Source organism: Amblyomma maculatum, chromosome 1 (genome assembly GCF_055883805.1).
Source record: "Amblyomma maculatum isolate TAMU_Amacu chromosome 1, ASM5588380v1, whole genome shotgun sequence".
Lineage (NCBI taxonomy): Eukaryota > Metazoa > Arthropoda > Arachnida > Ixodida > Ixodidae > Amblyomma > Amblyomma maculatum.
This window is the reverse complement of record NC_139344.1, coordinates 326,819,615-327,107,972: the sequence shown is the minus strand read 5'-3', so window position 1 is coordinate 327,107,972 and position 288,358 is coordinate 326,819,615. Positions and strand designations below refer to the sequence as shown.

Sequence of the window (288,358 nt, the reverse complement as noted above, 5' to 3'; positions counted from 1 at the left end):
ATGTGATGATACATTCCTCGCTTCAACATGAGGCTGTATTCGAGAATTTTCTGGTTTTCTTCCCCTAAGAAATGTATATCATACCGATTCTAACTGCACGTCACATAGTTTCTATGATGAGCAAATCATGTGAGTAGAAAATAGGACACGACGGAGTCTTTACTAAGAGAGAAAGCAAAATAAACAAAACTCTTCTTTACCGGGCAAACGCACGTAAAAAACGTTCTCAGAGTTCCTCTCTTCTACGGCTCCGAACAGCCTGCGTTTCCCGCTAGTGCTTTCTCCCTGTTTTCTCGTTTGCGTCCCCGGACTCGAACAGAATGCCGCAGAGCAGATGCAAGGGCGAACTGCAGGCAGTACGCCGCCACGGCAAAAGATGCCCAAAGGAAAGGAACGAGAAAAGGGAAAACGGGAGTGGGAAAGAAACCTACGCCGAGAGGCGAGCGCTTCCCTAAGCGTGATTTGAAACACACAGGGCCACCGAGCCCCAGAACCCGCTAGGGACGGAAGCCGGTGCGGAGAAGGCCCGGAAGCTTCAGATGCCCGACTGAGAAGTTTATTGTTTCCCCACTGGCTCGTCGGGGGCGGCGGTTGCTCCTTGCTGCAAACAAGAAGCACGCACGCACGTCCTCGCGTACAAACGCACGGAATGAGCCGCCGCAAAGCTACGGAGCCCCCTTTTGGCTTCGCGGATGGTCTTTTTTTTTTTTTTTTTTTTTTTCCTCGGCCTTCCTTCACGTCTCGTGGTGCGTTCTCGCGGCTTCTCGCTTCCTCGCGCCGGCCGGCGCCTGGCTCTGCGCCCATCAGACCCGAGAAGATGCGTCCCACCAGACCGCGGCGCCAGAAACAAAGGCGCGCCCGTAACAGTGTGAAGGAAATCGAATTCCAATCTCAGCTGACCCGTGAACTGCGGCCTGCCGCTGCTGCTCCTTATTCCGTGCACCCTTCCTTTCCTTCCACAGCCGCGGGCTGGCTTCAGAGAGCGGCGGTGCGAGATACTGCGCTACCCTAAAGGCTGGAGAAGCCAAATGGGAAGGCGAGCCTCGTATATTTGTGGCTAGTCTAATTTCTTTTTTTCGCGATACTTGTTACGGACAAGTCTTTTTTTCCAACGACAGTTGGCGTTCACAAAAGGAGGAGTTGAAAGAGCGAAAGAAAGGGCATGGTTTTTCGTGCGAGGAGGGTTTCCTGGGAGGTGATTCTGGCGCAGGAAGTTTGTTGGGCCTGCTTCCGCCGCACTCCGCAGGTGGGGCAATCGTCTGGGCCCGCTCGATGCTAGGGCTGCTGCATGGGCAGTTGCTGTTTGTCTCTTGCTCACTCGCGTTTCCTTCCTTCTGCGCATTCGCGAGTGAGGCGTCACAACCCAACGACGCCATATTTTGTGTGGTAGCGGAATTAACACGCTTCTCTGTAAATTCTTCCCGAGACACTACTATCTATTTTTTGATATTATACAAAGTAACACTGTTACGACCAAGCATCCGCAATTGCGCGCTCTATTGTTCGCCTGTGGGCATGGATAAGTTTTGTGAATATGTGGTGATGGTCCAATGGCTCTAAGTGAGCCTGTTTCCAGGAATCCTGTTTTGTAAGCATGTTTTGCTTTGTGGACAACCTGCAAATACCAAATTGACCCTGTCAAGAGAACGTCTGGAAAAACACAAAGAAACGTTCCCCTGCGGGAAATAGCAGGAAGTGCTTTCTTTTGTTCACCCTTCCAGTCGAGAAGGGCTATCGTCCAGTGAGGAATGTCTACTTTTCAAAGGAGACGACAGAGTGACATGTCCGCTGACGTGCAGGACAAGAAAGGAGCATGACTCATACGGCCATTAAGTGATTTCCCGGGAATGCAGGAAAGATTTGCAATTGTCGAAAAGGGACAATGTTGGGAGCCCTATGCGGCGCCACGTGCACTCGGGTTTCTGAGAAGTAAAACCCCTTGTCAGAACCAGCCTGTGGTTTCTTTGCTGAAGAATAGAAATGTACCTCCTCTCCTCGCCGTTCCCAAGCTTTTCCCGCCAACAAGTGATCACGCCCAACGAATGAATGCCGGACCAGTCAGTGCTTCAGACCATCAGTGCAGTGATGTGTTCGATTGGATGCCGATACCTGAGGGGCGTGCCCTGGATTTGGTTGGTCAGCATCTTCAGAGAGGGGCTGGACATAGGGGGGTTTTTAAGGACGCTGCAGAGCACGAAAGGTCGCTCTGGGCCCTGGGTAAACGGCTCATCCAGTCGCTTCTCGCTATGAACTCTTAACGCTTGTCATTTTGCTGATGTACCCTTCTTCTTCATGTAAATATTCTTGTAAATACGTTTTCTCAAAGTGCCAGTAAACCTGCTTGTACATATTTTACCAACTTCGAAGATTCAGTCCTTCTTCAACCCGGAGTCTCTGCACGCTACCAAGTGAAGGCCGGGTCGCCATAGCCCCAGCGTCACGACAACTGGTGGCAGCGGTGGGATCTGAATCTACAAGCCACAACATCTGGTGATTGGAGGTGGATCTGAAGCTACAAGCCACAACACCTTGTGATCGGAGGTGGCATCTCAAGCAACAAGCAGGAGCAACAATCGGCCAACAAGAGGGCAGCTCGGAACATCGATCGCATGTGTGGGTGAGTGCTTGGCTTTTCTTCTGATGTGGACCAGGTTCTAGAACAGGGTTAGATTTTAGAACTGGTAAAGAGAGTGTGGAAACGCCTTTAGGTTTGGTAGTTTGCACTGTTGTTTTGGAAGTAGCCGACACTCGGAGCGATCATGGACCTACAAAAGCTGCAGAAACCGGAACTGTTGCAATTGTGTGAGGAATTGGGAATTGATACAAGTGGTTTGGCACGAAAACCTTTGATTATAAAGGCAATCACAGATTTGGGAGCCGATGATGAGGAGCTCAGTGAAGCATGGAACCTCATCGGTCAAAAAAAGGAACAGCTCAGACAGCAGAAGGAGCGGGAAAAAGAGCAGAAAGAGCGGGAAAAAGAGGAAAAGAGGCGTGAGCGTGAACTTGAGAGGGAAAAAGAGGAAAGGGAGCGCGAACGTGAGTGGGAAAAAGAGGAAAAGAAGCGTGAAAGAGAAGCAAAAAAGCTGGACCAAGAAATTGAGCTCCGGAAATTAGAACTAGAGTTGAGCAAGAGGTCGGGCAATTGTCCCCAGCTAGCGGTACCTCTTCTCAACAAGGAGGCAGATTTCAAGATGTCAAAGTACATGCAGCCATATGTGATATCAGGGGATATCGGTCTGTATCTGGCTAACTTTGAGCGAACCTGCGAAAAACTGTCCTTCCAGCGAGACACTTGGTCTCAGAGATTATTGACGGTTCTGCCCTGCGAGGCAGCGGAGGTTGTCGCGCGGCTAAGCAAGGAGGACGCGGACAACTACGAGAAGGTCAAAGCTTGCCTTCTGAGAAAGTATAGGCTTAGCGCCGAGGCGTTCAGACAACGTTTTCGGAAAGCTACTAAGTCCAGGGACGAGAGTTACCCTGAATTCCTGTACAATTTAAGAGTTAATTTGGGCGAGTGGCTAAAGAGCACAGATTCCTACAGTGATAGGGACGCTGTAGTCGAGCAAATTCTTTTGGAGCAGTTTTATAACTGCCTCCCAGAAAAAGAAAGAAATTGGTTACAGGACCGAGGCGAAATTAAGTCGGCAACTGAAGCTGCCGAACTCATTGAGGAGTATGCTTCGCGCCGACAATTCAGCAACCCAGCAGTGGATAGGCCCCGCAATCCCAAGTTCAGTGTGAAAAACCGTCAGGAAAGGCACTTTGCTCGAGTTGGAAACGAAGAAATGAAGGTTTCTTCAGGCAAATTCCCTAGAAAGGACGGCAGTGAGAAAAGTGGGGAAGTGACCAACGTGCAGAACACAAAGAATAAGCTTGAGGCTAGGAAGCCGCTCACATGCTTTAGGTGTAATGAGCAGGGTCACATTGCCGTCAACTGCCGGAAAGAAAAGATTGCTTTCTCGTATGTCAGGGACTGCGATGAAAATATGCAGCTTTTAGAACCCTACCTGCATGACCTAGTAGTCAACGGGAAGCCTTGCAAGGTACTGCGCGATTCGGCCGCAACGATGGATGTTGTCCATCCGGCGTATGTATCGCCTTCCGACTATACAGGACAGTGTGCATGGATCCGACAGGTAGTTGAGGAACAGAGTGTGTGCTTGCCGATCGCGAACGTGGTCATCGAGGGCCCTTTCGGCGAATTAACAACCGAGGCTGCCGTTTCAGGAAAGCTTCCTAAGTGCTATCCGTATTTGTTCTCCAACAAATCGGACATGCTGCTGCGAAAGAGGGGCATCCTTTTCGGAGACAGAGTTGTGCAAGCCTTAACACGTTCAAAGGCGCGAGAACTAGCTACACTGCTCATTCCAGAAAAATCCACAGCGGAGGAAACGGCAGTTAAAACAATGGTAAATGCGGAAGATAGCAGGTCAGAAAACTTTGAGAGCGAGGCATCTCAGATAAGTCAACTTGAAAGTGAGCTTGATGAGACGCGGAATGAGGACGTTCTTGAGAGTAACCTCTTGCCGCCAGTGTCTAGTAATCTCACGAGACTTTTAAGTGGAACCCGAGAGGACTTAGCTATAGAGCAAGCCAATGATCCCAATATACAGGAGATAAGGGAGCGCCACCGCGCCACTAAGACAGCAAACAATATTTCTTTCGAGATGAGAAAGGGAGTGCTGTATCGCTTATTCAAGGATAAGCGCGGAGTAGAGCGGGACCAATTAGTCGTTCCCCAAAAGTACCGCGGAGACTTACTGCGACTTTCCCATGGCAGCTCGTGGTCATGTCACCTTGGAATAAAGAAAACAAAGCAGAGGCTGTTGCAAGAATACTATTGGCCTGGATGTTTTAAGGACACGGAAAATTTTGTACGGTCATGCGACACGTGCCAGCGGGTTGGAAAGGCGCAAGATAAGTGGAAAGCTCCGATGGTGTTAGTACCAATCATTACCGAGCCGTTTCACCGGTTAGTAATAGATATAGTTGGGCCACTTCCTGTGACCGAGTCAGGGTACCGTTATATCCTCACTATGTTATGCCCAGCCACAAAGTTTCCAGAGGCTGTTCCGCTGCGCGAGGTGACGTCCGAGAGTGTAGTGGATTCGCTGCTGTCAGTGTTTGCACGAGTTGGATTCCCTTCCGAGGTACAAAGTGATCAGGGTAGCGTTTTCACGAGTGTCCTCACCACCTCATTTCTCGAGCGATGCGGCATTAAGGTAGTGCATAGCTCGATCCATCATCCGCAGAGCAACAGCGTAGAAAGATGGCACTCTGTTCTCAAACGAGTCCTGAGGGGACTGTGCTATGAAAACAAGCGCGAATGGGATACCTGCCTGCCTGCAGCGCTTTTCGCTTTGCGGTCAGTGCCGCACGAATCCACTGGATTTAGCCCAGCCGAGTTGGTGTACGGAAGGTCACTGCGCTCACCTTTGCGAATGGTGCGCGAAGCCTGGGAGGGGCGCGGAGAAGACCCAACAGTAGTAGAATTCATTCTGAACCTCTTGAATCGCTTACATAACACTAAGGAACTCGTTGAGGCCAGCATGAAGTCAGCCCAGGCTCGTTCCAAGGTGTACTATGATAAGACAGCCCGTCAAAGGACGTTTTGTATCGGGGACCAGGTGATGTTGCTGAGAAGTTCAAGGCAGAATAAGCTCGAAGTACAGTGGGAAGGACCGGCTGAAGTCGTTGCAAAGCTTTCTAACACTAACTACGCAGTGAAAATTCCCGGTAGGCGTAAAGAAGTGCGCATTTATCATTGCAATCTTATGAAGCCTTATGTGCAGAGGGAAGCCGTGGTAAATCTAACGTTAAACCTTCCCGAGGAGATGGGGGACAACTTGATTTGCCTCAGCGGAAAACGAAGCAACGCTCAGGAGCTTCTCAAAAAGACGGAGCAGAGAGGAGAACTAAAGAAATCCCAGCTGTCCGATCTGGGCGAGATAATAACAGAGTTTGAGGCCTGCTTCGTGGACAGGCCAGGCAGAACTGATTTGACTGAGCACGATATTGAGCTGACTTCAGACGTGCCAGTGCGATCAAGGTGCTACCGATTTTCTCCAAGGCAAAGAGAAATTCTGGATAGGGAAGTAACTCGCATGCTGGAATTGGGAGTAATAAAACCCTCGGAAAGCGATTATGCTTCGCCTATGATCTTAGTAGAAGCTCCAGGTAAAGACCCTAGGCCTGTGGTAGACTACCGAAAGCTAAATTCTCTCACCAGGGATCAAGTGTATCCTATTCCGAATATTGAGGAGAGAGTAGAACAGGTCAGTAGAGCGGCATATGTGACTACGCTGGACCTTACTCGAGGATACTGGCAAGTACCGCTCACTGAACGCGCCAGCAGATACGCGGCTTTCGTCACTCCGACGGGCAGCTACCAGCCTACAATGATGAGTTTCGGGCTCAAAAATGCTCCATTTTGTTTTTCCCGACTCATGGATAGGGTTTTAAAGGGGTGTGAAACATTCGCGGTGCCTTATTTAGACGACATTGCGGTTTTTTCCGACTCATGGGCGGACCATATGGTACATCTAAGAGCTGTACTGAGCCTTTTGCGTCAAGCTGGACTAACCGTAAAGGCCGAGAAATGTTGCCTGGCAAGGGCGACCGTGGACTACTTGGGTCACAATGTAGGTCAAGGTTTCAGGAAACCCAGCGAGATTAAGATTTCTGCGGTAGCAGACTACCCGCGGCCGAGCACGAAGACGGAAATTCGAGCATTCCTGGGTCTGACTGGGTACTACAATCACTACATCCCTAACTATTCAGCTTTGGCTAGCCCTCTGACCGACGCTCTCCGCAAGACAGAACCGACAAATGTAGTCTGGGACGAACAAAAGGAAGCCTCCTTCGTAAACCTGAAGGCTGTGCTGATTAGCCGTCCGGTATTGCGAGCTCCAGACTATGGCCGAGAATTCACGGTCCAGTGTGATGCCAGTGATCGAGGGTTAGGTGCTGTTCTCTGCCAGAGAGATGACGACGGTAATGAGCACCCCGTGCTCTACTTGAGCAGAAAACTGAGTTCTAGAGAGAGGGCTTATTGCGCGTCAGAGAAGGAATGCGCTTGCATTGTATGGGCCATTCAAAAATTGCAGTGCTATCTTGGAGGGGCCAAATTCACCGTAGAGACGGACCATTGTCCCCTGGCTTGGCTGCAAACTGCGACATCGAAGAACAGTCGCCTTCTTAGGTGGAGCTTGATTTTACAGCAGTACAATTTTGAAATAAGATACAAAAAGGGGAAGTTAAATGGGAATGCGGACGCGCTTAGCCGCTCTTTCTAAGCGGTCCGAGATGTTCCTCACCATGTATCCAAATTGATAATCAGGTTTTTTTTTTTTTTTTCGTGCGCTTGAATATAGATGACTATGTAAAGCAGCACGTTTGGTTTTCGAGGCATACGTGGGTCCTGAACGTCTTGAGAGTGGGCTTTTCTCGAACAACAATGGCAGTTTTCTTTTGACCTGGTCTCTTCAGACGGGAGCCGAGTGCTTGCTTCGACATGTGGTTGAGTTTCAGATAGCTCAAGCAATTTGGCCTACAACAATCAAGACAACGCGACATGCAACAGCGAGCTTCAAGCGTTCACGTGCAGGCCATTAAGTCGTCTCTTCATGCAGCAGCTGCGGCTGCTGCCCTCCGAGTCTCTTCTGGCGGGGGAGGAGGCTGTTACGACCAAGCATCCGCAATTGCGCGCTCTATTGTTCGCCTGTGGGCATGGATAAGTTTTGTGAATATGTGGTGATGGTCCAATGGCTCTAAGTGAGCCTGTTTCCAGGAATCCTGTTTTGTAAGCATGTTTTGCTTTGTGGACAACCTGCAAATACCAAATTGACCCTGTCAAGAGAACGTCTGGAAAAACACAAAGAAACGTTCCCCTGCGGGAAATAGCAGGAAGTGCTTTCTTTTGTTCACCCTTCCAGTCGAGAAGGGCTATCGTCCAGTGAGGAATGTCTACTTTTCAAAGGAGACGACAGAGTGACATGTCCGCTGACGTGCAGGACAAGAAAGGAGCATGACTCATACGGCCATTAAGTGATTTCCCGGGAATGCAGGAAAGATTTGCAATTGTCGAAAAGGGACAATGTTGGGAGCCCTATGCGGCGCCACGTGCACTCGGGTTTCTGAGAAGTAAAACCCCTTGTCAGAACCAGCCTGTGGTTTCTTTGCTGAAGAATAGAAATGTACCTCCTCTCCTCGCCGTTCCCAAGCTTTTCCCGCCAACAAGTGATCACGCCCAACGAATGAATGCCGGACCAGTCAGTGCTTCAGACCATCAGTGCAGTGATGTGTTCGATTGGATGCCGATACCTGAGGGGCGTGCCCTGGATTTGGTTGGTCAGCATCTTCAGAGAGGGGCTGGACATAGGGGGGGTTTTTAAGGACGCTGCAGAGCACGAAAGGTCGCTCTGGGCCCTGGGTAAACGGCTCATCCAGTCGCTTCTCGCTATGAACTCTTAACGCTTGTCATTTTGCTGATGTACCCTTCTTCTTCATGTAAATATTCTTGTAAATACGTTTTCTCAAAGTGCCAGTAAACCTGCTTGTACATATTTTACCAACTTCGAAGATTCAGTCCTTCTTCAACCCGGAGTCTCTGCACGCTACCAAGTGAAGGCCGGGTCGCCATAGCCCCAGCGTCACAACAAACACGTCCAAAAATTGTCTCTAACGATGAGACATGTGCATGCGGAAAGGGATTCGGCCATCTGCGAATCGTGCTATGTATTGGGCTCGGAAGGGTTATACGACATACTATCTCAGAAGCGGAACTTCGCGGGTCCAAGCGGGGCCCGCGAATCTCTGGCACCCCCCCCCCCCCCCCCCCCCGTCCTCCCGCACTTTTTTACTCGATTTATTCGTTCATTTCGAGACTGCAACCGAGGCATCCCAGCCAAACTTGCACGAATCGGGCAGCAAAATACAAAGGCGCGACGAGCAATCGCTGCATTATTACCATTGACCGCGCGCATCACTTTTGAAGGACGAAATAAACATAATTTGCCAAGTCTCGATTTTTCTGTGGATATTAACTGAAAGGTTATTAATTGTTTAGGGACCTTTGCACACACCTGTCTTACCACGTCTGACGTATCATCTGTGTCATTGTGGTGTATAAGGGCGCCAAACAAAAGCTCGCTCTATACGAAAGCTCACCATATGTAGCTTGCCACGGACAAAAGCTCACAGATTTCTTTTAGCCCCTAGCGTAAAAGCATACCGCACGAAGGCTTACTGCGTGAGTTCAGGACGGGATATTTAATTAAGGATAGGTTTAGTTTAGTTTAGGGTTAGATTTGGTTTTGATCAGAAGCGCTAACCGTAGGTGTAGTTGGATTAGGTTAAAATATTGGGTTACAGGGTAAGCTTTAAGGCAAGGTTAGGTACATATATTTATCTGTTCTGCAAAGAAACTGGGCGACGGTGCAGCGGGATTCTGTCCTCTAAAACGAAAAAAACAAACAACTGCTGTTTTGTCTTGTTCGGGTGCTTTCAAAACTGGTGAACTTTTTCCGATGTTCTTTTGTTCGGAATTCGGTAGAACAGCATTGCGAATTCCATCGAGTCACGACAGTATAACTATTATAGGCATGGGTTACACGCTTAAATATTTGAACCATGCTAATGCTTGGGTGCTTGCAAAGTAAGTACCAAAATTACGCCAGGTTAGTGAACACGCATCTAGCTACGGACGTGTTTCAGGTGTACGTACTTGTAATATCAGAAAGTGCCTTGAATGAAAGCATGCTGCAGATAAATTAGTCATGAGGATCGAAGGAAGAGCGAACGGTTGAAGTTCAAGCGGGGTAAGTATTGCTTATAGGTACGGCATGCTGCTTCGGAGCTGCCGTAAGTTTAACCTAGAGAGCCATGGCTCTCTAGATTAAACTTACGACAGCTTTGACTGAGCTCCATGCCGTACCTATATACAATACTTTACTTAACCAGCTCAAACACGATAAAGAATTTTCACGGATTTCACTGTCATGCCTGCATAGGGAAGAAAGTGTTATTTATTTATTTATTTATTTATTTATTTATTTATTTATTTATTTATTTATTTATTTATTTATTTATTTGTCTTTACCCTCAGGGCCGTACAGGAATTTCAGAGGGGAGTGGGCAAAAATAAATACAGGAAAAGAAAAAATACTGTAAAAAGCGGGTACATAAATAATACATCACACATACAATATTAGCCATGAAATCGGCAATAATTGTATTAGTAGACACAAAACTAGTAGTACTTATACAATGCAGGTTAAAGCTTTGCGAAGGTTATTTGTATCAGTAATAGATATAATTTCATTAGAAAAATCGTTCCATTCTTTGGAAGTACGGGGAACAAATGAGCGTAAGAAAGAATCTGTTTTTCATAAAGGGATGGCTTTGACAAGACGCATGCGTTCTTCAAACGAGAGTGGTCTAAACACAGCTCGATTGAATCCCACAGCGTTCCGGCCCATCATTTGTTCTTTTTCCCACGGAAGCACGAATGCTCGGGAGCGGGCTCGGCGAAGCCGGTAGGGCGGGCCTGTGGGATTGCGAAGGGGGTGGCGATGGGACTCGTCGCGGCCCTCTATTTTGCCGAGGACATGCATACGCCCATGCCACGGGAACCTTCGCTCGCGAGGCTTCGAACCATGAACTCGCCTCACTCTGGCCACCCATGTCTCAGCCATGCGCCGACCGCGCTCTTCCAGAACACGCGCGGGAGAACGCGGAATGTTCGTGCGTCCCCTGTCCTGCGCTAGTGCTCGCACCGTCTACAACAAGCTTGAATAACCAGCGAGCGTAGGAGTGCGGGGGTATGAGGCGAAGCGAGCCGAGCGGGATGATGGGCATGGGGGAAAGGCTGAAGGGGAGGAGCAAGCAACTTCGTAAGCGCAACTCTCTCACGAGCTGCGTCCACCGCAGAGCAAATGCCTCCCCCCCCCCCCCCTCCCCTTTCCTTCTACCTTCGGGAAACGATCAAACCAATGGCCTGAGAACGTCCAGATGTCATTAGCTACGCCGAAGCCATTGGGAGGCGCCTGTCTGCGTCATACCTGCATAGGCCCGGTGGATGCGACGAGCTAAGGTAACAACGCATCGCGAGCACGGACTTTGTACGGCATAACCGGTGACCCTAGAGTCGTGTGAGCGAAGCGGAGGAATATGATGATCGCTGTGTCCTCGCCGTGCATAATCTCGCATGCGCATGCGTTGGGAGAGAGATGATTGTATCGCAATGTGCACTTTATTCCATAGCGCACGAATCTCGCTGTTCTCAGATCCCGGATGCGCGCAATCGAAAATGAAAAGACCACGACGTGGGGAGCGGCTTATACCACCGACGTCGTTCTGTGGGCTTTGGCTCGATTGATTTCGTCGATCTGATTTCACCTGCACTCCCTCTGTATAGAACCAAAGTATCTAGAATGCTGTCAGCAGTATGCAAATACCTCCGCACCTTTTACCGGTAATGATGGAAAGTTCATCACCTGTTCATCTTGGTCTACGGACCTTGGTATACGGATGTGCTTCAGATATGTGCTTGTAATTTCAGGAAGTAGCTTTAATGAAAGCAGGCAAATTACCAGTTGTCGTGATCTTTATTTGTAAGTGCCGCAGCTCTGACCGAGGCTTTCACGTTATATGTCACATTGCAGACAAGCATTGTTACAGAGGCGAAAAGGGGGGGAACACATTTCGCCTCTTCTTCCACCTAAGTTGACAGCTTTCTTCTCAGAAACGGTGTCGGTCATAATGAAGTGCTCCAGTCAAAGCTAAATCGTGATAACCGTCTAACCATAGGTTGACACTCGACCGTGCCATTTAATGAAAAAAAAAAAAAAGGGGGGGGGGGGGGGGAAGGGGGGCATAAAGGAGTAAGAACAGAAGGGCTTTCACATCTGATTTACAGTAGTGCAGGCGAGTGCAGAGAAATTAATGTCTCGTAGGTCAGCATACGCACTCTTTGGCCGGCACTGACGAAACTGCTTTGAAAGGTAGTATAGTGTACCTCTTGGAGCGCTGCTAAGTTCTAACAGATCAAAACAATTAGACACGAGATCAGTTCAGCGCCGGAATTCAAAGCCTAACCGGTGAAACCAGGTTGTTTGGCTTGACATCACGGCATTCGTATCCGTGAATATGCTTTCAGGCTGTTTCCACGTGCTCAACATTGATAAAGACGCCCATGAGCTGTGCTATGTTAGCGCACGTTAAATAATCCCAGGTGGTAAAAATTGTCGACCGTTTCCTCTATGGCGGTCACCATCTACGTTGTCGTTGTTGTTGTGGCTGTAGGAAGAAGGAAAGGAAAATGCACGGGCCTGTTACTGGCTCTGTAGCTGAGCCGCCTCCGTTGCCCCGTGCGGACAGAAGAGAAAATAGAGAAGTGACGGTCAACAGCAGATAAAAATTGGGTGGCAAGCTAGCCCCCGCCGCAAGCGGCGGTGACCTACCTGTCCCAACCCCGTAGGGCCAGGAACAGCCACCCCCCATCAACGTTGCCAAGAGGATACATTGCACACTACTTGCGATAAATCGCGCGCGCCAACCGACTGACGCTATGCTACGCAAAGAGGAGAGAGATCATTATCAACACCGTCGTTGGCATCATCATCACGAGGGACAGCTAAGTCTACATCCTCTCTCAGTGAGCGGCGGAATGCCCTCGTACAGGATAGCGGCACGGCTCCCGCAGCACTGTCAGCCCTCGAAAGCTCGCCAGACGTCCTGGTAAGGATCGCGTCGCCTAGTCACTCACGACTTCGCTGATCCGCCGTCGCGCATGTTCGTCGAGAACGTGCAGGCCACACAGCCGTCGCAGCTCTCCTCCTTCATCGTCGCTACTCCTCAATCTCGACCCTCAGCTACCTCAACATCGCGCGGTTCGCGCGACTGCACCGGCCGAGTGGTTAAGTGCGTCGCCCGGCCGAGAGATTGTGTACATAAGGGAGACGAGAAGCGAAGTGCGAGGCTTCGTGTGAGATGAAAGCACGAAGTGAGTCAAAACGGGCAAGGGAAAGAGGGGGGATTCGTCGATAATCAAAGGCACGTCTTGTGCGTTGGCGCCTCTTCCGCGGACGACCGCGTTCAAGAAGACGAGGTGGTGGTGGTGGGGGGGAGGTCTCCGGGCGCGGGCGCGCGAGTGGTGGCGAGATTTATGGGCCGCTAGAGAGAGCGAGCGAGCTATAGCGTGCCGCGCGGAACGTCGTATAGTGTACGCGAAGAGCGGCTGCGAAGGTTGGAGAAGGACGATGCGGTGAGGAGGGAGGGCCACCCGCATCGGTCCATAAACGGATCTTCCTCGGGTCCTCATTAATCTCCATACAGGAGGTGCTGCACCAAGCGCAACGCCACTCTCGCCCTCTGCACCGGAGCGCTCGCGTTCGACGACGACAGCGACAACGCCGACGCTGCAAAGTCGTCATATTGCACGCGAGCTCCAGACGCCGCCGCTGCTGCTGCTCCCGCGACGAGGTAGAGATGGAAGGAGGCATAAGAGGAAGACTATGGGGTCTCGCGCTCGTAGCTGCTTCTTATTGTTATGGATATTAATGACGCCGATAAGATGACAACCTCCCCCTCTCGACCGCCACAGCTACCACCTCGGGCTCGTCGGTCGCTCCCGGAGTCGACGCCGTTTTCGTTGGCGCATGCTCGACACGAGAAATGCGTCCACCCACCCACACCGGCTAACGCACGCGCTCGGATGACGCGCTATTTTCGGGATGGTCGAGGCGGCGGCGACGGTGTCATCTCGAGTGCTAAGCAGCTCGGAGATGGGTGGGCCAAACGAGCTCTCGTAATGGCGCCGTTGCACCGAAAAATTTGTTCGCATGCAGGTCATCAACGTGTCCTGTTATATGACCTCTATCTCCGTAACCGCGGGTTGCTGTATTCGGGTTTTGTAACGCGGTTTTGTTGGAGGTAAGGAAGGCGCTCTGCGATGGTTCGCATTATGAAATGTACACGCCCGATCAATCACATAGGAAACTCATGCATTGGAGTGAAGTTGATATTATATTGGCACAAAAAGGGGAGAGAAAGAGCGTAATAGACAAATGATGTGTGCGACGATTCCTTCATTATTATATATCTGCTGCACATGCGTTACATTTCTAGACTAAAAGAACGATACATACTCACAGCAGTAGGATGCAACATAAATGGTAAAGAACTGCCTCGTGTGCTCGTCGCCCCATAACGGTATTCATCTCCTTCGCAAAGAAAACAGAATCCAGACTTTTAGTCTTCACAAGTGCGAGTATTTGACATGACAGTTGTATACATACCTGCAGCTGAAATATATCTCTCACCTGCCTCCTTACACTCGACAGCGTCATCCTACATGCGATGAGCGTCACTTTATCATCATCATCATCATCATTATCATCATCAGCCAGACTATACCCACTGCAGGGCGAAGACCACTCCCATATTCCTCTAATTAACCCAGTCCTGGGCTAGCGGCATTCACTTGACCTCTGCGACGCGTCTTAACCTCATCCGCCTATCTGATTCTCTGCCGCCCCCTGATACGCTTTCCTTATCTTGATATCAGTTGCAACGTTCTAAATCGACTCAGGCTGTAAGCGACGACGTAGTGGAGGGCTCCACAATACGCCTTGAGGGAAGGGATCGTGGACGGAGTGAAAGAAGGAGTAGAGAAAGAGGTACCGTAGTCGAGTATTTAGAGTCGACCCACGGAATATCTTTAACGCACACAAGGACGTCTTTTGTCCTTCGTTTTAACGAAATGTGGCCGCCGCGGTCAGGATTCGATCTCGAAACCTTTAGCTTCAGAGCTAGAGAGAATCCGTAATCAAAGAGCGGAGAAGACACGCGCGCGGTGGAGGATACGTCACCAATGATAATGGCACAACGCCAACGTACCAACTGCGTATGGCCCGTGGCTGTCTCGTCTTTTGAGACAGCGTCCCTTCTACGGGGCAGCAGAAACATCAATATTTGCCCGGCGGGCAAACTTCCGCTGCCGTCACCGGGCGAGAGCGACCGCCTTCGTCCGTCTGCACATTGCCCAGGAGAGAAACGCCCGGTGCCCATCACGTGCATGGTGCCAGCCATGATAGCGCGTGCCGGATATCATAACTGAACTCTATGCTCGTGCTCGTTTATTTCGTAATTAATAACAGTGTTATTAAAGGGATAGCGTCAAAAGCCCCATTCTCCAGAAAGTCCAGCTTCGGTTGTTGTTGGGTTGTTGTCGTCGTCGTCGTTCACAAGTGTTCATTCGGCGTTGGCGTTGCGAGCAAAGATCACGAACATGGCTGGCCCTGGAAGGTGCTAGTTGTTGGCTGGCATGGCCAGGCACTGATTGGTCGTAGGGTTGTCTGACGTCACGCGACCGCATGACATGACCGATTTGGCAGGAGCTCCAAGATCGGGCCTCTCCTTTCAGATGGGGAGGAGATCGTACAGGCACGCAGGTTTAAGCAGCAGCGCAAAATGACAGAGACGAGTGGAAGGAGGTACACAACGACGGCGCTGAACTTACAACTGTTTTTATTAGGAAAAAACACAGATCAATATATACTCTACTCAATCAATGCACATGCGCAATGTCAAAAACATACGTCAAACCCAGACGTACTTATCAGGATAAAATCAATTTCAAATCGACATGCGTGTGCAATGAGCTTTTAACCTTTGTGAAGTAGGCTCATTTCTCTGGCTGATAAAGACACGGATGGTGTACTGGCACACCCGTCTGTTTTTCTGATGATATGGAAAGCCTCAGCCAGCTCTCTTGTGTGCCGGTACGTTCGCGTGGCACGCAGGAACGTTCGCGTGGCTTAGTTAAGCGGGACTTTATATCTATGTCAGGTTGCCTTTCTTGTAACCACGTGAATGTTAAAGGAACGGATTAATCGATTAGTAATTAGGCGAGTAGCAAACTTCATGTACGCGAACAATTAGATCCGCAAGGAGAGCTGACAAGGGGAAGCAATTAACGCTCGCGTAATGCATGGGGAGCTTAAGTATCACCACAATGTTTTTGTTGTCCGCATAATTCTTCTTCCTCCTCCTTCTCTTCATATACTGCTTTTGTTCTTCTTCTTCTTCTTCTTCTTCTTATTATTATTATTATTATTATTATTATTATTATTATTATTATTATTATTATTATTATTATTATTATTATTATTATTATTGTATTGTATTATTCTGTATTTCTAGCCTGTGTTTTAAGTACCATGCACTTGTTGCGCCTGGAATGGTTGTTTATTTTATGTATATTTCTATATTACTATAATCAATGTCAGTCATCTGTTTTTTTTTTTTTTTTTTTTTCCTCTTCTACCTACCGTTCTTTTTTTTTTTTTTCTTTATTTCCTGGTGTGCTAAAAAATTCTCTCACTGTGTATATAAGTGATGATACTCATTGTTTGCTTAATTTCCGTGATACTTTTCGTCTCAGTTTCATTTCATGTATTATTTATTTCTTTTTTTTGTGTTCTCTCTGTGTGTGTAAACATGTTTGTGCTTTTTCATTTTTTTTTACTTGTGCTGCAGCACAAAGACCACATGGTTGTTCCTGCGCACATTAAATAAAGATTGATTGATTGATTGATTGATTGATTGATTGATTATTATTATTATTATTATTAGTAGTAGTAGTAGTAGTAGTAGTAGTAGTAGTAGTAGTAGTAGTAGTAGTAGTAGTAGTAGTAGCAGTAGTAGTAGTAGTAGTAGTAATAGTAGTAGTAGCAGCAGTGGTAAGTATATGGTTGCATTTATAGCGTGCCAAAGCGACTCATGCTACGAGAGACACCGTAGTGGAGGCTTCAGGAAATCTTGACCGCCTGGGGATCTTTAACGTGCACTGACATCGCACAGTGCACCCTTGCTTTTCGCCTCCACCGACAAGGCCAGGATACAGCCCACGTCCTTGGGTACGATATTGTTCGGGGAACTTTGTCTTGCAAGATGGCAGCATTTAGTGAGCTTTAGAAGGATATGGCGGAGGCAGAAAATTATATTTGATACACTCAAGCTCCGACATTGATGTGTACGACGCGACCGCGTTAATGGCTCCAGTTCCTCGGCTTCCCTTGCAGCTCCTCGTTCGCATGCACAATATCTGCGACTTGGTTCGAAAACTACTCAAGGAAACAATTGCGACTCGTGGAGATTGTCCGACCATTTTGGCCTAAAAGCGACTGCTGCGAATAGTCGCATTGCATGTTAGAAAAGCGAGAGCCGCAGGTCGTTCAAGTACTGCTCGATTTTCCCGCCTTGCGACTGGTAACCAATAAGCGATGCAGCTGAAGTGAATGGAAGTCGATTTTACGTCCGTCTTCTCGTTGCCCGTCAAGATCGACAAGTTCCGTTCCGAACGAGACCAGTTCGGGAAGCTACCCAGGGCTCAAGGGTCGCCTTTGCAAGCGTGAAAACTCGATCGCATGCGACTGCCGGTCTCCCACTGTTCGCGATTCGCAAGTGTGAATGGGCCTTCATGCTATGAGGGACGCCGTAGCAGAAGAATCCGAAAATTTTGGCCAATTGGGTGGGTATATGCTCGACTATAAATATATATATATATATATATATATATATATATACTGTGCCAGACTACGCGGGTTCGAAACTCACCGCCTTCGGCTGCGTTTCAATGGGGGTGAAACGAAGATGCGTTCGTGCTCTGCGTGACGTCAATGCTCGTTAAAGATCCCCAGGCGGTCGAAGTTACTCCTAAGCTCTCCACTACGGCTCCCCTTTCTCCGTTTCTACTTTCACTCCCAACTTCCTCCCTTCCTAACGGCGCAATTCAGGTGTCCACAGAATCAAATGTGAAAGATTCCTCTGAACCAATTATTATTATTATTATTATTATTATTATTATTATTATTATTATTATTATTATTATTATTATTATTATTATTATTATTATTATTATTATTATTATTATTATTATTATTATTGACCACTTGGGTATAACCAGGGATTCCTTAACAAGCATTTTCATCGCACCTTGGCAACTGTTACGTTTGGGGTTCGCGAGTGCCGGGGTAGCGTACCGCTGCCACCAGTTGTTAGGTTCGGCGCGCGGCCCCTTGGTAGCGTTGGCTTGGCGGCTCCGTGGACGGCGGACGACATCAAAGGTGCCAGCAAAGACGAGGCGTCTTTTAACGAAACAATCTTTACTGTAACATCAGGAAGAAACGGGCAGTGAAGCTGACCCGGAGAGATTACAGACACTCTCACACAGCTGGTGTCTAGCGTCGTGCCAACGGCGCGTCAAAGTAGTCTCTATCTCAGCGGAGTCGGCCGCTGCTTTTTATAGTTTTTCCAGTTCACAGGGAAAGGGTAAACCCTCACAGGAAAGGGAGAGCCAAACATGTTGGTTCACGACGAATGACTCAACCGCAGGTGTTCCGACCTCATCTCCTCCACCTCCTGCAGACAGGAGAGGGCGACGCACTTTCCCTCGATCTCCAGGCTTGGCCAGCTTGTGCACACACACGCACGCACACACATTTGGCGCGTGGCAGGAACACGCTGAGACTTGTCGGCGGGAGGAAGCGTTGCGCGGCCGATGAACGGCGCCGAAATGGCCGATCCGCTCGCGGTCCTGCCTGTTGCTATGCGGTGGCCGCGTCAGCTGTCCCACTTCTCGGGGGAGAAACGTAACACAACCTATATATTCGTCTTCATCGAAAAGTGGCCTCCAGGACGGGGATCGGGACTCAACTCGCGTTCTTAGGTTCAGCTTCAGCAATCGAAGCCCAAACCACTGAACCACCGCGGCTGGGCAGAGATCGCTAGACCACCGACTATATAGACCGCACATTCACAAACGTGCCTGCATGGCCTATAAGAGTACCCTTAATTCGTGATGCAACGACCCCAGACCTAAGAGTTCGCTTCCATCTCACCCTCTCACCTCAAAGGAACTAACCGAGTTGGAAGCTGCTGCCAACTCCTCATCTCTTGTAAGTCTACTGACGTCACACCACGTCATTCAGTTCTCGCTCATCATGTATACTACCAGTTACAACCTGCCAAAAGCACGTGATTTCTTGCTAACGCCGCTGGCGCTGGGTACGCCGGAGAATGGGGTCAATTAACGCGTTAAAGCATAGAAGTTGCGCCAGCTACTCAAATGGGCCAGAAGTCGCACGCTTTTCATTTCACGAAGGAGTACTGGGATTCTTTGGCACCACAATGTAGTCATGTAAACTCATCTGCAGCAATCTAGTCCTATCAGCTGGCCGAACAGATCTAAGTGGAGAAGTTTTCCGCAGTAAATGTTCGGCGTGGGCGTTGCTATGACGGAGGCGCGTGCTCTCAGCTCTGAGGTTGTTGACCAACTCGCATAACGGAGCCTTCACTTCCGGCTTTAGCAAAGATTGCATAAGGGCCCCTCCTAGGTTGTTTAGTTCCTCCGTGGTATATCGTCTAGCTATTTTCCTTGCAGGATTATAGAAGCCCTCTCTCGCGTAAGGCAGTAACATGGTGCTGCTAATGACGGCGCAGGAGAATTGGTGTCCGCAATCACTGCAGCGATGCATCCGCTGCTATATGTGTCTTTTCTTAGTTTAGTAAAGTACAACTTTGTATGGTTCACTTCTAAAAAGACTATTGCGCAGATGCCCTTAGTGTGCTGAGTTGTCCTCTGATAGACTCATTTGTCTAAGCTCCTTTCATAAAAGTGGACACTTCATTCGCGCATATAGCGCACAAGCCTGCATGTTCAGACGCCTGCTTTTTTTTTTTTTTTCTTCTCGTCGATTTTGATTGTGTCGTCTTTTCTCTATTCTGCGTCGGCTTGATTCGATATGTCCACCGGGGTGTCCACTGGCGCTGACTCTTATGCGGGACAGCTTCGGCTATTTCTCTTTTCTCTCCGACGTGACCGCCACGGGAAACGGACACCGGCTTGTCGACGCTGACCACAGGCAGAGCTGCGTTGTTTCAAGCCGAATACAAAGAGAAGGAAAGTGGATGAAATAAACGACGGCGCATCCAACGAGATGAAGACAAACGCAACATAAAAGCTGTAAACTGACAGCGTCTGCTGCAGGGAAACGAAATCAATATTTAAAAAAAAAAAGAGAGAGAGAGAGAGAGAGAAGGCATAACAAAAGAGGGCAGCAGTGCCTGAATGGAGCAAGCAGCGTAGCCTACGTGCCCCGATTGTGGCCGCCGAACTCGACGAGGCGCGCAGACGCGAAAAGCAGACGCAGACGACGACAAAAACAGACGACATCAGAAGCAGACGATGGTGACGGCGGAAGCAGAAGACCGCAAGCTGCAGACGTTTTTCGGCGTTTGCCAAACATTTCTGCTGTGCCGATCTCCACTTCCCGGATGGCTGTTTGGCTTCCGTCGCTCATTGGTATAGCCATCGCCTTTGCTTCCTTGAATACTTTTTCCCAGATTTCCCGGCTGCCTTTCTTCCCCCATTTTCTTCCATTCTGTTCCATATCTTCCTTTTCTTACTGTCGTTCATGTGTATTCGATGCATCGGCTGCTCGTATGAAGCTCAGAGACCCCGCGGGGGTTCTTCACGGGGGTTGCCCGTAAATTTGCGTCACTGTTTTTTCAGCCATCCACAGTCGCCGCGGGACGTCTCTGTCTCTGCCTCAGACGCTCTCTCCCACTGTGGCTTTTCCAGACTGCTTGTTTTGATTGGTGCTTATGTCCTGCCGTCGCTGGGAACGATATTCCAGACCCGAGCGCGGCATTTTTGTGACCTTTGTTTCATTTTACTTCTTCCTTCCTTCTTTCTTCCCCTGCCCCTCTTTTCAACGCTGGCTTTTCTTCGGACATGGCTTCCTTCAGGACGGGATAGCACGCTGACCTCACTGCTTTGTTCAATGTCTCTTTGGCGCAGTGTTTTGGAGAGTTCAGTCTCGATCAGTCGCAAGTGTGCGTATGACCGGATGTTTAGTTCTGTAGTGCTTTTAAACGATGTGCCATGAAAATCTTTGGCGGAGCTTCGCCCTTGCACCATTAAAAATCATTATGATGCTCTTGAACAAAACTGTTTAAAAATCGGCGTATTCATGATCGGAACATCAAAGCTACCCCGCGTGGCTAATACCGCATGGATGATTGAAAGGCTGCAAAATAGTTACCTTCGGCGCACAGCGCGTTCTTTGAGGTGCTCAGAAACATGAGCTCCGGTGCTTTATTGGCCCTTATATGTGTGTCCCGCCAGCCTACCCCAACCATCACAGCAAGCATCAAGAATTCTGTTAGGATCCCACAGTTCCCTGCGCGTAATGGACAGTTAATTGTTACAGCGTCCCGTTGCATTTTACTTTTCCTCTTTCTTGGTCTCTGTTCCGTAGTTAGCTGAAATACAGTCCCAGTTTTTTAAGGAACGCCTGAGAAAATCGAGACGTATAGTTCGCTACAGTGCATGAGGTCGCATTTTGCTGAAAGGTTAATGAAAAGAGATTAAGCCGAACTCAAGGTCGAAATGATGTCCCTTAAGACAGACACGTCATACCTGCACTTGAAAACAATGATCTCGACGAAAACTTTTGGCTGGTGGCTGCCTAATTATATACAGAGAACAACTCGTGCCTGCTGGAAAAAGAGGAGTGTAAAAAAAAAAAAAAAAAAGAAAGTAGTCCAACGATCTGAAACGGAATCCCGCTTCGGCAATAAACCTAAACTGAGAACGACAATAAGAACGAAGAAAATAGACACTCGGTCGCAGGCTGGTTATCAGTGCCATATGTTAGCACTGCAGGCCATATAAGTTGTTTGTTACATAACAAAGAAAAATTTTAGAACAGCGCAAGAAATAATAACAGAAGCGGGAGAAATGGTCTATAAGCAATTGCTTGCACCGCCTCAGTTTGGTAAGGAGAGACAGAAAACTGAAATCGATTACCAGCGCGTTAGAGTGGTTGCTATAGTATATTGACAAACCATGCATTTTTCCTTTTCCTTTCGTGTCCCTTTCCTTTCTGTTTATTTCATTCTAGCAGTATGGTGTGTTCGCTTCTATACTGCCACCGCAGTGTCGACAGTGTAAAAGTAGCGATAATGAGAAAGTTTCAAACGCCTCCCCAAGTTTTTCCCCGATAGATTTCTTCGCAGTTTCCGGAGAAGCTATGTTCGGATAGGAGGAATAGTTCCACAGGAAACGTAAGTAACGGTTCTGTATTGCGCTGCCCTGAGTGCTTTGCCGTGTTCTGCTCTGGACTGCTCCTCGATCCTGTTCACGAGTTAGTTGCGCGGAAAGCCTGTTTAGAAGTGTATGTACCTGATATTGTAATTCATATGTTGCGCATTAAAAACACGCATACTCATCATCATCATCATCAGCCTGACTATACCCACTGCAGGGCGAAGGCCTCTCCCATATTTCTCCACTTAACCCGGTTCTGTGCTAGCTGCATCCACTTGATCCCTGCGAACTTCTTAACCTCATCCGCCCATCTAGTTGCGCGGAAAGCCTGTTTAGAAGTGTATGTACCTGATATTATAATTCATATGTTGCGCATTAAAAACACGCGTACTCATTTTACCTTAAACTAACGTCTCCGCAGTTCTTTCGACGTGGCGCGTTAGCTGTTGAATGTCGTGTGAAATCGCACAAGGCAACTCTGAATCGGTAAACATACACCAGTAGAACGTAACGAAATGAACTAGATAACCGAACGTTCGCAAAGTGCCCCACCGTAATGTCACTGTATGGAAAGAATCCGAGTTTAAGTTGGAGGAATGTCATAATACTGCACCTTCCAGTCCAGTGAACATTTGGGGAACTCTACAGTACTGTGTATTTTCGTATCTTTTTGGCAGAAGCACAGCAATTTTCGTCCGCAAAAGAACGGGAACTGCTATTCCGATACTACGCACCTTTCAAAGAGCAACAGTTCCATTGTGTCGCTTGCCATGTTGTGAAATAATCCCCCCCCCCCCTCATGTTTTACATATTTCCTTCAGCTTGGCATATGGGTCGCCGCGTTAGCCAATACTTGGGAAGACGCTGTAGTTCTAGCTGTGTCATCAGCAGGATTGAACCAAAAAACGTCCCTGTAGTCATATTCGACATTAGCATCGTGTATACAGCATCGTTATTTATACTAGAGATAGATGGGCAAGGTAGAGAGGCTGTACGGAATTATTACAATCTGGCCTGCAACTCTGCCCTGGGGAAGGGGAGAAGAAAGAGGATCATAAAGGGTGACGATGTGGAAAAAGGCATATGAAAATATATACAGGCACGCCAACTTGCGTTGCAAGCACGAGTCCCGCGTCGCACAAACAACAGCAAAGAGCCCGCACTGCCTGGACACCCTTCCCCTTCCCCTTGTCCTGCCAAGCGCCCAGCATCAACTCCTCCGACAGAGGCCTCTTGTCCAAACGCTTCAAGGAAGCGGCTAGCACTTCTCGCTGGCACACTGGGCACATCAATGTTCCACAGTCTCTATGATATGGCACAAGCTGAGCATTTCGGGGAGTTCGCCTGTTACTTGCAATTAAATGCAAGTACCTGCGCGTGAAAGCCACGTTTAAACGAAGTTATTGTAGCAAGCATGCATGATGGCGCGAAATCTCACACAAAGCATAAAATGTCAGTGTTCGATCGAGTCTTCTTAGACGGATGTGTCGGGTGTCTGGCCGGGCCGCTGCCGTAGCTTTCTATACAGTTCGTAAGAATATACATGAGGTATCCACTCTTCAAACGGGCACAGCTGTTTGGAGGTCACTATATATATATATATATATATATATATATATATATATATATATATATATATATACCGCCAAGATCTAAGCACACGGATCAATCTTGTTGACATCAAACCGCCTGAGTTGCTTGAACTGTCCTCACTTGGTCCCTGTCGCCCATTTTTACATTGCAATTTCCCGATAGACTCAGTCCGTCAACCAACTCCCTTCTGGCGCCGGTAAGGCATAGATGAGCACATCGAAGGAAACTAAATTCCTGACGCCGAATTTGCCATTGATATAAAGACGATGCCCCATTCTGTCGGCTGCCATGTTTCGTATCAGGTCTTCTTTATGCGCGTCAGAAACCATATTATATAATTTAAATGGAACAGACCGAACGATATGATTGACGAAAGATAGAAGCACAGGACAATGTTTACAGCTCAGCCTAGTTCATCCAAATAGGCTTTGTTATGAAAAGTTTATTCAGAATTGAGGAAACGTGGACGCTGCTTCTAATTCATACGTGTAAGCATTCCATTAGGCTTACTAAGATGCTATGTACAGGAACAAGAGCGGAGGTTCGACCTTCAATCGTCTGCTTTCGCACTGTTCACAACAAAGTATGCCTCATCGAGTGTCCCTGTTAAGATAAGCGCACTCCCCGCGCCGAGAGAGGGGCTGGAGGTTATGCAAAGAACCACAAAGAACCGTTTGCAGCCGCTGTACTCTGCTCGCATACGCTCCCGTCGACCCTTCTCTGTTTTGGTTGGAAAATGTCCTGCGGGGCTCTCATGCACTCCAGCTGCGCAAACTTCCCCCAGGAATGCGCAGAGTGCAGGAGGCGTGCCTTATCGGTCACTCACTCTGCTGCAACAGGGTGCACCCACGACGGCAGCCGCGCGCGCGTCGCGACAGGGCCCCGCGACGCGTCCGGCCTGGTGGGCATACTTATCTAGTTTTCCCATGACCACTGCCGCCCTGCCCAAAACACTGCGTTCCTATGTCCAAGTTTGCCTTGCGCGCTTGCTGTGTCTGAGACGGAAAGACACAGATGGAAAAGCAGGGAGCATGGCCTGCCCTAGCTAACTCATATCTGAAATCAAGGAGTGAAAGAACATCGGAGACAGGCCATGTAATGAGGAGAAGATGGCAGTGGGGATGTGGGAGATTTTTGTGTCATTCTGTGGACAAGCTGCACTTATGATGATGATGATTGGTGATTACGACGGTTGACTAACTAACGAATAGGAGAAGAGGACTTACAGTCAACTGCGTAGGAAGGGGAACTTGCGGTTAGCCTGAACTAAGGCGGGTGTGCCACACACTTGAGTCCGAGTATGGGGTATTGCGTCTCCCTATGTATGTCTACACCAAAGTGTGGCTACCAAGGTCCTCTTGCAAAAAGCTTAATTCAGCTTCTTATTGACGGTGCTTGCCTCAAGTTTCCGTAGCTTTGCACCAACGCAGTGAGGCACACCGCACAAGGAACAGAAATTGTTTCCTGTCAAGTTTTACTCCGCCCATCGACCCCTGTTGAAACACTTGTCAAAAGAAAAAGGGAAGTAATGGAGTTTTGAAGCTGCGTTGTTTCGGAATATCTCACACGGGCATGGAAGTGAAGACGGCGCCTTTTCGGACATGTCTCAGACGCCTCAGCATGAAGAGCTCAGAAGCAACTCCAAAGCCAGACAAGGCGGGGCGAGGAAGCGATGATCGCATCAGGAGGAGTCGCGCTTTCTCGCCTCCGAACACAATCGATGAAGAGCTCGTAAATTGTGGGCCCTCGCTAATTAAGGTCAGCGGCCGGCGGCGTTAGACACCGCGATCTCGTCCCAGCGGAGGGAGGGAGCACCAGAGCTCTGCGCCGCAGCCACTGGAGACTCGGCTAATTACAGCTGTCTTGCGGAGACGCGGACAGGATCCCGCAGCCGAGTCGAGCCGACAGACTCGCGCACTGCAGTCGACAACGGCTGGCCGAGCGTAGAGCGACGCGAGCTTGCACGCGCTGACTAGGATGGGTGGTGAACGTACCGTAAATGATCGGGACGGTGTCGTACACCGCCCCCTTTGCCGCCGCTAACACTTCGGGCTTGAACTATTGGGACTCAGTGCTCACATTGAAGAAGTTTATGTAATCCGGAGATATATCCCTGCGTTCTGCAGCTAACAGCCTAAATCTCCTGCTGCCGGTATATAGTATAGTATAGTATAGTATAGTATAGTATAGTATAGTATAGTATAGTATAGTATAGTATAGTATAGTATAGTATAGTATAGTATAGTATAGTATAGTATAGTATAGTATAGTATAGTATAGTATAGTATAGTATAGTATAGTATAGTATAGTATAGCATAGTATAATTCTGCAGTGCAAGGTGGAAAGTGAAACAACGGTATGAAACAAGCGCACGCACTTTTAGTTACTCTCCGGCATACGACTATAGTTGGTTGATATGCATCATCATCATCATCATCAGCCTGACTATACCCACTGCAGGGCGAAGGCCTCTCCCATATTCTTCCTGTGCTAGCTGCATCCACTTGACCCCTGCGAACTTCTTAACCTCATCAGCCCACCTAACTTTCTGCCGCCCCCTGCTACACTTTCCGTCCCTTGGAATCCAGTGTGTTACCCTAAGCGACCATCGGTTATCCTCTCTTCGCACATGTCCTGCCCATGCCCATTTCTTCTTCTTGAGTTACATTAGAATTAACATTCAAAGATGAGTAACATTATAAGATAGGAAACGTGCAGAGTGGGTCAGAGAAATAACTCAAGTTCAGTTCAGTTCAGGCGTTCAGTCGTGTCCGACTTTTCGTGACCCTATGGACCATGTCACGCCACGCTTTCCGGTCTCTCACTATCTTCTTACCATCACATAGCTTCATCTGCAATGCCTCGAGAATGCCATCTAACCATCGCGTTCGCTGCCTACCCCTTCTCCGGCGACCCTCAACCTTTCCCAACATCAAATCTTTCTCCAGCGACTCCTCTCTTCTCATCAGATGACCAAAGTAGCTGAGCTTTAACTTTAGAATTTGACCCTCCAATGAGCAGTCAGGGTTTATGGTCGACAATATCGACTGATTTGATCTTCTGGCAGTCCAAGGAACTCTTAAGAGTCTTCGCCAGCACCACAATTCAAACGCGTCAATTCTTCGGCGGTCAGCCTTTTTCACAGTCCAACTCTCGCATCCATACATCACAACTGGAAAGACCATAGCACGGGTTATACGGATCTTGGTTGGCAGACTAATGTCTCTGCTCTTTACTAGGCGGTCAAGGCTAACCATTGCTCTCTTTCCCAGAAGCAGGCGTCTCCTAATTTCATGGCTGCAGTCTCCTTCCGAGGTAATCTTGGCGCCCAAGAACAGAAAATCTGTCACAGCTTCCACTTCTTGTCCATTGATGCTCCAGGACTTGATAGGGCAAGACGCCATGATCTTCGTCTTTTTAATGTTCAGTTTAAGCCCAAACTTCTCACTCTCTTCTTGTACGCGCATCAGAAGTCTCTTGAGTTCCACTTCACTTTCTGCCATTAAAGTGGTATCATCCGCATATCTAAGGTTGTTGATACGTTTTCCAGCAATCTTCACTCCAGCTGAAGACTCGTCCAGACCGGCCTTCCTCATGATGCACTCTGCATATAGGTTAAATAGGCAGGGCGACAGTATGCAGCCTTGCCTCACCCCTTTCTCAATCGGAAACCAATCAGTAAGACCATGCCCAGTTCTGACTGTGGCCTCTTGCCCTTCATACAGGTTCCTGAGGAGACAGATGAGGTGAATTGGAACTCCCATCTCTCGGAGAGCTTGCCACAATCTGCTGTGATCTACGCAGTCAAACGCTTTCGCATAATCAATAAAGCAGAAGTAAATGGGTTTCTGGAACTCTCTTGCTTTTTCCATGATCTAGCGAAGGTTGGCAATTTGGTCTCTAGTTCCTCTGCCCTTGCGAAACCCAGCTTGCACGTCCGGAAGCTCCCGATCCACATACTGCTGCAGCCTACCTTGCAGGATTTTTAACATCACCTTGCTAGCATGCGAAATAAGCGCGATCGTGCGGTAGTTGGAACAATCTTTGGCACTGCCTTTCTTTGGAATGGGGATGTAAACTGACCTCCTCCAATCCTGTGGCCACTGCAGGGTTGTCCAAATCTTTTGACATAATGTATGCAGTGTGTTAACAGCGTCGTGGTTGAGGTTTTGAAGCAACTCAGCTGGAATACCATCAATTCCGCTTGCTTTGTTCTTAGCAAGGCTGGCTAAGGCCCATTCAACTTCACTCTTCAGGATGCCCGGCTCGAGATCAGTAATCACAACCGTCCTATGTTGGGATTGCACATCCGGGTCCTTCTTGTACAGTTCTTCTGTGTATTCCTGCCACCTCTTCTTTATCTCTGAGGCTTCAGTGAGGTCCTTGCCTCGTTTGTCCTTTATCACGCCCAGCTTAGCACAGAAGCTTCCTTTGATATCTTTGATTGTCTTATACAGAGAACTCAAGTTACTGAGATTCTAGTGGAAATCAAGAAGAAATTTGATATAATAAACGCGTCCAATAAAGAAAATTGTGTGAAAAGTAAACGGCCCAATTGTTTTCAATCTGGGGCCCGGCTCGCGTTGCTCGTTGTATATCGCCAGATTTCTGTATTTTTTTTTTTAAATAACAGAAAGAGCAACTTCTGTCCTCGCCCCTAGCTCTCAAATCTATAGGACTTCTATGAATGTTGCAAGAGACACACTACGTATACACGGCTCATGAGCATACACCTCGGGTTTTGTTGTGACAATTGACAAAGGCTGACTTTTTTTTTTTTTTTTTTTGTAGTGGTTGCCATGCCCTCGCTCTTTCCATTTCCCCGTATAAACACATATACGAAAGCATGATAAATCAGAGGGGAATTTCCTTTTCAAGGCACTCTGAGGAAGATTTGTCGAAAAGAGAATTTGAACGAAGTTTCAGGAAATTCTATGAACCGAAAATGTCTCACTTTCTGAAAATTGGCCAACATTTCAAGCTGGTCTTCTTCATTTAGAGAAAACTGGCCTGATTTAACGAATTTTCGGTTAGGGCATATCCGTGCGCCATTGGATAGGCGCGCTGCACTTGCTTTTCTGGCTTTGTCGACAGCATATAGCACGGTGCGAAGTTCAAGACAGGCTATTGTGGTGAGAGTCCTCGCCAATATGAGAGCCAGAAATACTGTTTCAGACACGGTTTCTGAAGTCGCCAAAGCTAGTAGGCTTTTTTGATCTACCTTAGGTCATGCTCAAGAATTAGTCGCCACTTGTACAAGTCAGCGAGGTGGTCGTATCGATGGAGGCAGAACTAAACGCTTACCTGCTTTTACATATATTATGGTGAGACTACCCAAAAGTAATAGAAAATAATATGCCTCTGCCCGCGCCACTAATGGGCTTTACCTGCTTTGACAGACAAATTGTGCAAGAATTGTCATTTGCAACGTCTAACGCTTCGTTTGAATCATGTGCGTGATTTGGTCATACTGCGCTAATCGAAGCATGTACAGGAGTATAGGAGTGGCATGCGACAGAGCCTCAGGCGTTTGCTTGTGCAATGCTTGCGCATGTATACAACTAGCGTTGAATGCTAAAAGGGAACCGTTGTTCAGACGGTTACTAAGGGCGTGCAATATACACAGGCTCAGCGGCTATACAATTTATTCTCATCAGCTTCAGTGATAATGCCAGCCAGTTGTACTTTTGCATGACGTGGATCCCTTCCTTGTATACAGCAGATATAGGCATTGGCCAAAGTTAACAGCACTACCACACGAGTGCTCAACCCCGTCTATACTCAGACTGCAATATGCTATCTTGCGTCCCCTCAGATGAGGCGTCGACGGAAGCGCTCCTTCAACTGCTGCATTCATACACAAATACGGGAAAGTCATCTGTATATTGCCAGATGAACCGAGATGCAGCAATAATAAGCTTTGCCTCCCATCGGGCTCCCCGATGCTGTGCGCGGTTGATCTCCCCGAGGAAATTGCGAAGTCATCGCTGTGGCAATCGCAAGGCTCTCGCGTCCCGTCGCTTGGAGACGCATGGAGTGTGGAGGCCGACCCTCTGAAGTGTCTCTTGGCCGTCGACGAAGGCGCCTTATTAACTTATTCGCGAAGTGTCATTGGCGAGGCGCCGGCGGGGTGATTTGATTCGGGAGCTGGGCACTGTATACGCTTATAAGGCATGCGTATATATACTCTGATGCTGGCTTGCTTGGCGGCGTCTTGTATACAACGCGGGCGCGACTTGTGGTCGTGAGATGGGCGTAGGCTTTTTGCATAACACTGCGGGTCCAAGGGGGACCCATGGCGCCGGAGAAGTCCTGACGCTATTCTCCTTTTGCGGTCGTTGCTATGGAGCTTCATTACTTGACCTCACGTCGCCGAGTCGCTCAGAGCCCACTAATTGTTATGAAGAGCCTTTCTTTGTCACAGCAGCAACTGAGGGATGCGTAAAGCTCATTGATGCAAAGCATAAATACTTATGAAGGCAGGTCTTATATGTTCATTTGCAAATGTATGCTGATCAACACACAACGCAATAGACTTTGTTCGAGATGTGCATGGCAACTTAGGATTGTATGTCCTGTACTCTCGAGACAATGAAGCAAGGTATATATATAGTGCTCTGTGACGTGTACGTATACACTTCACGCGTGCTCACCATCGGCGAAAACCACAAAGTTCTGTCTCTTCTTTCCTCCTTTACTATATATGTGCTCAAAGTACAGAATTACCGAAATGCAGCGGTGTACCGTGTCACGAGCCAGACAGGGTTGACGTATATTGCGTCGTCACTGGTCCTCAGTCATGGTGCTTATATGACTGTTGAATACCTTTCCGGACAAGTTTTCAGGCATTTTTCTGTGTACAATTTAGAGTTGATCTATAGAAAAAATAAATATCAGCCACGTCTTCAGACGTGTGATAAGTGAGAGGAGAGGTTAATAATGCTGCCCACGAGATTTTTGAAGAATGGCAGGATCGACACTCAGCAGAAGTTTCACGGGTGATCGGTGCGACCGTACTTCTGAGGCAGTTGCACCAAGTATTCGCGATTTTTTTTTTTTTTTCATAATGATCTGTTAGGCCTGTACATATCACTGCCCCATGGAGCCTGCTGCTGGTGCTATGCTGTGGTGAGATTTCTGCGGGCAGTGTTGCTCACACTGTTTTATAAATTCGTAAATCAAGAACGTTAATTTATCGAAGGAGTCCAGCAGTTCAGACGGTGTGCCATCTTTCAGAAGTTGCCTAGACTGCCTTCATTATCTTGACATACAATTTCGAAAGCCTCAGTTATGGAGAAATTAAGCTCATTAAGATCACAACTTTCCTGTGTGCCACCTGTATAACTGCAGTATTCGTTAGTATTCCACAATTGTCCTGGCACTTTAACATTCAATATTTCCTTCTTTTATTTCATTGTATCGCTACGCAACGCATAGGAAACCACGATAGGCTGCTCGCATCCATCTGCTTTATATGACTTCGTTAGAAACTCATTCTTGCGTGGTTCGCGTGCCATTGGTGGGCGTTACCTAGCTCCATGCGGGCACGGAGAGTCCGGTACGTGTACCTATAATGAAGAGATGAAAGAAGTTCTGACGCAAGTTGTTCCGTGTAGACGTTTGTCTCTCTGACTTACAGCTTTATGTCACAGAAAAGATTCTCGATCTCCTTCCCTCAACCCCTGGCTCCGAGCTCCAAGCCATTTACTGTCTATATAAACCCTCCTCCGGAAAGCTTTCAACACAAGTGCGTTCTGAACGGCCCGCCATCGTTGCGTGAAAAGTACGCCGGAGACGACGGCGACCACCTGGTTTTGCCGTACCTCCCCACTAGCCTAAGTACACACGTCTTCTCGCCTCATATGCATAATGGACGAGCGGCTAAAGTGTGCGGCGCACGGGCTCGGCCAATGCGACGACGCCGTGGTCCACGCATCTGCCGCTTCCAGAACGCGAACGCCGGAATCGTAGGGGCGGCATAACTTAGTGACCCTCGCCGATGCATAGTACCAGACGGAGTCGGAAAAGCTACAGATCTCAGCAAACGCCGTTTCCGTGAGCACCAGATGCGTATATACCTTATCTGCGCATCACCCATGCTGCGTCCATCCTGTCGGTGCGTTTCTGGAACGTTGTCCAAGCAGCGCGGCTTTTCGCTGAAGCAAACATTTAATGTGCAACCAAGGATCGCCAAGATGGTGGGGCGGGCCAAACACACAGGTGTCCCTGGCGTGAACGAGGGTTTCGCGTTTTCGTGCGTACGTAAGTTCCGCGTACCTTACTTGCAAGGGAGGGCACTGGGACGCCACTGCTATCTTTGATCTCACTCGAGGCCTGGGAAAATCTAATTAGCCGATCTAATCTTGCCACACGCTGTCTTTAGTGCTTCGCCTAAAGAGGAAAATGATGATTTTTTTTTTTTCATGAGATGTGGTAACGGTACACGCACCTAACTGCCATACCGGAATTTTCTTCAGGAATGGAGCACTACATGCAATGCGCTTGAACGCGAGGAAAGGAGGTAGAAGGTCGACCTCTGTACAGCGGAACTTTACGCCCTATCTCTAAATTGACTGAGCCTATTGTGATGCTCCGCTGACTGAAGAGTAAATAAGTCAGCAACTAAATGGCTCTTGGTTCATCACTGGCGTACAGTGTAGAGAAAAATGCAAGTCACGAACTGTAGAACCGCGATTTGTTTCCTCTGCTTCTGCGCACGCGACATGCCCCCTCCTCCAGCACAGGTAACTTTATGGACATTAACTATAGTTTTGCAATCTAGCTCATAGCGTTAATCGATGCTGCCTGGTAACATTCGCAGCAAAGAGAGAAACGAGCGTTTTAGTCCCTTGAGTCAGGACTTAACAAACTTGAGTGGCTTCTCTTATTGTGCGAAAGAAAATCCGCTTTCATTGTTCTACAGAAATGTGCGCGTATCTCGGCGGCCCAGTCTTGACCAGAAAATTGTAGCCGTGCTGTAATCCGGGCATCATCCTTCCGAGCCTAATTCTCCGCGATTGACTCAGTCACGCCGCAGTATCCGCCTCTTGTTTCCAGGCAAAGAGAGTGTTGCATGCACGAGACACGAGACGAACCCTTGGCGAGAAAAAAAAAAAAAGTATATCACAAGTAGTAAAAGCCCAAAATGCCCTGCGGGGCAATGCCTTCCTTGCAGCACGCGATGACGCTTCAGCAGTAATTGTCCGCCGCGGCCTGCCCGCCCGCCCTTCCTTGTCTTATGGCATATACACGTAGCAACGCCGCCACGTTCGTGAGTGACGTGCCGGGCGGAGTTTCGGCCTCCGCACCGAGGCGAAGCCCATATCGCTGTTGCACGCTCGCGGCTTTCCTACCCTCGCCGACCGCCATGTTTGCATTGCTCGGGCGCTTGTCTGCCGCGGATGGAAAGAACTGGCTGCTGCTGTCGACTGGGCGACCAAACGCTTCGATATGGCTCGCTAAGAACCGTACAGCGCCATGAAAGCGTAGAACTTCTTTTTGCTAACCATCATGGAACTGAAGTTCCTGAACCCATCTTCTAAAGCGCCATGGCGCCATTTCGTCCTCTAGCCGTGCACGTCCGAGATCGTCGTCTGCTCTCATATCCGAAGCAAACGTAGACAACTTTGCGCATGCGTGGTGCGAGGCCGCAATGTTTTTAGGAAGTTTTGTGAACAATGAGCCGCTGCACAAATTATCACAACCAGGCGCCCCTTTGCGTCCCCCCCCCCTTCCCCCCCCCCCCCCCTCCCTTCCTACTTTTGCGAAGCTGCACGGTTTTAAGAACGAGCGGAGTACCGGAGACTCTCACTGCCCGGATTCCAAGACAGGCACAATGTACGCACCGATAGCGTGCGTCGCTTTTGCCTCCAGCCGCAGCAGCGCTGTTTCGACGTTGTGGGGCCACACCCGAATCCGTTGGTTGAGAGCAAGCTCGAGTACCACGCGTATCCTGTCTTCTTCGCTCGGAAGTTCGCCGTTCCGCCATCGCGCACTCTCCCTCGGCGCCTTTCTTCGTCGCTCTGTTCTTTCTGACGCGAGCCCAGCCTCGCTTTCTTGCCTTTGTCCTCGGAAGCGGCGGCGGACAGTTTGGGAGTGGGCGGAATGAGGCACGCTTAATTTGCGGGGCGGAACAAGCGTGGCCCGCGACCTGAGAGACAGCTTGTTGCGGGCCCCCGTCCGCTCGCCTGAGGCTTCGGGATTCCATCTTCTTCTTCTTGTTGGCCCTTCTTATCAAACGTTTTCCTTCTCCTGGAAGAAACGGTGCTCGAGCATCTAAGCTGCTTGCTCGTCCGCTTCGTTCGAGAACCATGCGCTTACTCTCGAATCGAACCCGCTGTGTACTGGAAGGAGACTGCGAAAGACATGATCGAGCTGTTATAAAGCGGCTGCGTAGGCCGCTTCTGTCGGCTCGACAGACTTAACTATCGCTCCCGTCGCTGCCTATCAGGTCAGGCACGGTAGACGCCTGGTTGAACGCCGCTTTCTACGCGAGTGAGAGCGCCCTACAACTGCGGGAGTTGAGATGCCCGAGAGACGATCATGAGCAAAGCGGTGATTACACCTGCTGACGCAGCAAACATGATTTTGCTTTGTCTGCTCTTTTTTCCCTGCACATTCTTAACAACGTCCTGGGCTGGCATTACAAGGACATGAATTGTTCGGTGAAGGCTTGTGGAGCTTCTTTTTCTCGTCGAAACAAATGGAGAAAAGTGCGAACAGACCAGTGAGACCAATACAAAAAAGAAAAAAAAAGCTTCAGGACAAAAGTCTGCTTTTAATTACAGCCATTTTTTTAAATTCAATATTGAAGATTGCGTACAAGAAAGCATTTAGGACTGCGCATGCGCTGGGAAGGCGAAAGCCTGATGTGTATTAAGAAGCGGATTAAAATAGCATAAGAGCACGATTAAGGCTGAATTAGACGTGTATCGAGGTAGATCACTAAAGTGGATATCTTTAGGGTCACATCGACCAAGTGACTGTCTCCATGACGTCACGCCAATTTTTCGGGAGCACTTTTTATGGATGCCGCCGCCGGCGGGGTCCGTTGCTAATGAGGCATTTAAAGCTTGCGCCTTAATATAAAAAAAAGTAATGGCAGGAGAATAGAAGAAAATCAAGTTATTTTCCTACAATTATTAAGGATTCTCGCCCTGACTGCTTCGCCTGTGCAAGGTACAGAAAAACCGTTCATGGGGCGTACCGGCGTTTATTACGCGAACTATTATTTACCTAGATTACCAAGGCTGTTTTTGTTTCTAATTTTCACAATACACTCTTAACGTTAATAAATGCAGACAGCGTATAAAGGAAAACCCGTAAGAATGTGTCAAAGCCCTGCAACAACTTTAATCTCCAAATTACTATTTTGTTTTTTATTCACTAAGCAGGCTCTGATCCTGTCAGTTTTCACTGACGAGGTTTGAGTTTTGTGACACATGCAAAGCGCTGTTTGTTCGCAATCGATTCCGACATACTCATTGCTTTCGGTCTGTCATCATAGCCAAGGCTCTAGTGCAATGCATGCTCGGGTGAAGCTGACTGGCGAGAGAGCTCTGTATACCCATTATTGCAGCACGCTGGCTACCTGTATTTCGCGGCTTTTGAACAGAGGACTGAAATGTGCTTACCTACGTACACGCTTGTAACTACATTAAGGGCCCGGCGCTTTTCGGTTAGCTTGACTTTCTTTTTCTTTTTTTACCGCTAAGTTCTAACCCGCGCAAGGTATGTAGGCCACTGGCTGTCTCATTGTTTACCGTCGCGCCTCGTGCGAATTTTTTTTTTTTTTCTAGAAACGCCAAGAAAACTTGTTCTCATCGAAGCATGGCTCAATGCGCGGACATACGCAGCTGCTGCTGCATGGTACAGTCACGGTCAGCCGATTCAGCTGAGTGGGATTAGGCCCCTGGCAATGCCGATCAAAATGTGCATTATAATCAAGACTCCAATTTCCCTTTTTCAAATGCTCAAGGTAACGCGTTGTTCTTTCGTTTTTACAAAAACCTAAACTGGTGGTGCTTCTTTTCTTCTATACCAGTGGTTTTGTTTCTTCCCCCACATCCCGCCTTGAAGAGCGTTAGGTATTTTAGCTCGTTCTTTAGTTTCGCGCATTCGTCGCCATCGGTGTCCGCGGCGCCACCTGCATCGGTGGGCAGATCTAGTACGGTGGGCAGGTGGCAAACTGTAAGGAGGAAATCCCCCTCGCAACATTTAATGGAGTGAAGGAAGCAGGAAAGTGTTGGTGAGAGATGAGATGGAGAGATGGTGCGAGGCAACGTTACCTGCATTCCTGTCTGCTCGAAATGCCGTGTAGCCAGGGGGAATCAATTCCGTATCGTAAACGTTATCATGCAACCGGGTTTCAGTGATAAAAACAACATGAGGCGAGTAGGCAGAAATGGGCATGAGCAGACTAACAAATTTATTAACTACGCTTCTGGCATTCACATTTAAGAGGGTGAGATTTTCTGCGGGGCCATCAGCAAGTCAAGGAGAAGGAGCTCTCAACCAAGAAGGCTTGGGTGAAGTTGAACGATTAGTTTCTGGCAAAACTGGGGGGTGGACGGCTTGTGTTGGAAGGTTGGGACGTACGTCAGAAACCTTGATCAAGGAATTAAAATCATCATCCCAGTCATAGGGAAAACTGTCAATAAAATGTGGTCATATTAGCCCGAGAACCATATTGTTGAGATAAGCCGAAGCCGAAGCTTTCCACAGCTTTTTTCTTACAGAGCGCACCCTAAAGGAAAAACGATGCAGCCTTTGAGTTTTGTTTTTCATAACATTTGTTTTCTTACGATAGTCCAGAAGGTTTGAAACAACTGGACGCGTGCGGTCACTGCTGCTTCGGCCCAATCTGTGGCAACGTTCAATCTGGGTCATTCAATTTTATTTTATCGGTAAACAAATTGGAAACTTTGACCAGCAAGGTTTCACCGTCTTCATCTTCTTCCTCTGCCAGTGTATGCAGAATGATGTTGTTACGTCCTGGACGGTTTTCCAAGTCGTCAATTTTAGTCATGAGGCTTGTCACCGTGCCAGCTGACAAAGAAAACTCCGAACGCAACCCGCCATGCACTGTGCCGAGCTCGTGACTGCAGGACGAAGATTCAAGAGCTGATACGCGCGATTCCAAAGCCTCAAAGCGAGCTGAAAACTGGGCCTTGATATCAGACAAGTCACGAGCAATTTACTTCTGGTTTGCAAGCAATTCTGAAAACATGAAAACAATTTTGTTTTCAGAAGACCCAATTCCACTAGTGCGTAAACTATCTGCACTTTTAGACATAGAACCAGCAGAACCACTTTTGGAGCACGTTACGCGCCTATCAGAGGACTGATCGCTCATAGCTGGCTTGGCCGAGAAGCCTTTTATTTTTATTTTTGTCAGTGGGGTGAGGGCCTGGGCTTAGCTCAATATCACCACTTAACAAAAGACGACGTAAGCAAAACAACGCATGCGAACGAAACACAGCACTCCGTGGGCACGTTAGTAGCAGCAAGAAACGATTGTTAGATTGAACGCGAAGGTTTGAGTGAGCGGCAGTGTTTGCGGAACGCAGTCGTCTATGGAATTCGCCTGCAGCGGCTTGCAGGTTAATATAGAGATTGCTACATCTCAGTGCACCTTACACTCGTACTCCACAAGCACAATGAAATTGTTTTTCGAGGTGCAAGGTGACCGTATATTACCACTTCTGAGTCGACCGGAGGCCATGGGAAACTACAACGTCAGAGAAGTACTTAGGAATAGAACGGTATAATGTCAAGTACCAAGACAGTCACTCCTTTTCCGCTGAATATTGCTGCATAAAACACTTACTGGAAGGGGAGCTGCAAGAGCGATGTGCACGTGCACGCGATCCCCCTCACCGCCCCCGCTATAAACACATGCGCCTTACACAAAGGCGACCTGTTTTGCATTCTTTGCGCTCCGCACAAAAGCCAAAAGATGACAAGATTAAAAAGCCGATGTTGTCTTTCTTTTTTGCCCGATAATTTGCCAATTGAGAGTCTGTTATCCTGCTTCCAAGGACGAGGCGAGGCGAACGCGAAACACTCCCGTGACGCGTCGCAAAATTGACTTCCCCCTTTTCTCTGTCTCTCGGTGGATTACGACCAATCTGTCTGTCAGCGCCGAAATTCTGTGATGCATTTCCGCATGCGCGCGCAGACTTAACGTTTACACCTTCCTATTCCCTTGCTGCGTCTGCCGCTGCTGCTGCTGCTAAGGGATTGGCATGACCTCCAGGTCGCCCCCTGGGTGCTCAAGGTTTTTGGGGTTGGGGCGGAGGTAGAGGGCGGATGAGGCAAGGCAGCAAAAGTGCCTGGTGTGCAAAGAGAGAGCGAGAAAACAGGGCTCGAGACAGCGGCCGTCACTCAGGCGCGCGTCGCATTAACGTCGGAGGTGAACGGCCCATAGAAGTTCGTAGTGTGGGCTATATTGGGGGAGGAGGGCAGTTCGCTCATCAATTGCCACTTTCCGATGGAAGAAGCCGGCAGCCCCCACGGGACCTATAGAGAATGGCCCGCGACCGCAGAGGAGCAGGAGGCGCAGACGAGACCTTTAATCTCGCTGCGGCAGCACAGCCAAGAGAAGACCTTAGGCTGCCTCTGGGACATGCTCAGGGCTGCCGCGTGACAAGCGTGAACTTTCGCCGTCCCACCGCCGCCACCGGATGCACAGCCAGCAGCCGAACGGGAGCTGCTTTCTCTCCCTTGCGCACTCTTCCGCTTGCGGCGTATAAACATGACAGCGGCAACGGCGGCAGCGGCATTAGCACTGCGCTGCGAGTCAGCAACGCCTCCGGGACGAGAAGACGTGGCAGGCGACGTGAAGACGTATAGATGCTGTGCGAGCGTTCGCTTCCTCTGGCATTGGTGCGAAATGCGCTAATGAGTTCTTCACGGCGCGTCACTGCGGAGTGTCGGCGGGCCGATTGGGGCGGCGCGAAAGCGTTTCGTTATTCGTTCGAGTTCGGACGGGTTTTTGCCGGCACTGCTTGATGCTGCCGGCACGATGGCTGGGGTATGCGCGAGATGACGCCGTGCGGGCCGTCTGTACCGCGCGTTGTTCCTCGGTCCTTCTGCATGATGCGTCGCTAAAAATTAATCGACGGCTGGGCACCTCCTCGGTTGGGTCGAAGACCTCGCGTACGAGGCGGCTAAGCTAGGATCGTGCCGATGTCGAAGCGAGTCTCGCTTTCGCTAGAGGTGTGTATGCCCGCGTGTGTATTTGTGCATGCACTGTCCAGGCTCACACCGCCGTTACGCAGTAGCAGCCTTCGGAGGACGCTGGTTGCTAGTGGCGCTGAGCGCTTGTCATCACGAAACTGTCGCCGACTTTCCTCCGTACGCTGTCACTCGCGTCAGCTTCCAGCTAGCGCTGCGGAGAGAAAGCGTTTGTAGACTCTGGCGAGACCTTGTTTTGGACGAACGATGAAAGGTACGCTCGTGCCCCTGCCTATTGTGCTCCATTTATATGGTTCTTATACGCTCGTTGATAAAGGTTCTCCCGGTCCAATGTTCTCCTTATCATATGGTTACGCCGATAAATTGCTTTGCAAGCTCAATCAGGAACACTGACGTGAACTGCTACCCGGCAGTGGCTCGCTTTCTCGGCCGCATGTAAAATGGCTGAGATAAACCGGTCAGGTGACAGGTTTATAGTGAATTCGCCACGTCTATATAGGGGATCCTCTAAGAGTGTCGTATCAGCTTCTCGTTTTCGGACAAAATGTACACCTACTATTTGCTCAGTACATATATACACATATATATGTATATATATATATATATATATATATATATATATGTATATATATAGTCATCGAGTTCTTTGAAATGTGCCTGTAGAAAAATTTGCAATACCTGCCATACTGTAGGTATCAGATGCACTTCTAATCGAAGTCTATATATCTGGCATATAATTAGCTCTTGTTGCTAATACAACAGGCGCATGTGTACGGCCATCAATAGTCGTCTGCAGACCTGGATATGCCAGTCCAAGCAATCTGCATCCTGGTCAATTGCTCCAAGCGAAAAGAATGAACACCTTAGTGCGAAACGGAAGCGCGACACATTCCATACGCTTGTCCAAAACCTGCCCTTAATTATGTAGAAATATTTCTCTTCATCACGCACAGTCTCCACGTGATATGTTGTGATTCTTGACACGCGGCTTTGGAGAATGTATGGCCGACCAAAGCGCCCGCATTAACACGGTGCCATGCAGACTCGATCAAGCCGTCTCACCCATCATACCATGAAAAGAACGATGACCGATCTTGTCTGTATTTGGCCATGAACGCGCGGAACAGCGACCGGTCGGTCCGATATGAAATATATAGGCACCGGCTTCCTCTTCATATACAACCAACATCCATTCCGAGCCGCCCATATAAATTTAATGGCTCACAAAAAGAACGAACATTTCAAGCTCTATAAAAGCTCTTTTTTAAACGCGTAAGTGAAGAGAACAGCGGTATACCGCGTAAAAGACAGGGATATATCCTCGAGGTATGTACATCCCCTCGGCAGTATAGGAGGCTTGCGCGTATCTGCTCTCAACCACGGTGATGGAAGAAGTTCCCAGCTATCCGGCGGTGTGCGCACGATCTCTGTCTCTAAGAGCACGTTCTCCTCCTCCCCCGTGTCATCCCGATGTCTGTCTGTGTGCCTGCGCTACTTATATACGCAATTCTTGTTCGCTTATCTCTTCCACGGAGCCCATTAGTGACGTCCGAGATCTCTCCCCGCAGACTGGTCGAGTGCCACCTATAACTTACTAACGCTGCAGATGAGTATCTTCTTGCGCCGCTACCGCGGTGTCGTATGAGCCTGGCGCGCCCGGCGGTGACGGACGTCGCATTGCGACGCGCATATGCTCCCTCTCTTTACAGGGCTGGTGCGATAAGGGGCGCTGCGCGCGGGACACGTGAAGCGTGTGTACATCTTATTAATGGCCATCTTCGCGGCCGCTACTCGCAGGCCTCATTTAACCTTATTGATGGGTCCCGATCGAAATATCGGGCACACCGCCGCGCCAGATAGCACCTCCCCGACGAGCGCCCAGTGCGCAAAGGTGCGCAGGGTGACTCCTCCCTTTGTCTTCTTTCTCACTCGCTATTTTCTGCACACTTTCTTTTTAATTCTGCTCGTGTGCATGTGCACTTCTACAATTCTCGGAGCGTGTTCATCTGCATGTGTCGCAATACGCTGGATGACACGTAACGGGTCTGACGATGATTAGCTTTCTTCTGTTCCCTTCATCTTCGTTTCTTTTCTTTTTTTTTTCTTTTTTTCGTGCAGGATGTCAGGTTAGGCAAATATTCATCGGTTCAAGCAGCTCAGCAGAGTTGCGGTCTCCACGCTGTCGCAACTCAAGATAAACTATCACGACGTTCTAATTAGTAATAGCGTTAGGAAAGCGAGAGGTACGAGTGACGGTGAGCGTTGGGAATGACGCGATGCAGCCCTCATGATCTGTCACACTTTGCTTATTAGCGGTTGAACTTATAGAGCAGAAGCTCACTAGAGTTTCTCAGTTGACGGGCTCGGAAGTAGCGCAAGAACCTGAGCCTCCTCAGTCGTGCTGCGCGCGAATTACATTAGCCGGAATCGTGTACTTTTTGCCAGAATCTCATGCGTTCAACATTGGCCCATGACAGTGTAATGAATACTAAGATCTCAATTTCGCCATTTTTAAGGCTCGTTAGAGATTTAGCTCAGCAGGGGGTAAATACAGGCCTAAAATAAGGGGATTCCAAAATCTTCACCGAAAAGAAAAAAATAAATAAAACTGAGAGGCAATCAGTCCTTAACATTTACAACGAAGGAAACGAGAGAGAGAGAGAATAAGAGCTAAGAAAGTCAGAATGTATACGTACGGCTCTCCTCAGCTCACATAGTTAATTAGACTAGGAAAATATGTGGGTTTAAACAGGCATCCTTGCACCGGAAGCATGGCTTCAGCACTCCCCTCTCCCCCAGCGCACGCTGTACATAAATAGAAGCCTCTGTTAATGACCTCTCTGTGAGATTTCTCATGACTAGCAATTCTGAACAAGTGCTATATATTTCCAAAGAGTAGTTTCTTTACGAACTCGTCTGCTGTGTTTTTTTTTTTTCTTTTTGTTTTCTTTTTGGCAAATCGTAAGGTTTCACCGTCACTGTAATAATCAATATATCTGCCCCTGCTCTGGACGCGTATACTTTATGTTATTTATTGCAAAAAATGCACTCCTTTAACAGCATTTTTTTTTTCTAGCCCACAAGAAGTTTTCACGATTGCCGTCAATATGTTCACAACAGCATTTTACAATATTCCACTGTCACTTCTGTTAAATGTGATCTCCGAACAAGCCGGAATTGAACCTTGTAAAAACCTCACAGAATGACACTGAACTGACACGGACTACTCTGGCACACAAACTTCGCATGTGTTAAGCTACTCAGAGTCACATTACATCACGGGATGCCATCTCCACTTCTCATCCATTGCCTATTCCCATGGTAACGCAGAGAAAGTGGTCATCCTGTTTGGTGTGTTGAGCCTAACGCGGTGCATCTTCTTTCTTTTCTCTATCCCTCGCTCGTAATCTCAACGGAGTCATGGCAGGTGATATGAATTATGCACTCCAAACGTCTCACTCTGAAACACAGCGAGTTAACCCTAACCTAAGCGACGCCCTTCATATTCCTGCAGAGTCGCACCGTGACCTATACGACGACAGTGACCGGCTCTCCTTCAGGGCCAGAGCGCTAGCTTGCAAGCTACAGTCTTCATTCGGGGCTCACTACCATAAATTCCCTCTTCTCTCCCTCCGGCCAGCGACGCAAACCGCGTCCGCGGCAGCGGCCGTGCCTTTCTTCCGGTTCCCCACGCCCCTAACAGCCCCAGCGGGTGTCTGGTCGCTGCGGCCGGGACCGGGGCTCGTTAAGGGACCCCGAATTTATCTCCCGCTGGGGAGCACCTCGGCCATATCCTTATATCGCCGGCACGCGCCTCCTTCTGCCTCTCTTTCTCTTCCCTATGCCCCGCAGCCTTCCCTTCCCTACAGTCCTCATTCCCCCACATCCGCACTGTTAAATCTTCCGCAGGTTTTAACCTCCTACGATGATCTTCTTGCCTTGTTAAGCCGGGCACCCTCCTCTCTTCCTCCTTTATCTCACCTCCCTTGCTTTTTGTTTTCTCAAAGAATTTTGCGCCTTTGTTTCGTAACGATTCTCCAGGTGCGAGCAGCGCCTCCTTCGACTGGCTTTGTTTATATCATCGCCGAGTGAGGAAACGTGTTCCTGCCTCAGGTGTTTAGCAGTGGATCACTGCCACTGATTAGAAGGTCGCTCCTTCGAAATTTTTCTCCCACGTTTGGACATCAGCGTCGAGGTTAATGTAGGGCCGCTTCTTTTTTTTTTTTTTTTTTTTCATATTTCTAGAGTAGTAAGAATGTCCATCGACTGCCAGCGCCGGCACAATAACTCACGACACGAAACGCCACAATTTCTTTGCTCTAACCGCAAGAGCCACTTCAATTCCATGGCCCATCTTGAGAAACCAGTTGCTTTTATTTCTTTTATTACGATGTATCCACACGCCTTTTCGGTCTAGGAAGAAAAATAGTTTGGGCTATCATGCGTGAACTTGTATAGCAGTGAAGTCATACGAGACGAAACAATGTACTTTGTGATGAAGTCAAGTGGTTCAAAATAGAATTAAATTTAAAAAAGATGATTAGTTGTCTCGTTAATACACGCATGCAGGTTGAGTAAGCCAAAGCTTCAACTGGTAGCTATCGTCGACGACAACCATACCGTGCCTGGCCGAGCAGACGATAATCTAGGCTCTGAATCTGCCGGCAACTCTTCAGTACTTTCCCATGCATGAGGTGCACGCGTAACTGACCCATCGGGTCGTTGACCACAAAACTTAAAGCCTGACATAATGAAAAAAAAAAAAAAAAAAAAGATAAAAAATTGACAAAACATAAACGTAACTGAAACGGAACTATTTTCTTGGCCCGTGGGAAACCCCCGTACAGCGAACGAAAGACATGCTCGCATCTCCTTCAGCACGCAGAGCCACTGAGAGAAATTCGAAAGTGCGGGCCTACCTTGAGAGTATAGCGAAATGGGATGGCCGGGGATCGGACTGAACGACCATGAAAAAAAAGAAAAAAAAAAGAAAAAAAAAAGGAACGAAACTCTAGCTACTGCGCATTCGTGAACAGCGTAAAAAGAAAAAAAATGTGAGGTGAATGGAAAGAATTTGCGCCATTGCGATCGGCGCTCACAGAGATCGGCGGCGCAGACAAGACAGCGATGATGGCCTTTTGTTTCCGGGTAAGCGGCTTACAAGATCGCTCGCTGCCAGGACAGCAGGTAGCACAGAGCGGCGCGCTTTTCGAGCCGTGCATGTATACTAAAAGGTGAGACGCAACCGGGCACACACTCTCACCCAGGTACACCGAAGGGCTTTCTTTCTCTCTGTCTGCCTCTAGTGAAAGCCACTTTGCGATCTCTGCGAGCGGACAAAAGGGAACGGGCGTTCCCAAACTACGTCTCGCTGCTTTCTCTGCGATCTGCGCCGAACACCATGCGAGGCCCGCACGGCTGCCCCCGTCGTCGCTGCTGACTCCTTTTCCTTCAAGGTCGTATTGATCGTGATCAGCGCGCCCGCGTCAACGCTATTCGGGCTGCTAGGTAGTTCTGAGAGAATGGACTTTTTACATGTGTTCTCGAACAAGGGGCCCACGCTTTCTTCTAGTCAAGCTACCTGCATTGCTTTCTTCCAATCTGTCTTGTTGTTTCTTCTTTTATTTTATTTTTGCTTTTCTCTTTATGGAGAGCAAGGCAGGAAGGGGGTAGGGAGGGAGATCTCTTATTCTGTGCCGGTTTTGAAGAAAAACAAGACGTCGAGTGTTACATCACGGACGAAAGAAACGCTGGTACCCTGAGGACCCTAATGGGCTCTGTCTTGATTGTCATGCTCCGTCTGGGTTGGGGAGCCTTGTGGAATTCTGGGCTTTCAAACGCAATGCTGCCGCACGCGTTGCACAACTTTGCGAGCGGCTGTTTCTAACATGCCCACTGCCTTTGTCTGCACGTGAGGGCAGCACATCAGTGCGATGGCAGTTTGGCTCCTTGGTCGTAAACTTTCCTATGCTTGAGAAAAGGGGGAGGGGGGACTAAGTTGAGCCGAGTACTTATCAGCTGTAGATGCTGCGCCATTTGAGAACAGTTGGATCGTGGTGGCGTGGATTGAAGAGGGAGAAATATAAACAAGAAAGAAGCCTGCGCATTCACTGTAATTTGCATAAGCCTTCACAAATTACTGCTAAAACGCTAAGTTAGCCGGCGACATCCTGCGTCGCTCATGCAAATGCTGAACGCGGTCGTTCTGCTGCGACTAGGGAGAGTGTTACGTAATTGATGAAGAAGGCGAAGCAGTTTTGTACCTCAATAAGGCTGACCGCCGCCGCGGTTCGTTTGTAGGCGGTTACGGCATACAGTTACGCAGGGCCCAGTTCAAAGTCTATAAAAGCCGCTGCTCAGCTGCCGCTCACTGCCAATCACAACGGCAACTTTGTCATTGTGAGCAAGGCGATATATTAAAGACGCTGCAAATTTTTATTCATATGCGACGGCACTGCGTATGACATGGTAATAACTCAATCAATAATGCATTGTTGTTGTTTTCTTTCTTTCGTCAGAAAGCTAATCTCGGTCACTGAGGGTATATGAGGAGGCTTTAGAATACAGTTTTGGTAACATTTCGGTTTCTTAAATCTGTTACGAAACTTCAACAAATGGGCTCTCTTCTCTTTCTTTCTTTCTTTCTTTCTTTCTTTCTTTCTTTCTTTCTTTCTTTCTTTCTTTCTTTCTTTCTTTCTTTCTTTCTTTCTTTACACTGGGCCAACACATCTGAGCACCGAACTCCAGGCTTCGTTATGGCCAGCGCAATGCACGAAGACTGGACCTGTGTTGAGTGCTGTCATACGAAATGTGCAGTGCTTCCGTCATCATGTACCTTCGGGTTCTGAATCCATTCCTCTATAGACTACGCGTAGTGCTTCAATACTGGATCCCTCTCACACACCATGGGAAATAGCACGCGACATCGATATAACGCCACCAAGCAGTGTGGACGCGCCTATCAGAACGTGTCTGTCTCGAGATTCAAGGGTCCTAAAGGTTTGATTTTCACCTGATACTGCCAGTCTCAAAGTGTCTGCCAGAGTTGGCAGCTCCTGCTATGACTCGTGACGTCGCACAAGCAGCCGGCCTATCAGTGTCCGGCCATGCCAACTGCCCACTACCACCTGTATCAGAGGCATATCCGTGATTTCGTATGCATATACAGTTCCTCTTTTCCTGCCCGCGTAGTCTGGGTGGCTTAGAGTTTCTAGGGCTTCATACAGTACGTTGTCCGCGGCATTCTATCGTTCTCACGCATTAAAAACTGCGCGAGGAAAGAAAGGGGAAAGAAGGGGGGGGGGGGGGGGGGCTAAGCAGCCTAAGGCTTGGCAGTCGACGACGATGCGGGTAGCAACAGCGAAGAATGAGACAAAGTTGCCAAAGTATACACCTGTTATGTGCTTCTCATTACACATCAGCGGAGTCGAAATAAGGGATAGTTTTCGCATTTACTCCCGTCAATCAAACTGATCACTCTAATTCTCTCTCTCCCTGTATTCTATGTCTTTTTTTTTTTTAATTAGTCGTCATGTCGATTACTTCAGGCCCTTGCCAGAACGGACGGCCTTACACGGCTATCATTCACAAAAATTGTTGCCGAAGCAGCCCACCGCTGAGATACGATTGTTAACTTTTCGCGCATTACCCAGGTCATACATAGGAGGAGGTTTCGCCCGTACGGAGGTGGCGACCCACTCGCTTTATATACGAGGATTCAATTAACGACCTGCATGCGCCGCGCCAAGGCGAGTTCATCCTTTTTACCCCGCCGGCCTCGACGAAGAAGACCCCAGCGCGCAGTCCGACCAGCACGGGCCACCCGTGCTGAACATACGCGGAAGTGGAGCAGCATTCTCCGACAGTGACGGGCTGACCCTTTCCCCTTCACCAAACTCGGGTCAACTCAGCAGGCAGCACGCTCCCACTTACCCCTTCTGCAGTGCGCGGCCGCACGCGCCTACTTTTGTGGTTCTTTTCACCAAGCCGGCAACGCAAGATAAGCGCACAGAAAAGGAAAAGAGAAGAGGGGGGGGGGGGGGGGGGGATGCTGTAGCTTACGAACAGCTAGTTGGGTAGTTGGGAAGGGAGATTCAGTGGTCTTGGAAGTGCGATGCAACTCGTGGGTCGCACTGTTATCAGCCCTCCTTTGTCTCACTGGAGAGCGTCACGGTCGGCGTTGTAGCGTAGATGGTCACCACGCCGTTGACGCTGCCGGTGTTGTCTAGGAGGGCGCGAGTTATGGCTTTATAGAAGGCGGCCGGGATAAATTGGAACGTCGGAGCTTCGGCGGCGACCCGTGCCACGACGCCGAAGACGAATGGGTGAACGCAGTGCGGCGCGGCTTCGCACGCTCGCCGCCGGGGCCAACACCGCCGAAAGAAGAGGGCAGCGGCGGCGAGCCGCCGTTGAGCGAAGGAGCGAGCGAACGAACGTCGGAGACGGTTGCGGCGGCGGCGACCGTTCATTTATCTCGAGCGCGCGCGACTCTTCAACCCGCGCTGTGCGCTCGCCGATCATTTCTCTTCGGTCGGCGCGAGCGTGGCGCGCCGCCCTTAATGACATCTGCAGGCCGACTCATTGCTCCGTATCTCGAGCGATTGCTGAGGGGTTTCCTCCGGCATCGTTTGGTCCTTGGATGAGAATGACAGCATTTGGGCCGCGCTCTTCTGCGAACCGTCTTGCCCGTTTCTGACTTGAGGCTCGGCCGAGATCTCGAAGACGATTCTCTTTTTCTGTCCATCTACAATAAAGAAAGGTCAAGGAAAGAAAGAGATTAGGGAGGGAGAGCGGTTAAACGACGTTGCGCTAATTGCTGATATAGCCCAGTCTCGTTTGGAAGATATATATTGTTGCAGCCGGATGCCCATGAATTACTTTTCTTACTCCCAAAACCGTGCTCACTTCACGAAGTGGATTACGTGCGATTGCTGTAATTGAACTGAGCTTCACTATTCTCTAAATTAATGTTTTCTCTCGTGCGCGCGCGCGCGCGCGTGTGTGTGTGTGGGGGGGGGGGGGGGGGGGGGGGGTGTTTTCACACGCCCACGCAATATTCATACGAGCCGTAACAATTTTCTGGTGCAGTGCAAGTTGCTTTGGAAACGTTTTCAAGGGAAGCAAGAGGACACCGACATAACTATTATTAGGCTATTATTATTATTATGCTAAGCATCCCACCGAAGGCGCCTGATCACGTACACTGAAACTGTTCAGGACCCCACGAGCCCCCATCTCTCTCTGATTCCTCCATCTTTCCACATGCACGCCGTTGCCAAGGCACGCGCACACACACACAAACAGGAGCGCCTAGTCCGCACTGAAAACTAGAGTCTATCACTGTTGCCAAGAAGCCACACAAAGATTTTCTCCAGCAGCACTATGCAGCAGAGGAGCCGTGCCCATCCAGCGCTGGAAAGGTTGCAGGCTCGTTGTTACGTTAACGGGTTCCTTCGTTGGTGGCTCTCATCAGGAGACGTCGATCTTCCCCGAAGAGGCTGCGCGCAGTGAAGCAGCAGCGTGGGCATGCGAGGAAGACGACGACGTGGGAGCGGCAGTGGCGCTGAGGTGCCCAGCTCGCTTCTTCATTCCCCGCTGTCTCATTAGCGGCGCTCTTCTCTTAACGAGTGCAGGAGCAAGCATGCAGCGGCGAGCACCGGCGAGCTGCGCCGCGTGCGTGCCGCCCGGCGTCTTTCGCGGTTCACTGCACCGCGCTCCTCGCTGAGCGTCTGGGGTATGCGAAGACGATTGACTATGCGCCTCGTATACGAGGTTGGCCAAGCGTAAGCGCAGTCCTGCTTTTTTAGACGGCAGTGATGAACACGGATGTTCGACGTTGCCGCGAAATTACTCTTGTTCGATCTGGAAGAGTATCCGCGTGCGACGATCTGCTTGGTAGCTGTATAAATATGGGCCCATTTTACCGCAGAGAAAGTCCTTCATAAAGCCAAAAAGTCTGCTATCGGTGCATGTGGAAACGCGCACACAGACAGACATCATTAGGGTGGGAGCGATTCGACGATGCCGCGGTCCTAGGATGACTGCGCTTGTTCGTGCTTGTTCGGGTGGCATTGTGTGGTGACAGTTGTTATGTGACGTCTTCACTGTATTAACCATTTCGACAACCTGCTGCCGGTGATGACACGTCATGCCCTGAGGGCGAGCGCCTGTATCATTACTTTTTGCGTAATTTTCGTTACTAGCATTCTCTCTTTTGCTGCCTGCTGCGCATTTTCATCGCTATCCTGCTGAGAATACTTTTTGAAACTCCTCCCAGGTTTCTGTCCAGCTAAGAGATTGTGCCTCCTTCAGCAAACTTCAGAAACATTAACTAAGCTGACAACGCGCTTCAAACACACAGCCACAATAAATGTGACAATCGGACGTCGAGAAAAGTGCCGATCGCATGCGACGGGAGTCAGCAGTCGAGACCGAGGAAGTAAGAAGGAGTAATTTTGTTGTTTCAAGAATAATAATAGTAATAACAGTAAGAGAGAGCGGCGATGTAAGGAAGTGATGCATGTCCGTCCTTTCTCTACAACTCGTTTTCTCTGTTTATTTGGACAATTCGCGCAGTCTTTTATCGCCCTCTCAAACTGCTTGCGTCCACGTATCGCACCATTGTTTCTTCTAGCCAGCAACTTCCTGAACCCCTTTTTTCAACGCGCAGAAAGGCCACATACATTGCATCCATGTCCCTTTCTTCATGAACCATGCGCGTCGTTACGCGAGCGACGGGCACGATAAGGCCCTCGCAATGCGCTCGGTGTCGCTAATCTGCATGAGGAAGACCCTGCGCGAAACAAGCGGATCGCCCTCAACTTTGACGCTGCGCGCTCCGAGGGGGAAACTTCCGGGCGACACCGACGGTGGCGGACGAATCTTTTGTTCTCTAGTGCACGAGATGGTTCTGGGAGCTCTAACGCCTGCGTGGCCACATCCGACCCTTCGTCCGGTTTGGATGTACGTATACGCATATACGCATCCACGCATTAAATGTGTCCAGCTTCTTTTGCCAGCGTTTGTGTTCCTGGTGGCTGCGCTTATTCGCGTCCTCCTCGCGGCTTGTTCCCCTCACTGCGGGGACAGCTGGAGTTTCCACGGACCCGGATGTGCCTCGGAGAAGAGGGGTCGCCAGCACTCTGAAAACAAAAGGACACCCGACCGAGGTCTCATTCTTCTTACCGCCGCGGCGTCAGGTTCACCGTGTGTGACGACGCGATGCGGGTCGCGCTGATGCGACTTGCCGCTGCGAGGCGACAGTAAAGGGCGACAGCTGTCAGCATGCGGCCGTGAACCGGCCGCGTGTGCGACTGCTACCACTCTTTTCAAGGTCCACAGTTTGTTTCACAGAGTGGTATGAAGTATGTGGCAAAGAAAAAAAGAATAACTTGACTGTGCCATTGCTAGTGCGTCTCTGAGGACATCGTCTCGGATAGCCTCGCCTGCATCCGTGCACCCTGCGCTGCTTCTTTGAACTCGCTTCGTTCATTCTTATGCAGTCTTTTGGTGCTTTGATTCTGTTTTATTGACGTCATAGTCGCCACTACTCGCCGTTGTATGTGCACCCGAAAACTATGTATATATTTTGCTGCCTATACGAGTTGACAACTCATCTTTCAAACCTTGCGTGTTCTCGGAGCTCTCGTGGCTCTCATCTAAACAATAATGCGTGTCCACCGCCCCGAAAGCCTTCGGTGTGTTCGGGGAGTGCGTGTCAGCGCATGGCACTGCCGCAGTACATATACAGTAGTGTGGTCTCGACGGGGCGGAAAGGAAGTCGCTTTCTCGCGTGTGGTGTAGTCGTCGACGCCTCGAAAGTGACTTCTAGGACTGCAGCAGCTGTAGCATGGCGTCGGCGATTCCCTGTACGCGGTATAGACGCGCGCGCCGACACACACACCTGCGTGTGGCCTCTGGTCGCTCTCCTAGGTGGCCCTGCGGCGGCTGTTTGCAGTGAGCGCCCGAGAATTACGGCCATTAGAAGGGCAGGGAAGCAGACCGTCGGGTCTTATTCTCTTATTAGGGGGTGTTTGACGAAACCGAAACTCCACAACCGCCTCGCGCTCTTAGACTGCATGCACACTGCTCATGGTCGTTTATGTTGCCTTCCAGGGAGTGTGGTGCACAAGGGACAAAAAGAAGGGAGGGCAGAAGGGAGTTAAGCGCAGGAGAGGGCTAGTGTCTTCAAAGAGCTCAACGATATGGGTTCTTTATAGCTCCCTGTTCTTTATTATTTTTTTTTTTTCTGTCGCTGGCATCAGAGAGCGCGGTGAAGACAACTGAGACTTCAGTGTGCCTCTGTCTTCCACGTGCATCCCACGAAGATGCGACCATAAATTTGAACGCAGAAGGAAAACATAAACAAAAGTGTTTGACCGCCTGTCATTTCGTGTGCGACAGCGTAGGTCTGCACGCCACCCATCGCTCGGAGGCGATGTACGGATGCTCGTCACTTAGCCCGCATGGGTGAGTCGCCGTAAAGGCAAGTAGACGGATCTCGGAGCCGCGGCGTCCGTTTTAGTTGACGCATACCTCCGAGATGGAGCGTGGACAAAGAAAATGAGCACCCCCCCGCCCTCCTAATGACGTTCCCCTCGCTCAATCTTGAACGCGAGCTGTGTGTGTGGGAAAGAAAATGAGTTAGGAAGCTGCTCTGCTTGCTGTTAGTATGAGTAATCGCGAAATCACTGCCGGGTTTGCTTGAACCAGGTAGGGTGGGTCCGCGGCTTCAGCACTCTGCTGTTCACCCAAAGGTTTCAGGTTCGATTCCGGCTGCGGCGGCTGCGTTCCGGTACCAATAAGTCGCGTTAAATCACCTAGCCTGCTAAAGCCCTCAACTACAACAACCCCTTGCCTATTGTCTGTGCAGTGTGGCTGTTTTCGCTTCTTTCACCCATTTTTCATCCCTTTCATCTCTCCGTGTTGTGGATGCATACCGAGTTGTACAACGGTTGTTCAAAAAGTAATGCCTCTCTCTTTTTTTTTTTCTCTCAAACACTTCTTAACCTAAATTGACGAAATTCACGAAGAATATAGACGCACATCTGCCGGCCTATATCAGTTCTCAGTGCGACCTTGGTCGACTTGTTTGCCATTTTGCCATGGGTGAAAAAGGACATGCATGCCTTCTTTATACCACGCAGCATTGTTCTTCCTTATGTAGCCGTGTCTTGGCTCACGGCGCGCATAATATTCTCGTCGTTCTGAACAATGAAAATCAGACGGCATCAAGCCAGCACTGTAAAGAGGATGGAGGAGTATACTGCAGCCAAAGCTCGCTCTAACTTTATTATTATTTTTTTTTTTTCAGGCTGTTGTGAGTATGGGCGCTACAATTTCACAGATATTTTTCACTGCAGATTACTACAAGTCCTGCAGATAGGCGCCTGTAAAATTTGAAAATTTCATAAATTTTGAGCCAGCAATGTCGCAGAAAAAATTATGTGGTTCACTTAAGCTCCTCCTTCAAAGGTATGAGGCGATAGCGATAGCTTCCATGCACCAACGAGAATGTAAGGATCCTGGCAGGCTCATTTTTCAACCTCGCGCATGAAAGGAGAGGCTCGAGTTGCCAGCTCTAGCAAACGGACACCAGGCAGCCCAATTAGTGCGCGGACACGTCAGTTGCCAGCTACCACCTGCCTGGCGCCATGCTTGTGATTTTTCGCTCACAGCGCCAACGGCGACACCGACGGCGACGCCGGACTTGCGTTAAAGAAAGAAAAGAAGCTTAGTGCATTGAACACCCCCTCATATTAAACACCAATAATAGTTTGGTGGTGACATATAAGCAGACTTATACCAACACCCGTTTGTTTTCTGCGTGACTTTTACATCACTTGCCGTCCACTGGTAGGCCGACCTCCTCGACAATGTATACTTCCTGATCACCACAACCGGCGAACCTTGGGCAGGCTACTTTTCTACCGCCTCTCGTGACACCGAAGAGGAGGCCCGCCACCGTCACAGTCCCATTTATAGCGCGTCGGCGCCACCGCTCTGGTGGAGGTCGTGGTGCATGGTGGAGGCGGTCCTCGTCGGGGCATGAGCAGCAGGCCGAGGAAGCAACCGAGCGCGCCAGCATCACGTTTCTGACGTTCCTTGGGCTCGTAATGGATCGCTTTTTAATCAGCCCCGCTCCTTGGTAATGACCGAGCGGTCTTTTCTCTCCACAATTCAATCATCCGGCGCACACCCACTCTTGAGCCCGTTCTCGCGTGCAGGACGACAGCTATACGCGTGTTGTGTGTCTGTGTGTGCGTGTGTGCACAGTCATACACAGTGGCTGCCCACTGAGCTGCTGAGCTTCTTGAGTCGGTCGTTGAACTGAGTACGGCACGCCTATATGCTACGACCTCGGTGGCATTTTTGTGTAACGCACGATCGCTTCTTGGGAAGAGGTATATGGCCACCTGCGGCTGAGGCGTATGAATACGCGAATGAAGTTTCTACATAGTTACAATTGAGTAATAACACTGTGTCGACTTTGTAAAAGGATAACCAGCTATAGGTGCATGCGCTATATATGAGCGCCGAAATTCGTACAACTTTTCTTAGATATACAAATACTGCTCATGCTTTTACGGGTGCATTTCTTTTTTTTTTCTTTTTTTTTTGCTGACATTGGGATTGTAAAGATACCATGGTATCAATATTACAGTTGTTTTACGGCCTGTCGGGTTATAACCGTGCGAGAGGTGCACATTGGCGACGTCTATACAATTAAGTTACGTCTATACAATTAATTCTCAACTTGATTTCGTTCTTCAGTAGCCTCCTAAAATGCGCCATCATCAAAGCGTCCCGCCTTTAATCCCATTGTATTCGCCGTTCACGTACCCTAATCGCTATCCCACGCTATTGATCCCATGCAAGGAAGCGGAGTTACAGCGTGTAGCCAGTTCAAGGGGATATCGTAAACGCCGCCGACAAAGCTATAACTCTTGTTCGGCTGTCATCGGGGCCGTCTCGCTTCCTACCTATAATGAGGCTGCTCTCGATATCTACTGCGAGCTCAACACCACCTTGCGCCAAGAGTACCATGCAGTGCTGCCGAAACTGAACATAAGGCAGCAGAATAGAGAAACAGGACAAATGGCAACTTGCCACAGCCACTTCGTTATTCAGAATATTGCTCTCCTTTTATCCCAAACCAGCGACGTTTGTGCATGTGCATCAGCAATACACTAACAAAACCACATTTCTGCCTTAATATCGTGTTAATATGCTTTGATGGCGCGACTTTATCGCTACAGTGGTCACATGTGCATATGCGCAAGTGTCGCCAGATTGCGATATATAAGCATTTTTTTTTTATAAACTTGTAGCTAAGTGGATAGCTTATACCTGTACGCTCTTTATGCTGTGGTATATATATATTGCGCCTTTGATGCTCAATTCTATTGAATTCTTATCAACAAACCAGGCTGGGGCGGAGTGCCCTAAATTTCTACGCAAGCCTTGCGTAGAATACCGGTATTCGATTAGCAATCGAATACCGGTATTCACAAAAGGAGCAGACACTCCGGAAAGGTGTGGGATGAACTGGCGCCCTTGAAATCGCATATATTTGGATAGCATTATACCGATCAACGCACGGTCGCCGACAAATCAGGAAGGGTCCTTTCACGTACGAGATTGCCCGTGAATTTCGGCCCTGATTAGGCACCGACAGTTATGTAGCTCCCCCAGTGTTGCACAGTTCTAGTAAAGCATAGCTTACAGGTTATGCTTAACTGATTTTGTTTTCATTTAATAAAGCGCCACACCCATAAACGGAAAGGCACGAGGAACACGGGGAGAACCGGTGGTAGAGGGCGTAGCAGGAGCCGAGCGTCTGACTCGAAACCGCCGTCTGGAAGACTAGTAACCGGCCCCGGAGTGCCCACTAATGCGAGCACACGCGTTGCAGCTGTCCATTGTGTTCAGCGGCATCACACAAAGCCCCGCCTTCCGGAGGCTGTATGAGCGAGCCACGTTCGGCCGGCCGTGGTCGGTCGGCAGTTCGGCGCGAACTTATATCTTTCGTCTCATCTTCAGCAGCGGAAGATTACAGACTGCTGACTAACTGGCAGAGCACGATTTTGATCTACGCGCCATAACGCTGCAGCTCCCGTGCGTGGACGGATGCATGCGCACGCATAACTGAAGAGGAACAACAGAGGCGCGCCACTGTTCAACGTCTGCGCAGGCAGCTGCCGAGAAGCAGACGAGAAAAATGACAACAAAGCAGAAGAGGAATAGATGACTCCGAGGACGTTCCACGGCTTCTTCTCCACCAAGATACAGAAGATGAAGTGCGCGGCATAGAACACTAGCGACGTGTATGCCGCGCAGTGCTACACAGTCTTGCAGTCGGCGACGGTACTCATAGTAGCAGACGACAGACGTTACCTCGAAACCTTCCATTAGGCGCGCGTGGCCCGTGCTATTCAGTTAGATCGTCATTGTTTCTTTTCTAATTCTGTGATCTTGTACTCTGTGCGCTCCTAGGGACAGCACATGGTAGGATATTGTTCTTGTTTTCTTTTTCCTTTTTTTTTTCGAGCGTTATATCGCGCGTGTACCATATTACCCGGCAAGAAAGACGACGGCACGATCTTTTTCTGTGAGTGACCATTCTTTATAGACCAGAACTCCTCCGCTTTGGACACGATTTGACTGTTCCTCTTTTTTTCTCTCTTTTTTTTTTTTTCTTCAGTGAGGCGAGCTGAAGAACGGGCAGTGCATGCTGCAGGCGTGTTCAACACATTCGCACAACACGGACACGTGTCCATCTACACACGTCGTTCGGGGCGTCTATACGGTCACGACTTCGCACGGCGCCGAGTCCATCCGCTCAGCAGACAAAAGAAAAACAAGGAAAAGTCATAAAACCAAAGGTGAGAAATAAAGAAATGGCGTAGGAGAAGGGTGCACATAGGCGCAGCGCGCGGGCTTTCTTGCATCTTGCGCGAAATCTTTCTCAGCGGGCACATCTCGCCTCAACCACGTTTTTCATTTTTTTTTTTTTGCGTCTTATTGTTGTTGGTGCTATTTTCGGGAACAAAATGACGATTCGTGACCTAAACTGCCCGCTCGCGCGTTGGCGCATCCGACCGTGTATAGCTCCACATTCCTTGCCCCCTTCTTTTCAGCGTGCCCAACAGAAGAAGATCATTGGGCCCGCACGTATACGTGTCCGCGTGTCCGATCTACGCCTCCACGACACTGCACGCACGCTCGTTCCTCTGCTGGCGCAGCTCCTGCTTCTACTGTTCGCGATAGCAGACATTCGTTTCATCTCTCCGTTTGATCTCGGCGCAGCTTTTTGAAACTGTATAGCATACGCACCATAATCTGATTATACGTCTAGCTATGTATGCGTCTACATCCTTGTTCAGTGCTCTGTGTCACTCCCCTCGCCTTGCTCTTTCCTTTTTTTATCCTCTTCTCAGTCTGTCCTTCCTAGCGTAGACACAGCCGTGGCGGCTCATGCCATAGGCGGCGCGCAATAGTCGCTTAGCGCTTCTTCGGAGCTCACGCACACGCGCTTCACGGGTGCGGAAAACCTTCCATTTGCCACCCTTGCTCGTGTTCGCATATTCTCTTTGGCGCGCTTCCGCTCTTATCGTGGTAATGATGGCTTCCGCACTACCCGACGCACTGCGCCCCTCACGGTATGGACTCGCGCAGAGATGGGTGGGTAGCGGGGCGATCGAACGAACACAGGGCGTGCGTGAGCTTCTCTGCTCAACTCGGCGCCCTACCGGAGACTGGGGGATCACATACTCACAGAAGCAGGCACAGCCGCGGTCCCCCTCCCTAATCAAGTGAGCCGTTCCAAGGTGCTTATTAGCGTTTTGCGGAGGAAATCGTGCCAACTCACGTGAGCCCGGCGCGTGGTACTGTCACGTTTCTACTGATGCGCGCAGCCGATATTGCGCTGCTGGCGACGTGTACCATTCTACATCCGCGTGAAGATGACCGAATAACCTGCGAACCTTGCCCCTACCCAACCCTCAGACGCACTCTGCTGTCTGGGCGCCACCCAAAAGTTTTTTTGTGTTTTTTTTTTTTCAGCTGCATCCTCTTCTCATCTAACGCTGTTCTGCTTTTCTCGAACGCGCTTTAAAGATCCCTGCTAGATTAAGCCTTCTCCACTATAAAAAGCAATATAGCAGACAAGGAAATGCTGTAAGCCCACAAGTCAAGTACCGGGTTGCATGACTATATATATATATATATATATATATATATATTCCTGCGCTTCATTCCCCCTCTGTTTAGGAGGACTTAGAGTGAAGCCCAAATCAAATACAAAATATCGAGCCGGCTGGCCATCCATCTCTTTACACAGCGGCTATACGCGTTAGTCTCGAACGCGATCACCGGAAGAGGGCGTGAATAAGCACCGTTTCCGAGATGCGGAAAATTGTATTGTCCAGAGCAGGTTCGGGCCAGCGTCTGAACGTCACAAAGTCACGAGCTCTGCTACTTAGACGTGCGAATGTGCGCTGACAGCATTTTAAATTCGACTTTTGTTCTCACTCTCGCGAGCTTACACGGACGCTTGGAAGGGTAACATTATGGCCAGTAGCCAGCCTTAGCGCGATGAGGAGGCCGGTCGCTCAAGTGATGGCCGAGCGAACCCGCGCTCGAGCAGCATCCGTTCGATGGAGAAGACGACAAGGCGTCCGCTGCCGTGCGGACAGAAATAACCGCGCAATGCAGCCCTCGAGGAATTCATGAGGTCATCCGAGTGGTCTGGAGGCCAATAAGAGTGCTTCAGTGAGTTTCCGGGCTCCCCTCCTGTGAAAGGAACTTGCTCCTCACAAACTATCCGAAGAGACTCGCTAGCGTGCTCCTTTAAGAAGCAGAAACGTGAGATCCACAGCCAAGTTGTGTTTTCTCAGAAAGGAACAATCATTCGAGGATGGCATATGCGGCATTGTTTTAGCAACAGCTGAGGGAAACAGCTTTGCTGAGGTCCAGGCAACTCAAACAGTCACCCCAGGGAAGGGAACAGGAAGATCCGCTACAGGCGAATGCCCATCGTCTGGAGCTGTTAACCTCGGTGCGAGGTTAAGGCTACCCCGATATTACGGGTTGTATAGTCAAAGGAGCGAGCTATCGCTTCTAGAAGCTTGCCTCACTCAAAGGCGGTGCAGAAAGCAGGATGTTTGAAGCGAAGACAGCCGAACAGGATTACAGAGCGGAAAGTATATAAAGCAGTAAACGAACGCGAAGCGAGATATTACGGATAGCATCAAAACAGCTCTAATAGCCGCCAATCTGAATAAAATACGGAATCGGGTGGAGAGACTACCTCGCCGGAAAGTTAACCGAAGCCCATCTATACGACTATCCACTCTCCCACTGAATATAGAGATTGCAAGAGCAACGCTCCGTCTGTATCCTGCAGGGAAATGTCCTAAAGTCAAGAAAGTAATGGTGTGGTAGCATTCGTGTGGTGGATATTGACTGCGGTCAACTCAGAAGGCGTTCGCTATATCGGTGTACTAACACCTAAGTATATTGAAAGAGGTGTCCGTCGATGAATAAGCAAAGGTAAAGGCAATGTGGCTATGCGAGGAATACAATCTCGACGTTTTTTTGGCTAATATTTGCCGTTTATCATATTATTGACCCAAGGAGATTTTGCATCTTTATTTACAAAATTTGAACCATAAAGGCTCTTTCGGTGCTCATGCCATCATTAGTCGGCTAAACGAAAATTTGCGCGGGACGACTCCTACCTGCTACAAACCGGACGCCAAGTGCATCAAAACGCATGAACTCCATGGACTCGTCAGGAGCCAAACGACAGTTGGCTGGCGACAGTTCTGGCTCGTCCTCGTCTGGCTCGCGCAACAAATGTCGTCATGCGACCCGTTGCGTAAGGTTTATATCATATGCGGCGAAGTTAAGCCTTTTGCACTATAGGCCACAGTTCAAAAGCTTTACATTAGGCCGGACCGGAAATCCCATCCCGCAAGCCCGGCCAATAGCCTGCAGAACTGTATACATACACATATGCACGAGCGTAACGAATGTCCAGCCACTTGCCCCTGCAAATCCCCTCATTTTCCGCATCAGTCGAGTGTACCCTGAACTTCCGCATAGTATGTAGCTACTCAACAGCACGGTGATGTTATACGGTGAGCCAGTCGGCGTTGCCCCCGGGGTCCAGAGGAGTTCGCGTCCGGTATATAGAGCGATGAATCAAAGTGTTGAGCACGGCTTTTTTGACACACAGACTGCGTGGCGTCTGCGCCTAGACCTCCAGCTCAACATCCGGCTTTACAACCACAGTATCCGTGCCTTAGGACAAAGAGAAAGAAAATGCCAGACAAAACGCGTCCTGTTCGCGTCAAAATGCTCCCGTGTTATCAACGCACCCACACGAGGGCAAGAACGTTGCGTTATTTGCATCTGTTAATTAAGCATATAGTTGTCGCTCGTCAGACAGTGCACCCTCTCTATGACAGTCCTGAAGGGAGGTTGAGGATGTGAAAGAGTAAGCAGAGATATAGCAACAGGGTATATAGAGAAGAACGGGATGTTACAGTGAGAGCATACTCACAGCACCTTCACGACAGTGACGTCGGTACTCTCCTCCATGAGCATTATTTCTCCTTACTGCGCCACATTTCCCTCCTCCGGTTTCTCTCTCTCCCAGCTCTTCCTTCTCCCTCACGGCGCTCTTGGCAACGTGCGCGCTCCGCGACGCCTATACCCTAAGTGCGGAATTAATTAACTGGCTTATGCAAATGGGCCGTCCGGTGCTGCATCGACGGCGGCTGCCGCCTCGGCGTATCGCTGCTCTTTATGTCGCCATGTGCCGGCATGTGTGTGTGCGTGTGTCAGCGCGCGACTGAGCTCTGCGCGGAAGCGTACGCTGCGGGTGCCGCTTAATTATGAGCCTCCCCCGAATGCACGCGCGCGCACACCGACTCTCTGTTGACTCTGCCGGAACCCCGACAAGAGAGAGACGCGCAGGGACTCGGCTCGGCTTCTTCCTTTGATTTCAATCTTTGTACCACTCTTTTTTCCTGTTTTTGTGTGAGTGTTCCTAACTTGTGTGTCGGGTGAGTTATTTAGTTCTCTGTGCTTAATGGTCGCCGCCACGCGGCGAGCTCAGCGTGTTCCTCAAGGGCTGATTTGGGGGCCCTTGGCAACGTGATAAATGCGGTCGAAGCGACGCCACGAGTGCGCCGAAGTTGCGGGGAATCCTGCGAACTTAGTTGCCTCCGGGTGCTCTAAGTGGATGCGTTTCAATTTAGCTGACGTGGACACTGTATTTTTCCTTCTGTCTGCGTGAGTGCGCGCGTGCGTTAGGTTAGGGTAGTTTAAGGGATTTTACGAGACTGAGTAACGTAGTTTCTCATGAGCCACACTGCTTGGTAAATGGGGTGAAAGGAGGAGGGGGGGGGGGATATTTTTTGTTTTTGTATTTTACTTTGCAGGGAGCAGCGTAAAACGCAAACCCATATGTCCACGCGAAACAGGAAAACGCCAAGAATATTCAGAGAAAGCTAGAATCATGCGGTGACGCGTGTCAGATACTGACTGTGTTTTGTTCGTGAAAACATTTTTGAAAAAGACGCAGAAAGGACAGAAAACTCATTTTAATGCCTGTAAGCATTGCCACGATCCCCAGTGTGAGCGCTTGCATACACTACATCGCAGATACCACCGGCTTCAGTCACGCGTTGACTCACGGAGGCAATTGTTTGCTTCATCGGCGACGTGACGACGCGTGACTTCTTCGTGTGCGATCGCTTCAAGGCTCGCCACAGACACGCAGCGATGACGGCTCGACATCCCGGCGGCATCGCTTTTCGACGCCGGTGACGTCAAGTCCCGCTATTCTCTCGCCTCGCTTGGTTTCCAAACACGTGGCATTAAGACGCGTCTTCGCCCCGCAACGACGCTCCGTCACGATACTGCTCGAGCGTTTCGTAGCGCACCGTCAACGCCCGCCAGTGCATGCGTGATACCCCGTAAGCGAAGGCCGCGAGTCATACGGCCAGTGCAGATTCATTTCTATTCTCACTCTCGCAAATTCCGTGGCAGCTACGAGCGTTATTTGAAATGTTGAAGTGTCGCCGACAGGTCAGTGTCATCACTGCCATGTTCATTGTTCGGCATCGAAGTAAGCAAATCAAGTATGGGTGCATGACGCCTTTAACATCAATGAGCCAAGGAAGAGCCGAGAGGAATGTTCTGCGTCGTGAAATAAAAAAATTATAATAATTGGACAGGTAATAAATGGCAATAGATGGGTATCCTGCTTTTATGGTCGTTGCACCGTCAGTATACGTCCTTGAATGGAAGAAATGATACAGATTATACCAACGGCACATCTCTGTTTGAAACCACCATTCTTCGGATAGCTCAAGCAAATTGTGTGCGAAACAAACGCTGTGCACATCAGAATAATGAACACAACAGCACAACTGCATGTAACGCTATCGGTGCGCGACTTAGGCCCTTCCCGACTCCATTCGGCCCAGCGACACCGCCATCAACGCGCTGATCCGCGACGGTTCACGCGACAGTGCGCTAGATTGATACTCGGGTATCCGCCTGGGACAATGCATGCCGCGGGCGATCCCATGCGGCTGTTTTGTGCTTTCCTGAATTTGCACGTATTCCGTTAAGCGTGTCTCGTGTGTGGGTGCGTGGTTTATTCCCAGAAAAGAAAACCTTGCCTGTTGGCGTCTCCATGACAGCGACCTTCAATGCAGCATTATGGTAATATATGGGTTGTTTTAGAGTGTCTCACCGTACTTGCATTCGGATTGTTCTAAGCACGCTTTCTTAACTATTTTCACGAGAAAGGAAGCCGGATGAATGCTTCGATTTGATTGCAAAGATGGGACCAGCGAAGGCAGACGCAGGACAAGATAGAGAATGGTGCCTTCTCTCTCTTTTCCTGCGTCTGTCTTCGCTGGTTCCAAATTTGTAAGCATGAATTGGAATGATTCGATTCGAAACAAACCTTGATGATTCTGCCGGACACTACTGTACCGGTATACGAGATTAACATTTAGAATAAGTGATATGACGAGCGTATGTGAGTGCGTCTAAGTATATGGCTAACCGTTTTCAAATTACCCTCCCCCACTTTCTCTGAAGCTAAGCTAGAATGAGCACTACGGAGGCTTTAAAACGTATACAAGCATGTGTGCATGCATGCGCTATCGCGGCTTCTAGGTTTCTTGTCGGGGAACGCTAGAAAGGCAGACTACGGTGGACATCTTCGCGCTGATTTAGAAATTAGGAAAGAACCGCCAATAACCGCAAACATGGGATCCGAACCAGGCCCATTGAATCGTTGCTCCTACAGAGCCCGTATAGCGCTGATAATATAACACAGTGTTCACGTACAAAAAGACCTAACGCTTTTGCCATTTCGCCCTTAACCAAGACATCCCTTAACATACCTATGATCCTTCCTCATATTCACCAAACTGCCCCGTCGACTACGGTCCACCGAGTTCCTGAAAGCCAGTAAAGAACGCCTCGTCGGCCTTGGTCTTTTCCTGCCTCAAGGAATTCTTGTAGACGGCCGAGCTGCCTGCAACGTGGCTTACGACTTCGCAAAAATGGCTCAGACAATAAGTGAAGCGTGTACTATAGCATGGGCCTCACGCACTGCCGTACGCCTTCGAACAGCCGTGACGCGCTCTCACGAGCGCATGCCCGCCGTCCAGCCCAGCCAGACCGACCTTCACACGGTTGCACTTTCATCTCCGCCCCCGCTCAGCAGGGAAACGCAACGCGGCCTCGGCGTCGCCGCGTTCATCGCGAAGCCTTTCAGTTGCCAGCTTCCTATCGGCCCGCACAATTAAATGGACCTGTCGAGTACGGCCCAAACGCCGACGCCTGTCGACGCAAGCAGCGAAGCCTATCCCGTTCCATTGTATGCGCGGCTTTCCGGCTAAGCGGCTGAGCCGTGATTGTGCGATGCATGGGGAGTTCTATAGAGCTTCGCAGTGGAGCTTGTCTTTCGCCCTGTTCGCGCAGGCAGTTTCGGCTAAGCAGAACACACCCAGGCATGGGAGACGTACGGACACGCAACCCAATCCGATTCCAACTGAGAGCGCGGAGGTGGTTATAACGCGCCAGAACTATGACCCTAATCTTTCCCTCTCTCCGAGTGGCCGTCGTGCTCTCTGCCGAGATGGCGGCTTAACCGTATGATGGATGCGGGGATGTGCGTAGTTATTAACCTCTGCGCTGAGATATGGTTGGGAAATGTCGGCGGGCGTCACATTGATTAGAGGATTTGCAGCAGCGTCAGGCGTTGCACATAGTCTCGGACTGGTCAAGAGCTTGTTGGCCCTCACTCTCGCTGAGTAGGAACGATTAATGAAGCCTTTTTCTTTTTTTTCGTGTGATCAGAATCTACTTGTTGCGGCTGGCTTTCATCGCCGGTTCTGGTGGAAAAAAAAAAAAAATGATAGTTGCGAACTCGAGAAAGAAGTTTGATGGTGGTTTGAGTGTAAGAGCGAAAAAAAGAAAACTGAGGGAAGGAGAATTAAGGGAGAAAGTAGTATGTCGTCACACCATCTTGTTAAATTCAAAGTGTTCGAGAAAGTTGCACCCCGAGGAATGCATTATAGAGCTAACGCGGCCTTAATCCGTTGCAGAGATTGGTCATTGAATTTCATTTGGCTTTAGAGATTGGATTGAACTTCGTGTGCTCGTTGACTTAGCAAGGTTAATTGGACGTGGTTAATTTGAGAAATATGGGAGAGGCCTTCGCCCTGCAGTGGGTATAGTCAGGCTGATGATGATGATAATGATGATGATGATGATGATGATGATGATGATGATGATGATGATGATGATGATGACTTAGCAAGGCTAGCAAGACGGCGAGACGAAACTGAACCTTTAGTTTCCGCCGAAGTATATTCCCGAGTCCAGACCGTCCGGTAAACAGACTGTATTGATCTACTATGCGCAGAAGGAAGGAATCACATTCAGCTGTTATGCGTATCTTTGTTTTCACCTACAACTGGGGCCGTAACTCACAAGCAGGGATACTGAAACACGCAAGCGAATTCTGGACGGCGGAGAAGCCTCGCGCGCCAAGCACTGTCTCCGGTGCTGGCGAGCAGCGGAGGCCGTCCCCAATACAAAAGGAGCGGATCAGCACCGACCGCCCGGCTAGAAGACATGGAGGAGGAAAGGGGGGGAGGGGGGGGGGGTAGAGCAGGAATGTTCACGAACACAGCGGTGGCGGCGCGGGCACCCTCGGACCAGCCCCGGACCGGGCTTGCATCCCTGCATGCCCTCATGCCCTTAGCTTCGCCTCATAACACCCCGCTCCCCCGTTGGCTCCCCAGCACATCACTTCTTCACAGCCGCTTTATTTACGGCTGCTTCCCGGTTGTGTTTCTCTACGTGCTCCTAATTTCTCTTCGTTGTATGTGCCTAAGGTGCGTAGTTTGTGTATACATGCGCGACGGCTTCTTTCACTTCGGCGATTTCGGGCGGACGCGGGGGAAAGCGAGCTGCGAGGCGAGTGGAGAAGAAAAAGAGGGGAGGGGGTGAAAGTTGATGGTGACCGGGGTAAATTATACGCCTGTGGTCGTGTAGCTGTCTTGCGCGCGCGCCGCCACCACGAGGAATTTTGCGATGTTCGGCACGAAGTCCGGTGCCGCCGTCGAAACTCGTGAGCAACACTGAAGCCGCGCTGCTGCTGCTTCAAGCACGCCCCCTTCAGCGCATCTATGGCACGCCGGCTCTGCATTAGAGGCGGGGGAAACGGAGGGGAGTCGGGAGGGGGTTGTTTTCTTACGTTCGCTTTCCTTCTTCAAGAAGCACACTCTCCCCCTTTCTTTATATAGATCATTTATTGCGTGTTGCTGTATCACCTCCTCTATTGAAGCGCGAAACATTCCCCAACTCAATTATTGTATTTTATTTTTTAAGCCGAGATCCCGTTGCGAACTGCGGCTTCTGCTTCCATTGTTGCCCGTCCACAAGAGAAGGTAGGGGGCGTGGGCAGGGATATTCGCTTACCTCCATGTTTTCTCCCGGAGAACGCACATTGTCTTTCTTGTTTCTTTTATTTTCTCTTCGATCGTCAGCGCTTCCTTTTTTTTTTTTTTTTTTTTCTTTTTCAAGGGTGATGAACGCGGACGCTGCCGAGGTCAAGAATGAGAAATAGAAAGAATAGAAAAGAAGAGATTGACTGCGCTGCGGCGTATTTGGGCGGTGTTTTTCTTTTCCTTTCTTTTTCCCGGTCAGTTGCCCCGGCTCAGCACGGGCGTCCGTCCGTCCCTCGGTAGTGCGGTAGGAACGAAAGGAAAAGAAACCCTTGGAAGGCGGTGCACGCGCAATTGTTTTCGATGCCGCCCTTGTGCGTTGGCGGCCCCCCTCTACCCAGATTGTAGTTATTGTTATTCTTTTCGCTTCCTTGGTTTTGACCGGTCCGAGTCTGCCCACCGACGCGGAGCTGGTAACTTCGTGTATGACGGTAATTCGCCGGTAGTCGCGCAGCCTTTGCTCGCACCCAGCAGGATATATACGCCACTCGAATGCATACTCGGCCGCTGTTGAGCCATGAAACTGCATGTGCTCGCGTGTACTGGGCGCTAGTGCGTGAGGCGAATGCTATCGGAGTGGCGTTTGTGGCGGCCACGGCTGGTAGTAAACAGTGTTTATTGATAATACGTTGCCTCAGAAGTTCCTGGACGTAGTAAACGGCTGGGAAACACGAGATGAATGTTCGCTGTTGATGCCTATGGCTGGCACATGACCGACATATTGCTCTACGACGAGTAATGCGTTATCTACAATTTTTCGAGGTCTCTCATAGAAGAGCCCTTGGTCAGACGTTCGTGCCTTTCTTCGCAAGTGCAGGTTTGTTTATGTTCAAGTACGTCCATTATGAAATTAACATCTCAAAGTTGTCCCTCTTTTCCCCACATAGGGGTGGATCTGCTGGTCCCGCTTGTAAGAGTGCGGAGTGGCGGTGAAAGGAATAGAGAGTGGGAGAATTGGGGGGGGGGGGGGGGGGACCATAACCTTGATGCAGGGGTGTCTCTTTTTGAACGTATAAGTGAAATTAATAACGCAATATGATCATTCCACTATTGCTGAGGGCGAGGGTACTGGTACCTCAGCAATGGCCATATCACTACAGCTAATGGATGCGCTCATATTATGGTTTTGCGAATAAAACTGCCCATCGATTACTGGAGCACTTCTAAACTCAGATGCTTGGCTTCTTGCAGTAAATTCGCTTTCATGTGCTCTCTTACTCCTGACCGCAGTGTTCCTATCACTGTGCAGCGCACCGTCCCGTCCGCCTCTCACCGATACTGTAGTTTGCATGTTCATTCACAAAAAATAACATGACTACATGTTCACGTGCACTACCTAAATTACGCATTGTCGCGAAGGGTACAGCTCCAACCGACTGTCTGCAGCTGTCCTTCATATTCTGTAGCTTTTAGTTTATGATTCATATTATAGCGTCCTAATTATACCAGGATTTAAGTTAGCATTAAACACTCAGGCCTTCAGACACGCTAAAGTCTTGCAGTGCATAGTTTACTGCTATACTCCCCCCCCCCCCCCCCCCCCCCTTTGTTTTTTTTTTTTTTTTCATAGTAACTGTTGGCGCCGTCACTGAAACTTTTATGGAACATTTCGTTGCCAAGCGAAAGTGCGACGTTGTTATATGTGGACCACACTCCAGAGTTCCATCACGAACAGAAGCGCCGGAATCATACTCGGCACCGTCGAATACCTGAGTCATTGCTCCGCTTTGTTCGAACTCTTCTTCTGTTCATGAACGGATTCTCGCCAGCCTCTCGTCGGGTGCCCGAGAAAACAACGAAAGAGCGCCGGCGAATCTCGTTCGCTGCAGGCGACCTGGGTGGCTCTTGAGTAGTCCTTCTTCTCGGTCTCACTCTCCCGATCCTCCTTTCGGGTCGCACAGTCGCCGATCACACGGAGCGTGGCATGCGAAAAGGGACATCGAGGTCCGCTCGCGCGCACATATGCATCTCCGATAATTAACCCCGCGCCTCGACGTCGGCGCCGGAGGGGCACCCATTAATACGAGAAAACGGGAAGCGGAGGCAGAAGGGGGGGGGCACTGTGCTTTACTTCTGAAAGCAGCAGTAGCACGCGAACCGCCTCTTTCTTGCTCCCCCTCTCCTTCAATACCGTTAATGAGGTCCTTGACGCTCGACCCCGTAACGTCGTGAGCGATCCGCACAGCAGCAGCCTCTCGCAAAGCGACTGCGACGTCCTCTTTCCCGTTGAATGCTGATTACGCAACGCGCCCGAACATGGCGGCGGCGGAGGAAGGTGAGGTGGCAAACTTTCCTGCATAAATGACACGGCGCCGACAAGAGCACGATCCTTCACCGGACTCGCGAATTAAAGGGGGTGACGGAGAGGGTGTCGTTTGTTAGGTTCTCGTCTTGCGGGGCAGTGTTACCGGTGGCGACACAAATGACGTCGCATCCCGATCCTCGAACTTGATTACAGAAGCTTCGGTTTTTGAACAACGTGTTTTCGCATGCCTGCTCTGTAGTTTGAATGGCTGCAATTTTGGAGCGAGTCGCCCATTTTATTTGCGTTGTAAAGCGAGATGCACTTACATATCGGTTGCGGCCTGGTAATATAGGCTCTTGTTTGGCCGGGCGGCTTGCCACATGAAATAAGAGTTCATACATGGAACACGAATTCTTTACTTGTGGGGACAACAGTTCTCCTCGATTGCTCCTTTCTGTTCTAATTTCTTTCGAAATCCTTTCACTTTCACCCCTTTCTGCTATGTTACTGCATTATTAATACGTCGTATTAAAAAAATTCTCATTTACGCTTATTAGTTTCGTTAGTAACATGCAGGTGGACTTGTAAATTATCTATCGTTGCATATTGGAGGGGGTTGGGTTGTGTATAGAGCTCAGTGTGTCACTGCTATCCCTGTCACTTGTTGGTTCAATAGAGAAGGACAGAATAGCCTCTCGGCGCCCTTTGTGTTTAAGATTCTCTTTTGTAGCCAGCCCATCGACTTCTCTTTAATCGAGCATGGCCTCACCGGTCACCGCCATTGCCTTTTAGCGCACCTCCAAAACGCGATGCTCTAAGGCACCAAGAAGAGCGGCTCACGGGCGCCGTTCCTCCCTGGGCACAATGAGAGAAACACCCGAGGCCCCATTACTGTTCGCTCTGATCCGCTAAATAGCTTCGTCGGGCGGACAACAGCGCCAGTCTTGGGTGCAGCATCTCCTCTTCTTCCTCATCCAGAGCACCGCCGTAGCAGAATGCGAGGCACGAGCGTCGTCGGGTCAAGGCGCCCACCCGGCTCTTGTTGTTGCTGCTGACTGCCGGCTCAAGCTGCCTCCGGAGGACGCATGCACCGGGGGCGAAGCAATTAGAGCCGGCCGGGCCCGGACTAAGTGACCACCCACGTCCCCGGCTGGGGATTAATGCTCGCAGCGCGAGCTCTCCTGCCCCGCCAAGCGTGCTTTCCGTACAGCCACTGCCGCTGGCTGCCTATGCTTGGCATGTTTGGTGCAGCACTACCCCGTTCGGGTGGTGGTAGGCGCCCTCCGCTAAACTCCCACGTCTGTCCACGTATACGGCGTCAATCGTCGCGATCGTGCCGAGGCACGAGTCCCGGCAACACCGAGTTATCTCGGGCCCGTGACGCAGGTATGATCGCTCTGATACGCGATATAATTTCTGTATACTGTGCTAAAGCGGCAGCACGTTACGCGTGCGCGACGAAACCGAAACCGGGCACAAGGCGCTTTCTTAACTTTCCGAGGGAAGCGTACAACGGACGGGCTTGGCGCCTTTTTTTCGGTTACGTGTTCTTATTCGTCGAGCGCAGTATCACGTTCAGCTGTTTCGCTGGAAGCTATATACCGCCCACTTACGTAACTGCAGTGAGCACACGGCATGTTATCCCCATCTGCACGTAAAAGTAGAAGCCTATTCAGATGTGCCCTTCATGCCAGATATCGTGCAGCTGATTATATCCAAGTCGTTACTAAAATAAATAGAAAACTTGATTGCACAGAGGAACAGGCTTTATAATATATTGGTTTAATCCCGCTTGGTATAGGGCTGGATTTATGTGTCGCTAGCTGTGGGGAGCAGAGGGGGGATCCCATATGAAGCATGCCTTACTTGGACTCTTTCGGTCGATAGTACTGCAGGGCTTCAGAATGGCTCTTTCGTATAAAAATTTCTCCCAAGAAAAGGGGGGGGGGGGGGGGGGGGACTAAGACATGTTTTCACCTCGCCTGGTGACATAATTGGCTCTCGAACCCTTGCTTTTAAGGCTCAGTAATGATGCGGAAATAATTCACCCCCAATCCAGTCAAGGTGGTTTTTTTTTTTTGTTATAGTACGCTGCGAACCATACGTAGCTTTGATCCAAATGTAAACCAGTTTATTAGTGCATCTGCAATGGGCTACCGCTGAGCTAGTTCTCTGTAAATTATCATATACCATCCCTCCTGAGATCGCATCTCACCCAGATCGAATCTGCAGAAAGTTAGTTGACGCGTTTCTGCAGATAAGACGGGAGTGAGACACATGTGTCGCTTCGCCTTCTGCCAATTTGGTGGAAAAAGAGATTCGCGCTCTCGGCGAATGTGTGGCAAGTGGTTGATAGAAGGTGCTTGCCATGTATTAGGATTGCTGGTTTGCTTTATTAAAATGATTTGATTAACGTCCATCGTCGCACGCGTACCATATTTAAAGGCTTTTGAGGGTTTTATGTTGAGTTTTGTTTTTTGGTTCTTGTGGTTGTGTTTGGTGCCTATATTATAACTAACCTTTCTAGAAATAGTTTAGTTGTTAGACAGCGTTCGTGCCGTCCCTTGTTTCTTCCACTTAATTCGTCTCGTGTTCCGCGCTGCTTTAAGACGGATGTCTTCTCAGATCCCGCCATCAGCAAAAGCCGAAAAAGCAGCAGTGATTTTGTCTACGCATAGCATCAAAAGGAATTGTGGGAGTCAGAAACTGAAGAACTCTGAAAGATTAAGGGCCCACAGTGGAAGACAATTAAGCGCCAAATGATTGCAGACAGTGAGGTAAAAATATATTTTGAACAACCAAATGCTGGCTGCATCCAAAGCAACCATTTCCTGGCCACCAGTAGACCAAGCAGTATGAAACTTACTCAGCTTCATAAGTACTGAGCCGTGGTGCGGTTTAAATCAAGATGTGCTTAAATTAATTCGGGCTAATTAACATCCGATTTCCCAAGCGGCTGCTCAGATTAATCATTACCGGCAGGATGCGTCTGCTGCATAACAAATGCCGGCACTGCCGGCACTGCAGTGTCTTGCGGACGTCTCGACCACTGCATTCCAGACATCCAATAACCTCACCTCCCAGCTTGCTCAATGAGCTCAATATTCACAGCATATGAATTCGTCCGCTCCAACGTCGGCCATGCGACTCGCTTTCGCTCCCAGTATGGTGCACGCAACTGTCCAGCCAAGAGGCTTGCAATGTCCGGTGCCGTTCGACACGGGATCTAGAGGCGGGTGAACCATGCGAGTTTGATGTCTCCTCCCCACCCCCCAAAACCGCTGTCGTATACCAGCGCCAGCGTGCATGGTGCTTGCTCGTTCGGCCGCGGCGAACAGGTCTGCCTCGCGGGTTCGCTCCATTGGCGCCGGAGTCCTCCCGAACTCGTTGCTGCGGAGCGAAGCGATGGGGTTCGGAGGAGAGAGGCGCGAACTCTGCGGCGCGCGCTCCCTGGTTCCGCTTTCTGCGTCGGTCGCGACGACGGCCCAGTGATAGAGTGGGCCCACCGACCGCTGCACTCAGTTGTGCAGCACTGTCGAACCTGGAGTGCGCGTACAGTTCCCCAGGTGCCGAATTCACGAGCCCTGCCGCGAACGAGTTCGCGGGTTAGCGAGTGTGCTGTAAGTTCGTGGTTATTTTTCATTTTGGCTTAACGCTGTTATTGCGAATAATGGAAACCGAATTAGAAAAACATGTGCTATCGACAGCAAAATTTTACGGGACGCGACTGTACAGAATTAAATGATTTTCCGAGAACACACGTCCCGTACACTTTCGCTGCCGATATAGTGCCTTAGTTTAACAATTCTATCATTCTTTTTTTTAAGAACCTTCCCGGCAGGCACTTGAAATTACAGACACCATTGAGTACAGAGAAAGCTAAAAATTGGTACGCAAATTACAGGCGCTCCACAAACGTGTCAGATAATTGAAGCCGGCACCTGATTGGCCACGGCAAGCTGTGCTCGGGAGCTTTCACAAGACTGCACGGTACAACTGAGGCAGCGTGTGTGTTCCACGGGGAGAGCCCGTTCGTCCGCTCGAGCGATGCCTGGCGTGCGATCGAGTGGCGCCATGCGGGTCAGCCCAATGTGGGACCGGCGCATTTCTCTTCTAGGTCGTAATACGTTGGTCGTTGCCTGTCCTAATCCTTACGACACCATTTGAGGCCTCCAAAGGGAGGGAGAAGAGATGGAACCGCGGCAGGTGACGCCTATAGCAACAGCTGCCAAGCACGAAGCATGGTTACTTATACTGGGCAGCATTTCAACAGCTGTTCTGTTTCAAAGGGGTGGAGAGTACGACCACGAGGCGGAACGCGAATTTTTGATTTCAGGCTGATGGTACGTGAGAGGTAAGCTTGCAGAGCTTCAGTGTTAATGCAGCTACAAGTTGGCGAGGATATCTGTACTAGGGACCCTAATATCTGCACAGTCGTAGCGGACGGTGGCGGAAATTCAGGTAACGCGTCATAAGGTCTTCCGGAGTAGTGTGACGTCAGCGAGCACATAACATCAGTAATTGGAAGAAATTGTGGCATCGGCCTCCGTTCTTATGTAGACTAAGGTAGGAAGCTGATTTTACTGATGATGATTATGGTAGTGGTGGTGGCGATGAAGATGATGATGATGATGATGATTATGATGATGATGATGATGATGATGATGACGACGACGACGATGGATATAGTCGTAGCTTCGACGTCCGCACCGTGACGGTATCGCTTACTTTATCACTCCTGCAGTCCGCAGCTCAGTATACCATGTCAAGTATTAACGCTCCACGCGTGATAAGAGCTCCGTTTGAAAGTGATTGACCGCTTTATGTTGTGCACAAACGAGATAAAAGCTTCTTCTTCTCATCTGATAATTTGTCAGTCACCTCAAGGCGGTGTTCATGAGAATTAGTACTGTAGTTAGGAGGAGCGACTACATCATGGCTTCCTAGGCGCGAGATCAGGGGACCTCATGTGAAGTGATCGAGGCGAGACAGTGCTCGGACACCTGCGCGCGAGCGACGCGAACTCGTTGACCGTTTGTACTTTGTAAATAATGTACAGCTCCCCCTGTCCTTTCTTTCTATCGCTCCCCTCTATACTTCCCCTCGCTATCCTCTCCCTATCCCCTTTTCTTTCCCGCCGGCCGCCGCTCAGGTGCTTCAGTTTTTTAGATAGCAGTTGCCGCGGCCGGCAATACTCTTTTCCTTCTTTTTGATTATTTAAAAATAAACCACTACCACCACAACCAGATACCTTCTCTATTTATGGCTCTCGCATATTCTTATACTACCTGTGTGGGCGCCGAGCATAAACCAGCCAACTTCCTCAGTGCAGCTAGCGTTGGAATCTGTAACATAGTTCTTCCTCCGTGATGCTGGACCAAATCAATGAAGTGTCCTAGGATCGCTTAGGGCTTGCTCGTGCCTGCACCACCTGGAGGTCACCCAAAATGACTGCCAGCGAAGGCTACGCCGTATCGCTTGGGGACGAAAAGCAATACCGCGGCCGGACGGCGACGACGGTGGAGGCCGTGACCGACCTTGGAGAGGCCGGCTAGCTTGCATACTGCGTGCGCGGCTCCCGCTGTTGCGGCATGGGAGGCCCGGCTGCCGACAGATAGGAAACGGGAGACCGGGTTCAGCTTGCTCAGGAGCCCCGCAGAGGCGGCGGCAGCACTCGCCGCCCATGGCCAAACAGGGCACCCCGCTGGGCAGCCGCCGGCACAACGTCGCCACTGGCAGCCGAGGAGTAGGAGGACCCTCCAGGTTCCGTGTGGAGCACGTTTTATTTACTGGGGGCAGTGGACGCGCCGCGAAGCAGGAAGAAGCGTACTCAATGACCACCACGTCGACACGTGCATGCCGGTCAATGGATCTGCGGGTGCCGGAACATCGCGATGGTGCGCTTATACTCCATGTTACCCTAATGAATGCCAGCAACATATATTTTGCGGCGAGCATTCTCTTCCTACTCTTTTGTCTGTGCATTATTTCCTCTTGTACTGGCTTCGTTTGCTTTTTGTCTTGTTTGTTTCATACATTTTCAACCTACCTCATCTCAGTTTTCCGATATCTTCGTTTATCCTGCTTGTCAATCTCTGTTTCCACTTTTTTTTTTATCGCTTTTTACATCATTGTTTGCTACTCATAAGAATGGCGTCAGCAGCGTCGCGGACGCGATTGTCATGCCAAAGCGCGGCACAGCACGCTCATTGGTCTGCTCGCAATGTCATAATGCGTGACGGCATCCATGCGATGAACGGTGCCCAACTCGCCCTTACAAGCCACCTTCCTAAAACTCCTCTGCTGATTCATGCTTAAATATCGCTAAGGAAGCAGGGCCCTCAGACCCAAAACCGATTCGCGAATCGTGACACTCAAGAGAGCAAATGAAAATGCTTAGCCCGCGTAAACGACCCTGTAATTCGAGCCGGGGCAGTTTAGGTTCGGCGCCAGGACCCTTCGAGCCGCCCAGGCAGAAGCGAGGCGATTCAATAGATATGTAGAGTTCCAATTAACACAAACACAATTTCCAAGCAGCAGTGGGGAAGAAAGTTGCTTAGTCCGCGCTGACCAACATATCTACTAGAAGACTTGTCTCTGTCACTGAGGCTGAGGCTGCTGCTCTGATAATCGTTTAAGTTCGTTCCGTTCTCTGGAGGATTTCATATTCAGATTAATTTCATCTCGATCCAGACAGAGGCAGAGAGAGAGTCGCAATCGGATGACTGAGTTCCGAGCCACAATTTAGAACAAAGGGGCGGATCACACAGTTGATAATGTATACTAAAGTAAATGCTCTCTTTGGCGAGGTAGCGTTGCATGATGATGCAACGCTTTTGTGGCGAAATAGTGCAGCCCTAAAAGTTCTTAGTTGATATAAGTAGCATGCATAGACAGTTGAGAGGGTGAGAGGTTAAGATTTCCCTACAATACGAAGTATTTAGATAGCCCTATAGTTCCAGAACTTCCCAAGGCACATAATTTCGATGTATCAGAACTGGGAGGATTACGAAACAGACGGAGAATGGAGATACTGAAGAGTCATTGCGAAACTCAAGGTTTTAATCACATCGGTTGCGAAAGTTTTCTGAGGCCAATAACTTGAAGGTATAAGAATTGTTACGCCACAATCGATTATACAGAACGCTGAATTGCTTAAATGGAGCCTGGACGCTATTAATCAGCGTCACAGGTATGCTATACCTGGCTGCTTAATTGTTTATTCTTTCAGTTGTTCGTCTGCTTGCTTGCTTTCTCTCTCCTTCAGTCATTTTGGAATGCGTGTTATTGCTTCCTCTTTATTGCGAGTCAGAGACATTCTGAATTTTAATTACAGTAGATGGGTGAGCATGCAAAGGGCAAAACACCAAGGGCTCAGTTCAGTAACGGCATCTTACATTGAGCGTGAGATATTTTCTGTGAGGAATTACTGATCATGACAGTCTAGTCCAGTGCTCCAACAAGCGCCTGACTGTTAAGCAGTATCGCGTGGGAAAGACCGAACAGAAAGGCAACATGGGCAAGAGCAGAACTTGAAATTTCAGATTTCATTCAGTTTTGATTCTTAAGGTCGGTTACAAATCTCTTAAACGATAACACGCCTCGACTAGCACCGATGTTTTGGGTTCGTTGTAGCGAACGGTTAAGGTAAAGTGCGATCATTGTAATACACTGACACAGATTTATGACAGCGATGCGTATAATGACCAGCGGCGATAGCAGAGAGGGAGGCTAGCTAGTGAAGTAAATGAAGTATATAGATCAGCAAAAACGTAACACGACAGAACAAAGTAGCTCGTCAATGCATCTCCAGCCGCAGCGAATGCGAGCCCAGCGAGACATCCATCAAGCATTCGTTTTCACTTCTGAGACCGAGCTTAGAGAACCCTTACTAAAATTCTGTGCAGTCGTTCGCTATACGAGAATATACATTGAGCAGTAGCGACAGGAGGTATTAATAGTTAATGAAGGCGCGCCCAGCAGTATATGAAATCGACTGTAAAGACTTTGCCTTCGTTATATGCACGTACCCTGCAACGCGGTCTTTTTCAGACTAAGGTAGGTCGGCTGTAAAAAAAAAAAAAAATTAAAAAAAGAAATCTACAACGCGTTTTTCTCCAAACATCGCGTGCCTCTACTCGCAAATCGCCGAGAATCATCGGAGGCACCAGCATAATCAGAGCGTTGCGACGATCATAAGTGCGGTATATATTGCCCCCTTCCTCCTACTCCTCTTCCATCTCTCGTGGCGGACGAGATCCGCATCCTCCAATAATGGACCACAGCATAGCCGCAGAAGTGCAGAGCCGCTCCAATAATGACCCGCCTCCTCCATATAAGCTTCGGGCCCTAAGTGCATACCCCTCGAAGTACCATAAGCTACGGACGAGTAATGTCTTACTGCCTTCCAAGTGTCAGCCGCGCAAACGACCTTCGCGAAGCCATCTTATATATATATATAGGCCTCCGCTGCTGGCTGAGAGATACGAGCGAACACATTCCCGAAGTCGATTTGGAAGTCGATTTCGAATAAAAAGCTGCATCTCAGTGCACACGCTCGCGCCTCCCTGTATCCGCGTGTAGTACACGCATGTAACACCCCATAGACGGAAGAGAGGGTTTGTCCGCGCGACGCGGTGGGAGTCGCTGGTAATAACGACGCGGGGTGTATATGGAAAATCCTCGCGTTTACATACATTATTCACCGAGAGTATGCGCTTTCGGGCACGAAAGTACGTTGGTTATGTCGTCCGCCTGTGTAGCTCCACTCCTTTTTCTAAGTACTCGCAATCCACATTTGCTTCTGAAGAGGAGCCTGATATCAGGCTGTGTAATATGTAGTGATGACAGACTGTGTTCAGTGAATGTACACACGAGCTTCGCTTGTTTCTTTCTTTTTTTGTCCTTATTTTCTTTTTTCCAACGGGCATATGTACCGCATGTGACACGTTCGTATCTCACACTGATTGCCTCGCAGCCGCTATGAGATCTTACGTATGCGCGGCAGAAAGGACGCGCAAGTGTATATACCTATTTCGCTGCGCTTGCTTTCTGGGCACGTTTTAGGCGGAGAGGGTTATCGCTTCAGACTTGCGAGGGCTTGCCTTTTGATACGCAGAAAGAGGTGGCACGCATGAAAGCGTGTCAAGTGACGATATACATGAATATGTATATCGGAGCGTAGAGACTCGAAAGAGCGTCGCGACGCACCTTTCGATCACCGAGCGATGCCCTGTCTACGCAGCACGCTGGGCTATCTTGCGGTTTCCACGCGAAGGCTTCGTTATCGAGCGGCCTTGCAGGCGGGCTGAGAGACAAGTGAGGTACAGACTTTGTCAAAAGTTTAGAGCCCAGGGGCCTTGCTTCTAAGCCGTATATTATGACGTCTTTAACAATCGTGGAAGTCCTAGCCATTGGAGAGGATAGGAAGAAAAATCTTCTTGCCTTTAGCAAGTTTGGAAACCTAGGAATGCATTACGAGCCACATAGGATGGCTCAGAAGTGGACCCTCTGGGCTCTAAACTTTTGACAAAGGCTATACCTTGCGTTTTTAGTCCAGCGATCAAAAGAGGCGACGTGCGCAGTGAGACGTAGTGACAAGAAGAGGGCCGGATACTCTAAATAAGGGTTGATTTCTTGCTTTTATTTGTGGCAATCCGTCTAGCGAGGAAATAGTTAAATGACAGGTCACATAATATAAGATTATTATTCATTAGCATACATCCAAGCTCAGACCAAAACGCTCTAGATGGACGTATGCTGCTTTCACTGACACCCTGCAGTGAAAGAAAAATTCTTCCTGGCATGGGGATTGAACACAGTGTTGTAGCCGCGGTGAGCAAAGCGGAGGCAGAACGACTAGGCAACATGTTTATTCGGCATGTTGGGCCGTACAGAACAAGACTGACTCGAGCGACGTGCTCGCTCGCGTTTTTAACCAGAGAGCAGCGCCCCCGCGCGACACAGTCTCTCACAGTGCAATCACGTGACACTTCACACAGGACCAGTGGTGCACTCTTCCTGCTAGCTAAGCTAACCATGACGGTTGACATGTTCGTTCGAGACTGAACTGATTAGCAAATAGGACTGGTAGCAATGTTACCCCAATGTTTATAGAGCAACCGTTCCGCAGGAAATGGTCACCGGTTCAAATTTTGAAACATAGAAGTGAGGAGGATACCGTGTTTCCTAAAGCATTTTTTTTTTTCAAGATGTGTGTGTGTGTGTGTGTGTGTGTGTGTGTGTGTGTGTGTGTGTGTGTGTGTGTGTGTGTGTGTGTGTGTGTGTGTGTGTGTGTGTGTGTGTGTGTGTGTGTGTGTGTGTGTGTGTGTGTGTGTGTGTGTGTGTGTGTGTGTGTGTGTGTGTGTGTGTGTGTGTGTGTGTGTGTGTGTGTGTGTGTGTGTGTGTGTGTGTGTGTGTGTGTGTGTGTGTGTGTGTGTGTGTGTGTGTTTGCGTGCGTGCGTGCGTGCTTTGGGGGGGGGGTGGATCAAATGCGAAAAAGGAATAATTCTTCGAAGACTGGCACCTCGGTGGATTGCACTTTGGTTCGTTCCACGTTGACCAGACTTTCTGCACCGTGCGTGGCTGTATTAATGTATGCCCCTGCACTTATTTCTCTGTCTTCCCTATGAGGCACCAGAGTTAGCCAGTTCTGCCATAAAACAAAGCCCGGTTTCTGCCAACGATGGTTCGCGAGTGTCACCCAATTTTGTGATGAGCCGTACGGCTCATCAGAAAACTGGGTGACATGCAGCGAAAGCCGTATTCACGCAAGTAAGTGACCTTAGGAGGAGGAGGAGGAGGAGGAGGAGGAGGAGGAGGAGGAGGAGGAGGAGGAGGAGGAGGAGGAGGAGGAGGAGGAGGAGGAGGAGGAAAGGCAGGGAGGTTAACCCGTAAAAGCAACCGGTTTGCTACCCTACACTGGGGGAAGGGGGTGAGTGGATATAAAAGTTGTGAGAGAGGGATGGTTGAAGTTAGTACAGTCACATCACAGACATGCCACATCACAGTGACCTTAGAAGTTCCGAAAACTGTACAGCGTGGTCCCTCCGCTATCGTGCAGTTCCATATACCTGTGCGTTACATCTTGCCTTAAGCAGAATGCAGAGTGGGTAAAAATAAACAAGGTTACCGCCAAATAAACGCATACTTCCGGCGTGCTTTCCTCAAGAAATTCTACTGTGTAATCTGCTACCGACACATTAATTGTAGCCCGCCCGTTTACATATGTATCTCTCGCGTTTCCAATATAACCTCTCTGAGAGTCAACTTGCTTCCCACGCTAACATGTTCATTATATCGCATCTTTGTTTAAGCGAGTGGTGGGCACAGTAGCGTAAATCCTGGCAACAACGGGGCAACAGCATCTGCGTCGCACCCCATCCACCAATGCCCGAAGATCGTCCTCATCGTTCGTCACCCTCATTCTCGGTCACGTGACCCACCCAGAGCCACCTTTCGTCCATGCTGAGACATTCCGCGTGCTCATGCAAGCGCACGCACGACATCCGGCTCCGTCATGGCCGACAGCAGGAGGCAGGCGGCAACTGTGGCAGCACCAGCGGCACCGATTAACGGCCTGCCTGAGCTGCTTCGCATTTCCTGCGCCCTCCCCATTTACATGCGACCCGCGCAAGTCTGAATCACACGACGCCCGGCTGCCTCTGGCGTCGGCGTGGCGCCGTCGTGCACGGCGAGGAGCCGGTCGCGGCGGTGGCGACAACATGTCTTCGCGGAGAATTCATATATTCAGCGAACTCGACTTGAGAACAAAATACCTGTCGTCGCGGGACAGGACTCGTTCTCCCGTTTAGTATGCGCGAGCGCACGCTTTCCTACTGTCAACAGTGTGCCCTCGTGCACTGCTTATACGTACTCCCGCGTGATTATGCAGTGTTGGGATCACGTATAGAGACGAAACCGGGAGGGGGACGTATACGCCTGTGTGCAAGCGCTTGGACGAGAGACGTAAAGGTAAAGAAAGACAGCAAGAGATGCGAGAGCAACTCGTTGTTGTTGCGGAAGCTCCGAAACTTGGCAGCAGCCCGCGCGCTAAAGCGAGTCGTCCTCCGTGTACAGCTCTTTTTTGCACTGGCAGCAGCCGGACCTTGTTTACAGCGCACCCGCCGTGACAGGTAAAGCCGGGAACAGAAAAATGCTTGCGCGGTCGCGGTACCGCGTGCCTCTACTTGTTAATCTCCGGTATTCGCGAGTTGTGCGAGAGCAATTAACCGCCGGGATGCGCGCGAGTGGCTTGTTACGCGCGCAGAACAGGGAAAGTGCATCCGCGCGAAGAAAGAGGAAGCTGCCTAACGCATAACCAACCTGGAACGTGTGGCGTTTCACGGGGGCGGCATAATGAGATATGTACGCAGCTAAATGTGAGAGGAAGAGAAATGCTTAAGAGCTCGTGTAAGCGCGAAAAAAATGAATAGAAAGAAAGGAAGCACTGTGTTAAGGGCGGCCACGTAGTGTACAGCAGCGGAGGTTATTATTTGGCTAATGGAAGGTTGGTTGGTTGGTTTGTGGGGTTTAACGTCCCAAAGCAACTCAGGCTATGAGAGACGCCGTAGTGGAGGACTCCGGTAATTTCGACCACCTGGGGTTCTTTAACGTGCACTGACATCGCACAGCACACGGGCGCCTTGCTTTTCGCCTCCATCGAAAAGCGGCCGCCGAGGCCGGGATTCGATCCCGCGTCCTTGGGAACAGCAGTCGAGCGCCGTAACCACTGCGCCACCCCGGCGGGGTGGCTAATGGAAGGAGACGCGCATAAATGGACAACAATTGATGCGAACGTACAACCGTTTCTTCGCCGCTGGTACAGCTGGAGGCTGTTTCTTTTTTATTTTTGTTTACAAAATACTGCAGCCCGAGGGCCAAGCCTGGAGGTGAAGATAACAATGTATGGTAAAGCATGGCTATGATCAGCTCCTGGATTTTGCGATCGAACAAGTTCCGTGGGTGACCAAAACATGCTGTCCCCTGGCAGTTTGAATTTCGCAAACGTCAATTCAATTGTCTCATCATTTGTTTCCTCCTTTCTTCCTTTCATTTTTTCCTTTCTATTTGTGTTTCTTTCTTTCTTTGACTCGGTTGAAGGCATCTTAACTGCTTTCGGAGCAAGCTCGTACATAGACATTTCTTTTTATTTATTTATTGATACTGTGATCTTGTGTACAATATCATGGCAGGTGGGAACCCTGAGTAAAAAAAAAGAAACACACACACACACACACACACACACACACACACACACACACACACACACACACACACACACACACACACACACACACACACACACACACACACACACACACACACACACACATACAAAAAAAAAAAAACAAGTGCGCACAAAAAATTTCCGCTGCAAGGTCATGAACATTATTTCATTAGGGTGTCTTCAAATTAATGCAGTGATTTTTGCTTAACTGCCTGCTCTCCTCTCCCTATTCCCATCTAATGCACCATACTTCTTCTCATCCGTGTTCTCTCGCTCTCTCAAATTATTATTATTATTATTATTATTATTATTATTATTATTATTATTATTATTATTATTATTATTATTATTATTATTATTATTATTATTATTATTATTATTATTATTATTATTATTATTATTATTATTAGCTTTTTTTTTTAAGGTCACTCACCTCATCGACGCGTGGCCCGCCAGTGTGCTACCGCTCCTCGGCTATTTCAGCGTTTACTTTTTTGCTTGTTGTTCATCCTGCGGTGACCCTTGTGTCTGCCATTGTTGCAGCCTCACTGCCGCATTCCAGCCTGGGTCGACACTTCTATTCCTCCGTATGGTAACAAAACGTCTGGGGTGGCTTCTTTGACCCTGAGGCTGCCTCTCTTAAATTTCGATTCGATATCACGCCCCATGCGTGACTATCGCCTACGTGACCGCTTTGACGACACTATATGTTTTTCTCCTGGCATTCTCGGCCGTCTGTTCTCTCGAATCAGGAGTAGTGCACTATATAAGCCATAGTTCAGTGAAATGATACGATCAAATCTTGGTAAGAATAACCGAACAAGAAATATTGTGGCTCTAGGCTGTTATTACTGAAAGGGGTGGGAGAGAGAAAGTCACTTCTTGCAAGTTTCTGCCCTACGAAGTGTGGCTTCACACCACTGTGCTGTGTCCCTCGGAAGTACAGGTACCGTCACTTCGTGCGTGCCGGGGCGGCAGCGCCAGCAATGGCGACACCATCACGCGACTAATCGCTAATAGTCAAGGAACATCGGCTTACCGCGTAATTCCAGTCCATGGATACCATCTTCTTCCAGCTCCTTTAATGAGAAGCAGGGGAAGGAGGTATGGTATAATATCGAGGCTACGCTCTAGAGCTACAAAAAAGGCTTTGAGACGTCGTATAAAAGAGGGCAGTGGATTAATTCCAAACATCTGCGGCTCTTTAATAAGCACTGATATCTCACAGAGTGCGGGTGCAGTGCACGCGTGCTTGCACTTCCACAAAGACGCGGCCTTTGCGGCCGAGATTCTATCCCGTTACCTTCGTCTCAGCTGCAAGCTGAACGCCAGCTACCTAGGCGCGTATCTGCTGGCTCAACTTCCGATCAACTCCTTCTGCCAGCCAATCAATTAACCGTTAATGAATCAATTTCTTGCTTCTATTAACCTTAGACCGCTTCCCTTCCTCCCCTTGTTCGCTGTCCGTGTTTCGAAGCATCGCCGCGGGCTACGAAGTCATCGCGTGCAGACCAAGCTCACGTTTACCCACCATCGGTCCTCGGGATGGAGTTGTCAACCTGACCGCGGGGTATGCGTCGCCGTCGCTCAGGAGAAACGCCGAGTGAGTGTCGAGATAAAGCGTGCCCACATTTCCATTTGCAATCACTTCTATGCACCGCCGCGACCGGGGCGAGCTCCTTGGCCGGGGCTCCCACGACTGTCCCCTTCCAGTGACTGGAACAAAAAGAAGCAGGAGGGGTGGGGGGCAGTACTACGACCTGTGCCTCCATCTCTTCGTGCCTCGGGCTGCCTCCACCAGGGCTGCGTTCACGTCGTGGGGCAATTAGGGAGCAACATGAAGTCATTACGGTGCCGGCAACGCGCGGTCAATTTATCTGGCGGCGCCGCGTTGCCACATTTCGTGCTGCGCCACCGACAGCTATAGGAGCAGCAGAAGCCACGACAGCCGGCGACAACAGTGCAGTGCCGGCGTTGTGCCAGTACCATTAATGCGCTCACGGCTCACTCGGCAGGGGGACAAATCTCTCCACTCGGCCACCACCGGCAACGGCAAACGACGAACGACGACTCCGTTTCGTGCGGCTGCGTGCTGGAGTAGTGCTACACACGGCAAAGGTTGTTGTTGGTTGGAGCTTGCTTTGCCGCCAGGGAGAGCAGCAGCAGCTGGCGACAGTTTGGGATTCCCATCCGGTCGACGCTGTCACAGCATGACGGGCTAACAAATGACGGCCATTGTCCGAACTGGCAGGCGCGTACTGGTTCAAGCGCATTTGGGGACGGACTCTTGAAGAAGAACAAGCACGCATCGTCGCCATTGCCCTCTCGGACCCTCTTGGCTGTGGCGCCTGCAGTTTTGTTTCCTCGCGCCCACTCGCGCTCTTTCGTCACCCTATCTCACGTCATCATATCTTATTTTTTTTACGTAGCTTATACATATCTCAATGGTAAACCCCAACCTCCACGAGGAGCGCGACGCCTGTATATATATTTTTTTTTTATGTATCTTTCTGTGTTGTGAAGACGCGGTCGGCATTCGCGTTGTTTCAAGTCTTTCATGCACGAGGCTAGCGCAGAAACGGCGTGCCCGCGCCTGTTATTGTGTTTGTTCGTGTTCCACGATGCCACCGTGCTCGACGCGCGCTCGCTGAAACGTATCGCTCGCGGCGATCTGGGCGAGCTGTCGAGGCTCGAGGGTGTGCTGCGACCGCGGTCCTTTTGTTGCCGGCGGCCCGAGAAACCGCCTCTACGAGCATTCGCACCTTCCTCGTTGTCTTTGCGATTGTTCGCTTTCTTGTCACCTCGTTGCACAGTTTTATTTGTATGTAGGAAATGATGTTTTCCTTCTTTCTTCTTCATGCTGCGATGAATCTCCTGTCCTCCAAACTTGGAGGGGTCCGCTGTGTCGCTGTTGTTACCGCGATGTGGCCCGTTATACGTATTACTTCAATGTCCTTCCTCGTTTTCTTGCCATTGCGATCGTGTTTTGTGGCAGTGGTCATTATGCGAGGTGTCTCCTTTGTCTTTTCGATGATGATGATGATGATAAACTCTTTATTTACTCCCAAAGAAGGGGAACCAGCCGAAAGACTGACTGCACTGCTTAGAGAAGGTCAGCAGGGATCCCTTGGGACTCTGCGGTCTCCAATGCGCGCAAAATGAGCTGGCGCTGTTGGGCGAGCTCGGTGGTACGCAGGAGTGACTCCCAAGCATCCACTGTAGTTGTATTGTCTGCGTTGTGTCGTGTACATGTCCACACCATGTGAATGAATGTGGCCGGTTGTGAGCAGTGTTTGCAGCTAGGTGCAATAAGATTTGCGAAAATTTTGCTATATAGCCATGGGTTGGGAAAGGTTCCTGTTTGTATTTTGCGCCAATGGACGGCCTAGCGCCGGGATAGTTCCCGGTGTGCAGGGGGGTATAGACACCGTTCGAGCCGATAATGCTGGAGGATGTCCGTGTATGTAACAAGGCGTGAATGAGTGCCTTGGGGAGTGTCAGAGGAAGCGGCAGGCTGAGGAGGGTGCTCCGCCCGGTAGCTGAGTTCTCGGGCTAGAGCATGCGCCTGTCTTTTCGACTGCAGCTTTCCTAATAATCGATGTCACTTGAAGACGATGTACTGTAATGAAAATTCGTGATGTATTTTAATTCGAAATCATCGGGAATGCCATGAAGGCGAAAACTGTCCTCCATGTGTTTAAGCTTCGGCCAACTGTCACAACCAGTTGACACACAGAATACTCACCTACCACCTGTCACGGTTGACAGTCGGCAAAATAGAGAGGGAAATGTCGCTTTTCCTACTGTAGAACAGAGGCCGGAGAGACGAAACGGACGAAACACTCAATGTAACAGAACCTGGATTATATAGCAAGAAACTTGTATGTAACGAAATGTTCCGATATAATGAAATTATTTAATGTACTCCACTTCATGCAACCACTGCATACGTGGAGGCGCACTCTTTCACATGCCCTTCGCATCGTGCTTGAAATGCGTTGTGAACTTTGCATGCTGCGCGTAAACAGTGCACTGCAACACAGCGCACTTACAACCAGCGATAGGCCCCGTTCTCGCACTCCTCCGCATCAGTCAGATTGATCGCCCTAAACATATTTTTCTCGGAAGTGCAACACTTTCGGGTACAGGCATCTTCAGTTGCTGACGACAGGGGGTTCCGCCAGTGGTATGTGCACACCGTCACCTGCCCTTATTTTGCAACATAATGTCAAATGAAAACCGAACTTCAGCAATCCTAAAAAAAAATTGAAACGAAAATCAAACTACAGTTACTGGTCTTTAGCAAGGAAATGCGCAGTGACTGTCTAGATGAAGGTTCTGAACGAGGCGAAGAAGCTACAGAGGAAGAAACGCCGTAGTTTAAGGCTCCTGATTTATTTTAATCATTCGGGGCACTTTACGGTGTTCTAACAATTAACAGCATAGTGATGTCTCTTACACTTCACATCAATCGCTGTGCGGCCGCTGCGGCATGGATTCGACCCGGTGTCCTCATCCTGATGAGCCTCTGGCCATGCCCACAAGGCCACCGAGGAAACACTAACGCTTTAATGCAAAAAATATTGCATCCTCCCCGCCCCCCCCCCCCTCCCCCTCCCCACCCACCCAATCCCTCACCTCCTTGACTCTTTTGTCTTCTCGCAGCTGGTCTTCACAGGGTCTAGTAGAAGATGCATGCTTCTTTCGCCACGTCAGATTTCCGCCGGGTTTTCTTTATTTCGTATTTATTTTGTTTCAGGCAGCCCGTGCCGTTTCCCGGCAGGAATGTTCGCATGTCCGCTCTGGACTCGTGATTTATGAGTGGCGCCGCGTACGAGCCGCATGCTGCAGGTCCGGAAAAAGTGTTTTCTCACGCGTGAGGGAGCATCGTCGTTGAATTTCAAGCGCGTCAGATGTGCGCCGACGATAGGGAGAGGGGAACGCCGGCCGAATGTCTTTGTTCGCGCAAATACGGCCAGAAATTCTCGCATGCCCGCATGAGAGCCCACTCCGTGTATAATGTGTACGGTGGCGATTCATTGCTCTCTGGCGAGGCTGTCTGCCTGAGCATGGATTCTCGGCTGGTAAGCATAGAAGAGCGCAGGGGTTGCCTACCTTTTTTCTGGCTTAGCGTAGAAAGATACGAGTGGGCTGAAACGAGCAGTTTGGTGTTAGCCTGAGCCTGTAAGAATACTACCGCATTCCATTATATGGCATGATATGGTATGGTATGGTATGGTATGGTATGGTATGGTATGGTATGGTATGGTATGGTATGGTATGGTATGGTATGGTATGGTATGGTATGGTATGGTATGGTATGGTATGGTATGGTATGGTATGGTATGGTATGGTATGGGGTCCTCAACTTAAGTTGAGGACAACCCAGAGGGCTATGGAACGAAAAATGGTAGGGGTAACATTAAGAGATAGAAAGCGTGCAGAGTGGGTCAGAGAAATAACTCAAGTTACCGACATTCTAGTAGAAATTAAGAAGAAGAAATGGACATGGGCAGGACATGTAGTGCGAAGAGAGGATAACCGATGGTCGCTGAGGGTAACAAACTGGATTCCAATAGAAGGAAAGCGTAGCAGGGGGCGGCAGAAAGTTAGGTGGGCGGATGAGATTAAGAAGTTCGCAGGGGTCAAGTGGATGCAGCTAGCACAGAACCGGGTTAAGTGGAGAAATATGGGAGAGGCCTTCGCCCTGCAGTGGGTATAATCAGGCTGATGATGATGATGATGATGATGATGATGATGATGATGATGATGATGATGATGATGATGATGATGATGATGATATGGTATGGTATGGTATGGTATGGTATGGTATGGTATGGTATGGTATGGTATGGTATGGTATGGTATGGTATCGTGCTGTGCGGTGCGGTGTATTGTGGTGTAGTGGTATGCCATGACCTGTCCGTGTGGCAATAATGAAGTAAATAGTCATTAATTAATTGGCTATATTGTATGGCATATGGATTCTGACATGTCGGCGCTGCAGCAGGTGGACAGAATCTCGGCGCCCTACTTTTCCAAAACAAGAATTATTTGAAATGGAGCTACGTATCACCCTTTCTGTTGGACCGAACCTCGGTCCCGGGCCTCCTACATGCAAATGTCTCGAAGCAGCGAAAGCAAGTCTCACGACGCATATAAGCATCAGTTTTGTTGACCACTTTCCGCATACGCGCTTTTTCCTTCCTTGACTGAAACCGTAGTTTCCGGCCCCAGGCTGCCCCGTCGTGACCAAGCGCCGTCCCTGCTTGCCTGGATCGTCCAGGTAGGAGGCCGTAGCTGCCAGGTATAGAAGCTTATTAGGCTCGTGCCGAACGCAAGCGTCGATGACGCCGAAGCCCCGCACGCGTGCTCACAGCTGTACACTCGCTCACGCCGTATCGCGCCCGTCGCCGCCGCTTCGTGCTTATACATGAACCGCGGTACTTAAGCTGCATTTTATTTATTTTTTTTTTTTTTCATTTTCTGCCTCAGGGCCCATCGTGATGCCACGAGGCGCCGGTGCGCCCAGTAATTTGGGTCAGAGGTAACACATGTCTCGAAGGGCGCGCGAGCTGACCTACCGGTCAGGAGGCGCCGTGTCACGTGGAAACCGACTGCGCGCCGACTTTTCCACTCCAGAGTTTGGTGATTGTTCAACATAGCGGGTCCTGAGCTCTTTTATTGCAAAGAGCGACATTGCTAAAAGTGGGACTTTTACAGGTTTTTTTCGGGTGGACGTACGCGTAGAGTTATTCAGTTCAATTTCCATTTGTCCTCAGTTCAAGGCACACAGCAAAATCGCATATTTTTCATATGACAAGAGCGACAGAAGTAGCTACAGGCTGCCTTTCTTGCTTTCCATGACGAAAAGGTAAGTGCAACTGAATACATTACGTGTACGAGAATGTCTAGGCTAGTAGGCGACCATCCTTATGTTTTTTTTTTTTTTTAGTTTCCTTGTGCGTTAGTAATGAGGAGCTGTTAAAAGGAGATTATCAGGTTGAGTAGTAAGGTTAGCGTCGAGGTTCTCTTTACGCATGAATAAATCACGCTGTGTTTACGAACAACCCTTGAATTAGCATTTGAAGTAGTTGGAGGTGCAGTGCTATGTTTGCTCCGTGCATTTCTCGACCTTTTGTCACCTCCCACTCCCCCTTTAAAGGCGGTTATCCGTGATAATAACATATATAATTTGACGCTGAGAGAAGTGATGAACAAATCTTATTCTCGTCAGCCGCTATCACGTATGCAAACCGTCAACAACAACATACAACGCTCACAACGTAACCCTGCTTTTACGAGAACCCTATAACTTCAAAGCGAAAACGGAGTGTTTCGCTGCCCGTTAACGGAGTGTTAACGGGCAGAATGGGACGCAAGACACAATTGGGCTGGGCGCTTCTGTCCAATACCGCCTTTAAGATGAAACGACCAGCGCGCTTTTGCGGACGGCCTTAAATGAAAATAGTTCCTTCCGCACCTGAACTAAGGAAGGTTTAAACAATGCGTCAATTTTAAATTTCTTGTATGATTTTTGACAGCGATTATCTCCGTGTGTAAGCGCCAGGCAACGTCTGGGAAACGCCGTCACGTTCACTCTGAGGAGCAGAGACTTAAAATTCCACAGGGCTTCTTAGTGTGTTTAGTACTAATTCCGTGGTTTCAATTCCCACCAGGGGCAGCTACTATACCCCCTTAGAGACTAGCTACAAAGAGCTGTCATGCCACGTTTAGCACCCCTGTCCACCTCCTGACCAACCATTACTCGCGCGGACCAAGTGGTGCAAGCTACTCCTATTTTACACCCTTTTGACTCTGAGCTCGCTGCACCAAACTGGACATCATAAACGGCGGGCTTGTCGAGTGCGCGTCAACGCGCGGCGTTTGTGATGGACGCTCAACGCTTGCGGTGAGTTATCCACGCTTGAGAAAGCGGCCCTGCAGCATTGATTCGAACGATGAGCGTCATTGCACGGCGCATCCACGCCAATAAGTACCGGCGCGTAGTCTTAAACGCAAGCGGAAAAAAAGACAATGATGGAGGGATGGAAGGAGGGAGGGAGGGAGGGAGGGAGGGAGGGAGGGAGGGAGGGAGGGAGGGGGCTGGAATATATGCTTCGTTTCCTCACTCGCCTCCAGATGACAACATACATCCCGCCGTCCCTGTCCTATATGCTGTCTTCGCTTGTCGATTCGCATACGCGTGCCATATGCATTCTTTCCTTTCTTTTTCTTTTCTTTAGCGCCGCTCCCTTGAATGCCACGCTTAGACCCTGTTTGTTTCTCTTCGTCTGCCGCCTGCGAAAGAACTATGTTTCCCCTGCGGCTCATTCTACAATGGGCGACTCTGTAGACGTCCATAGTCATGTAATCGCCAATCGCGATGTTGCTATTGCGGAAGGGTTATGCTCCACGCACCACTGTGGAAATATTCTATGCCCTAGGATTCTCACTGAGTCACCATGTATGAAAGAGCACTGAACAAGGGTTGTTAGGGGAACGTTCCGACAAGTCCACTTGTCGAAACGTTGGCTCAACCTGCGAACTTAGGCTTCCCCACATCTACCCTTGCTCAGTGTTCTTTCATACCGTGTAGCTATCTTCTTCCTCTCGTTCCACTAGAGTCACCACGTGTGTCACAGTACACCAAAATAGCCACACTGTGTGCTGCTGCTGTTCCATTGGTAGGTTTGATAGACGGGGCTTATAAGTTTAATCATTCCATCTTTCCACACAAGGAAGCCTCAAACAGCCGCTGACACAAAGGAATGGTTCCCCAGGCGGTACAAACCATCAGCACGATATTAGTATATACCGACAAAGTAAATTTCCTATATTGGGCCGGGCGTTATCAACACAGTACCAGTATTGGGCCAATGGACTGTTCTGCCAGAGTCGGACCTTTGTGTCAATGGCTGTTGGCTCCTTTCTTATGTCGCTCATAGTGAATCCCATTACTTTCCCTGCATCGGTGAAAATTTGTTTTCTGACCAGCTTTGCGTACGGTCATTTAATTTTAATTGGCCCAGCCTAAGGTCACGGGTTCAACCCAGATTGAGATTGCTCCGTTTCGAAAGAGGCAGAGTACACAAACCCCCGCTTACGGCTTTCGGTGCAGGTTCAGTGCAGGTTCGGTGCAGGAACCACTGAGAGGCTAAATAAGTCCGGCATCCGCTATCCGATATCCGCTACTGTTCCATTATATGGCATGTGGAGGCGTGTCATGAAGCCCAAGTCGCAATTGTCCAGGCTCGTTAAAATGCAACCACAAATAAATATTGTTTTTTTTTGCGTATGCAGCTGAAGCATTTATACTGCGAGGCATCACGTTTTGATTGCAAACAGCGCAAAGCAAGGACCTCTAGGCTCCATGATGATGGCTATGCATGGCTACGTCTGCATAAGCGAGACAAGAGGCTCCTGTATTGACTGTGCAGGCTAGAGGAAAACAAACTGCAGTGGGTGATTTTTCTCTTCTTTTGCCCAGTTCACTTCTGTACAGTAGTCAACAGTGTCGGCTCATGTGCGCATGAGCAAACTCTTCTTAGCCTCAGATATATTTACTTGTCTTCACTTCTTTCATGTATTCGGGAAGACCAGTAAGCGACCCTTGATCTTACGTATATATCTTGACTTAAAGTAACTGGCATCCTGGGCTGCGTTTAATAAAATTTAAGTTTACAACCTCGGTATTTTTCCCTGCGACCTGCATCAGACACATTTTGATAGCCCTGAGGTTTGAATACTACATGCGCGAACTTGGAAAATACCTTCTCCGGGCCGTTTGGGTAGAACCGATAATCATATTTGAGCATGGCGTATATCGGTTTTTCTCTCTTAAAATTTGCTGGACTGTTTTTTTTTTTTTTGTTCCTACCATGTATATATGACGTCATCGAAATTTCGTTTCCTTTTCAATGTTTCTCCGTTTCGCATTGAGTGTAGTATACTTAAAGCGTTCACATGCGAGTTCTTCATTTTTATTTAGAGTGAAAAAAAAAAATTATGCACAAAACAACTATTGGCTACGGCAGGTTAACTTAGCAGTCGACTTGGCAAAACATTGCCTTAAATTGGTTGGACGATTTAACATCCTTTATATGACCATGCTCTTCCGCTGCTCGTTGCAGTGCTTTATAAAATTTACTAGAAGACGTGTCGACGTACATTAAGAAAAACGTTAAAACGCTTGTTTTACACTGCTGATGGCACGGCGAAATGCAAATAATGTTTGCAAAATTCCTTTTCTGCCCTTTCATGCACGTTGTCACAGGGCATACATGTGTGAACTCGTGCGCGGCTATCTGGGCGTGAACGAAACCAAACGTTCTTCACCACTTTCCTGCGAGAGCCTCAAATTTTTTTTTATGTTCCTTCATATGCTTTCGTGTTCCGTCTATTTACAATGTCGTGAGCGGTTCACGGATTTCGACGCGCGTCAGCTTCGCACGACGACGCCAAGCATATGCGCATTGCGCCGAGATGCGTGAGGGAGACGTCGGACAACCTTCAAACCGCGCACGCTGTTCCTGAGTGCGCTGCATAAAACAGGGAGTTGTTCCAGTCCTTGGTACGCAGACTCCATCGACTTGCAATCAACTAGGCAAAATAAAGGAAAGTTGAGGAGAAACAACAGAAAGGAGACACACCTCTGACTTTCGTTGTTGTCTGCCACCAACAACGGCTCCGCTACTTTCGCATCCGCGAAGATTGAAAGGTACACGTGTGTTTCGTCACCTCCGCCTTCAACGGGCAAGAAACAAGTTTCAGGATTCTGCGTGAACATAAAACAAACGATGTGCGAGCAGAGAAATGCGATGCCTGCGAAACAGAGAAAAAGCTGACGAGGAAAGAATATGCATGTATAGAAAGCAGTAGGCTACTCGGAAGGCAGATGCTTGACTGCTACAGCCTTCCGCAACGGCGAGTCACTGCAAAATAAGAATGGGACGAGGAATCTCGTCGAAAGGGACGGCGAGAACAGGGTCGTTTCGAAGATTCAATTGCCGGGCCCGCCAGATGATGGGCCTTGTGCAATCGAGTTACAGGGGCGCCCAATGCGTCCGTCGAGGAGCTGCAGGCAACTGCGGGCAGGGAAGGGGCAGGCAGCTGTGTAGTTTGGGTTGAGGCTTGCGCGGCGTGTCAGCGCAGCGATGGCACGGAGACGTAGAGATTGACGCGCCAGATACAAACAGCGATCGGGCGGCACTCCGGCCTGCCACAGCGATCGGCGCTGCTGCCGCGCGGCTAGCCATACACAATGCGTGATGTCGAAAAGAACGCTCTCGGGGGCACACCTGCTCGAACTCCGTCTGTCTGTCCCTCTTCCACCTAACGGGGAAGCGGTCGATTGATAATTAGGACACATCAAAGAAAACAGGTCTGCGGGCGCCCGACGGTCGGGACGAGAGTATTTTATTTTTTTTTTTTTCCTTAGCGGCGTTATACGTGTTCCGATAACCTCGCGTGTACTACGTGCAAGGCGCACAGGCAGAATGAATAATGGATGCGCGCGTGTTGGTGCTTATGTGTGCTCGGGATGGTCTGATTCGTGGCTTCCACTGCTCGATGGTGTACACTGCACGTTAGGCACGATTATTAACCGGAATACGCAATACTTGCTGGATGCTCAGCGAGTGGAAGACTCGAGTTCACCAGCCAACGGTTTCCGTGCCTGGACCAGCATGCATACGGAAACTGCACGAGAAGCGTCCGCGTTTGTGGATATGAAATATTAGCTACGCGGGAAACCAGTTTTCCTTTTTTTGTTGGTTCTTTACCCCAGCCGGGCTCTAACGCACGCTTGAAAGCTTCCTTCTTAAGAGAGTTCTTTTTTCAGTTCGCTTCTTTTAATGACAGTTGAAGGAAATGACGGAGCACCCGGCAACGAAGGCATTAAAACGACGAGTTGTACTAAGCGGAAAGCAAATCCCCAACGAAGCTGCTGCCCTGCTTTGGTTCTTTCCGGCGGCATATTGAGGTCGTTTGACCTCCATGTTAAACAGCACGCGAACTACGCTTTTCCTCTGCAAACTAAATTAGAACGCGACCGGTCTATATGTGGTAGCAGGGCCTTCTGTACGCAGGTATAATGAGGTGAAGAACTGAGGGAAACAAACTGAACGAAACGATGATGTCAGTGCACGTTAAAGAACAGCAGGTGGTCGATATTTCCGGAGTCCTCCACTAAGGCGTCTCTCATAGCCTGAGTTGCTTTGGGACGTTAAACTCCACCAAACCAAACCAAACCAAACCGAAACGATACCGAGCCAGACTAAGAACTAAATTATGAGCAACGAAACTGGACCCCACTAAGGTGAGTTCATCATATATCCTGAACAGATTGGGTTAGAGCACAAGCGCAAATTTGAGGTACCCTAGCGGATGTCAACGTTAAAACATTAATATGGTCAGGTCGTGTAATGGGAAGAAAAGATAACCAATGGTCTGTTAAAAGTGTGAAATCGATTCTTTTTTTTTTTTTTTTTTTTCCAAGCGAGGGCGATGTAGCACGAGGCGGCATACAGGCCGGCCTATGGAATTTGGAAGTTTGGGGTAAAGTTACAGCGGCTGACGTGCAACACATGGTTAACTGGAAATCAGCGGGAGATGCCTTTGCCTTGCAGCTAACGTAGCTATAGAATTGCGATTAAGAAGACGAAACAAATACAAATTTAGCTCAAAAACCAAACCACGAGAGAGTCTCAGATAGATAGATGGATTTATTGAAAGGAAAAGGCAGAGAGGTTGGCCCGAATAATTCAAATCTGGCCTGCTACTCTGCACTGGGGAAGGTGAAGGAGAGAAGAAAGAAGGTCATGATGGGTGACGATGTGGGAGAAGGTATATGAAATATATATACAGACACAGCAGTTTGTTTTACAAACGTGAATCAAGTCCGCTGGCACTCAAATAACGGCAAAGAGCGCGCACTGCCTGGACGCCCTTCCCCTTGTCCTGCCAAGCGCCCAGCAGCAGTTCCTCCGACAGAGGCCTCTTGTCTAAACGCTTCAAGGAAGCAGCTAGCACATTTCTTTCGTTCGCATACTCTGGGCACACCAATAATACATGGTCCACAGTCTCTGGGATGCCACAAGTTGAACATTCCGGTGAGTCCATCTGTCCAATTAAATGTAGGTACTTGCGCGTGAAAGCCACGTTTAAACGAAGTCGATGTATCAAGCATGTCTGATGACGCGGAATATCACGCGGAACAATAAATTTAAATGTTCGATCGAGCCTTCTCAGACGGATGTGTCGGGCGTCTGGTTGAGCCCAGTAAGTTGCTGTAGCAATATTCATATAACTCTTTAGAAGACACGTCGTATCCGCCCTTGAAAAAGGCACAGCTGTTTGGAGGCCATTGATGTGTGCGCTTTTCGCTTCAACATCGGCCTGCTCATTCCCATGGAGGCCGCAGTGGGCAGGAATCCATTGAAACATTATCATGTGGCCTTGCAGCTGAGCAGATGTGATGAGCTCCATAATGTTTAGTGCCAGGGACTGATAGGCAGTGTGGCGTAAGAAGTTTTCCAAAATTTGTAATGCAGTCTTCGAGTCCGTGAATATACACCATTTTTGAGGTGGTTCCCCACATATATAGCGAATAGATTCTCGAATGGCTACAAGTTCGGCAGCGGTTGATGTAGAGGTATGTCCCAAAAGGAAATGCAGAGTCGTTTTCTGAGCTGGTATGACCACAGCTGCAGCGGATGCTTGTGCTGACACAGATCCATCGGTGTATACGTGAATATAACTGGGATATTCTGACCAGATGTGTGCCAGAGTAAGTTGTTTGAGTCCACTAATTGGTACCATTGATTTCTTTAATATTCCGGGAACACGAAGGTGCACCAAAGGTTTATCCATCGTCCATGGTGGTTGGGTGGGACGGTATGGGAGGGCATATCCTGTCGGTACTTGCGACTGATGGCAGCGGAGTGCACTTGTAAAACTGCAGTCCGGCCTCTCATCCAGAATCTTGCTGAGTGGGTGAAAACGGTGTCTTGTAAGTGCTCGTAAATATACACGAAGTGGTTCGTGGGACAAGTATATGGACATTGGGCGAGCGTGTGCCTCTTCAATTGTGCCTTTGTTAGAGGTGCATCTGGGCAGTCCAAGGCATATTTTCAGTGCCTGCGCTTGCACGCTCTCTAAAGTCCGCAAGCAGGAAATGCTCATACTAGAGAGTACTGGGAGACTGTACCGGATGTAGCCAACAAACAGAGCCTCGTAAAGCCGTATTAAGGAGCGCTCAGTTGGACCCCATTTGATGCCAGCTATGTACCGAAGTACATGGCAAAAATTAATTAGCCTCTTCTTCACCATAGCAATATGTTTCGACCAAGATAGTCGGTGGTCGATAATTACTCCCAAGAATCTGTGCCTGGAGACGTATGGTATTACGACTCCATGAAGGGTAATCGGGTAGCGGCTGACACATTTTCCCGTAAACGCGATCACTGCACACTTTTCTGCCGCTAAAAATAAACCTTGACGCCGTAAGTACATCGATGTTGATGACACAGCTCGTTGCAGTCTCGCACGTAGTTGTGGGCGCGTCGAACCAGAGGCCCAGATGCAGATGTCATCAGCATATGCACTTATGTGGATGTTAGTTGGAAGTTCACTCACCAGGCCAATTAGCGCAACGTTAAATAAAGTTGGGCTGAGAACTCCTCCCTGTGGAACTCCACGACTGACCTGAAAGTGGGTAGTATCTCCTTCAGGCGTAGTCATGTAAACAGAGCGGCCGCTGAGATAGCTTACAATCCACAAGTACAGCCGGCCACCAACTCCCACGTCGTCAAGTCCATCAAGAATAGCTTCATGGAGGACGTTGTCGTAAGCTCCCTTTATATCTAAAAAGACAGCAGCTACTAGTCGACGGTGACGCTTTTCGTGTTCTACTGTCGCCACAAGGTCGATGACGCTATCAATGGAAGAGCGTCCGCGGCGAAATCCAGTCATCATATTCGGATAAAGATCATTACTCTCTAGATACCACTCAAGTCTTGCCAGCACCATGCGCTCCATAACCTTTCCAACACAGCTTGCTAGGGCAACTGGCCGGTATGAGGTAAGTTCGAGAGGAGGCTTTCCAGGCTTCAAAAGAGCAACCAGGCGGCTAATTTTCCAGTGTTGAGGAACAGTACTAGAAGCCCATATATCATTGAAATAATTAAGTAGTGCAGTTCTACCATCCTTGCCTAGGTTCGATAAGGTTGAATATGTAATCCCGTCAGGACCAGGTGCAGATGAATGCCGACAAGAAGCAAGAGCGGCGTCTAATTCAGCTATTGTAAAGGGCACGTCGTATTGATCATTCGGCGAAGGTGGTGCAAAAACCTCTGAAATTGGTAACTGTGCCTGGTTTGTGCCCACAACCATTTTACAAAAATCTTCAGCTACGTCAACTTCATTGCGGTGTTGGTAAAGGGCCAGGGCACGAAAAGGGTGCCTTTCTCGCGGAGGTGTGCGCAAGCTTCTCGCAACATGCCAGATACGCGACAGGGGCTTACGGGGATCCAGTGATGAGCAGAACTGTCTCCAACGTTGTCGTCCTAACCTCTCCAGGTGACGCAAAACTTTTCGTTTAGCTCGGCGAGAAAGTGCGAGATCTTGCGCGGATTTCGTTCTCCTCTACTTCCTTTCAGCCCGCCGACGGATCGCGCGAAGCCGCTCGAATTCCACGTCGATGCTGGACACTGACACCGGCACACTAACATAGCGAGTGTTCTCATTGAGAGAGGAAGTAATGAGTCCCTCTATTTGAGATGGTGACTGGAGGTCCACGCTGGAAGTCTCCACCGCTGCCCTAAAGGCGGGCCAGTCTGTGTATTGCACACGAGGTGAAGTGGCAGGTGCAAACCACTTGATGCATATGTACGTTGGTATGTGATCACTCCCATGTGTTTCCACATCACTACACCAAGAAACGGAGGGATGGAGGCTTCTGGAAACAAACGCCACATCCAAGCAGCTGCTGTAGGTTGTTCCGCGTAGAAACGTCGGTGAGCCGTCGTTTATATTGACGAGGTCTTGTGTATGCATAAAGTCTGCCAGGTCTCTTCCTCTATTGCTCATTATTGCACTACCCCACTGAGGGTGGTGAGCATTAAAGTCCCCCACAATAATACGAGGAGCTGCACAACACTGGATTGTTGAAAATAGATATGATTTGTCCAAGCCATCCCTCGGTGGAATATAAGCGCCTATTACAGAACATACTCGTCCTTTCAGGGTTAACGTCAAACAAATGTAGTGGTTCGTGTTGTGGGGCTGCAGAGCATGGCGGACGTGCGCAATGTCTTGGCGTACACATACCAGCACTTTGCTTGTTTCGTTTGCTTCTCTAGACCATAGCAGAACATATCCAGAAAGGCGGAAAGCAGCCGGCATGTTGGGCTCACAGATCACAATCACAGGAAAGCGGTACTTCTGTACCCGCTGTCGGAAGTCACTCAGCCGACCACGCAGGCCTCGGGCATTCCATTGCATCACTACACTGCGGCGCAAGTGCATCGTCACAGAGGTGGGGTTAGTTTGTTGCGCCATTGTGAATTATTGCAATGCCGCCAAGAGCGGCTCAAATGCGTCCAAAAACTGAACAGCAAACTTTGCTGTTTGCGTGTTGATGCTGGAGAGCAGCACCCGCATTGAACGAACCAGCTGTTTCAGCATTTCTTTTACCTGCTGGCTGTCGGGATTGTCGGAATTTTCAGTACGTGTGGCAACCAAACTGGGATTAGGCCTGGCGTTGGCCTTTGGTGGTAGAGCTGGCCACTCAGCATCAGAGGCGGTAGGTAATACAACAGCCTCTGTCTGATCCTTGGCCTGAGACACTGTCTGCGACATTACAGCAAGAGTACTTTTAACAGGATTAGACTCAATCTGTTGTGGCACCTGAGCTGACGTTAACTCTGAAGTTGACTTATCCAGGCTAGGCTTGCCTTCCGATTCCTTGTGTCGGCGTCGGGAACGGTGCTTGCGACGACGAATAGACGCGGCCGCTTCTTGATGAGTCGAGTTATCTCTCACCATCTTTTTTAGTATACGTTTTTCATCCCGAATTTTAGGACAGTCCTTATCCGTCGCTTCATGGGCACCCGAGCAGTTCGCACACTTGACAGTCTCCGTCTGGCATGCGTCATGAGGATGTGTACCGCCGCATCGACGGCAGGATACCTCGTTTCGACAAACGGCGCTCACATGTCCGATCTTGTGGCATTTGTGGCACTGAACAGGTCTTGGAACATACATCCGAACTGGGTGTCTCACGTAGCCCACTTTAACGTGGGATGGGAGGGGTTCAGTTTCAAAGACTAATTTAACGCACTTTGAGCGGCCGAATCGATGAACATCCACAATGCGCGCCGTAGATTTGATCAGCGTGCAGAGATCGCTTTCACTTATCTCGGTGTCAACGTCGGTGATTACACCTGCGGTAGTCTTTTTCCCATGTGCAAGAAAGGAACGGACCGGCATGTTGCCTAGCGCACCAATTCCTTTCAGCTTGTCCACTGCAGCCTGGGATTTGACATCCACGGTCAGGACATTTTTCCAGGGATTAATTCTGACTTCGTCAACTTCACCGGGAACCAGCTGGTCGAAAAACTGGGTCAGGTGCTGTCTGTTTATCACATTCAAATTCGCCGTTGCCGTTGTTGGTACGAAGGCCACGGAAAAGATCCCTTGCTTCTCAGCATTCTTCTTTGGTGTCTCACTCATTACTGACGTTCGGCGCAGCTTCCTTTTCAGGCGGCGGGACTGTACAGGCGTGTAGCTGTTGTCGGAATCCATCTCAGTCACTGTGGAGTCATCTGCCGAGTCTGGAAGCTCCACGTCCGCGACGTCAAGGTGATCCGTCGAGTACGCTGTAGCCTGTTCGATGGTGGCGGGTGGGCGCAGGGGTCGTGCGCCCGCCATCCCGAAGGATGTCGAGATCACAAATAGCTCACAGCGATATAAAATCCAGAAAAGTGGAAGAGCGCTAGCTTCAGACGTTCGGAAACCTCCACTTCTTCTTCTCCCAGAGTCTCAGAACACGCTCGCATCCTTCCCAACGTTGGGCATTCGAAACGCGAGGGTACCGCGGACATCTGGAACGAAGACGCCTTTGTCGGCGTTCGGTCTTATCGCGGCATTATCGACATCCTTCGACTAAAAGGTGCCCGTCCTCTTTTCTCGGTTCGTTCGAGACTCGCGAGTCTCTCTTCGGCACCGGGTTCCGCGTCGACATGTTTTCGAGGTTGTTCGTGAGGCTCTCACCCTAACATGCATCTTTTAGAAACCGCGTGCGACAGCATCAAGCCCAGCTCCTGCGCCTTGTTCATCTTTTCGATCTCCCCACCGCGTAAAGGGTGGGTCAAGAGCAGCTTAAAATGAACCCCGAGTTAGGGCATTAGGCAGAGACTGTGCAGCAGCCTTCTGTCCCTAAAAGGAATAGGGAAAGGAGCGAAGAAAACGGGGCTTTCCGGGCGCTTTCATGGGCACAAAGGTCCTCACGGACCCGTCCGTCATGGATCAGACGTCGCTGAGTCGTGGACAAGAGAACAGTTCGGCGTTGTATGGTCGTCCTTACAATGGAGCCCCAGGTTGCGAGGCTGAATCCGTCGAAAAGAGATCTGGGCCGCGCCAGTCTCTGAGGCTACACTGGCGTTTTGCACACTGTTTGTGACCCTTTTAAGCACAGCTACGGCGTCGGGGGATAAAGAAAGTCCCAGATGTCAAAAGCGTTTTTTTCGCGGCCGGCCGGGTGCGCTGTGGATCTCACCCAAAGAAGCGCGTTCCTGGCAGCGTTGTTCATATACCGATAACCCATTTTGCAAATACATATGCATGCTTGAGTGAGTGAGTGAGTGAGTGAGTGAGTGAGTGAGTGAGTGAGTGAGTGAGTGAGTGAGTGAGTGAGTGAGTGAGTGAGTGAGTGAGTGAGTGAGTGAGTGAGTGAGTGAGTGAGTGAGTGAGTACCAGCAGCATCACTTTGTTCCATTCTTGCTTGCTGAGGCCAAAATGCTGTCGGATACAGTTTCAAAAACCCACAGGAACGTAATCATTGCCGACAGTGCTCCCAACATACTATGTGGTCCAACAGCAAACCTGCAATGGTCATGATTTTCTTCGCCCTGTTTCACTATCTCCATAGACAACAAGAAATACCACATTGTTAAATCGGCAGAGAAAAAATAGCTCACAACTAATGTCAACATGTACTAAGGAGAACGTTTCGGGCTTCGTACACGGTCCGTTAGTTTCCGATGAAATCAGGCGCACATGAGGGGCGCATTCAACTGTGTCCAACGCCAGAGTGTCCGTTCACACGTACATCTTCTTGCTCTGCAAGCCACAGCGTCCGGCGTGTGGGGGAAAGAGAGACGACCACTCCTGACAGCCAGTGAAGCCGCCATCGCCGGTGTTGTGGACACGGACAAAGGCGAAAATAAACCGCGAGCTAGCCGAGTTGAGTGACAGGCCCTCGCGATAAGCTCTGCGAGCGACTCTCCATCCACTGCGCAGTGTATCCTCCGAGTTAGGCAAGCCATAGCGAAGCAAGGGAACTGGGTTCGCGACCCCCCCCCCTTCAACCAAGTTCACACACATACACCGTACCGCTGCCAGCAGACGAAAACGTCCGCGGCCGCGGAAGCAGGACGATGGACCGCAGCAGCGGTACTGCTGCTTGCGCTCACCGCCTCTCGGGGGCGTACGACGCGGCGAGAGACGTCGAAGGCAATGGCTGCTGAGGGAGATAGTGATCGCTTTGGAGAACTCGGGCCCGCGGTCGAGAGGCTGGAAGCGAAAGCTTGTTTGTTTGCCGAGCTGGGGGGCGGCTCGGAAAAAGAGGGAACGCACTCGCCCAGCCCTCTTCCCTGCAAGCAGCAGAAGCATCCTCATGCGTCGGCGTCCTCTTGGCACGCGGGAGGACCTCGTCGTGGCTGCTGGCTTGGAGAGGAAGCCAAATACAGGGCCCCTCATGGCACGCTAGTGAAAAGCAGCACACTGTGCGGCCGGATGCATTAGCGCGTCTCGCACTCGTCTTTCTCGGTGGACGCACGAACCACAACACAGCTGAGGGATTCGTCAGGGCGTAGGATGAAGGGCAGCACGGTGGAGGCGGGAGGAGGCGCTAGCGTGCGGTACGCCGAGATTTTCTGTATAAAACACATGCTATAGAGATAGCTACACCGCACAAAATGCGTTAGGCGGTGTCGTGCGGCGCTAGTGGGATATTCACTCAAGCTCCGCTAAAAGATGACTGATTCACATACGCGAAAAACTTCGTACTATACTTCACATATGCGCTGGACAGAGCCTGTTGTTCATTGTGGTAGCACGTTGTTAGGGGCTGATTTGGGGATCTTACAAATAAGAGTGTTCTACGGAGCATTGTTAAAGCGCCGTAGGCTATTAGAACTACGACACTGCAGGGCCCGCCCGTTTGTCAGGGTAAAGCAACGCCATTGTCGACGAAACCCATTTTGGGGATCAAGTTTTGAATTGAAAAAAATTTTATTTCCACTAATATACAGGAAATAAAGCGTTTTATCAGTGAAAGTCATTGCGTCACCTTGCCTTTATTATTAGTTTAACGCGATAAAGTTAAAGATCCCGTTCACCAGAAAATGTGGCGTCGGCGTTAGCGTTGTGAGCGTGAAATCACGAGCATTGCGCTGGCAGGAGGTGGCTGGCAGCTAAAATGGCCGCGCACTGGCTGGACGCAGGATTGTCTGACGTAGCTGACAATTCGGGCTTCTCCTGTCATATGGGAGGGTGATATAAGAATCACCATGCAGTCACGTTACCCCTGGGCCACGCAGACACGTTCATGCATACGGCTTGGGTAAAGCAGGGCTTTTATGTATGTGGGATAGTAGCCTATCCTATCATGTCGTGCCCTTACTTTAAAGGTGGAGCTTAAGTGTCCCTATCATTTTTATTCCCCAGCTACGTCTTTCTGTCGGGAAGCTGGATGCAGATGCGAATTTATGGGAAAAGTTTGGAGGGGATTCCTTTTCCCACAACGCATTTCTTCAATATTCTTTCTTCGAAATAAGAGGGGACAGAAGATTTTACCTAAATTTCCGTCCTGGCTGGATGCGTTGATCTGGGAGCATCGGTCTGAAAACAAGCCAGCAACTCATCGAATCTAGGAATTAGCATTGCAAAGTTAGACGCGCAGCAACAACGAGAAACAGATGAAAGGCTCTTTCTTTATTTCATGCTTTAGATTTTTATTTCTGCGATCGAAACCCCAGAAAACCATTTGTTGCTGCATTTCACGCATCGCCGTTCTACACCTTGAGCGCAGACACACGGAGACAGTCGCGGACGGTGGGTTGTCATCCTCTTTGCGTACGTATACGTGTACCAACACTGGGCCCAAGGTTTCTGCTATACCCCGCTTTATTCTTTGCATTCTGTTCTCTTCGTCAGCGGCGAGCGTTCGTCCTGAAGTCGCCAGCGAGCGAAGGGTTATCGTCGTGCTCTGTGGAGGTACCGCCAGCCAACCCAAACCGAGCCTAGCGCAAACCGAGCCAGCCGAGCCGCCCGAAATGGCAAGGTAGAAGATGCCTCATGAATCTTTCAACAGTGCGCACCCGGCAATGACTTATTCGAAAATGTCTTTTCCACTTTTTTTCTTTGTAGGCTTTTATTTATTTATTTTTTTTTTTCTTGTTCTCGCCCTGGGGACGAAAACGAATGCTCACTCGCTGCGGCTGCCTCGGCGACCGTGTTGTCCGCGCGGTCAGGCGCAGAAAATATTCGGATCCCGGGTGGACCCAAGGCTGGCGCCGTGGTGCGCTCGTCGTCCGCAGCTTTGCACACCAGACGCCGTATAAGGGCGAGAAAACGACCGAGATTTGCGAAGATGAGACAGCGACACACGGTCGAGAGAAATGTAATCTTGGTGTATTTGAGCGGGAGTATCGCCGCATCATACAACAGCAACAAGAAATCATGCTATGCACGCTGGAAATCGTACGGGGGCGATGACTAGACGCATTAACATTGGAGGAATAACACTGCGAGGCTTACACAGAACCAAGCGACGCTTTTCAAACGCAGTCGTATAAAGAAGGAGGTCGGTTGCGGGCCACACACGGACAACGGTTTTACAAGGTGTGTACAGGTTTAAAACTTTGCAACAGTGCATAGTGGGACGCACTTTCGGTGCCCCTGAAGCTTGACAGAGTGTGTGGGATGAGACGAACTTTTCCTTCAACCACTGTAAACATGGCAGTAAATATGCACCCCAAAATTAGGAATCCGTAACACTTTCGAAGAATTGTTAGCGAGCCGCTGCCGCGCAATGCGCAGCGAGCGAGCGCAGCGAGGAACAAGGAGTCTGTTGGCAACCTTGGAGAGGGAGAAACCAGCAACTATCAAAAGAAGAAGAAAGATCCACTCCGAACTGTACGGACAGCTATAACTAACCTTAAACATTAGCTTAATTTTTAATAAAAAGTCGTAACGAAGGTAAAAAAGATATCCTGAATTTAACTCGCGCTATATTAGTAAGACAAATAGCCTGTAGAATGGTGTACAGGGCGTTCACCTTTCCAGAGGCGAACACCGTCGTAACATATATATGCATGTCTTACCTGAAAACTGGTAGAAATGCATTCAAAACTGGCTGCGGCGCCAACATTTTTTAGACTCGCGGTTACATGGTGGGTTTCCGGGGAACGTAATACATACCTCCGTTTCGCTTGTGCATTTGAAATTTTTTCCCCGCACTTTCACCACCTGTTCGCTCTATCGACGATTCCTGCGTTGTTATAGTGCTGTATTACTATTTATGGCCGCTTTTAATTATCAACGGATGTGCCAGTTTCTCATTTTCGTGGCCTGTAATAAGCAGCAGTTGGTACTAATATTCTGAATTGATGTCTGCACTGAGTATTCATCCATATATTCGCTGAACAGCGGCGGAGAAAGATGGGGCTAAACTATTACTACCCGCTAAAGCCTGCATGCGGGGCGGCAAGGTCACAAGTAAATTTTTGCAAAATGGCGTCTCGTTAGTGACCCCCCCCCCCCCCCAAAAAAAAAAAAGAAAGAAAGAAAGAAAAGGCTAATGGCATAATGCATAACACTAAGCACTTGCATATCGTGGCCTTCTAGTGCTATATATATCATTATTTCGTCTTTGTCATTTCATCACGTCAGACTATGAGGCAAAATAGTTTATGTCCACTCTAGTGTGCGATGGCTGCTTTATATGCCCGGAAGGCACTCGCGTATCGTATGAAACTTTCTGCCAAACGTCGGTAACCTGAACTAACTAACTAAACTCTACATCCGCTCCGGCGAGTGTCAATAATTAACGTCGAGCAGCTTGGCAGTGATGTGAATATTGTCGACCGAGTCCCTGGTTATATACATAAACCCTTGCTTCATCACAACGCAAGTACCGGGACATCTAATGGAATGGTGTCTGCTTTTTGTCTTCCCCTTGGGAAGGTATATTTCTCAGTTAGATGGCACAACGGCACGCCGAGATGTGATGACCTTGTAATGCCTGTGGGGGTGCAGCGAAATGGTGATATTTTGTCTCTCTGAGAGCGTTTTGATCGGCGGGAAATGTTCTGTACGGCGTGCATCACGCAGTTAACTGCAGGCGCGCCGTGTAGTTACCGAGCACCGGGGAGTTAACGGTAACCATTCCGCCTTTACACACTCTATGCATGCGGGCACTGATGCTTTCACCATAGGGCGGCTTTTCGTATAGCAGCAATATACGGAGTGCATCTCATATAAGGAAGCCCGGCATGGAAGGAAGGGAAATAACAATTGCGCCAGACAAGACGCTAGGGGTGCTTCTTGGTAATAGGTTTGGATTACGAGGTACGAGCGTAACTGCACAAATGGCGCCATGTAACCCGCCAGCGTGCCGCTGCTCTTCGGCCTTGTCGGGTCGAGGGTTTGTGATTTTATGCCGCTCGTAAATGAAGTCGGTGGGTACCAGCTGCTATCAAGACAGCAAACTGGGCTTCTTCCGCGTCTCAGCCTGAGCTGTATTGCTCATATTCAGCCCTAGAAACAGACGATAAAGCTAGGTGGGATTTTGGGGATTCAAACTTGCCCAATTCTAATGGCCGTTTATTCGTAGAGAGATTATGTTCCCCTCAGTCAGCATCGTGTTAAGGAGTTGTTATGGATCTGCTTCATGGCTGCTTCAACCATCGACTGACTCCAAGCGGGGTGAAAATGAAACAAAGATGTTTGGTCCCCAGAAACATGGCCGGTAGTTAGAGTCGACGACATACTACATTTTCCGTATCTTTGATGACATCATTGTCATTTTGCGCACATGAAAAACAAAGCCGAACTCCCTTTGAGCACCGTATATATAAGCCGCACGTAGGCTCTTGGTTATTTGAAAGAGCGTTAGTTTAATCAGGGCACCTATAATTACGCCACTCAACAAAGCGGCGCCTCAATTATTCTCCCAGGTAGGTCTCGGGAGAGAGAGGCAAATGTACATAGTTGCAGGGTGTGCACACAACTATACGGTATAATAACTCAAACCTATTAGCCAGTCGGCTTTCCGAAGCTTGTCGCAGCGAAGCAGCTCAGTGTCGCAACGCGACGCGGCTTCCATGATACATGTATAGAGTGCAGCTGTACTCTGCCGACGTTGTCTCGTAATGCGTAACTGCATCCTGAGCCATGACGTGGCAAAGAGGGCAGCTGTGACTGCATGTACTGCCCGGTTTTGCGACACTGTCGTACAGCCTCTCCGAGGTGTGTGCGGGCACGTGGGCGCTGTTGTGCGTGTGGCAAGAGAGAATCAGTTGTCCTATAGCTCATTGCAACTCACGTGGTGAGCATGTCGCATTTGCGCACCTTATAGGCATAGGCGAATGAATCTTTCTGGCGCGCTGTCGAAAATGTGCGCTAGCGACATGTGGTCGCGTACAGGTGCCGGAGATCCGAACGGAAAAGCTTATTTTACGCCCAACAACCAAATCTATTTTAACTTCAGCGCCGAAGGTGAAATCGCCCAAAAGGTACATACAATATGCGTATAGTGAAAAGGTGTTTAGAAGAATAAAATTTCTAAAGTGTCACGTAGGAGTAATATTTGATTGAATTATAATAAAATGCCTTTTTTTTTTCGTATATTTCCTCGAGAGCGTATAATAATCTATATAATCTTCTGCACGCCAAGTAATCTACGCTCTGTCTTCCTTTTATCAAATTTACTGGTTGTATGCATATTTCTGGTGAATTGAAGGTATGGTGCTAAGGGGCTGTACAAGGATGTGTCCATGGACTGTTCAATAATTTTGCGAATCCGACCTTTGATGATTTGGTTTCGGGCCGCAAACAATATCCTGATTAAACTCCATCGTTATTCTCTACGCCCTTCATTGCTGGTTCGAACAAAGGAGGAGGAGGAAGATGAGGAGGAAAGGCAGGGAGGTTAACCAGTAAAAGCAACCGGTTTGCTACCCTACACTGGGGGAAGGAGATGAGTGGATATAAGTGAGAGAGGGATAGTTGAAGCTAATACAGTCACATAAAACAAAGCTATTTTATTGTTACTATAATGGCGGGACGTTCGATTAACTTTTTATTTTTCCGGTATCCTAAATTGTTTATGGGCGCCTGTTAATAATCACAGCTTGGCAGGCGCGAGAGAGCCGTTATAAGGCGATGATTTGACGAAGTATCATGCTAGATGGAAAAGTACAGCACAAAGAAAGACAAGGACACAATGAAGACATCATGCTAGAACAGGTTGTGATTTGAAGCATGTACGGTGGAGGATATATGCACGAAGCGCGCGTAGAATGGTATACACCAGGCCATATGATGACAAGACTGGAATATATTAGAAGAATAAAGAACCTTCGTACCAGCGCAGTTTTCACCTGCATGATGCCAGTCGACGAAACTGACCCAAGGTGTAGGCAATGGGCATGAGTCATTTTTGGCACATTTTGCCGCAATACGTACGATCATGTGAGCATATATACTCTGCCCCTCGTCAAATCGATGCAAATGTTTAGTCGCGTTTCTCGCCTAATCTGCAGGCAATTAAGCTTGTTTGTTGGCTATATTCTGTACGATGGATCCAGTGAAAGGAATGCGCGAAGGGGGTGTTACACATACAAGGTTGCCGTCTGCTTCTCTCTCACTGCGCATGCGTACTGTGCAGTGAGGCGGCAGCTGCACGGCGACCAATTAACGCGACCCATTCCACATCTGCCACTAAGTGCGACGCGGCGCCGCCGACGGCGCTTTGGGTCTGGCAGACAAGGGAGTGGCCCCACCGCCCCGGGGCTAGCAAGCGAATGCCTCGACGACAGATGATGATGATAATGATAATGACGATAACACGCCCTCCTCCTGCCCCGTGCAATGCGTCTCCGAGTAGCAGCGGTCTGTACGAGCGGCGCGGGTATATGCGACAGCAAAAATGGGGTGGGTGGCCCTGGATTAACTGAGGCCGCGCAAGCGTCCCTTCCTTGCAGGCTCATCGAGATGGCATTAGAAATCGTCCTGGCAAGCCTATTTAAGCCTCTTCGGGCAAGTAACGAATCTGCTTTCAGGGGAGACATGTATACGTACACCCATGCACCGGCACGTTGAGGCGCATATGCTCACTGGCGAATTAGAGGCATTCGACTTTGTCTTATGTCATTATCCTTTTAGTGACTTGCAGCAATCAAACTATAAGGACACGTTTAACTGCATCGAAATTCGAGCGCTTTTAATTTAAAATTGGCGACGACATATAAAGCTTTCTGCCGCAAAATCACTCTGGAATGCATGGGAAACGAAAGAAGATGCTGGGGATTTAGCGAAATACATCAAGAAAGGAGGCCTTCTCAAGAAGGCACATACGAAAAGGGGTGTAAGCTTCAAGGACGGTTTTTATCGCCAGCTATCGCGGCTGTCACTGGCTATCGCGAGGCTTGAAGTTGGCTGCCCTCATTGGCTAACGCAGAAATCTCTGACCCGCAACGAGTATGACGGCGTCTTTATATTTCACATAAAAGGCCAGCGAACTGGACGGCACTATAAGGGCACTAGCCCCGCCTCAGTGGCTCTGTGGTTATGGCGCTCAATTGCTGACCACAAGGACTGGGACTAGAACCTGGCTGCTGCGGCCGCTTTTCAATGGCGGCGAATAGGAAGGCGTCCGTGTACTGTGCGATGCCAGTGCACGTTAAGAGCCCCAAATGGTCGACATTACCAGGAGCTCTCCGCTACGGGCTTCATCATAGCCTGAATTGCTTTAGGGCGTTAAATCCAATAAGCCAAGCCAAGCCAAACGGCACTCGTCAGTAGGTGCACTAGGTATATACTGCCGTAATTTCGCTTTTTAAATCGCTACATTTTCTGCATTCATCCCTTCATTAAAAGCGCTTGCTCGACCTTTGCTTATGCAGCCACGAGAACAGCAAAATGAAATAAATGCTATTTAGCAACAACGACAGCAACAACCGACTCGCCTATTGACGGATCGATGAGCCCTGGGCGGACATTGTCATATTCTTTGGGTATATATAGTCTTCTCCGGGAAGATCGACCCATCGTACCTTCGAAGAGCACGCTTTGACAAACTCGCCCCCCCCCCCCCCCCCCCCCCCCCCCCCCCCCCCCCCCCCCCCGTCGCAGCGTCCGAAGATCCTCTCCCCCATTCATTCTCCGAGTCTCTCCAAACCGCACGTACTGCAATAAATTCAAGCAAAGCAGTGAATTCAAAGTCAAGGTCTCGTTCGCCACCGCGTGAGCCAAGATGAGGGCGAGGGCATATGCAGCTTTCGCGTGCCGTTCGCTCCGCCGGGGAGACCCGTGGACCGGCCGGATTAGCAGAAATCGCTCGGAATGCGCGCAGCTTGGCAACTCCGCCTTCTATCGCCCGCGTACGAGGCAGGAGTCGCATAATGCAATCAGCCCGCGTGAAGGAACTTTGAGGCGCGCGGATCGAACCGACAACGACTGATAAGGCGGAGGGAGATGGGAGTCTCCAAAGAGACTAAAACAAAAGCGAGAAGTCGAGGGACGGAGAGAGAGACCCGGACTTAAAAATGACGCTGTATTACAAGGCCTGGTGGCTAGCCCGGGAGTGGAAGGCGACGTTAGGGTCGAAGTTAGGCACCGCGAAATAAAAGCAGCAGTAATGGGCGACTTCCCTTCCCGTCTTGCTTTCGTCTTCGCTTCGCTTCATTCAAAGTGCGCGCATACCGGTTGTTTCGTGCTACTCTATATTTTTCCCACACTTTCTTTTTCTATCTGTTTCTTTTTCTTCTTTTTTTTTCTTAAGATCGATATTGCACCGGGCGGAGGCAATAAGTCCCCCCCTCCCCCTCGTCCATCGTTCGACACGCAAAGGCTCTACCGCCCCCTCCACGACTGGTGGCGGCGAGCAGGTTTCCCGGTCATTTTCGGCGAACTGCCGAACATACGTCTCTCGCGTCCTCGAGAGCAGCAGTGGCGGCGGCGCGCGCTTACGACTTTTCTTCGTTTTAATAATGCATAATTCCGACATTAGGGATAATTATGGTCAGCCCCTATTAGTCGACGCGGCGCGGCACCGCGCGTCGCAGCCTCTCTCTCTCTCTCTCTCTCCCTGCCTGCCTCCGTTCGGAACAACGCGAGCAGCCTGCGCGCCAGGCCGCCGTATCGTGCGACCGGCGGCAGACGGCGTCGCGGGAAGAGAAGACAGGGAAAAAGAAAAAAGAAAGTAATGCTCGCGCGCATACATCACACATGCAGTGTAGAGCAAAGGTCCGGTAATAGACGACTACAACAAACAAGAAAAAATAAAAATCGAGCGGGGTGGAGGCAGGGAAGTTAGAGGGGAATGTGGAGCAGGAGGGACTGTTCAGCGGAGACGAGATGTTCAACATGCGTCACAGCGTCGCCGTTTCCTGAAGGCCGCCCATAAGATGATGAAAATAGAAGGCGAAGTAACTGCCAGCGGCTTGGAGAGCAGGAGTTGGCTAGGGTAACGAAAGGGACTTATGGAAAACATGAGAGGCGGGCTTGCAAACTGCCTCTCTTAATATCGCAACCGCTCGTGGTAGTTTGGTAACTTGTTATGTTTCTCTTATTTGTTCCCTAGAATCGTTATATCAGGCCTAGGCGAGAGGGTGAGAGGGAGGAGGGGGGGGGGGGGGTAGAGACAGCATCAAGGGAGTGCGTTTCTTTTTAGGGAGGGCCGAGTGGCTGAAAAGGGCGGAGCTGAAGTGACTGGGAAATTAGTTATCCATGTATTAAACTCTTCCGACGCTGGATTCTTGCTACTGCCCGTCCCCTTTTGTTCGAGTTTTGCTCGAAACTAAGATCGACATTCTCATACTATTTGGACCTGGGTGGACTGGCTTGGTGCTATAGAGTGAGGAAGAACAGCGCCTGTTCGTACAGCAGGCCATCGATGTATTAGGCGCCTAAGTGTTGCGCTTCAATAGTCTTCTACTACTACTACTACTACTACTACTCCTACTCAGGCTGCCAGATAAACGTCAGTGCTGGTTATCGAAAGCATATCGTTTGCCTGCAGGCACCCATAGCCTTGCTGTTCACCTCGCTGTCAGAATTTTATCAGCAGCATACTATACTGACCGCTTGTTTAAACTCACGCATAATTAACAAGCCATCCTTTCCGGTAATCAGCCAGTACTTAGGGGATTGAAAACTTTGTTAACAAGAGCCGCCTCACACTAGGATGTGATTCCTGAGCAAGTCCATGAGATATGTCAAGTGGCGAACAGAGAGGAAGTTCCGACAAAGCATACAGTCGAGAATTGTGCACAAAGTGGTGCCGGGAATCTAGCAGTACAACCCAAAAATCGCAGCTGCAATAATATTGATTCTAAGACTGAGGCACCAGAGTACAGAAAAAATATAGGTCGCTAGGGCTTGAAAGAAATGCTTTTTGCAGATGCGAACTCAGCGGCAGTACACATACAGGAAAATTCTCTGCTGTACTGTATTACCTTGAGCTGAAATAACATCGGGCCAGGTTGATACGAACATAAATTTTGAAGATGAAGCAGTAGTATAATCCATTCACGTTGCCTTCCCACCCAATGCGAGAACTATATATTTGCCGATCTCATCATTCTCAGGTTGTTCGATCGAGGGTGGAACGTATTATCCATATATGTTGCTCGTCATGTATTATACTGTAACAAAGTAACTGCATACGGGCTTAATATATTGTTGACAGTGTTCAAAGCGGCAATAAGTTCTGTGCTCACTGTTCCTTCCTTTTACGTCGACTTTATAGCGTAAATACCAAATTTCATGAGCGGCTATTATTAGCTCTACTGACTATTTGATTCCTGTGCAGTAACTACAATCATCGAAAGTTATTTGCGTTCACTCCGGCACTGTACTGCAGCGTTCAAGAAGGGGCCGTATCAACGATGATTCGCATAGTGAACTCGAGCTATACGCGTGCTTACGTGCTTAGTCCCACCCCTTCACGAGACAAAAGGTGACAAATGTTAATTATTCGCTTTGAGCTTGATAGCAGTGAATAAGCGTTAATTATATACCATACCAACCGCTAAGCAACTTCGCGACATTTAGAAACCTGGTGATCGTCACAGAACCCGAAAGTATACGGCTTTATGCTACCTCTGGCGGCTAAAAAGCTTTAGCGTAGGTCCTCTGTATATGTGCAGACAATCTACGAGATTGTCTGCACGTGCACTGCACGTGCACGTGCACTTGTAGAAGCGCTCGGTGTGAGTGAGTACCATGAGTACTACGTTTCTTGAACACAATCTGCCTGTCCAGCTCCTTAAACCAAATCCGAACACGCGCACGCTCTGGGGATATTTCGCGCGGCCGGACTCCTTTTTCTGCACTGTCATCCTATTTCGGGCCGTATACGCACTCGACGTTTCCAGCCCCGGGCGCATCGCAAGCTTCTTCGGGCTCGCCGGCGGATCTCACCCGCATCTGTTACGTGTAAAGTCGAGTATCTGCGTGTCAGCTGCCCTGCGGTCAGTGGCTTATTGATAGCGTTTTTCCTTTTTTTTCCCCTTTGAGTTGTGAGAAAAAACATGCTGTGCTCCTACCTCCGTCGCGTAATCCCATAGTTCGGTTTCAGCGGGGATTTAGACCATGCAGGACCATTGTACTCGAAACATGGAGGAAGCACAGCCGACTCAGCAGTATTGAGCTGCTTCGGAATCAACACCTGACTTTGTGGATAGATCTTACCAAGAGAGGTCGTGCATAATCATCTATGCATGATTCGGCACCACTGCATCTTGATCATAACAACTCCTTGCTGTCGCGGCGTTTCACTGTTCCCGGGAAACAGACGGATTTCCTGCTTTTAGAGAGCAGCGATGACTGGAAATGAGGCCTTTTCTTCTCAACCACCTCTCTCTCTGTTATTTTAGGTTTATTTTTCTGTCACGCCTGAGAGTTCATGCGTCGGCTCCAGTAGCAAATGGCCTTCGACAATGGTATTCCGCCGGTACTGATGTGAGTTTCCCGTCTTTTCGGTATACGTCTCTGGTGTACTATTCAGTGAGAGCTACCGACCAACACATGCGGTATTATACTGGAAGCATCTAAACGCTGCTGCCCGACTTTGACATTAGTTGTGGTTCATGGCGCACGCATCAACGCGCCTCTGCGCTGCTGTAAAGTTACTCGCTTCAAAAGGTACCGGGCCGTGCCCCGCCATTCTCTAAGTACAGCTTTTTTTTTTTTTTTTTGGCACGCGTTCCTTGTGCATAAAAGATCCAGCCTAGGAGAAAAGCTTATTTTTATTTATTACTTTGGTGAGGGAATAAATGAATCTCCAGGCAGGCATGACAGATTAACCCCGCAGTTCTACCGCAACACATTTCTCTGATCGGCTTCCCGCCCCGAGCAACACTCGGCACGACACCCGACCATCGTCCAAATTCGGTCTTGGTTCTTCTCTTCTGAGGAAAAAAGAAAGAACAGGGAAGAAAAGAAAAACTGGAGCATCCTCGGCCATGTAGCCGTGACGCGAAACACAGTCTGACAGAAAGACCAAGCAGAAAGCTAGGACGTAGATATGAGTGCGAGCAAGGGGGAGGGGTATCAGCCATTCCCTGAGAAAAACTCATTCTCGAAAAGCGAGACCATAAGCGACGTTTTGATGATGCCAGTTTCTTTTCTGGCCGCGTGCCGCTCGACTTGGGAAGCAACACGAGTGAAACCATTAGCCGGGCAGCTGCGGCCCCAGCGTCACCGCCTCTTTTTCTTACCCTCGCGTTCGAATTCGCTGCAGCGGGGGACGACCAGGCGTAGGCAATGGGATGCAGCTTTTCCAGTCGGCTGGCATCACACGGGACGTAGCAGGAACTCGGAAGTGGGAACATCGCTAACATTGATAACATCATAATGGAGTGAGCTGAGATATCAGACCGTCAGACGTCATGATTAGTAACAGCTTAAGGACAGCACCAATCGACAGGTGTCTTATCCCTCCCTTCTGTGCCAAATAATTAGCGATTTACTTTTTTGACGTATTGGCTATATGCAGAACGCATCGGGGCAGCTTTTGTTGCTTTTTAAGTTTTTAGCTAAATCAATAAAAGGAGAGAGGAGCATAATCTTATACTTTGCTTCTGCTTCTTCAGTGACTGGTTGGCGGGTCAGCACCTTGCTGTGTTGGTTAAGCTGCGTACGTAGTGCTCAAGGGATGCTGTTCTGATCGGTTCTTGCCTTGTATCCTATCATGACTTACTTATTCATGCACAGATTTTATGGCGAACAAAAATGATAGCATGAACTTGCGTATTGGACATGGTGTGATATACTGGACCACGAGAAAAAAAGGTGTTACGGTGATCTGAAATTCGATGGTTTCAATAAAGTTCACCCCTTTTTTATGTTTAACTAACACAGCTGCAACTAGAGCGGCTGGCTGGCAGCTGGTGGCTGAGAGAAAGCATCTTTGGTCAAGCATTCTTTCTCCAGTGCCTTGTGTCAAAGATGAGTGATTCACAAAACAGCACTTCTTTGACATGACGGACTTTATTTCTTGGACGGTGAGCTAACCGGATAGCCAGCGGCAACAAGTCTGCCCAGACAACATTACGAATGGTCCATGACCATGCCCGCGTGACAATGCGAGCTGCAGCAAACATCAATGAAATTACAGGGCCTGTACACCCCGGGGGTCCATTGGATATCGGCGCAAGGAAGTAGTACAGGGATGTTCGGCTTTGCTGCACAGCAGCTGCTGCAAAAGAGCGCTCTTCTACAGTATGCACAGTTCGACCTGAGCTCAATCCATCGCCACAGCTAACCACGTACTGTTAAATGTGAACAACTGCTCGCTCTTTGCTTGACATACTTTTCCCCTAGAGACGTTGTCCTCATTTGAATCATGCATCGCCTTGTGAGTTAATGCACAGAACTTGGTTGCGCTAACGTTGCTGCACGCGAGTTTCATTTCCACGGTTTTCCGAGCGGGAGGCATAGACTTCGCGTTTTTCCACCGTACCCGAAAGCAGCGGCAGTGACGGCGACGGGAGCGCACAGGCACGCAGCGGCAGCCGAGCAATAGCCCGTGCGGTGTCGGAGAAGAAAATAAAAATGCAGTAGGGCGTCATTTCGCCTCCCGCTGATGGCGATGTCACGCGTCGCGCGCGCACACCGTTTGCGTGCCATTCTCGTAACAAAAGAAATAAAGTGTGAAATATTTTTTTTTTTTTCATATCTTTTCTCTTTTACTTCGGGTCTATCTTTTCACCTCACTCTCTTGCAAAGGCGCGATTCAGTGTCCGCCTGTACAACATTAAGGGCTTTGTAATATTCTTTTCGCCATCGCCCACGGTGGCAACGCGTGTGGAAGTTTTTTTTTTTTTTTTTTTTTTTTTTATAGATCTAATAATGTATCCGTTTCTTCCCCCTTTCCTCTCATTCATCGTTTTCGTGTCTCCGTTTTCAGGACGCGCTTTTATGCCTTTCCTGCAACACAACGTTTGTATAAGGGCAAGCGTTCGTGACGCCACCACTCAGAGTCCACGAGTATAGTGGGGTGTATACAGGGGGGCACGACTTAATGCGTATAGTAGGTCTCCGGGCACGCCTGTTTCTTCCGAGTTACGCGCGAGCGCACATCAGCTCGGGCGGATGATGTGAATGTGACAACGGCCCCCTGTACAGGAAAAAAAGCTGCCGCACCTCTTGCAACGGAAACTCGAAGTGAGTCATGTTGCGCGATAAAGTTACTTTTTATCGACCACATGCGCGCTCCTGACGATGAGGTACATCTTACGTGCAAACTGGATGCAAACATTCTGAGCTCGAAGCCGATGCAGTGGCGAAACACAAGGGTCGATGTTGTCGCAGACTAGACGGCTTCCGTAAAATTTAAGCACCTCGTTCATTTTGTAGTGCTAGACCAAAAGGAAATAAAACTTATTAAACAAGTGATTTCAGGCAACCATTGTTTGTGAGCTTCATCTGACCGCTTTTTCTTATGAATTCTTGAAAAAGACGAAAAACTAGGTAGATCGGTAAGCGGGAGGAAATAAGGGAGTGGAGAAGGAAGGGGATTCATGTCAACTGATATGACATTGTGTTCCTGCGTATGAACTGGTTTGATCAACAAAAAATACGGTGCAACTGAAATACGGTTTCACCGTTTTTTTTTTTTTTTTTTTTTTTTTTTTTTTTTTTTTTTTTTTTGCAAGTACGAGCCTCTTAAGCACATCAGACTGAAGAAATTGTCATATTACGCATTTCTGTCATAGGAAGGTTGTATTGCTAAACAGATGTAGATCAGTACCTCAAGACTTGGCCGCGACGGCTCCATTTCCTTGAGGACGATACATGAAAAATCTCATGTAGTGAGGTAGAATTGTGCGCTCAAAATTGCCGGCATTTCGAAATTATTCGAAATCCTATATACATAGGACTTGAAGGAAAAAGGTAGTGTAGTCATAATTTTAAAGCACAATTTGCCCGTCTCACAGGAAGAAAGCGGCAGTGACATATCTGTTACACAATGATCGGCTTGGCTATGGGTTTGTTGTTTCTATCTGACGTTAAACTAGGACACGCCCATGGCTGAAACAAACGCAAGCAAACTGGCGCTGCAGTGGAAGCTGCAGTCCTGACGCCGGGCGTAGGGTCGGAGCCGACGTAATATATACCGAAGACCAACGAGGCGTAAGGAACCATATAGGCAAGCAAGTCTCGTAGGCGAATTGGAATGAATTTATGTCTACATATATGCATAGATATTTCAGAATAATGCCCCCTGTAGAATGTCCCTAGGTCCCTAGCAGATGACCAGTTACCTTTGGACACGCACCAGTCGAAGAGCACAAATTGCCATTTTATTACACACGGCACCATAGAGGCCCGCCCTGCATTCCTGCAGGTATGGCGCTGTACGTAGACGCACACCATCACCCTACCACAGTCGAACAGGGTTTCCCACGCTGCGAAACGGAAGATCGTGTTCTCGACGTGCTCGTTCATCCTCTGGCGCACAATAACAGGTCTCCTCTTCAGAGGTAGGTATGTTTTTACAGCCGGCGGGTTATAGTAAACCGACCCCACCGCGGAGCTGGCGATGCTTTCGTCATTCCTACGCCGCCGGCACCTTGGGCTGGTCGCCGTTACAAGGGTAGCCTCCTGTTGCCTCTACTGCATTTGTACATCCGACACGAAGCGAACCGGAGCTGTGTGTGCGGTCACATACGGCGGCAAACATAGTCGACACGTGCTTACCGCCAAGCAATGGTTGCGATTCCAAGGTGCCATGGGTACCAACGAGACTCACCGGCGCCTTGAAAGACACAGCTCAGACTGCATACCAGCATGACTTTGGCTGCTTTATTTAGCGAGGTTATTGTTCTCACGTGTCAAGTACAGGATCCTGATACGAAATAAAAGCGTAGACCAAAACGGGTCTCAAATAAGGCCGCCGTGCCAATGGAGTCGATCTACTGCGATGATGCCGCGGTTGGTCTCCTTGCACCTGTGCGGACTGCCTGCTATGCCGCACAAGTCGATGTGAGGAGTTGGCCACCACAGCGTCGACGCCGTGGCAGTAGAGAGGCACCGTCGGTTCTAGGGCCCCCTTTTAGGCGCATTTGTCACTACGTGGTTGAGTTTTATCCCACTGTAAGCCTGTTGAGCCACGGCTTGGGACGCAGTGCGGAAAGGCGAGTACGAACGAAGGCAAGACGGGACAGACGCTGTTCTGTTGGTCGTTCGACACCGTCTTCCGCGCTGCTTCCCGCACCAACGCAAACAGACCAACAATCCCAAACACAACTTTAGTTTGTCTTCAGGAAGACACAGCAGCTCAAAAAAGTGTTCATCTGCTGCGCTAATACAAAAGGGGTGCAGGCTGGGGTTTATTATTTTACAAAATATTAGTGTAGCCCAAAATAGGCGAATTTAGAAGCCGGAGGCTTGCGCATAATCCTACTGATAATACCTGCTTCCACCTTTCTCCTTCGCTCTCGCAACTTCTACTGCAATGCCACTAAAAGTTCTTCCGGAGCATTTACTCCATCTCAGAACTTGAAACGGAGTGGAAGTTACGAGTGCGAAGCAATCACTGCCAGAAGAATGTGGCTGGCGCATGAGGGTTTGATCAAGGCGAACGCGCTCGAGGAGGCCGCGGTATCGTACTAGTTGCTTTCATTTCGCCTTTGCAAGGCCGAACATAGATTGTATACTTTAAGACGGCCCGGCAGAAAACTATTAACAAAGCAAGTTTCCGCACAACATGAACTCGCACCTCGTACGATTCCTCTCGGCAGAACCCTAAAGCGGTGTAAGCGAACTCAAATGACAACAGCCGAGGCCCCCTCACCCCATCAGCACACCGTAACTCAGACACAGGCAACATAACGCCTGGGGTCTGTCTTAGCTGAAAGAGAAGAAGACTGCTTGCTGCTCGAAGAGCGATATGGCTGCATCGCACAGCTTCCCCACGTATATGTCGTATAAACACAGCCGGAGCAGAATGGCTTCCCTTGCTTATATTCGGTGGGGGCCGCGTCTGAGGGGTTCGGGTACGAATCGCAGCTGGCGCGCACCGCACACTGGCGCAAGAGAGACGCATCTCGCCAGCTGTGCCTGCCTGCGTTGTCTTTGCCGCAGTAGAGACGACGACTCTTGCTCCTTGAGCAGCATCCGGGTCCACCGTTGCTGCCGCCGCAGTGTGCGTTTGTGTGCAGACACAGCGGAGAGGGACGTGGTTCGGATGGGCGGCGCTTTTGTAATGAGCGACCGAATAAACAGTCGCATTTCTTTGGCTGCCTCCTCCGCCCTGGTTCACGATGTGTCATGCACCACGAGAGAGAGAGAGAGACAGAAGACAGGAGCGACGGCTTGGGCGGACCATCACGCTCGCGGCGCCGAGCCAACTCTCCCGCCAGTCCAAACAGAGCCGAGGAGCTGCACCGCGAGTTTTGTGTGTTTGTATGTGTTAAAGAGAAGGGAGATAGTTTGTAGGCGTTCGTGAGGGAGAGGGGAAGCAAGCACAAGTTGTTCCGACGTGGCTTCTTGATCTGAGGGGTCGGCAGCTCGTCCGCGACGGCTCTGTTTCGCGCGAAGGCAGTGCGATATGCAAAGAAAGGCGACGCGACGTCTTTCTCTCGCTTGGCGGCGGAGATGAATTTGCGACACCACGCTTCGTTGAAAGAGCACGGCGCGACGCGAACGACGCCACCGCGGGGTCTCAGGCCGCTATGCCACATAGCGTGGACGACGCGATCGTCGGTGTACACACGCCACACCGCCGCATCCTCCTCCCCTTCAGTATATCGTCCCCTTTAGGAGATGACAAGCAATGTAGCTATGCAGCGACAGCTTTCTAGTCTATCTGAACAAGTTAGTAAGGAAGCTACCTGTACGTAACTACTTTGCGTAACTTGTATTTATTTACTCGTTTGAAATCCGTAGGGAACCTCTCTGTAATTCCTCAGAGTCGATTTTGTTTGCTATGGTTTATGGGGTTCAACGTACCAAAGCAACTCAGGCTATGAGAGACGCCGTAGTGGAGGGCTCCGGAAATTTCGACCACCTGTGGTTCTTTAACGTGCACTGACATCGCACAGCACACGGATGCCTTAGTTTTCGCCTCCATCGAAAAGCGGCCACCGCGGCCGGGATCCCGCATCCTTGGGCACAGTAGTCGAGTTCCCTACTACTGCATCACCACGGCGGGGCAGGGTCAATTTTTTGTTCTCTTACCCGTCATCATTGTCGACCAGGTGCGACTTTGCTTTAGCAGTCATGCCATTTAATTTCCTATTTATACAAATAAAAACGTATACCTAAGCGCCGGACTTCGGACGCATTTTTCAATCGCAAGTCAGCCGATACCATTTCAAGCAATACCTCAAGTGAAGTGAAGAAACACTGTTACTAACAGCCTGGACCAAGGATGCTTGTGATAGTGTAGTTATTAAGCCCGCTCAGGAACAATTGTTGCTTACTTAGCGTAAAGTCCTGATACAGATTACTGGACCTTGTCTTTATTGCAACGGATAATATCTGCCAGCTGAGAGCGCCATGCGTTAGCAGTAAAAAAAAAAAAAAAAAAAAAAAAAAAAAAAAAAAAAAAAAGTGTTTTCCCTTTTCTCTTGGCATCCACACCTGCTGTCTCTCCGAGATATATCAAAGGCTTAAGTGAATCCGGCCCGTCACCGACAAATTGAGACATGCCGACGCCACTGGTTGCGTGTAATACATCGTGAGTGCGTAGCTCAGGTGAAAAGTGTATTAAAATCGTTAATCTGCCGTGAGATAATTTTTGCTCACAGTCCCAGGCTCCTCTCCTTTGGCAATGCAACACTGTATTGCGACTTTCCTAGTGACTGTGCTACCGGCGCAGTTTGAAACGTGAACCATACTTTAATTGCGGCTTCTTCTGTGTTTGTGCGCTGGCACTCGGGAGAAACAAGTGTGATTTATGATATTTTGTAAGGATGCCTAGCCTGTGCGCGGCACTGAAATGTAACGCACTTGGTGTCTGCTTCTCACAGGGTTGGTAACGGATGAAATGTACTTGTATTCAGTTTTTGCTTCATTCGCATTGCAACAAAACCATGTTTCAGGCGGAACAGTCCTTGGTGTATAGAGAGCACAAAGCAAACGAGCTGCACAAACCACCTCCTGTGTCTAATGAATAGCAGAAACGCTATCGGATCCTGTTTCTCCTTGGCTCAGCCAGAGACCGAGGCGGCAGGGACCAGCCACTTCCCGGGCGGCACCCCTTTTTACACGGCCCCGCACGCAACGATGGGTGCAAAACGATTTGCACTGCGAGGCGACGGGCTTCGGAAGCGAGAGGCGCCTGTTCGCCACTTCTGTGAGTTGTGTGTGTGCATGCGCTGCTCTGTTTGGGAGGGAAAGCCGCACGTTCAGAGCCCTGCTCTCAAGGCGCGGTCGCCAGCCGCCCACGCAATGTACTCGACTCGGAGGGCGATTTGCGTCGAATTAACGCACTGCAACTTCTCCCCCTTCTATGCTTTTCGCTGCGCTCTCTCGGAAACTTAATGCATGGCTCCATCCATGCTCCATGCCGGACTTAATCCTGTTCTCTCTCTCTCTCCCTCCTACTCCTCCCTTCCTTAAACACTTACCGAGTTCTTGAATATATGCCTTCCTGGGTATGTACGGGTTCCGACTGCATTGCACTGTTGCGTGTTCCGTATTTACGCGAGTACAATTCGCCTGCACTTTTTACTCGCGAGAGGAAGTTGAAAGAATGGGTTTACACGACGCTTAAGCGACATAACAGTCGTGAAAACTCATTCTGCTGGCGATTTCGTTACTACGGCTCGACGCGAAACTAAGTACGCAAATAGAGGGAATTAAGAGTAGCGAAGAGTACTGAAATGATGGCAGCTGTAGTTGTATGTCAGAACCTATGATGCCCACTTATCTGCACGCTATTTTCACTGCAGCGCATGAAAATGATGAAAGGGATGCAGTGAAAATATTTCTTCCCCATCTGAGCAAATTTATAGGGATAAGAGGCGAAAGACGCGGGTATGTCGGCCTGTAATCGTGCAAACACGGAGACTGTGCATGAGTGTTTGGTTTGGAAGGGGAACCACACAGTCACACGAGGACATAAATACTACTCTTCATTCTGCGGAGAAGAACGCGAGTCAGGGCATGCCGCTTTATTATGCGTACACGTAAAAAAAAAAAAAAAAAAAAAAAAAAAAAAAAAAAAAAAAAAAAAAAAAAAAAAACACGCACACACATTGTCACATTGTAAACATTTTGCGTCCGAATAGAGCCTGGAATCTCCATAACCAGTACTTTCGGCATTCGGAGACTCTTGCTGATCATGCGTATTTATGCCGGCAATAGAAACATAGTGTCTTTTCGCTCCGAGGTAGCTATTGCTTGGCTATAGTCAGCCCCTGCGCAAAGCCATTCGAAAGTCGATACGCCGCTGTAAAAACAGAAGATGCTCGGTAGCCGGCTGCTTCGTGTGCTGGCGAGTAAGATACCTGCACAACTTCTGTAAATTGCTGCTTTCGTCGTTTACGAAAGTAAGCCATTCCGAGAACTTAAAAGGCTCAGAGAAACACGCTAAAGATAGGGGGCCTGTTAAGTTAGGTGCCTAACTCTTGCGCTGTTGATAACGTTGAGCCCTCCTCACTAAGCGAGAAGACGGGTACCAGCAGATTTCATCCTTTACAACGTATTACGTGATCCTACTACTTGCTGCGACTCAAAAGTTAGACCGGTTTCGTTCAAACCGGCCTCGGTTCCTTGGCGGCTAGGATACTACCGCGTGAGTTTGTTCGAATCCCGGTTGGGATCTGCATTTAGATGAAGCCTAAATAAATAAGAAAAGGTAAGGTCAACAGCGGGTGTATAGACTTGGTAATTAAAAGAACGGTATGTTTGACCGCCGTTTTATTTTTATTTATTTTTTGTAAACGACATGCCTCATGACAAGAAATTCAGGATAAGCGAATTTTGCAACCGCGAACTTTTATCGGCGCAAGTTTTTCGCGTATCGCAAAATTTCACTTTAGCAATAAATAGGGTAATAGTAGCTTGTAGTCGTAGATTTTTTAGTGCGAAGCGCTCTTAGTTTTACTCACCGATTTCGCAATGGCTGCCTGGCTAATCTTGACCTGAAATCAGCTTATAACTCGTTTTGTACCTGGGGCGGCGCTCACAGATCAACTTCGCTGGTCACTGCATTGGACCACTATACGCCACCGTCGCAGCCGAACATCGATCCCAGTGTTTAACTCTCAGTCCCTGAAATTGTGTTCCGCATATGTCTCTGTTTTCATCGACTCCCATTCGTGCGCAGTATATCCCGAATACAGGGCTACCGTGCCCTCTCAGGTGTGTTAAGCGGCCCCATAATAGACCCTATTGTTTTTCTATGGAAGTCACAACTGTGCGATGCGAGCAAAGGACAAACTTGAAAGAAAGATTTTGCTGCGCATCGAAAGTTTTCTTAAAAGTATCTTGCAATGATTTCCTCAGCGCTAAAACTGACGTCCAAACAAACATATGGACATCAAACCGGGTAAGTCGATGTCAGATGCTTGGAGAATAGAAGCCAAGCGCTGTAACTGCACTGGTGGGAATTCTTTGGCTGTCAGTAATACTTCTACATTGTATCGTTCGCTGACGCTCCCAAGCATTTGGTGCCCTCCAGTACAGACAGAGTCAGCGGAGTTGCTCGCTGGACATGGGGCCCTCAATCGCGCCCGCCTGGTCGCCTCTTCGCAGCGTTGGGAAATCTCGATATACGAGTCTGAGCATGACGAAGTTTGTCTTTTACGGACGACGTCCGTGCTACCCCCCTCCCTCCCACTATCTTCTGACTTGCACTCCGAAGCTAATGGCCCGCGTTCATGCCTGGACAAGCCGATACTTGCCCACAGCACCGCCTCGTAATTGCGTCAGCTGTGAGTGCTACGAGCACTTCTAAGGAGCATTTCTAAAAGCGAACGTGCGATTCATAAAAGCTAATTTATAGGAAGTGTTTCAACTTTAGTGTCCGTTTATCCGTTTATAGTCGCTCTTTAGTGGTCGCAGAACCCCTGAGACCTTCGGTTCTTAGCTACATTTAATTTGATGTTAGGCGCCCTGCCCTTGCAGTGCGAGATGGTAGGTACTAGTTATCTTTCAGACGTCACAGCAGGGCTAAAATCGTTTAGCCGCGCATGGCCAAAGGTGCCAAGGTTGGACTGTCCGTAAGCGCGCTCTTTTTCCTTACTCCTGCAGTTCGTCTTATTGGTTTAAATACTTCGCCCATCGCCCATTCTTATTTGCTTCTTGCCGAGCCTCCCACTTCGGCAAGAATGAAATGCATTAAAATTAGTGCTTCGTTTTTTAATAAACCAAGTTTAAAAATCATTATAGAAGTATAAAAGATATAAAAGCTCATAAAAATTTAAACGTGTGAGCAAAAGTGCAAACACGTAAGCAAAAACACCACTGAGCGGAGAAGGTTTGCCTTTATTGGCGCTATATACATTAGACGATTGCACTCGACATATATATATATATATATATATATATATATATATATATATATATATATATATATATATATATATATATATATATATATATATATATGTGTGTGTGTGTGTGTGGTCTGTATGTACCTCCGAGCATTTTAAACACTTCTAAAAGAATCGAAACCTGAAAGCAATTTGCACTTGTATTCGCTTGGTGCGCCGTCTGTTTTGAAGACAACGTGATGCAGCCCGACTTTTCTTTTTTTTTCTTTTTTTTTTTCTTTACGTAGTCTCGAAAGAATTTTACTACAAATTATTCTTAGAAATGCGCATCTCATATGTGTTCCGTCATTGAGGGGCCGTTTACAGGGAAGTGAGGAAACAAGGTTGAAGTCGTCGATATTCACTCTTCGCACGCATTATTTCCCGCACCAAAAAATAAACTTGATCTTTAAGCCAGCTTCGAGAGACGTTGCCGTTACTTCCGACGCGCTCGCATAAACAACGATCGAAAAAAAGTAAACGTAGCGATACGCTCTTGCTACAGCTGACGACTGCGCCTTTCTGCTTTCTGCCGATTCGCGCAAACACGCAAAATCATTTTCCCGTCGAAACTAGTTTTCGAAGGGCCTTATTTTCCATTATGCCCCGACACGGCAGAAAATACACGGCGGCCTACCCTGAACCATGAAGAGGAGCTCTTTCTTTCTCTCAAGACAGCCCGATTGTTTGCTGCTTTTGTTTTTTATCAAGCCTCGCTGGCCCCAGCCTCAGCTCATTCGAAAAAAAAGCGGAAAGCGGAGTACCGGAAAAAATAAAAAAAAGAGCGTCGCACATAAAAAATAAAAAATAAAAAAAGAAACAGCGCTAAAATCCCCGCCCAGCCTTCAGCGTCCAGCCGGAACCAATCCTAGGTATCATCTAGGGACCCCGAAGAGCCAAGTTCGTAATCTGGGGAAACTGGTTTTGCTACTAGGGAATCTGGAGAGTAGACGCCTAGGGAAAGCGCCTCCTCTCCGACTGCTCAGCGCTCGGCAGACGCAGCGAGCTGGCAGCCGGCCGCCAGCGAACTCATCAGTTCCTCGCCGGCGCCTGCCGAGTACGGTTGGGTGTTCTCAGTGTTCCTGTCTGTGGACGTGCTCTGTAGACTGCGCGGCCCGTCTCCCTCTTTCGGACGGAGACACTTGGTGAAAAAAAGATAGACCCCTCCCCGGATTCTGCCCACTTACCGCCTCGATACCTATTGGATTCCCCGTGTTTTGTGCGATCCTCACTTGTGCCGGATATTTTTCTGTCGGGATTTTCCGTGCTCTCGGCACCGGTACGTGTTGCTTCTTGTGCGAAGTGGCTGTTGTGGTTCGTCACTGAACGAACGGCACTGTGCAAACCTGCCCCGTCTGCGCTGCGACGACGAATAACGAGTTCGTCGGTCGGTGTTGGTGATCTTGTGGCAGCGGCTGTCAAGCGCCGCGTGAAGTCTACAGAGAAGCAGCCCGGATTTGAACGTGGTTGATCGGTGAGTACTGCGGATTTTCCTACAGCGCTGTTCGCGTACGCTTTACATTTAGCGGTCGCTGCCGCGCTTGGCATCGCGTGTCGAACAGTATCGTAATGCAGATAATTTGGTTCGAGGATTTAATGTCTAAATATGTGACCCTTGAATATATTTTGTCGTTCAACTTTCAATACCTTTGTCAGCGACCGTTTAGACTACTCCGCGCATTTCGGACTTTTTTTAGTAAATCTTGCGTTGTAGCAAAAAAAAATAAAAAAAAAAAGCGTAAAGGGGGGTATCGATGCGGGAGTTGAATTTAAATCGGGAGCAAAAATTCTTGGCCTTGTGTTTCCCGGTTATAGTCTGGTGGGTACGTCCACGCACTTCATAGTCCCGTAGTTTCCAACTTTTCGGGGAAGTCCGCCGCAGGACCGGTTGCTTTCAAACACCGCGCGGTTTTGCGATTCATATGAGGAGTCGTACGCGATGCGGGGAATTCGTGGCGCTGCGAGGGTGCTGTGCTCTCGTGATTCAGCTCCGATGCACTTGCGGATGCAAATAGCTCCCGCGGAGCAATCGTTCCGGCATCTCGAGACGGTGAGGTGATCACGACATTACGGAGCTCCTACGGGGCTTCTAGATTTCCATTTTTGTGTTCTTGCTCTTCGCGGTTTCTCACTTCTCGCTGCAGAAAGAAAACTCAAATCGCTGGTGAGCGTATTCAGTCGCTACTAGTAAACAGAGCCGCTTCTTTGAGCTATCCACTAATTCGTGCGGGCTGTTCGAAGAAAAAGGCCTGGCGTTGAGGAAAAAAAAAGTAGCATGCTCGACCCAAATTATTGTTCTTCCCTCATCTTATAACCGTACGCTGTTTCTGTCTATCTCTCTCTTGCTTTGAATAGAATGCGTCGGTTCTTGACATAGTTGCAGCTGGTGCCAGTTGTCAGGTTGATAGTCCCGTTGTCTATCATTCAGAATTCCTCGCGTTCGTCAAAATTCAGTAACCCCGATTTCACTATATTCTAATAATTCGTGACACTTTGGTAGTACTTCTTACGGGTTGAATTCTGTGATCTTATTGTTTGTGATTCTGTGCGTTTTTCCAACTCATCGTCCGGCGCCACTTTATTGTTTTTTTTGTTTGTTTGTTCGCTGCGGCTTTTAGGAAGTGGAGTCTAATGCAGCGGATGTGCAGTAGATAGACTGTTTACCAAGCACCATTTATCCAAATCTGATATATTGGAAAAGATTCGCACAATGGTCATCTAACGCGGCGTGCCTCACGCGAGTTCACTTTCACCACGCCTAAGGTTTTTTTTCACGATGGGAAAGACGTGAATAATGACAATTTCTCCGTAACCTCTCTGGTCGCATCCCCTCTGTTTAAAGGCTGAATGAAGCAGCGTACAAAAATGTCTTGCAAGTCGAATAAGTAATGCGCCACAGCAGTTGACAGGAATCTGCAGCGGTTCCAAGCTCCCAAAGCGTTTAATGGTGGGCGTTCTGTGTTGTCACGGCTGCTCTGTAGAAAACGCGTTATTCAAATTTGGCGAAGTGCGCGCACAGGCTTTTCGCCCAATTGTAGCAGGAGTGGAGCGGTGTAATGCGAAAAAGCGCCGTCAGTGACTACAACCTGACTGAGCCCTTCTCTTGATGTTCTTGCGCCTTGCGTATATCCTGGAGGGAGCATCGCTTCTCGACCGACTGTTCCTGATCTGCGCACTTCACAACGGTTAGATTCTGCGAGAAAACAGTCCCTTTCCAGCTTCGTAAAGCTGCCTTGAGGGCGAACCCCATTTCGCTGTGTGTGTGTGTGTTAACGAGCGGAGCTGTGAAATCTGCGTGCACGTACTGTTCGTACCATGTTTTTTTATCTTGAAACATGGTTCATTTTAATTCAAACGGAAGCCCCTATGCGGAGTCCATGTGTTAGACTTGTTACTGCAAACCACACTTCAGCTTTACGTGGGCCTGCTTCAGAAATCCGATAGGAAAACTCTCACGGTGATGTTCTGAATGCTTCGATTGTTCAACAAAACTTCTACAAACTGTAGATTCAGTCGCAAATATAAGTTCTGAGAAGTGGACGGGACGTGTAGCCTATGACAAGAACAACGGGTTAGAGAACTGAATGTCTTGCAACACCGTCAATGATTCCTACTGTGTTCCATGAGCGCCCCCGTTACACAGTTTGTTAAACCGCGTCGTATCGACGCCTCGCATTCTGAAGTGTGCGCGAGAGTTTCGACCAAGAAGAATTCCGTGTCCACAGCAGCAGGCTTCGTTCAGAAACGTCGTTAATCGAAAATTCGGTTGTCGTTTAGACCCTCCGCCTTGGTGGTGTAAATCATTTCAGAGCTCCCCGCGGCGTTGGATAGCCGCCCAGCGGAGCCGTCTCCGCTCACATAAGCCCTGTGCGTATTATCATCGAACTATTATAGATGTCCGTGCCGACAACGCGCTGCTATTTCCGCCCCGAGCGCCAGGCGCGGGCCACTGAGGATCCGGTCTCTACCTATCGGGTCTTTCGCCTCGCCTGCCGTCGATGCCCTGTCCCTCTTTCTGGGTAGCAGCAGGGGTGCTAGCCACGCACTGACGCCCTCCTGGCGCGCATATCTTGTCGCTTCCCCCGCCATCCTTCCATGCGTCCCTGGCCCAAGAAGTGCGCGCGTAGTACAGCACTGGCCGCGCTGAAACTAATTCCGGTAATTTGTTCCTCGCGTTGAGAGTCGGCGCGTTTACGACGCCGCTGTGAGCGGCAGCGCGAGAGGCGTGAGTTCCGTGCGGCTCCGCTCGTGATGAGCGTTTACGGCGGCCGTGCGCTTTGGTTTCTCACATGCGGGCAGCGACGATGAAGCGGCAGCAATGGGAGAGATCCGTACCCGCGGCGGTTTTGGCCGTGGGGGGTTGCTCGCTCTGCGGCGCTAATGGCGGCCTGCCGCAAACCACCGCTGCCGAGACTGCGTTGCTGCTTCTTCTATCTCTCTCTCGGGGCTCCCCCGTCATCTCCTCGGCCGAGGTCACGCAGAGCACGCGCTCTCTCCGCCTTTTCTGTCGATGTCTGTCCTTTCTTTGCGTGTCTGCGCTTTCCTGTGTATTTATTTTCATTTTCTTCCTCAGCTTGAGCGTCGTCTCGTCCCTTCCTTTGGCAGGGCCCCGCGATACTGCGTCCTTGGCGGCCGTTGGTTACGCGAGAGCTGCACTTCCTGCTGCTGATTCCGCTGTAGCTCACTGATGAAGGGAATTGCTTTGGAAGGAAGGACATCACGTCTCCGCGGCCGCGCGGGTTGAAAACAAACTCTCAATTTCTGTCTTTTCTTCCGTTATGCGCTTTGTGGGGGAATGCGGCGATGATGACATATGAAGGGCGTGAAAAAGTCCCCGACATAGTGATCTGTGTCGTTAGCCGCCCTAAGGGCAGTTGCTTTTGCATTGTAGCAGGTAAACTGTCCGTAATAAATCTTCCCACTGGCAGTCGTCAACATTACTGTAAAATAATTAGGGATACAGTGTGTTTATCTATCTTGCATTGCCAACGCTATTCCGATAGTAACGAGACCACGGCTGACTTTCAAGGACCTCACTTCCTTTCGCGCAATGGAAAATTTGCTGCCTTTGGCGCTCGATTCCGCAATAGTTTTGTACGAAACTCCCTATAGGAGATTTTTACACGCGATTTTTGGATCAGTGGATGTGCTCTTTTTGGGTTGTCTGGTGAGTTTTGTCACATAGGCAGCTAAGGTTATTATGCGCCATAACACAAAACTTTTATACCAATAACGGAAGCCGTGATCAGTGATGGGTCATTGCGCGCCGAATAAAGTGGTACACCGAAAGCTGATGTAAATCTCGCTAGGTAACTGACAGATTTAGTATTTACAGCGCACATTTAAGTTCCTACATCGAAAGCTGTTACGGCATGGTGCCGTAGGCTTTGTTGACGGAACGTTTTGGTGCACCGTGGATACTTCATTCGATATATGCAATATATTGGTGACATATAGTGACAAAAGCTTATCACTTCGTCGGCGATGCTAAGGAAGTGTCGCATTTCAACGAAGAGTGTACTGGAGGGTGCGTTAACTACAATTATGCGACGTAAACTCCTGAAAGAGTAGCCTTCGCACTTCACAACAAACCACCGACATATGATTACGTGGTGTCATGGCACCGATCATAGAAAGACTTCACTGCTTCAGTTCGTCTTACAGAACTTGCATCCCCAAAGTAAAATCATAAATTCTTATTTCTTCGACTTTGCGGCACTAGAGTATTACAATACGAGACAAGATTTTCGCACATACATCATAATCTCACGACGCGTTTGGTCAGGCGGCAGTTCCTTTACACCCTTTCTCGGGAACAACTGCAGCGCACCGTTATGTCGCTACGTGCTCGAACTTTATAGAGCGAGAACTGCAGCCAGCTTTCGAGCTCATCATCCGTGATAATATGTGTCATGTTTCGGCAAGCGCTGGGTAACAGTGTAGACAGCGCAAACACACACAGCTAAAATAACAGGCCGGTGCGTCCAGTGGGGGTTGATTACGCGCTCCGAAAATGCATTTGGGCACAAATTGGTGTGTTCGGTGTCCGGAACCGGCTCTCTTCGGCGGGTACGGTTATTTCAGCGCTGACGGAGAGTCCCTTGCTACCGGAGCGAGTCACCTCGCAGTGACGTTCTTCTTGTTGCTGCCTTGCTTTGCGTACACCGTTACTGTCGGGCCGCAGGATTAATAGCCTGTTCGCCGAAGTAGCTGCGCACGTTGTTATTACACGACGCGGACGCATCATCAGCGATGTGCGCGTGTACAGAAAATAAAATAACGCCTCTTCGCCGTGACGACGACGCGGTATGAGTGTCCGGTTTAACGTCGGGCTCACTAAAAGAAAAGCGCTCGCACACGGGTGTCATTAGCGTGTGACCCCGTGATTTCTTTCCCGGCTGCGCGATTCATAGGCCTGTCACGGCGACTGTGAACTCACGACATTGCTCCCGCCGCCCATCCATGAATGCAAAAAGAGAGAGCTAGTTGTAACAGACAAAACAGCGAAACTCGGAAGAAATACGGCTTCTTTGATACCAGAGTAGCATCAAAGTTTTCCTGCGGTGCAGCCGGACACTTTTTCTACTGCGCTCTCTTCCCTTATTTTTGTAAAAGCCTTCGTTAGTTGTAGTTTCATTTGTCAACCTGTTCGAAAGCCACTTTTTTATCTGGTTAGGCTACGGCTGTAATGCTTGTAATAATAACAGTCGTGACCGCGCTGAGGAGGTTATTAGTAGGGCAAATTATTTGCCAAATAATCTCGGGTCGCGATCGGGGCATCATCTGCCGCATTATCCGCGGCAGTGACGATGTGCGTGTGCGTCCGTCCTATGCGCTGACCGCCGCCGGGCACTGTTGCCGAGATTAATGACTGCTGCCCGGCGCTCATTTTTCAAGCGGACGCCTAGCTGCTCTCTCACTTTTGCGCGCGTCTAGCGTGACTGGAGCCCTCGGCGACCGTCGTCGTCTCAACGCTTTCTCCTTCTTTTGTTCCGCGCGCTCGCTAAGCGTGACGTTTGGCATTATCGCGTCGTCTCGTTGAAGAGTTCGCGGGTTCCCCTCTCTGGGCTTTGCCAAAACGCGCGAGCTTCGGTGTTTGTAACGAGGGAAATTCTTTTTCGACGCGCCTCTCGCGGCGCCCGCGAAGAAAGAGCGCCCCGGCTAATTTTCTCGCGTAATTTGTTTCCTTTGATGTGTACAAGCGCGTCAGCCTTAATTTATAACGCTTTACTTTCTACTGATTTCAAAACCGCCAGTCAATAATTAACGGTGTGGTCGGGGTTGCTGCATGTAGCAGTGTTACACTGTTGCATCTGTTATTGCTTTATCTGATTTCATGTCTCCGGGAACATTATTATGAGAGGGTGTGCGTCTTTGACTCGCCCATTGTTTCGCTTTATTTTTTTATGTACTCATTTTCTTTTGTTGCCGTGCAAGGAAAGCTTCCATTATTTTCGCATTGAGAAAGTCACCCCCTTTCGTGTCCGAATCTTTTTTAGGCTTTCATGGCCTTCCTCTTCGCTTAGTAGCTTTGCTCTGTCTCGTGATTTTAACGCGACGACGAGAGTTGTCGGGCTTCCTTGAAGTATAGTTCTCAGACTTATTCCTGGGCCTCTTTCTTCTCGCTTGTTTGCTTTTATGCTGTCTCTTTAGCTAGTCGGGTTTGTTTTTTCTTCATTTCTTGATAATACGCCCTCGCTCTCTTCACTGCGCGAGTTTGAATTTTAGTATTGTTCAAATCCGCACAATAACCTCTCTGAAGCTATAACGCTTGGAATGTATTGCAGGAACTTTATACTCCGACAGCTGCTCGTATAGCGAAGCCATAACGCGCTCACTGGAGTCGCGAAAACCGTACAGCGTCACCGAAGTTGACGCAATCGCTGTCTAGCAGCAATTTCCTTTTTATGGCAAAGTTGCTCTTTGCGAAGAGCAAAACCCCGAGAAAAACTCCCGCGAATACCTGCTTTGCAGCACAGCCCGCGTTACGGGGACGCACGCGATGGAAGCTGTATGTGATGCAGTACCCCTGCTTCAAGAGGTATTTCGAAAGGGCTCTGGGTTGCGCAAAGCTAAACGGCGAGGTGAGGGATGACACAATACGACGGGAAATGTACTGTGTGTTTGCGCGCACACGCGCGTGTTATGTATGCAAGCAAACAAGCAAGCAAAAAAAGAAATAAACAAAAAGCGCAGTCCCGGTACTGGCAGCAATGCTAAGAGGATCATGTGCGGAAGAGAACACAAAGCACTGCCAAGAGTAAAGCTCTCTGGCAGATATGTCGGGCCCGCCTGCGCTGTAGAATGAGCGAGCAGTCCGTTACTAGAATGGGAGTACTATTTCGTCACCGGCTTGCGTAGTCTGAACATGCCAAGGTGCTTCGGGCCGCTTTAGCTTTTCTTCCTATTATTACCGAATAAGCCTAGACAGAGACTGAAAAGAGGGCGGTGTGTAAATCTAATATTCTGCTCGTTGTTAAGCTGTTTCTTGTCCCACTGTTCACGCGAACCCGATCAGAAATGAGGCTCGCGGAAGAATCGGCCAGCGCCATTTTCTCCTATAGTTCACCGCTTTGAAGCGCGAGTTTGCGAAAGCACCGGGGTAAATTTGGTGCGAACGCTTTCTCTTTCCCCGGAGTGCGACTATTGTAATGCTACCCCCCTCCACCCCTTTGTCCGTACTTGCTACAGATTCGTACTCTATTCTCGATGCAATTCGCGAGTCGAATTTTGCCCATTTGGTTTTAATCATGCTACAGAAATAATGCGCGCGCTGCGAGACTCAGCTTTATTCGTCCTTGCAAGCAAGCAAGGAAGGATTGCAGTAACGAATGAAAATACGCAAGTGAGCAGTGTATTCAGTGAACCTGGAATGAGGTTGTGGCCGCATTCATATAGATGAATTTCGAAAGCAGTAACAACAAGGGGAAAGTAAAATGGGGTATTGCATGCTCTTTTGTCTCTCATGGCGCCATCCGGAGGAGAGCTAGAAGAAAAAAGGAAGCGGAAAGTAGTTTCGCCGCGCTTGCAGAGTGATCGCTGATGAAGAAGTGAACAATGAATGAAAAAAAAAAAAAAAAAAAGACGCATTCCTTGGCGAATTTTTGCAACGGTAAAAGTGTGGAGAGGTCGCCGCTGCGGTTGTTTTCCGCGGCCGACCTCTGCCAATTGAGAGGGTTTTGCCTCTGCTCTCCTCGATGATGGGGAAAGAGGGAGCTGAATCCACAGGGCCCCGCGGCCATAAGACGTCTCGTACGAATCGTCGACGGCGGGCCAAGGCGTTGACCTCGGCGGCCCCACCGCGAGCGAACGAATCGCCACGGCGGTATTCGCGCGCGCGGGCCAGAATGGAGAGGGAGGGTTGAGCTTGAGAGGGGTCGAGGAAAACGGAGGGCAGAGGCATAGAAGCAGCGGCGGTCCGATAAGCCGAGAAGGGAGCCCTTTCTCTAGCCAGGCTGAACGCTGGCTTCTTTAGCTTGCTGCCGCCGCTGGGGCCCCCTTTGGTTGCTTTGGCGACGGTTTCGTTGTCTCGATGCTGCTTGCGGGTGGAGCCCATTCCATTCTCTTTTTGTTTTTGTCTACTTCGTTTTGCTGCGACGAAATCGAGTCGGCGGCTGCACGTCGGTGCTGCGAGGACCGAGGTCGTCACATCGCTCGACACTTCTCTTTTACGCGGGACGGGCCCCGGCGGAAGTCGTTCATCAATCGCTGCTGCTCCGCCGCCATCGCCCGTCCTGCTTCTCTTGCTACGTTTCACCACATCTCAACTATCCCAGGCGTTGTCCGGGGGCGGTGGCGGGCCTCCGTCTTTGCCGGTTGCATCGCTTCGCATTGGAGATTGCGCGAAGGCGACGGAGGGCGGGCCCGTTTGTGTTGATGTCCAAAATCCCTTCGCGTGAATCGGATCTTGGATTTGTCGCACGTTGTCACTGTTAGCATCAGCGCCGCTCCTATTCGTCCCGGCAACTGTTGAAGGCAACTGTTACAAATGAGTCACGGGCAGAGGCACATTATTTCATGTTTCTTTTTTTTTTTTTTTTGGTAGCCTCACCATAATATATGTTACAAATGAGCAAAGCGTAGCGACCGCACCGAAGGCCTCCGTGATGGCGAAGTTGGTTAAAACTCCTTTTAGTCTGACAATGCGAAGGAACAACAGGTGACGTACGTGCCTAGTGTTTTCTTGAATTCATTCGTTTTGTTTATTGCCGCTGTCTGCCACTTTATCGGACTTACTTTAAACCAAGCTTCTTCGTTAGAAAACAAAATAAAAAATACGGAAGAAAAGGAATCTTTTTATGCAGGTACTTGGTTTCTTTGCTGCGTCTTTCAATTTACAGTGTACTTCCAGTGGACGCCTAACTTCTGTGAGTCTTAGCGAGTCTTGAGTGCTTCCCAGGGCAGCCTTGTCAAGCCTCCGTTTTCGCTCTGGTGGCGGCCGCTAATTCCGCGAAGGCACGTCTCGCGAGCGGCACCGCTGTTCCTTTCCGGACCAGCAGATTGGAACGGTTCGTCGGCGCACACCTTTTTCCCTGAAACCCTTGCCGCTGCATCGCGAGAGTTCGTTCCGGCAGGCGGCGCCAGCAGTCTCGACGAAGAAGGCAGTTCTTTTTTGCTCATCAGACCGCTCAGAAACAAGATCGCGAGTTGGGGGTGGGTAGTGAGAGAGAGTTTTGAGAAAGCTGCTTTACACCGACCACCACCACCTTTATATCTCACTCATTCCTGCGAGGTCGATAATCGTCCCAGCTTCGCTGACTACGGTCAGCGGAGAAGGAAATCTGAAACGTAAAGCTGGAAGGAGTGCCATCAGCTACTACTGCCACCACTAACCACTGCGAAAGACGTTGTTGTTCACACGTATTTGCTCACTTTTTTTTTTTTTCTTTTGCGAAAGACGAGCGGATGGAAGATCGAAACGGGAAACGTTGAGTGTGTAGCCAGCGACAAAAGAATCGGCAGGACGAACGGGCGGCTCTCCGCCGCCACTGCTCCCGTATCGGGTGGGGGCGGCAGGCAGATTTCCGAATCTTTCCACCCCCTCCCCTCCGCCCAACTCCGTCTTTCTATCCTACCCCTCATCGCTGTCGCCTTGGGGCTGCGTTGCCGCGCACGGTTCGGCGGTGGCGGTTTGCGTATGTGCGCGACGCACCTCTGGTACGTACTACTATCGCTCAGTTTGCTGCGACCTGCAAGTAGGCAAAGGGTGCTAGTAAGGATGAGGAAGAGCAAGCGTCCACTGCGTTTCAACAAACCTTTTCAAAGCTAGGCGCCCGGGCCGACGAGACACAAAAGATTGGAACGCGACGACCAATGGAAATGCACCCCCCCCCCCTTCCCTCCTGTATTCTTCATCTCTCTCTCTCCCTCCATCTATCCATAGCCGAGCTCGCCTTGAGCTGAGCAGAAATGAGGAAGATCGAAGCGCACGCGCAAGTTTGTAACTGCGCAGCTTTCTTTTGAGGTAACGAGGGCCGTATATAGTTACTCGCAGACTGCCAGCGCGCCTATATACTTTTCTTCTTGGCTTTTGCTGTTGCTTTTCGTTTTTCGCTTCTTTCCTGCGACGAAAAATCGAAGACCAGATCAAAATAAACAGAATAAGAAGAAGCGGCGGGGAGTTTCGTCAGGAAGAATGTAAACGAGGGGACACTGGCGCTTAGTTCGGGGCCCTGGCAGACTTCAGAGAGGAAAAGCGATTGGCTCAGGTAAAAAGAAAAAATGATAAGCAGGAACGAGGGAATAACATTCATGTTTTTCTTTTTTTTATTTCTTTCTCTCTCTCTATTTGATTTTTGTCTCGCTGGAGTTCGTTCTGCGGCGGAAATTTAGCGCAGCCGTACGGACGTTACGGTTTTATTTTTACGAGCGTGGCTGCTCTTTTCAATCTGATTTTGTGTAGTGGCTATGCTTTAAAAAAAAAACAAAAAAAAAAGGAGGGGGGACGGGGGTTTCAGACATGTCGCCGCAAATCTTGTTCCCCAATAATTAGTCTTCGATCGCCACGTGCCCACCGCCCCCAAATAGCGTTCGATGCGTCCGACCAAACGCTGGGCAATATATTCGCAGAGAAGCTATTTTTGCTTGTGCGCATACTTTGGCCCATTCGCCGACCTTCTGGAAATTCCAATTTCCTGCGCTCCCGTTATTCAGTTTTCGTTTGTATTGCTCACTAGCCAGAAGTTACAAAAAAATAAAAAATACTAAAGTATACTCCCGGCGCCAGCCTTCCGCGCGCCGTGCGCGGTCTTTCACTTTTACGAGGGGTTGTTTTCCTGCCCGTTCAGCAATTTTGCGGCACCACGTGCTTGTGTAATATCGGTTCGCTCTTCTGCGCCTCTTCGCGATTCGCCGTCGGACTTGCATGCAAGTGTTTCTCACAGGCACCTTAGAGGGCGTTGATTTGATTCGCGTACTGTACCGTTACATTTAGGAGGAGGCGAATAGTGATTTATTAAAGAATCGAACAGAGTAGGCCCGCTTTGCTACCGAACCGAATCATGTGGTTAAAAACGGAACCAATACAAATCTAGCAGAAGGGCAATCGACATTTTCGAATGTACGCACAGCTCTGTCGTTTTCCCCACACATCGCTTGCATCAATCTGTCACTTCGGTCCTAAACATCTTTAATAGGAGCTTTGTTCAGGTATCATCCGCTCGCGTTCATTTTCTCATTAGTTGTGCATTCGTTATTGATTGCGCGCTACGGACTCTAGCGGGGCCGCGAATAATTTCTTTGAATTGAATTACGCTCATTCATGAACTCAGAGTCGGCAATGAAGGCTCAGTGGTTGTGGCGCTCGGTTACGGAGCGCGGGGCGGTGGGCTTGTGACCTCCCCTCGGTAGCGAAAAACGCTGCACTCTCGTAGAGATCGGTGTCACCGTTTCTCGCTCGGTGATAGCGAATGTATAATAATAGCACGAAGTAAAATACGAGTTTAGAAAATTTATGAGCTAGCACTGTTGCCCGTCTTTATAACAGGAAACACTTGCCTGTCCTTGCATCGCAAGCAAACCGATATAAATAAAATAAAGAAAATGCTTCTTTCGTTCCATCTGTGCCGCCTTCGTGACGGAGCACTATTAGGGAGAAGTGGCTCGCCGAAGACCACCGGGCGCAATTAAGCGACGCCGTTCCCATCAGGAAGCTTTGCGTGTCCGCTCACCGCCTCTCAACGTCAGAGGGCGACCCCAAACACCCGCCTCGCAGCACTTTACTGAGCAAGCCCCCATCTTCGTTTTGCAAGCGCATTTTCTCGTTTATTTGTCGGGCACTGGTTTACCACTTTCGCCCCCTCTGCTACTCTCTGTCTTAGTCGTACGTAGATCTGGCGGAACGTCCTTCCCTCTTTCCCGGTTGCGAGCCAGAAACCAGAGGGCTCGGCTTGGCTTAGCTCGCTCAGGTAATTCTCGGCCGCGGTGTGAGTAATCGCCGCCGTGGCAGGCCGGTAATGCCCTGCCGCCCGCAGGATTGCTCTCCTTTCTGGGACACCCCCCTTTCACTCCTACCGCCTTCCCCTCTTCCTGCTTTCACGGAAATAATGGCGTCCGAAACGGCGGACCTTCGGAGTTGAACGCCTTTTTTTTTTTTTTTTTGCCTCTTTTTTTTCCTGTTCGTTTGTTGTCTCCTCACACTTCATCCATCTCGGCTAAAAAATAAAAAAATAAAATAAAATAGACACGCGCGAAACGACTTTTCTACCGCAAGCTTCCAAAGCTGGCTACTCTTTAGCCAACGGCATTGCTTAGTTCCGCTTTTGTATTTTTATCATTAATAATATATATCATCCCACGCATCCTGGGGTCAGAATGCAGCTTAAAATGAATACGAACGACGTAAAGCGGAAACGAACCGGTTCGCCTTGTGCAGTGGGAGGTTTATTCGAACTCACTCAATCATGTTGGCAGTTCATATTCGTGATGAGTGAGCTACCCTCCGTCACTCCGATTCTGCGCACAAGTGCTGTCATAAGTTGGAGCGCCTCTGCATCGTTGAGTATGAAGTGGAGATACAGCTCAGAGAACTTCATTACCTGGCGTTTGTTATTATTTTTTTTAGCATCCGCGTGCATTTTTTCATGTCTGCCAACGTGTCGACAACTATTTTTGTTTTATACTTCGAACTTTGCACCTTTAAACCTTTGCAATAGGTGTAAAGGGATCGTTCACCGTTGCCAGATTACTTAACCGTTGATTACGGTTGAGTGTGAAGAAGTCAACGTTACATACTGCGTCGCTGGATACCCTATAGCGTTTCTAACTTAACTGAACGCATAGGTTGAGTGACAGGCCACGTTTAGATGCGAGGTTAACTCTATATTGGCGGCGACCACTATACAGGTAGCGTAATAACGAGAAACGACTGAATTACGTTAAATTGTCCATGCTTTTAGGATTACTGAGTCAACTAGGACCTTTGATGCGTCACATGCGGCAGTCAGGGCGTCGGCATTGAATTTGTGCCTACATTAGCCCGACATTGCATGCATTAGGAAAAAGCGTGAAAAGGGCCGGGACACAAGATAGACGAGGTCATCGACGGGCGGCGGAGAGGAAGACAGCGGCGGGAGTACAGATGTACAAGTAATTAGAAAAGATGAACGCAAGGAAGTTGCGCCCCAAACAGTGCCTGTAATAGAGGCTGCATCCGAACAATGCTGCGGGCATTTTCAAGGGCGATTTTAGTCGAGCTTATAGAGTTAATGCGGCAGTTCGCCGGGCAGGCGTTGACCTAACCGCGCATCTCCGTAGTTAGAGCTCATCCACGCGCGCGAATTTCCAGTGTAAATGTTTTTTTTTTTTCCTTTTTCTTCTTCTTCTTTTTTTTTTTTTTTTTTGCGTTGTCTCTTCTGAAACGTGTTCTCGCAGCCTAGGCCTGGGACCGTCGATTAAGTCGCGCGAAGAAGATACTTGTAGCTTATGCACTGCGTATACACAGCTTCTGTGTACGCGCGCCGCGTACATCGTCCACGACTATATCTTCGGCAACTCGAGCAGGCTGTTACGCAGCCTAATTGCATCGGCCGTGGCCCCTCCTTCCTGCTAGTGTATCTATATGTATAAAGCAGCTTCCCTCCGTCCCTGCTCACAGCGACCTCCCTCTCTTTCTTTCCCAATGCGTTAATTGCACTTTCGCGCTCTCGAAATTTATCCCTTTCGTGGAAGCCGCGGGCGCTGGCTCGGCAGCCTGCTTATGCGGCGCGCGTGTTAGGCTAGAGAGGATTGGGACGTGTCCGGCTGCAAAAAGAGAGATGGTAAGGGAGTGCGCCTGTATACCCCCCGTCCCTAATGGACGTCGTCGTGAGATTAATTCCTTTTCCCCGCGATCGCGGGCGAAGTACAAGGATGCTGGGAGCATCACGCGATGGCGAAGCTTTTACGCTGTGTCCTACTTATATCGCCAGGGAGATTTTATCGCATGCCGGCGTCGCGGCGGCAGGCGCCTCGTTTCTTTAATTTTTGAACAGAAACATCGGTCACATTTGTGGAAGACCGAGGGAACGACATTTGACAACTTCGCTTTTATCGTGGGCGCCCTGTCGCCGCCATGTCAGGTTTGCAAACATTTGCGGCGGCGGGGACCGACCGTTGGTGTTTCAGCACGCCTCTGTTTTTATGACTATACCACAGTGAAATCGGAAAGTGGAGGCCTAAACCAGGAGTGGCTGTCTGTGTGTGTGTTCCCTCCGCATTAATCTCGCATCATACGAGGTGTATAACGTTGCTTGCAGCCCCGTTACAGCTAACGTTGGCTGCTGCTGCTGCTATTCCCAGGATGGGATCAAACGTGTGCCGGCACGTAACGGCGTGATGAGTTTTCGGGGAAGAGAGGTGCAGTTCTTGCCGCGTTAAAATATTTATGGCCTCCGAGGTGTGGCTTTCCACTAACGATGCGCGCCGATTTGCTCCCGACGCCTTCGCGGAAACGCGCGAAAGCCGGCGCCCCGACGTTGTGGCTAGCGCTTGCCGGTTCTCGTTGCTCTGAACTTGAGCCCGAATTACGTGTGCGAGGAGAACGGCACATTTCGCGTCGCACGGAACCATCCGTAATAAGGACACGGAGGCCCACTACGAATTATGCTGACGCGTCTGCGGCGCGTTGGTGTTGCAAAATGCTCTTCTGCTGCCTAATAGTTTCCGTCCACTCAACCTCCCTTTCCCGCCTCCCCTGCCCCTTTCCCACCCTTTCTTTTTTTATAGGGCCAATGGCAGTTCCTTCTTCCATGTTTCTGTACTACCGTTTTTCGATTCATTTGACGGGTTCTCACGTCCGTGCTAGCTGCCAGTAACAAATTTCACGTCGGTCTCCTATTTTAAGGATATCGTCTTTCTAATTTTCGTAGCGGCAGACGGTGGTGGCAGGAGCGCGCAGCAATCGGAGAACACGCGTGGTCACGCAACGTTGGGCTCGGCCGGTCTCGAGGGAGGGGGCGCGCGCGTTCTCTCCCTCGAGACCGGCCGTGCGTTGGGTCGCTGCCACAAAAGAGGGAGGAGCGCGCGCTGCCCCAGCTGCGAAGCTGGTTACGAGGGACAACGCCGACGGCGACGCGAAACGCAGGAACAGGCGCCAAAGAGCTGCGCTCTAAAAAACAAAGAAGGCACGAATGACTGTGCGCACTTAACGCAAACGCATTGGGACGCAAGAGCATTCGTCCTGATTCATCAGTAAAATGTGAATACCGTAGTTCTGGAACGTGCAATAAGCAAAGCGGAGAATCTGACCGAATGCGCTGCTGAGGAGGATCTTCTAGCGCACTATAACGATCCGGTGGGCCGACGACATATATACGAGCATTCCGATTCCAACTGGGCACTTGACCGCCGTGGCTCGTTGGCTGACAGCAGCGCTGGCTGACAGCTAGCTGCCGAGTCTACAGCGCTTGGCTTCGGCTTGGCCACCGCTGGCGATCGTGATCCATGACCCCTGCGGGCGAAAGAGAGGGATATGGAAGACAAGCGGCTAGCAGTAACCCCTGCCGAGGGAGCCATTGTGCTGGCGGCGAGGAAAGCGACCTGCCTTCCTGTGGAGGGGCATCACGCGTACTGAGGGCAAGACCACTGGTGGCGCAGGTGGCGTTGATTAAGGGAGGGGGAAGGAAGGGCTGCTGCTATGTCTCACGGTGCCGAATTGACGATGAGGCTGAAGAGAGGAACGATTCTGCGGCGGAAACCACCGGCGAGCCTTCTTCTTCAGGCGTTGTTTTTTCTTCTTTTTTTTCCCCTCTCTCCTTTTCACTCCATCTTCGCCCGCATGCGTGCCGCTGAAGCCGCGTGTGTCCGACGAGGCGCACCCTCCTCATTCGAGTCCGGTGTTGGTGGCGGCTCTGTCGGGATCGCCTTGAGAGGGCATCGCGAAGTTGGGGGACCGGGGGGGGGGGGGGGGGGGGACTGCTGCCAAAGCCACTTTCTGCTGCGGGCTTTGCAAAACACCGCCACTGCCGCTGCGTTCATATACTGTATACACATGAGCGTTAAATATACTTAGGCGTGGCCCTTATACGCGTCTTATGTGTTTGTATGACCGTGTATGCGCTCGCGTTCCGTATGGCGTCTTTCCTCGAAGAGCCACCCGCATTTCGACATTCACCAGCACTTTCTCTTTGTTCGGTGCCCCCTCCCACGTTTTGTCGTTTTTTGTTTAACCTTTCCTTCGACGGGGTTCGGTGCATGAAAGGTGGCGCGGAGAAGTGGGGAGGACTGTCTGCATATCCTCTGCTGCTCTTTTGGTTATATAATCACTCGTCGCTCTGGTGATTGCTGGTTCCGTAAGTGTGCGAAGCTCGCAGCACTCGCGGGACGCCAAAAATAAATTTGCGGCACGGAAATTCCGACAATTTCTTCTTTATCCACCGCTACTTGCAGGCTGCGACGACTGATAATCTTATCTGCCGTCATGTTTCTCCATCGCCATCTCTCGCGTATTATGGTGAGACGGACCTTGGCTCGCGATGTCCGATATAACGACCTGCTCGATATCTCCGCGGCATTCGCGTGTTTATGTGCGGACTCTCTCGGGCGGCTCTCTGACTTCTCACTTGGTACTAGGGATCGTGAACAATGCTATCGGTGTATTATCGGCGCTCGAGCAGCCATAGCGCATTTCCGGCGTCCAGCCCTTACTCGCGGGTGCATTTATCGCCGTTCTCTTCTTCCATTGTTCGCAAATCTATCGTTCAGGCGTAATGCACCACGTACTTGTCTGTTTTGTTACACCACTGCTTTGATATTCCTGCTGCCGATTTCGGTCAGTATTGGCGCACAACTGCGACGTAATTTGAAGCTCCCGAAGGTCGTACCGTCACAGGCGTGTGTCTAATTTTGGACCAGCACATTACCCATTAAACCTACTGTTAAGACCGGAACTCCTTTATTCTTTTTTTATTTTCGTGAGTCGTGACTTCATTGCTGCCAGGACGCAATGGCGTCGCCGCATCTCTCCTTGCGCCTCCTCCACTTCGTTTCACGACTTGATACACCGCATACACGCGGCACCTCTCTGGCGTGTTTGCTTTCGTTCTTCCTGGAGAGGAAGAAATGGAGGACACCACACTCGCCTCTCTTCTTCAAGTGCGCGCACGCCACCTAGCATGTGGAAAAGCCCCCGCATGAGAAGGATGGGATGCCCTGTATCAGTGTCGGTGCGTCGATAACTTCTTGCCTTTTTTTTTTTTTTTTTTTTTTTTTTCGTTCCTCTCCGTTTTCATCCTCTTGTCTATTCATTTGGCTGGTTGCAGACGGTCTCGAGAACGTCTCGTCGTCTTCCGACGAGGCGAAGTCGCACTTCGACGCCCTGAACGAACGTGTGTGCGTGTGCCGACGCGCTCCTCGCTTCTTGTCGCCGTACCTATGCGTAGCCATAGCGTGCGAGGCTGGGCTCGGCGGCACGGCAGCTTGCGCCCCACCCCCCGAGGGCACAGCACGGGGGCAGCAGCTCTGTCTCGGTCGTCGATTGCGTGTTTGCCAATTCTCTTCGTCTCCGCGCCGTCGTTCAAACTCCCTCCTTTACCGCCTCTTCTCTCCCGTTCCGTTTGCGGAGATCTCGAAAATCCGCCACCTGAGCGGAGGAGCTTCGGAAGACGGAAGGAGTAGGGGGGAGGGTGACGACGCCCCGCTGTTCTATGTGTGCGCAGGTTTGTGCTTGCTTGTCTTTCTGCGTGCCGGACATCTGGGCGCGCCCGGTGTTCCGAACGTCCATAACTCACGCGCTCTCCCAGTGACGCCTGTTGATAAGGCGCCGGGTGACGTTGCTGACGCCATGTTGCCGGCTGCAGCACGCAGCATTTTTCTTTTGTTGTTTCCCGTTAGTCAGTGCTAATAACGTGCGAGCCCTGTAAAGACAGGTGATGGTAAACTAAGTGGTGATGCAAGCCACACTATCCTATTCATCAGTGTACAGCGTCTCAGGGAGAGGAAACGTACAAAGGATCTTGCTATATGCCACACTTCAATCTGAGCTTCATTATTTTTGACGAACAGAAGAAATGAAGTAAAGCTGCGGTGACTAACGTTACACAGTCATGCATTCTCAGAAACACGGCTGTCCCATACTGAACGCACGCTGCCAGAAATAGATAACACAAAGCAACGGACAAAATGCAAGAGGTGCCAGATTTGGTAGCACGAACGTTTTCAAAATATGCGACCATCCAAAGATGGCAGCATAAATAAGTAAAATTCTTCGCGAGCTGCATGCTTTGTTGCGTTTAATGGGGCGAACAGCGATTGCGAGCAGCGACAGGTTTCAAATCGAGTACAAAAAAAAAAAAAAGATAGAAAGAAAACCGCTACCCTTACTGAGATCGGGTCATCACTGACAGCATTTGCATTTCTCTTGATTGCCTATGGGAAGCTTTAAGCTGAGCTTCAGACTAGGTGCACAGTGTAGCTTTTCTTCCATGACGCTCGCACGTCGTCAGTATCGTGTCAATGATCCGGGGTGCAGTCCACGTACTCTCGAGAGCACGCACTGTGTAACGGATGAAGGGAGGTGGAAGAGAATATAGGCGACGATTCCGGCTGGCACCGCTGCTCTCCCATGGGGTGGAGGCGTCTCGCGAGGACGCCTCTATTAACTGAGAGGTCGATATACGCCGCAGGGTCTTCACCTGTGCCCACGCCATCGATCATGGCCCATCCGTCGACCTCGCGGCTGCTTCCTCCGCGGCTGCTGGGATGAAGACGCGCTGATGAGGCGCGCTGATGAGGCGCGCTGCGTCGCCCGTATTTCCCGTGTTGTGACCGCGTGCAGGGGTCTTCTGACGTACTGGCGGCCGCGTTGATACGTTTCGATTTATCCGGCAGCAGAGAATGAGGAAGCAGCACATTCTGCGCACTCGAATTGCCTGCGAGGAGAGTGTGCACTTCTGCATGGGGGCAGTTAGAGGCCTGGTTGCGGAGGGCTGCGGACATCGCGCAGCATATGGACTTTCCAGCTTTACTCCACAGCGGTTGTGTTGATATGACACCACGCCCCCTTCGGCGCAGTAGAACGCCTAAACCACCTTGGCGGGTGTGGAATTCGCACCCACAAGAGCAGTGTGGATGCGTCTAGGGTCTGGTAATGATGGGATTGCTGCTGGGACACGATTCCATTTTAGAACGTACCACATCGACCGTGTCATGCAAAGCACAACGGCGCTCATTGATAGAAGTAAACCAATTCTGCTCCTCAACATTATCCGAGTGTAACTTGTAAATTATTGGCGCTGCATGGACAAGGCGTGATGACAAAAGGACGACGTTCACAGATGAGTTTTGCCGTGCCGACTTTGAGCTACTGTATATATTGAGCTACGTAGAGCTAACTTACCCAGCAGCAGACTTTATTGAATTGCTGAACTTTAGTGAGATGCCGCGCCGACGGTCACAAACACGCGATGCAACTCGCCCCGCACCTGGCGAGGTCAGTGCGGTGACACTCCGCCGGAGGCTTTTACGATCGCATATGCAATGCGTTGCAATGAGCTGGCGGGCGTCGTATATCTGCGCGTCGAGTCAGTACACAACAGAAGCCATTGTGTCGGCTGTGCGACGGGGCATCGCGATGACCGCTTCGTCGTCGGCGCATACAAATGGCGCGGCGGCTGCGGCAACTCGTGACACACGTGCAGTGTACTGAACGCACCGGGCTGCATCTTCGTTACGGTCCCTTTGTCGCCCTCGATCGCGTATGCTAATGGAGTGGGGGAGTCTGTAGCTATGTTTACTATTCGTGGGTGGAGGTTTGATACCGGCAAGGGGCAGCGTCGGCGTTAGCCACACAGCTCCAGCTTCGGCGGCCATCTTGTTGACCAGTGGTCCTCTGGACATGAGTAACGGCCGCCGGGACCTTGAATCAAGGGTCGCTTAAAAGTCAGCGAGCCGAGTTATTTCTGTCGCGATCTGGGCTGGTTCCTAGGCTCGGAGCTATCGGCGTACAGTATGTTGGGTAGAGAGAGGGGGAGCTTGTTTTATGGCGCTTGTCTATGTTTTTCGCTGTCCTCGGAGGTCGCGCTCTGTGGTATAGCTAATGAAGCTCGCGACGATGCCGGGCAGATGTTCGACGGTTGGTTGATCTTTGTATCTGTGCGTTTGTTTCCCAGTAACTTTGTTTACGGAGTTTATCTCCTAGTGTTTCGAGGTGGGAATAAATTTGCGCCATCTGTGCAGTCCAGCTTCTGCAGTGTAACTATATTTCATTTATCGACATTTTTTTTTTTTCTCGTGGCTGCGCATTTCCATCCATTCAGCCGTTTGTGATATGCTTAGACCCATATAAGTAAGCGTAGAAGGCGACGCTAGTTTTCTGCCTGTTCTAGTGACCGGTACACTTGGCCTCGCAAGCCATGCCCCGCGCTTTCTCACGAAACTTGATCTCCAGATCCAACAGGCTGAATGCGAAGGCGGCAAGCCAAGCGTTCGGGCTCGGACGGTCTTTCCTGTGTATATGGCGGAAAGGCACTGCGTACTTTTCTGGGTCTAATTTGCACCTTTATTGCAAAGAGTGCATATGTGAGCCGGTGCTTGACGGTATAAAGATTCTTGACAGAAGTCGTGATAAAACAGCGCGTGGAATTCTTGAAGCCTTTCGGGCAGCAAAGAAAGGAGATACATGCTGTAGTGACTGTTCTGTTGCTTTACGAAGTAAGGAAATCATGTTCATCGAATCTGCTTTATAATCACCAAGCCTTGTTAGATAAAATGTGTGCCTGTTCTACATGGCGTTGATTTATGGTTGAATACCCATGCGCAAAGGGTTTTTTTTGTCACTGTTTGTATTGTGTATCGAGAAATGGGTAAGCGAAGGTAAGATAAAGGAGTTTAGATGAATGTAATTTGTGTTTCCACGACTGAAGGTTGTGATGGCGATTGTGAGAAAGTCATGTGACTGAGCGCCTCTCTACATTTGAGCCCCTATTTTGCAAATAAGCAATTGGTAGTCCAGCCTCTTTCTTTCTGCGTCTCTGTTTTTTTTTTTTTTTTTTTCGTCTTTATGGCTGGTTAGTCTTTCTTCATGTACTGAACTGTACGACAGGTGTTTCCCTCCTTTACCGGCTTTGTTGCGCATTCTTTCCGTTTCGTTTTTCCCTGCCCGCGCTCGCCATTCTGTCGGTAGGATGAGCGCAAGCCGCTTTGGATTAAGCAAACACGCAGCCCCCGTCACAACTCTCTACAACTTTTTTGTTTCGTACGAAAAAAAAAAAAAAAAAGGTGCAAAAGGGAAACCAAAAGTCAAACTCGGTAAATACGTCTCATGGGAAAAAAATGGGAACAAAGTAGAGAAAAGGGACTATATGAGGGCAAGTCGAATGGGAAACATAAGAAGGAAAATGCAGTAATTGTTGAAATAGAAGTAACATAGGCATTATGTATTATGTGTTACAAAAAATGTCAGAGCAAAATTTGAGGATTAACCGGCATATAGGAAACGTTGCACAGAAAAAAAAAAAATAAAGTGAATACGCATAGGGAATCCTTGTGGGGATGGTAGAGCGCGGAACGCTTCCCGCCAAGAAGCCCGGGGGCCAGGGCGAGCGCCTCTGTGTGAGCTGTCCACAATCCGCTCGCGCATGTCCGGTTTGCCTTTCCGGGCGGGTCTTTGGCGGCGGCGGTGACCGCCGCGCTGTTTGCTCTTCCGCCGGCGCCTCCGGCAGGACGATAAGGCACGTTTTCGTCGTCGTGGCTTTTTTTTTTTATCTCGTCGGCGCCGCGCGGTATTGCCGGGGTTTTGGTGGCGTGGTCACTTTTCTCCCTTGATACTGTAATCTGAACTCTCAACCGGAAATGGGTAAAACGGGATTAAGCCCATCTCCTATTCCTCGCGACATTTTTAGACTGTAGGGGTGGAGACCAATTGTGACCTGTCCCTGTGTGGCCACTCAGTTATGGGTGCTATGGCTGCCCTTCGAGGGAATATAACGAGCATCATAGGAGTAACTCCTGTAATGTTTTTAGTCATTTCTGGCTTTAGTGGCGGTGCTTAGTTGTTTTGGTCACCGCGAATAGCGCGCGGAAAACCTCTCCGACGTTATTACTCAACGACTAGTCTCGCGTTCCGTTTTATACGCAGACATTCTAAACCCGAGAGTAAATTAAATTACTATAGGTCGGGCTTCGTGGACTGCCTGTGTTGCTGCAGCCGGTAATTCCTGACAAAATAAACTACTTACTACCACAAGAAGAACAATTGGCTAAAGGCAGTCTCCCCAGGGACGAACAAATTAGTCCCCTCTTTTAAACAAACAATCAAACAAACAAAATATATCATCTGGATCATTATTTCCTCGCTTAATTCCGCCGGCGTTTGCTACACAGCGAGCAATTTGTTATCGCTTATTTGTTCTCCGTCCCCCTTTCATCGCTTCTGTAGAGGTAGTACGTATCTGCCCGTTTCTTGTCACTTTCCTGGGAGTATAACTGTGGTGCCTGTTTATCGTCGTGAGAAACGCGGAACCGTCGTCCGCTGCGGAGGCTAGGCCCACCATGCTCGTTTTGTGCTCAGCTTGTGCATGGCTCCAGCCACAGACTTTTTGAGTAGGAATTTCTCTCTCTTTCGTCGTCTTTAGGTTTGCCGCATGCCTCATTGTTGTTTCTTTCCGTCCTTGCGGGAGCACCTATTTCTTTTGCAAGTATACGTGCACACCCTTTATCTGCTCATTGCACTGGGGTTGGCCCGCGGAAAGTTTGCGACGGAGGGCGCGCGCTCATTTGTTTTTTCTCGGGACTTCATTCATTTATCGCTCTCTACCCCCTCCCCACTTTCACGGACGCACAAAAATACTTTTTTTTTTATTTACGTCTTTTTTCTCGTAGGGCGCGGCTCATATAACTCCCTGCTGTGCTGTGCGCCCAACGGAAGCAGCGGTGGCGCCCACGCTCGTGAAATTTATGCATATCCCCAGCGCCCTCTCTCTTACTGCCAATATTTTTCTATGTTTTCGCCGCCGAACGTTCGACGCGTGGCATATTGCGAGCCCTCGTGTCCGGCTTTGCCCGAAAGCAAAGAGAGTGAGAGAGAGAACTGCGGCTGCCGCGCCGACCCCGTTAGGCCACCACCACGCCTACGCGGTCCAGGTTCGGTGCCCGGAGGTTTTCCCTCTCACGCGTGTGCGATGAACGGCAGATCGCTTCCGACATCCGAAATCGCGAGGCCGCCGTTAATCACGTTTCGCATTGCCTCAACCGAGCCGCCCCGGCGGAAACAAAGCGAGCGCTAAACCGTTCCCGTTGCAACATGAACGACGTGTTGCGAGCGTTCGTTTTAGCCCTCGCGTGCGCAGCGATGGCGGCCGTGGTTTGGGACAGCTTGCGCACGCGTGTGTCCTCAAACTGTCTTCTCAGCGTGGCTGTTGTGTTGCTCGCCGTCGCCGACTCGCTCGCATTGAGACGTCGAACGGGAGGCACGTTGCCTCGGGCTGATGGGACGACGCGGACGCGGAATGTACCGCGTTTTCCCGCCCGTTGCTGGCGTTTCCCTGCTAGAAACCGCACGAAGTGGTGATTGCGGAGCCGTCGCCCGGGAATAGTCTCTCCAGTGTCATCATCATCATCATCATCAGCCGGACTATACCCATTGCAGGGCGAAGGCCTATCTCTTTCATATGTCTCCAATTAACCCGGTCCTGTGCTAGCTGCATCCACTTGACCCCTGCGAACTTCTTAACCTCATCCGCCAACCTAACTTTCTGCCGACCCGTTCGAATTTGTGCGGCAGGCGAGTGTTGCGTCCAGCAGATGTCGTAATTGTCCCATAAAAAATGGTAAAGTGGCCGGAGTGATGTTCGCAACATTCGGCTGCTCGGAAAGGCGGCTGCCTTGTGAAGGGAGGGCCTGCTTAGTGCTTACTTCAGTTCGCTGAAAAGAGACTTATGCTAACGCTTTCAAACTACTCCTTTCCGGCAGCACTATTTCCAAATGGCTAGTTTCCTCTTGTGTGTTTTGTGCCTCCACTGTGGGTCCTTCAGGCTTCGGCACGAAAGCCTGCAAATGGCGGTTGTTCTAAGGCCCTAAGCGACGACGACACAGCCGACGGATACTAATTATAAGCAGGGACAAAGTAATGCACGCCCAAGATCACCCCCAGAAGATACCACCTCTCGCTTGAGGATTTCTTCTTCCTTGAATATACTAGGACACAGCGCCCGTGTCACTACCTTCGTCACACTGCTATATGTGGACAGACGAGGCTGCGCTGCCTCCTGAGCGGCGAATGATTCGGCATCCTCCATACCTTCGCCCTCTCTCCGACTTTTTTTCGGGTCCTAGGCGAGGCGGCGGGGCACTTAGCAGCGTCCAGGCGACACATCGCAACCTGAGCCCCCCCCTCTGGCTCGCTGCCTTAATAACACGTTGGCCACGCAGACTAGGAGTGGGTTCGCCAGACGCCGCTAGGCTCGTTCCCTAATCGCGGGTCAGTTCGTTCTCTCGCAGTGGACGCGCGCCGCCGCCGCCTCCATAATGGATGAAGAGCCACGGGCACCTTTTTCTTCCTCTGCACGCGGCGTTGTCTCTTGTGCGCCTCCGCCGCCGCTTGTTGCTCCGCGGCTGACTGCAGAGAGAAGAGAGCGGGGAGGAAAGATGGAGGAGGGCAGAACGGTTTAGTGCAGTATTCGGCTTAGCATGCAGCGAACTTCGTGTTATTCTTGCGCAACGGCGTTTCGGTCGCGCAGGCACATATACTACTACGGCACTGGCGGAAGAACTGTTCTTGCATTATGCACTCTCTTCAATTAGCCCTCGTCGTCGGCGTTGTTAGCGTGGCCCGGCGGGACGCCCGTGCTTAGCTCGGCTGTACAGCAAGTATACACCGCAACCACCGCGGTAAACAGCGTGTGTGCCTGTGTGGGCGGCTGGTGCGAGTGTGTCTTTCCGTAAACGGGCGGCGAGTGCGTGGCTGTTGGAAAAATGGTTCGGTGAGGAGTTATGACGTTCGCAATGTACAGGGTAGTGCACTGTGCGGTTCCTGGTTTGTGTGGACTTTTTGTTTCTCATCCGTTGTCCAGGGCAAAATTCAGTTGTGAGCGAAAATTACACGAGCATGGCGTGGCAGCTGACACGGCCGCGCACCTTCTTCTTCTTCTTCTTTTTTTTTATTATTATTATTATTATTATTATTATTATTATTATTATTATTATTATTATTATTATTATTATTATTATTATTATTATTATTATTATTGGCAGGAGGGTGATATCAGAATCAGCCACCAGAACCGTCGCATTTACGTTACCCCTAGGCCACGCAAGCACGTTCATACGGCTTGGTTAAAGTGGGGTCTTATATGTGGGCTGGTAGCCTACGCTATCCCATCACACTATTAAAGGCAGAGCTGAAGTGTTCTCCATATACAGTGAGGAAAGACAGTGTCTATGCCGTGCGCTGGAGCATCTAGATTTACGCCCATTGACTGAAATTAAGATTTTAGGTCCCTGGCCACGGCGATCGTCTGCGGTGAAAGCCTCCCAGGCACTGCTCCTCTTTATGAAAAGCACAGGCCTAATCGAAAGACTATGAGTTTGCTGTTATGTTACGTGATATGACTGTGACGTGATGTGATCATGTGACTGTACTAACTTTACCGATCCCTCTCTTACAACTTTTATATCCACTCACCCCTTTCCCCCCAGTGCAGGGTAGCAAACCGGTTTCTTTTACGGGTTAACCTCCCTGCCTTTCCTCCTCCTCCTCCTCCTCCATAATTTTTAGTTGTCTTGCGGTGCGCGTATCCGGCCTCCGATGTATACCGCGTGATCGGAACGCTATGTATAACTGGTTTCATTACACAGTTATGTTACAAAACTGTCACAAAAATTGCGAGCATTTTAGTGCGTTCTTTGCTGTGATGTTCTATTTATGCCACTATGACCGAATACTTGTCACGGCCAAGTTGTGGGGATTCCTTGAAGCAGTGGTGAAATTTTTGGTTGCGTCGGCTTGGGTTTTTCCCACAGGGATTATTCCTCGCGCGGGGAGAAAAGTGCGGCGATGGCGCTAGTAACACATTTAGTTCAGGAGGCGTATTTGATGACGGCTCACAGTTGAGGAAGTGGCGTAGAAAATATGAAATGAAAATGGCGAAGTTATGCTCTCGGCCGCGACAAAAGCGGCTCACTTTCTTTCACTACTTATCGGCGGTGGGACTTCACGCACAAGAGCAGACAGGCACTCCGTTGTTTCCTTCTACAGGCACATGGGCGACGCCCGGAAAAACCATCTTAGCGAGGCGTTTTATCATGCCTTTCCGAGGGGCACACCCAACGACCTCGAAAGCCACCAAGTACTACGGACTGCTTGCTCTCAGATTTTTCCCAAATAGAGCAACGGTGAAAGTCCACACGCCGTTCACTTTATCTAGGTCATCGAAAAGGAGCACATCTATTTTATCCCGCTGCTGGTGTAGGAACTGCAGAGATAAGCGCACACTACTTTAATTAGTTTCTGGGCAGCGTTCTTTTAATCTGGGCGCATCGTTTCCTCCTTCCTTCAGTGAGACGCGTGAAGTGTCTTACGGTCGGTGCTCAAATGCCTCCGCGTCTCTCTCAGTCATGGTCGCGATGTGGCAAGGCTGTCATCGCCACGATGTCTTCACCGATGACATTCAGCGGCCTGCTCGGCTTTGCAAAAGCAGTCTCCCCCCTCTTACCTTCCCTAACCACCAGTTGTCGTGAGCTTCCTCAAACATGAGATTTCGTCGCGGCGATGACTGCGCAAATGATAGAAATGAACGCAACGGGCGCTGCCGCCCCTCCCCGCTCGCGTCAAAGCTCTCGCCGGTGCGCGCCCAGCAACTCGGGAGCTGAACCACTCGACGAAATGAACCACTTCTCTCAAGCTGTGCGTGAGAGATGTGCCGGGCAGCGTCGTCTTTTTCTTCTCATCATCCCCCATCTCTCCAGCTCCCTGGCTCAACCTTCGCCGATCCGCGACGCCCTGCCCCGCGTGAGGAGGCGTCATCAGCGAGGGCGCATCTGCACTGCACCACCTTCTGTGACGGCGAGCAGCGGCAGTAGCTGTGGCAGCGCTGCTGATTAAGTCGCAGCGGCAGCCAAGGCTGACAGTTGACCGTAGGGGCCAAGCCTTTGTGCCTCCGCGGCGGCAGGAAGAGATAGAGGTTGCGCGCTCGCGCATCGTCGTCTACTTCGTCGGCGTCATCGCAGCGCGCGAGTGGTGCCTGAGGCGGCGGCGGTCACCGCGGGACGCCAAATTGCTCCCTTCCGCGTGCCTTCTTCCGACCCGCGGCGAAAACTGCCGACGAGTCAGTCAGCGTCGCTGCCCTAGACGGCTGCTAGGCCCCAGTTGCTTCCCTTCTCTCCCTTGCAGCAGCAGCTGGTGATCGTGGTGGAAGAACCCCTGCCGTTATCTAGCCTCGGCCTTCGTGCCTTGCACGCGAGTAGTTTAGACGAACGAACGAACCGGTTGGCTCGCGCGCTCTCACTGTGCCGCTGTGAGGTTCTGAACTTGACTGCACCCCCAGACCTGACGCGGCTGGGATACGATTGCGGCACTGCCGTATTATGATTGGGATAAGCGCCGACGCCGCGGTCATCAACGTCGTCGTCCGTATGATTGGGATAAGAAGCGCATCGCGGGGCCCTTCTTCGGTGATTGTTTCGGGGTCACGGCGTGTTCCGAGTCGTAGCTTGTGAGGGCGAACTCATCGAGGTAGGCAGTGCGAACGTTGTGGGAAAGAGTTGAAAGGGCATTCTTTCCGTTCGTTTTGCTTCTGCTTTATGGTACCTTTGATTCCTTTGTGAGTTGCTCGATGGGCGAATGCGCGCCCTCTGTTATCGGGCCGGCTTGTTACATAAATAAGCACCGCTTACGTGCCTACAGTCGTGGAGGTCATCGATGGAGACTATAGGCTTAGAGACGTAGAAGAAACGACATTGATTATACAGCAATACGTCTTCCAGATTAGCGCACGAATTGGCGTGTCATTGCGAGCGATATATATAGGTAGGTAACAGTGCGCACGAAGTTAGACAGCCATGCACCGCATACGCAAAAGGACTGCGAACGACGGGACGCGTTTGTAGAATTACGGCCGCGGTGCTACTTTGAACCGAGCTGGTTCATGCCACGGGTCAGTGTTACGAGTAGAAGCGAATACTAATGTGCATATGCGCACGCTGGTCTCATCTGCGGCCATCATTGCAAAACATATGTGTACAGTGTAGTACACACGCACGTATGCCTTGTTCTCGATCGTTACGACAGTTCGCAGAACCGTATTTTTGAGGTCACTCGAAGGTCGTTTAGCGTTCCCTTGCGTGTCGTGCCATTTTTCGTTTTTATTTTTCGCTGTTTACAGGACATAGCTTAGAAGCAGGAAAGAAAGGAGCTTAACGGCTCCAGCGACTTTACGGCGTGTGCATATATAACTCGTGCCCTTAAATTACAGCGAAGCGAAGCAGGGGAGAAAAGCGACACCTTTCGTAAGCTGCCGGGTTGTTTGTTGTTTATTTCGCTCATTCGTTTGGTCTTGAGGCAAGACGTGCAGGACATGCGTCGTCTCGCAAGCGACCTGCGAAGACTTGAGAGAAAAAGAAGAGGGAGATAGTTTGCAAAGCAAGCACAACAGCGAGAAAGGGCGCGGGTGGAAACGCGCACATAAAACTCGCTCGCCAGCACAAAAGAGGGCCACCAAATGTCGGCATATTCCTCTTTGCAGCCTGGATGCTTCCAGGGGAAGGAGGAGAGGTGCTGCGATATCCACACCACTGACTGGGCACGCTGTAATCCTCGCAATGTGGAAGAAGCGTAGGAGGAAGGCTGTAGCGGGAGGTCGGGAGAGGTGGAGGTAGTAAACGGCTCTGGCAATGTTGTATACGGGCGACGTGTGACCCCGTTTCCGCGCTAGCCGGCCAGGCAGAGCAGCAGTCAGCGGGCGGCCTTCCTAGCGCATTTGGAGGCGCAAGCAAATGGGAGGATGAGGCGAATGCTGAGCAGAGAGAGAGAAGGGTGTTGGAAGTAGCAGATCACTTTCATTTCTTCAACTTGTTTCGCTTTTCTTTAAGAGAGCGCTTCGAGAGGGAGGGTACGTTTTTCGTCTTGGGGACCCGTGATGGTTTCTTCTTCGCGTTGAACTTGTCCTTCTTCAGAGATTTGTTGTTTCTTTCTTCCCCTCCCCTCTTTCGGCGAGGATAGGCCGTTTCAAAAAAGAGGAGTGGTTGCCCAGGAAAAAAAAAAAAAAAAAAAAATCTGAGCACGGCTACGCTAAAATGGTAACTGTGTGTATATATATATTACACAGCCTCTGCAGTTGTTTGATGGGAAAAAAATCGAAAAAAGAAAACGTGGCCGCACGGCATCGTCGTGATTGCTGGCGCCGGTGCGTGCTCTCATCGCGAGTGCTTCGCTTCTCGGCCACCACTTTTGCAGCTGTTGAATTTTTGTGTTCGTTCGTGTGGCTCTGTTGCGACGTTTGTGACTTTATATTGCCTGGCGGTGGTGTCATATACTGTGGCTTTGAAAAGTGCCGCGGTGCTCAGTTTGAGCTCAGTTTTCCCCTCTCCCTCCCGCTTCCCACCTTCACCCGGCTCTCCTGACTCGCGCCAGCCGTCGCTGCTCCGGACGAGTTCGCAGCCGTGTTGTGTCGTGCTCGGATCGTATATAAACCCCTACACACGCGAGAGATGATATATCGCGAGCAGCGGGGGCAGTGAGAAATATCGGTGTACGACCTGTTTTTAAGTTTCGGCTAAACGAGTGTAGATTCAGTGGGCTATTATTGTAACGGTGATATGCGGTTGAGATGCTGCTCCGTCTGACGCATACAGTTTCGGACCTTTTCTGATGCTGATTGCTTTCTTGCCATCACTAGAGGGTACGCCACATCCTTGTGACCGCCTTCTGTGTTGCAGTTCATTAGTGCACTAGCTGTGAAAAGAAACACCGAGCGAAAATAAAAATTGTCCTGTATCGGGACACTGCGGAGCGTTCATAAGCGAGAAAAGGCCAGTAAACAAAGTACTGAGGTGTCGCCATCAGTGACCACTTTGGGAAGTAGATTGCTGTGCGTCGACACCGAAATTGGGAGCCCGGATCTCGGAGGTCACGTTGTATTCTCATTATAACGTGGCGAGTTTGGATCGAGTGCCGGAGACGTGTTTAAATTTGATCTTATTTCGGTCGTAAATTTGTCGGTTCCTTTCCTTTGCTCCTGGACAAACGTCAATATATTGCAACCTGAGGATCAATTTTTCAGTAAATAATGTCGGATGGAGTTGTCGTCACACAAAGTACACGTCAAAGATATGGGCTTTCCAGCTAATGAATTGATTAATGTAAGAAAAGGAGGAGTCGAGCCAGACTAATGCTTACTGTTTGCTTCTATTCGGAAGGGGGGGATAACGGGGGGGAGGTGGGGGGGGAGGAGGCATGAAGTTTTTTTTTTTTTTTCTATGATATTATTTGCGGATCTTTTCGTTCTTTCTTCAGCGCGACTAATCGCGAGACATTGATTCGCGCCGGACTTGTGAAGTATCGCTCGAGCGATCTGTCTGTAATCCGGCGCAGACCTTATCTCTGACGTGAGAGTAAACTCGGCTTTCAATTATACGAGCCGTTTTCATTGGCCCTTTACGACGCTGTCCACTGCCATATATACAAAGCTGGCGCGGCAGCGAGTTCATGTGGTGCGTTCTGTGTGGCGCCTTTTATTTTGGGTATACACAAACGAACCGCGCGGGCCCGCCAGTTCGACGCAACATAAATACCCCCATAAAAAGCCCGTTTTCCTCTAACGGCTGGCGGGGTTTTATATTAATGCTGCTCCGCTGGGGCCAGAAACTCAGAAGAAAGATAGTAAAAAGGAGCGGCGCTTTCGAGTGGATATCTTCAGTTCGGAGCTTGTCGTCTGTTCCTACTGCGATAGCGCTCTGGTGCGGACCAAGATGGCGGCCTTGTTTATATACATTTATCGCGACAGCGAGTTCAGCGGCAGCAAGAGCAGCAGTGTAGACAGTGAAACTCCGTTTCTAGTTGCCGTGTGTGTATCGAAGGTCTTTCACATATGTCGTTCTTTTTTTTCTTTTTTTTTTCGTCTGCTCACTTAGTTTTCGTCGTCGAGACGGCTTCGCTTTTGTTTTCGGCTTCTGGCTTCCGTCCGGTTTTCGCCTGCGTGTACGCGAGCGATGGAGGCGGAAGTGGGCCGATAACGCGGACATTAAACGCGTCGGACGGCGGCGGCGTTTGGGCGATAATGGCGTTTCGCGTCGGCATCGCGTTCTGCAGGCCTAATGCCGGCCGGCTAATTCCATACAGCGCGAGCTCTCGAGAGCCAGGAGAGGCCGCGATGCACTCGGTTCTGCAGAGCTGGTCGTGTTGCGACAGCACGTCGCTTTGTTGCCTCAAATTGGCACTTAACCACATTTGCGCGTCAGTGAGCATATAGGTAAATTGTACTCTCTAGTATCATACGTTGCTCACTGTTCCGGTAATACTGGCATCGTTTCAGTAAGAGTACCGCCTTGTAAGAGAACCAGACCAGCTGCTTGCTGCGTTAATATTCGTAGTCAATAAGCGTAGAATGGTTAAAAGTGTAACGTAGAATTGGCAGGGGGCAGGGGAGCAGTGTGACAGAGAGAGAGAGAGTAAACATTAGAAAAAGTGCTGTTGCCCCGACGTACTGGTGGAGCCCTTGGTATACGCGCTAGTAGCGTACTACGCGTCACCGTATCGTATACCATGGCTGAGCAACCCAAGATCGCAGCAACTCTGGTTCACAGTGCAAAGGGACGCGGAAGCAATAATTATGCGTTGCCGTGTTTCCGCCCATTTAACGGCACAAAAACAGGAAGGGGGTGCATCTCCTGAGCTGGGGAGCCCGGAACTTTGGATGTACATGATAGGGCTATTCTTAACCCCACGACTTCAAAGGCGAATGACAGATTTGGTCCTTTTTTTCGCGCTTTCGTTTGCTAGCAACCACACAATATCTCTGTTTTCCCATATGTTTTATCTCTATGCCCCATCTCTGGATGAAAAAAGAAAATTTACCTTTTTTCTGCTGTTTGCTAGCCCGTTTCTTTTTCCTTCTTTTACCTACTGTTAACGCCTAGCTCAGCAAGTGAAGAAGAGCAGACTAGAGCTGCCGGTTGCCCATGTCATCACGGCTGGTTGGGCGCAACAGGTGCTTCTCTGAGGAAGCCATAACCCAGCCTATCATATATAAGGCCCCCGATGCACTAAGATTTTTCTCCCTTCTTTCCTTTGCGCATGCAGCGTAACCGTTTGCACGAGCAACCGAAGGACCCGTACCCCGGCGCCCTGCCACACGCTGTACGGAATTAACCAAGTCTTCTCTAACTCTCACCTTACCTTCCTTCACGCATCATCTGCGCCGGATCGAACTGCCCCGAGAGCTGTGGGCGCGATGAACAGGTTTTCTTGCAGAATCGCGTGCTGCCCCGCCGTTGGAGGAGAGCCACGAAGCGACTACTGGACGATGGCGGCAATCGGTGCCTCTCCGGTTGGGGTCAGTGCACAGCCGCGGGCGAACCGACCCCGCTTTTTAATCCGCGATAAATAAGAACGCACGAACTACGTGCACGTGCTCTCCAGACTCGTGGGACCGCGTGTACGTGGATACGGGCTGGCAGCATGCATGTACGCATGCTGCCACTCTTGTTTTCAGGGGTATGCTTTTGCTTTGTTCTTTTTTTTTTTTTTTTTCATCTTTCCTCGTTGTCATCGGCTGTACGTCTTCACCCGTTGGCGTTCGGCTGCTGGAACACGAGTTCGTGGGCGGTGGTTTCACCTGGTAGCCGAGTCAGTGTAGACGTCGCCACGTGCTTTAAATGTTTCGGCGTACTGCTGCGCCCTGTGCGCGCTGACCAGACCAGGCGGCTCCTGTGGGTTACGTAGCGCTAAGATTAGCGGACGTCAGCATAGCTCGATACATCGTCGTGCCCAGGTTCGCCTCAGCGACCTCACCCCGAGTCGGGGCTCTATTCGTTCGATTAGCGATAATCCAGCGTTAATAAAGAGCGAGAGGGAAAGAGAGCGGCATGTCGAAAGGAGGGCAGCCTTTATGCTTTTTCTTTCTTTCTTTCATTCATTCATTTTTTTTTTTAACTTTTGTACCTTGTTCCGTGTGGACTCCAACTACTACTCTTTGGCTATCGTTTACCTCTTCTTTTGCTTTCCTGCCTTTGTTTCAAAGTTGGAATGTTGGAAAAAAGCAGCTATCAAATACAAGCGCGGTGGAAGTGTATCGAACAAGCTTTGTGCAGTGTCTCTGAAGTGTACGCTGTAGCTTGCTCTTTGCCGAGGACGAATCGATCCATCGGGGCGGGGGAGAATCTTGAAGTCTTGACGGGACGGGTGTGCAGCAGGCCCGGACGTTATTTCTAGTCTTCGCTCCCTGCTTGCCGTTTGAATAAGTAATCCAGCTCCCTCCGCGTCTATACTATATTGCCGCGGCTGCATCGTCTTCGCTGTCCCTTCTGTCTCTCTCTCTCTCTCTCTCTCTCTCTCTATATATATATATATATATATATATATATATATATATATATATATATATATATATATATATATATATATATATATTTTTTTTTTTTTACACCTGTCGAGTTCCTTTTTGAGCGTGAAAGCGAACTGCGCTGAAAACGTGTCTGAAGAGAGGGGAACATTTGCTGCGCGCAGTATAACCGAGCTGCAGAACGAAAAGAAGGGAGGAAAAAGAGGAAAGAAAACGAGGCACGAAGAAAAAGAGAGGGCAAAAATATAGAAACAAAGAAGAGCGCCGACGCTGCGGGGAAAGCAACTTGAAGGGATTAGGCTGCTGATCAAAGAAGGCCGGTTATCAACGTTTCCTGTTTTTATTTTCTCCCCTCGTTTCGCTCTGCATATTGGTGACTAAAAGAGAAGTAAGAAACTAACGTGGTCTGAAACGATGAGGTGTATAGCATGACGCTGCGCCTGCAATGATTCTTGTGCACATTGATTCGTTCGCGTTTATAAAAATGAAACGAGTGAGCGGACGTAACTTCAATGCGTGACTGAGCACGGATGGTGCCTTACAGTTACAGCGATGAAAGTACGGTGCGTCTTGCCCGTGTAAAGTACGCTTCTCTGCCCGCACACAAGATTGCTTTCTATGTCATTTGAAAGGCAAGAAATGCTGCCTGTTGATAAGTTATTTACCGTACTTGCTCTGCAATGTTAATATGACCACACACTAGGTAAGCATTCTGTAGACCCGTTATACGCAATAGCGGCGCACATTCGCGTGCACACAGACGCCGTGAGGTCTGCGCCTTACGTGCCGATCGACCGTGCAAGAACCAGACTTGCTGGTTCTAACCCTGAAGTGGAGGCAGCCTGAAGGAGCTCCTTTGACTGTTTAAATATAGCCCAGCGCCGTCAGCTGCGCCCACCCTTACACCTTCGTACCTTGGAATCTCGTATACGGCTAGAGTTACCTACAGGTTTATACATAGGCTATATGTATAGTCTATATAGGAGCTCTACGTATGGCTACCTTTCGGTGGCACCTGCTATGTTACCATTCTTTTAAAAACCAGTCCGCCCCCCCTAGCGATCTTGCCCTCGCACTGCATGCCATGTGCACACTCGATCATTTCTTATCTTTGAAGTGGTCAAGAATATTTATTGCTCTAGTATTTGTGTAAGTCACTTTTACTTTGCACTAATGATTTCGGTTTGTTTTCTCCCGTGAAACTCATCGGAAGCTTCCCAGATTTTTTTTTTTTTTTGGTGTAAATTAAACAAAGGGAGAAATAAAAAAGGACGTGCAAGGGAAGAAGGCAGCTTTAATCTCCTAAACACAATTTGCAACACTCGCTTAGCTAGCTGTGGACGCTCGAATAAGTTATTCACAATCGCCCACGTTCTGTGTTCGGAGCCAGGGCCGCGGCTACCGAATAAACGAATGAACGGCGCAGTGCGCTTATTGAAAAGCTAGAGTCGGGCTCTCTCGCGTTTGCGTAAAGCCCGCGTTCGGACTAGCGGCGGCTGTATCTGCGCGATTCGAAGCTCGCGAGCGTAAAGAAGAAGCAAATCGGCAATAAAAGAACCGCGGCTAGTCGTCTTTGAGAGACGGGAACGAATGTTTCCGTCTCTTAATGCACATACATATACACATATATACACGCGGAGATGCGTGCGTAGCGGATTTCGTTTATCTCAAAGCACTCAGACAGAGGGGGAAAGAGAAAAGGGAAATGCAGACACCCTCTCCCCCCTTCTCCGCACGAATTGAGAATTAATCCGCTCTGCATTGCGTCCGTTTCGTTTTCGTGCGCCGGTTTCGGCAGCGCGTGCGTGGGCGCAGTTTCGAAAAAAAAAAAAAAGCGAATGAATGAGAGAAAGAAGAAATAAATTCTGGCCCGAAGGCGAAAGACTAAGCCGCCGTCGTATACTATATTCACGGCCTGTTGAACCTCTTTTGAATCTTTCAGAGCCGGCAGCGGAGAATCTCTCTCTTTTTTTTTTCCCCTGTTATTCCAGTAATTTCTTTTCTTATTCGTTTTCAGTTCGCGAAGTTTGGCCGCTCCTGCGAGCCGAATAATAGCTAGAGCAGTGACATTCGGATGCTTTTGGCAATTACGGAGGAGCAGACAAAAAGCGAGGGGGAAATGAAGAGGGAGAGCGGGAACGGCTCGGATGAATGAAAAGAAGCGAGGGAAGGTATAAGGTTGAGGGAAACGGGGGTGCACAGGTCTAAACCGCCGAGCAGCGGGCACAGAAGCAGTGTCTACATTCTGTTCCAACACGTCCAACAACGTCGCCTCGCCGTTGTACAGTGTCATTGTCTCTGCACATCGGAAGAGAGATGTGCAGAGACAATGACACTGTACAACGGCGAGGCGACGTTGTTGGACGTGTTGGAACAGAATGTAGACACTGCTTCTTTACCCGCTGCTCGGCGGTTTAGACCTGTGCACCCCCGTTTCCCTCAACCTTATACCTTCCCTCGCTTCCCCCATTTACTTACTCTGTCTCGTACGGCCTGTGTTTTTGAAGTCGGGAGGGGATTCCGCGAGAAACGAAATCGCGCGAGGGGTCTCCTTTGTCTGCGCGCTTAATGAATTTGGTGCGTTGGGTTCTAATGAAGACGGCTGGCGCGGTCTATACGAGGCACAAAGATGGAGCCAGCCGAGGGTTAGAGAGAGGGCGAGGACGGGATTGGGGTCGTTGGTTTTCTGGTTTGCGGAGTAGAACAACGCGCTTTTAAAGCGAGGCGCGCCGCACTCTCGTTTGGCCGGTCTGATATCGATGAGAACTCGTCGACCAAGTTCGTTTCTTTTTTCATTCGATCTTCCCCAACAATGCTCCCGAGCACGGCGACCTTATTCTGTAGCTGTAAGCTTTGTACTCGCCGCGATGCTGCCCCGTATGACTGAGAGTGCACTCAAATTTGCGAGCACGTGTAATTGGCAATCTTTTTTTCCCTGCTTTAGTATGTAGATCAGTGAATGAGTGGTGCGGGTGACCTGAAGAAAAAAGCGGAATTTCAAGTACCAAGACAATATTTGGCATCTGTATTTATTAATATTATTTTTTTTTGTAGCGGTCTGGCTTGTATTTTAATTCCTTTCATCGTGTCCGTTTTCTTTTTCTTCTGTTCCCTAATTATCGGTTGTAATTCTTATTATCCTGCAGAAGAATTGCTCCAGCGTGCATCGGCTGCGTACGAGAAGCACGCAGTTCTAAAACTATTTTATTGCTACAGCATCGAAGCAAACGCGTCTATTGTCTCGGTGTGTTGTTAATCTTACTGGGTCACTGCAGCTGGTTTTTCACAGAAGCCCTCTTTCAGTATTACGGTTCTTCGCTCAATGGCGGCCTATTGAATTTGTTGGAAAATGTCCCTTCGTTTTTCACCCTTCAAAACCTTTTTGTTTTTCTTTTTTTGAAGGCGTTTGCATTCTGCGTGTGTGAAGTGTATATTGTTTGGCGCACAGCGTGCATTTATGCTGTGAATCTCCAAGTAAGACGTCATCGCGTTTTGGTCTCGGGATGATATGCTGTGCCAAAGGCGTCGGTGGAGAAGGTATGCCCCTGGCTCGTCCTCAAGCGCGATGCTCTACAATCCCTGTTCTCTGGTCTCGCGCAACAGGTGTTTTGCGTTGCACTACGATGGCGGCGGCGGCGGCTTCAAATTAACCCTCCTTGGCTTTGGCTCGGGCTCGCGCACAGCCGATCCGCCTTATCTTTTTCTTTGACAGAGTCCGCGCTACCGCTCCTTTGTGGTTGTTCGCCGCCGCCGGCCCGGTTATCCTCGCAGCGTTTGAAAAATTCTTCGCGGCCACGGCCGCTAAGCCGGAAACGAAAGCGGCGCGACGTGGTGTGTTGTCGGGCTCCCGTGCAAGTTTCATCTTCAGCGTCCGGCCATTGTGTTCGCTTATCCGCCTCGGTGACTCGGTTGCTGTGACGTTCCATGCTGCATAGAGAGCGGGTTCGAACCTGACCATGTTTGGATGGAGATGACATACAATGCAGCGCGATTTGATATGCCGATTTTGTTTTAGGACGGAGTGATCCAATAAATTTCGTCTGGAGCGATGGTCACTTAATTGCTCACCAACGAAATAGGCCAGTTATAGCGGCCAGACAAGCTCGTTAATTTCATTCAGCCTTGTTTCAAAAGTAAACATCTCTATAGAAATTCAATGCGGATAGGTTGAGCCTAAAAGGAATTGCCTTCAAATCGTGTCAGAGGGTGAATTTCTTCCGGTGACTGGAGATGAGACATGGTTTTACCAGTGCGACCAAGAAACGAAGCAGCAGTCACTGCGGTGGAGGAATTCGGGGTTCTCATCTCCGAAAAAAAGTGACTCCAAAGCTGAGGGAAAAAAGAGAATGCGACAGTTTTGGGGGACGCAAAGGAGATCCTGCTCATTGATTACCTGCAAGAGAGCAGTACATTAAAAGGGCAATATTATGTCATCATTCTCCGAGAACTGCGCGAAGCCATCGTGAAGAGACGTCGATAATTAGTGACAAGAGCGTGCACGACTGCGCCATGGTTCGTAAGCCTTGTGTCGCCAAGGCCACCACCATTCGGGAGGATGTTTCAGTAAAACTGAGCCACCCTACTTCATTCACCCAGACCGCGTTGTTCAGCGGAGGTTATCTATCGAAAATGATATAAGAAATTGGTAATGGTCGTGGCGTTTCGACGTGCGCCTTCACCTCGAATATGGCCCTGCTGTGTCGTGGGCTTTCGTGTCGTGTTGCTCGCGCCTTCTTCAATAAAGAATCACTTCGTCATGATCGTCGGCTGTCATGCAGGGTGCATTTCCTCCGCGCATACAGGGACCATTTATACTCATTCCCTCCCTACTTGGCACACGTATGGTTGAATAGGGGAGACAAGCTAACTGTTCAGCCTTGGTCTTAAAGTCCCCTCTTGGAGTGCATGCGCTTATTATGTCGTATCGTTCTGGCTCGCAGCTTGTGGAGTTAAGCTTTTCGCTTTCTCTGTGTGCCGCTGTCAATTCGTATTCACGAACCTAACTGCAATTCGCAGCGCTCCCTCTTTCTTCGTTCTATCAGCGGTGCCCTTCGACTGAGAGATCAATAGGAGGTACAGCCGTTTGTACAACCTTGTAATACACAGGAAACACCAACACGCGAAGAAACATTAAGCTGTTGCTCCACGCAACGGAGCTGCCGGCTTCCCACGGATCAGGGAACGGGGCTACAGTAACCACGTCCTCGCCGCAGACACTGGGAACTGCTGGCCACGTGATTGAAGCTGCACCCGGGTTGTTTCCGCGTGGTCTAGCCGAAAATACAGAGAAGGGAATTCCCTAGCGGAGGCACCGAGATGAAGGCTAAGGGTCTTCCCTCTGGCATGGGTGGCGGACCGCGAGAAATATGGGGTCTTCCTCGAACTGACAAGAGCGGCCGAGAGAAAAAAAAAAAAAAATGGAGCCAGTGTCTCTACCGTCTTCCGGAGAAGGGGCGCTTCCTTTTCTTTTCTTTTTTTTTTTTTTCGGGATATGCGAGTCTGCAGGGAGACGGCTCTACTGCTGCAGCTCTTTCCCACCCCGGATGGTCGTGTCTGACATGTTTGGCTGCCAGAGGGTCAGATCTGTAGTTCGTCACTATGCAGTACGTCTCCCTACTCGTGTAATTCCTTCTCGTGTCTATTAGAAAATAAACTGAATTCATGCTCGCGCTGGCTATCCCATAGCACAATGACGTTTAAACAGCTACAAATTTTACCGCGTTCCGTTTGGTAGTTTTATTCGACTCGTCATCAATAGTCTGCTTGTGTGCAAGTTTCAGAATTCGCGGCGAGTAGAACCGAGAACGAGCCACCCATTTGAGAATTCGTTCGGATCGCATCTCCTTTTCCGAATACGAAGTAGTTGGCGTTCGTAGTGAGAACCGGCGCTCTAGCTCAGTGGCCCCACCGCCGTGCAGGCTTGTGTAGCTCACCGCGTGGAGGACCGTGTGCCGTGTACGCAAGGGTTAACGCCGCCGCTCCGGTGGGCAAATCGGCGGCGGTCCGGTGAATCACAGCGCTGTCTCCGCGGCGCCGGAGTACGCCCTCCCCTCAGACGGTACAGCGCGCGAGCAGCGTAGCAATCATGGCGTGACTAATTGCCGGCGGAATTAAACGCCCGCGCTGTGTGTCTCTCGTTCGTTCTCCTTCCTTCTCCGGGTTCATCGGTGGCACGAGGAGCGCGACACTCTCGTCCCCTCGACGAACCCCGGGCGCGCACGCGATGACCCGGCCGCCCCTCTCGGTCCGCGGCTCTTCACTCGGCGTGTAATTGAAATCGACTGCGCCGCCTTCGCGAGCCGGACGCGCGACGACTACGGCGTGGGAGGAATGCCACCCGCTTCGCAGCGACCCGCCCTGAGCGGTGTTGTCCTCACGCGTTGCCGACTCTGTCTGGAGTGGTTCGCAGCGGTCACCGGAGCACTGTACGTTTTCGTTTTGTTGTTTTTTCTATGCAAGCTGGTTGCACGTGCTTTGACTGTTGCCTGCCAGTGACAAAACCCTCAAGTTAGCTTTAGCCTTTCGGACGTGTCCGTCGAGTTTGCATACACGTACTTCACGCTCGGATCCTGGTGAGCGGTGTGGAAGGTTAACGTGTGTTCACTGTGCTTTTACAGGGCGATAACCCCCAAGCGGTGCACTTTACTCTTCTCTTCCATACTCGGCGAAGGAGCCCTGTGAGACGATGTTCAAGTGGCCGGTGGTCCAGAGACTATGACAGACAACAGCGGCCTACCACCAATGGATTATTGGTGCCGAGATATTCTATCGACCTCAATCTACAATTCAGACTACCGGGATACTCGAGCAGCTCGAGTTGCTCAACGGCACAGCCGTTTAGCTTCAGCCGGAGCCTACGAATTTCCGTAATCACATTTCTCCCGCGCACTCTTTCAATCTCGCTGCGTGAGCATCCTGGGCCCTTGACCGCATTTCCGTGTTTTCTTCTAGTTGATCGAACCTTGCAGGCGACCGACCGCCGCTCTGCATTCAGGCCATTCGGGGTGCACGCACCCACTACCAACACGACGCGCACACACGAAGAGAGCGCGCGCATAGGTGGACGATGATTTAACCACTGACCACGTGCGTGCGAGCATATTATGCGTATACACAGCGGCATTTGTCCGGCAGCTGCCCACTGCCGACGATGGGATTCGCGGCTGAACATCAATCCGCGCCCCACGCCGTTCGATCCAGCAGAGCCCAGCGCAGGAACAGCATTAGTGGCCGCGGTGGCGTCGTGAGCGTATCGGTATGCGCCGCCGTGACCGCTCGTTACAGTAAACCGGCTGCGTGTCCGGCTCCGGCCGTGCTCGCGCTGCTGCCGGCTCGGCGAGGGCGCCTTTGCACGCGCTCACGACGTGGCTGCTGCTGCTTTGCGGTCAGCAGACAAGCAAGCAAGGGAGGAGCGGTCGGTCTCTTCTTCCCACGGCGAGTGCTGGTGTGGTGGGCTGCCGCCCCCGTATTGGGGTCAAGCGGAACCGATGGTTCGCCATTAGGCGGGCGCCTCTACCAGAGCCTGCTCCGTTCCCTTCCTCCTCATTTTTTTTTTTTTTCGTGCTCTCTATCTGTTCGATAGGCAGCGACGTCGATGGCCGCAAAACTGCGTGTTGTTGCATACGCGCTTGTGCGTGCGCGCGCTGGTTTCTTGAGGACGCACGTCTTGGGTGATATGGGTGCGGGCAACTTGGTTGTCAGCCGTCCCGCGTACGATTCGACCTGACGTCACGTATTGTGGGTGCCGTATATGGGTTGCATGCCAGTACGATGTTAGACCAGAATCGTGACGGCCGCGGAGGCAAAGCGACGGGCCACGCTATAGGGAAGGAGTGTTCCATCCTGACTGCAAGAAAACGACAAAAAAAAAAAAAAAAAAGGAAAAACACCGCATGCATGTATAGGCAGTGCACAGTGACGTTCGTCGGAGGTGCATGCAGCTCGACGAAACTGTGTCAGCCCGGAGTAAACAGAAGCGAGCAGCGTGTGTGTGCTCGAAAGGAATAGCCGTAAGGAGGGACATGAAACAGCCTGTTGTCTCCATGAGCAAATCGACCGCCGACTTATTAGTCATTGGACAACAAGCGTTAGCTCGGGTGATCAGTTGCTCGGTCCGCAATGACCTCGCGTGCGATTGGTTGCGTTTCGTCAACTCGACCGTCAACAAATTAATTATGCGCGCAGAAAACCTTTGCGCTGTCGTCCGAAGCCTCACCACTCGACGCCTGTAAGCTGGCGGGTGCCGAGTTTTCTTGAGCGTTACAGCAACTGTCTTAGCGCGCACTTTTTTGAAGCTGGCGAAGAAGAAGAGCTAATCCAGCCGGGCTCCGCACTGCTGACGCCGTAAAAATGATTGATTTCTGAAGGTGTAAATAATGCTAAAGAATCGCAGCTGAAGAGCAATCTGAGTGGCGTGCTAGTATGCGAACTCGAGGAATTTTAAATGCCTTTTCGCATTCTGCTTGTCTTTTCGACCTCTGTATATGCGCATGTCCAACTGCCCGTCGAAGGAACAGTTCCTGCGGGACCGCTGAGTTAGTGCACGCGTAAGAAGTCGGTCGTGAATAAAACAGCGCTTCTAATTCTCACTCACTGCTCCCTCATTCATGCTTGTATATGAACCTTCCCAGTCCTTAATCCCCATCACCGTCAGGCAGGGCTTCACTTAAGCCCTGTGTTAGTAATCATTACTCACTCGACCACTCACACTCAGCCGAGACGTTAGCGCACAAATTGTGGCCCAGTCGCTTAGAAACTTCGCCAATTTCGTCAGCTCGCCGAATGCCTTGCGTTTTTTTTTTCTTTTTTTTTTTTTTTTTTTTTTTCTTTTGCGCGGCAGTTCCTAATCTCTCGAGCGTTCCTCGTGAAGGAAATCTCTGGATGCTTTCGAAATCTCTTGTCGTCGCAGAAAAAAAAAAAAAAAGAAATCAGTGAACGCGTATAGTCAGGGACACTAAATTGGTACTACATCCAGCGCCACCTAGACCGACACTGCCCGCTCGCGGCAGCTCAGTACTGGCGGCGCAAGAGCCGCCGGCGGCCGGGTTTTGTCTCGGTTCAGCGCGCGCGCGCTCGACTGGAGAAGTTACGCGTCCTGGCCAAAGAAGAAGGGAAGCCGGGTCGGTGCCGAAATAAAAGGCCGGGTCTCGAGGCCTGATATGAAGCCGCCTCCGCTCACACCACGTCGCGCGGACGCCTCTCGTTGAATCGCTTCCGGACCGCGGAGGCTGCAGGCATGTGCCGCAGACGTTTCTTTTCACCGGTACTGCGTACTGCTCTTTGTCTTTCCTTCTGTTTTTCTTCGCTCAGTGGTTAGATCTGTCGTCGTGCCTTTTCATTTCCTTTTTTTTTTCTCTCTGTTTAAACTTTTTGTTTCTTGTTTTTACCGCTTCTGAGATGTCCTTCCGGGCGTCAAAAGCGCCGCTTTGTGCCGCGACGATAACGCGATAACCGTGGCGGAGCGTGACAGCCGGCACGATCGGCAATCCTGGAAGATGCTGCTCACCTTTTCTGGGCCCTTGTTTTATTTCTTTGTTTTTCTTATATACCTCTGTCCAAATTCCGCGCGCTGTCAAGGCTGTTACTTTTGTTTTTAGCTTTCTAGTGGGCTCGAAAATGCGCTTTGGACCGTCCTTGGCCGCCCTTCGCTTTCGTCTCGAGCCTTTCGTTTCTGCAGCCTGCTCCGGGAACGGGGTCGTGCTTTCGCAGAAGCCTTGCCTGGCTGCCACGGGAGAATTGGGAGGCGGAAATAGAAAAATGCGACTGGCGCCTGTCGGCTAAGAGCGTATATGCGGAGGACGCTGTGCTACAAATAAGAAGTGTCACAAGACTGTTTAGCAAGCGCTGAGAACACTTACCGCAGTGGCTGTCGGACCTTCGACTTTGGAGTCTGCCGTCCCAGTCGTATATTCTTCACGAACGATATCATTTCCTACTCGACGCTTCACTGTTGTGTTCGTTTCCAATAACTCTACGCTCCCTGATGCGTTGAATACACGCTGTCCAGCTACGAAACCTACTAAAAAAAAAAAACCGCGCAAGCAGCGGTATAAGTTATACACAGCAAACTCCAAGCGCCTCGCGGATGAAATTGCGATGATTCCTCGTCGTAAAGTTGAGCTACCGAGTCTTTGCGCCGAAACGAATTGTTTGCCTTTACACGTCCGCTCTCTCTCTCATCCGAAATTGAAGCGTCGATGGACCTCGCGTTGTTTGCAATCTCAAGACGTGCGCGCGCGACGTTCAGCTCGCGCCAGCAAAATACTGCGCGCATAGTGACGCAACGCGAAGAGCCCCCGGGCGCGTTGCCGTATGCGCTTAATATTCTTGCAGTTGTCGTCAGCAGCCCGCGTATCTATTGCTGCTAGCTTTAGCCCGAGATTGTATTGCCGTTTCGTAATGCCGAACGCGTCCTTTCCGTGGAACCAGTCTGCGATCGAGAGTGAAGAATGCGTCTGAGAATTTGCCGTGGGTAGGATACGCGCACACGGCTCGGTTAATTCTATGCAGCGGAGCGGAAAGCTGAACGCAACCGCCCTCCCAACTGCCATTTCCCATTCGCGAGAGCAATGAAATAGTTCCCGTTAAATTCCTGGGCGCTGCGGTTTTCGTATTTTGCAGGGGCAGCTGGAATTCGAATAGATCCACGCGCGCGCGGGTGCCTATGTGTACGCAGATTCGAAATTGATCCGTGGTGTGGGGTCCGTCATCCCTGAACTGCGGGCGTCCCGCATTGCCCCGCCGTCGTATATTGCTTCGAGGACCTAGGGCTATATTATGGACTGGGTTCCGGAACCGTAGAAGAGACTATCTTGAACCGGCCCGGCACTGGTTCGGTTCTGCAGAGAATTATTGTCTTCCCTTTTGTTATCACTATGGCAGTTATTTTTTCTCTCACTGAGGTCAGAGGCACAAACATTGAGAACTGCTGATCACAAGGGCATCTGAAATGACCAATAAATACGCACTCGCACTGAACAGTAGGCGTCAATGCGCGTCACCTGGAAACAAATCGAATTTCAGGGCCCCCGTGATTGGAGACTAGTGCAACCGGAGCGCCTATGGGACGGACAGTTGCATGCACTGCGCGGAAATTCGGTGGCGACTCTGTGTGAAGGCTTGCGCCACGCTCGAAGGCCGAAGACAAAATAAAGGGAATAAAGCATGGTGTACTAGCGCCATTCGTCCGAGCTCTCGAGAGAGGACGAACCGAGAGCATCGTGGCCGTGACGCCGCGTCTCGCATTTCAGCTAAGCATCTCTCTTCTACTCCCCCTCCTCTTTCAATCAATTCCTTTTGTTTAAAACCGCCGAGAGCGCACGTCAGACAAAACCGCACAGAGAGGCTTCCCCCCTCCCCTCCCCCTTCCTGTCTAAATACTTTTGTTATTTATTTTTTTCATTCCTGTTGTGTTCTAGAGAGCATTGCATACGACCGTAGTGGCATTCGATTAGACATTCGCCAAGAGAAAAAAAGAAAATAGAAGTGTCCTAACAGCAGTGAGCTGTGCGCGTGCTTTTGAAAACCGACTCTAGTTTTTGTGTGCCAAGCCGCCACGCAGGCCGTATATGTATTCTCCTCCCTATACCTTACTGAGGCGGCATTGCCCGGGACCTGTTTATTATACGTTACTGTTGCCCCACCTTTAAAGAGCCCTCTTGTGGCTTCTATTTACTTTATCGGTACATTGCTTCTTTCCCCCTTTTCTCGCCAACCAATCCCGCCTTTCTCGTGTCAAGCGGCGTGGCCACGTGTTGCCGGTGATGGTGAAAAATCCGCTCGCCCGATAAAGCACCGCTGGCTCGGGCCTTGCGCGTTACATGGATTTTGACCCTGTTCCACGAAAAAAAAAAAAAAAAAGGGGGGGGGGGTGGGGGGCTGGGCTCGTAGGCACTGTAGAGATTAAAAACGCGAAGAAAAAAAAATCAAATGAGTTTTTTCGAACATGGATATGAAAGAAATAACATTCGTTCCCTTTCGCGTGTGGCCAGGAGTCTATATAGTCATTGACGACTCCGGTGCATTACTGTATCAGCAGTAAGCCCTAACTGGGTCGGGGTCTCGATGTACCATTTCTTACATTTGAAGGAGGGAAATGGGCTGTTGCTTCGCTACGAAAGTGGTAACAACAGTACAAACTGCACATAACTGGCTGTCGGCATCATGAAGAAACCGAGAACGATGTAAAACTACGCGAGGTAGGTGTTTTCGCTCACTTTTCTGCTCGTCGACTCGCCACAGAAAGAAACCATACAATCCGGCGTCGTAAGGGAACCATAGGTCAGCTACCTTGTCTCTACATGTTTGGACTTAGAACAGCTGGCTACGCTGCTGTTCGTGACTTAGCTATAGCGAGGCATGTTCTCTTGGGGGAATCACGGACAGGTCGAAAAAAAAAAGAAGGATAGGCTGACACTATTCCGTAGAACGGCACTCGACGATGTCCATCTCCCGTAAAAGCAGCCTGACCTTTGTTTGCATGGGCGGCCAGACGCGCCGCATTGTGTCATAACGCCTCGCTGTCTGGGACGCACGCAGAGAAGAATGGATCCGCTGGAGCGCACATTTGCCGGCTCGGTAGCCCGATACGACGACGTCACCGCAAACCTTATTCAGGCAGTGCAGCCTTCACTTTATCTCTCACTCAATTTCGATGCAGTTCTACGGTCGCCACAGCCCCTGTCAAACTGATCGCTCTTGAGTGCGAATTTACGAGCCCGGTCGGGAGCTCGGTGCGCAAGTGAACTTAGTTGCCAGCGACGGGCGACATTGAACTTCGTGCAGTCGTCGTCTATCGTGATTGGCCTGTGATAGAGGGCGTTGCGCGTCGCGAAACTGGTCGTTGATCGGCTGAAGGCGACTCATAGGTTTCACAACGCTGCATAGGTTTAGCGAGACCGAGTGTAGGCTATTCGCGGAGGACCCGTGATGGCGCTGCGAAAAGCGGGCCTGCCAGGGCGAGCGCGGAGGTGATAGCGCGTGCGTCTCGACAACAATGGGCGCTCCAGTGACGTAGTCAAGCGCGACACAATGGCGCAGTCGCGGTCGCCGACGACCATTCTCGGTTCGCCAGTGGGCCGGCCGCATGCGGAGACGCATTCAATCCGTATCAGCCAGCTCGGCTCATAATAGCTGCCCTATACGGACTGGTCTAAACGTGCTCATAAGAATAGGCACGCGGCAGCTCGTGACGGCAAGGATGCTTCTCGCGTAACGGAGGCGGCCTTGACCTTTCGTTTTTCTCCTGTGGGCGTGGTATGCCTCTTGGGCCTGACGATACTGAATAGGTACGTATTTGCGATGGAATTGGCTTAAATATGAGACCTCCAGTGCGGTTTACGCGTCCTCGAGGAGCCAGTTCTCGCCGTTGAAGCTGTTGGCCAATATCGTATCAATCTAACTGTGTCTTGGCGCTAAACCAAAGTACATAGTGACGTTTGTGAAGCGTTCGCATGGAGATGCTCTTATTCAAGGCTTTCTAGAAGACCTCTGAGTGCTCTTCGAGCCAAAACACGATTCCTTGGATGGCAGTTCATCCCTACCATTGCACCGTCTTTGCACGCGTAGATCGTACGTGTATTATAAAATGCAAATATTTTGAAGGTTGTCTACTTTATTGGCAGTTGTGGTAAGGCTTAAATAACACTGGCGCTCGTTTGACTAATCGCTGTCGTTGCGGGAAAAGGATGCCGCGCAAATTCGCTTTGCTTCGTAGAGTCACTGGATCGTCCACTGAAACAACGTATTCGGCTCCGCCGCGCCAGCAGTAGCGACGGCCCTGTGTATCGTATTGCACAGCTGTAACGAAAAGCTGTTTAAACCAGGAGGCATCGATCCGTCGGCCAGCTGTGGCTTAATTACAGTTCCTTTCCGGCGAAGTGAGCTTGTAACACTTTCCAGTCTGTCGCCCCCCACCCCCCTTGTTATCGGTGCTGCTAGGAGAAGCCGTTCGTCAAGCCTTCGTGTACGAACGCGTGCGTGTCTGTGACGTTATCCTTCGGGCGTACTGTGCGCGGTCTCGGCCCGTGCGGGACAAATAAAACCGCCAGAGCCGCGAAAGGGAACGACAGCCTGCATCCAGAAAAGCTTGCAGCATTCAAAAAAAAAAAAAAAAAGCCCAGTTGCATAAAAACGAAGCAGAGCCACCCAAGGAATCGGATGGGTCTCTCCGTTAGCCGCAACGGCGCGCTCAAAGCCAAGTCGCTGGCCGAGTGAGTTTGTGTTGTTTTTTTCGGAGCCATGGAACCTCGACAGCGGATGCTTGTGCGTGCGTGTTTATACGAGTCGGCCTCCCGCGCTTGTTTTGAGTGTAAACAATATCGCGGTTGCTTTCATTACCAGGAAGAGTCCGGGAGCCGGCGCGTCGCCCTGGCAACCGGATCCGACGCTGCTTCTTATTAAGGCTGCGTCCTTCCCTCCTCCGATCTTGCTGGGGAAAAAGTAACGGCAAATAAGGGAAAAGTCGTCTGTGGGGGAAGGCGAAGAAAAGGGCCCAACTGAAAGAGAAAAGGGGAGAGGCAAGAAACGTCGCTGCGAGGGAAGAAAAAGAGGTTAGCGGCGTTTGGGAAAAAAGGGAAGGAGGGTGCCGTAAGGGGTTCCGGGACGACGAACGGGCCTGGACCTCTCTGCACGGTCGATAAGTGCTGTTTTCGTTACTTTGCGTCCCTTGGACGACGATGCGGCCCGAGAAAGGAGCGATGGGGGAACTGCAGGAAGAAGTCGCGAGAACGTCGTCTTTGCTGCGCTGTGCCTCGACGGCCGTGCTTTCCCCTCGCTGCGTCCTTCGGCGGCGAAGGTTCTTCCTGCACGCGGTGCTTGTTTGTGTGCGGCTAGATTTCTTGTTGGTGCGCGGAGCCTCTGTCAGGGTCGCATATTGCATATCGTACATGCATTGGTGGCTGTTCGCAAAGTGGTGAAGCGAATGATTTTTTTTTTTCTCTCCGCGAAGCGTTCTTCTGGGTCTTTAGCTAGTCCGCTCGTTGTATTTCAAAGAAAATGGACTATGACTGACGCCGAAGTAGGTCAGAATCTGAATGCAGTTACTTCTTTTTCTTTTTTCGCAAGGGACAACATGGTGCTCAGCAACCCCCATTTCCCTGCTTTCATTCAGTTGGCCCAAGGGCACGAATGGCATTCTCCAACACTCGTGACGTAACCGTGTCGTTGGCAATTTCGTATCCTGTTAGTTGGAACGACGGAAATGCTTGGTTGTGCCGTAAAAAGGAAACTTCCTTTTTCTTTTTTTTTTTTTTTTCCGCTTACGTAAATGCTCGTCGCGCTATATAAGCGGTCTTCTTCACTAATCTGCGCTGCAGAGCTTTCGTAAGTACCGGGATATCGACACCGTTCATGGTACCGCACCTAAGCAGCCGGTAAGGGTTCGTATTTCGAGGGCATGGCATTTTGATTTTTATGAAGTGTGTTTCAAGGTTTGATGTTTCTGTAAGTTTTTTTTTTTTCTTTTTTTTTTCGGTTCGTTTTTATATTCCATCTAGTAGAAAGACCACGTCTGTTGGGTTTCACCATGGGTACGTAACGATAGTATAGCAATGTTTGCATTGTTTACTTACCGTCAGCCACATCACAAATAGGTGATCCACACCGTTAGGTGCGGCAGCAGTCGAGTTCCTGACTGTGTGATGGGTCGGTTATCTCGATTCCCTTGCAGTCGATTCCTTTTCTGCCGGTATAGCGTGTTGATGTGCGGACTGGATTCGTTCGTAAAGCTGTCATCAGGTTGAAAGAAGCGTAATCCCGTTGGGATAGGAGCGAGGCTACTTTGCCGGTACGTAAAACTCGTCCGAGTACCGTGTAGACATAACAAAAGCACGTAAAGAGCGTATGCGTGGACGCTGTGTCGCAAGATGAGGATGTGTATGTTTACTGTTCATAATTTATAGCGCTGTTTAGACGACAGGGGACTGACAGAGCACGTACAACAGGGTACAAACGCTGTTCTATTCCCACCCGAACGCGTGCCACTATTGTTATTCTACTCACGGGGCCAGATTTTCAGTAACAGGGCGCGAAGGGTCATATTTTCGGCCCTCCGGACGAGTTCATCCACAGAACTAGCCTCCCTCCCTGTAAAAATGTTGACTTTAAGCAAACGCGGATGAAGCTGCAGCTTGTGTTATTCCGGTCCCGCGAGCTAACTCTCTCCTTACACCTAAGCACGGTGTAAGAATATGCACCCAAGCTAGAAATCACGACAAAGCGGCTTCGGTGATGTCTGAGGGCACTGCTTAGTGTCGGTTTTATTTCAGTTTCTTATTATGTATATCCTTTTATTTCTTTTTCTCAAGCAGCCGTCTCGCTGTTTTAAATCGCGCAGCTTTTCCCCTCCTTGCCGCCGAAAATAGCAACCAAAACAAACTCCGAGGTGATAGAGAAGTGCATTGGAATTATCGTCTATTTTCTTTTTCTTTTTTTTTTTTTTCCGCATTCCACGAGGCCTCGAGCATACTCCGTACGAGAGAGAATCGTCCGCAGCTGTGTACGGAGGAGGAGCCGAATTCAGCAACATCGGAAATCTCGCGCCCCGCGCCGTCGTGAGGAGTCGCGCTATATACGCGCGTCATATATAGCAGGGTCGTTTTTCACGCTCCCGTCCGCCTCGATGATCGTGACGCGCCTCGTCTTTTTGTCGCGTCGTGGATCGTCGTCCGTGCGATTCATCGCTAATGCTTCGTATGGAGTATCGAGCGCCTCCTCGACCGAATCGCTGAACGATATTATTCAAGATCCCTCCCCCATCACCCTCGCTTCGTCGCCAGTACCGTATTTTGAGTTTTTGTTATGGTTATGCCCTTGTATGCGTTTTAATTCGTATGTGCGTGTTTATTATTTTATTGGAGGGGAGTGCGGCGGCGCACGTTATTTTATATATGTGTATCCCGTCTGCGGCGCTGGTGCCAGATTTACGTCTGTGTCTTCGGGGACGTGCGTAAACGTTTAGACAGATCCCTGTCGCCAGTATCTGGAGCGCGCGGCGTTAAAAGATTGCCCGCGTAATATTGAGCAAGTCGTCCCCCTTGTCTGATTGTATCACTTTGGCAGTGGGCGACGAGGAGCGCGAACAGGCGCCGTCATAGATACCCCCTTCCCCCTCGCTTATTTTATGATCTATCGGGTTGATCCGCTTCGTCTCCTATTTTATGTGCAATTGATGGCGCGATCGAGCTTAATTCGATTCGATCTGACTTTGAGCCGATGCGTGCACATTTCGACCCCGTTTTCTCCGTTCGTGAGGTGAGCGATGTCGTATACCGCCTTGTCGAGACGATTTGTCTCCAGTAATTAATTGCGCATATGCGAGCGTAATGCTTCGGAAGCGAGCCAGCCTTTCTTTTATAAACTCGTAGTGTTTGCGTGTGTGCATATGTTTTTCTTCAATTTCTCCGCTTCGGGAAGTGCGCTTAGGCGTCCAGTTTGTGGAGCGCCTCGGTCTGCATTTTCATTTATAGCTTGTCGCTTTTAACAGTGTTACGCCACTTAACAGGTTCCACACGCTCGTCGTTCAAAATTTTGTTTCTTCGTTTTAATTCTTATAAATACTGTACCGCACTCGATTTCAACATTCGCACGAGCAGAAAGTGAAAACAAGGAATGCTCACGTGAAAATAAGGTTTGGAAAGGAAGACAGTAAAAAGAAAGGTATAGAGAAAGAGGAGGCGAGTTAATTGAGCGGTTCCTCGGAGGAGTCCGTTTTTCTCTCGTCCTGCAAGCGGGGACACCCTTCCTTATCAGCCGGCGACATCGTCAGATCTCGCATCAGCTCCGCGGAGTGTCGCCGCAGGTGGCGGGTGCCGCTGCAAATGAAAAAAAAAAAAAAAAAAAAAAACGCGAGCTGTTGCTTCTGGTGCTGCGCAAGAGAGGAAACGACAAATGTCGGGAAGCCGACGTAGATACACTTCCAAGCCGTCGAGGAGAAATGAGCCTCTGCTTGTTGAGAGGCGAACGCAATACGAGTAATGACCTCGCCAAAAAGAGGAGGGGTTGCGAGAAAGAGAGGAGGGGAGTTATGTGGCTACACGGCTAGACACATTGCAGCTGCCGCTGCAGCGCCGGGCGAGGCGGTTGTGAGGAGGTGGGCTTTGCCGCTGAGCCTACAGACAAACGGAGGAAGCAGCCTTCCGAGGCAAGACGTGGCATTGGTGTCAAACGAAACGCGAACGGAAAGAGTGGCTACGAAAGGGGGCTACAAGCTGCTTCCATTAGCACTTTGAAGCAGTGGTTTTCACGCGTTCGAGTGGAAATCAAGAGCGGCAGTACCCAGTCTGTCGACCAAGTCATTTCGGTGTTTGCGGTTTCCCAGGTGTTCTAGTTTGGTTTCTTTTCTTTTTTTCGGCCACGCAGTGTGCGTACGTGAGGGAGAAGCCATTTTGGCTAGTTACTGTCCCCGCTGCCGATGGTATCGATAATTCCAGTTAAAAAAAAAAAAATGAAAGGCCACGAGTGCGGTAGTAGAAGTGGGCCGAAATTGAAATGCGAGAAGGATGGATGGGCGAATGCAGCGCAAATTACAGATGAAGCGACTCTTCCGATACCCTCCATGATATCTTGAGCAAGTATGAAAATAAGGTGACCCTACGGTTAGGAGGATAGGGTAACAGCGAGGTGAAACTTGCAAGTGCGCATGCCCAGAACGCTGAAACCGAAAGGGCAAAGGGCATACGTAGTAAAGGTCCCTCTATGTGTGCTAACAATAGTTTTGAAACTGTGTTTTACCTTCCAGTGTTAGGTACTCCTCGCTGATTTGTTTTTGATCAGTTACCTTATATGTAGGTGGAAATTCGGGGCGAAAGGACCTCGCGTTTCCGCTTTAAGGTAGTCTATGGCGTTTCGTTGCCAGCTAGATCCCTTTTTTTTTTTTTTTTTTCGTTTTTTCCCTTCCTTGAGTGGTTCATCAGCGCACGCCTTCTCTTCTCCGGCGGGGACGAGCCGCGCGACACAGCGGAAATAAGCTTCGAAGGCATTTGATTAGTTAGCCTGATAATGGTGTTCTTCGACGAGCGCTGTTGTTTCAACGTCGTTTCATACTTTTCTGCCGATGCTTGCGTGCTTCGAACCATTTGCGTGCACACTACGCTTTTGCATGCGAAACTGTTTAACGGCACCTTAACTCGGGCGCAGAGCGTTCAAAGCGGCAAAAGAGCGCGCGCCAGTCGAAGGACAAAGTTGTTTGGAGCGGCGTGATCAGTTTTGTTCTTTCTTCGATTTGTTTCGACTTTCCCGCGCTTTTGTATGCAGCCTCCGTCCGTCATCCGTGTCCTTCATTGTCAGTTTGTCAAGTGTTCTTCGTTGCGCTCAGAGGCCGGCTACACTTACTTCCCCCTAGTCGTTCAACCGTGCGTACAGTTTCAATTTTTCATTACGCCGCTGTCGGCAGAGGCGCCCGGCTCGGAGACAAAGAATGGAGGTGGGAGAGTATGAAGGCGTCGTTTGAGCGGGAGTGTTGTGCGAGGAGGCAACCGCTCTCAGAGAGACACACAGCGCGGTTTATGAACGTCCTGGCGTGTCTCATGACGTCAGGCCGCGAGCGAGAAAGAAAGAAAAAAAAAGGGAAAAGTACTCTGCCGCCGCTGTTGTTGCTGCCGTGTGCCCCTCCCCCCACTTTGGGAGTCCGGCCAGTGTGTGACGTCGTTGCGCCCGCTAACGAGCCTATCCGCACATGGGACGTCCCGCCTAGGGGACAACCCCGCTTGCAATCCCCCTCTCCAGCCTTTCTTTCTTTTCTTTTTCTCTTCGTCAAGTCTAGCGTGAAGTCGTCGTCGCCACTGCCGCCGACGGCAACGGCTTCTTCTTTTTCTTTAATATGTTACTTTTTTTGATTGCCTTATAAATTTTCCTTTCTTTATTGGATCTTCCCCTTCCCCTCTTAATTCCGTCGCTCGTTGCGTGCGATCGCTGCTTCGCAAGCCGTCTGTGCGTTTTCCCACCGTTGGTTCTGGGTTGCTTTGTTTTCCGGTCGATGAAGGACGCTCTCGATCTTTTCTTGTTTAATCTGGTACTTGGCTTTCTTCCGCTGTCTTCTTTCTTCTCCCTCGCCCCTTCCTCTGTGTTTTTGTGGTTTTGTTTGTTTGTTTTGTTTTTTCCTTTTAGGTAGAGCTCTTGCTATTGTTACCGTAGTTATGCCTCTCTTTTGTCAGGCTGCAGCGAACAGGTGATAGTTGCTTCCCCCGACGCGGCGGGTTTTCGCTTTTAATTCAGCGATATACATCGCGTGTTGATATACCTGTGCGTGCTGTCGGCCTGTTCCGTATTTAGACCGCTCTCTTCGACTTCACCTCGCCTCACGAAATGTCTTCTCCCCTTCGTGCTGCGCTTGCCTTGCTCACCACATTCCCTTCCTTCGTCTCGGGTGCTGTGATTTTCGCGTTTATAAATACGCCTGGCGGGAATGGCAATCTGGGCCTTCGGTGCAGCATTGAGGTGTTTCTCAAAGGTCGTCCGTGCAGGCGCGAGCATAAGAATGTCGCGGTCGCTTCGTGGAGCGTTGTTCAGATGCCCCGGAAATCTCAGCTTGGTGTGTTCTGTAATGGGAAATAATTATTGGTAAGCATCCGGCCAAGCGCTGGCGTATGTTGACAAGGGAGAGCTATACAACTTGCACAGAAATTTCCTATTTGAATATAAAATTCCTCTTGGTCCGGGGTTTCGAGCCCGGTCAGCGGTTTTGTTCCGGGAGCGAGAGACAGCGAAGGATGACGTAAGCGGAATCGATGTGAGGCACGTTTGTTGTTTTGAAGATCAGACTAGCCACAGAAGGTTGACAAACGCTCGCCATGTAATCAATGGCAGAGTCCTGAAATGATGCGTTTACAGAGAGGAGACTCGTTAGCGGAACGCGGTGAGCTGCTAACGCATTTTGCTATTGTTCGCGGTGGTTGTCTGCCTTAACAAGCACGGTCCCGCAGTGCAGCTTGCTTTATTTTCGCACGAAACGTCGGCTCTTGCCGCTAAGCTGCTTGCCTCTAGACGTTATCCTCTCTAACTAAACACTTCGCGGCAAAGACTGGCGCTGATGCTCCTTCTTTGTTTCGTGTTGCAAGGCGTGTACGTATGCCGTCATCCACGGAAAGGCTATGCTCACGGTTACTGCTCCTGTGGCGCCTTCATCTTGCTCCGGGGCATCGTGTTAGGGTCTTTAGTCGTCGCGCCAAGGATGGCTCTGACAACACCTCGCGACAGCCCGGCTTCCCTGATTCCAGGTTGGCCGATCGGAGACGCCCAATCGCACTCTTGTCCCGTGCGTACATGTCGAGTCCATTTTGTGCGTGTGTGCGTGCACGCTGTCGACTTGGATCTGCGGGGAAGCGACAGCAAAATGCCGAAGCATGTGCCGCGTAATGGCCGCTTGTCAAGCAGGCCGAAGGCAGCTCGCTTGTCTTCGAATGAACGGCGTCGTCGCTTCGGAAGCTTTTTCTGTTCCGCTCTCGGGCTTTTCTTTTGCTTTTATTTTTCTGAGTGTTTCGCCCCCACCCCCGTATTTGCGGCCTAAATTACCTGCACCCTGTGCTTTCTGGTCGCCGCCGCAAAGTCCATACATTGCTGCTCTGTTTGTCCACGTGAGTACCGATGGGGAATGACTGTCTGTTTCTCCGCCACGGGCTTTGTGTGCGTTTATATATAAGTGGGGTCCAATGGAAATTGGAGTCTGTATGCAAACGCAAACATGTGTCGCGATGTCATCCGCAAGACATTTTTTTCTTATGCATTTGTACCCCTTATTATTATTATTATTATTATTATTATTATTATTATTATTATTATTATTATTATTATTATTATTATTATTATTATTATTATTATTATTATGTTTCCTGCGTCTTCGCTATTACATAGGTAGTACGAAGATGGAAGCGGTCTTGAATTCCATCAACTTCTTCCACGTAGTTCACGGTATACGCAAAAAAGAAAAAGAACATAGAGTGAGTGCGAAAAATGTAGTGTCCTGTTCTTGGCGAGAAGGTTCTGCACAGTTTATGCTATTTAAGACTATTCGCAGCAGGATACGTCATGGCACAAATGGGCACGCATGTAGCCTTTGTGAAAGTGTACGAACTGCGCACGATTTGATGACCACATCCATATCCTGAGGTTCTTTTGGCACTGTTAGAGCAATATAGTCCACCTCATCTTCTAAAGATTTGGGATGCTGACGGTGGTATTCAAAAACGTGCCGGTATCAGTAGGCAAACCTAATGACCTCTTTAATTTTGAGAACGGCTGTATGTAAACTTTGGTACAAACCACACGCGGTGGACAGAATTGTTTTCAAAGCGTTCTAAAGCTTTTGAATACTACTACTACTACTACTACTACTACTACTACTACTACTACTACTACTACTACTACTACTACTACTACTACATTAAGTGCAGAAGGGGAGAACAGGTTTCAAACCAAGGGTTTTAACGATCTTGCGCTACAGCCGGTTCCCTCAGGCCCGAGGAAGCGCATGCCCGTTCCTTTCTTTAACGCGATTTCTCTCGCATTACGACTCATTAAGAAAGCCGGGGCCTAATTGTATTTTCAGGTTCATAGGCCGGAATTAATGTGCACCAGGGCGCGCGGATATAGCACTTATACGTGCTCTTAATATGTTCTCCCCGCTGCTCAGCAGAATAGGCAGCAGTGCTGTCTCCTTTTTTACGTTCCTTGTTTCTCCAAGCCCCTGGTGTGTGATCTCATAGCGAGCTAGTTACGCCTCCCTTTTGTAGTTTTTTTTTTTTTGTCCTTCGCTCAAATGGCACGTAGAATAAAGATGGAATGAAAAGAAAAAAGAGCGAGTGAGAGCGTGACCCAGACTGGGCTTTAAGGACACGGTACTGTGTAGCATGCTTCGGATGGCGGCATCTCTTACCCTATATATATATAAATGCTATTATACGAGTCGGCAGTTTCTCCTCCGCCGCCTCCGCCCATCCTCTTCACTGGCCTTTGCCCCGTCTCCTCCGCTCCTCGCATTTCCTCGGCGCAACGGCTCGTTTCCGAGGGGGATTTGGGGCGGCGAAATCTTTGCTTCCCGGGGATTTCCCGGCGAATGGGCCCTCCTCGGCCGGCTGCGCGCAGACTCTCGGGCACTCCGTGTTTATAGCTGAGTCCTGTGTGTTGTATACACGGCTGGGACGTCACACTAATATCGCGTTGCTTGTTTCCTTTTCAACATTTCTGGCGGGGATCTCGTGCGTGGCGTTTATGCACCATATACAAGTAAGGAAAATAAAGAGACGAGAAGAGAAATGTCGGGGCCCTTCTTGCGACGGCTGATGCTTATACGCTAGGAGCATGCGCGAGGCTCAACGAAGTCGTGATGTCTTCTCCCAGCCGCCGAAGGAAGCGGATTCTGGGACACGCATGTTATAGTCGTCGACAGCAGCAAACACCCCCCTCTACTCCTTTCTCCCAATTTTTCTTTTGTCCTCGAAGCTGCAATGTACGCTTTGTTTGCAGAATCTCTTCGCGCGTGTTTCAGACCTATCTATATGCCGCGTGGGCGATGGCTTGCAGCCGTACGAAGCGCGCATTCCGAAAAGCCCTCAGGGGTCGCGTGTTCGCTTGGCAGCGTTTCGTGTAAATCGTAAGTTGTCTGTACTTAGTACTGATGCTGTAGCCATAGGACTTTAAGCCCCCCCCCCCCCCCCCCCCTTTATTTGGTTGGGTGTGTTCGTATACGCGCTTTCGACGCTTTTAGGGGATAAAAAAAAAAAAGTAAAGCTAAGGAGAATCGCTGCCCATACTTCACTTAGCTTTGTGTGGGTCAAATTAACAAGTAAGTAGCGGGCGGGGGGGGGGGGGGGGGGGGAGAGAGAGAGAGAGAGAGAGAGAGAGATTGGTTTGGTTTTGGTTTTGTGGGGTTTAACGTCCCAAAGCGACTCAGGCTATGAGAGACGCCGTAGTGGAGGACTCCGGAAATTTCGACCACCTGAGGTTCTTTAACGTGCACTGACATCGCACAGTACACGGACGCCTCTTCGTTTCGCCTCCATCGAAACGCAGCCGCCGCGGTCGGGTTCGAACCCGGGTAGATGGGGTGAGAAGTGATACCGCAGGCGTGTACGTTGAGAGAAATCTAACGTTGCCTTTCGCTTTGCTGAAACGAGAAATCAGTGCTGCAGTAATATGTCTGCCACAAAGTTGTTGCTCTCCGGTGCGTCCGACAAATTTGTCGCGTAGCGTTCTTGCGGCTGTGATCTGAGTGAAACATTCGTGAATGAACTTAGCACGTTCGAGTGCGCCTCTGGTCCTTTGGGGTATGCCGACGTTGTTAAACGGTCGCTGGTGCGAAGTACATTTCGACTTCGTCACCGAATCGTACCGCTCGCGTCGAGCTCCAAAGATAAACCCTGGTAGCGTACATGCGAGACGTGCCCTTGCAGGTACGGCGCCCTATGCTTATACTGCAGTAAGTTAGATCTAGAGGGCAGGAGGAGAACAGTACATGGCGGATGTAGTCAAGACTTCACTTCTACTTTCACCGTAGGCATACGACACGATTTCAGTTCTCATTGTCTGGCTTTAAGGAGAACAAGACGAGCATTGAGTTGGGATGGGTGGAAAGAGGGTTAAGCGAAACCCACGGCGCGTGTCTGCGAGCGAGCGGCTTATGCTAAACGAGGTTGTTCGTACAGTAATCTGGCGCGCGCCCTGCTCTGATCCGCCGCGTTCCGTCGTCCCCACCCAGTCACAGAGTCTCCGGTCGCGACGCAGAGCTCCCCTCAAAACGGCGGCACCGCCGCTCAGCGCATGGTCCACTGGAGCCTGTCCCCTCCGATATGAGCAGCTCCCCTCGTCTCCTGTAGTTGCACACCAGCGGTGGAAGCGGGGCCTTGTCTTTGGCCGGCGAATTAGCGTGGCCTCAAAATCTCCTTCGCTGTCATCTCCGCTGCTTGTGCCTCCTTGCGCGGGTGACTTTCTCACAGAGCAAGATCGAAGAGACAAAAGGAGCGGCTGCCGGGACGCGTGTTTGGGACGGGATAATCCTCGCTTTGCCGGATTCCGCACGTGCGCTTTGCGTGCGCCGAGGAGGGACCTAGTAAATGCGAGAGTCCCGTGTCCGCGTGCCGCCACTGTTCTCCTCCTTCCTCGCTGGGGCAATGGGATTACGGCGTCGGACTCGGACTGGATGTAGGGCTGCCCTCCTGGGCATTGGCATGCAGCCGAGTGCGCGCGTGCGTCCCACACGGGAAAGTGAAGGCGGCTTCCCAGGCGGCGCTGTGATCCTTCCGCCGCGCTAGTAAAAACTGCCCCCGCCGCCTGCTTGGGTCGTGGAAAAAGCGAGACCGAATTCTGAACGATTGAGAGTCACGCCTCTGATTATATCACGATTTCCAATATTTTTGGTGTACTAGGCGTAGTGAAGTCATCCAGGTACGCGGTACTCCCAGAACTCGGATGCCGCCCGTGGTCGCGAAAGCTTACGAGCGCCTGAAAGATGCTTCTCCCACACGCTAGGCAGCGTTTTCCGACCACCGAGTCTAGGCCGTTGAAGAATTCCGCGGCATCGCGTCGCATTTCGATGTCCTTTTGTGAGCGCGCCGGGCTCGAATTTGCTGCCCGCGGCCGTTTGAGGCCTGGACAATTTTTCTTTGGTTCACCTGGCAAGTTGAAGGCCTACTCAGTGCAACGTCGTCTGCTTTTGTGCAGAACAAACGTCATACACTCCGTTGGGTTTACTATGTCGTGGCGGAGCTGGCTGCGTTGGTATACGCGATACGCACTGTTTGATTCGATTTCTCGTGGCCCCACTCGCGTCTCCTAGCTTTAGCGACGGAATGACACACACAATGAGGTTCTTGTTCTCATCCGAGGGCAGGGTTTGGGAAGAGGGAGAGGAGAAGGAGCAAAAGAAGCCCGCCGCCATCCGAAGCTCGCGGAGTCCGCCACGGCGCTGCTGTCCAGCGTGCTGTGAAACGTGATCTTGTCAGCATGTGTTTCCGCTGTACGAGTTGACGGCTGCGGGTTTTGTGCACTCTCTACCACATTGTGTGGTGATGCAGGGGAGGTAAGCAGAAACGCGGACTGTTTCTGCTTTCATTGTTACAGCCGTACATTTCCATCGCCATGTTTCTTACGGAGCCAGGTTCCTTCGTCAGCCTATGTATTTTCCGCTGAAATATATTTGTCGATAGCTAACAAATTTTCCATTGACTTTACGCACTTTGCAGTGCTTTTTTTGCTCGATGTCTGCACGTGCGTTGTTTCTCGGAATTTCGCATATCACCATCGGTAAAGATTATTCGGACAATCGGTTATGATTTCATTTCCATGTTCGTCACGTGGGGAAGATGGATCATTGAACTCTGCCGTCACGGTACGGCTTAAAAACGTGGGAGACCCGTCCTCCGCGAGCCCGGGCGATGCTGTTTTGAATCTCGAGTGCACGCTCTTGGATGGTTCAACGGCGACGAAGCCATTAATCACCCAAGGTGTCCCGTAGAGGTTGTGTTGTAGCGCATATCTCCGGCCCTGTAGCGATACATTTCGAATATCCAAGCAGGCTGCGCGTTATAAAGAAAGCGCGAGCTTTCCATGTTTCCCACCCTGCCATCAGCATAACATGGGTGTCTTCAGTCCGCATCGTTCACATCTCTGTGTGTGACCGAACGTGCCTCATCAAGGCTTAGATATGCGCATCGCGAGCTAGCACGCACATGTGCACCTTGTTCTGCGTGCTTCACCGTGACGAACGGGATTAGCTGGAGATTAATCCGGCGTCATTCATCATTTTTTCTCCGAACGCGTTTACCCCCCCCTATATTCAGCCGCGCGCAATATCTTGCCGCCCTCCCTCACTTCTTTACCGCGATCAACAGAAACACACTCTCCCCCCTAGTCGAGAAAGATAATCTCCTCCGGCAGAATTACATCACGGTCGTGGGATTTTGTTGCGACGAGTTTCGTATAGGCGTGAAGCGCGCACTGACCGAGTACCCACCCAGGAAGATCTTGTTATGTATACGTTTCTGACGCGCTCGATTTATTCGTGCTTATTGGATGCTTACCTTACCTTGCCTTTCTGTTACTGTAGCTTGTACGTACGCCGTTGGGGTAAAAAAAAATAATAAAGTGCTCTGCTATGCTCGGCTATGCTATGCGTGCTATGCTTGGCTCGCTGAAGCTCGGAGCTGATGCGCAAGAATACTTGGCAGCATTTAGTCTTTTTTCACTCAGCTGTGCGTTTTGATTAATAATAATGTTATTACTGTTTGTGTCTTTTTTTACTGTGCAAAAGTGGCCGTTGTCTGCTCTTGTCTTGACGTGAGAAACTTGGAAGAGCTATGAGCGGACGTTTATTATTATTATGATTTCTTTTTTATTCTTTTTTTTTTTTTTTTTTCAACTTGAAGCATGCTTTCAAATTTAGCGGCAGTGTGTGCGGAGTATGACCAAGGTTGCTTGACGATTTCACGTGTGGTAATACCCGTAAAAGCGATCATTGGTTAAGAAAAGATCAGACAGCTAAAGCAAGAGAATAAAATCGAAGTGCCAAAATAGTCACACTTACTTGTGGCTTCGCATCTGCGGGAAGACTTTATTATTGTTTCATGCAACAGTCAAAACTTTATATAGCTGTCCTCTCTAACGTTTCAGCAATCGTGCTCATGGCACTGAACTTGCTTACATACCGTTCATAGGTAGATTTAGAAAAGGACCGGAGCTCATAGCGGGACGTTAACCACAGCTAACAATGCGTACCATCCTGCGCATATATGGCACCCCGCTATGCCCTTAACTCCCTAACTGATAGGGTCTCCCTTTTCAGAGACTCGCTAATCATTCAAATTGGTGAGTTACCAGAGGTCTGGTTTAACCGTTCGCTTGCTGAATCGTGCGCATTCTGGAAAGGATGAATTAAGCGCTGCACCGAAGTCAAAATAAAGTGAGGACGGCAGTCACTGAGCCAAGTTTGAGAGTCAGTCTCAAAGAGAGAGAGCAATGCTTTATTAAGCAAGAAATTAAAGAAGATGAACCATCGCACTGACCGTCCGCGGCGGGATGGAAGCAATCATCGTAACAACCGTCTGGTTGTTACGATGAATCCACTTCTCCACTTAACCGGGTTAAGTGGAGAAATATGGGAGAGGCCTTCGCCCTGCAGTGGGTATAATCAGGCTGATGATGATGATGGTCTGAGATAATTCAGTTCGACTTCATCAGTTGTTACATTGATCGTTTCCTTCCCGCCGCGGTGGCTCAGTAGTTAGGGCGCTCGACTACAGAGCCTTAGGACGAGTCGCTTTGGGACTTTAAATCCCACAAACCAAATCAACGCCTGCTTCTTTCTGGTGCCGAAATTCGCTCTCCAGTACCGGACAGACATCACAAGTACCTACGACGACATCCATCGGATTTGAAAGTCACGAAATTATGATAAATCAATGGTGCTCATACGAATAGCGCGAGTGGGAAAAATGAAAATAAATAAAAGTGTCACCAGCGTGGCTCGCTGACGCGACTGTAACCGAACCCGGAGCAGTTTTCTTCTCTGGCGACGGGCGGTCGGGCCGGAGCATCAAAAGCGACTGCCTCCCATCCCCGACTTTTCTCGTCTGCGGCACAAAGGAGAGGAGGAGAGGCACCGTCCTGACACGCTGTCAGACCGGGCGGGGTCTCGCTTCGGGAAGGAAGAGGGTTCGGAGAATTCGGCGGGCCGGGATTATAAAATCGCATTTCACGCCTGTCGGGGCGGACGGCCTTTGGGTCGTAGCCGCCGCCGCCTGGACGCCGCCGCGCAGGCTGTAGCTCAGGGGTCTCTGGACTTGAGCAGCGACGTAGGGCGAGGAAACGGCCGAGCCGAAATGGCTTCGAGCCGATTGAACGGCTTCTCTTTTTCGTCTAGCACGGCGGCCGACGTGCCCTCTGTGCAGCTGTGTACAGCTGTTGAGAGACCAGGCACAAAAGAGTCGCCTCCTCTCTCCCCGGTCAAGCAGTGTGCACGCGATCCGGGTGAGCATTCTGTTTGTGTACGTGCGCAGACAGGAGGTTTTCAGCACTAAGTACTCGCGTGTAGTGTGTGTGGCCGTTGCATATCTCGGAATCACTCGAGCTCTTTCGGTCGTCGACTGCAGGCTCGTGTTGTGTACGTTGACGGACGGCCCTTGGGAATAATGCTCATCCCGGTTGACCTGTTGCGTCACGTGAGTGGACCGACCGACACTCATGGCTTCTTGCTCGTCACAGCGTTTAATACTAATGCAGATGCCTCTCTCTCTCTTTCCCACACATGCAAGCATACAATGCTGCATACGATTAATGCAGACATAGCTATTGCGACATGTTTTAATATATACATAAAAAAAGCCGCACTCCAGGATGGTAGTTTTGGATGCCGCCCGATGTGAGACGGTTCAGTGTTCGGTCGATTAATCATATACCGTGATCTCGGTAAGATGCCATAGGCGCTTTTCTCCTATTCTGGTTATGTTAGCTAGGCGACCACTTGAGTAGTTATATCTTTTGGAACTTACTGCCCCTACGTTTGGCGGCTAGTGTTCCTGTGTTATAACCTTTGATGTCTCATTTTTTTTCTCTGATCTATGTTTCTGTGTACAGTTTCTCTGTTCGGTTTGTGTGTAGTGAGTCTTCTCCGCATCTCCGTCTTCTTGTAATGGGCCGGAGCGGTATGCTCGACTAACGCCGACTTTGGCTTTCAAGTTAGACTAGGGGCACGATCGCCGCTCCTGGCCACGATCGAGTGCACTCCGGTCACAAATAATAGTTAAAAAAAACATCAGCCAAAACTTAAAAAAAAAAAAATAAAAAGGCTAGGGGGAAGTGGTAGTGGGGAGCGCGCGACGCGCCGCCAGCGCAAGAGGTTCGTGCGCCGCACAGCCGGGGCCCCGGCGGTGAACCGGAGCGCGCCGTCACGAAGATTAAGCCCGCCTTCCCCCTCTCATTTCGCCTGAGTCTTTTACTTTTCTCAATCCCGAGAGGCTGCCGGCGCTTGTTCGCTGTCACTGCGTCGGCTTAGCTCTTAAACGCCCGTCGCCGAGGGCAGAAATGGCGACTATAGTGAGGCAATGCGCGCTCAACCCGCGTAACGCTTGCGCGGTTTGCTTCTTTATCTTTTCACGTTTCTACACGGATCAAGTTAGTCTTGTGTGACGTCAAAACGCCGTCAGCCGCGTAACCCCTCCGCTACGCTGTTCGGGAACACTGATGTGTGGTAGACGCTGCCGATGGCGACGCAGTTTTTTTTTTTCTTTTTTTTTTTTATTTTAGTCTGAAACAAAACTGGGGGCTAATATTCAAAAGCGTATGAAGGATGCAACACACGAAGTGTGTGCGTGAGCGACTGAAGCCAACGGTACAGTCTGCGTCTGATGTTAGCGTTTCAGGTAGTTTTATCATTTCCGGCGTATTCGCGCATCTCAACTCAAAGAATGGTGAGGATTTGCGTCGTCTCTAACCAAAGATACATAAATTCTGTGAAAACGTGCACAAATGCCTTGGGGCCGGCCTCAGTTGACAACAGTGCATTATTATTGCTCGGCCGTGCTTTGCCTGGATGCGGCGTCCTGACCCTTTAGGCTTGAGCATATTGTTTTTACCTCGCACATTTTTCTTTTTTTTTGTTATACCTGCTCATGGACGCAAAGCTCGCCAATTTTCTGATAATATCGCGGGAGCGTTGACCCAATGGTTGTTCGGCGTCCCATGGAGGACCGTAGAGACGAGAAACGGATGAGGGCACGCGAATACGCACAACGCTCTTGCCAGTTATAGCGTCGTCTGTGGAACAGCCGAGCAAACGACGCTGTGACTGGCAAGCGTACGACCTTCTCGTCAACGCTGCTGTGTTATTTCTAAAAAAAAAAAAAAAAAAAAGACAATACAGATGGAGAGCTGCTCATCTCATACTCTATTCTAGGAAAGTGTATGGAGCAGACGCGGGCACAGAAGTTATTCCGCGTGCTGTTCTCTGACAAGTACCGATCGTCCTAAATGTGCCGGAAGAAAATACCTAACATCTTCACATAAAGCGAAATTGCCGGAAAAGAATCAAGTTCTTCGCAAAGAAAGAAGAGACAGGATCTGATTGGGGCACACGTGTCAAAACAGTGTCTAGTTGGACGGACTCGTCCGGAACCTCGTCGTTTCTCATTCTTCTTCGCCGTTTTCCCCCCTTTCTCCCGATTTCCTGATCATCGCTTTTATTCAAGAGCCTTCCGTCCTCCCCGCTTTCATCGAGTTCGACGGAAAGCAATAACGGGCCATTCTTTTCATATCGAGCCTAACTCCCGTTTCTTCCTTTTCCTTCCAATACACACTGCGGCGCACACAGGCCGTTTATTATTATCACGAACCCGAGCTCCCAACGCTGATCCCTAAAAGGGAAGAGAGCGTGACTCTTGTGCGCGAGCCTGCATATGCCGCGACGTTAGCCCCCCGATGTAAACTCGAGGCGTCGTTTGCTCCTAAAATACCCTGCTCCTCTTTTCTTCACAATTCATTCTTTCTTCATATTTTCCGCAGATGCCGGCGTGTGGAGTGAGCCTCCGCCAGCTCCTAGAGAGAGAGAGAGAGAGAGAGGGGAGAGGGAGAGATCAGTTCATTCTCTTCTACTTCGTTATTCTCCCCTCTTGCTGCATCTGCCCTCGGCGCGTTTTTGTGCTCGATCCCTCTTGAGGGCGCAAAAAGAATGAAAGCTCGTTATTATTCTTCGTTCCGCGCGCTCATTCGGGCTCACTCACCATATATCGGCGTCTTTGCCGTCGAGCACTTTGCTGCTACCCGCTCGCAGCCCCCGGCTGAAAGCAGGAGAAGCAGCGGCCGCCGCGTCGTCGCCTGAATGGCGCTTCGGGGCAAGCTTTCGCGCGCGAACTATCAAAATAAGCCGCCGCCGCTGTTGGCGCTCTCCGCGGTAAGTGCTGCTTGCTTTTTTTATTCTGGCTCTCGTGCGCCCTTGTCTGGGTTCTTCTGCACTGCTGTCGTGATATCAGCTGCAGCAGCAGCTGATTTCCGTGACGGACGATGTCGTCTCTCAGACTCTGCGTTTACGCGCGAAATGTTGGGGGACCCGAGCTTCGTCTTCTGACCCGTCGCTCTCAGTGATGATGGCGTGGATGACTTGCCTCCTCATCCTCTGACTTCTTGTTCTTGTTGCTTCGCAGGGTACGGCTGTTTTCAGTGTTGTTTTTTTTTTCTACGTTGTATCCCATTTTTCGGCACGCTCGATAAATTTGTTGATGGATCCTCCTCTCGCGGTTTAGACGCCGGCTGACGGGATGGCTGCCCATTTGGATTGGGTTGCTTCCTTTAGACGGGTGGGAGGCTTCGTAATCGAAGCCATTTGGCGTACGAACCATATGCGTCTCTGTGGGTACAGTTTGTGGGTTACCAGCGCAAGAACGCTTTGAAGAGTAATTGTGCGACTGGTGCGGACTGACAGTGGGGTCCACATATTTCCGTAAGATTTATTCTATCGCTGTTCGGAGGAGGGAACCTGCAAGGTTCTATTTCCTGGGGTGTCTGAATAATGCAACCAAAATGCCGCTTTTAATTCAGTTTTTAGCATTGCTAGTTACGCCGCTTCGTATTGACTTGTTTCCTCGCCTATAATGTCGCCGTTTTTTCTCCAAGACAAAAGCAAGTCTTCTTGAAACGTCGGCGAACTGACGTTTTTCCTACTGCCATTGTGTTCGAGTCATTTTTTCTTCTTCAAGCGTTAATGTATTTATCTTAAAACTGTTAATCGCCCGGAGGCTTTGCAGAGAGACTGGACGGTTGCAAACACAAGTTACTGCATCAAGCAAGAACGACAAGAACAGGAAGAAGCATTTGCTTCAAACTCTAGTCGGCACTGCATGATGCAGTGAAGATAATTTCGTGATGTCATGCAGGTAACGACCGACAAAGTTCATACGAAACTTTCCTATGACAGCGAACGCAGTTACAGAATTAGTGTCCCCGCTGGCATAGCCCGAATAGTCGTCTGTTTCGCGTGTCCCTCATCCCCGAGTATGCGCTTTCCAGAATAAAATCCCAACTTTGCCCCGAGGCGGTTCCAGCACTTCCGCTGTCGGGCCGAAATTGCCCCCCCCCCCCGCCCCCCTTCTTCCCCTTTGCGAGCAGGACTTGACTCCAAGAGCGACTCTTGCTACTCTGGTGTTCCGTAGATTGCGGCGCCCGCGTAGCCGAAATATAGGTGTTCGCACTGCTGCTTTTATTTCGGGCCTGTGTGCGAGATCGTTTGTTACCCAACCGTATCCAGCTGAAGCCGATTCCCTTCGTAAGGGGCTGTGCTCGTATATTGGCGGGGTGTTATCTCTCCCCGCATCGTCCGGGGAAGGAAGCCGATAAGCGATAGCCTTTAGCTCCCCCTCTGCCTCTTTCCTCAAGCCGGCTCCAAGTCCTCAGGCGGCCTGTCCCGGTTGGTGGAGAGGATATGGGATCTTAGCCGCAGACTATTCTCTCTCCTCATCTGCTTTTCTCCACCGCACCTATCCCAGTATGGCGCCTTGTGCAAGGAGAGCGTTGTGCGTCGTCTATCGTTGGAGGCGATCTTTCTTTTCCCTGCTCGGCATGATGCCTAGTGTATAAAGGAGAGGGGGACATCGGCGCGGTAATGTGTCCTAATGACGCCATCAGAGGCCACGCTTTTGCGACGACGAGAACGACGATCAACAACAAAAGCTGCTCCCCTTCGTCGGTCCACTTTGGGAACGGCGGGAGTGCGCTCACCTGCGCGCACGGAGTTCGAAATTTGCTCGCTGCACCTGAGCACGTTCCTACCATCTCTCTTACCGCGGCCGGAAGTTTTCTATTCTGTCACAGCAAGCAGAGTCCCGCCGAGGCCCCCCGGTAGTCTTTCTTGTGAACCGAAGTTTTTTTCGCGTTAGCGATGTGACTTTACCTCCCTGTGCCCTCTCTTTTCGGCTTCCCCTTAAGAAATCACTTTTTCTGGCAAGAACTCGCGCATAGCCCGAGGTGCGTGCATCTATCTGCTTCCTTGGCCCACCTAGCGTGCCTTGTCTGCCTCGCTGATTGGATCGGTGGCGCCATCTCGCGGGGTTCTCCGACGACACGCGGCGATGCTTGTGCGTTCGGCTCGCTTTGTCAGCCGGGAAAATTGGAGCGTCGATCAACGATGTTGCATCTATGTGGCACTGGTTAGTGCGCGTATTACACTTCGTATTAGTTTCCCGCGCTGCAGATCAGTGAGATCCGTCATGTGGCCCCAAGCTGGAGCATCTGGAGCCGCCCGGACTTTTTTGTTCCCTTCCCTAGCTGCACTCACGGACGCGCCGAAAGTCCGCGGAACAAGCTTTATTTATCTCTGTAAATTCTGTATCGCATCATTTTCGCATTAAAGCGATTGACAAACTTCACTTTCTCTATTCCCGTTACAGAACCTCGTGCGCGAATAAACGGGGCACAAAGAGATTCACGCGGAGGAGAGGCAGGGCGAGGAGATAGTAACAGCTAGATGCGCTTGTGTGCGCGGTGGTTCACCCAGGGGGCACATTTCCTGAGCTTTGATAGGCGCAACTTCGGGCAGCGGAAGCGTCTGCTTTCTGTCTATCCGTTGCGAAAGCGCCTCAGAAGTGTCGCTGGCCTTCTCGAATATCTTGGCGCCGGGGACACCTTCATCATCAACGCCGGCGCTGTCGACTCGATAAAAGACGACCTCATGCTGCTGATCCAGATGAAGGCTGCGCTTTCCTGCTATAAGCCGAAATTGTTTTTAATGGTCGCTATAATTCCAAATTACGGTAGCATTGTCGTATTGGAAGGGAGGGGAATTTGATGTTCGAGCTCTGCAATCGTAATTTTAAATAATTTTTTTTTTTTTTTTTTTTTTTGAAGGTGTTGCTGAGTTCGCATCCGATGACGGGATAGCTGAGTTCACATCAGTAAACCTGCGCGGTTACTCAACAGATCGCCATGAACCAAACACAGGGTAAAAATGAAAACGCACTTTCTTTTCGTTACGCAAGGTTGGTAATAATTATTATGCGTGAAATTCTTATTTAGGTAATATCAAGGGGAGGGGTAATTTTATGCTAGCGTTCAAGCACGAGGTCTGTAAAACGTCACCTGAAATATGATTCCTTTGGCATGAGACAGCGGTAACTCCGATTTCTCATCTCTTCGTGAGAGCCAGTTTCTGTGCAGCTCTTGTCTCTTGCTGATAACTTATATTGAGATTCTCCTGAACTTAGCTCGTGCGCCGCTAAAAGCGGAGGCCGCTCGTGTTGGCGTTTCCAACGTTACCTTGCTCTAGCAGCAACCTGGCTGGAGCTGAGAAAAAAATTCATGGCCGTAACCGCCAGCTTCGCCTTGGCTGCCTGCCTTTAAAAAATTTATAAATAAAAACAAAAATTACCACTATCGGACGCATTCGTTTTAAAGGGGCTCACAAAAGAAAGGTATAGAAAAGGATACAAAAGCTGAAGCAGCACCAACAGCGGGGCTTTTCCTGCTGCACACGTGCTACCAGCTTGCTCTCGGGGCGTTCGCTCGCGTCGGCGAAAACCAGTCCCACAGTCGGTGGCGGCTGCTCCAGCGACGTTTGTCGTTCCTCTTTTATTTTTTGTTCTTGTTCCCGCGGTGGCTCTTTTTTACTCGTTTTCATTTCTCATCCCCTTCTGTCCATTCTTTATTTCCTGCGAGGCATTAGGCCGCTTATCAGTCTAGCTAGCAACTCTCCTCCGTGGGCTCTCTCTGGCCGCTGGCGCCGATTGGTGCCTCACACCGTGCAAGCCCCGCCTCTCGGACGGCGTTCCGCTCGAATGAACGTAATGCGGATGAAAAACTTTGCTTCCAGTTTTGGTTGGCTGCCCTCAGCCCTCGAACTTTTTTATTTGTTTATTTTCTTCCGTTCTGTCTATCAGTATATTTTTCCAGCGCGTAATCTTTCTCCCTCCCCACCGATTCCTCTTTCACAGCTGATGCAGTCGGACTGAATCAAGTAATAGCACCCTTCTCCCCCTCCACTTCTGACGTTAGATTGTTCTACCTCTTAGCGCTAACCGTCAGATAGCTTTGAGTGACAGCCGGCATGACGCTTACTTTTGGACATTAATGACATGGAGAGGAAGCTTTTGATGCGTGGTTAACAATGGGAAGGAGGGGCTAAGCTTTTTGCCACCACCTGGCCTCGTACGTGCATCTGGTCATTCTATGTTTGGAACGCGACTGTGATCAAAGGACGGGACCTTGTTCGGCTGCAGCTATGTTCACAGACCTGACCTTCACTAGCTTCCCTTTGCAGTTGTCAGGCGGGGGTGCATGCACATTACGATTCACTTAGTTTTGTAATAACAAATTATTGAGTGTAATAGACATATGGCCAGAAGAAAGATGGGAAAGCTCGGTCCGTGTTCTTCACCGCTTCTATAGTTATGTTACTGGTTAACGCAACTATAATTTTTCGCAAGATTTGCTCGAGATTACAGCATAATGTTCTTGTTATACTCCGATCTCTCTTCGCAAGGTTATACGCCGTGTTATATTCACCGTGGTTTCACGCAACAAATATGCCGCCAATATCTATGCTCGGGGCCAACACTTTATAAGCGTACCTCAAATATTTCTGCTCGCCGAGTTGATTGAGGTAATCATCACCTGCACGGAGAATCTGTTGCAAACGCAGTTTAGGCGTCCTTCAAGGTTAAAAGTGTTTTACAAGGTTCAATCGTCAGGGCGCATATAGAGCAGCGCGAAACTACTGCATCAAGTCAGGAGCTTCACCATGCTGGTGTACGAGAACGAAAGAGCGAGTCAACTTGTATTTTATTCTTTTCTTCGAAATAAGGTCACCGGGAGTCCGATCGTTAGACGTGCCGCTAGAAGTCGCGTCAACGCGGTAATCCTGCCTCCCGCAGCAGACGGAGGCAGGATTGTTTCGCTCTTCTCCTGTTGCGATATACGGTTTGTCTTAACCGAAGCTTATGCCCGATCTCCGGTTTTCTCTGTTCTCGTTTAGCGTTTCTTCCTTTTTCCATTGCTGCGAGAAAAGCAAGCACACAAAGAGGTGCCACCAGAAAGCGGGACACGGCGGTTAATGCGCCCTCATAAACGAGAAACGATTACAGGCTGCGCGCTTGCTCCTCTCGCCCTTCACTTATTCTTCCTCTTCCTGAAGAATCGCTGGCCAAGAAGCGATCGCAGTCGCCGCCGAATAATCTGGGACATTCTTTCTTCCACTTTTTCCCCATTACTTTCCATCCTTCTTTCTCCCTCGCGTAGAGAATGAACGCCGTTCGTTCGCCTTCGAAACCCATTTCGCTTCCCAATGGCAGCTAAAAAGAAAAATAAAAAAAAAAAAAACACGTGGCCACCCGCGATCTATAGATATCCCCGACGCCCCGAACGATCCTCGTCGCGCCATAATAACGCTCAGGCACGCGTACACGTTTTTCGAGAAGGACGCATCGCATCGTGCTCCTTTCGCGCATGGATATATGTATATACGCTGCCGCATGCATGCGTGAGGAGTGTATACTATATACTGTTGTATAGACTTCCAACAGCACGAGTACGGGGCTGAGTTTGCCCCCACCGTGGAGCAAAGGGGCCTCTTCACGAGAGGGCGGCTCGGGAAGGCGAAGAAGCGATTTTGTCGTCGTGGGGTCCGAGCGCCCCGTGCTTACGCTTGCGGCAACATCTGTGGAGGAGGGAAGGGAGCTATTTTTAATCGTGATCCTCACTTCGCCGCCGTTCCTTTAATTTCCGGTGTCAGGTAACGCGCACACGACACGAGCATTCCTTCATCTCTTGCCGCGCGGAGGATTTTGTGCCGGCCTGTGTTGCACGCTCGAGATGCCGAAGATCTACGATGCGATACACGCGTGGTTTTTGTCGTCCTTTCGAAGCTCATTTCTCGAACTGCATTGCGAAGCTGCGAATTCGCGCTTACGGCGAAAGCTTTGATGGTAACCGATACACGTTGATACTCTTGGGTCGAACTATGCTTCATGCATGCGAAATATGCGTGGTAGTTTTCGAAACGAGAGCTTTTGTAACCGGGGCTCTGCTAGCCGCGCCGCAGTGCGAATCGGATACGAGATTTGTGATACCTCCGATTTTCCTCGTGTCTGTTCTTCCCTCGTGTTGTTTCGACGCCTTTAGCTCTGGCCTCATTCTCATGGTCATCATTCTCATGGTCATCAGGCCGCCGGTTGTCGTACGAGCATCTGTAAGCCTTCAGCGCCATTCACTTATGCAACCGTTTTCACAGTCCCTTTCGTACCTAACTGTCTTGAAGTTATAGGCTGGTTCGCACGGGCAACTAGTTCCCATGCTCACGAGCAAGGTTTGCCAGTTTTCAAATGGGGCGACACAAAAGTCAGCTTGATGGTACCCAGGGCACTATTCAGTTTGCATCGCAATTACGAGATTTCGCTTTCTCTGCAACACCTTAATGCCGTGAGGTGTATTCTTCTAAACGTAAACTGGCGTCGCATAACACGATCGTCATATACATTACTTATAAATTACCCCAAACGCTTGGTTGAAGGCTGTTTGCACAAAGGCGCGTTTACTTGGGTTTGAGTTTAACGTTAACGACGTTCATGCGGTCTAAATTAATGAAGAGCCCGCCAGTATACGCGACGTACCTCACAGCCCGCAGTAGTGTTTCGGCTCGTAAAAACCAATGAATTAATGGGCGAATCGATCGATAGGCAACCGCAGGAGCGTTGCAGTATGCTGTCCTCGTCTCTTGCATATCGCATTAGGAACATGTACGCTGGATCTTTTTAATGTGATGCATTGTGCACTCGTCGGGAGCCCAGAAATTATTATGCAGCTGCAGAGCAGCGGGCCGAACACAGGCCCCGATCGAAGAGCGCGCCGCGCGCTGTCGCTGGTTGTCGCGGCCGCCGCCGTCGCCAACACTTGGGTGGCGTAATTTCTGTGAAGGTGTCCTCTTACCGTGCTGATCTCGACTCGCAATCTTGGTCGGCAGATATTGAACATGCTTAATGAGGGAGGTATATATCGAGGGGTAGTCAGCGCCTTGCACGACATGGGGTGCCGTTGTACGCTAACATCGCACTTCGGGTTTGTGCGGCTTTGTACTTCGAGCCAAAAATAGTTAAATGGGACTAAACACCGCGTAGAGATAGCGAGGAATGTTTAGTTCATTAGGAGACTATACACCTCTATTTATAACTTTTGGCGTTGGTGCCTAAGTCAATAATGGTTGCTCTCCAGTTTGTACTAATGGTTTTGGGAACGCATTTAGTCGCTGCAATAATTCCCGTAGCTTTTTCAAAAAGTCCTCGGTTTAGAGGGCACGGTCGACTGGTTCAGAAAATAACGGCGAACTGCGGTCTCTCAGTCCCATGCACAAGAGCCAATAGAAGTTGCACTACAGAGTCCAGACAGCAGGAATCAAGCGTGCCTCGTATAATTGTGTAGTCTGACGTGTTCATGCCACTTCACGTCAGACTACACACAAACATCGGTAGACGTTGGCAGACGTCGGAGTTCGCACGGCTTCGTTTTCTGCCTCGATATGCCTGGTAGAGCTGTATAAGCAGAGATACGGTCAGCTAATTTGACAGGGCCAAACTCATGAGAGATTTCTATAGGGGGGCCGCTTCTCCCTCACGCGAGGATAACTCGCGAATGGTGGATAGTTTGGCTTCGCCGCCTATCGTGATTGGCAGAAGCTGGGAATGGTTACCGGTTCAACGTTTTATGGCCTCGCGATTTCGACTGTGATACCGACTGCCGAATTGAACGTGCAGTTATTGAGGTCAGCACCGGCGTTTCTGTGCAACCGTACTTCAGTCGAGTGATTTGCTGTCCTGCCAAAAACATGTTTCTAGTCTACTTGTAAGGCAAAATGCAAGGCTAATTTCCTTCCGTATCCATGCATGGCGCCTTAACTACCTACCCTTGTTTTTAAAATCTGCTGAAACGTTGTCTGAATGGCTATACGACGATCTGACCGTGTCCACCTCTTTCCCGTCTTGTCTATGCAGGACTGCTGCTGCTTCGGCTTCCCTTCCCCCTTGAGCAGGGCATTGGCGTGAGCAGCGAGCTGCGCCCATGATCGTGTTGGTCGGCGGCCGAAGACTTCCGTTGGCCAGACGGCGGCGGTGAGGACGGCGTCCCGCCCGACCTGTGCGGCGCGGCGATGCTCCGGCCGCGCCAACGACGCCGCTGCTGCCCCGGCGGCCGGCACGGCGCGGCAGCCACCGCCATGGCCCTGGGCATGCCGCCGCTCTTGCTGGCGCTGCTCCTGCACGCGGTATGTATGCCACCTCCCTTAATCTCTTACGTGTGCCTGCTCGCGCCTTTTACAAAGCTCATGACCGGATTGTGCATATGCCAGGGTTAAGAGCGAAGTGAGGCAACTCTGCTGCCTTCCGCAAAACTAGCCAGCACTATCACCCCGTGGCATATCCTAAAGTCATACGGTTACCTGTGCGGTGAAGAATGCCAGTACTGCGTTGTGTCGTGTACGCCTCACGTGGTGCGAGCCACCTGTTTCATGACACCAGGGTTGTTGTACGGCGTGAGGACTTAAATCGAGAGTTTGCAATTGTAGACCAGCAACTGTAGCCCTGGGGGTGAGGTGGTCGGTTATGAGCAACCTCGCGACAGTAGATCGCTGGGTGAACTCGCGAGCTCGCACAAAACGTTGCTCGACATGCCACCTAGGAGCCTCCGCGCGGTATCCGTAACGTATAGCTGAGCTTGACATTCTGTGGCTACTTACTGCATCGTATCGGGGCTTTGTAGAAATAGTGCGCAAAAGCTAGTCAAGGATGCGAAGAAAGGCCCCTTGTGTGCCACCAAAGAAGACTGTATACCGACACGCCACGGCGCGCTTCGTCTTCGCAGGCAGGAGCAGCCCGGCTCGTGTCGGAGGCGGACGAGGGCATCGTGGCCTCGTACCGGAGCTACAACGAGAGCGTCAACTTCACGCACCTGGTGCTGGACAGGGTGGGCGGCCGCCTCTACCTGGGCGCCACCAATCGCCTATACCAACTGGACGCCGCCCGGCTGCAGCTGCAGGTGGACCTGGCCACGGGACCCGTCCAGGACAGCGTGCTGTGCTCGCCTTCTGGCTGCGACAACTACCCCGCGGCTCCTACCAACAACGTCAACAAGGTATGCGTGACCGTCCTCGCTCCTGCTTGTTCCCAGAGAGAGAGAGAGAATTCCAATCTAAAGTCTTCGAAAACTAGTATGATATTAGCGTCACGCATGTATGTCTGCAAACCTTGGCAAAACAGCAGAGTTCATTGCAGGACTGAAAAATATGGAGAAAACATAGATGTGAGGTTGCGTATACTGCTCTCTCCGTCTACCACCATGGCAGTGTTCGCGTGGGTACCTCGAAGCACCGACAGACCTGGGCTACATTTCTCACCGGTGGCTATTTTTCGAGAAAACGACCTCCCATTGCCAACCGTGCTATCTAAAAGCCAATCAGCACTGGTTGCTTGCTCCCAGGTTAATAAAAATCATTCACGTCAGGGGGGCAACCGCTCAGGCGGTGTTACATTTGGTGGTCGCGTGCTCAACCCACCGCTGACGCCAGTTGTTAGGTTTGGGTCGCGAGCGCCGGGGTAGCGTACCGCTGCGGCGCGCGGCCTCTCGGTAGCGTTGGCCTGGCGGCTCCGTGGACGGCGGACGGCATCAAAGGTGCCAGCAAAGACGAGGCGTCTTTTAACGAAACAACCTTTACTGCAACATCATGAAGAAACGGGCAGTGAAGCTGACCCGGAGAGATTACAGACACTCTCACACAGCTGGTGTCTAACGTCGTAACAACGGCGCGTCAAAGTAGTCTCTCTCTCAGCGGAGTCGGCCGCTGCTTTTTATAGTTTTTCCAGTTCACAGGGAAAGGGTAAACCCTCACAGGAAAGGGAGAGCCGAACATGTTGGTTCACGACGAATGACTCAATCGCAGGTGTTCCGACCTCATCTCCTCCACCTCCTGCAGACAGGAGAGGGCGACGCACTTTCCCTCGAGCTCCAGGCTTGGCCACCTTTTGCACACACACGCACGCACAGGAACACGCTGAGACTTGTCGGCGGGAGGAATCGTTGCGCGGCCGATGAACGGCGTCGAAATGGCCGATCCGCTCGCGGTTCTGCCTGTTGCTATGCGGTGGCCGCGTCAGCTGTCCCACTTCTCGGTGGAGAAACGTAACAGACTGCCCCGCCGGGGAAGGGAGATCCCGAAAGGCAGGGGACTGCATCCGCTGTCCGGAGGGATCGGGATGTTGCTGCTAACCAGGGTCGTCCGACTCTGTTTCTCTTGAGCCAGTCAGCCTGAAGAAGTCCTTGGCAAGTCCGGGTTTCCAAGGCACTCTGCAACTTGTCTTCAGGAGAGATTTCTGACAACCTACAGCATCACAACCACGTTAAAAACTCAACCGGTCAGCCAGCAAGCACGGCACAATCTTCACAAAGTTCTGCCAGACTATTTCCCTCTTATGCCCCCATCTACATTAAAGGGCAGCTTAGCAGCACTTGGAACGCGTCCACAAATTTGAAAATCGCATTTTCAAAACAGCATTTCAAACAAAGATAATACAATACAAATTTTCAAAATCCTATGTCAGGAAGAAAAACACCAACTAGTGAATAAAGGCTTCTTCTCAAGTTATGGGCTTCGACTTAAGCCATCGGCGTTACCGTTGAGATCACCCGTTTCACTAATGCTTCGGCTGTCCGTTTCCCGGAACAACCGTACCTTCCTGTTTCTGTACCAAGAAACAGACGAGCACGAGTCACTCGCTTTTCTAAATAACCTATCCCTCTCCTTACGTGTTGCGCACCAGTCACGCATTTTCTGGGCACGGGCGCATTTGTGCCTTTGGGATAGTCGCTTTCTCTTTCGCGATAGCTTACACTTGCTCCATTCTTTCTCGCGCCTGCCTTTACGCTTTTTTCTACGGCAGCACTGAAACACAGGCTTTCTGCTTTCTTTTTGCAACCGTTTGAGTTTGCTCTCCTTACGATGATAGCATTCTTCCTTGCGTCTGCCTTTCCGCGTTTTTCGTCGGCAGCACTGGAATACTAGCCTTCTGCTTTCTTTTTGCAACCGTTTGAGCTTGCTCTCCTTACGACGGCAGCAATCTTTCTCGCGCCTGGCCTTTCGCGTTTTTCGTCGGCAGCGCTGGAATACTAGCCTTCTTTCTTTCGGCGCGAGCTCTGGCAAGCTAGCGGTAACCGGAGCTAGTAGGACACCGGTGTCGTCTGAGTGGTCAAAGTGCGGCGCCGCGTCTGCATCGCGGCCAGCAGCGCATGACTCACCTCCAGACAAGTCCGCACAACAACTGCTCACGCCAGCCCTCAAGCTGGGCATTTCCTGTGGCGGCGCCGCGGCTGCATCGCATGACTCACTTTCAGTCAAATCCGAACAACCGCTCATGCCAGCCCTCAAGCTAGGCATTTCCTCTGGCTCGCCACTCACGTTACACGGGTCCTCCGATGAGCCGCATCGCTCAGCGTTAACCAGCGCACGATCAAGCTCATTCGACAGCTCGGGCGCTTCGGATTGCGTGAGGGTCATGTGTGCCACGTCCGCGTTCGCACTGGGGTTGCTTTCGCGAATACAACCTAGCGTGGTATCAGGGCACGAACGATTCTGACTCTGCTCTGGTCGCTCGCTGTCGCCTTCGCAGGTCTCGCTCTCTACAGCGGACGCGCACTCCTCGTCGGTCTGCCCTGGCTGATCACAACTCGCGGGCTGCGCAGTTTCCCTGATCGGCACTTCGTTTTTCTGCGTGCCCTGCTCTACGACACAGCTGATTTCGGAAACCGAAATTTTCTCCTCTCCTAGCTCGTTTTTAGCTCCGTCGCGCTCTACACAAGCTTCTGCTTTCGACTCGAGAGGCGGTTCAGTTATTGCCAGTTCCCCACTCTCATTTGATGGAACTGTATCTCCTGCAGCTACTTGGGTCGGCATGCACTTCACCTCGCTTAACGGCGTCACTTCGGACTTCTCGCCGATTAAGCCTGTGCTAACCGTCTCAGCTAGTGGCTCGACCAAGGTAACAGGATACCCTTCTGTTCCAGGCTCGGTCGGCTCGCTACTGCGGTCACATTGCTCGGCCGCTTCCCCAAGCTGTTTCTCACACTCCGGTGCAAGTTCGATTTGCTCCGGAACTTCCGCACTGTCTAGCCATTCGCTTACAGCGGCTTTCAACTGATAGGCCAAATCAAAGTATGACTTGTCACAATGTTTCTCGCTCTCATATCTCTTCCGAAGATCATGAGGCGTTATCTGATATCGCATCAGCAATGAATCTTTTAGTTCATCGTAATTTTGCAACCGGTCGCCAACTAATCGCTTCATTTCTTCCGACGCTTCAGCGGAGAGAAGAGCTACCAACTTCTGCGCCCAACTATCTCGCTCGAAACGTTTACTTCTACAGACATTCTCGAAGTCTGCCAAATAATCTACCATATCCTCGGCGATGAGGAATGGTGGCGTACCGTCTCGCGGTATCGAACCGTTACGCTGAATGGCACTGAAAGCGTCAAACTTTTCCACGCTCATTCGATGTGCTGAAATCTCCAGCTGGATCAGTTTCCTTACGAGGGCGTCCTCTTTCTCGTGACGTTCCCTACGCACACGATCCTCTTGACGTTCGTCAATGATCTCAAGGCATTCCAAAAGCTCGTCATCTTCAGCTTCCAACGCAAGAATAGCCTTTAACACTTCTGGTTTTCTGAGTTTGTCTGACAAATTCAGACCCAACTCCTCCGCAAGCTCCAGCAATTTCGGTTTGCGCAACGACTTCAAATCCAAACCCATGGCTGTTCCGAGTGCTGCCTTCTCTACTGCCCACTACTGCCTTGCTGCAATTAACCCAGCAACAACGACAACACAATTACCAGCTCTGTTCTCTACTTAACAAAAGCCTGGCAAAACTCAGCAGAAGAAAGTCCCGCACTCACCAAACCTCGCAGCCAAGAATCCAACGCAGTCGTACCGCTGCAGGCAACCAGTCATCACACAGGGCTCGTTGCACTGCTCCCGCCTTTCCGCTGAGCTGCTTTGATTCACGAGTCACGCCTCGGACATCTCCGCTCTTCCCACCAGATGTTGCACCTCGGTCAGGCCTGGCTCGTTTCACCGACCACGGTCACTGCTTGGTCGTCCTCGTCTCTCCGCTGTTCACCAGTTGTTGGACGACGTTATCGCCTGGCTCGTCCCTCCAACCACGGTTACGGCTTGGTCGTCGTCATCCCACCGCTGTTCACCAATTGTTACGTTTGGGGGTCGCGCGGCGACTCCGGGGACGGCGGACGGCATCAAAGGTGCCAGCAAAGACGAGGCGTCTTTTAACGAAACAACCTTTACTGCAACATCATGAAGAAACGGGCAGTGAAGCTGACCCGGAGAGATTACAGACACTCTCACACAGCTGGTGTCTAACGTCGTAACAACGGCGCGTCAAAGTAGTCTCTCTCTCAGCGGAGTCGGCCGCTGCTTTTTATAGTTTTTCCAGTTCACAGGGAAAGGGTAAACCCTCACAGGAAAGGGAGAGCCGAACATGTTGGTTCACGACGAATGACTCAATCGCAGGTGTTCCGACCTCATCTCCTCCACCTCCTGCAGACAGGAGAGGGCGACGCACTTTCCCTCGAGCTCCAGGCTTGGCCACCTTTTGCACACACACGCACGCACAGGAACACGCTGAGACTTGTCGGCGGGAGGAATCGTTGCGCGGCCGATGAACGGCGTCGAAATGGCCGATCCGCTCGCGGTTCTGCCTGTTGCTATGCGGTGGCCGCGTCAGCTGTCCCACTTCTCGGTGGAGAAACGTAACAGCGGTAACGCCCGCTTAGCAAGAACGTCATTTTCCTTCCGCATCGCTGATACAGCCGTACGCTTTGAGACAAAAAGAGCCTGCATGCTTTAGTTGGGCACCTTGCAATGAGAGTATAAACACTGTTCTCAAGGGGTTTTCGGTTACGCTGCCTTAGCTCTTTGTTTACGGCTCACAAATTGATCAAGGAATTGATGGGGGTCACGTGGCTGGTTTACTCGTGTCCAGTGGTATTCCCGTTATACTTTTGCGGTGAGAAAAAAAAAATGAGAACAGTTCAACGCTGCTGAACCGAATGTGGAGCGAAAGCATTAGCTGCGGGTGATCGAGCGTTCTTCTTCTTCGCGGCTGTTCAAGGTCATTTGTGTCTGCGGCCACGGACTACGTTTGCCGTGTTATCAAACGCATCTCGTGGAAAGAGCAAGCGATACGCATGGGACTTTCGCTGTACTTAAGGCAACTTCTGGTAGAAGGCCCGTGGTTGTTCACGACGTGTGTACCGTGTGCACATAACTGGACGATGGTGGCAGCACAACTTAACGCGTACCCGCTCTTCGCAGGTGCTGCTGATCGACTCGGCGTCCCAGAAGTTGATCGTGTGCGGCAGCGTCCGCCAGGGCGCCTGCCGGCGGCACTCGCTGGCCGACGTCTCCGAGAAGGAGCCGCTGGTGCCCACGCCCGTGGCGGCCAACGACGAGAACTCTTCTACGTTCGCGCTCATCGGGCCGTCGCACTACTACGGCCGCGACTCGCGCGCCCTCTACGTGGCGACGACCAACAGCCGGCTGGGCCCTTACCGGGACATGGTGCCGGCCATCTGCACTCGCAGCTTGGAGCCGGAGTCTGAGCGGTTTCGCATCATCGAGCCCAGCTTCTCGGAGACGGCACGAGTGGACATGGCGCACCACATCAAGGACTACTACCTGGTGCGCTACGTGTACGGCTTCCACACGGACGAGTACGTGTACTTCGCCACCGTGCAGCGCAAGAGCCACTTGCGGGCTTCCGAGGAGCTAGGTTACATCAGCCGACTAGCGCGTGTGTGCACATCGGATCCGGCGTACAACACGTACACCGAGGTGACGCTTCAGTGTGTGGGCCCCGACGGCACCGACTACAACCTTCTGCAGGACGCCGTGGTGTTCGACGCTGGCGACGACCTGAGTCGCGAGCTGCGCCTTCCGCTGGGGCCCCCCGCACGGGGCCGCCGGCGTGTGCTGGCCGCCGTGTTCGCGCTCTCGCGGGACCACACGGCACGCTCGGCGCGCCGCACGGCGCTGTGCCTGTACCCTTTGCGCGACGTGGAGCGCCGCTTCACTGAAAACATCCACATGTGCTACAACGGCAGTGTGCTCACTCGCAATATGGATTACATCGCCGGAAGCGTCCAGAGCTGTCCTGAGCCGGGGGTGAGTGCCCTCTTCACCTTGTGTCCAGATTCGATAAGATAATCTATACTACAGGAATGATCGTCGGGATAACATACCTCCTGATTGTCACAAGCTATGCCATGCTTTCGTTTTCGGTGGGATCCTTTCCATTTCGGAACGTGGGGTAGACTGAAACGAAAAAATATTTTGTTACTCAAGTTCTAGGTTCCTTGATGTTGTCTGACGATTCTTTCCGTTTATCTATCAGTAAGCTGCTGCTAGACGTGCGTGTACGCTTACGCATTTGTCATTTTTGTGTGCGCTCGAGCATGTCTGCGCCTTATAACCGGGATATTTGTTTAGCTGTTACGGGGTTTGATCGCAGCAAATTTTATTCGAAGACCCACGGGCGGGTTCCGCGTATGGCTCACCGCTCTGCGGACATGGCGGCCAAGTCAGGTGCTCTATCCCTGACATTGTTAGCTCGCGTTTCCTGAGGCGGCTAATCGTAGATTGAACTACTATATCAAAGCTGCATTTGGAGAATTTAGAGATCCCGAGTTACTATGAAACACTCGCAGTATGCGTTTTGAGAAGTCGCCGAGATTTCTTTTTATAGAGGGAGAAAGTAGACTAAAACAGAAAGAAAAAGGCGGCCCCTCCAGCACCACTAGTGTAAAACAAAGATAATAATTATCAGGGATTTTTGAGGCAGTGCGGGATGGTGATAACAAAGCTTCCTTTTCGCTGGAACGTAATACTCACATCGGCATTACAAAAGTGAAGATGCGCACAGAAAAAAATTTTGTCTTGGCCTTGCATGCATGTCGCAACTGGGAATTGGGGCGCGCTCAGCTTAATATTGAAGCGCAAGAAAAAATTGCGGGCGATACTTAAGCTCCACCTATAAGCTCCTTAAGCTCCACGTATAAAGCCCCGCTTTAACCAATCTGTATGAACATGCGGTAACGTGAATGCAAGGGTCCTTGCAGGCTGATTCTGATATCGCCCTCCCATGTGAAACGAGAGGTCCGAGTTGGCAGCTCCTGCCAAACGTAACGTCAGGCAATCCTATACGTCCAGACAGTGGCGGCTACCAGCTACCACCTGCGAGCGTCATGGCCGTAGTTTTTCGCTCACAACGCAACGCCGGATTTTCGCGGGCCCTTTATCGCTATCGTGTTAAAAACAATTCAGACCCCAGAAAATGCGCGCATTTTAAGTCTTCAACTTGACGCTACTTTATGCGTTTCTGTAGTTTCAAAAAACGCAAGCCTACGCCGTCGGTCGAAGCGAATTCGTCAGCGTAAGCATCGACACGTTACAGCAGGACTCTTGCTGCCGTTTGGTGTAGAAATCCTACCGCTTGCAACACTTGTGTACTTAACCGCGCTTTGTTCTCGAACTTTTTGCTGCCCTCAGTTCGTCTAAAGTCGCTAAAATGAATGACCACGACATAGTAACTTTCCGTAGCCATTTATTTAGGAACGAGGAAGTACTGTGGAGAAAGATTACACCACTTGCCTGCGCGGATGCCTTCAACTGCCTCCCCCTCTGGCCCCAATCGAACTCGGAAGACATACATAACACACTTGCGGTATCTTTTTCGGGTCTTTACAGAGAGCGCTTTGCGGTGGTGCGTCGGTCTCTCTCTCTAGATTGGCTTTGAACGGCGCAGGAACGACCGGCATTAGCGCAGCCGCGATATATATGTGCGCTCGTTGGATGTCCTCTCTTTCGTCGTAACCCTGGCACCGCGGTGTAGCCTCGTCTGTCGCCCGCAGCTGAGTCCTCTCAAGTCGGCTGGAAGAAGCCATCGAAGGAGCCGGGGAAAGCGCGCGCTCTGTACCACCACTATCGGGGCCCGTCGATGCAGCGCTCGCCGAAGTCGGACCCCCCTCTCTTCTCTGAGGCCGTGCGATAAGCCCCTTCGGCCCGGTGGGCGTGGCGGCGGCGTCGAAAATTCGGGGTCGGCCTTGATGGATGGCGTCGGCGGCGGAGGCCAGATAAGCGACGCGACCCCGGGCGCCCGCGTCCAAGATGGCCGCGCGTTGCGGGCGCCACTTGGGAACAGTGTTACTTCACTTATGCTGGCCATAGGATACTTTGTGGATGCACTGAACGGGCAAGAGGGCGCCATAACCGCCGCACTGAGGTCCTCTTCGAAACGTCGAAATTACGCGGCGCAACGGAAAGACGGGAAGAACAAAGCATAGTGGGTTAAATTGGAAACACGAGGAAGCTAATGACATCCGTGCAGAAATCTCATGCAGTGTCAAGAGCACGTAACTGATGGTTTCTTCGGAGTAATTTAGTGGATCCCAATAGAAGGTGCACGTGGATTGGCAGGTTATCAGTTTGGTGGATCATATTAAAAAGCTTGCGGGGAGAGGGAGACGCAGATGGCGCTAGGCAGTTGATTGGAGATCGGTGATATAGAGGATGTATTTGTCTTGCATTTCATGATAACGCCTATGGTGGTGATGATCGAGCTTGTAAGCGGGCTTCAAATTCATTCATTCTTCGTCTTTTTCTCCCTTGTTATAATGGCACATACCCACAGTGGGGAATTGGCCAAAATTCGTTGTAGGTGACATAATAAAATTGATAATGTCGATTTGAGTCTATGATAGATAACCTAATTATTAGGAGTTAGTGTTGCTGAAATAATTTGAAATTCTGAGGCGATAGTCATAGAAAACAATAAAAAAAAAAGGATTAAAATTGTAAAATAATAAAAATAATAATAAAAAAAGGAGTACAATTCAGACAGATTTGCGCTAACAAACATATATTCCAGTAGCAATGTTATTATTATGAAGTAACTCACACACCGATTTTAGGGCATACCCTTTGACTGTTGCACCAAAGGAGAGGAGGACAGGAACTGTAAATGGCAATCCTATGCGAGCAAGAAGTATTTCTAAACAATTTATTCTCTGAGTAGCATACCTGCGGCAGGAGAGGATGTAATGTTCAATTGTTTCCACGTCATCACATGACGCACAAAGGTCCGACGGCGTGAATCCAGAGCGACATTCATTCGCTCTGGATTCATTCGCACAGCGTGGCTCGGGCTTTGTGCGTTTCCTCCTCATCGCCTTCGGTTTCAGGGATCGGAGTTTAACCGAAACTGTGATATATATATATATTTCTTTTTTACTTTTAATAAAATTTTCATGCTTAATTGAGGTTTTTAAATATTAGCCGTGAGGGGGAAATTAAAAGCAGGCATATCGAAAGAGATCTACAGGGAAGCTTTCGGTTAGCAAATCGGGGCAATTCTAGCTTTCGCTTTAGAATCGCAATAATTTTATTTTATTTGCTGAAGAGTTGGTGGCTTTTGAGCCATTGAAGCGAACAGCGTTTTAGAATGCGATTTCAGTGAGTTCGATAAGTATGTCTTGCTCGGGCGAAGTCAGCGTTAGCAAGACGCGTATGGCACACATGCGAAGGAAAGGGAAGCGTCCTGTCTTTTTCCTGAGTACCTTTGTAACGCCGAACCGGACAGGAACGGTCACTGTGGATAGAAACGATTCCAGATTACGTGAGTGGTGTGTAGGAATACTGGGGACAGAAAGTATGCGACGGGTTTTATTTAACTTTCATCTAAAGCGTCGCTGCGGCGGAGATGTTTCAGGCAATATAACGCGCAATTACTCCAGTCAGTAGCTGCAACAAAAACTTCGGCCTCTGGAGTTCTAGGCGAGCCGCAGTTTGGAACGAGTACTGCCGGACGTAGACCACACGTCATTCCACTTCTGTAATGTCTGGTATGTGAGGACTTGAAAACTCCGAGCCGGAGGCCAGAACTATATCGAACCGCGCGAAATACGCCGTTCGCTGGCCCTCTCTACTCGTCTGTCTTTGCGCACATACCCACGCAGTGTTGGTTCCCTTTCCCTTACTGTGCCAGCGCTGCTGCGTCCTCGGGCTTGCCAACAGCTCGTCCTTGGGTATCGATCGGAGGGAGTTTTTTCTCCGAAGGCGCAACTCGGAAAGAAAGCGAGAAGCAGAGGAAAAAGAGACGAGAATCCGTTAGCACCCGGGCCGTTCTCCAGCTCTTTGAGCGAAGCCCCAGTCGGGCTGCAAGCACCGCCGTCGCAGCGAAGCTCTCAAACTATCGCGCACTCCAGCGTAAGCACGCTTTCTCCCTCTCCCGGAAGTGACGCGCTCGGAGTATGGCAAAACAACACGTTCCTCTCTTTACAGCGAAGCCCATCATCCGATGCACGCAGAAATGGAAAAGGAGGCTTTTTCTCAGTAGCGCCGACCGCGAAATCCTCGACGCGCCCCAGCGTTGACGCCCGATGGGGCCCTAGGCGCGAGCCTCCAAGCCCTCCTACCAACCTTCTGGCGCAACAGAGGCGCATCAGTCTCGGCCTGTGTCTCTGTATATACGCTGGCGGTGGTGCCGTAATCCGCTTAGCAGCTCCTCAGCGTTTCAGCCTACGCCACCGCCGCTGCTGCTGACGGTGACGGTGTTGCTGCATCTGCTCTTTTCGGGACCGACGCGGAGCAGATTGAAATGTTTGCGCAGTGGCTTGGCCCGGCGACTGGCTCGCCTCGCTTTCTCTTGTGTGCTAGCCGCCGCTGGCATTGTTTCGTGAACTGCGCGAGCTGTGTGCACGCGGGTAGCGCCTGGCATACTGCGAACACCAAGAGCTCTTTCTTGGTGCACTTGTTTGTTCGTACGGCCGCTTAGCGATAAAAAAAAAAAGGGGGGGGGGGGAGTGTGTATAGATAGCTGTACGAAAAAACGGCCGGATGAGATAAGAACAGGTTAGTGTTCCTGTTGGTGTTTCCGACGCCTTTTATTTTTCTTACCACGACTGTCTTACCACGACAGTCGTTTCGTGCTCGTCCGGTCTTTATTACTGTTTTTTTGTTTGTTTGTTTTGCCGGATATTTAGTTCGAGTGGACCGCTCTCGTTAACAACGTTAGTAACCTGCCGGTGTTTCGCAAAGCCGATAAAGTTTGATTTGGTTTATGAGGTTTTATGTCCCATAGCGACTCGGGCTGTACAGGACGCCGTAGTGGAGGGCTCCGGATAACTTCGACTACCTGATGCTGTTTTCTTTATTATTTTTTTTTTGTACCGTGCTAATAAAGACGAGTGCACAGATAGACATAGACAGGACAGGTTAGCGCCTGTCCTGCGCTGACCTGTCTGGTCCGTGTCTATCTGTGCATTCGTCTTTGTTAGCGCTGTGGAACCTTTCCTTTTTGTTAAAATGCACCAATTAGCCCAGCAATTGCCTTTTATTTTTTTACCGTGCACTGACATCGCACACGGGCTCCTTGCGTTTCGTTTCGCCTTTCGACACGGGCTCCAAAAACGCGGCTGGTTTGGACACCGGGCCGCTAGGCGTAGTGGTCGAGAGAGCCACAATGGTCGGTGTACTGCATCAGTGGTTCACATGCCAGAGCGCAGACATTGTTTTTTTTTTTTAATAGGTTTAGGCGTGAGAAATGATTTTTTTGGTTTCTTCTTTACATGTAAGTAGAGCAGATGTTAGCTTTACAAATCAACACATTTCTCGCCAGTTTTCTCAACTCTCTGCGCAGTCTGTGGTACTGTACTTGATCGCTTCGATGTGAAGGTTAGTTCGCGGTTGTTACTCTAGAGGCGCTGGTAATTAGGTAGACTTTGTGGATACAAATATACGGGCTCAATTATATAAACTTCCCTCTGGATTGAGGCACGTATGAAAACCAACAAATGTAGCAAAGAGAAGTAGACGACCGACAAAGCTGAAAATTTAGTATCTCTCACTTGTTTGCGCGTGTTGAAAATTGCGAGACTGAGCATAGGCTCTAAACGGCCTAAATTGATTCGACCCCGCCGGGCCTGCCGTGCACAGACCAAGCCACGCATGCTTTTACCACACTTGGAGGCCGCAGCTAGCAGCGGATCGATATTCCTTTCGTCGCGTACTACGCACGTGTAGCAAGAAGGTATCTCATTCGCGGGAGCCAAATTAGCAACACATGCACCGAGGCTTGTGGCGAAGAAGCGCGTATCTGCGGCGCGTTGCGGGGAGAGAACAGTGACAGAAAGAGCAGCGAACGACGACGCCCCGGGTGCATGAAATTGAATGAGCCCAGCTGGCGGCGGGCGCAAGGCAAGGTTGCTTATTCTTTCTGTGAAGACGTCGACGACGACGAACTGTTCAACGGTACCCGCCCCTTGGTGCACCGGTCCGAGTATTACATCGCCGTGCGCAGTTGAAAAAAAAAAAAAAAAAAAGCACCAAGTTCATTTGGAGCTTCAGCCCTGCACATAGCATCCGGATAATATGCTGAATCGAATCTTAAATCCGTATAAAGAGTCGAATCTGAACTTAGGGATCAAAAAGGTTGTCCCAATTATGCGGAAAACACGTGTCGTTTAACGGGACGAAATCGCGTCCGTTCGAATAAAGCGGACGTTTTGAGTCAATGTGGGCTCAACATTACGAATCAATTGTTTTTTTTTTTGTTTTGCTTTTTTTTATATATAATTTCGCTTACGTGGAAATGCACGGACAACTTCTGCGAAATTATGATTTCTTGGGCAAGCCAGCTGGATCTCTTTTGTATATAAGCAGTATTTTTTGTATATAAGACGAAGGAACGAATGTCCGCGGTCTCCGTACCACGTGAACATATACGCGTCCAATTTATTTTTTCGTCTTCTTTCATTGCCCCGTGGCTTTCGTTCAAGGCTTGCAGGGCTTGCGCTTCTCTTTCTTCCGTCGTCTGGGGCACGCGCCGATCCGAGTTCATTGCATGCCCGACTCGCTCGGAGCAAAATTCGCTGCCAGCTGGCCTTGACGCCGGTAAGGAAATGGGGTGGGGCATGGGAGGGAGATCCCAGCGTCGCCACGGTTTGAGAACAACAGTTCAAGTCGCATGCCTGCAGTGCCTTATATACTGTCTGCTGCCTTCTTTGTATAGTTTCTGCAATTTCACCCCCCCCCCCTCCTCCTCCTCCTCCTGTCTCCCCTCTTTTTCCTGCACCGTTTTACCCCTGTGTTCTCCACTGACGCGGCTTTCGGAAGCTAGTGCTATGCGAACACTTGCACGGGTGCGGAGCGTTTGGACCAACTGGCGAGATTCGAGGGGGCCCGTCTTATTCTCGACCTCTCATCTTTCTTATTTCAGTTCCCCTTTTCTTTCTTCTTCTTTGGAGGCATTCTTTTGTGCCGTCCGTTTTTGTGCTCGCAGAAAGTGCGTGCGCCGCTCTCGTTTTGGATGGAAAAGGCAGAGGAGAGATTTCTTTTCCCCCACACTTCGAAGAAACCGGAGCAGCAGCCTGCGCTGTTTTGGCTTTGCCAGGGGCTTGGCCTGCTGGCTTGGTTCGGCTCGGCGCCGCCGCCGTGCTCGCTTTTAGCGGCGCGCTGTGTGCTGCTTGCTTTCTTTCGGCGTAATGGGAAACACAAGACGCGTTCGTTCCGCGAACTTTCTCCTCCCCTTCCTCTCTGCCTCGTTCTCTTGTTCCTCCACTCACTTTGGCGTGGACTCGTTCTATGACTTGCCGAGTGGAACCACCCACTCCATTACCATCCTCGATATACACGGAAAATTTGAAACCTTGCTCTACCGGAGTGCCAAAAGCTGAGGCAAATACAAGGCTATAAAATGAATATAGCAGTTGAAGCTTCGGTTTGGAAGACGGGCTTCGCTGTAAAGCAGCCACGCCGTGCGGCGCAGCCAACGTTGGCTGTGTTTGTTCCTGCTCTTTTTTTTTTTATTTTTTTTTTTTACTGCCCCACTGCCCCTATGCGATCTGATTTTGTGTGTATCTCGAATATATATGGCAACCTGGAAGGAAGTTTTTTTTTGTTTTTTTCGTCGTGTTTTTTATCCTTTTTAATGATTTCTCTGTAAATCGCACGATACACCTGGCGACGCTTATTCGTAATCTAGTGTATAAGAGTCTTCCGCGTTTGCACGTAGCGCACAGTTGCCCGTGCTTTGCTGTGCATAGCTCCGGGCGCAGAATCATTCGTTATCGGTGCATCACGCAAGCGTTCTCTGCTCAGGTGCGTTTTGACTCCTCTCCTTTCCACGTGAGGTATTTGCACATTTATCTCAGAGAGCCTCGCGCGAAGCACGCCTGCCGTTCGAGTTGTGCAATGAGGCGACGCTCTCTTGGAGCGAGAATTCAGTGCTATTACTACTGTATTCGTACGTGAGTGTCCAACTCGGAACACGTGCAGCCATCTTAGCAGCCAACCATGTAGAGTTAGTTATCCTTCATCTGTTAGGGCCGGCCCATCGTCCGAGTCGTGCTCGGCTTATGTTTGCTATTGCTCACGTTGTTTGCTACCTCTCACGTTGTGGATCGCGCTTAGTGGGAACACTTGAGCGCGGGATTCGGCGGCTCACGCAGCTATAGGCGGATGGCGCAGTTAAGCTGCCCAGCTCCCGTGGTGTCTGCGCGAGCTCTGTCATACTTCATGCACACGTTGTCTTTGCGATGCGCGAGCCGCAAAACTGCACTCCCAAATGTTCGTGTTCGTTGCGGTCCACCCTGTAGAAGTCTGCCCTAGTGTTGCCGAAATGTGCGCGCAGAGATGTGTGCATCACTAGCGACGTCCAAATATCAGGTAATCGCGCACAGGCCGCGGGCATCGCAAGCGTTAGTTCTCGTTCATACGCGCCGCTTTGCAGCAGACGCTGTCCATCACTCCTGGCCATCTCCGCATCCGCGTCGGATTCTTCATTTTCTTCCTCCTCCTTAGCCTACCCAAAAAGAGAGAGAGGGAGGGAGCGAGGGAGGGAGACGGATGGCGTACGCCGCGGCCTCTTCATTAGCGGCAGGCCAGACCCGATCCTTACAAGCCTTCCTTCTGGTCAGCTCTCGATCACGCGTGCCGCCAACCTGGCAGATGTATGCTCTGCAGTGAAGGAGCGCGTTGCATCCCGCTCACGAGCATGCTTGCGTGCTTGGTCGGGATGCGCGTTGCTGATATGCGCGCTCGTGGTTCTCGCACCGGTGAGAATGTCGGTTCGTCGGAGCGCCGGGCACGCAGCAGCAGTAGCATCGGCAGCCCAATCAAGACCTTCACGTGAGCTCGACCGACAGCTTATGTACCTAGCGTACAAACACAGACGTACAGGCCAAAAAATTATTAAAAGAAGGGAGAGAGAAAAGGAAATAAATGGAAAATAAAAGGAAGAAAATAACCGAACAGGCAGCGCAGAAATTAATAACTGGTTCGTTGTTTCTGCTCCGCGGTGCCGCGTGTAACGATGCGCTCGCGTTTATTAATGAGCCTCACTGCCCGGCTGCTGCTGCTGCTACTGCTGCTGGGCGGCTGTGGTGCCCGTGTGTGAGTACACGTATACGACGTGCAAGGCCGTACACAGCGCCGCGGCGGCACGGGCGACGGGCATTTTTAATGCGCGCCCCCGTTTTTGCGCGCTCTCTCTCCCGTTCCTCCGGTTTGTGCTGCCGCACGAGAGCGTCGTCGTTTCGCTAACGTGTGATTAGCGCCGGCTTGCCTGCGACCGAGCTGCGAAAGCTGTGGAACAGCGGCAGCAGAGACTACACGAGCAGCAGCAACACCAACAACACTGCCCTAGCGCCTCCCCCTCCTCTATCTTCTCCCACCACTTCCTCCTCGTCCCCAGCGCCCCGGGTTCGTTGAGCGCGGCTCCTCACTCATCTCTATACAGTGCGTGCAGAGCCTCCTGTTTACGTTTGTGTGCATGCACCGTCCTTGCTCTGACGCTGTATACACGCATGCAGCCAGCGAACGACCCATCTCTCTTACGCGTATGAACGTATTCTCTTCCTTCCTGACCACAGTAGCAGCGGCATGTCCGAAACTTTGCTTCCGGAGCGGCTCTGGTGGGCAATTAGACGTGTACGCGACGTCGTAATATTTGTGTTTCTTTCTGCGTACTCATCTGCAGGTACGTGCCCTATACCGTGAGAATCAACGTTTATAGGTGTACTTCGTGCAAACTGCCGTCGCATAGACAAGCTCGCGTTGCGTATGTTCAGTGAATATGTGTGTGTGTGTGTGTGTGTGTGTGTGTGTGTGTGTGTGTGTGTGTGTGTGTGTGTGTGTGTGTGTGTGTGTGTGTGTGTGTGTGTGTGTGTGTGTGTGTGTGTGTGTGTGTGTGTGTGTGTGTGTGTGTGTGTGTGTGTGTGTGTGTGTGTGTGTGGATCGGGGGGAGGGGGGCTTCGCCGCCTCGCGTTTCTGGCGTAGCCAGGAAAGAAAGCAAGCTCACCAAACTTTCTCCTTTTCTTTCTCTTTCTGGTCTTATTTGTTTGCTAAGTTGTTTCTTTTGCGCGGTTGTAACGCACTGTAGACAGTGCCACTCTGAATGACTCGTTTCACTGGGATAAGTATCGCCTCTACAACGTCCTGCGTACGAAGGAAACGTGTGTGGGTTACTGCGCGCATATGTGGAGGAAAAATATCCCTCTTGTCGCATTTTAGTATAGCCTGTTAAAGAATCGCCACGACTCTGCAACGCAATCTAGTCGCGTACAGCTCGGATTGCTCCAGGTCAAGAACTTTGTGTCCCGGGCGCAGTTTTCGTAATTAATTTTCCTAGATGCTCATTGAAGCTAGTACGTCCTTAAGCGCATTGTTGTGTCCGGCTTAAGTTGTAAGTAGCCGAGAAGGCAACGACAGCCTCGCGTCAACGACGCCCACACTGATGTAGCACCAGGTTATCCGTCGCGTGTGCTGCAGGTGCTGAGTTCGAATCCCACCGTAGCCTGGAATCCCACCGTAGCCTAGCACTTTTTATTCTAAATTTATGAAATTCATAGTACAGCCGCATATCTGCCGGACCTAAATTAACCTTTAACGCGGTTTAGGTTCATTTGTGTGGCTTTGAGTCACCGCTGAAGAAAGTTATGCATACCTTCTTTGTACTACGCCACCGAAAGGGGGAAAAAAAGAAATAGGCTGTCAAGTGGTGGAATCCAACCTCTGGACCTTCGATATGCTACCCCTACGTCGCTGAATGGGTTCGAATGGGTTAAAAATCACTGTCAAGGCATTAATCGTGTCGGTGTCTAGGAAAAGGTGTTTACATTTCATGCTTTACATTTCGTTTATTTGTTACTGAAAGTAGTATGCCGATGTCATCGATGAATTGTGTACTGCTAAGGTTCAGTTCAGTTCAGTCGTTCAGTCGTGTCTCACTCTTCGTGACCCTATGGACCATGTCACGCCACTCTTTCCGGTCTCTCACTATCTTCCTAACATCACATAACTTCATCTGCAGTGCCTCGAGGATGCCATCTAACAATCGCATTCGCTGCCTACCCCTTCTCCGGCGACCCTCAGCCTTTCCCAACATCAAATCTTTCTCCAGCGACTCCTCTCTTCTCATCAGACGACCAAAGTAGCTGAGCTTTAACTTTAGAATTTGACCCTCCAATGAGCAGTCAGGGTTTATGGTCGACAATATCGACTGATTTGATCTTCTGGCAGTCCAAGGAACTCTCAAGAGTTTTCGCCAGCACCACAATTCAAACGCGTCAATTCTTCGGCGGTCAGCCTTTTTCACAGTCCAACTCTCGCATCCATACATCACAACTGAAAAGACCATAGCACGAGTTATACGGATCTTGGTTGGCAGACTAATGTCTCTGCTCTTTACTAGGCGGTCAAGGCTAACCATTGCTCTCTTTCCCAGAAGCAGGCGTCTCCTAATTTCATGGCTGCAGTCTCCTTCCGAGGTAATCTTGGAGCCCAAGAAGAGAAAATCTGTAAGGTAGCTAAGGTAGCCTCTGTTAACTCTTATCTCCAACTCTTCCCTATCCAGACCCATGAATACCTTCTGTCAAGTGGGTTCATATATCGCTGCTCAAATGTCCCGAGTGCAGCGAATCTTTGGGGGCTGTGGTTCCTCCGCCCTGTTTGTGATGGTAAATTACTAACGGAAGGTATTCTGTATAAACGAATGTTGTATTGACCGCCCAGTTGCTAAGAGAACGTTATGCAGGGTCCTTACGCGGAATTTCACTGTAACGTCTTCACTTACGTGAAGCGCCCCTTGTCGTCGTTTTCCGGACTCAGTTTCTCCGGCGTGTTTACTCACTTCTTCAGGAAGTCGAACTCCGCGAGGTCATAGCCCAACTGACCCTGCGTGCGAAAGGTGTGTGAGCGTGGCTGCAGAGTTTCTTTCCGTATATTTTTTCAAAAGCTGCTTTCTGTCTATCTCCTCCCACGTTGAAGAGAATCTGCGCTCGACATGGCTGCGGCCCCCATGCGTGCCTTAAGTATATGGAGAGAGAGAGAGAGAGAGAGAGAGAGAGAGAGAGAGAGAGAGAGAGAGAGAGAGAGAGAGAGAGAGAGAGAGAGAGAGAGAGAGAGAGAGCAGCCTGATTATGTATCCGGAGTTCCAAACCGCCTCCTCTGCCTACGTACCTCTGCCTGTCGCGCGGCGGGAATTTTTCATTCTTTTTCTTCTGTCTTCGTTTCGATGAGTGGCGAATTAATCGGTGGTCTCGGTCGACGGCAATTTTTATTCATGATGACGCTGCGCGACTGCATGGCGACCATGAGAGCACTCTCTCTCACCGGGAGCCACCACCGCTGGCATGCGGGGCTTGCGCAAGGAAGGAACGAGCGATATTTATAATTTCGAACGGAGCCATTCAGGCACTTGAATATGCTTGTACACACGATGTCGGCGGTCGAAGCGTTTTCTTTTTCTTAATTTGTTCAATATCTCGAGAGAACATTTCTATCTTTTTTTTTTTTCAACGTTTCTCATAAATACTACGCCTTGTTTGTGCGCGCTGGACGATCCGGGTCATATAAGCACGTTCTATGTATAATCGCATAACGAATGGCATGGGCGTGGAAACGGCGTTTCGTTACCCCCCCCCCCCCCCCCCGCCCCCCAATTTTTGTTTTTCAATCAGCGATTTAGTGCGAAGCTGCTGTTCGTTTTTGTTTTCGCTACGGCGTCTCGCCGTTGGTTCGAAGCGGGAACGAAGGAAGACCTGAAAGAAACGAGGGACATAATATTAATATACTTTTTTCGTCGCTTTCGCCTTTAATCACGTGTTATGAACGCACGTCTATTGCCGTGTGGTGGCCGCCCTTTATAGATATGCCGATCAAGCGGCGATCATGTGACCCCATATTTAACTTCATTACTGCCGGCGGCCCGTGGCGCCCTCTGGTAGGAGTATATACCAAGTGCCCTTGATATTCGCCGCTGTTTATCGTTGGAAAACCGGAGTGAAATGCTGCTTGTTTAGTAGGCTTGGCTTCTGACGTCACTGGGGTATATGTCCCCTATGTTACGCTGCCTGGTCGGGTCGCCTCGCAACAATGTACATGCACAGGTATTATAAACGGGAACGGTTTGTGAGCGTGACACCTCTGATTACTGCGCAAATGCATGCGATTGAGGAGCTTACGTTTTCCTAATTTGCCGAGTTCTGTTCCTTAAACGGAGGGATACACTTAAGTTTATTTCTATGTTTTGTGCTCGTTACGTAGAGAACCACTTTGTTATGTGCATTTGCCTCTTCGTCTGACTTGCTTTCTCCTCTTTTCTTTCCCCCCCTGCAGCAGAGCGGCAACGTGCTGAGCTTCTGCAATGAGACTCTGAAGCTGAACGGCAGCTCGCCCATCTCGCGTACCGCCAGCGCTGTGTTCGAGAACCTGACGCTGACGTCGGTCGCGGCTGCTGCCACGCCACAGCACAGCGTCGCATTCCTCGGCTCCGACAGAGGGCGCCTCAAGAAGGTACGTTGCGTGTACCTCCTCATCTTTCTGTGGCACAATGCGGTTCGTTACACAACGAGGCCCACGTGCAATGCTCGGCGCCGTCGCTCCTCGCTTCGGCTCTTACATTAAGTGGATGAAGCTAACAACTCAGAATCCGTGCTGTAGGAAACCGCTGAACGCTGGGAAGCTGTCAGGTACCACGATTCACACTGGTAGATGCCTCTGGCGCTCTTCAGGAAACTGTGTTCACCTTGATCGGCCCGTGCTTGCATGACTTTGATTAGTTTTGAAATCCTGTCGACTGCGCCAGTTGGAAGTCGCGCTTCCTGCCTTGGGTCGGAGAAGCGGACTTGTGGGCATGAATAGCTAGCTGTGAGGTTAATTTCAGGCGCTCTTTTATCGCTTATTTAGTCCGATATATTGAATAATATATCGGACTGATATATTATATATATATCGGAATAATATATCGGACCCTGATATGACTACAACCCCCTTTATGTTTGTTTCTATGTTTGTTCTTTTTATTGTTATGCACGTTCCCATCATCGCCGTTGTAAACCAATAAGCCCCCCCTTATGTAATGCCTTCGGGCCTTTAAGGGATCAATAAATGAAGTTCACATGCTTCACTACTTCATTCACTGTTTGCGTGCTGTATCTGGGAAATGCGGGAGTGCTGTCGTGTGTTAGCCACTTGTGTGCTAAGAAGGGGCGGTTTGTCATGGCCTGTTCGCGACTTCGGCATAATGACTGTTGATGCCTTCTGTTGGATGCCATCGCTTTGATCACTAGATGATACCGCCGCTTGCGCTAAATTTGGCTGCACAGAGTCAAATGGTCGTCTTCGGAATCTCAAGGCCCTGGCATCGCGCAGAGAGCGCTCTTCCCTTTCATCTCTCGAGCGAGAGGCGCATTCCGCTCTGACAAATCTGTCAGCGTTTCTCCGCGGCGCACGGATGCGTCGATGCCGTCGGCAAATTGGACTCGGGAAATGAGAACCGCGCGCGTCATCGATTTACAGCCGCAAGGCGTCGCCTTCTCTCTGCCTCTTTCGACGTCGACTAATTGAGAGCGTCATCGTCGCTGCGTGCACCGGAATTATTTCACGCGCACTAACGCTGGGGGATTGCGGCGGTCGTTAGCGCCGTGACGACCGGATTCCGAGCCGCCGGCAGCGGCTTCGCGGCTTTCCATGTCCCCCCCCTTCTATCATTTTCTGTCGTGCTTCCATACCGCGCCCGCGCCGAATTCCGCGCCAGGGAGCAAAGATGGCGGCGAGGTGGGGAAGGAGAGAGGGGCAGTGCCGTCCGTGCAATCCGTCACCTGTGCGGTGGCCGCCAATTCGTTCCGGACTGCAGGCCCGTTCCTATATTTCGTCGCAACAGAAAAAACCCTCCGGAGTGCTCTGAAAGGCGAGGGAGGCAGGTGAGGAACGGCGAGTCCCTGCGGGTTGATTCGAATCGGGAAACCGTGATCGTGCCTTACAGCTGGGCCTTTCCCGGGAAAGCGCTCGTCTGGCGCAAATTGGATGTCGTCCCATTCCGGACGCTTCCCTTCCCTGCCCCCTCTCTCCATCGTACCAGCACAGTTTGTCTTCGTTCTTCATTTCTTTTTCTTTTCGTTTCTGCATTTCTTTGTTTAACCCCCGCGTTACCCTTCTTCCCTCCCCATTCTTTCCGATTACGACTATTCGTTCGGTGCTGCGATTGCTTTTTTTTTTTTTTTTTTGTCTTCTTATCCGACAACGCGCTCGCGGAATGTACTGCTACTCGCCTCCTGCCCCAGCCAGGCAGAGAGCCACGCCATGTCTCGGCCACGCGTCCTTTTGCCGCCTTCGTGAAATGGCCCGCAAGGATCGTTCCTTCAGGCGACAACGGTGGCACAAAACAAGGGCTCTTTATTCCCCTGTCTTCCTCCTCATCTCTCGCTCACCTTCGCGTCTTCTTTCTTTGGCCCTTGTGCGCGCACACATCCCCCAATCCGCCCTCTTTCCAGAAACTTGTTTTGGCCGCTTTCCGCCAAATGTGGCAAACACACGCACATTGTTCCCCTTCTTCACCGTTGCCGCTTTGTCTCGGCGGCTCTTTTCAATCGCCTCGCAATACGCCGCATTGTTTTGATCGCCTAGACGCAAGGCTGGCTATCGTCTCTGCGTGTATTTTTTGTGGGTGTTCCTTTTTTTTCCTCACACGGAGAGTCGCCTTGGCGCGGCATTTTCCCTAACGGCCCGATGAGTCGTCTTGTTCGAGCCCCGGGGCCTCCTCCTCTCAATCCCCCTTTGCGAGCTTTCTATTTTCTGCCTCTTTTCTGTGCTCCTTCCGAGGCCATTTCCTTCCTCTCGCTATATGTCTCTATTTGTTTCCTTCCCGCCTTCCCTTCGCTGCCCTTAATCGGCCTGCGCTGTTTCCTGTCCGAACAGCGGCAGCGACGCCAGGTTCGGGTTGTGTGCCCTTTGAGGTGAGAATGGCTCGGTCCCCAAACGGCGAGGGCAGAAAACAAAGGTGAGCGCCTTGGGGAGAGGGCAAACGAGAGGTGGGGAAAAATGGGAGTAAAGTGAACGTGTACGACAACGACGAAGCGCCGAGTATAGGGAAGGAGGCCCGGCCCGTAAAGGAGCAGCGGGGCAGAATGTTTCCGAGTTCCGGCTGGCCGCCAAACGATTTGTCCGGCGACGAGTTGGATTGTCGTCGATTAAGCGATGCCTTTCGTCCCGCTGCCTTTTTCTTTTTTTACTGGGCTCTGGCCGGCCCTCCTCTACTCATTGCTTCCCTTCCTCCCCAATCGTTGGCAGCTTGTATACGACATGGCCTTCCTCGCTCCGAATGCGTCGCCAGCTCTTTGCCATAGCTAAGCGTTGCAGGAAGCGAGACGAACGTGGCACCGGTGAAAGCGTTCGATTAGGATCGACCTGCCCGGATTTCTGCCGGGCGTGTTGCGCCTCGTTTATTGACCCATTCGCGCGCACCGAGATAGCCAGCCGTGAACGTTATTGGGTGAAATAAACGAAGAAAACACTCATGTCGTCTTATGCAAATGGTCGACTGTGCACGACGATTTCGCTCGTTACGCTGTGACGGACCATATTCGGTCTATCAGAGTTGCAATCGGAAAGACAAACAGTTCGTTGTGCGTCGCTGGCAGATTGTCACCGTTCCAGCGCTGCGGTCGTCACTGCTTCGAGAACAGTGGTCTGGCCGTACGCCTAGGCGGATTTAAAAAGTGAAGCGGGGCTGGTAGAGGTCCGATTTCAAGAGTTGTGCATGTATCCAATTGTAACCGATGTTTCCACACGCGTTTATTCATGCACAGGGCGGATTCAAATACGCCGTGTTTCGCCACGTGCTGCGTAGAATGGAATTTCGCCTGGCAAGCAGAAGCGAACGGCGCCACGTTTAATTTAACTGGCCTTAAAATTTAACTAAGTAAGCTAGGCTTCGTAGCACTGGTACGTATGGCAACAGACAAAACCGTGGCAGCTTGCGCTTCCTTTTCCTGAGCACGTTCGCATATTTCGGATCCTCGTGTCCGTACACCGGACGCCCCTGCCACTCTGAGACGCGGTTGTCGTTCGTCTCGTTCGGGCTGCATTCGCGGGCTCCGATAAGCGCGCCTTCCCGCACACGGTCACGCCCCCACTTCCACCCGTCTCCTTTTCCGCTCAGCGCGGTCTTCGGCGTTCGGGCCCTGCGTGGTCTCGGGCCCCAGATTGCGTCTAAGTGGGCGTTTCCTCCCCTTTTTCCTGGTTCTGGTCATCGTCAGCGTCTAGACTGCAAGCAGCCTATCCGCCACTCTACCCGCTGGAGGGGGCCGCCGTGGCATGCCGGGACGGTGAACTCATGGCCGGCCTCCGTTGCGTGCTCTCACCGTGCGGAAATACGTTGTTGAATGCGAGCCACGGTATCGAATCGTGGCTGCGCTGCCCGCCATTTCCATCCAAATGCGAAAAGCCCTTGTGTAGCGCGAAATGGCAGTGTGCACGTTTAACAATTATATATGGGTGAAATTAATCCAGGAGTCCAAACTACCGGCGACTGTTTCTCTCTTTCTTTTACTTCATTTTTCGCCCCATCGCTCACGGCGTGGTTCAACTGTCCACCGAAAGTGGTACAGTTACTGCGCCTTCATTTCCCCTTAGCCAAATCTTCGTCATTAATGCGAAGACATGTCCAAGTGCGAAAGCATTAGGAATGAAATGAAGGCTAAAGAGGCTTCTGTATGAATGCCTCTGCCACTTGCCACACCTGGCAGGTGTAAGAGCTACCTGCTATTTACCACTATTGCTACACGAAGACACACCTGCCAGGGTTGACAAGTGGCAAAAAGGAGGTAGATCACTCTTTTCGTCTTGTAGTAAACAAATGGGAGAGGTTCAATACTTCGATGTAATGAAAAACTCGGCTGCAACGAAACACGGATATTACGAAACCTGTACGTGTTCTTCATTATAGCATCAGCGGATTCGAGAAATCGCACTCTGTCGCATTTTCTCCGCATCAATCCAACTGATTGACCTCATTGTTTTTCCTCGGTAGCTGTCTTCACCTGTTGGTTCCGATGTGCATGCGTTTTCATTTTTCTTTCTCTCTCTTTCTGATACACATTCCATTAACTTTCGCAGTTCATGTACATTTCGTGCGGTTTAAATATTAGCCGGCTGCGAACACTTTTGTATTTCGTGGTTGTGGCCTGATATCTTTATCTCACATTTGTGTTTTTGTTTCTTTTTCTCCCGTGTATGTGATGCGCCTGTGGACATCTATAGTGACGCTCAGTGCTTCTCTTACTGCTTTTTTGTTTCCAGATGTTCCTCACGAGTCAGGGCCGGGCCGAGCAATTCGAAGAAATAGTCATAGATGAGGGAAACCCCATTTTGCCCGACATGGAGGTCGACAAGACGGGACACTTCCTCTACGTGGCCTCGCCTTACAAGGTCAGTACCGTCTAGAAGCTCTGCCGCTCAGCCAGGTCTTCACGCTAGAACTTCAGCCTGTGCGACGGGGGGTCGGAATATAAATTGGAAGTTTGAAGTTTCTTCCCTTCAGTTAAATGTCGCCGACTGATGTGTCCCAAATTTCATCAATGGCTGAACTGCGTCTTGTACTGTCGTTATCTTGAAGCATGGTGATGAGTTAAATGATGAATTTAATAATAATAAAAAAGAAATAATAAGGCACCCTTTTAGCGATTGATTGAGTATTTGAAGCGAACCTGTGCTGACTTTGAGTGCTTTTATTGCGATAGCAATACTGTGCCAGGTTTCGAGCCATCGCGTATTTCCTTCGTGCTAGCCTAATTGCTGCTGTCCATATACTTTGAAGAACACGTAGATTTTTAGGTATCTTGTTTTTTGGTCACTTGCGTACGTGTTTTTTTTTTTTTTTTTACGATTTCCTTTTCACTGTTTCCACAACGCTGCAGTTTCGAACGCAGTCGCTGAACTGGCGTGGCGTTCGATGCCGCTTCAGACACTTACTTATTCCCGCGGTGACGTGACAGACCCCGCTGTGGAGTGCATCAGCTTCCAAATCAGGGAAGCAAGACTACAGGGTGCGGGAAATAGCGGGTGCGGGTGGGCCGCCTCTTCTCTTGCGTTTTTCGTGCTGTTTCCCGCAGCCAGGCATTGTGAGGTATACGCGCTGATTCGAGGTTCGCGTGAGGTGGCGAACGGTGCTACCGGACGCTCTCGTAGGGCACTGAAAACAAACGATATAGAATAAATGCCGAGGTCCTTTCTCCACTGCGATTACTGCGCCTTGCGGTGGTGTGCAGTTGCGCCTGAGCTCGCGGGCTCGCTCGTTCCGGCGAATTTCGCGAGCATGACAAGCCTACTAGTTCAGCGCACACTAATCACTCGCAATTAATCGGCAAATGACAGCCGCGTTCCTGCATCATATAGAAGGTCACGTGCAGTCAAGGGTGACTTAGCGTGTTGAAGTAATTCTCCGTAATGACCAAATAGAAGAAATTGTGTGCCGCTCGAGCGCTCATTTGTGCACGCAACTATTCGAGATGTGGGTTTGCGTTTCGCTCTCTAGCTGATCGCAGCGGAAGTGGCAGCCTGTTTCCGATCCGGCATCGTGCGCCCTCGCGGGTGCTACTCGACCCGCTCTTTCGTACTGCTTTCTGTCACTCGCGGAGAGCACCGCACGAGATCAATTTCAATGACGTCGACTGAACACGAGGAGTACAGTATAGTACGCGAGCTGAAGCCGCCGTCTTTTCCCCGCTTTCCAATGAATGAAAAACTTTGTTTAGACAAAGGGAATTCTCCCGGCGTAGTTGGGGCCCTCAGTCACGTCGCTGCGACGCTCCCGCTTCCTCACCGGTTTCTCCATCGAGACGAGGACGTTGCTTTGCTTTCCGTACGCCTTCGGGTTGCTGTGACGCCCTCTGGAGAGGCCCTGACGGTCCCGGGGGACCCGGATCGCCTCGAAGGAGTAGAGCCAGCACGCTGGGTTCCCTCGCCGCGCTCTGTCACATTAACTTCTCGGCAGTCTCCAGTAGGCTTTCCGCATGTTTTTCCTCAGTGCACATTGTCGCTGCTCAGAAATGGCACGAGAGCAGGGAAATGCTTTAGCACCGGGACGTCCTGCGCTGTGAAACATGTTTTGAAATATTTCAGCGTTCCTTTTTAGCATTAAGGAAGCTGCACCAGCAGATGCAGAACGGACATGAATTAATGTATAACTACCGATGGTTTCAGGCGTTTCAGACATTAGCAGGAAAAAAAAAAAAAATAGCCGGGGTTTAGCTTTTGCATAAGCAAAGTCCACGTAGCTTCTCTTTCTCTTCTTTCTTCTTCTTCTGCGGCGCGGCGTGCTACCGGCCGGGTTTACGCGACGGGCTGAAACCTCGCGTAGTATTTTTTACGCAATAAATGGAAGACATGAAGCCTGACTCGCGATTGGTCGGTAATGTTAGAGGGACTTAACCTAGGTATTTTTTTATATTGCACTTTTTCACCCACTTTTTCTTTCGAATGCCAATTCCCTTCGTTCGATGTTCTAATTGGTTTCTATAGCAAAAATGGCGCAGGGCAACAGTGTGTCTCTGGGGTGACGACTAGTTGAGCCTGCAGCGCGCACCTAGAAGTTGCCCGTCGAAGTGTTCGCAACTGCGTGGGCGCGCCCGGGCGGGCCCCTTTTCCGTGCGCGTGGCTTCCGAAGGGCGCAGTGTGACAAGTGGTTGCGGAGGCGGCGGCCGCGTGATGGATGGACTCGGTCTGCACGGCGGCGCTGTTCTCCGTGGCGCCCGCGTGTCATTCAACTCGGCCGGCAGCAACGAGCGACGGCGTGCCGCTGCCTAGTCGTCGCCCGGGGCTCCGAAGGCTGCGCGACAGCAGCGGTCGATGCGCGGCTCGGTCCCGTTCGCTGCCGCGCTCGGCTTTGTCGGTCGTCGCGGTGCACCTGCCTCTCTCTGCCGACGCCGCGTCGTCGTTCGGACCGCTCATTTCCGGAGAAGCAGCCGGGCGCCGTTCGCGGCGCTCTCCGTGCCCACTACTACTCCCTCCCGTCTCCTCTCTGCATACACTAGAGGAGAAAGCCTGCAGCGAATGCGTCTTCGCCTGTTGCACTTTCGATTCAGACTTCCACGTTTTTCTTCCTCTTCGACGGAAAATTAGGTTTCGTGGGCGGAGGAGCTTTCCTCGCGTCCTGCTGGTTCGTTACTTTCGGGTTTCGGTAGGCGCTGACCGAAGAAGTTCGGCGTTGTTTCGACGCGATATGAACGTTCGTTCGTGGGTTTAGTGCGAGGATTTGCACCCCGGTACTCTAGGCCCTAGCCGTGCCCGCCTTCAATGTTAACGAGGCTGGTCCTACTTCACACGGCTCACACATCGAGGACGTTGCTGTTGTATTGAGGAAGTTCTTGACGGCGGATTGTTTTTTAATTTCTACTGTTTTGGTTTGGTTTATGGTGTTTAAAGTCGCAAAACGATCCAGGCTATGAGAGACGCCGTAGTGGGGTGCTCCGAAAATTTCGACCACTTAAGGTACTTTAGCGGGCGCTGACATCCTGGCCTTGCTTTTCGCCTACATCGAAAAGCAGCAGCTGCGGCAGGGATTGGATCCCGCATCCTTGGTCACAGAAGTCGAGCGCCCTAACCACTGCACCACCGTGACGGGGCTTTTATTTCTGCTATTCCTGGTTCTTAGGGTGTCTGCTTGCGACACGTGTCTTAATGCGCTGAGTTCAACTAGCTTATTGATGTAAAGCGACACGCCATCCGCATGTTCTCGCTGTTGTCCAGTAAACGCTTCACGATGGTATAAGCAGCAAAGGCCAACGTTTCGTACTTTAAAGATTAAGCGTGATGCGTGACCAGCAACAAAAGGGCAGTTCGTGACCAAAAATGTAAAGTCGATGATGTGATGCTAACCTACACTAATCGGCATTTGCTTGGTCATTATAATGTTTGAACGAACACAGAGCGATTCCATTATCTACTTGCTAAGGTTAGCAGTATTCAATATTCACCTCGTGGCCGCGGTTTTCTCATGTTCGGGTCATCAGCTGTAGAGCGCAGGCGTTAACAGACGAGCGAAACGCACGCTCTCGGTATCACAAGCTCATACGCAGGAAGTCGGCGAAAGACGAGAACCGAGCGGGATCGCACCACGCAGTCTGTTCCATCCTGTCTCGGCGACGTTCTGACATTCGTCTCATTTCGAACAAAAGGACCCATCCAGAGTCTAGAGCGGGTCAGTGACGTGTGAGAGACGTGCCGGTGGTGTAGGATGTGGAGGGCGGTCTCCAGCCTGCAATTTCGACCGCGCTCAGAAACAGCGCGACCGCGCTGTTCGCCGCTACGCTGTTCGTCCCCATCAGCGGCGGCCAGCGCCGTCATCACCGAGACGACGACGCACGGACTCAGAGACAGCGGGTGGCAGAGAGAGAGAAGGAGAGAGAGCGCGTGTGGAAAGGAAGGCGGCTATCGCCTTCTTTCATCATCGCCCCTCTCTTGCCGGCATAATGAGCGGCGATCTGCTGCAGCTTTGCCAGAGGGGAGGGAGGCAGGGCATCCTCGGCGTAGGAAGATACGGTCGGCTCATCTCGAAATACGACCGTGGCCTTGGCGTGCTCACGCCGCCGGTCATCTATTCGGGGCTTAGCGGGTCGCTAAGGCGGCCGGCGCTTCGGAGAGAAGACTTTTGCTTTTTGCCATATCTCTCCTTCTGTTCTGCTTCTAGTCGTGCCGTTTGTGTGTGACCGGCGCCGCTCCTCACAGCCTTTCTTCCCGAGCGTTATCAAACTTACGCGTGTCCGGCGGCCCCCTTCTTGCTGTGGTCCGTGCACTACGGACAAGGCGTCCGGCTCTCCGCTTGTCACTCCCCCATCCTTCTCTCGCCTTTCTGCCGATTCTGTATCAGTTTGCCGTCCGTTTTTAGTAGTTGCGTGCATTGGTGATGGTCTTGCTGCGCAGAGACACGGTCTGTATATTTGTCAGTCGCTGTTTTCCTCGGCAGCTGGTAATAACAATGGCAGTCGTTTGATTTTCAGTAGATGTCTGTGCACTGGAGGTACAAATGAAACGCACGCAGCTACTTCGTACTTTAATCTCTCTGTCCATTCCCATGTTAGTTTCTCAAGCCGCATATATGATCTGGGCAGTTAACAGCCCCGGCATTACCGGTTGTTGTGTTTTATCGTATTTTAAACCTACTTTGGGTTTAATGATTGTTATTCAGTTGTTAAAAAAGGTTATGCGTGGATTTAATGAAGCTATAGGTTACACTTGAAAAATGTGCCGAGCACAGGACCGCAACCCGCCATACCAGTGCAGTCAACAGCTGCCAAATATATATGTGCAGGCAGCATACCGCGTGGCAAGATCTAATTGGTATATTATGTAATGTTAAGGGGAAAAGACAACTCGAAGAGATGTTAGACAGAAAATGAACAGACATCGCAGTTATCTATTTTTTGGATTATCTAATTAATTACCACGAACAATGGTGCCCGCTCAAGGTCTCTTACGTTAGCATACCAGATTCAAAATGGAGAGCGGCGACTTGAATATAATAAACAATGGAATATTAGTCGATTTTGATGGAATCCTACTGTGTACAGGTGCGTGCGTTGCTTCAATACTGTCATTTGCTAAGCGTGTACCAGCCGAGCTGCTGCACGAAACTACACTCAAATTAAAGATTAAGCATTTGCTGCATGGCACCGCCGCCAATTCTTGTTGGAAAGGGAAGCTTTCGTCGATGGCGATGATACAGAGGAATACAGCTTCATTTTCTCCCCAGCGCTCCAGCGGCAGGTTCTGGGCAGACGCGGAAAGTTGAGCGTCGGCGCCCCAGCTTGGCGGAGCTGCACTTGTCGAGACTTTCATCACCCCCCCCCCCCCCCCCCCCCCCAAAGCTGGCCCCGCCCGGTAATCCGAGCAGTACTCTTAATCCCGCGAGTGAACGGGCGCCGGCGTTCGCTCGCTGACCGGCCTTTCCACGTTCGAACATAGCCCGCCTTATATTTCTCATTTCTCGAAAGGTTTCGACGTGGAGTTATATGGCAAGCCCGGGAATCCGGTCTCGGTAGAGCGCCCGCTTCAAAGATGAGGAGCCAAACGCGCATGCGCGTAAAACTGGAGGGAGAGGGACTTAGTTCTACGCGTTCTCGTTTTTAGAATAAAGCATAATGGCGAGATTAAGCGCTGCGGACAAATGCGTTAATGCTTGAACTTTCTTTTGTATCGTGGTTGTCATTCTTTGTATATTAATTTCTCTGAAAGACTCTTCACCTGTAGTTAGTTACCGCTGACGAAGAATGAGCTCCAATGCGCATAATGTATATAAACTTTCAATTTGACAAGTAGGCTGATAAGTTAGCGACGAATTCGGGACCTAAAGAAAGCCGCGCTATCGCTTGTTACGCCGCGCCAAGCTTCGTCGCGCTTACAGTTCGACTCAAGCAAACGGAGGTTGCTTGAGTCGCAAGAGAGAAAGAGCGGAGGAGAAGGAGGTGGCAACGAGCCGTGCCCGATGGCGGTACACAACGCTGCGCATTCCTCCCGCAGTGCTTGGACGCACCGACCGTCGGCGGGTCTCCGTCGTCTCTACGCATCGTATCGCCCTGCCGTGTCTCGGTGAGCACGCGAGCGCGCCGCCAGCGTCTCTTTGTGCTTGCCGCCCGATCCACATCTCCGAGGGCGCCTCTTCGTTTTATTTGGCTGTCTCGCCGCAGTCCGGCCGCGTTTCATGGCACCAGCGGAATCCTTTGTGTTCGCGAGCCGCTCTGCCTGTGCAGCGGTGGTTCCCGGTTTAGAACGCGAGCTCCTTGTTCTTAGGGCTCGCTCTAAACGCCGCGGGCCTGTGTTGGTACGGCCCGCTGACGACCACGTGCACTGTACTATATACGTGTGTGCATTGGGGCGCGCAGTGCTCGTCTCCTGTGCTCCGGGGGCCGCCGTATGAGCGTGTGCCGATTTGCCTGTGGAACCGCGCTCGTGAAATAAGTGGTCTGCCTTAGTGGTTCACTGGGTGCAGGTCAAGCCTGGTTAGGTTAGTGCTGGGGTTCCTCGTTTTCAGCCGCATTTCCCGCAGACCAGAGTCGCCCTTGGCCATCGTGTTGGTCGCGTGCTTGTTCTACGGCAATGCAGCAGATGTCCCTCCAGGGAAGCCCTTTGGCCAATGGCATCACCTGATTTTCTTGACGTTACGGTTAATCCGATTAATCCGCGGGGAACCTCTTTTCCTCTACCACACCCCGGCGTTGTCGCGATAGCATGTTTAAACGGGACTATCTCCGACATCATGAGAATCGGTCTGCACTATTGACTGCAGGGAGTCTTTTGAGGAACAGAAGGCGTCTTTTTTTTTTTTTTTTTTTTTTTTAGTTGTATGTGACTGCAGCTGATTGCGGGATGTCGAGCAGAGAGCAAGAAAGTAATATGCCGCCAGCACCAAGCGAAATCGGGGCGTTGATGGAACTAGCGTCTTCCTCTGTCGGAGGTTGTCACAACTAAGCAAGTGCATCGTGTCACGGTAAGCACACCAAGCAATGCCCACACCTACTGCTCTAGCTGTTGGCGCAGGCTGAAAAACAGCGGTATGGTCGTGATGTGCCCCAGTGCATGTAACGTGGTGTTCTTACGTAGTGCCTCGGCCGCTCTTTCCGCGTTAAAGGACGTGAAAAGAGCATGTTCGCCGCCTGCTGTGGACTTGTGCAGGGACAAGAGAGTCAAATACACAGATTCTACAAGAAGTTTGGTTTGGTTTGGTTTGTGGGGTTTAACGTCCCAAAGCAACTCAGGCTATGAGAGACGCCGTAGTGGAGGACTCCGGAAATTTCGACCACCTGGGGTTCTTTAACGTGCACTGACAACGCACAGCACACGGGCGCCTTGCTTTTCGCCTCCAACGAAAAGCTGCCGCCGAGGCGGGGATTCGATCCCGCGTCCTTGGGAACAGTAGTCGAGCGCCGTAACCACTGCGCCACCCCGGCGGGGTAGTGGGAATAATGGCGACAAGGGAAGAGGATTTCTCCAACTGGCTGACCGACAAAGCAAAAATGCGCGAGAGCGACAATGCGAACCAGACATCATCGCTTGTCAGGTGCAGCGGCACGGTCATTGACGGACAGACAGTGCCGAATAACAATAAAGGGGCGTAGCGAACAGCAGTTAGGAAACAGTGTATATGGTCATTTTTTATTATTGCGCAAATTTGACGTAAGGTGTACTATAGAAATCATGCAGTGTTTCTTCCAGAAACCGGAGAAGGCTCTTGCTCTTAGTGTTGTCCGTTTGCCACTTGGACAAATATTCCTCCCTCATCGCCGACAGTCCCACTTCCTGGCGAATCTCTGTCCTTGATGCCCTTGTCCCTGCACAAGTCAGCAGCAGCTGGCAAACACCCACAGCTGGAGCCGGTGTAGAACACTTCGGGCAGGTGGTCGGTCCTATGTTTTGAGAGCCGACGGGGTAAGGGCCGCCCGGCTCTTATCCCATATTTTATTTCGTAATGCTTATTTTGTTTGCGCAAATACTTGCGTTCTTCACATGTATCGCATCGTATGGATACTCCGGACTCGATCGGAAGACATGTACGGGCGCATTGGTTCCGGTGGTATGAGGGCTGAGAATATGGGCCCGGTACTAGGCGATGCGCAGGTTGGGAATGAAACGGCACATAAGCTCTTAACTACATGTATCGATTACTAAACGTTTGTTTGTTTGTTTGTTTTTCCTCGTCGCAGGTGAGCAAGGTGCGCGTGGACCGATGCCAGCAGTACAACACGTGCGACCAGTGCCTACAGGCCAGGAATCCTTACTGCGGGTGGTGTTCGCTCGAAAAGAGGTGAGTCAAATTCTATGCTGTTGACAGAGCCGTTTCAATCGTATTGACGAAGTTAGCTCACAGGTCGGAGCAGTATTAAAGGAAATGCATTATCGCATGATCAACTGGCTGTTTAAATTATTGCCCGTCCATGTAACTAGTTAGGGAGAAATGAACGGCGTTACCGAACATCGCAACCGTGGGCCGATTGAACGGCTAGGTGAAGTCGCCGTGATACGGAACGCTTGGAACAATTTAGCCCCTTAGACACTCAACGCTGCTAATCTAGGACAATCAAGCAGTCTTCTGCTCCAGCCGATGTCTCTCTCCGTCCGTCCGAGATAAAACGCGCTGATTATCGCAGAAAAGTCCCGGGAAGGCGCTGCGTATAGTTCATCTTTCAAGCTCACTCTCGGTGGCTGCTACGGCGTTTAGGACTTTCCCTTATTTAGGGCTGTGCGCGCGATCTGGGCCACCGGGAAGCGAGGGAAGGAGGGAGGGAGGGATGGCTGACTTCTCCCGGCCGCGTCTGTTGATGCTGCAGGAGTCGCCACCGCAAATGCGGCAGAGCTGGAGATCGCCAGCGAGCAGCCGGGCCGCCCCCATTTCCATATGAATGCTTTATCCCCGCTGCTTCCGAGGGCGCGCTGGCGCGGCATATACGGCGCGTCCAGCCCTTTATGGGTGCGCTCGCGCGCGCGCTCAACGGTTATTACGAGGGACGGTCTCCCGCGGGCGGCAGATCGGGCCATCCTCGGAAGTCGCGTCGGCTTCGGCGGTGGAGGAGAGAAGGTGGCGAGGGTAGAGACATTGACTAAATAGAAAGGGGGGGTGGGGGGGGGGGGGGGCATTCGGGGGATGATGGCATGGAAAGGCGCAACAAATCCAGCAGCCACCGTCATTGTCCTCCGTCGCAGTACGGGGGAAAGGCTGCCGCCACCGCCGTTGCAGGATTTATGGACCGCGACGACCGGAGGAGACGGCTGCAGCCGCTGCTACGTAGCGGCGGCAGCAGTTATGGGTTCCCCTCCGAAACATTTTCGTCGTCCTCCCGGCAGCAGAAGCAGTAGTATTGGTCGCCGTTTGTTGCTGCCGCAGTAGCTAGCTGGTTTCCCCTGGCTGCCGCGTGCTGCGGCGTCTATATAGCATTATGGACCGCGCACCGCTGTCCGCCGCCTCTCGTGGGCGAAAGTTTACGAGGATTCCCTCGTTGGCTTTTCTGCCTTTTTCGGGTATCCTTTCTCCCATCTTTGTTTTTCGCGCGCTGCTGCTGTTGCCAGCCGGCTGCAGTCAGCACGCTCTCCTGAAGTCTTTCTCTGCTCTCTCATCTGACGTGTTGGATCGCGCGCGATTGAAAAAGGGAGAAAGATGGTGGCAATGCTAAAAAAATATAAAAGCTACACTTGTGGTTTGCTTGATAGGACTTCTGTCCCTTCGTGCAACGCATGCGCGTGGCCTATGGGAGGATTTCTTATTTCATGACCTTGAGCGCCTACGGTGTCACATCCGACGCGGACGGCCCATGGCCATGGCGCCCGCTGTGAAAAAGAAAAAAGGAAGTGTTATGAACGTAGAAAGCTGTTGGAATACGACGCTGTTTAGATGCTCGCGAGTCTTGATGACAGCGATGGCCTTCAATGATGAGTTTTGCTTGCCAGCTTTATGCATATCTACCCGGTCCCGATTCTTCAACGTGACATAAGCAGTTTCGTACCGATGCCTTCGTTTACCATTTCACCACTTCAAGTAGTAGTAGTAGTAGCATGTGATTATTTATCGATAACAAAAAGGAAGTAAAAGTGATATCGTGAAAGAGGAAGCACCTGAACTGCGGCGGCGGAAATGAAGGGGCCGCGAGGAACAGCGAGGGAAAATGAAAGATGTAAGGTACAGGTAGAAAGGATAGTGTAAGCTTAATAAGAATAAAATAAAGTTATTGTGTGCGTTCGTTCAAGTTTCTGTGTTTAATGTGAGCCACGCAGCCGTTTCAAAGTGACGGCTGTAGTTTCTTTTCGATTGTCTTTGATTCATTCCTCCTGTACACCGTTTCAGCTCTATATTCGCGACGTGTTTCTTTTGTCCTCGAAAGGGCGTCCAGCAATGAAGCCAAACTGGGTTGGTCCACGTTAAATTTGACCGAATCGATCTGTATTTTCTTTGTACACGGCGTTAACGACGTCTTCGCCACACATATGTTTTTGAAGTTATAGAATGACATGGTATATGGCGGAGCCTGTGACGAAATCCTTACCTGGCCTGACCGACTGTTAGTATTTGCCTCTAGCAACGAAAAAAAAAAAAAAAAAAAAGTCAGCTGGAACTTGCGCAACCGACGCAACTCAACTTCTGTTTCTCTGTGGCGACGTGCGCTGCTGTTTTTATCCGGTCTGAGTCCCTTTGGGGGAGATGGGCCTCATTGCTCGGTTTTGACTTCGCCTCTGCGTCGATGTGAGAGAGAGAGAGAGCGCCGCCGCCCGTGGGAACGCAGGCCGGGGCTTTTAGGAGTTGCGGCTTGCGGGGGGTGCCCGAGCGGTCGGTCCTGTTGCGGACATAGCAGGGCGGTGCGCTGACCAAGTTAATGCGCCAGTTCACTCTCCGTCCTCTTCCATCTTCTCTGCACCCCTCAACCACTGCGGCTAGCACCTCCCGTACTCCATATATCGCCAGTCGTATTAACTTCGCTTTCCTCTTCTGTTCTTTTTTCCTTATCTCAATCTATCGCTTGCTGTAAATCTCCTGTTGCTCTCTAACGGGCCAGCTATAAGCGCAGAAAAGTGTGCGTGTGTCACGACGAATGGTCGAGGCTGTTTTTAGCGTCCCTGTGCTGTTCCATTCCCTCCGCCCCCTTCTTTTCCTCTCTCTCTTCCATGGCACAAAATAGTGCGTGGCGCTATGGCTGCACTATAGCTGCGTCACGTTTGTTCGGGGGGCCCGCATCGGCCGCTACATAATGGACGAAGATGGTCCACACCGTCGCGCCCGGTCGCCGCGCCGGCACCGTGCGCGAAGTATGAGTGTGTGTGCGCGCGTGTGTCTCTGTGTGGTGATCGCGCGCGCCGCTGCTGTGTGGGAAGGAACCTCTACGCCTCTCGGGTCTGCTGCGGTCAGCGCCATGCCGCGATGGTGCGGGCGCCATGATCCATTATGCACGCGCTCCAAGCACCGCCGTTGCTGTCGATTCACTTCGGACTTCCACCGTTTATATTCGCCGAGGGGGGATGGGAACGCTGGCTGGTGGCACTGAGACCGTACCGCACAACACACACAGGCACCGTGCACACACACGCTGGGGCGCTTTGTCATAGCATCCATCTGCTGTTGTCTGGCCCCCTTGTTGACCGAGGTTTTCGATCGAACAAAGAGATGTTCGGGGAGTGTGAGCCAATCGGCCGAGTATCTTTTGGGCGGCGCTTCCGGTGACAAATGGGGAACGGTCCAGCCGCGAAAGGCTGCTGCCGCTACGTTGACATTCAATCCGCCATGATCTGACTTACGCCACGAAAAATGACGTTCCGCCCGGCTCCGTTCCGGGGGTTCGGGGAAGCGTTCGCGCTGCCAATGAGTACTCGGCGGCGGGGCATATGTTTGCTTTAGCCCTAGTGACGCGTACTAGTTTTTGAGTGTAAAAGTACTACTTCAGGAAGTCAACCGGCTTACCTTTCCCTGCGTGGTCGAATTGGCAGGCGCTACCAACACGGGCTTCGCCATGAAGATGGGAGGGTGAGATAAAAATCCAGCCTTCCAGAACCCTTGGATCCCGCGGGCTTGGCCGCGGTCCCTAAGCCACGTAGGCAGACCGATTCAACCGACGGACGAACCGTTCGTCCGTGGACGGAGCACCACGTCACCCGACGTCACTAGCTCCGCCGAGGACGGAAGATGCTGCTCTCGTAGGCATGGTCACCATTCCGGTTCCCTCTCTCTTTGTATCTAAAAACGTTGCTCTCTGTTTGAGGAGTGGTCATCATGCATGTCCCGTGAAGACGCCGTCTCGCCGGCAGAACAGTGCAAGGGATGGGCGCTGCATTTATGCTACGATAGTTATCTCCAGTGTTCCATCCAGTTTGCTTGGCCGCCATGGCGAAAGAGTCTGCGCTGTGCACAGGATAGGAAATTGGCAGGCGACATTATTTCAGGCCAACCACGCCCTATTGTTTAGATTACTAAAGCGCCCCCACTCTGTTAAAAAAAAAATACCAGTGCTGCCCCACTTAGAAGATGCATTCTGCTAGAAAAGCAGCAAACGATCTCCACATCTCGACAGTGGAAACGCGCGCCTGTTTTTGGCTTGAGAAGGCTGCCCCGTCTGCGGACGAGGTGGAGCCAATGGCGTCGGGTCACGTGGTGCTCGTCCGCTCGCGGACTCCAGTGATTCCATCCGTCATGTGAATTCAACTTGCATCACGGTCTTCCTCACGGGCGTACCTTTGGAAGACGAGGACGAGAAAGCAGAGACGTCATTTACATAACACCATCTAATAAGATAAACTACGCCAAACTAGTGCTTTCGCACGCTGTGCTGGGTTTAGTGTTCAACTTTTGTGTAGTTTTTTTGTTTGTTTTGTTTACAACCTTTTGCCAATCGTCAATCATCGCAGTCGTTTGGAATAAGCTGGGCCTGTGGCAACTCAATGTGCTGATGCATAAGGAGCAGGTCTGCATGGCTTTAGTCCGCTACAAACATGACGATGGAGGATAGAGCATTCTTACGGCTGACTAAGCTCACGCATTCGTTACTGCCTTCTTGCGAAATACACGGGATTCGATCAGTTTAATCCGAGTAGGTTAACCCTCAAGTGACCGCCTTGAATCGCATTAGAAGACCGTGCGCGAAAGAAGCACCTCATTTCTTCTCATTGCCTTGCCCAGGTGCACGGTGCAGTCGGAGTGTCTGAATGCGTCCGCGGGCGCCGATCAGCGGAGCTCGTCGCGGTGGCTGTCTCTGGACACACAGCAGTGCATCGACTTCCAGTCCATCGCACCCGAGAAGCTGCCCCGCTCGGCCACAACCACCGTGAGTGGCACCAGACTCGCTCGCGCACTTGGTACGCGCCCCCCTCGCGTTCTTTGCTCCATCTTGTGTTTTCTCCTCCGCCCAGGTGGAAATCGCCATCAACCAGTTGCCCCAGCTGCCCCGCGGCGCCCACTACGAGTGCGTGTTCGGACACAGCGCCCCGATCCAGGCTAAGGCGACGCAGCACGGGCTCGCCTGCTCCACGCCGGCCGTGCCCGACAGGCCGCCCATTCCGGCCGGATCGGGTGAGTGCATGCGTGCTCGACCTCCATGTGAAGCCTCGGAGAGAGAGTTGACCCCGAGGGAATCTGTGCTGATTTTTAATTCGGGATAGATGTATAAAACCACTAAAGTTACTTTGAGGTCCTAACAAGCGATTTACTCACCCTTGGTAGCTTGGCAACCGCGCGGTGCGCCCGCCGGCTAAGTTTAAGCGGAGGCCAATTGGCGCTGGACGAACGAACGGGAACGCATCAGGTTCCCACAGGAGCGTCCCTGACATGTATTACGCTAATCGTTTAAGCTCGTTTGTATGCACCAGCCAGGAGTATTTGCAAATGGTGGCTTGTAAAAAATGTGCCATTTCGCCTCCTAGATTATGGGCCTAATCTAAGGATGCGTAAACACTATGAAATTTGCATGGAAATTAGCGACGTGATTTTTTTATAGATACTAAAGTAAAAGAAGTGAGGAATATGCAGTAACAAAAAAAAAGTAAAACGAAACATATATGGTATCGAAGGGTATCGTAAGGGTTTGGTACGCGTAGTGCACGGCTCTCGCTGTCTTCGGTGGAGCTGCTGCCGGGCGCTGTGCTAGGCAGCATTCGCAATTAGTAGGACCCCTGGCCGGCACTACCTGCTTCTATAGTGTATTTTGCCTTCTCTTCGCTTGTGTGCAGATCACGTGGACGTGACGCTGTACATCCGATCTAGCGAAACCAACACCGACTTCCTGCACAGACCGTTCACATTCTACGACTGTTCCGTCCACAAAACGTGAGTCCATGGGCCCTTCTTGGTCTCTGCGCTTGACTTAGACAATGGCAGTGCCGCCGAGACGAGTGAGAAAGAAGGCGCTCCGTTTGCGTAAGCTTCCGGTGAAACTGGCTCATGAGCAATAGTAATTATCTCTCTTGTATTTTCCGAGATCAGTTTGAAAGGTGAGAAGTTAGCAGAGAGATAACCCTACGAAGGGGTTATAATCATTACCCGCGGGTGGAGCTCGTTTTCAATCTCTTCTCAATTAACGTAACCGTGCTCGTTTGGGCTGTTCAGTCGCGTAAGTAATAGAAAAGAAGAAGAAAAACAACTTGACGGAGACGTTCCGGCGAAACAGATTAGCTCTTATCGTCGCACACTTGGGGGTTTCCTCAAGCACTGCTATAGCTATTTAAACTTTCCATCAGCGTGCACGTTTGGCTTATCTGAGCCCTTGGACGCGTGAGCGGTAATCCCGCGCTCATTGGGCGGCTCGCCATCCTGCCAGCCGGTTGCGCATTCGGCTGCATGGGAGCAGTGCACGACTCGCCGGACTAATCGTCCGCTCGTTATGGCTGGAGGCTAATCGCGCGCGCTCGTTATGAGCCTGATGGATCGCCTCCGTTGCCTCTCTGCACCCCCCCCCCCCCTCCCCCACCCCCTGGCCCGTATTTCTTATTCAGGCTACCCGCTTACCGTTCTGACTGTCTTGACTTTTTGTCCCTGTCCGCTCGCACAGATGCTCGGCGTGCGTGACGAGCGCGTTCGCCTGCAACTGGTGCTTCAGCGAGAACACCTGCACGCACAACGCCACCTCGTGCTCCAGGAACGTCATCAGCGGAGAGAACGTGAGTCTCTCCACTGCTCTCATATTCTATACGTCGCTGTACTCGCGCGCTGTCTTGCGTGACAGCCCACACGACATCGCGTACTCACACATGAGAGATACAGCGTGGTTGCTCGTTTGTGCGTGTGTAGTCCGTGTGCGGTTGGTTACCGAGGGTTACCGCTTTGGATTGATCGCCGGCAGTTTAAACGAGACTGCGAGCGCGCTACCTATTTATAGGTATATACACGCCCTGGCGGTGCGCGGCTGCTAACCATTGGACGAACGTGGACGGAATGGATCGTCGTGCCACCGTACAACAATGTGATAGTGGCGCGTCTAGCGAGAATCACGATGTGGAGGGAGTCTCCGGTCTCGTCGCGGATGTCATGCGGACAGGGCGTGAGAAACCGTATATGTTTCAACTGTGCGCGTACATGCTTCGTCTAGAGATTCCGGCGACTGCAGGTGCTTGTAGCTCTACAAGGTGGCCAGGCAGTCCCTCCTATTAAGAAATTTTGTAGTTTTTTTTTCTTCTTTTTTTTTTCCTGCAGTGAAACGTATTGGTACATGCGGGATGCATAACAAGGTAAAAATGTTCAGGGACGTGGAAGGGCAACATTATTTCACTCTCAGTAATTTGATCTCTTTTGACTCGAACTTCGGCTTACTTGAAGTGTCGATTGTATCCAGTCCACCTATAATTCCAGCAATTTTTCGGTTGCTTTCGGGTTCAAATCCTCTAGAGTCGGTTTCGCTCGTCGTGGTGACCAAGTATACCATATAGAGGGAGAATGTGTGCTGCGTGCAGAGCCCCCAGAACTCGCTGGTGAAGGGTCGTCAGCACTGCCCCAGCTTCGGCGCCGACTCCTCGCTGCTGCTGGCCAACGGAGTACGCACCGAGGTCGCTGTCGAGGCTCGAAACCTGCCCAGCCCCGCCGTGAGTCCACCTTGTGTGCTCTATATATTTAAAGGAATTCCACGCATCCAGGAATGGATATATGCTAGTTCTGAACGTGCGATTTATTTGAACGGTGATATGGCTCGAATGGAAAACATTGTCATTTTTTTTCGCCAAACTACCCGCTAACTTTAGACAGTAGGTGTAGTATTGATACCGCGTTACTGTTCATATAACAAAAAAGTATTAAAAAATAAAAAAAAAATAGATATAAAGCTGCGCCTCAGTGCTTCGACGCGCTTTGACTTACTTTTATTCGTTTTCCTGGGCAGCGCATATAATGACATAGCCTCCTTTAAAGGAGGCTATGGTAATGAACGTGCGTGCTCACTGGTGGGTCGCCACCCCGTAGCGGATCCCTACTGACGATGCTCGCGCAGGCAAAAGCGACCCAACGAGCCGCAATCAAGGCGGGTCTCGTTCGAGGTACGAATTGTCGGCGTGGGTTGCGGTCGAAAAGCAGGATGTAGGACAGGGCGCCGCTTGTTGGTTCAGCGGCGTTACAGTTTGAGTCGCAGGGCGGAAAAGTCGAACGGCGATAGACTGTCCGCGACCCGGTTGCTTTCCGACAAAAATCGGCGATTTGTGACCGTCGCTTTCCAGACAAAACTGGTTGCACCAGCTCCGCGACAAGCGGGTATTAATGCACTGTGAAACAGCGCAGAGCAAAGAAGGCGCGGGCACACCCACGAACATTAGTTTGTTGACCGCAAGCGTTGCGCAAAATAAAAATAATAATACCCTGCGTGCCTCAGTGTTGAAAAAAGGCTGTATATAGACTATAAACGCAAGTGTTCGCGCAACGCATTGACGAGTTTCAGTATGCTTGCTGGACAAGCCAGCCAGAAAATGCCAGCTCTCCGGCTCCGTCCGAGGTTGGGAGGCTTTCGCCCCTGAATATATCGTGACAGAAAGAAATGCGAATGCCGTCCCTACTCGCTCCGCTGCCCGAATTTTTTTCCACCGCGCTTGCACTTAAATGGTAACAAAAAACACGCTGGAGTTGACTCTAGCTTGTTTATTGTTGCCCTCCGCATACAAATGCGCCGACATAAATTTCGGACAGCGGTGCGCTCATGCGCGGCGATAATCCTATTTATTTTTATTGCTCCTGACAGCGCGCTCCAGCGTACTATATATGGCAGCAAAGGTGCTCGTATACGGCCTAGGGACCCGAAATCGGCCTTGTGTAAGCGCTGACGTTACATGGACAGACCAGGCGGGGAGCTAATTCTGTTGAAAGCAGAAATCGCTTAGCGGACCGGTCGTATCCCATATCCACAAACTGACGCGCGTTTCCTGGGTCCCCTCGCTCCCCCGCATCCCACCTCTCAGGCCAACTTCCACTGCCTCCTGGAGATCGAAGGCAGGCGGGAGCGGGTCCAGGCCAGAGTCGTCAACAACAAGATCATATGCTCCCAGGCTGTGGTGAGTGCTGCAGTACAGTCTCGTTTTCTCTTAGAGGCGGCTTTCTTTGTCTTAATTCTAGAAGAAACTTTGTGGACTTCGAACGGTGTGTTATAATTGAAAGGCGGAGCGCCTGGGCAGGTCTGCTTACTTGCATTACATGGGTTTTTAACACGAACCCATAGTAAATCTCTTCCCTTTTTTCTGTCTCGCTACTTAGTGTGTGTGTGTGTGTTTTTTTTCCACAATTTCCTGGCTCCTGCTAAAGCAATGTCCCCGTTTTCTTCTTCCGCAATGCGCAGTACACGTACCAGAGTGAAATTCCAGAGCAGCAGGGGACCCTGACGGTTCTCTGGAACGAAGATGCCTTCATCGGCAAGACGAATGGTAAGTGTTTTCGCGTGTAACGATCAGCTAGCATAGGCAGTTACCATAGCGAGATCCATGACATTGGTCCGCTACCGCGCGACGCCAGTGCACACACAAGAGTGTGGTCTCGATGCGGTATGCGTATGCGCCTGCCAGCCGTACGTGACGCCATCTAGCGTCCTGATAGCAATTTACGCATGCGTAATGGAGCCCGCTGCAGCGGATCACGATATCAGATCTAGCTATCCTATAAATCTCTATTAGAACGCATCAGCGTGATACATTTGTTCCTACCTGTGTATTTATCTGCAGCGATGAGGGTACGTGGGTGGTTGGCGAACAGAGCCCGTGTGCATGGGCCTTTTTCGGTATCTGTATTCCGTACGGATGCTGACAGCGCTGTGACGTGCCATATCATGTGTCGTGTTTGTGCGCAGTGACGCTGTACAAGTGCCAGCTTCTGGGCAGCCACGGAGGTCGCGCCGACTGCTCTCTGTGCCTGACGCGTGACTCCAAGTACCGCTGCTCCTGGTGCGGAGGCGTCTGCGCCACGGCCGACTCGTGCGACCAGCCAGTCTCCACCACCTGCCCGCCGCCGCGCATCGACTGGGTACGTCGCGACCTCTTTTATCTGTCCACATAACTAACTCTACGGTGGAGGCCCGTCCTTAGAAATTTTATTGGCACAGAGCGTTAATTCTTGCGTTGTTAGAGCATCTAAACTAGAGATAGTGCGAAGGAATGCTCGGACCAGCGCAGCCAGGAGTCACGTGGCTTCCCACTTACGCTTCATCAGGTTCGCGCGTGGCCCGCGATGGCGGTGAAGTATGGCCGGTGATGGCGGTTAGTATGGCGAAATACGACGCTCATCGCCACCTGCAAGGATAACGTCGAATTATTAAGGCATGCGCGTAGCCTTACTGCGTACGCGACCTAGACGCTGACTTCGTAGAACGGAAGTGGGACGACCTGTCTGCAGATCAAGGCCGCCTTCTGGATCCACCTTCAGCGGTCTGTCGAAACCAGAACTTTCCGGTGACCTGCCACCTTTTTCGGGTCGCTTTGACTTTTCGTTACGAGATGAGTAAACCCGCTTTCGAGCTCAGCACTTCGAGGCCTCCGCGCCCTCACGGCCCGCGAGAAAGGCCACATATCCGTTGTTCCGGGATTAACGCTGATGGAACGCAGCGCGTGTGTATATAAACGGCAGCGGTGGCGGCCTTGCTTGAAGGCTAAAATTAACCACGCGGCCCACGGAGGAAGAGAAAGCAGGACGACCTAAAGTAAAAATTGTCGAGCGCAGGCCAGGAAAATCAATTGAGGAAAAAAGGCTTGGAGCTGCAGGAGGAGTGTAGGAGGGGGGAAGCCAGCCGCACCGCGTTTGTTTAACGCAGTTCCCATCCGGCGGCTGCCCTAATGTCTTTCCCCCTAATTTCATAGGGCGCAGATTAGGAAGAGTCCCCCTCCCCCGCAGTCGCGAAGTCCAAAGAGTTCGTTCCTTCCTTCACTGCGTTCTTCCGACTTTATCGAGGGCTCTTTCGCATGGCACACTCCCGAGTTGTAAGGCCCTGTCCTTTCTCTTTCTTCTTAATGTTTCGCGAATTTCTTCAACTCTTATTCTTTCCGCGTGGCTCTCGTCTTTCGGGACATCGGTCTAACGGCTCCCTTGTACTCTGTCTTCGTATTCTACCGAGCTCCGGCGACCCTCGCTGAGCGGTGGCGGTCATTTTCTCTCATGCCTTCCATCACCACTTCCTCGTCGCTATATTCGCGTTCCTTATCCCCCTTCTGTCGTTTCATTTTCGTTGTTTTTACCCTCCCCCCCCCCTCCTCCTCCTTTTGGTATACATCGCCCTCTGTTGTTCTATGGCTTGCCTCATTAATGAGGAAATCTTTTCCCCTCCGTCCTTTACTCCTCTGGCATGCTGACTTTTTTTTTTTTTTTTTTTTTTTTTTTTTTTTTTTTGCGTACACATGCATCTCCCTTTTTTCTTCAGACTGGGAAGAGCGGGTGTCCCTTCCCTTGTCACGGCTGTCGTCGTCTTTTCGCGGCGGGCCGCTCGGTAACCGCCCTTTCGATGTCCGCTGCGCTCGATTTTGTCGGACGCGTGTTCGGAGTGCATTTTCGCGGGCCGCCGACAGAAGTGGTTCCAGGCATCATCCAGTGCCAAATTCAATCGAAACCGGCTCGAGGTGTAATGAAGCTGCGCCAGTTTTTCTACCTCAGGCGACCTCTGTAAATGTGTCCTTACGCGACTTTTTTTTTTTTTTCGCATCCGGTTGAAAGATTGCATGCTTTATAAGCTCGCGCTTTATAATGGGAAGTTACAGCACATTAAAATGTGGCCGGTGTGCTCTGCCCCGAGGGTCCATTCGCGCAGCGCACCTATCCTTGCGCCTCTGCAAAGGGCTCCAACAGGTCTCCGGTGTGGGTTGCAGCAAAGCGGAGACTTGTACTGACGTAGGCGTTTTACCGGATGCCTGCCGTACACGCGCACTAGCAGGTGCGGGCCCCACCTGGCTGCACGGCGTGCTATACCTGAGGGTATGCGTCTACGTCAGTAAATGTCTTCACTCTGCTAACACCCTGTGGAGTACGTGAAACGACGTACTTTATGCACACACTTGCCATGCTAGTGCCATGCTACCAGTGGCAACAGGATCGCAGAAGGCACACACACACCGCCGTGCACTATCAGGCGGTTGCGTTTCACTCCCTACGCGTTGGCGTTGTTTCCACTGTTCGTGCACGAGGTGGGCACTGATGCCTTCTTGCAGGCGCGAAAAACTAGCGATGTCCGCTACTGGGATGGGTGCGCGCTTACGCTTCATGCCGCTAGTCGCGCACTTTAAGAGCCCCGCGGCTGCTCTGCTTTGCCTTTTGAGACCCGAGAATCAGCCGATCTAGTCCATCGTTTCAATACCGATTTTCCTCTTATCTGTCATTTTTTCTATTTGGTGTTCCGGAAGAGGGGTGTGAGATGCTCTGTTTACACTAGGTGCGTCAACGTATCGCTTTGCTTTAGAGGAAGAGAAAGAAAGGAGCGGATCGAGTGTCGCAAGAGTATTTGGTACTAGGGACTCGACGTCGCTCTTTGGCTACGTACGAGTCAATTCAATTATGCAGCCCTGCGTACTGCTGCCGGCGTTTGTAGTTTCACGCCGGACTCCACCGCGTCTCCCCGCCGTCCTTTTTCTTTTTTTCTCGGCGTAGACGGACGCGACACGAACCGTTTCTGACGGCGGCGTTGGCGCCAGCGTCTAGCGATGCATCCCCGCACGCGAAAAGTCGCCGACATGCGAGAGCGAATTATGGTAATGGCGTCTAATTGAAATGACAAACACGCCGGGGCGGCGGCTGTGAGAGAGAGAGTGTGTGCTGGAAGCAGCCTCTGTTTGCATAGCTGCTTCACCCTTCGTCCGCTTCGCTGGAAGGGCATCTGCGAAGAAGCGCGTGTATGGGAAGCAGCACCTGAGCAGGATAACACCCGTGCTGTGGTAGCCACGCTACCTGTGGAAAAGAGTATACCGATGTGGGGAGGAGGAACACGCGTGGAAAAAGCAGCTGTGCGGAATAGTGCCTCTGGGGAAGCGTTCGCGGATCGCACGCCAGACCTGTGTTTTTGCTTTCTCATCGGGACATTTTTTTTTTTTTTTTCTGTCTTGATCTCTTTCTCTCTCTCCTTGCACTAATTATGTGTATATCTTCTTGATCGCGGTGAAACGCGACCCGGCATGTCGCCCTGTCGCGCTCGCTCGAGCTTCAGCGATCGACGGCAGTGTCGACAACCCCGCAACACGGGCGCGCGCTTCGCTTCCACCTGCACTCCTTCGCGCGACGCGGTGCAGAAGCAAGGGCCGCTTCGCTCTGGAGCAGCAGCACGCGTTATCGCAGAACTTTTGGAACTTTGGTCTTGCTTTTTGTTCTTTCTCACTTCTTCATTCGTTAGATTTTCTCTTCTTTTTAGTGTTGTCGCTCACAACCGACGACGTCATATCGTGCCGGGGATGTTTAGAAATCATCCGTAGTATAACGAAAGCTCCGTTTGAATTACCCGCGCTAAGACACGTGGACTGTTGCGTCGTGATTGGTTGTTTCATTCAGGATTAATAAGGGACATATGATTCAAGTTCGTTGCTCCTCTCTGGCTTCCTTACCAGTGCTTTCGCACTAAAAGCGCTATCCCTTGCTCCATACTCTTCTTTGTTTTAAGTGCCTCTGTGCAGCCTGCGTTGTTTGATCGTGTATCTTCTGCAGCGGTAGACATTCTAGTTATGCTCCGTCTCCTGTATAAAGAACGCGTTATCTTCTGACGTGCAGGGAAGAGCCGAGCTGCCGCGGCGGGGAGCCACTTCTTCGATGCAGTGTGGAGCTAAAAACATCGTTTATACGCAAAAAGGATCAGGTTGAGTGCAAAACATCGTCAGCACGTTCCGACGAGTAGCGTCGTTCAAGCCAGCCACGCGGGCAGCTTTGAAATCAACAAGCGGCGTCGCGAAGCCGCGAATTAACGCGCGCGTTTCAGCCTAGCCGTAAGTACATGCAGAGGCAGGAATTACGGAGATGGGAGAGGAGATGCGTCTAATTGAGTCACGCGTATAACCACTGCGGCGACAGCGCGCCCAATCGACCGCGACGCCGCAAATCTAATCACGCGCGCCGAGTCCCGCGTCGCCGCCGCCGCTCGCGAGCGGGCGTCGTGAAAGAGTATATGGCAGTTCTTGCTCTTGTCGCCAGCTAGGGTACATCGCGAACCTTTTTCTCATTCTGCAGGCTCCCCCATATCTTTTTTCTTTCTTCCTTACTTCGTTTATATACTCCTTGCGAAGCGCGATGTAATCAAATTGTGGGCGCTTGTGTTAAAATGCAACCTTTTTTTTATGTTCCTACTCGCTCTGCTTGGTCGAGCCGCGCGGATTCTTAATTACCGACTCTCGACTTGACGAGTGCCGCCTTCGAGCGACAGCCGCTGCGAACAAGCTCCGCGTGTGGGCGCATGAAAGCTGCGCTCGCGCCTTTTCTTTCTTTCTTTCTTTTTTTCTTTGTTCTTTCCTCATTGGCGTGTGCGAGAGCTGCGAGTGTGCTTGCATGTTGTGTGGCTCTGTGGCTGACAGCTCTGCCCTGGCTGTTTCGCAGTCTGCGCGTGTTTTGTCAAAGCCAGCTTTTACGAGGCGAGGCGGCGTAAAAGCGCCTCGTGATTAGTTTGAGAATCAACCCCTGCCCGGCATTCATGTGCATCTTAACGGAAATCTACTTCGTGTTGGTTTCAGTTTGACTCGCTTCGGTTGTATTTGTAAATGTTTACTTTGGTTCTTTCTGCCTGGTCTCGGCTGCCTACTTATAGTGAGATTAATGCACTGGTAATTTAGTGATACATTTCAAATGAATATTCCTCAAATCTGTAGTTTTCTTATAGCAGATATGAAATTTACCGTAGTATATATTCCTTATGCTTACTATGGAGATCATGCAAAACACAAGAAATCTGTGAAAATTATAAATACAACATGAACAGAAAGTTCTAAATGCATTTGCATACTTCATGATATCATGCATATTATGTGCAAACCATTTGGATAGCAAATATGTATCACACGAGAATATTTGCAGACAAATACAAATTTCTGCGCGTCTCCCATACCATGTAAACTCGATATTGCAATGTCACACATTCCAAGTATGAAAATGTTTCACTTGGGGCTGCCATTTTTTCTCATGATGTGGCTGCCTGTTTTGAGGTGGGGATTTCAGTGGCATGTATTGTAGCAAGATGGGAGCTTGGCCACTATGCAGCATGTTGTCATCATGCTGACTGACTGTGTTTTCATTACAGATCCATCCCCTGAGTGGACCTGTGGAAGGTGGAACACAGGTCACAATTGAAGGCAGCAACTTGGGAACTAGCCGGGAGGAAATTTATGACAAGATCAAGATCGGTGGAATTCCATGCATTCCCACCGAGTACAATGTTTCTGTTCGGTGAGCACTCTCCTTCCCTCATTTCATTTCAATTGCTTCACTGCTTCGAAGCAGAATGGAGTTGAAATTGAAAGAACATTACATTTTTATCTTCTGTCCTGCATTGATAAATTCACTTCCGTTAGTGCTTTGTTAAGCAAATTTTGTATCTGCATCTACTGCGACAAGAAATGTGCACTTGTGCATACATAGAAACAAGTAGCAGAATTCTCTTCATTTTGTTTTTACTATAGTTCTTCTGTAATAGATCTAGTATAGGGCCACTGTGTTATGCACTTCGAAATGTGTGTTCCATTTGAAGTCTATATCACTCTTGAAAATGACATATCCTCGAGACTTTCCTTGTGTGCATTATACCAACATCCTGAAAGGTAGTCATGTCCTATGCTACTCTGTGTAAGACCCTTCTTTTACATTTCTGCAGCTAAAATTTGTACTTTGTACAACTCTGCACATTCAAGGAAATATTTCCAAACAGCTTGCAGCACACTACTGTTCTTAGTATAATAATAATAATAATAATAATAATAATAATAATAATAATAATAATAATAATAATAATAATAATAATAATAAATCAATCAATCTTTATTTAATGGGCGCTGGAACAACCATGTGGTCTTCGTGCTGCTGCAAAAAGAAAATGTTTTACACACACAGATAGAACACAAAAGAAGAAACAGATAACACATGAAATGAAACTTAGACGAAAAGAGTCACGGAAAGACAGAAATCAATAAGTAGCATGTCTTGTATACACGGTAAGAGAATTGTAGAACACTGCACGAAAAACAAACAAACGACGATAGATCGAGAAAAAACAACAAATAACTGTCATTGACTATAATTATATAGATATATACATAAAATAAACAACCACTCGAGACACAACAAGTGGGGGGTATCTAAAACACGGGCTAGAAGTACAGGGAAATACAATAAAGAAATAGAGTCGGATAAAAAGCAGTTCAAAATACAAACAGCTTTGAACAGGAGAAAAAGCAAAAAGTGAAGTAGATACAATAACAACAACAACAACAACAACAACAATAATAATAATAATAATAATAATAATAATAATAATAATAATAATAATAATAATAATAATAATAATAATGTGACTTCAAAGTTTTTAGTTACATTGCAGCTATAAGTCTTTAAGCTCTTCAGTGCCTTCACACATGAACATATTTGATCATAGCGGAGACACCCGTCAACACATTCGCTGTCGCAATTTGTTGCCCCCTTCTCACTGGCCAATGTGGGCTCCTTTGCAGCGTTGTCTGCCGTACAGGACCAAGTGGGTCGCCTCTCACAGCAGACGTGGTGGTCGGCAATCGTGCTGGGATCACCCAGGCAAAGGAGAAGTTCCAGTATCGGCAAGTCACAGTGCGTGACCTCCAGCCCCGCACAGGACCCCAGTCGGGAGGTACCCGCCTCTACATCAGTGGATCGAACCTCAACGTGGGCAGCAACCTCAGCGTCTACCTTGACAACCTGCCGTGCACTGTCGACAAGTGCGTCACTCTTTTAATGTGTCTAAAGCTAAATTTGTTTGCGGTGTTGTTCTATAATTTCTGCTGTTTAACCTTGCTGAAAATGAAGTACTAAGCATCATTAATTTGATAAAAACTAAGATGTATTTTTTTGCGGCAAAAACCTTTTGTTTCACTCTGAATATTGGTGTGCTCAGAAAAGTAAAAAAAAAAAATGCATTTTGCCTTTATTCAAAGTTTTCCACAATGGTTTGGAGCCAAAACTGTGTTGCCCTCCTCACAGTTACCAGTGTAACCAGAGTTAGAGAAAAACTTTTGCTCTAGTTTATTGACCTCTAGAGAGATGCTGCTATGTAGTGAGCTGTCACATTGACATAAATTTTTCTGAGCAACTTTCAACTTTTTAGAGAACTGCCCTGAGGCAATTGAGGCTGCTTTTCAGCATAAAGTAAAGTGGAAGTTTGGCAGTGATCGTTAACTATTACATGTAGCTGTGGCCTCAGCCCTTCATTCCTTTTCTTTCCGTGCTTTGCAGGACTTTGGCCAGCAACAGCCAGATCTCGTGCAAGACCAGCAAGGCAACAATCCCCAGATACAATGTCTCGTACCTCATCCTCAAGATTGACAATGCCACTTTGCACATCCCGGATCCTTTCAACTACACAGAAGATCCAACCATACTTAAAATATCCCCTCTCAAGAGTTTTGTCAGGTCAGTAGATAATTTGTGCACGCCTTTTTGTTATATGCAAGCTACAAGTGGTTATTTGTTGCATGCAACCTGTTGCACATGTGTTTATCTCCCTCTATGAGTATTTTTTAATTGATAGTTCTTGTACTGTCACAATACTACGGGCAGTGGGAAAACTCCCTCTGTGCAAATTTTTCTTTTCCTTTTTTCGAGTGTGAGTGTGTGTATACTGAATCCCGAGATGTTGCTAGGACGGACGCACGACGTTACCTGTGCAAGCATCATTACCTAAGTGAAAATGCATAATCTTCGTCTACTAATTGCTAATAACCAATTGCTGATAACAATTTCTTGTTATTAGCAATTCTTGTATTTCTTGTACATATTAGCATAGGTCCAGGCATCGCATTTTTCTAAGCAGAATTCGTTTGCACACGTGCTAATAGTTACGTCTCGCATTGTTTGCAGTGGTGGGCGAAATGTGATGGTCACTGGAAGCAACCTTCATGCAGTCCAGCAACCACGGATGGCCGTCTTCTATGAGAACCAAATACTGAATGAGACCGTAAGCTTCTTTTCCTCTCATGATTCTCTCTCGGCAAGTAGCTCTGCAAATGCTACCATTTCTTGGAGTTTACATTTTTGGCTGCAGATTCTAAATGTGCAAATGAGCAATGCTGACATCTGGCACTTGGTTCCACGCTGTACTGATTAGACATGGCGCACACAGTATTGGTTTTGAGCCCACATTTGTCCCTATGCTATTTATTGGGATAGCTTCTCAAGCCTCATTGCATTGAAATACAAGAAATGGCCTATTGCTTTTACCATTCAATTGGTCTTGTTATTTAACTCTTCTTTTTCTCTCCTGAAAGAAAAAAGAAACAGTTTTTCTTGTTGCCTCGGCAAATGTGCTTCAATGTTGAAAATGTGTTGTAGCAACCAACATATTAGGTTGGCACATAATCAGAATTCATTAGTGCCCATGGTTCCTGAATGAAAGCAGTCTGCTTGTTTCCACGGTACCTATTAATATGACGGTTATTAATATCGCTCGGTAATGATGCCTAATATTAATTATTATAAGAGCAGTAGCAGTATATTGCTCAATACAACCAAGAAGTATGTTTGCTTGTGTAATCCTATTCAGCAGTTGCCCTCAGAGTTGTTCTCATGCTTTTTCTCCAGGTATGTGAAGTGCTTTCGCCATCTCTGATGTCCTGTCCGTCACCACCCATCAACGCTGAAGCCTACCGGCAACTTCCTAGCAGCGACAGGCAGAAAAGCTACGGCAAAGACAACCACATTGGAGGCGGTGGCTCCTCCATGGGACATGGCACCACCTACAACAACGACCAGGATGCTGGTGGCCACAGGGATGAGTGGCGCTTTCGGATTGGCTTTGCCATGGATGATGTCAGCAGTGTCCTGGAGCTGCCACGCACTTTCCCACTGCTTCACTCAGACCTGGTTTATGTGCCCAATCCTCAGCTGCATCGCTTTGAGGGAGACGGTGTAAAGCTCTACAAGGGCGAGCTGCTTGTCATTGAGGTGATTATTAGCTACAGTGTTTTGTATTGCAACAGGGTGCATTGGCAGAGTAGCTCTGCTTTGCATTGCTTTTGCCCAAGCACAAACTTGTGATTAAGCAACCTTCTGCCACTCCATGCATCCATGTTTGCCTTCAGTATCAAGCAGAGTTGGTCTGAACGCAAAATGCCGTATTGCAGGGTGTGTATATTAATCGAAAAAAGTTTCAGTGATTTCAAGTAACTTCTTTGTTACTTGTTTGTTGTTTTGTTGAGGAACACTTGTGTTACTTCAAGATTCTTGAGGAAATTTTCTAGCTTTTTCTCCTGTCAAGAAGCGATTCGACTAGAGGTGGGATTCTTAAACGCAACACGGGCTTCGAGGGCCCACTTGTAGAAGTTACAGTCGAGGCATGTTTATAAATTTGGCAGTGAGGCTGTACATTCTTTCAACATCATTGTCATAAGTTTTAAAAAAAAATATTTCGTTTTCACCTCCACATTTCTGAGGAGACAATGTATATTCAGCTGCTGAACTAGCGTCTGCACAGCCACAGGCAGTCAAACAATTGAGCTTTATTAAGAACAAAAATTGTCTGTAGCTGTGCTCTTTTTGGCTGTCTTGCTCACAATTTTGTGCTTTTGTAATCCCGTGGAATTTTCTTCTCATCCAGGGTAATAACCTCCGCCTTGCGAGCACTGAATCGGAAGTGAATGTGACTATCGGGACTCAGCCATGCAACATCACCTCTCTGGCCATGAACCAACTGCTCTGCTCGCCACCAGAAGTTCAACCTTCAGGCACAGACGAGATAGGACGTTGGACAGAAAATGGACTTCCCATGGTTGTGGTAAGCAAATGAACTCATTTTTCACTCCACCATGACTGAACAACAACCCTTATACAGATTAGTGGGCTGTGAAGTGATTAAAATATGGGCATGAATTTTGTTTGTATTGATCTGCCCAATCTGCTTCCCAGAAACTTTTATGTCTGGTAAACGGGGTTTGTATTTATGGAAATTTTGGCCATGTGAAACCAACTATACTGGAGGAGGAAAGAAGGAGAAAAATTCCTAATTACTATGATTATGTGCTAGGAAGTTTGACATCTTTAAGCTGCACGTGGGTTATGGGTGTTGCCTTAGTTGATGGTTCAGGATTAATTTCACCTGCCTGCCTGTGGTTTTATAGCACACTTTGAGTGATGGTTGCACTAAGCATTAAAACACCTGGAATATCCTGTCGCGCTTTGTAGGTTCGCATCGGCAGCAACCTCCGCTACGAGGTGGGCTTCATGCGCTACGAAGTGGCCAAGACATACACCTTCCCACCAGAGGCTGTCGCTGGCCTCGCTGCTGGAGCATTGGCTGTGGTGGTGCTGAGCGCTGTTATCTTGCTGGTGCTGCGACACAAGAGCTCCCAGGCTGAGCGAGAATACAAACGCATTCAGCTGCAGATGGACGACCTCGAGAAGAGCGTCCGCATTGAGTGCAAGCAAGGTATTGGCGAGGCTCTGTTTGCTGCTCGACTGCCGTGCGAGAAAAATTTCTGAAACAGTCACTGTTTGAAAGCATTCAGTGTGCCCAGCTCAAATGAGAGTGTCCTACACAAACAGTTGCCGGCAGCATGCCAAAGAGTGTGACAGCTTTTTAAGAACTCATTTCACTGAGACTGTTACTTTAATCGGCACTCTGAGTGCCCCATAATTGGATTGCCGAGTTTTACAGAGACATTATTGTCAGTCAACATTTCTTTCCATTAATCAACAAATTCTTCGTCATTTACATGAGTTTTTGTGGCTTAAAAGGGCACACTGCCTCAATGGTCTTCTATAGGCACCAGGTGTCAAATAGCACTGAAATCGTGTTCCTGTTTCTAATATACTGTACATGCTACGGATATGCGTGTTAAATTTCATGACTGGGCATTGCTTCTCCTTCCTTATAAACTAAAAGGAACTGTGGGAACTAGCTTATCAACAGACACTTGCACATCTTTGGAGATAGTGGCAGCTACTAATTGCACAATGTATACATTTTTCTTGCAGCCTTTGCAGAGCTACAGACTGTTGTCACTGATCTAACCAATGACCTCCAGTCTGCTGGCATCCCAACATTAGACCACCGGTCGTACATCATGAAGGTCTTTTTCCCTGGTGTCTATGATCACCCTCTACTTCAAGACAACAAGGTCAGTACTGTTGGTTAGCATTGTTTAGCAAATGCTGCCCGTAGGATGCAAGTTTGTGGACATGACTTAAATGTAATGTACTTGTCTGTATGCCATGTTTAGTTTACAAAACTGTACATACCATGGAGTAGCTTAAGTGAGAGAATGATATAATGTATATGCAGCTCCACAGCGATTGCAAAAAGCAAAGTGTCAAGAACATTCGTTTCTGTTGTGTGTGAAAAAATTCAAGCAGCACAAAAAAAAAAAAGGAAATAATAATGCAGTACCATATCGGAAAATGCCGTACTCACCAGTGTGTAAATATTTCATCCTTCTTTTTCATATCTAACACATATGTTGCCTGCACCTTTCATGCTTGCAGCTCAAGAACAATGGTATCTACAGCAACTATGAAGTGGCAATGTCCCAGTTCGAGCAGTTGATTCTGAACAAGAGCTTCCTTGTGACCTTCATCAACACTTTGGAGAGCCAAAAGTCGTTCACCATTCGAGACAGAGTGAACGTCGCTTCTCTGCTGATGATCGTCTTCATGGAGAGGCTGGAGTACGGAACTGAGTGAGTCTCAAATGGCTGCTTTCTACTGGTTAGATGATATACTGAGTCCCTTAATCATTAGGCAACCTCTTCCGAGCCCTAAAGGGATACTGACAACAGTACCATCAAGTTATTCTTTTTGGTAAAATCCCATTGTTTGAATTTCTTGTGGCCTTGCTGATGTTCGTTCAGCAGGAGGGAACACATTTGTTGCTGAAGAATTTGGAGTTGAAAATTGAATATGTGTCCCTGCCATTCGATTATAATGATTGAAAAACACAGGTGACGAGAGATGTGGTCCTTCCTTTTATCAACACATCGTTTTCTTTGCGCATAAAGCACATTTTTTTAGTGGTTTCTCACATTATGCGCAACAACATAAATGCGAATCAGCTTGTTCTTGTGGATGAGCTTGCTTTCCCACATCTCCTCCTGCTGCAGTGTGCTGAGGACATTGCTACTCCAGCTGATTGAGAGGTCTGCGACCAGCAAGCACCCCCAGCTGATGCTGCGGAGAACTGAGTCAGTGGTCGAGAAGATGCTGACCAACTGGCTGGCGCTAAGCATGTATGACTACCTGAGGGACTACGCGGGCAGCTCCCTCTTCCTCCTCTTCAGCGCCATCAAGCACCAGGTGGAGAAGGGCCCCGTGGATGCCGTCACGTACGATGCGCGCTACTCTCTCTTCGAGGCGAGGCTACTGCGAGAGCAGATCGACTACGAAGTTGTGGTCAGTCTATGCAAAGTTATTTTTTTCTCTGGGAGGCCTGCCATGCTATATATCCATTGCTTGCAGCCGGTGATTCAAGAAACATGTCATGGCATCAATGAAAGACCTTCTTTGGACCTTAGCCATGACTGTCAATATTCTGTAGTCACTATCGATCCTGTAATCGTTCCTTGTGGTTGTTTTGTACTCTTCAGGCAGCAGAGTTAATGAAACTGAAATCATGCATGTTTTGGGACGAACTCAAAATATAAGTTTATGAAAGAAGAGAATGAGGTAGTACTACCAAGGACAGGCAAGGCAGTGCAGGCGGGTCTCCTGTGCTGAGGGAATGTAGTTGTAATTTTGGTTCGTTAAATTTATGCCACTTGTTCTTTTTTTTTTCTTCAGACAATACAGGTGATCCAGGAAGACCAAGATGAGAAGATCCACTGCCGGGTGAATGACTGTGACACCATCAGCCAGGTGAAGAGCAAGATCCTGGACACCCTGTACAAAAACACTCCTTTCTCCTTGAGGCCATCCATTCATGATGTTGATCTGGGTAAGTTGTCAGCATCCGAAGTTTTCTGATTATCTGTTCGCAGAGCAGCACAAAAGGGCTTGTTAACGAAGTTTAAGATTGCCCACTCAAACTTCAGAACTAGCACGTGGTGATAAATAATGAGTTTACTGCCGTCAAAAATATTGACCTACAACTGAAGCCGGCTACTTATAGTTGTTCATTATTGTAGGTAAATCCAACCGATCCTGACAGATGAAACTTAAGTATTGAACTTGTGCTTCAGCTTGTTATTGAAGAAATGTTGCTCATGGGAGCTAATTTCGTTGCAAGTGAACCTAGGTGCATGTGATGTAGCCAAGTAGTTGAGGCGAACTAGTTTTAAACCTTGTGTTGTGTAATACAGCAACTACAGCTACATTAGCTACAGGTACTTGAATGGAGGTCTGACTTGGTGAACTTGTGTCTTGCTAAGCCATTGATCTTTTCATACTTTTTTTGTACATGCAATTTGCCTACCTGCATTATTTTCTTAGACTGGGCTGTCTTATGCAGCAGGTATGAACGAGCCTAAGCCCAGTGTAATTTTTTGCCTTTTGCAGAATGGCGCAATGGGAGGAGTGGCCATCTAATTTTGGCTGATGAAGACATGACAACGAAGACAGTCAATGGCTGGCGACAAATCAACACCCTGCGGCACTACAACGTTAAGGACTCTGCTGTCATGAGTCTAGTCATGAAGCAGAATGACAGCTTCAGCTCCAACTGTAAGTGCACCTTTGTTCGCCATTCTTGTTCTCGGAGTGCTGTCTGCTTCTTAATTTGTAGCTGACTGTATTATGCTTAGCTGTTTCATTTTTATGCTGCTCTAATGTTACTCTGTACTTTACTTTCTATGGCTCTTGACAGAGGTCAACATATTTACCATACTTGTAGATATTTTAGATACGCTTTCATTTCTGACACTTCTAGGTTGACAAACAGTATTTAAAGCATTTTTGCAATTCACTGTAACCAACTGTCTTTCATGCTAGAAAACATTGCTCATTTGCAAAGTATTTATTTAATTTCCGAGTGCTTAAAATTGGCACACTTCATGCTCACATGGTGCTAATGCTTAATGGGTACGAGGGTGATGAAATTGAACATACATGCGATTAGCAGAGTCGGGGGTAAACATACGGAAAAAGATAAGCAAGATCATCATTCCTTGAAGCCTAGTTTCGAAGGGCCATTTTATTTGCCACCTACGAGAGAAGAAAAAAAAAGGGGGTTGCTTCTTTTGCCCCTCATAAATCTCCACAAACAAATGTTCCGTAATGCCCATTGCAGGTAATGTCTCCCTGAACTCCATGTCTCCTATAGTTTCTCACTGTGAGCTTGAGCAAGGCATCAAGTACTGGCACCTAGTCAAGCCAGAGGATGAGACCATTGGCCAGCCAAAGGACATATACCACAAGGCCATTCCCGAGATCTTCCTCACGAGGCTGCTCTCCACAAAGGTAGGTGTTGCGTGAATTTATACGAAGGTAGTTTTCTGCAATTGGAAACGAACATTAACAATCTTGGTTGCTCTGTATGATCCAACCTGATGTGGCTTGTTTTGTTTGCTTTGCAGGGCACTGTGGAGAAATTTGTGGAGGATTTCTTAAAGACCATATTAACGGTGAACGAAGCCCTACCACCAGCCATCAAGTGGTTATTTGACCTTCTAGATGAAGCTGCACATCGGCATGGCATCGTTGACCCAGAAGTGCCCCATGCCTGGAAGAGCAATTGGTTAGCATAGTCATTAAGTATTCACTATTCTGCTCAGTGAACAGTACTGGGGTTTTTTAAGCATGTTACTTTGTGGATGGAGAATGGAGCTCCAATATTCGAGTGTAAAATATAACAAAGGGGGACTCTACTTGTACAGGAGAGAAAGGAGAGGAACAAAATCGGAATTGGGATAGAATCGATATGGGAGTAGATTACCGAGTGAAAAAAAAATTCTATCGCATTGCCTTCATGTCAACCCAGTTGATCACATCAAAATTTGTTTCTTTAAATTACCTTCTGTACAAGGTTCCAAAAAACATTGTTAGCTTCTCCTTTTCATGCTGAATTAAGTTTCTCCATAGTCTGTGTTCAGTATTTCACTGTTTCTAGCTTGCTGATCGGTACACCCTTGTTTTTTGATAGCAGGATTGTAGGTGTTCTATTTATGGACTGTTTCAATGCCGTTCTCCCTCCTTTGTAAGGGAACTTACTTTGGTTGTTACCCAGTGGTATGAACTCGTGTTCGAACTCAAGCACCAACTCGAGCTGCGTTGTTAGCCGAGGCCAGAATTTCATCAAAGAAGCCACTATTTCTTACATTGTTATAAGTCCCTGCCTTTTTATGCACTATGCAGCCTGCCCCTACGCTTCTGGGTGAACTTTATCAAGAACCCCGACTTCATCCTGGACGTCCAGAAGACCCCCATCGTGGACTCGTGCCTCTCGGTGATCGCCCAGACGCTGATGGATGCCTGCTCCACCTCCGAGCATCGGCTCGGCAAGGACTCTCCATCCAACAAGCTGCTGTTTGCTCGAGACATCCCCAAGTATCGGCGCAAGGTGCTCGAGTTCTATCAGGGCATTGCCCTCCAGCCCAAAGTCACCGACCAAGAGATATGCGCTGCCATGCAGGCACTCTCCTTAGTGAGTGGCAAATCTTTCATTTCAGTTCACACTTGTTAGTGGTATTGCCCCTTTCAGTCACGAGTTGTTCTCTGCAGGAACACAATTTTCAGAACTTTTCCATCTGAGCACTCCAGTTGCACATAAGATTGTGAGGTTAAAGATAATTAATTACGCGATTTCCTTCACAGTTGTTACCCAGCACTGCTTCCAGGGCACCAGTGGCACTTGGTTCGAGTCATTCCTGTCGTTGGAGGCCATTGTTTAAAGTTAAGAGATTGGCATGTTTTGAACTAACACAGGAAAATTGGAAAAATTCTCACTGCAGCCAAACCAGAGCTACAGTGAATCAGGGAGGCATTCATCATGAAAGCAGTTTCCTCTATTCATCTCGTATGTCTATTTTGAGATGAATAAATGCAAGGGATTTTTTTTTTTCTTTTTTTTTTTTTTTTTAGATTGGGGAACATTTTTGTTGCAGTTACATTTTTTTACTTGCCTCTTTGTATACAAGTCTTTCACAATGTTCATGTGTGTTCGCAAATGTGGCTGCATTATTTTAGAAGATTGTTCAGATTCAGCCAAGGAATTAGGTGTGTAGCTCTCCTGTTGACTAAGATTTACTATGCCCATGGAAGGAGACGTGGCAAATCTTGTCCTGGTGTCCTAAGAAGCTCGAAAAAGCTTTATGCATTATGGGAACAAATCACTAGAATGAAATCGACTAGCATTTCTGACATTTAAAAAATGCCATTAATGTAGTTATATGCATCCAATGAATAGTTTCATTTATAGAAAAATTTAGAACTTCTTTCTTTAGTTTCGTTGAAAATAAACTGAACGATAGTGTATAATGTTTTTTTTTTCTGAAGAGACATCCCGGTCGCACTTATTTTTGCTGTGTCATTCAAAACAGCATGTTAAGTGGTTGATTCAGCCGTAACCTGTAAAGTATTTATTTTACTGAAATCGCAGCCAAAGTGGTTTTACAGGATAACTGATAACAGTATGTGCAATGGTTTCCTGTTTTTCTGGCCAACAGCATTTCATTAGAGCCACATTGTCAGCTTCTTGCTGTTGCGCTTTACTTAATTTTGGAGGCTTCCTCTCAAATGCTTTTCATGTTAATGCGCGCATCACTGGACATGTCATGGTTTGTCAATACTTGCTTCACAGTCTGTGTTTTTTTTTTCCCCATTGCTTTCTAGGCACATTCCTCTGAATTTGAGCCTTCAGGTGCTGTCAAAGAGCTGTACGTGTACGCTGCCAAGTACAGAGAGCAGGTGAGAGGGGCTGTTTCGCTTTCACTGAGTTTTTCTTTTTTGGCAATAGCGGTAGTGCTATTAAAACAAATATTTGTGGGTAGTATTACAACTGGCGTTGAAGTAATGTTAAGGCTTGGCCAGTTTTATCACAGGGAAAAACGAAAGAAATATGTACTGCCAAATGCCAGACTAATTGGTTTAGAAGGCATCATGTTGTGTGGAAGCTCCAGGGAGCAGAAGACAGCAGAAAAAACAATGGTGACTGCCATATTAGCATTGCAAGATGGAGGAGGATGTGATTGTCATTATAAGCAGAGGAAGAGTGCACGCATTCCAGCTTCAGATAATGACAATGACGGACTCTTCCACAGCAATTACAAAGTCCCTGTAAGTGGCTATTTCAAGGCAAAAAAAGAAATGAATGCGCAGGATTTTATTAACTGCTGCATGTGCACTGACGGCTAAGTAGCCGCAACAGAGGGGAGAGATATTCCAGTAATCTTGATTATACTTGTTTATAAACTGTAATCAAAAATCAACATTCAGTTTGCCCACTATGGTTAATATGGAACCGGATATTAGAACAGTCATTTCTGTTAGCCTCTCCAAAAGTTTAGGATACAGTCGAACCTAATTGTAACGAAGTAGTACGGGGCGTGAAAGTTTGTTTGTTATATCCAATGCTTGTTATAAAAGTGCGCGCCCAAATTCCTGTAAATAAGTTTTCTAATAAAATGAAACAAAATGTGCACTAATAGGGACAACACAAAGGTGCGAAAATGCACAATTGTTAATTAAATGCTTGGTGTAAAGATGAAATCTTGCCTTTTGTTCCGTGTTGGAGAACTTTCTGTACTGCTCTGTTCTTTTGGGGGAGAGAACCTATAGCATAGACTCCCAAAGAGACATTTGGTTGTGCAGAAGGTCACCAAGTGAATGTATGGGAGAAATAAATACTTGCCACACTTCAGTGAAGAGTCGGGTAGACTGATGAGATTAGAAAGTTTTCGGGGACAGAGTTGACACATGCAGGGGGGAAGGAGTGGTGGGATAAATGAGAGGCTTTTGTTGTTGTAGAGGGTGTTGTCAGGTTCATGAGAATGCTTTTCATTTTTTTCTTTGGCATTGTGCAGGTCCTCATGGGACTCGAAGGCGACCTGCACTGCCGGAAGCTACACCTGTCCCACAAGCTACTAAATGTGGCGTGCACCCTCGAAGGCGAACAGACTTCTATGTGTTGATAACGACCGACGCCTGCACTATGCAACGAAAGCAAAAGCAGGATACGAAGCGGCTGGCCAGAGAGCAAGCTACGACTACAGAACTCTGCGTGCGTCGGAAGTTTCAGACACCGTTTGTGTGCGTGTGCGCGTGTGTGGGAATGTGCATCTGTATCGTCGTTTCTGCGTGTCTGCCCAAGACTTTCTTTACATTTATTTATGGGTTGCAAGAAGAATAGAGAGAGAGAGAGAAAGAGACTGTTTTTTCAAGAGCGGTTAAGAGGATCGCCTCTTCTACTTCTGGATACTGGAGTGGGTGGAACGACCAAACGCACAGGGACAGAGATCACACTAAAAAAAAAAATTTTTCGGTTCGGAAGCAGGGTGTCCTTTGGTGCTGTGCAGTACGCCGCGTCGTCTGCAAGTGCCGTTCTATTTATAACTACATGTGCCTCTGTGGAGAAGAAAGACACTACGGACCACTGAATGTGTGCTGCCATCTTTCGCCACCTTCCTGCGGGGTGTCGACAGTGAAGCGTGAGACTTTTTTGAAAGGGGAGGAAAATGTCACCAGAGTGGGCTGACCAGTGAGTGTCACACTTGTGTGCTGTACTTGTCGAAGCTATTTTTAAATGTGCGAACCCCATTTTACTCGTCGCATTCGAGGCGTGGCGGCGCGGGCTGCCGCAGTTGTTGTTCATCACACCCGTTTTTGTACATTTTGTATAGTAGCGCCATTTCTTGAATAGTTTGTTTGCGTGGTCAAGAGGCAACAGCCACGCACAGAGCATGCTTGATAATTGTTTGAGACTGCCAGCATTGCCCATTCTAAGTCACACTTCAGCTCTCCTGGTTTCTTCCTCTCCATTGTTTTTTTTTTTTAAACGTCTGTGTGTTTTAATAATCCTCTCAACTGTGGCATGTGGATGCAGCTAGGGCAATCTGCTCCATTCTAAGTGTCAGCCACCAATTTATTGAGCGCCTCTTTGAACCCAGTTGTAAATGTGTTTAATATATATATATACTGTACCTGTCTATGGCATTACGTATCAGAGGCAAGGATTGTGACTGTCCAGAATTGCAGAGTTCAGTGCGTTAGTTTTTTTAAATCTTCAAACGCTTAGTGTTTGTGACCAAGTTGTCCTAGCAGACTTAACAAGAATCAGGTCTCGTGACTGCAAATTATTTGTTGCACTGAAAGGAAGTGGTTGTATGTGCTGTCATAAATTAAGGCCACATCACTACGCAAAGCTTTCTGTTCTGCTGGGAGTTCTCTATGTAAATAAATAAATGTGCTGCAGTGGTTGAACATGAGAGGTGCTGAAGCTGTTTTCAAAGCAACACTGCTGTAAGAAAACAATGCCTATGTTATCTTGAAATTACATATGTGACATCTCTCGTGGAATAGTTGTTTTAGTGTCAGTACACGTTTTTGCCTGTGATACACCGATCTCGCGTAAGTGATCTGGAGGAAACCTGCACTGAAATCTTGTAGTTGTCCAAACACTACGCCGTCATTCTTTCTCGAGTTACCTGGGCTTAAATTACCACCACGTTTGCTTCAGGCATTCTGGGTAGTGCCTTTTATGTTGGCCTTTTCATTAATACGAAAAGCAAAAGCTATTGAACAATTATGATTGTTTTGAATCTAAAGTGCGCAACAGAATGTCAAAGGATGGGTCTGGCATCTAATCTTTAGTTCTGTTGCGGGTGCAAAATATTTTTATAATTTCTTAAATGTCCCTACAGATATTGCATCTTGTAAGTGCCATTAAGCACATTATGGACATGAAGCAATCATGTGAACAATGAAATATTTCTACGAGAATATATGAAGCAAATTTAGCTTTCCTATACACCATTTTTGTTGTGAGTGTTTGAACGAGGTTTCACTGCAGACAGTTGGGAATCACTTTGGCTGAATGTTGAGGGGAGAGTAGTTCCTTGCAAAGAGTGAACAGAAACCTTGCTGACTCTATCCAAAATGTCTGCATCCGGTGGTTATGGTTTTAACACTGGGAAAACTTGGCGTTACTTATGTCATAGCAGTCAAGCAAAACACGCTTCTGCACTGTTTGCTGATTTGATTGATGAAACTACAGCTGGTCCAACTACCTACGGTCATATTTTTGATACTGGCCCCCCCCTGCCGTAAAAGCTAAGGAGAAACACGATGCAAAAGTGCTGTGCAGCTGGAGCGCTTTGTCGTGTAGCGTGTTGCTGTGCTCTGCCAATAAAGAAGAATGCAGGTTCATAAATGGATTTGTGCTGCTTTCTCTCTGCATGCTAGAGGTGAGATCTCTGCGGTGAAAGCAGAGAGTTTGCTGCCCGTGTGTGCAGTTTCCAAACGTCGTGAACATTTTATCAAAACTTTTTTCAAAATTTTCAAGAAAGTATGCAAAAGATCTGTGCAAAAGCATGCAGGAAAAAAGAAGGATATTCTATAAATAATTGCTGCCTGAGGATCCAGGCTAGAATGAGAGGGAGAAGATAGCAACACAGAGAAGTAAACAAGGGTTGAGGGGGAGTCTCAGTTCAAGCAAGACCAAGGTTTCGACAAGGGGACTTGCCTTTGACTGGGCTCAGATGAGGAACGTTGGCTTGGCTTGCAAACTAAGGCTCCACCTCAACACTTGAGTTCTCTTTTGTACTAGTGCCCAAGAAGTGCTTGCAGCTGGGCGTGTTGATGCATATTCAGGAAGATACTGGAGTGCAAAAAAGAAGTACATGGACATAGATAAGAAACAGGACGAGCGCTAACTTTCAGCACCCATCCTGTTCCCTCTCTGCATCTCCTGTACCCTTTTGTGCTCTTGTGTCTATATGTGTTTCTTTGTCTCTATGTGCTTCCACACTGTTAATTTACTCAGTGGGCAGTACTTCCTACAAGGTGAGACCAGCAGTGAGAAAAGACCTGAGCTTGCAGCTTACTCATCAGCACCGTGTTTCAGTTTTTAATAAAGTACTACATACATGGTTCATATTGCCACCTGGTTTACCAGCTGGCAGAGAAAGAAGCAAGAGCTCACGCAGTTGGGAGCTCGAGCTCCAGGGAGGACGTGTCCAACCACTGAGTTCGCATCTTGGCTGCGTCGGCAAGGCATTGTGTCTCCTGTCTGCCTGAATCGGTGAGTGGGGGTTGGCTACTATTTAACTAGTGTAGCTCATTAGGCTAGGTCCTTTCCTTCCGCCTATGGCGGTTTCTTCGCCCTGGTCGACTAATCGTCCGGTGGAGTCGGTACGTTTGGATTGGGGTTACTACTGCCCTGGTTGCTTTTGTTCCGGTTGATGGTGGCGCCATTCGATTAACAAGTCTGAAGTTATTCAAGAGAAGCTTGGCTCTATTACCGAAGCGGACTTCTGTACTCTGAGCGGCAAACTGACCAAACTTCTTTGATGACTCCATGGTCCGGCACACCTATTCGCACCGCTGATGCATGATACGTAGTCACCCCGATAGGACAGTGCACGGCTCGGGTACAAATTCATGACACCACGTTTGTTGTTAGGTGCCTTGTGCTCCAGGAGTGTTCACGCGACTTGATACTTGATGCGGATTTTCTGCGGGAGAATGGAGCTGCCTTAGGCAACGTACTGCCACGTTTCAACTCGGTCATTCAACAGAATTTCCATGCAAAGTGTGTTGATTATCGTAGTTAAATAGCGCAAAAAAGAAAAAAAAAATGTCTATCCGCTGCCCCGCATCGACGACTTCCAATTGACAGACTTTGCCGCGCTCAGTATTTTTCATCCATTGACTTGAAAAGCGGCTACGGGCAGATAGAAGTAGACGAACGGGACCGTGAGAAGACGGATGATGGACTCGGTCCTCGCTGGCCTTAAATGGCAGATTCCATGTGGTTGGTGCACACGGCGTCATGCCTGATCCCGATAAAATTGTCGCCATAGAGAAATTCCCTGTTCCCACGAACAAGAAGAGTAAAAACATTTCCTGGGTTTCTGCGCCTATACTACCGCCACTTCATACCTGACTTCTCCACGATTGCTGATCCGCTGGTGCGTGTGACACGTGACGATATACCATTTGTCTGGTCCTCCGAGCAACAAGAAGCTTTCAAGGAGTTGCGCAGATGGCTACAAACATCACCTATACTTGCGCACTTCGACGAGACAGCTGACACCGCGGTACACACTGGTGCCAGTGGCGATGGACTCGGTGCTGTACTCGTCCAACATCAGGCTGGCATCGAAAGATTGATAGCGTACGCAAGCTTCACTCTTTCTCGTGCTGAGCGGAATTATTCTACATCGGAAAGAGTGCCTGGCCGTGTGAGTCACTGTGAAGTTCCGGCCCTACCTCTACGGTCGCCATTTCAAGGTGATAACCGATCACCATTCCCTGTGCTGGCTGGCGAGTCTTCGAGGCCCGTCTGGCAAGGTGGAGTCTGCGGTTGCAGGAATTCGATTACACAATTGCCTATAAATTTGGGAGAAAGCATGAAGACGCCGACACGTTGTCACGTGCTCCTATAGACCAATACTGATCTGTGACGTAAGCAAGATGCGGTAGCGCTTCTGTCGCCGGGCTGGGCCGACTGGGGGTGAAAAGTAGGGTTAGCGCCCATAGGAATACATGGAACAGAAAATTTCAAAGCAGTTTTCTCATTTTACGGGGCACTTATGATGTCGTTATTCGGCACAGAGCAACCATGAACATCCTAGAACAGATCGTGAAAGTATGAAATCTCATTACCGAGGCGAAGTATATTTAAAACACCGCGACACGTATGGGGGTGCGAAATGGGAGGGCGACCCATAGAAACACATGTAAACAGAACTTGCGCAACACTTTTCTCGTTTCGCGAAGCATCAGAAGTGGTGGCCGCGGTCGTTAAACGTTGGCCAGCGCTTTGAAGAAGTGTGTGGCAAAGTATGCTGCTTCATTGCAGAGGCAATCTGCTTTTAAAACCCCTCATTGTCAAGAATCTGAGTTATAAATGCATTGCGGTAGTGCGGCCCATACAAAACATATTACGATTCTCAAAGAAGCTGACTCAAAGAAGGCAAAAGTAGTCGTTTGTTAAGAGCTTGTGCATTCTTTCAAGACCATGGATATACGTATGCAACAACATTTCGCGTCTGACATCTCTGTAAAGCATATTTATCAATAAATATATGCGGCGCGTTTGAGGTGACTCGTCCAAGCTGCGTTTATTATTATTATTATTATTATTATTATTATTATTATTATTATTATTATTATTATTATTATTATTATTATTATTATTATTGTTATTTTTTTCTTTTTTTTTGTGAACGTCTTGTGCCACGCCCCGACATCATGTTGCATGGCGGAAGAAAAAAAAAATCCAAGTGCTGTCGAGGCGCATGACCCGAGTAATGATGCCGTCGACACAGTTCATTTTGTATATTGAGATTAATAAAACGCAAAATAACGGACACGGCGTCATTCCGTTCTGAAAACATCGATCGTGGCTAAGTAGAGACGGCAATAAAATGAATGCATACGTAGGTCAGTCGCGATGCTATAATGTGGTGGGTAAGAAGTAAATATTTTGAGAGGCTCTATATTCCGACGTTCGTGCACACGCTGGATGGCCTGTGCCGTACGGAAAGGAAAAAATTACCGACGATTACGTTACTTCCTAATGCGAAATTTGAGCGCAGCAAATAAGCTGTTTCACCTTTTCGATAGATTGAGGCAAATAAATCAAACAACACATGTATGCGCTATCACAGAATTTTTTTTTTTTATTTTTCACACGTATTCCTTTAACAAAGACTCCACTAACAGTTCTTGACAGGCATGAAGGAAGCTTTGTGGTCGGAGAAATAGACTGATATATGTTCGACTTGGTACACCAATGCTTGATTCTCAAAGACGAGATCTATACAAGTGCCTCGCGAGGTTGTCACAGCCGTGGGACGCGTTACGAGCGAGAGGAACGGGATGTTCTCCCGCATAAGTGTGAAGAAATTCCTGTTTGTCTTTATGTCAACATTAAAGTCCCCCACTACTAACATCGGTGTGGATCGATGGACGGTTAATGCGAGTTGCAGGAAGTGCACGATGTCTTTCGTGAGTGCCGTAGGGGCGAAGTAGGCAGCTACTACCAGCAAGCCGTTGGGCAACTTTGCGGCGCACAGTTCGCCAACTTCATGTGACGTGCCAAACATATCGACTGGTATTGCAGAGAGACCTGTGCGCAAGTAGCACATATACAGATCCGCCGCCACCGATCTGGCTCTCTGATTGCCACCGCACAGGGGTTGCATTGGAGGAGGAGCGAAGAAAGGAATTAAGTTCGAGCCGGCGCTTTGACAACCGGAGACTCGCAGGAAGAGGGGGGAGGGGGGGGGGGCGTGTACACCCAGCGGCAAACGATGGGGGCAGAAGCGCGCGCAGCAAGCGGACAACGCGATAAAGGGAGGAGGGAAGAGATAGCAGCGACTGACTGATGCTGCTGACGCCGATAGTGAGTCAACCCCAGCTGCGGAATTGGTTTCAGGGACAACGCCGCCGATGCCGACGCAAACAATATGATACCCTCGCTTCCGCAGCGCCAAGAACCAGGTCTAGCCGTGGGAAGGTGGTCACGTATTCGTCGACGTGCCGGGGCCTACGTGAAATAACCGGCGCGTCGGCAACTGAAGAGCACCCTATCCGCCACACAGGAACAGGGGGGGGGGGGGGGGGGGGACCCTCCCCACCTCTTTCTGCATGGCGGCGACGGTGTTCTATGCAGTCACGTTATCTTGACTCTCTAGCGGCGTCAGCGGCATCCAGCGGTATCAGTCGGTCGCTGCTAGCGCTGGGGGGATGAAAGGGGGGCGGAGCTGGTTACGAGGCCGACGACGACGCCGACGCCGACGCGAAACCCAGGAACGGACGCCAAAGAGCTGCGCTCTAAAAAAAAAAAAGAAAGACGAGGATGCCGCACAGAAAGCGCAGAACGATATATGAGAACCATCGAGATACCACGGGGGCAAAGACAGTAAACGAAAAAATAGCTAACTGGCATATATGCCCGTTGATGACCTTGCGTGCACCCACCTGATTCAATATAATTGTAGGCCTCCAGGGACTTAGTTGTATGCCTGGACGATCTTTGCAGTGAAGCCACTCTCTAGAAATACGCTACAATGTTTGCCATGCCCAATGGTGGCAGAGCGTTCGTGTCAGTTCAGAGAACTTCCCAATGCGTTTCAGGCTAGCAAATTGGTCCGGGTGCACAACGCCGCCAATGTACAGCTTTTCGTTGTAGCGCTGTTAGCCGATTCCGACAAGCTTTTCACGCAGTCCGACATTGCTGTAGCGCACAATACATTCCCCTGCAAGTACTGCACGTCTGACGATCTACGGGATTGTTCACAACACGATAAACTGACCGCGCACAGTTGCAGACGACCACGCACCGCCGGCGCCGTCGCTAGCAGACACTCCGGAGCTGGAGGCGGCGGGTATCGCCTGCTGCGCCGTCGTCTGCTGCCATGCGCGATTCACGTTCGGTCCATATTGTCGTATGGCGTTTGACATTTGTTTTTTAAACGTAATTCTGTCTAGGATGTATCATTTGAGCAACAGTATTATCAAGCTAATTTACTCCATGCGGCAGCATAGCAGACTGTAAACAAAACTGCGCGATTCGCATGAGCCTTTTGGGGGCATCCGGATTCACAACATAGATTTTTTGAGGAGTTTTATCCGCAATGACGCAGCATACTTTGTCACACATTTCTTCAAAGCACTGGCCAACGTTTAACGACCGGCCACCACTTCTGGCGCTCTGCGAAGGGAGAAAAATGTTGCGGTAAGTTGTGTTTACATGTGTTTCTATGGGTCGCCCTTCCAACTCGCAGCCCCCTACGTTTCGCGGTGTTTTAAAAATACTTCGCCTCGCTAATGAGATTTCATATTTTCACTATCTGCTCTAGGGTGTTCATGCTTGCTCTGTGTCGAATAACGACATCATAGACGCCTAGTGAAAAAAGAAGACTGCTTTGAAATCTTTCGGTTCCATGTATTCCTATGGGCGCGATACCCTACTTTTCTCCCCCAGTGGGCTGCCGCGCCGCGAGCGTCCCTTTGTTTGTAAACACGGTGTTGGTCTATAAAGAAAGGTGATGACGGGATGGACGGGAAGACAGATGAAAGTCGTTTCCTTGGTATAATCAGTGACACACGATTGATGGCACGATCGTGCCATCAATTGTGTCGACAGTGAGCAGACAACGAACTCCGACTCCGTCCATCTGGAGGGTCGTACTGCTGACGTGCCCCGTCATATTTCCAGATCTCTCTCTTCGTTTTATTTGCGCAACGGTGTTCTGTTCAAACGTAACTAAAGTACTGGAACTCGGCCCTATTACCTCCTTGTTCCTTCAGATCTGCGTGACGACATCCTTCTCGCTTGTCACGACGAACCAGCCGCCGGACATTTAGGTTTCGCCTGCATGCTTGCTCGACTTCGTCAAGCCTACTAATGGACAAAACCTGATGCCACTGTTCACTAGTACGTCATGGACTGCCGCCAGTGCCAACGCCGTAGGTCACCACCGCCCAAGCCTGCAGGTTTGCTGCAGTCAATTACACCACCTGCTACACCTTTCGACCAAGTCGGTATCGATCTTCTGGGCCCCTTCCCTAGGTCTGCAACCGGTAAGAAATGGGTGACGGTTTCAACCGACTATTTAACGAGGTATGCGGAAATTAAGGCGGTGGAACGGGGCACTTCTTCCGAGATCGCCATTTTTTTCATGCACCAAATCGTCTTGAGGCATAGTGCGCCCAATCGTATGTGATTACTGACAGAGGCACAGCGTTCACGGCATAGCTTATTCGAGACCTGTTCGAACCCAGCCACACAAGCCACCGCAAGAATACGACATATCACACTCAAAGTAATGGGCTGACGGAGAGATTAAATAGGACCATCGCCGGTATGATCTCGATGCATGTGGACGTGCAACACAAGAACTGGGATGAAACTCTTCCTTATGCGACATACGCTTATAACACCGCCAAGCAAGAAACGACTCGGTTCACTCCGTTTCGTCTCATCTACGGAAGAGACGTCCAGACGATGTTGGACGCCATAATACCGTGCACTTCTGAAGATAAACCGTTGACACTGGAAGCTATTTTCTCAACGCGCTGAAGAAGCGCGCTAACTTGCACGCTTCGTCATTCATGATCAGCAGTCTGTGGATGCGCGCCGGTACAACCTTTGACACCGGCACGTCAGTTATGCACTTGGGGAACAAGTTTGGGTTTGGACCCCAGTGAGACGCCCGGGACTGTCGGAAAAATGGAAAAATTGATGTACCGATACTTCGGTCCCTACAGAATACTGCGCCGTCTGAAATGTGTCTCATCGTGTACGGCTTCTATACATGTTCTGGATACTCGGCAGTCAGTGAATTTTGACCAACACAAATAGGCCAGCCATTGAGTTCCCTTTGAACCTAGTGGGACAGCCTCCTGCAGGGGTGGGACAGCTGCGCCTATATTGTGCCATTTTTATACATATGCAGTTTGTTCAATGCGCTGCACCAAGTAACATTAAAATGAACGAGGTTGCTCCAGGCAAGCTCGTCACGATACTTTTCCCCTTGCATGTCGCGTCTTCCAGGATTGCCGAACATTCGAAATGGTCTGCGATAGCGGTTGCTATTCCATTCGTGAACCTTTATAATCTATTTGTTTCTGCCGACAGCCGCTGGCGTGCGGGAATTGTACTGTGCTTGAGTCGCAAGGAACGATCTTGTGTTCTTTATTTACTCCCACTGTCGCCGAGACCAACGGGGCTCTATCATTTTCCTCACATCGCGCAAAAAGCACCGAGTATCTCGAATGATTGTGGCCATTCACGTCTGTTTCTGCATCGTTCGAGGCTAGTCCCCTTGCTTGCTGTTATCAGCACCACCGAATTGTTTAGTTCTTTTGTGGGCGCAATCAGCCCAGGAGTTAATTTCAGTAAAATTAATCCCAACCTCTTTTATTGTTGCCCCTGGCCTTGTCACTATCACGTGAAAATGTGTTTTATCAGTGAGCATGTCACAAATTGAAGCACTTTTTTTGATCGACTGTCAGTTTCAAATTATCGACCTGTTTTCATAACAAGCAGTTGCTGTAAAATGTTGGAGCATATTGTTGCCGGCTACCTGTGAAAGTTCTTGAATGATCATAATCTCTTGTCTGATAATCAGCACGGGTTTAGGCAGGGGTTATCCACAGTTACTCAGACTGTTCTATCTGTGCACGAATTTGCGCGTGTGCTTGATATGTCCGGGCAAACATATGATTTTCTTTGACTTCAGCAAGGCGTTTGATAAGGTGCCACATGGAAAACTTCTGTATAAGATGGAATGTATGGGTGTGCCCTTTTTATCATCCGATGGATTGAAGCCTATCTTAGAGAGAGACGTCAATATGTAGAAATTAATAAGACCCCTTTTAGCGTCCTCAGTGTTCAATCCGGGGTACCGCAGTGAAGTGTGCTTGGACCGCTGTTGTTCTTAATGTATGTAAATGATTTAATTAGTGTTGTACCTACCGATGTATGTTAAGTTACTCGCAGACGACTACGTTGTGTTTAAACAAATTTCATCCGGAAATGACCACAGCTCTGTACAAAAAGCAATTTTCGCCATTGATCAGTGGTGTCTTAAATGGGCTATGGAACTTAATATTGCAAAAAGTGTTCTCTTATGAATAACAATAATAAAAAAAAATCTCATTTTGCTTCCTTACTTTTTTCACGGCAGTACGATTTTGGAAGTTGAATAATATAAATATTTAGGTGTAACTCTTGACAATAGTTTAAAATGGACAGCGCATATTACTAATATTTCTACAGCTGCATTACGAAAGCCATGAGTTTTACGAAGAAAGCTAAAAACTGCCCCGGCACATATAAAAAAATTAGCTTATGAAACTTGCCTACGGTCTTCACATTCAACGCTTCAGTAGTTTGGGACCCGTACACACACACACACACAAAAAAAAGATATAATGCTTCTTGAAAACGTCAACAGGAAAGTTGTTTGGTATATATATTCGGAAAATATAGAAGGGAGGATTCCCTTACACAGTTAATGAATTTAAATAACATTCATACACTGGAAACCCGCAGAAAGATTGCCCGATGGACATTCCTCTTTAACAGTTTAACAGGAAAAGATAAACTCAAGCGTCCAGAATTCCTTAAGCGCCCACTAGTGAGAAGGACTCGCCGTGTTAATGAGCATTCACTTATTCCTATTTTTTGCCAAAACTAACAGTCTTAAATTCAGTTTTTTCCCTAGAACAGTGGAAGATTGGAATTTGTTACCAGCCTCACATAATTTTTCCGATTCATTACAACGTCTATTTACCTGCTAATTTTGTGTTATGTATATTTTGTATTTGCGTGCTGCTAATATTGTATAACTTTTATTCTTTTCATTATGTAACAATGTGAATTCACTCCTGCCTGGGCCTAGCAATGATCTGCAGAATTTTCCAATAAATAAATAAATAAAATAGCAATAGCCGAACTTGCAACCGAGGAAAAATCGCCTCAATTTTCTCTCTCCTACAACTCAATGAAGCGTCACATCCGAAGGATAGGAATCACGGGAAAACACAAAATTTTCAAAAACCTTGCCACATCTTACTTCGATAACACTCCAAACGAGAAAGCCCGTGTTTTTCAACACGTATCTACAGGAGCTACGTACTCATATTAAACACGCAAGAGCGCATGTTTCATGGCACCAGCCAAATACGAGCGTTGAGCGAGTTTTGCTGTGCGCAGCACCCTCTTTCAATAGCATGTCGTTCAGAAGGCACGAATTCGAAACAGCACATGCTACCCGTTTATATTTTATCATCCGAACAACAATATCGAGGGAGCAGCGTTACGTCAGCCACTTTACACTCGCCGCCGGGGACCATGCATGCGGCCACCAATGGCGGTCATCACCGCGCCGCCGATCGTCCCCATGCTTGCTGCGCAGGCCGTCGGGGCTGCTTGGTTACTTTTCGCAAAGACGGTACATTTGGCATGGAATGATTTACTAACAAGAAAGAGCGCAGTGAAAAGTTTTCACTTGGCTCTCTTTCGAGCAGTGATTGCAGAAGCGAAAACGCTTCGCCCCAGCAAACGCCTGCAAGCGAGCAAGAACAGCACGCACACCAAAATTTCCCCTGTCTATCGGTTCATAGGGAGAATTCTGCCGTTGCGTCGGGCCAGACGCAGACGGACGCAAAGCAAAAAGAAAATGCCAGACAGCTTGAAACCCAGCGCCAAAGTGCTTCATCATGGCTCCGGCCAGTGCACGTGATCAACAAGCGGACAGTCGAGCGGACACGGAAGTGCTAGCGGCCCGAGCAATGAACCAATCATTGCGAATACGAACATTTTGCCGGTTACTGCGCATGCCCACCTCTGGTTTCGTGACAGACCCGCTCAAAAAGAGCGCCATATCGTCTTCGCCGCCGCTGTTGCTTGACGCGCCATATTCATTTTAGCGATATTCGCCACTGTGCTGATTGTGACTGTCTGGACGCTGGCGGCTGGTTGCCGTCGTTTTCGTCGTCGGCACGGACCGCTGGAGAGGCAGTTACACACTCCTGGCAGACCAAGGAGCGGGATTATACCCGAGCTAGGCCATCGGCTTCGACGGTGAGTGCGGGGTTGGGCTTCGCCGGTGAGGTCGGCTTGTGTCTGTGAAGCCATGCTCTTAACTGCTCACATTGGATTAATGGCATTTCTGCTACCATAACTGTAACATGAAATCAGCTCAGTGCTTGGTTTAATGGACAGATGCCATTGGGTCTTTTTTCCGTAACGGAACCACGGTGGGAAAGGGGAAATCAGGGCACCCGCTGGTTTAGATGACACTAGTGCAGGCATTGAGTAAGCCAGGAATTGCCGCAACTTGCCTCGCATTTCGCCGCTGTCTCAAGAAAGTTTAGCGATGCGAGCTCGCTGCCGTTTCCGTCACAAAATAAGTAGCCGTTCGGAAAGTCTGTGTTCCGGCCACCATGTCGTGCGGAGGATCTATTTGCCTCTATTTTATCAGATGACATTCCTGAGCAATAAGCACTCCCGCCCCGCTTCTGAATAGAAGCGTGTACCGCCATTTGTCGCATGCTCCTGTCTCTGTTGCTACTGAGCCTCTTGTGATACCACTGCCATCGCCAGATTTGCCCTCGTTAGGCCTCGTCACACTAGCGAGAAAATTCTCCCAGCGACGTAGCGTTGACAACGCTCACGCTATTTGCCTTTTTTTTTCAGCTGCGTTTGTCATGTAATGTAGATGGGCTGAAAGAAGACGTTAACAAGAAGAGTGGAAAGGGGGACAGTCACATAACGCTAGCGGAGATGAGAAAGCGCGCGCTTTTTTCCGCGTCGCCATCTTGTTCTCCTGCAGCCCGAGCAGCCGCCGCGTACCAGTCATTGAACTTGAGCCCCGCGTCGCCATCTTGCTGTGCGTCATCCGCCGCCTCCGCTTGCGAGTCATTGAACTTGGACTTGCATCATGGTTTACGGCCAGCTCCGATTCACTCCTCCTTTCTGCAGAAGTGGAAAAATAGACGCCAACCTCATCCCTCAACGGAACGTTAAAAAATTTAGTCAGAGGGAAAAAAAAAGAAAGTCAGCTTCTGCGGGAAGCGGCACGCGGGAAACGTCTTAGTTGCTCGTTCACCAGCTAATGTGAGCGTGCCTTTATGTGTGTTTACTCTGTGCACGATTTTCATGCTTTCTTTCATGTTTTGCCCTAGGCATAAATTGAAGGCGAAAACCTTTTTGACTTATGAGCGGTGTGACAGAGAGTGCCTTAACGGAAATGTCGGCAATCGATGTGAGCTAAAAATGTGTGCGCATTGAAATCTTCATGGTATATGTTATGTGCTAATTAAGGATTGCAAAAAATGTTGACTGATATATGAAATCAATAAACGTAATAGTATATAATGATAATAGAAGATAATTAACTACAGTATTAGACAATGGTGGTGAAAATAATATTGGTAGCGTTTTTTTTTTTTTTTTTTTGCTTATTGTGAAGTATGAGCTCCGGCGGTCTGAGCGGCAGCGGTGAGAACAAAAAAAAATTGTAAGCTCATGTGCGCAGCGCGTTAGAGCGCTATGCTCTATCAGGCGATTTTTTTTTTTTTTTTTGTGTGTGTGCGCGCTTGATTAAGCACTTGCTTATACATCTCGTTCGGTCGAAAAGTCCTCGTCATAGTAGTAGTCGGCTCCGCCTGTCGGGAATAATCGAGGGCAGCCCAAAAAGAATCGCATATCATCGTTATTTGTGGTTCTAGTGAGTGATGATTGATTGGTGTGTGATAGAAGATGAGTTGATGAGATTAATTTACTTAAGTGCTTACTTTACGTATTAATTAATTGATAAATGAAAGAGGGGGTTCAAGCATGTCAAAATGGTTTGTCGCTAATAAAGGAAATTTAGAATGTGTAATTTATAATGCATCAATTGAAAAAAAATATGCGTTCAAGGTGTCAAATTGCTCAGAATGAAACGGAAATGCTTGCTGTTGCTAAATAGCAGTGTATAAAATGTAAATATACAAAGAAAAATAAATATTGTAGGATGGGGGTTTATTAGAGGTACTGGGCGATCTAGAAGCCCGTCAGGAACAGTCCACGTATGCGTAGGCCACGGTGCAAGATGTGGGGACACAGCGGGCCGCGCCGGTTCCAGACTTTAGTCCCCTAGTTCGTCTAAGCCGTACGAGATGGCAGCTCGCTCAGCGGCCTGTGACGTAGTGGGAGGCAATGCTTTCCTATGGAGAATACACGCTTTTTGGGGGCCATTTTGTCGTAAACTGTAGCCGATGATGAGAGAAAAATATTTTTACCGCACTGTTTTTGTCTAGGTCCATTATTAAGCGCAGTTTTGTGAATCTTCGGCTTCGTGCATGCTTAAATAAAAGCGCAGAAAGTGAATAATTTTTCGCGCGGAATTTGAACCTGCTGCACGAATAAGCGGCGGCACTTTTACAACAAATCATTAAACATTGGTCGTTTCGTTTGTTCTTTGATTTTGCTTCTTTGGCTCGGGCATCAGTGTGCCCGCTCATTTTTTCGCCCTCTCCACACGCACTCATTCGACCCTTAGTTTGCTCCTTACTTTATCCCTTCCTTAAATTAGAGGTCCTTAACTGGGTTCTGCTAGCTCCCACTGAACACCCCCTCCCACTCACTTTCTCTATACCATTACTTCTCTTTCTTTGCTCCTTTTTTCCTTTCTCTCTTTCTTTTATCCTAAGGGTACAGGGTACAGTAAAGAGGGGAAGAAAATTTCACAACAATGGAGAAAGAACACCAAGAATAACTTATACAATACAAAACAATAGAGGTAAAATTATGGTTACTTTTTCTTGAATCTGCATTATAGATTGACGAACAATAATATGATGTGGTGCGCCAAAGCAGCATATAAGTCAGTTGATGAACACAAACAGATTACTCAGCGCGGTAAGGAACGTTTTGAGCTGGATGGGAGTATTGATGTTCGTTAAAAATGCGGGCAAGAAATTCCATTAATTGCTAGGTTGTTAGAAAATATGGTTGTATACACATGTCACCGTATTGCAATGGCGCATTCAGGCCTTTCGTGGTTACGACGATAAGAAATGAATGGTGGTGTGCGCGTACGGCCCATGCACAGGGACTAGTTCATTGAAACCTATTTTAGAGCGTAAATATTTCATTACCTAGCTAGTCCCTCGCTTGATCGTCGTCGGTGTAGGCCAAGATGCTGTGCGCCGACGGCTTGTTATGAGAACGGAAGCACCGGCAGCCTACCCGGCGAACTTGGCAGCGTGCCAACTCGCTTCTTCATTGCCCGCATGTCTAATGCCCGGTCAAGATGTGCAAAAGGGGCACGGCGGGCGCAAATGCTTACGCGTTTAGGGGATATTGATGGTGGTGGGGCTTGTTGGAGAAAAAAAAGCCTTAAATCACGGCAGCATTTGTTTAGGTTTTCGTGCACGTGAATCGTCCGTACTTTTGTTCGCTTGCTTATCCCATTCGTCCCTTCAGTCGTTTGTACGTTAGCAATTTCTTTGATATATAAGCAGTACGAGACGCTATTGAATTTCCTTCGTTAAGTGGTTGAGAATACCCTACAAAATTATTTATATTTTTCTCCCATTCACACGAGGAATTCACTTTCCCTGCCCTATTTACGCTATCCAAAGTGAGAAAACTGTGCTTCCAGAGCGCCTTGGAATGAATGACCATGACCTAATGGCTGAATGATGTGCTGCTGACTCCACAATATGCTCACTCCAACTTCACCCTTTTCTTCGCTTCGTTGTTACAGGATTTAAATTACATCAATAGTATTGACAAACCAATAAATTATTTTGGGTTTCGCTTCCGCAGTGATGCAATGCGCACGACTTAAGAATAAAGTGCTACGCTGATGCTCCTGGCGACGGCCGAGAAGCAGTTCGGGCCACGCGAACGGCTCGCGCAGGCGCATTGCAATATCAGCTGGTTGCTATCGCAACGGCGCCGTTGATGTATGTGTTTTTTTTCTTCTGGCGAAGATTTACCGCTACATCGGCGCTGACGCTGTGATCAGCGGTACGGTTCGGAGGAGCGCGGCTGGTACTTTATCTAGAAACTTGCGTTCAGTACCTCGCCCGTGCTATGTCCCCACCACGTAGGCCCAGGGCTGGATGGATGGATGGAATATAGGAGCGTCCCCTATGAAACGGGGTGGTAGCAGTTGCTATCATGCTCATTTTCCCCCCTATATCTTAATTATTGTTTTAGATTAGTTAACTATACCATCATTAAGTGTATTGAATTTTTGTTTCTACGTTACTAACATTATGTCCCTTTTCTGCTTTTAAGCCACCAATCTTCCAGTCGTTTCTTGCTAGTTTCCACCGCGGGTTTATTCACCCGGCTACTGGTATCTCTAAACTCCAGAGCTTGAGGAAGAGTGACTGCGCCTGCATCGACTGCCGGATGGATACCATTACATTCGAGTATAATATGGTCAATTTTTTCAGCGGAGTTACCACATACTGCACATGCGTCATCTTCATTGTTAAATTTCTTTTTGTAGCTGCGTGTTCTAAGGCATCCTCATCTAGCTTCAAAAAGTAGGGCACTCTTGAGTTATCAAAGTAAGCGCCTTCCTGATCTGCCTTTTCCAGTTTCGGTATAGTTTCATACTCTATTTCTTTTCCATAGAATTTATCCAATTTTTGCATTCTGTGCTTTTCACCTGTTGCTTAACGCTCTCTATTTCTTCGCCCTTGTGACCAGCATACTTACCGGTTAGTTTCCTAGTTCTTTTCCTCCATTATGAATCAACGCTTTTTAGGTATAGGTATTTAAATACTTTAGCTGCCCATCTGTTACTCTTCAATTTCCTCAGGCATCCCTCATATAATATTTTACTCTGAGCTTCCCGTACTTCGAAAGATGCCCAGCCCATATCTCCTTGTACCGCCTCATTTGTGGTTTTGCCGTGGGCACCCAGTGCTAATCGTCCGACGGCTCTCTGATTTATTTCTAATGTCAACTGTACCTCTAATTTTAGGCACAAAACCGCATTTCCGAAAGTAAGCCCTGGCACCATAATTCCTTTCCAAATACCCCTCAAAACCCCATACCTGTTGTATCCCCACAATGCCGTATGCTTCATTATCCCGGAATTTCTTCGCCCTTTTGCCTTAAGTGATTGCTCATGCTTTCCAATGTATGCCAATCCTTCGTTTACCCATACCCCGAGATATTTATATTATGCTACTCTGGGTATTTAATGGCCTTGTATTGTAAGACCCTGATCAGTTGAGCCATTGAAAATCATCAGACCCGACTTAACTGCGCTAAAACTGAAGCCTAGAGCGTCCCCTTCGTCTCCGCAATGCTTAACTAGAGTTTGCAATTCTTCCTGACTCTCAGCTAGCAGCAAAATATCGTCTGCGTACATCAAACCGGGAAGGCGCTGCTCTACCGCCTTTCCGCCTAATCTATATGACGAGTTAAAACCTAAGTTACTTTTTTGTATCCTCCGTTCCAGGTTTATCATATAAAGCATGAACAGCAGCGGTGATAGAGGACAACCTTGTATTAATTATTTGCATACCTTGACTGCTTGCGTACTTATCCCTTCCCATGTAATTTCTAATTTGTTATCCCTGTATATTTCCTGTAGAAGCTCTGTTATCTCATAACCGATACCTTCTTCTTTTATTATATTCCACAGGAGTTCCCTGTTTACGTGTCGTATGCCCCGTTTACGTCCAGGAAGGCCAAATACAAAGGTTTATTTTCTACTCTAGATATTTCGATGCATTGGGTAGGCACGAACAGGCTACATCCAAGCGCCTACCATTTCTAAAGCCGTTCTGAAGTTCTCCAAGTATCTTGTTACTTTCTACCCATGCTTGCACCTTTAATTTCACCGCCCGCATGGCCAACCTGTACATAACAAATGTTATGGTAATCGGCCTGTAGGATTTTAGGTGCATCCTTTCTCCGTTCACTTTATAAACAAATTCATTTCACTCTGCCGCCAGCTGTCCGGAATTTGCTTATTCGTTATTACTTTTTCCAAAGCTTTTAACAACGTTTCCTTACTTCTTGGACCAAGTTCATTAATCAGCTTGATAGAAATTCCATCTATTCCTGTAGATATGTTTTTAGGAATATTTTTTTCTGCCTTTTTCCAGTTTAGATTAGTCAGTTCTAAGCTGCTTTGTATTCTGCTATCTTGCGTTGCTTCCTGATTTGCGGAGATTACCCTATCGTCGTTCTTAAATGACTCGGCTATAACTGATGTAATGTAGTTCACTGTGTTGTCTCCCTTTAAAAAATTTCCCTCGTTATCTTGAATCCGGTCCTGCTTTCTTTGATTCTATTTAGCTAGCTAGCTTATATAGTTCCAGAATTTTCTTGGTCCGCCTCTAGTAGCGTCGTGTATGTCAGCCATCCAGCGATCGGTGGACTGCTTTATTTTACTTTGGACGAGGACCCGTACATCAAGTTTCTTTTGTCGATATGATTCCCATTTTTGGTCTATTTCCTCCTGAGATACCTGTGCTTTCTTTGCCTCTCGGTGTTCCCTTGAAGCGGCCCGCCGTTGTTCAATGGCTTCCCTAATTTCCTTATTCCACCAGCTCCGTGGCTTCCTCTTTCCATTCTAGTGGTTTGCTACTTTAACCTCCTTAATTTTCCTCCTCATGAGTAGTTCTACCTGTTCATAATCCCAGTCTTCCATGGGGCTTTTCTTTATTGCTTCCTCTATGTCTGCTACTATCTGCGCTATTTGATCGTCGTTTAATTTTGCGTTTAGTTTTTGTCTAAGTTCCATTTCTCTTTTCATCACGGGCCCCATCTGCAGACTAATACGTTTATGATCACTTCCCAGACTACACTCCCCTTCTTCGTCTATTTTCATTTTTGTGATCTTGCTATAAATTCCCTGCGACATTAGACAGTAGTCAATGGTCGTCTGCCTGTTGCGGAATTCCCACGTGATTTTTCCTTCGCATTTTGTTTCTCTATTTACTGTAACTAGGTCGTGTCGCTCACAGAAATCTAGCATTAGCTTCCCGTTGCAATCCGTGTATCCATACAGATCGTCGATGTGGCTGTTCATATCCCCCAGCAGAATAATATCTGCCCCGTCTCCAAACTGGCTTATATCGTCACTGAGACATTCAACAAGATCCCTGTTTTCTTGCCTGCATGGGTGTCCCGTTCCTAAATAAACTACCCCTAGCCATGTCCTTATGCCGGCAGTTGTTCCTCATACCCAGATATGTTCTTTACAAGATGATTTTATTCTTTGCCAATTTGTTCCCTGGTGTATCAACATACCTACCCCTCCACCCTTTTTTTCCGTTCTCGTTCTGTTGCACCCTTCCCAGACGTATAGCCTTCTCTAAACGGCGGGTGTTCTAGATCCCTGAGATGAGTCTCGCATAGAGCGTACACACCTAGTTTGTCATCCTTCAACTGCTGTCCTATCTCTAGCCATTTCGCTCTTTTTCTACCTCCTTGCATGTTTATGTAGCTGATCCTTGTTAAATCTCTTTTTTGTACTTTTCTTTCTCGACCTCCGTCTTGACATTTTTGGGGGCTCAGCCTCCGTTATTACGCTTTCTCCTGTTTCACTTCTAACTACCCCTCGCGGACCCCCTAAAAAAGCTACTGTCTGCCGGGCGCCAGCCGATCTCTGCTCCCACCCTTCTGTTAAAATGGATGCCATCTCGCTGCAAAGTCCTGCCAAAACCTTCTTTATGCACCTCCCTGTGTACCTCAACCACTTCGAAACGCTTCTGTCACCACGTCCTTTTACAGCTTTCCGTTCGATCCTAGCACCTCCGGTATCGTGCATACAACTATCTGCGCTTGCTGTGTTATCTCCCGGATATCGTCAACTCTCTTAGCTAATCTTTCCACCACTCCTGCAGCCTCACCATTTAGGACATCGTTTAGCCCCACGGCTACCATCACCATATTGCGCGCTGCGGAATTTTTCAACAGCCTATATTTACTCTCTTTTAGCACTGCCCTCATTGTCATCCCTGGGAAGGTTCCAACTAACACTCGCTTATCACCCTTTACACGTTTCATGATATCTCGTCTGCACCTGCTCATATTGGAATCCCCGGCGATAAGCACCTGGGCATTCTCTCTCTCCCTCCCAACTGTTGGCTCCTGCTTACGGTTGTCTGTGTCCTTCTCTCTGGGATTTTCATTCTTCTTTACTTCTTCCTTTTTTCCCGACTTAGTAGCTGCATCTAAATAACTCTGTTGGTTCAGATCCACCTGACCTCCTTTGCTTATGCCTTCCATGCCAGTGCTGGTCCCAGCCACGTGGCCCGCACTGGAATGTCCGTCCTCGTTGTTTCCAAGGACGAAGTCTGCCATTTTTTTTCGTTTGAGGAAGCTGTCCCAGCAGTTTCTGATTTTCTGCCCTTAATAAACCTACTTATTTTTCTAAGGCTACCACACGAGACACTAAACAGCCATTTTCTAGTACAAATCTATCTAGGCGCGCACTCAGCACGCAACACTAACACGAAAAGTCGCCGCCTTCCGCTTCCTCCACCGAGTCAAGGCGAGTTTCCTTGAGATTAAGTACACTTTACCTTCTTTTGATTGCACATCTTAAGCATGTATCAACTGAACTATTTCTACTAAGAATTCTCAAAATATACAAACTGCAAAGGAAAGACACAAAAATGACTAGCAAACACGCGTTAAAATATATCCTGCGAATGCCAATAGCCTAGAAAAAAGAATATTTATCTAAACAAAATTGTTAAAGAATGAACTCCGATAAAACCCAGCTGCCGGCACGAAAAACCAGGCCGGTAGGACAAAGAGCTGAAATCGGTTCTTTAGGCTGCACCTAACCTAACTAGCTGAAAATGAAATAGAGTTAATAAAAGAAAGAACTCATCTATTTGATGATATCGGAAGCTCCCGCTGTCGTCAGTCCATCCGTTTCGGTAGCCACGTGCAATCGGAGGAGCGATGGAACACGCGTCCGCATCACACGACTGTCAACTGCGAAGAGCACGCACCGATAGCGATGTCAATGGCGACAGCGCATGGAAGCTTGTTCTTCATCTTTGAATGTATATATTCCTCTTTACAATATGAAGGAAATTAAGGACCAAATTAGAAATAAAAATTAAAAATAAATGATCGGTGTATATATTTACAAAAGTAAGAAATGAAAAACAAGAAAAAGACCTAAAAAATGAAAAAATGTGAAAAAAAAAAAGTGCGAAACGCCATTGCGTTATGCCCTCAACGGCTGTGTTTAAGTGTCCTCCTATTTTTTGCCCAGCGAAAGTTTTACAGCTCGTCCGGTCGAAAAGCTCTCGGCGTAGATGTATATCGGAATGGCTGCTTGAAAAACAATGTATCATGGTAATTTGTCGTTCATGGTCAGGCAGGCATCCTCATGCACACATGAGCAAAAGGAAGCTGTGCATCTTGCCGTTTCTTCCACTTTGCCTGCCTCTCTCACCGTTCGTTGCAGCAACTGGGTTAATGTCTGCTGGATGTTTCAAAACTGCGTGCACTCTCCTGTGCTCTGCTTGCAGGTTCCTCTTCTCAACTAGGACCAGTGCTGTCGGCAAGGGCTACTTCGAGGTGCCACACCCTGAGCCAGGCAGCACAGCCATGCTTCCTGCAGTGCATTCACGTTCTGTAGCTGTCGTCAAATATGTTGAGCAGCCAGATGCTGCCAGTGTAAGCCCCTTGAATTTCATGTGCCTATCATTGTTACAACTCCATTTCTATTTATGCAGATCAGCGAACTGTGGCTTCTCCATACTAAGATTATCTGCCCTGCACCCGGACACCTGCGCTACCAACATTAATGGTGCGTATTTTCACATGTATTTCGTGAATTATTTGTGTCAGTGGCATGGTTAGTCGGCACCGGTGTTGCTTCTTGCAATGGGAATACAGTTTGTGAATGTGCATGTGCGCTTGAAGGATGCCCAAGTATTTTTTTAGTTATTTTCACCAATTACAAATTGGTGCAGCTGCCAGATAGATCTATGCATTTTGACCTGTACGAAAGAGAGCTGAGATTGAAGGCAAAAAAGCACCTTTCGACCCTAGTACTAGCCGCACCCAGCTAGGCTTTCTTTCTCACTCAAGCAAGTGGCTTAACGTACGTGGCAGTCCCCCCCCCCCCCCCCTCCCCCTTCCCGTCGCCTTCTCACCACATACTTCAAGATCCTTTCATGACAACCACTTAGAGGATGTCAAGGACTGGCTCTATCACTAGACCGTATGACCTGCGTAAGGGGGAACTACCCTCATAGAGCTAAAAGATGCGTATTTGGCTTTTGAAGGCCCCGCTTAAACCTAGATTTAGAACCATGAGTTCACTCTCTTGACCTGGCCGGAACTTTTTGTCAGCTCCTGCATGACGATGCAGCTTCGAGCGGAAGTGTTGGATATGCCGTTTAGTGTCTTATGCTGTGGCCCTGGAAGAGCGTAGAGATGATCGTTGGGGACACGATCTGACTTTTTCAACGCGCGGACCAGACCATCGCAAGGCCAAGAGGGTGCGATTCTTAATGCGCGGAGTAAAGGATCAGCTGTTTGCTGGTCTCGCTCGAAGACCACGAAAAACAGTGGATGAATTTGTCCGCGAAGCTAACATCATGGAACGGTCACTGCTGCAACGAGCAGTTCAGTATGCCCATACGCTGCAACTATCAACTGTGTACGGTCCTGGCCTGCTACGTGAGAACAAGCATGAACTACGGGAGCTTGTGCGCCGTATTGCTCAGTAGAAATTCCAACCCCTTCAAATTGAGCACCTCCAGGCAGCTCTCGCCGCGGTTTCAGGCACACCTACGAGACCCAAACGCTGGCTTCCATGGTATTATGAAAACTCGGATAGACCTGGTCCTTTGTTGCTTATTTTCGGTTTCATGGCACAGGTGAAGACAGGGGCTGTGTAAGAGCATCATTTTCGGTCACCGATATGCTCGGTGCTAATGAAGCTAGATAAAAATTGTTGCATTGCGGATAGGATTGATGGGATACCCTTTGCTCATGCGCGTTTTCTAGTTTTAGTTGAGAGGTTTTAATGGAGCCTTTAAGTGCACCCGCGTAGCTTTCTGGCTTGCTGCTATATGTTCGTTGGAGCTGCTGTTTTGTCTTCCTAATTCTACTCGCTTGCGTCTTCTGGTTACAGCTCCGATTTGATGTCAAAGATGCGTAGCCTATCGCACTGCCTTACTGCACTCGACACCGGGACCTGCCATTTGTGTGCACCCATGACGTGCTGCAGAGCTGCTGTCATATTTGCCACCCTCCAGATGCCTCTTAGAACCACCATGCTTTCGATCGAGCAAAATGTGCAGACTGCTTTTCCGTCAAGCCAGGCCTTTGGAATCAAAGTACGGGAGGTCTGATCTCTTTTTCAAAACAACCTTTGTTTTTCTGGTACTTGCATGTGTTTTTCATTCAAAGACCTCATGCATAAATATGAAATCTCGAGCTCCTCATGGCCTTTTTTCCACACTCCCTGTTCCTTCCATCGATATCGTTCTAGCAATCGGGCTAATATCCATTGAATGCTTCTAGAATGCGCTCATGACTCCCATTCTTCCCTTGCAGATTCCCCTGTTCCACAAGGACAGGTGCACATTACCTAAACGGTGCGATTGGCAGGGAGGTGACCAGCAGATGCACTTTAGCCATACTGGACACGGCACGTTCAACTTGTGACTTGGGACTTTCTCTCCGTTGTTGGCCCGTTGCCGCCACCTTCAACACACCCACGGACGCCTGGGAAGCCGGTGACACCTGACAGGTCAAGGACGGGAACTCCTAGGATTATCTTCGAGCCAGGCCTTCGGCTTCGAAGGTGAGTTGCGGGGCTAAGCCTTGTGGCGAGGGCGGCTTGTGTCTGTGAAACCATTATCTGGCTCAGGTACTCACACTGGATTACTCGTTTTCACCAAAACTTTAACATGAAGTTAGCTCGCTACTTGTACGCGGTTTCATGAACCTTCGCCATCGGGTCTTTTTCCGTGACGAAAGCGCGGTGGGATATAGAACTTAGGGCGGCCGCTGGTTTAGCTGACACTGGGCAGGACAGATGCAGGTATTGAGCCAGCGAGGATCGAATCGCATTCCTCGCTGTCTCAAGAAGCTTTACATAAGCAATCCCGCTGCCGTTTGCGTCACGGAATAAGTACCCGTTCCGAAAGCCGTTGCAACCCAGCCACCATGTCATGTCAAGGAACTAAACTGGCGCGAAAGTGCGCTATTGCACGGCATGTGGTTCGTGGTCGCTAGTGGCTTTCGGAAAATCTCGCCAGCCTCGTCAAGCAACTCTGAAGAATGGACGATGCCTGCGGTCTGCAGCACGTCGTATTTCCGCTGCAGCCAAGGTCAGTGTGCAATCTTTCCATTCTGGTTGGGGCATGCGCCGCTCCTCATCGACTTCAAGAAGCGGCCACAACGTGTGCTACGCGCCAGCAGTGGTGATTATACCAGGTGTGCTGACATTTCTTTTTTCCAAGCTGCTTTATTTTTCAGATTTTCCTGACTTTTTCCAGACGACCCTCCTGAGCATGAAGCACATCTGTGTCGTTCCTGAAGCTCGGCTATGACCTGTTCGGGCATCTCCGCACTGGGCATTCTCCTGTCTGCGTGCTGCTGCTGTGTCCCCTGCGAGGTTACTGCCGCCTACAGGTTTGCGCCCGTTATGTTTTTACTGGCTTCTATATTTTGCCTTGTCTTCCTGTCTCCACATCATCCATGGATTTTGGCCCTCCAGTGCTCTGTGCGGCCCGGGGGGTTCCGGTAAAAACGTTATCAGAAAAATGGGCCCTGGGGTAAACGTCCCGGGAAAAAAAGATAGGCCTGGAAAAAATATCCCTGAAAGAATTAGGAAAATATGTCCCCAAACGGTGCCATCAAACGTACTTAAACGCTTCACCTCGCCTGATCTTGGGTTATCAGTGAGGAGAATTGAATTCAACATCACCGCCTTTTACTGATTTTATTTTACATGTTCTTGGGTTTAACCTTGAACCTAGATTGTATTTTATTTCACCGTGTTTTCTGTTTCCAATTTCCACGCGCTATAATTAAGACACAGATTGCACTTTCCTGTATCGAGCTGCAATATTGTATGGCACATCGCTTTCACCCGTTGGATTTAAAGTGGCCAAGCGGCAAAATATTGTACTGATGGTGCGCGTTCGTAACACAAATAATGATGACAGCAGAAAGTTATTGGTCGAGTGCGAGGGCCTTTCTGGATCTTTGTGCCCTTTTGCAGCATCACCTATCAGACGTGTTATGTAGTGCTGAAGAGTTGGGAAACCTGGGATCATAATTTATTTATTTATTTATTTTTTTTTGTGAAGTGTACCCCAAACAATTCATTCTTATAGTAGATTTTTGGCTTGGGGACGCTTTTTTCCTATTTGCCGCTTTCACAGGGGCATTTTCTTCCAGAGACGTTTTTTCCGGTGCCTTATCTTCCGGGGACATTTTTCTAGAAACATATTTACCTACACCCGCCTTCAGGGACCCCACGCGTTCCAGTTGCACGTCCTGCATAATAGTAATCCGAAATAATTTCTTGGCTCATGGTTGGTGTGGGCAAAGTGTGTGACGAGTCGAATACAGGAGATAATGATAAGAATGACGATAGCAATAACAAAGCAATCAACAATCATGAATGACAATAGTTATAGCAATGCAACATGCATCACTAACCATGATTATGAGGTAAGACTTATTTCATAGCTCAGTGATAATTTAGGTCAATATTAATGCTCATCAGATGACATCAACAGATTTAATAGATAATAAAATAGTGATAGTTAACGATAGTGGTGAGTCATCAACTGATCACGGGGTACGAACATGCCCGGACAAAGTGTCAACGAGTTGATGACGTCGCATATACATGCTATTAAACTCGCATTGACAACGTGTAGATGTTGAAATAGCGTCGGAGACGTCGAATTAGCATCAGACGTTGGAAAATGCAGAAAAAGCTTATCACGGAGCTACGTAAATTTATATCATTTATATATTATGCACAATCTGAAAACATTTTCGAAAAGTTGTACTGGCGACCGCTCGCAACAGTTTACGGCAACAGTAAACCTCTGCGTGCTCCTATTATTCCTCCGGCGATATCCCTGCAGCCGACAGATTTGCACCTTTTATATGCTTTATCAGTGTGTAAGATTTGCATGCTTGATTTATATTTTGCCGCATGTCTTCCTGTCTCCACATCACCCACGGATATCGGCTCTCTTGTTCCGTACGACTAGCTGACTGCGAGACCACATGCCTTCCAGTTGCACGCCGTGCCGAATATTTGTCTTGCTGCGACATACCTCCAGAGTGCTTCGGTACGTCGGTTCAATGCTCCTAGAGTAAGCCCTCCTATTCTATTTGCTTGCGCGTTTTGGCTACAGCTCTGCCTTTGCTATCACAGATGCGTGGGCTTCAGTTCCGTCATACTGCACATGGCACCTGGACCTGTCGTTCGTACTCTCACCTGATGCTCTGGTAAGCTTTTTTCTCATTTTACATTCTCTTTTTGCACCTCTTATAAGCTTTACAGTATGTAAGACTGGCATGCTTGATTCATATTTTGCCGCAGATCTTCCTGTCTCCACATCATCCGCGGATATCGGCTCTCTTGTTCCGTACGACTAGCTGACTACGAGACCACGTGCCTTCCAGTTGCACGCCGAGCAGAATATTTGTCTTGCTGCGACATACCTCCAAAGTGCTTCGGTACGTCATTTCGATGCTCCTAGAGTAAGCCCTCCTATTCTTTTTGCTTGCGCGTTTTGGCTACAGCTCTGCCTTCGCTATCACAGATGCGTGGGCTTCAGTTCCGCCAAACTGCACATGGCACCTAGACCTGCCGTGTGTACTCTCACCTGACACGCTGGCAAGCCTCTGTCCCATTTTCCATTCTCCAGAGGCGTCTGGATCCCATCTCATTTCTTACCAAGCGAGGAGTGCAGTCCGAATTATCTTCAAGCCAGGCCTTCCATGTCAAACGTACAGGTGTGTGCTTACGTTTCGGTTGGCTTTTATTTCTGCTCATTTGCATGTGTCCTTCGGTCAGACAGGCATCCTCATGCACACATGAGCAAAAGGAAGCTGTGCATCTTGCCGTTTCTTCCACTTTGCCTGCCTCTCTCACCTTTCGTTGCAGCAACTGGGTTAATGTCTGCTGGATGTTTCAAAACTGCGTGCACTCTCCTGTGGTCTGCTTGTAGGTTCCCCTTCTCAACTAGGATCAGTGCTGTCGGCAAGGGCTACTTCGAGGTGCCACACCTTGAGCCAGGCAGCACAGCCATTCTTCCTGCAGTGCATTCACGTTCTGTAGCTGTCGTCAAAAATGTTGAGTAGCCAGATGCTGCCAGTGTAAGCCCCTCGAATTTCATGTGCCTATCATTGTTACAACTCCTTTTCTATTTATGCAGATAA

General features: G+C 49.6%; 1 protein-coding gene across 3 annotated transcripts; it reads left to right on the top strand.

The window, feature by feature from the left end:
• Positions 1–55,475: 55,475 nt before the first annotated feature.
• On the top strand, positions 55,476–262,627 carry LOC146207370 (plexin-B-like). Of its 3 annotated transcripts, XM_084586984.1 has the most exons (33): positions 55,476–55,518; positions 55,612–55,792; positions 197,839–198,107; positions 198,704–198,973; positions 204,216–205,064; positions 218,571–218,747; positions 223,533–223,661; positions 231,929–232,029; positions 236,878–237,022; positions 237,108–237,267; positions 237,924–238,020; positions 238,742–238,850; positions 239,640–239,768; positions 241,125–241,217; positions 241,499–241,583; positions 242,003–242,175; positions 247,400–247,545; positions 248,823–249,062; positions 249,577–249,753; positions 250,201–250,297; positions 250,921–251,283; positions 251,936–252,112; positions 252,520–252,763; positions 253,312–253,454; positions 253,819–254,012; positions 254,433–254,721; positions 255,109–255,262; positions 255,823–255,987; positions 256,553–256,722; positions 256,839–256,999; positions 257,617–257,905; positions 259,093–259,167; positions 260,283–262,627. In XM_084586984.1, the coding sequence occupies exons 3-33, from the start codon at positions 197,994–197,996 to the stop codon at positions 260,388–260,390; spliced, it is 5,823 nt and encodes a 1,940-aa protein (XP_084443110.1). In that variant the 5' UTR covers positions 55,476–55,518; positions 55,612–55,792; positions 197,839–197,993; the 3' UTR covers positions 260,391–262,627. The 3 variants fall into 3 exon arrangements, with proteins under 3 accessions (XP_084443110.1, XP_084443114.1, XP_084443102.1); XM_084586988.1 differs by lacking the exons at positions 55,476–55,518; positions 55,612–55,792 and adding an exon at positions 123,936–124,401 and having other exon boundaries at positions 256,586–256,722; XM_084586976.1 differs by lacking the exons at positions 55,476–55,518; positions 55,612–55,792 and adding an exon at positions 123,936–124,401.
• The last annotated feature ends 25,731 nt before the right edge of the window (positions 262,628–288,358 follow it).

Bases quoted from the DNA above. Each gene is read 5' to 3' on its own strand.
- LOC146207370 (XM_084586984.1), top strand. From the start codon at position 197,994: ATGCTCCGGCCGCGCCAACGACGCCGCTGCTGCCCCGGCGGCCGGCAC. The intron at 238,851-239,639 runs GTGAGTCTCTCC...TGCTGCGTGCAG, and splicing joins ACGTCATCAGCGGAGAGAAC to AGCCCCCAGAACTCGCTGGT. The intron at 252,113-252,519 runs GTAAGCAAATGA...CGCGCTTTGTAG, and splicing joins ATGGACTTCCCATGGTTGTG to GTTCGCATCGGCAGCAACCT.